Source organism: Sphaeramia orbicularis, chromosome 24, assembly GCF_902148855.1.
Source record: "Sphaeramia orbicularis chromosome 24, fSphaOr1.1, whole genome shotgun sequence".
Classification (NCBI taxonomy): domain Eukaryota; kingdom Metazoa; phylum Chordata; class Actinopteri; order Kurtiformes; family Apogonidae; genus Sphaeramia; species Sphaeramia orbicularis.
In genome coordinates, this window is record NC_043979.1 from 48,589,429 (window position 1) to 48,828,256 (window position 238,828).

At 35.5% G+C, this 238,828-nt stretch overlaps 2 protein-coding genes across 3 annotated transcripts; one reads left to right on the forward strand and one right to left on the reverse strand.

The window, feature by feature from the left end:
- Positions 1 to 33,348: 33,348 nt before the first annotated feature.
- On the reverse strand, positions 33,349 to 216,963 carry LOC115415447 (protein broad-minded-like). 2 transcript variants are annotated; one of them, XM_030129015.1, is made up of 34 exons: positions 216,869 to 216,963; positions 214,064 to 214,232; positions 213,796 to 213,960; positions 211,437 to 211,614; positions 209,889 to 209,960; positions 208,820 to 208,945; positions 205,055 to 205,133; positions 204,289 to 204,392; positions 202,427 to 202,488; positions 200,837 to 200,987; positions 200,691 to 200,750; positions 194,063 to 194,159; positions 192,159 to 192,296; positions 186,465 to 186,554; positions 180,971 to 181,113; positions 178,468 to 178,595; positions 177,285 to 177,486; positions 173,909 to 173,988; positions 162,539 to 162,677; positions 156,156 to 156,243; positions 154,810 to 154,928; positions 148,076 to 148,195; positions 145,562 to 145,650; positions 112,727 to 112,849; positions 109,410 to 109,518; positions 99,929 to 100,022; positions 99,313 to 99,438; positions 88,078 to 88,161; positions 70,869 to 70,938; positions 66,481 to 66,596; positions 52,353 to 52,507; positions 48,500 to 48,640; positions 39,751 to 39,939; positions 33,349 to 33,470 (listed from the first exon to the last, which is right to left on the reverse strand). In XM_030129015.1, the coding sequence occupies exons 2-34, from the start codon at positions 214,216 to 214,218 to the stop codon at positions 33,351 to 33,353; spliced, it is 3,912 nt and encodes a 1,303-aa protein (XP_029984875.1). In that variant the 5' UTR covers positions 214,219 to 214,232; positions 216,869 to 216,963; the 3' UTR covers positions 33,349 to 33,350. The 2 variants fall into 2 exon arrangements, with proteins under 2 accessions (XP_029984875.1, XP_029984876.1); XM_030129016.1 differs by having other exon boundaries at positions 214,064 to 214,244.
- A 1,164-nt stretch (positions 216,964 to 218,127) lies between these two features.
- On the forward strand, positions 218,128 to 229,334 carry hsdl1 (hydroxysteroid dehydrogenase like 1). The gene is made up of 5 exons (XM_030129092.1): positions 218,128 to 218,574; positions 219,812 to 220,257; positions 221,963 to 222,046; positions 225,724 to 225,879; positions 228,793 to 229,334. Exons 1-5 carry the CDS (start codon positions 218,355 to 218,357, stop codon positions 228,862 to 228,864), a joined length of 978 nt encoding a protein of 325 aa, XP_029984952.1. The 5' UTR covers positions 218,128 to 218,354; the 3' UTR covers positions 228,865 to 229,334.
- Positions 229,335 to 238,828: the final 9,494 nt, after the last annotated feature.

Sequence of the window (238,828 nt, forward strand, 5' to 3'; positions counted from 1 at the left end):
AAAACTAAATAAAACTAAACTTTAATGAAAAATCCAAAACTATTAGAACCTTGGTGTGTAGATGCTGTGGAATGTTTCTTATATTCAGTTTATGAAGTGACTTAATCCAGTAGTTTCCAACCTTTTTTGGCTCGTGACCCCATTTTAACATCACACATTTCTTCTGCCGACCCAGACATTCAAACGGAGACTTTTTTTTTTTTTGCTAAAAATTTGTTTTTGATCATTTAATAGTTTGCTATACTATGTTGCAAATAGAGGTTAATTTTAGAGGACATTTAGTCTACATAATGTATATTATTATGGATAGAGGCATCTGAAGATCCATCAGTGTAAACATAGAATGATGGGGCCTAAGACGGCGCCCTGAGGAATCCCATCTCAGTTTAGGTGAAACACCGATAAATGATCACTGATAATCTGATAACACCACAAATAGGACAATGATCAGAGTATTAGTGTAGATGTAAACGGGGTCAGTGTCATCAGTGTACATGAGTAAACATATATCTGAAAATTCATTAATGTAAACATAAGTGATGGGGCCTAAGACGGTGCCCTGAGGGATCCCATTCTCAGTTTAGTGAAACACTGATTTATGATGAAAAATATTCTGATAATGCCACAAATCAGATAATGATTGAAGTATTAGTGTGGATGTCAACGGGGTCAGTTTTATCAGTGTACGTCTGTAAACATATATCTGAAAATTCATTAGTGTAAACATATGAATGATGGGGCCTAAGGCGGTGCCCTGAGGGATACCGTTCTCAGTTTAATGACACACTGATTTATGGACAATTATAATCTGATAATGCCACATATCAGATTATGATCAGTGTGTTATTGTGGATGTAAACACTCACTGACAAGTAGAACATTTTAATTTTATTGATGACGGGGGGTATGTTAAAGAAACCTTATGATTTTTATTAAAAGAATAATGAAAATCTAATAGAGCATGAGGATATTTGAAAATATTTTAGTCTGTGAAGAGGATTAAATAATAATTCATTCTTAATAAAATGCATCATTGTGTAGTCCACACACACACACACACACACACACACACACACGACCTGACTTTAGGTTATTTTTAATAATCAATTACTGACATTCACATCTGACCTTATAAAAGGAGTTGGACATGTTTCATTGTGCCCCCCCCACTGCCACCGCCTCAGGCCAACACCGATCCCTTTGTGTGTCCCAATGGTGTGTGTCTCTGTGTGTGTGTGTGTGTCTGTGTGTGTGTACATGTGTGTGTGTGTGTCTGTGTGTGTGTACATGTGTGTGTCTGTGTGTGTGTACGTGTGTGTGTGTGTCTGTGTGTGTGTGTGTGTCTGTGTGTGTGTACATGTGTGTGTCTGTGTGTGTGTACGTGTGTGTGTGTGTCTGTGTGTGTGTACGTGTGTGTGTGTGTGTCTGTGTGTGTGTGTACGTGTGTGTGTGTGTCTGTGTACGTGTGTGTGTGTGTGTGTGTCTGTGTGTGTGTACGTGTGTGTGTGTGTCTGTGTGTGTGTACGTGTGTGTGTGTGTCTGTGTGTGTGTACGTGTGTGTGTGTGTGTGTGTGTACGTGTGTGTGTGTGTCTGTGTGTGTGTGTACGTGTGTGTGTGTGTCTGTGTACGTGTGTGTGTGTGTGTCTGTGTGTGTGTACGTGTGTGTGTGTGTCTGTGTGTGTGTACGTGTGTGTGTGTGTCTGTGTGTGTGTACGTGTGTGTGTGTGTGTGTGTACGTGTGTGTGTGTGTGTCTGTGTGTGTGTACGTGTGTGTGTGTGTACGTGTGTGTGTGTGTCTGTGTGTGTGTACGTGTGTGTGTGTGTGTGTGTCTGTGTGTGTGTACGTGTGTGTGTGTGTCTGTGTGTGTGTACATGTGTGTGTGTGTCTGTGTGTGTGTACATGTGTGTGTTCCGCTGCTCTCCTGAGTGGTGACATTCAGAGACATTGGGAGGCGATCCGAGCCGTGCCGTGCCAGGCTAACACCCTGACATTGTTCTGACATTTCCCTCCTGCCGGTTCCCTGTACGGCCTCGTTGTGAGTCTGTGTGTTGTTGTCGTTGTGTGTCTGCAGTGGTCTGGATGTAAAGTGTGTGTGTGTGTGTGTGTGTGTATGTTTGTATTGGGGATGTAACCATATGAAAATTTCATATCACGGTTATTGTGACCAAAATTATCACAGTTATCATTATTATCGCAGTATTGTTGAAGTTGTGCTCAAAATGTTCAAAAAGTACTAATACACACAGAAATAATTTAACCAAGTTGTATTTAAAATATATAAATAAATAAAATAATAGGCACAAATTCTGTGTCAGAAACATTCAAATATTAACCCTTAGTGCTCTGAGCCTATTTTGTCCGTTTTTCAGGCCTTTTGATTTTGCCTTTATATACTATATAAACAAATGTTTACTATACCCATGTTTGGGATCTGTTTTTTCAGCACAACTTCATCTATATCATCTGTCTATTATTTTTTTCACTTTAACCTACTATAAAAACATAAAAGGACAGAAAACACAAAAAAAAATGAAATCTGATTTGAAAAATGTATATAATTTATTGCATAAATAACACACAGATGCTTAACGAACCTTTTCAAAGACTTTAAAAGTGAATATTGGTTCCAAATATTAGGTATAGAAAATTAAAATTGTAATAAATAAAACTATACTCAAATATTTGACATAAAAGCAGATCTTTACGTAGGTGTTTTTTCCCCTAAAAGTGTGGTAATCAAATACGGTTATCATGAGAATTAGAATTTAAACGGTAATACTAACATCTGCAGTTTTACCGCGGTTTATTGTTATACCGGTAATCGTTACATCTCTAGTGTGTGTGTACATATATATACATCTATAGACAATAACTGTGTGTCTGATGGAGGCAGGAGCAACAAATCTGAGACTTTAACCCTCAAAACCATCTACTGATCTAAACTGTTTAATACCTTTTGATCCATTAATCCTATTAATCCATGTCAATAATTGGTGTAAAATACAGTTCTTCATCTTTTCATGGTCATCAGATATGACCATATTTGGACGTTCAGAGGCTCCGTAGTTACCATGGAAACACCGTGATCTTCTACAACATTGATTCACCAGTAAAACCCATGGAGTTGGGTCAGTGACAGCGGATGGACACACTGGGTTTATATTAAACAATAACTAAAATGAAAATAAATGAATAGAAAATGTACAAAATAATAAATAGCATGGAAAAAATTAGACTAAAATAAAAAAGAATAGAATAAACCACAAAATGAACAATAACAGCCAAAGTGATCAATACAATTAACAGAATATGTAATAATTAATCAATATAATAAACATGAACAAAATAATCCACAAACTGAACAAAACTAAGGAAAAAAGAATAAAATACGCAACAAAATGTCATTTTAAAAATATGATATAACTGAAATAATAATAATAATAATAAAGTAAAAACCATAAAAATGCAAATCAAATTACAAATCATCAAATACAAATCAAATGTTATACAGCCTTACGTTTGTTCATGAATTACAGTCCTTCGCAGATGCTTTTAAATAAGGATAAAGAAGATGTGGATTGAAGTTCAGGTCGTAATATAATAATAATAATAATATCTGTAAATCAACAAGATGTTTACGTTTGTTGCCATGTTTATGGAATGACTTCTCATGTCTTCTCACGATAATAAATAAACAAATCATCGCATTTGTGATTTATTGGAAAAACCGACATTACGCACTTGTGTTTTTTCCACACTTAGTAAATACCAGTAAAATTTTGTGCAGATGTCCAGTGGAACAGCCACTATGATTATTTGTATGTTATTCTGTTATTATTTTCCAGGTCAAACTGAGGTCAAACTGGTCTGAATGTGGAACCTGATCTGAACTAAGTACAGATATTTACCTGAATATGTTGCTAATATCCAGACTTTCTGCTGCAGATCTTCTTCGCCTTTCCAGATGATGTGAGCGTTAATCATGCACACTCGTGTGATCTCATCAAACGGTCTTGTCAGAATCAGTATAGGTTAATGTATTCAAAGAAACAATCAGTGCAGAGTCATTAAGCTTCAAATAAATACATGTAATCAACCAAACCTCATCCTGTGCATACATGATTTGATCCTTTTAGACCAGAAATCTGCCGCAGTAATTAGACATTTCAACCATCACATCGTCCTGTACATGATGTAACGACCTTCACACCTTCCACACATGTTCCACCTAATCTGGTATTACTGTTAATAACGTGTGTGTGTTCTCAAAAAGTTTAATCAACTCAGAAATAGTTTAATATCTTCACTTCAAGTGCAGAAAAGTTGCAAATGTACCGTAGTTCAATGAAAAAGTAGTGCTTGAGATTAGATCAGATTATTATGATTAATAGATTTAAGACTTTATTGAGAAATTCACTGGTCAACAGAATAAAGCACAAGAAAAAAAGTACATGCATGAAGATAGTGCAAAAAACAAACAATCAAAATCAACAAATAAATGATGATGATGATGAGAATAATAATCATTTTTAATTCATTTTATTGAACCAAAACATTTGGGAATGCCTATGATTACTGATAGAAGTCATATATGGACTTTGATGATGATGAAATTCTTTACTCAGTCATCACATACGACCAGTGTCAACACTGCAAACATTACCAACAGGTTAGTGACTGAAAAGGCAGAAGCACAATGCTTCTATTAATGCCTGTCCTACAGAACAAATTAAACTACCCAGCATTCAGTATAGGAAAAAGAAAAAAACAACAATGCATACAACCAAACACACAAGCAAAAACATAAAAAGTGAAACTAAACCAGAAAAATAGAAAACATAACCAAGCAAATTAATGGTAATTTAATGTAGAGTTGAAAATACATTATTTACTTATTACTTATTAGATCTTAACAATTATATCCTTCAAAAATTGCCCTACATACCATTTTTTAAATATCCAAAATGAGCTCCACATTCTTAAATCCATGCAGGACTCATTCTGTAGTTGAACTCCAACACAGTTACATCTGCTTTTAGTCTCTTTTGTAGCTTTTTGTACAAAAACTTTGAATTAGTTGCAGTTTCCTGTGGAATTGATCTCTTGGTGTGGTGTTGTGTAATTGGGGGTGGGGGGGTGCATGGTTCAGCCTGGGGAGGGGGGGGGGGGGGGTGTCATCAGCCGGTTTCTGTCCTACTTATAATACTTCTAATAAGGGGGTGGGGGGGTCTGTGGAAGGACCACAGAAGTGAAACTGAAACTTAACAGCGTTGCTAATTCCTCTCCGTCTCCTGCTGTTGTGAAGCTCACCTTTTCCCGTCCTCCTGAATCTTTGCATACTTTCATTTGTGGGGGCAGGACGTTTGTCATGGACTATTATATATTAGACATATGTATAATGAGTCTAATGCGATAGTGATGATTTTTTAATTTTTATTCATTTATTTATTTATTTTTGGTGTGGCGGCAAAGACTTTGTCATTACACTGTGCCATGGCAAAACCTTTCATTTGGGTCCATGACCTTTGACCTTGGGTAACCTTTAACCTCCTAGAACCCACTGTCTACATTTGTGGACAAGAGTTTCACAACTTTATACAAAAAAAAGAAAAGAAAACTGTCCAGCACAAAGGACATTCCATAAAACTTAAAAAAAAAAAAAACCCTGTTGCATCATGATGTTTCCAATATAGGCACGCATTTAATAAAAAACAAAAACAGCTGGTACTTTGCTGACATTTCCTGGGTCTGAGGAGTATAAGGGTCAAACTCAAGGTCACCAATGTCAAGATTTCAACAACTTCTTCTAAACCAGTGGTTCTCAGTCTTTTTCTGTCGGGCCCCCCTTTGGAGCACGAAAAATCTCCAAGCCCCCCTCAACCCCAACAGCATTGTACCTGTGGTGCAATTATTACTTTTATTGAAAGAAACATCAGTATCGTAAGAATACTTTTTGCTTTTCCTTGAATAATTTGTTGTGCAAATTAAAAACAACTTAGATTTTTGATTGAACAATACAAATGAACTGAACATGACTGCTCCCTGAGACATTATTTTTCAAAATAAAAATAGGAAATGTATAATTATCTTACAACTATGACAATAAGGGAAATGTTTTTGGTTTTTTTTTAGAACAACAAACACATTTTGGTAACAAAGATGAACATTTTAACAACATCAGTGGCTGCAATGAGCCTGTTTCCTTTGCACATCTCAGAACATCAAAGTGTAAACTGTGCAAACTGTACAAAAGCAGAAAACATTGCACATTTTTTTTTCCAGTCCAGTCCTTGTCCACTCTCCAAACCTAAACTCTTTGTCTAGTCTAGTGACAGATCACCATGGCAGTAGATTTGTTTGTTGTACGTCCCTAAAATGAGTCCAGGGTGCTGCAACACTAAAACATTAGTTCCACCTGCTACATGTTCGAACCTGAAGAAAAAATAAACACCTAGGAATGATCCCATGACCCCCTGGTAGGCCTTCATGCCCCCCTGGGAGGGCCCAACCGACTTTTTGAGAAACACTGTTCTAAACCACTGTTTTGTTTTGTTTTTTTTTGTTTGTTTGTTTTTTTTTTATGTGTCTTCCTTGGAACAATATCTATAAAGTTTGTTCAGTTTTGAGTACTTCGAAGTTTTGACGAATTTTTGAAATATCACAAATTAGTTTTGACAGATCTCAGTCTAGTTCCTATTGATCACTGATTGAAGTCATATATGGACTGTGATTGGATGAGCTGAGTTCTCCTCCAGTGAAAGTCCCGCCCACTTCTATAGTTTGATTGATGTGCATGCAGACCACACCGCTGGAACATAGAACAGAACCTGACAACCTCACACATTCAACTGGGACTGATCCACATAGAACAGACTCTGACGTACAGGGACACTGGAACTATTTTTAGTAAAGAAGGAGATAAAGACAAATGTAGTGGAGGAAAAAGTCCAGTATTTGTATGTGAGGAGGATAAATCTGCATGAAAGTAGTCATTTCAGATTTGTACATGAGTAAAAGTGCTTCCAACAGTTAAACCCAAACATGACAGAGCAGGAATATTAACCGGAACATGAAGAAACGATGTGAATAAAAGCCTTCAAGTAAAGCCTCGTAGAGTTCAGGGTGGTCCGGTATCTGAGGAAACACTTAGTTTCCTTCACACTCCATCGGTTTCCACCCAGGAAGTAAAGCCATGCTGTGCTTCAGCTGTGTGGGTGGGGATTGACCAGAGGGGCTGAGGGGGTGAGTGGTCATGGCCGTGGATACTGAACACTGGTCTGAGTGGACGACGCTCAGGTCTGTGGACCGTGGGGAGATGGAGTACAGATGGAAGAAGAGGCTTAGGTTGACTCAGAGTCTGTCAGAACGCTGGGTTTCACACTCATCTGCACGTTTACTCTGGGAGTCTGGGCTTTGAGATGAGGCACCGAAGCAGGACTGGACTTCAGGAGGTGAATAGAAACTAAAGAGCAGAGAAAAGCAGGTATCATTTGTTCTTTTCAGATTCAACTGAGAATCCACGATCGGAAAACAAACAAACAAAAAGACTCATTATTTCATTATTCATATACAAATCAAAAATCAGAAAGGAAGTAGTAAGACATTTTCATAAATAAGTTTTCAATTTTCAATATTTGTTTATGATACACTTATGTTTCATTCAGTTTACAAACAAAAAAACTGATTTAAAAATACAACTATCAGTGAACTATACAAACCAGAAAAACAGTGAAGAAAAAAATGAAAAAAAACAGCGAAACTCGACAAAAACACAGCAAAACAAATTAGTAGAACACCCCAAAACAACACTATTACTATTACATACAATTATTTACAAGAATTCACTACTAACACCGCTCTAAAACGCTGATAAAAATAATAAAAATCTTGCATCTCTCTCTCACCGACTGCATTGTGCTGCTCTAAGCTCCAGTGTCACCAGTGGCCATCTTTAAAGGGTTCAAATATTCGACAGAAGTTCAAACAGATAAAAGAACGTCTGCTTCTAAAGTCATCATTCGTTCTTTTCATATTCAATTGAGAATCCATAAACAGAAAATGAAAAAAAAATGACTATTTCATTATTTGTGTACAAATCAACAAGGAAGTAGTGAGACATTTTCCATGTATATCTTTTCAATTTTCAATATTTGTTTATGATAGATTTATGTTTCATTCAGTTTACAAACATAAAAAAAACATTTGTGTAATAGTTACAGCTAACATACAACTATCAAAAAACTATACAAACCAGAAAAACAGTGAAGAAAAGGTGAAAAAAAACTGCAAAACTCGACAAAAACACAGCAAAACAAACTAGTAGAACACTCCAAAAGAGCACTAAGTACAATTATTTACAAGAATTCACTACTAAACTTTGCTAAAACACTGCTAAAAGTCATAAAAATCTTCCATCTCTCTCTCACCGACTGCACTGTGCTGCTCTAAGCTCCGCCCACTTCCACGCCTCCCCCTCAGCCAATGCAGACCTCTACTCTAATGTATTACAGACCAATAGAAAGAAACCGATCTGAGCCAAAAGATGATGAATTTTGACAAAAGTGAGAATGGTTCAGGAGTTCCGATAATCTGAAGGACGTAAAACGCTAAATGCGTCACCGGTGACACACTCGTCTTCAAAGGGTTCAAACATTCGACAGAAGCTCAAACAGATAAAGGAACGTCTGCTGCTAAAGTCAAAAGAGAAAACAAAAATCAGTCCATTTTTTAAATTTGGTTCATCTGTTTTGACACTGAAAAAGAAAAACGCCTTGAAATTCAATTTTCATTCTTCAGTTTTAAAATGAAAATCAGTTAACCACTCGTTTTTCTTTTGTTTCTGAAAGTCAAATCCAAATTACCAACAGATACACTGACTGTGAAGCCTGACGTTTGGTCCATTTGCTTATTTCCTATTTTTAATTTGTGTGTACAATCGAAAGAATGAAAAAACAACTTGAGTTTTCATTTGTACATGAATAATGAAATAACGAGTCGTTTTTCATTTTCCGATTGTGGATTCTCAGTTGAATATGAAAAGAACGAATGACACACAGATTGAAAGTCCGCACCCGTTCATGGATCCATCCAAAGTTCATCTGACGTTATGTGTTGATGACACTGATGACGGTTCGACTCCGGCTCTACCGGTCGACTCTGTGGTTCCATCAGCTGACGGTGCCTTCGCTCCAACATTCTAAATGTATTTATGCATAATTTACTGCGTACACTGCACACACATAAATAATTCTACACATCATCTCCTGCAGAGTTCAGTCATTTGTTGTGGAGACTGAACAGGCTGACCGTCCACTGACAGAAAATAAACTATGGTTCATTGGTTTGGGCAAAAGATCGCAGGTTTTTTTTTTTTGGCTAAAATGTGCTTAGAGGTCTTATTTGTGTCTTTGTGCATAAGAAATCAATCTCGGTGAATCCCCAAAGGAACTCTGTTTTGGAAAATGCAAGTTCTGCAAATGGACAGGATTTCAGTTCTGTTCAACATGTTGATGCTCATATGAACTATGTGTTCTGCTCCAAAATGAACAATTTCAGCACAATTAATGCTAGATTTTCATGTCACAAATGGCCAAGTTCTATTTGAACTGAATTTACCTGAAAAACAAATCTTCTATTCTTTTAGATTCCCTAGTTTTTCTTCCCAGATTCTCTCCTACATATCACATGTTTTATTTGTACAGGTTCATTGGGTTCATTTTCAATCATTGTGGTTGATTTTCTGATGCAACAGGATGTTCTAAGCACTCCTGTGTCATTTGTTTGGAAATTTTCATCCAAACCCCCACCACCACCACCACCCCGAAAATTACTTTTTAAACTCTGAAAATCTCACCTTTCCCAGCTCCTCCACTCTGTTGTCCAGTTCAGTGTGTAAATGTGTTCATGATGGGACAGTGCATGATCCTGTCAGTGCCATAGTGTGTGGTCAGAGTACTGTGGACTAGGAACAGTCTAAAGTCAAGGTCATGTCAGAGGTTAAAGGTCACCGAAATGCCTAGTTTTTTCAAAAATTCAGACCATTCTGACATTTGATCAAATCTGTCCTCAATTCTGTTCCTCTGGTTTCCTGGTGGGACCCCCCCCCCCAGGCCTTTGACCCTTTACAGACACAGTACAGACTAAAGATTCAAACATGGACAGAACATTTGAATCTGCTGTCATTAGTGTGGAGGGAACACTAGCACTTCATTCATTCATTCATTCATTCATTTTCTGAACCCACTTCATCCTCACTAGGGTCATGGGGGCGGAGCCTATCCCAGTTACTTACGGGCGAAGGCGGGGCTCACCCTGGACATGTGACCAGTTCATCACAGACTGAACATATACAGACAAACACACTGTCACATTCACACCTATGGGCGATTTAGATGAACCCATGAACCTATCAGAGCATGTGTTTGGATGGTGGGAGGAGCCAGAGTACCAGAGAGAACCCACACAGACACAGGAGAACATGTGAACTGCACACAGAAAGGCCCCACCCCCATGGACTAAAGGTCCCACCCCCATGGCCTGGAATGGAACCAGTGGCACCAGGTCCATCCCCTGCACCACCCACAAAGGGACACATTCATGTAAATGTCAGTCATGTGAAACTACCGTCTGTTCTTTTTTCATGTCTATATTGTGTTGAATGTGTCTGATTGATTGTCAGTTGTTTGTGGTCAGTAGATGTGTTCTGAGGAGAGAACCTGAGCCCAACATTTGGAAGAACCCACATGAACAGCTGAGTTCCATCTAATATGCATTTGGACCATTTGGGTGACCTTTGACCTAGAATTGGACCTTGACTCTACACCTTTCATAGTGCACAGCACTGAAGACATGACATGTCTGACAATAAAACATTTAGGGCCCAGTATGAGCAGACTGACACATTGTACTTTATCAAAAGTGCAGAAGGTTTGAAAGTTGACAAAAAACCCACGTTTCCAGAGTTGAAAAAGTAATTTTCAGGGTGGGGGGTTTGGAGGAAAATGTCAAAAAAAATTACACAGGAGTGCTCAGAACATCTTGTTGCATCAGAAAATCAGGGCTAAAGTTGAATCTGAAAATTTTCCTCAAATCAGCCCCCCCCCCCCCAGTATGGTGCTGATCCATCCTGCTTATGTTCCACCAATACATACTGAAGAATGGCACACAGCACTGTTTACATCAACAGTTTTACAATAATCAGCATTTTTATACAGAAAGAACAATTCTATATTGTTCTTTCCTCTTTAGTCTGATGCTAAACTATCCAATAAATAATAGTGCTCCTAGTTTTTGCACAGGGATCATTAGTGTAAACGCTGACATGGCTGCAGAGCATCAGTATGATGGGATCCACAACAACCATGTCACATCCGTCCACTGACACATTTAGTGTTTTTGTGTCAGCTGGGATTGTTTTAGATCCACAATACCAACATTTATGAAGAAGAGCACAATTAGCAATAGGAAGTCTAGAAGTTTATTCCTAATAAAGTACTGGGACTGACCAGAGCATCATGGGTAATGTCACGTCCGTCCACCAGCAAAAGTTTTCACATACACGTGCTATTCCAAATCCAATATTTATGAAAATAGAGCTTCCACTGTCAAAGAATATCAGTAGTCTGTGCACAAATGTGTTAGCATTATTTACACACACTTCTATGACTTTAGGACAACTGTTTTTTGTTTTTTTTTTGACAAAAATGGCCACTCATTTGACCCCCTAAGTACATTTTAGCTGTTGTGCATTCTGGGGCTGCGAAGGTCATAAAACCAAATATCCTAATTAAAAGCATCTCAAAGCAGAACCCGATTCAATTAGAAAAAAAAACATCTGCATCCAGATTTATGCTTTTCCCACAGATTTAAAAGGACTTTGTATTTAAATAAACCAGTTCCTTCAGTTTCATCTCCTTCTGTAGGTTCGTCCAGACATGAGTCACTTTTCCTCTGTATTTCCTCTAGTATCCTTTTATTTCTGAACACCATCATCATCATCATCATTATGATAATAATAATAATAATAATAATAATAATAATAATAATAATAATAATAATAGTTGTAACAGTCTGATGACACTTGTTCCATTTATTAAATCCTTTATTTCTTCTATAAATAGACTTTTTCTTCATATAAACACAGTTCCAGGATGTTTCTGTTAGTGTTTGTGGTGAATCTATATGAGGCTGTGCTTTATCTGCAGCTCATACATCATGTTGGTTTGTGTTTGGAGCTAAAGGAGCGATATTTTATATATATTTATTTAAACTGTGTAACTGTTCGCAGTGTGAATGGGTTTTGCAGAACAAAGCATTTATAACTTCCGTTCATTTGTAACGTATGTCCCCAGATAGGCTTTTAAAACCTCTAAAACTGAACAACGCACACATAAGAACAATGTAAAATACAGATTCAACAGTAAATGTATGGATTTAAACAGAGGACGGTCATAATTCAACAGGACAGAACAATAAAAGACACAAACCAACACAAGAACAGCTTTAGACAGAATGGAATCCATTTTACACTTAAAGGAAATCAATGCAGACGAGGTTGAATAAAAGTGACACCAGGGTCAGTTTGTCTGCATCTTCATCCTCCCATCATCATCCTCCACCTCTGTTCAGGTACAGACTCTACGTCGACATTTACAAACTATCCTTGAATAATAAAATGTCAATAATCTGAAAAAATGGAAATTTTTTAAGAGAATTAAGTGTAATTTTAATAATATTCTGCCTGTTATTAAATGTTTGTGTAACATTAACAAACAGAACAATGTGATCTACAGTAAAATAACAAAATAATAACCTATAAATAACAACCCCATTTTTTATTTGTTTTAGTGCAAAAAAAACATTAAATGATGAAAATACTTACATTTACAAATTAAACTGTGAATAACCTGAACAAATATAAACAATGTGAAATGTCTACAGAAAAATAAGTGTAATTTTAATAATATTCTGCCTGTTATTAAATGTTTGTGTAACATAGAGAACAATATGAACTAAAGTAAAATAATATAATAAACCTATGAATAATGACAACTAATTTTCTTTTAAAATTATATTACATTACGTCTATAAATAATGACGACTCCAGATTTTTTGTTTTAGTGCAAAAAACCCCCCATTAAATTATTAAAATATTTACATTAACAAACTATCCTTTAACAATAAAATGTGAATAACCAGAAAAAAAGGAAATTTCTTAAGAAAATTAAGTGTAATTTTAATAATATTCTGCTTGTTAATAAATGTTTGTGTAACATTAAGCAGAACAATATGAACTAAAGTGAAATAATAAAATAATAACCCATAAATAATGACAACTAATTTTCTTTTAAAATTATATCATGTCTATAAATAATGACGACTCCAGATGTTTGTTTTAGTGCAAACACCCCATTAAATTATTAAAATATTTACATTTACAAATTATCCTTTAACAATAAAATGTGAAAAACCTGAAAAAATGGAAGTGTCTAAAGAAAAATCAATTTTAACAATATTCTGCCTGTTATTAAATAATTTAATGTTATTTCTTGCACTAAAACCAAGACAAAAATTTGGAGTTGTCATTAATGAAAATATTTACATTTACAAAATATCCAAACAAAAAAAAAGTGAATAACCTGAAAAAAACTGAAATTTCTGAAGAAAGATAAGTGCAATTTTAACTTATCATTTATACATGTTTATTATACACACTGTTACACAAACATTTAATAACAGGCAGAATATTATTAAAATTACACTTCTTTTTCTTTAGACGTTTCACATTGTTCATGTTTGTTCAGGTTATTCACAGGTAGTTCGTAAATGTAAATATTTTCATCAATTAATGTTTTTTTTTTTGTTGCACTAAAACAAATTTAAAAAAATGGAGTTGCCATTATTATTATTTAATAGATTTTTCTACTGAAACAAAGGGAAACATTTGTATTGGTCATTATTTATCAGTTCTTCAGTTTTTATTTTCCTGGTTGTGATCCACTTCCGATCATCAGTCTGAATGGAGAACCTGAACTGACTCCTCCTCCTCCTCCGTTCATCTGTCTTTTTCCTCCGTTTTTATTCTTTATCAGTGAAGTCGATGTTCGGGTAATGCCTCCGCCTCCGTCCGACCTTTCCCTCTTTGCAGGTGACCACCTTTGTCATTTCATCTTGTGCTGTTTTTTTTTCTTTTGCGGTTCTCGGTGGATCGCTAACGCAGACGGTAGCTCCGCCCCCTTTATCAGCTCTCCACACACTTCCATGACGTCCTCATCCTTAGAGGTGACAGATGCTCCTGACAGCGGTGGACCGGCTGTGGAGGGCTTGATAAAAGTCCAGGACACACTGGTATGGATTAGAGAGGCCACGGAGATGGATGACAGAGGTCAAAGGTCACGGCTTCATCCCGGTATCTGCTGACAACAGATCGTTAATGACATCAGTGCGGATGCAGGAAACCACTTATTTATGTGTGTCTGCGAACACTGTGGTCTGTGTTCAGCTCAGGTCAGGAGCTGTAGGGAAGGCAATGTGTGTGGTGTAGACTTCATTAGCATCTTTGTTAGCATCTTTATTAGCATATTGGTTAGTGTCTTTGTTAGCATCTTCATTAGTGTTTTTGTTAGCGTATTCATTAGTGTGTTTAATAGCGTCTTTGTTATGGTCTTTTTTACCATCTTTGTTAGTGTTTTCATTAGCATCTTTAATAGCGTCTTTGTTACCATCTTTGTTAGTGTCTTCATTAGCATCTTTGTTAATGTTTGTTAGCATCTTTGTTAACATCTTTGTTAGCATCTTTGTACTTGTTAGCATATTTGTTAGCATCTTTGTTAGCACCTTCGTGAGCATCTTTGTTAGTGTGTTCATTAGCGTCTTTAATAGTGTCTTTAACATCTTTGTTATGGTCTTTGTAACCATCTTTGTTAGTGTCTTAATTAGCATCTTTGTTAATGTTTATGTTAGCATCTTTGTTAGTGTATTTGTTGGTGTATTTGTTAGCATCTTCATTAGCATCTTTGTTGTGTCTTTGTTGCCATCTTTGTTAGGGTCGTCATTCGTATCTTTAATAGCGTATTTGTTAACGTCTTTGTTATGGTCTTTGTTACCGTCTTTGTTAGTGTCTTCATTAGCGTCTTTAATAGCGTCTTTAACATCTTTGTTATGATCTTTGTTACCATCTTTGTTAGCATCTTCATTAGCATCTTTAATAGCATCTTTGTTACCATCTTTTAACATCTTCATTAACATGTTTAATAGCATCTTTGTTATGGTCTTTGTTACCATCTTTGTTAGCCTCTTCATTAGCATCTTTAATAGCATCTTTAACATCTTTGTTATGGTCTTTGTTACCATCTTTGTTAGTGTCTTCATTAGCATCTTTGTTAACGTTTATGTTAGCATCTTTGTTGGTGTCTTTGTTAGCATAGTTGTTAGCCACTTCATTAGCATCTTTAATAGTGTCTTTAACATCTTTGTTAGCCTCTTCATTAGCGTCTTTAACATCTTTATTATGGTCTTTGTCACCATCTTTGTTAGCGTCTTCATTAGCATCTTTAAAAGCGTCTTTGTTAACATCTTTGTTGTGATCTTTGTTATCATCTTTGTTAGTGTCTTCATTAGCATCTTTGTTAACATTTATGTTAGCATCTTTGTTAATGTCTTTGTTGGTGTCTTAGTTTGCATATTTGTTAGCGTCCTTGTTAGCACCTTTGTTAGCATCTTTGTTAATGTCTTGTTAGCATCTCTGTTGGTGTCTTTGTCAGCATCTTTGTTAGTGTCTTTGTTAGCATATTTGTTAGCATCTTTATTAGCATCTTTGTTAGCATGTTCATTAGCATCATTAAATGTTTGGTGTATTTGTAGATCCACTGTGATCTGTAAGTTGAGATTCATGTGTATAAATGATAAACTAAGGCCTAATACTGTTAACATTGCACTTATTTTACTAAAGAATTTTCAGGTTGTTCATATTTGTTCATGTTACGTTCAAGTACAATTCGTAGATGTAAACATTTTAATTATGGAATTTTAAGTGTATTTTTGCGCGTATTGTAGGATTTTTGAGCATATTTAAGTGTATTTTTGCGCATATTGTAGGATTTTTGAGCATATTTAAGTTTATTTTTGCGTGTATTGTAGGATTTTTAAGCATATTTAAGTGTATTTTTGCGTGTATTGTAGGATTTTTAAGCATATTTAAGTGTATTTTTGCGTGTATTGTAGGATTTTTGAGCATAATTAAGTGTATTTTTGCATGTATTGTAGGATTTTTAAGCATATTTAAGTGTATTTTTGTGTGTATTGTAGGATTTTTTAGCATAATTAAGTGTATTTTTGTGTATTGTAGGATATTTAAGCATATTTAAGTGTATTTTTGCATATATTGTAGGATTTTTAAGCATATTTAAGTGTATTTTTGCGTGTATTGTAGGATATTTAAGCATATTTAAGTGTATTTTTGCGTGTATTGTAGGATATTTAAGCATATTTAAGTGTATTTTTGCATATATTGTAGGATTTTTAAGCATATTTAAGTGTATTTTTGCGTGTATTGTAGGATATTTAAGCATATTTAAGTGTATTTTTCTGTGTATTGTAGGATTTTTAAGCATATTTAAGTGTATTTTTGCGTGTATTGTAGGATATTTAAGCATATTTAAGTGTATTTTTGCATATATTGTAGGATATTTAAGCATATTTAAGTGTATTTTTGCGTGTATTGTAGGATATTTAAGCATATTTAAGTGTATTTTTCTGTGTATTGTAGGATTTTTAAGCATATTTAAGTGTATTTTTGCATGTATTGTAGGATTTTTAAGCATATTTAAGTGTATTTTTGCTCGTATTGTAGGATTTTTGAGCATATTTAAGTTTATTTTTACGTGTATTGTAGGATTTTTAAGCATATTTAAGTGTATTTTTGCGTGTATTGTAGGATTTTTAAGCATATTTAAGTGTATTTTTGCGTGTATTGTAGGATTTTTGAGCATATTTAAGTGTATTTTTGCGCATATTGTAGGATTTTTGAGCATATTTAAGTTTATTTTTGCGTGTATTGTAGGATTTTTAAGCATATTTAAGTGTATTTTTGCGTGTATTGTAGGATTTTTAAGCATATTTAAGTGTATTTTTGCGTGTATTGTAGGATTTTTGAGCATAATTAAGTGTATTTTTGCATGTATTGTAGGATTTTTAAGCATATTTAAGTGTATTTTTGTGTGTATTGTAGGATTTTTTAGCATAATTAAGTGTATTTTTGTGTATTGTAGGATATTTAAGCATATTTAAGTGTATTTTTGCATATATTGTAGGATTTTTAAGCATATTTAAGTGTATTTTTGCGTGTATTGTAGGATATTTAAGCATATTTAAGTGTATTTTTGCGTGTATTGTAGGATATTTAAGCATATTTAAGTGTATTTTTGCATATATTGTAGGATTTTTAAGCATATTTAAGTGTATTTTTGCGTGTATTGTAGGATATTTAAGCATATTTAAGTGTATTTTTCTGTGTATTGTAGGATTTTTAAGCATATTTAAGTGTATTTTTGCGTGTATTGTAGGATTTTTAAGCATATTTAAGTGTATTTTTGCATATATTGTAGGATTTTTAAGCATATTTAAGTGTATTTTTGCGTGTATTGTAGGATATTTAAGCATATTTAAGTGTATTTTTCTGTGTATTGTAGGATTTTTAAGCATATTTAAGTGTATTTTTGCGTGTATTGTAGGATATTTAAGCATATTTAAGTGTATTTTTCTGTGTATTGTAGGATTTTTAAGCATATTTAAGTGTATTTTTGCATGTATTGTAGGATATTTAAGCATATTTAAGTGTAATTTTTCTTTTCCAGACTTTACTTTTTTCACTCCAGAGTTCTTCTCCTGTTCGTATGACTTTACTGCTCCGGCCCACTTCAGATCATATGAGGCTGGATGTGGAACTGAACTCAAATGAGTCTGACAGCCGTGACTTAAACTGAAAGTCAAATTAAAACAATCATATGTATTATACTAAAAATACACCACACTTCCTGCAGATTAAACAATCCTAGAATACATAAATAGATTTTTTTTAGTCCATTCCACTTCACCAGTTTTTCCTCAGTGTAAAAAAACACAAAAACAAAAAAAAAACCCAGACTGATAAAATCTTCAGTCTGAGCCGTCAACACAAACAGAGCAGATGTTTATTGGAAACTGATTTGATTAGTGTGTTTGGGTTTTTTTTCACAGACGAACCTCCAGACAAATTAGCGAAAAAAAAACCCTGTTAAATCAGTCGACCTTTTCTTTTTTTATTTGGGTTTAATATACGGACAGTCTGTTTTTTTAATTAGAACACTTTAATTTAAAAAAGGCCCAAACACTGCTTTAATACCACCTTAAACACACCACCTTAATGACCTCAGAGCTTTTCCAGACTCACATTCTACATGTAATGCAGGGTCGTCCTCTTCGTTTTAATTAATAAATGTGTAATTAAATGCATGGTGATCGTTTTTGGGTTCAGTGTCTGTGACCAGCGTCAGTGAACAGATGTGAAAAATACAAACGGACGCACGGAGTTCGGTTTCACTTCCACAGACTGTAACGCCTGTGCGGTCGGTTGGTTTGTGGTCGTACGTCTGCAGCGTCTCATTTCCGTCCTCCACTGGACTGAGACGTGAACCCCACGGCCTTCTGGGAAATGTCACCAACAGAAGTGAATGAAGCGCTGATCCTGGAACAGTCTGCAGGGTTAGCTCACATACTGACTGTTAGCCACACAACACAAACAGCATCTGTTAGCGGAGTTTGGCTCTTTCTGTTGGTCTGGAACACATTAGGGTAGACGTCTGGATTGGCTGAAGGGTGGAAGTGGGCGGAGCTTAGAGCAGCAGAGTGCAGTCAGTGAGAGACATATGGAAGATTTTTATGACTTTCAGCAGCATTTTAGCAGTGAATGATCATATTAGTTGTATATAATAGTGTTCTACTAGTGTGATTTGTCGTGTTTTTTTTTTTTTTTGAGTTTTGTTGTTTTTTGCCTTGTATTTCACTGTTTTTGATGCATTTATGACCATTTTATGGTTTTACTAAAGATATTTTGACTTATTTTAACCCTTTTTAGATCGTGTGTGTCTCCGGTGACACATTTCTGCGTCCACCGTCTTTCAAATTATCGTAAATCCTGAAACGTTTTTTAAAATATTAGGGTAGAGGTCTGGATTGGCTGAAGGGTGGAAGTGGGCGGAGCTTAAAGCAGCAGAGTGCAGTCAGTGAGAGACATATGGAAGATTTTTATGACTTTCAGCAGCATTTTAGCGGTGAATGATCATATTAGTTGTATATAATAGTGTGATTTGTCGTGGTTTTTTTTAAGTTGTTTTTTGCCTTGTATTTCACTGTTTTTGATGCATTTATGACCATTTTATGGTTTTACTAAAGATATTTTGACTTATTTTGACCCTTTTTAGATCGTGTGTGTCTCCGGTGACACATTTCTGCGTCCACCGTCATTCAAATTATCGTAAATCCTGAACCGTTTTTTTTAAAACATTAGGGTAGAGGTCTGGATTGGCTGAGGGGGAGAGGTGGAAGTGGGCGGGGCTTAGAGCAGCAGAGTGCAGTCGGTGAGAGAGACATGGAAGATTTTTATTAATTTTAGCAGCGTTTTAGTGGTGAATTATTATAAATAATTGGATATAATAGTGTTTTGTTATCTTTATGTCGAGTTTCACTGTTTTTTTGCCTTTTTTTTTCACTGTTTTTGATGGATTTATGACACTTTTATGCTTTTAAAAAAGAGGTTTTTACTTATTTTAACCCTTTTTAAGATCATGTGCATTTCCAGTGGCACATTCTGCATCCACCATCATTCAGATTACTGTAAATCCTGAACCATTTGCATTATTGACACATTAGGGTAGAGGTCTGGATTGGCTGAGGGAGAGGTGGAAATGGGCGGAGCTTAGAGCAGCAGAGTGCAGTCAGTGAGAGACATATGGAAGATTTTTATTACTTTTAGCAGCATTTTAGCGGTGAATGATCATATTAGTTGTATATAATTGTGTTCTACTAGTGTGATTTGTCGTGGGTTTTTTTTGAGTTTTGTTGTTTTTTGCCTTGTATTTCACTGTTTTTGATGCATTTATGACCATTTTATGGTTTTACTAAAGATATTTTGACTTATTTTAACCCTTTTTAGATCATGTGTGTCTCCGGTGACACATTTCTGCGTCCACCGTCTTTCAAATTATCGTAAATCCTGAAACGTTTTTTAAAATATTAGGGTAGAGGTCTGGATTGGCTGAGGGGGAGAGGTGGAAGTGGGTGGAGCTTAGAGTAGCAGAGTGCAGTCAGTGAGAGAGACATGGAAGATTTTTATTAATTGTAGCAGTGATTTAGTAGTGAATTCATGTAAATAATTGTATATAACAGTGTGTTTTGTTGTGTTTTTGTCAAGTTTCGCTGTTTTTTGCCTTTTTTTTCCGCTGTTTTTGATGTGTTTATGACCATTTTGTGGTTTTAATTAAGATGTTTTTACTTATTTTAACCCTTTTTAGATCGTGTGTCTCCGGTGACACATTTCTGTGTCCACCGTCATTCAAATTACTGTAAATCCTGAACCGTTTGCATTATTGACACATTAGGGTAGAGGTCTGGATTGGCTGAGGGGGAGAGGTGGAAGTGGGCGGAGCTTAGAGCAGCAGAGTGCAGTCGGTGCAAGAGAGAAGGAAGAGTTTTATTACTTTTACCAGCGTTTAACGATGAATTATCAATAATTGAATATAATAGTGCTAGTGGTGTCTTAGAGTGTTCTACTAGTTTTTGAGTGAATTGTATTTTAGTCGAGTTTCACTAGGTTTTTTTCACCATTTTTTACTGTTTTTATCTATATTTTTCCAGTTTGTATAGTTCATTGGTATTTGTATTTTAGCTGTAAATATTATAGACATGAATGTGTGTGTGTTTATTTGTGTATTTACTTGAATTAATTATTCCTACTCTTATTTTTCCCTCTTTTTTGATCCATATTTTAATGATGGAATGTGACTAAATATGTTTACAGTCATTCATCTTAGAAAAAAGAATCAATAAATCAGAAAATGATTCAGTATTAAAATAAAGAAAAACATAACGTATAGAAAATAGAAAATAAAAAACCCAGATTAGTCCACAATGACATAATCTTTTATTTTATTTTACAATTAGTCACATAGAGAATATTTTGTTTTAGGTATTTTTAATAGTTACTGAAACTGAACTACAGTCTGATCTTATGTATTGGTTTCTATTATTATTCTACTTTATTTATTTCTGAATATAAAAAAAAAAAAATGTGAGTGTAATCCACCTGAATACCAAACCACTGTGTCCTGGAAGTCGTGCCCATTATGAGATTAATATCGCACTTAAAGGAGAAAACAAATCTTGTTAAGCCTGTAATCAAGTGGAGAAAACAGGGAAGTCCCTGGAGTTTGGACTGAACGTCTGCGGTGGACGAGGACTAAGCCTTAAAGAGGATTAAGTGTGATCAGCCATAAAACCTGTGACGGCAGGTGAGAGACCAGGGAGAGCCAAAGGTTTGTACTGTCGACGAGCAAGAAGAACACAGACCACTGAAACTGAGGGAAATCTGAAACACAGACCACTGAAACTGAGGGAAATCTGAAACACAGACCACTGAAACTGAGGGAAATCTGAAACACAGACCACTGAAACTGAGGGAAATCTGAAACACAGACCACTGAAACTGAGGGAAATCTGAAACACAGACCACCGAAACTAAAGGAAATCTGAAACACAGACCACTGAAACTAAGGGAAATCTGAAACACAGACCACTGAAACTGAGGGAAATCTGAAACACAGACCACTGAAACGGAGGGAAATCTGAAACACAGACCACTGAAACTAAAGGAAATCTGAAACACAGACCACTGAAACTAAGGGAAATCTGAAACACAGACCACTGAAACTGAGGGAAATCTGAAACACAGACCACCGAAACTGAGGGAAATCTGAAACACAGACCACTGAAACTAAGGGAAATCTGAAACACAGACCACTGAAACTGAGGGAAATCTGAAACACAGACCACTGAAACGGAGGGAAATCTGAAACACAGACCACTGAAACTAAAGGAAATCTGAAACACAGACCACTGAAACTAAGGGAAATCTGAAACACAGACCACTGAAACTGAGGGAAATCTGAAACACAGACCACCGAAACTAAAGGAAATCTGAAACACAGACCACTGAAACTAAGGGAAATCTGAAACACAGACCACTGAAACTGAGGGAAATCTGAAACACAGACCACTGAAACTGAGGGAAATCTGAAACACAGACCACCGAAACTAAAGGAAATCTGAAACACAGACCACTGAAACTAAGGGAAATCTGAAACACAGACCACTGAAACTGAGGGAAATCTGAAACACAGACCACTGAAACGGAGGGAAATCTGAAACACAGACCACTGAAACTAAAGGAAATCTGAAACACAGACCACTGAAACTAAGGGAAATCTGAAACACAGACCACTGAAACTGAGGGAAATCTGAAACACAGACCACCGAAACTGAGGGAAATCTGAAACACAGACCACTGAAACTAAGGGAAATCTGAAACACAGACCACTGAAACTGAGGGAAATCTGAAACACAGACCACTGAAACGGAGGGAAATCTGAAACACAGACCACCGAAACTAAAGGAAATCTGAAACACAGACCACTGAAACTAAGGGAAATCTGAAACACAGACCACTGAAACTGAGGGAAATCTGAAACACAGACCACCGAAACTAAAGGAAATCTGAAACACAGACCACTGAAACTAAGGGAAATCTGAAACACAGACCACTGAAACTGAGGGAAATCTGAAACACAGACCACTGAAACTGAGGGAAATCTGAAACACAGACCACCGAAACTAAAGGAAATCTGAAACACAGACCACTGAAACTAAGGGAAATCTGAAACACAGACCACTGAAACTGAGGGAAATCTGAAACACAGACCACTGAAACGGAGGGAAATCTGAAACACAGACCACTGAAACTAAAGGAAATCTGAAACACAGACCACTGAAACTAAGGGAAATCTGAAACACAGACCACTGAAACTGAGGGAAATCTGAAACACAGACCACCGAAACTAAAGGAAATCTGAAACACAGACCACTGAAACTAAGGGAAATCTGAAACACAGACCACTGAAACTGAGGGAAATCTGAAACACAGACCACTGAAACTGAGGGAAATCTGAAACACAGACCACTGAAACTAAAGGAAATCTGAAACACAGACCACTGAAACTGAGGGAAATCTGAAACACAGACCACTGAAACTAAAGGAAATCTGAAACACAGACCACTGAAACTGAGGGAAATCTGAAACACAGACCACTGAAACTGAGGGAAATCTGAAACACAGACCACTGAAACTGAGGGAAATCTGAAACACAGACCACCGAAACTAAAGGAAATCTGAAACACAGACCACTGAAACTAAGGGAAATCTGAAACACAGACCACTGAAACTGAGGGAAATCTGAAACACAGACCACTGAAACGGAGGGAAATCTGAAACACAGACCACTGAAACTAAAGGAAATCTGAAACACAGACCACTGAAACTAAGGGAAATCTGAAACACAGACCACTGAAACTGAGGGAAATCTGAAACACAGACCACCGAAACTGAGGGAAATCTGAAACACAGACCACTGAAACTAAGGGAAATCTGAAACACAGACCACTGAAACTGAGGGAAATCTGAAACACAGACCACTGAAACGGAGGGAAATCTGAAACACAGACCACCGAAACTAAAGGAAATCTGAAACACAGACCACTGAAACTAAGGGAAATCTGAAACACAGACCACTGAAACTGAGGGAAATCTGAAACACAGACCACCGAAACTAAAGGAAATCTGAAACACAGACCACTGAAACTAAGGGAAATCTGAAACACAGACCACTGAAACTGAGGGAAATCTGAAACACAGACCACTGAAACTGAGGGAAATCTGAAACACAGACCACCGAAACTAAAGGAAATCTGAAACACAGACCACTGAAACTAAGGGAAATCTGAAACACAGACCACTGAAACTGAGGGAAATCTGAAACACAGACCACTGAAACGGAGGGAAATCTGAAACACAGACCACTGAAACTAAAGGAAATCTGAAACACAGACCACTGAAACTAAGGGAAATCTGAAACACAGACCACTGAAACTGAGGGAAATCTGAAACACAGACCACCGAAACTAAAGGAAATCTGAAACACAGACCACTGAAACTAAGGGAAATCTGAAACACAGACCACTGAAACTGAGGGAAATCTGAAACACAGACCACTGAAACTGAGGGAAATCTGAAACACAGACCACTGAAACTAAAGGAAATCTGAAACACAGACCACTGAAACTGAGGGAAATCTGAAACACAGACCACTGAAACTGAGGGAAATCTGAAACACAGACCACTGAAACTGAGGGAAATCTGAAACACAGACCACCGAAACTAAAGGAAATCTGAAACACAGACCACTGAAACTGAGGGAAATCTGAAACACAGACTTAAACTAAAGGAAATCTGAAACACAGACTTAAACTAAAGGAAATCTGAAACACAGACCTGAACTAAAGGAAATCTGAAACACAGACCACCGAAACTAAAGGAAATCTGAAACACAGACCACTGAAACTGAGGGAAATCTGAAACACAGACTTAAACTAAAGGAAATCTGAAACACAGACCTGAACTAAAGGAAGTCTACAATAGTGGACAAAAGTATGTGGACATGTTGAATTCAGGTGTTTCTTTTCTAACAAACCACTAATAACTAATGTCAGAATATAGTTTTATATTGGGATAAATGTCATTGCATTGGTTAGTTTGGGTTAAACTGTTATCTTTGTTTCCAAAATGCCTCAGATGCCAGTTTTTATTGAATTTCTCTCAACATTGAATTTTGTTGTTTTTTTTTTTATCCATGACTATGATTTTAAATGTTCTACCTCTAAACTTCTAAAATATTTTCATGCTCTGACTTTAACCCATAAACACCCAAATAGTCACTAGTGACCAAAACCATCTACTGATCTGAACTGTTTAACACCTGTTGATCCACTAATCCTATCAATACATGTCAATAATTGGTGTCAAATACAGTTCTACACCAAATATTCATAGGGTAAAATGTACAAATCTTGTAAAATGAAAATAAAATGAGCAAAATACTTGAAAAAATAAGGAATTAATTACCTAAAAAAACCTTAAAATGTGGCATAAAAGTAAAGAAATCCTTCTAAATTAAGGAAAAATCTTGCAAAATGCTTGAAAAATTAGGAAAATTCATCATTTCATAAAATCCAGAACACTGTATTTATTCTGTTAACCCTCAAAAACCCAAACCATCTACTGATCTGAACTGTTTAATTCCTGTTGATCCACTAATCCTATCAATACATGTGAATAATTGGTGTCAAATACAGTTCTTCATCTTTTCATGGTCATCAGATATGACCATATTTGGATGTTCAGAGGCTCTGTAGTTACCATGGAAACACCGTCATCTTCTACAACATTGATTCACTGGTAAAACCCATGGAGTTGGATCAGTGACAGTGGACGAACACACTAATTTTTACATTCAGTTATTGACATGTTTTGCTGAAAAAGTCCCTTTTTCTTCAGTTTTCTGTTGTTGATATAATAAACCCCAATTTTAATGTGATCTTTTATGGACGTCTACATGATCCATAAATGAAGCATAGAAAAAATATTTGATTGTCACTGAAAAAATACAGAGGATAATATTACAGTAAATTGTGTTAAATCACTTTTAAAAAAGTAAATAAAATAGAGAGAACTTCATTTGGGAACTGCTGCAGAAGTAAAACTGGGCCTTCATGGGTTAAAGAATAATTTTCTACCACAACTAACTTTTTAATGTTTCATGAAGAACAAATCAAACAAAACCAACACTTTCTTTAATGATGGAATCTATAATGTCCTCTGAACTGAGAAGAATTCAACCTGAAAATCCACTGTGATAATAATAATAATAATAATAATAATAATAATAATAATAATAATAATAATAATGATAATAATAATAATAATAATAATAATAATAATAAAAGTCGGCTTTCTTTGTCCATCGCAGCAGCAGATAAATATGTTTTTTCTTCTTTTGTTTTTCAGTGAATTCCACTTTTCTCGGTTTCATTTGTTTTAAGTTTGTTTTGTTGAACCTTTTGACCGTCGGGTCGTTCAACTGTCTGGAAATGTGTTCATTCAATGAAAACATTCCATCAAAGTCAGACCAGTTTTTGGTGTTTTCTACTTTTGTGTTTGTCATTGAAACTGCTCTGATCGGACTCCAAACATGAACAGAAACAGCAGATTTATTCAGATTCATGTCGTTACTATTGTTTATTTCTGACAGTTTCCACTGTGTGTCTTTGTTGAGGTTTTATCTGAGGTACTTCCTTCAAACTGGGCCGATTTTGTGATTATAAATGGAATATTATTACAGCCTCATTCTAAATCTAAACTGTTATGACAGAATATTAGTACAATATTAATACAGTGTTTATATATGTTCTGTTCTGTTAACAAATATTTAACGTCACCTCTTTAGTCTTATATATGCATGTTTATGTGGCTACTATTTATACTTGTTTATTTTCATATTTTTTTATCTTGTTATATCTATTTCAGGTCATTATATTTATCATCCATTTTTGCAATTATTTTCATTTACTTTACCTTATTTCATATTTTCTAATATATGTTTATATTTTACTACGTTAACTGTCACTGGTAGAGACCATGAAAATAAAGTCTATCTATCTATCTATCTATCTATCTATCTATCTATCTATCTATCTATCTATCTATCTATCTATCTATCTATCTATCTATCTATCTATCTATCTATCTATCTATCTATAAATTTACATGTTAAAACATTTTATTGAAACACTGTTAAAATAAGTAAAGTGTCCAATACGAACTAAACAAATATTATCCATATAAGTAAAACAAATGTACATTAAATCTGGTTAGAATATTCTATGTAATTCTAGTTATAGATAATATCCTGTCATCACTACTGCAGCTCAGTTTTAGATGAGTTTTTCTCACCTAATGTGATGTTTATCAGTTCTGTTATTGACAGTAAAAGTATTAAAACAGTACAAATACAACAGAAAGGATCAATAATGTTCGACAGTTCAGCTGGTTTCAGATCTGTTTGTTTGGAATTATTTCATCCACTGTTTGTAGACGACACACTAATGTTCATGATATAGTGAAGAGAGTTTGTAATCAGTGACAGGAGGATTCTATTGATTATTTGATTCGATTGATTGTATGATTCTATTGGTGATATTGATTATATGATTCTATGATTTGATTGATAATGGGATTCTATTTATTTTATTATTTGGTTCTAAGATTCTATTGATTATTTGCTTCTATTGATTCTTTTCAGTAATAGATTTTATTAATTAATTTATTATATTGATTCTATGATTCTATTGATTCTGTTTCAGTTCTAGTTGTGTGTTTCTTCATCTGTCTGCTTTTGCGTTTGCGTTCCTTGTTGTCGTCGTTGTATTTCTTTAGATTCTCCATCAGTCGCCGTCTTCAGTTTGATGCGTTCTGTTGATGTGAATCCCTTTCCTCTTCTTCCCTCAGTGGGGTCAGGTTTGGCAGCAGTGGTTTGTGTTTTATTACAGACGTGGCGTTAATTGAAGCCACAGATCTGTGGGTTTTCATCTTTATTAGGACGTGGTCTGCTTTAATGAGGCCTGTCCCCCGGTCCTGTGGATGGAAACGACATAAACGGAGCCGCTTTTGGAGGAAATATTAGATTTACTGATCGCCTTCGAGGCTTTGGTGAAGACAGTTTTCGGAGCCAATTTTTTTTTCATCTAATGTGGAGGTTTGAGCCAAAGTCATTTTTCAGCCGGTCCCTGGTTTGGTGCCAGGAGACGATCAGGATCAGACTGGTCTGATGGGGATTAGGGAGTCCACCGTGGAGTCCACTTCAGTACTACTGTGGGTGTGAAGAACTGGAACTGGAGTTCAACTAGTGCAGCGTCTGAGAACAGAACCTGCACCTGCATCCAAAAGCAGACCCAGCCTTCATTTAGATCCAATAATAAACACAGCGGAGAGCTGGACTAGGATTATCTGTAGTCTACAGGGTGGGGAAGCAAAATGTACACTGAACATTTAGTTGTTTTTTCTCAGCAGACACTACGTCAGTTGTTTTGAACCCAAACATATACTGATGTCATAATCATACCTAACACTATTATCCATACCTTTTCACAAACTTTTGCCCATATGAGTAATCAGGAAAGCAAACGTCAAAGAGTGTGTGATTTGCTGAATGCACTCGTCACACCAAAGGAGATTTCAAAAATAGTTGGAGTGTCCATAAAGACTGTTTATAATGGAAAGAAGAGAATGACTATGAGCAAAACTATTACCAGAAAGTCTGGAAGATACTATTAAAGAAGAATGGGAGAAGTTGTCACCCCAATATTTGAGGAACACTTGGGCAAGTTTCAGGAAGTGTGTGAAGGCAGTTATTGAGAAAGAAGGAGGACACATAGAATAAAAACATTTTCTATTATGGACATTTTCTTGTGGCAAATAAATTCTCATGACTTTCAATAAACTAATTGGTCATACACTGTCTTTCAATCCCTGCCTCAAAATATTGTACATTTTGCTTCCCCACCCTGTATGTATATATATATATATATATATATATATATATATATGTGTGTGTGTGTGTGTGTGTGTGTAGTTTCTACTAGTACTTTCCAATGTGTAATTGCATTTTTTCACTACTGTTTTTTTTTTTTTTTTTAGTAGTTTTTAGCGTACCAGCTGACGGGCTATTGTCGTCTGTCGTCCGTTACAAAACTTCCAATCGTCTTTTTCTCCTAAACTCCAGTTCTGAGTGACTTCAAACTTGGTATACAGCTTCTGTATGATGATGTCAACAAAAGTTAGTGAAATTATTTGGATCCGGATCTGATTCTGGATTTGGTGCAACTTTGAAAAATTTCCCCATTAGAACAGATAGGAAGTGGATTGATCCAATAAATCAGTTTCAATGATATCAAGTTGGAATTTGAATTTTTTCCAGATCTGATTGGAATATGAGCAAAACATGGACTATTTCTGTAATAGAATAAATACACAGAACTGGGGGAGAATAAATGGATCTGGATACATTTCCCAAAGCTTTGAATTTGGCCGCAAAGCTCCAGGACCATTGGTCTGATTTTTTCTAGTTATTTTCTTGCTTTTTTTCTTGTGTATATTCAGTGTTTGTGCTGCTATTGAAACCTCAATTTCCCCAAAGGTTCTGCCCAAAGGATTAATCAAGTTCAATCTAATCTAATCTGATCTAAACTTAAAAGGTTTAAACTGGTATAGTGACCTTTAACCCTTAAAGACCCAAACGTCCACCTTTAACCCAAACCATCTACTGATCTAAACTGTTTAACACCTGTTGATCCACTAATCCTATCAAAACATGGAAATAATTTATGTAAAATACATTTATTCATCTGTTCATGGTCATCAGATATGACCATATTTGGACGTTCAGAGGCTCTGTAGTTACCGTGAAAACACCGTCATCTTCTACAGCATTGATTCCCCAGTCAAACCCATGGAGTTGGATCAGTGACAGTGGATGGACACACTGGGTTTATGATCAGATGAGGAGAGAGTTACCTGAAAAAGACACTTTTTCTTCATGTTTTCTCTGTTTCTGATAAAATAACCGTCAACTTTAATCTGAGCTTTTCTGAACGTCTACATGATCAGGAAAATAAAGACAGGAAAACACTTGCTTTTCACTGAAAATTCACTAAATATCATTTATTACAATAAATGATGATAAATCACTGAAGTGAAGGTTAAATAGAAAGAACTGACTCAGAAGTCCCACTGGGTCTGTATGGATTAAATCTGTCAAACAGAATATATGACATTTTTAATCATTTTAAATGTAATATTTCAAAGATAACCTTCAGTACAATGTTAAAGAGGCCGATAAGTTTTCTGCAGACGTATCAATAATCCTTGTACAACAGCGTCTTGTGTTCAGTCCTAATCCCTGAAGTCGTCCCATTCACATTCAGACGCTGAACAACGCGCCTCCATTGTGCAAAATATTGACCATAGCAAATGGAAATGCAAATACAAAAGTCCCTGAAGCACAAAGCTGCTGGTGTACGGCGGCCAGCGAATACACAACCATCCAAATATGACATGTGTACCCGCTAAAGTGGGACCAATCTGCAAACAAAAGCACCAAGTCCTGCAGAGGACGGAGCAAAAGAATGTGTGTGTGTTTAATACTAAAGTGGAGAGGACGTAAAGAATGTGATAAGAAGGAAAAGTCCAAAACTCCTGGAGCGGAAAGATTCACATCAGACTAAAAAAAGCAGAAAAATACTGTTGTATGATCGAGAAAGCAGAGACAATAACAAATGAGACTGAGGACGTGAGAGATAAAAACAGGAACAAAAAACACCTGAAAAGAAAAAAAAATATGACGCCTGGGAAAAAAAGAAACTAAAAACTAAGAAATCCCTAAAAAAAAAAAAAACCTAAACATTATGCCTGAAAAAGAAAAAAAAACTATGGCAAAAGAAGAAAAGGCCTGAAAAGGACAAAAAACGATGTCTGGAAAAGAAAAAAAAAAACAGAAGAAAAGAAAAAAAAACCTGTCTGAAAAAAAGAAAAAAATGACGCATGGGAAAAAAATAATAATAAAAAATCCCTGAAAAAAACCCCAAAAAACCAAAAAAACACAATGCCTGAAAAAAAAAAAAAGCCAAAAGAAGAAAATGCCTGAAAAGGACAAAAAATAACGCCTGGAAAGAAAAAAAAAAGCCTTTTATTTTGTCCGGGTGCTGTTTTTTTTCTTCCAGGCCTCTTTTTTTCATGAGTCTTTTTTTTTAAGTCCAAAACTGGAGCGGAAAGATTCCACTCAGACTAAAAAAAGCATAAACATACAGTTGTATGATGAAGAAAGCACAGACAATTACAAACAGACTGAGCGCGTGCAGATAAAAGCCAATAAAGATAAAAGCTGACGCTGATAAAAGGAGGTTTAACGAGGTGCGTCCCCACGTCGTCTCATCAACCTAATTAACACCAATTATCCGCCGCAGATTGTTTGCCGTCACTTTGAAACGTCCGTAAATGGATCCGCAGACGATTAGACGCTAAAGGTTGAACAACGTCAGAGTTTGACGTGGACGAGGTCGAGTCGCAGCCGCTAACGAGGTTTGGGCCGCTAATTGAAATAAATGTTTCATTATGTGACGATGAAAGAGTTTGGGTTTGAACGACGAGCGGAGGCCGAACGAACGGCAGCGGCTGGTCACATGACCACAGCGGCTGGTCACATGACCACAGCGGCTGGTCACATGACCACAGGGGCTGGTCACATGACCGCAGCGGCTGGTCACATGACCGCAGCGGCTGGTCACATGACCACAGCGCTGACTGTAAACAAAGGAAACGTGAGGGATTGAAATATGAAAGAGAATCAGAGAAAAAAAACGAGTGTTTTATATGGATTTAAAGTTTGTTCTGGAAAACGACAGAAAAGAAGAGGGAAGGTTTTATCTGAGCTCAGGAGATTTAAAAAAAAATTAAAATTAAATGAAAATAAATTAAAAAAAAAAAAAATTAAAACTAAAATACATTAAAATTAAAAATAAATTTAAAAAACAGAAACAAACAACACCTCAATATTAGGGGTGTTAGAAAATGTCGGTTCTGCAATATATCGCGGTATTTCATTTCACAATACTGTATCAATATTTTTAGGTATTTATTCAAATGCAGATATTGTTTAGGTTCATTGTTGTTTTTTTGTTTTTCTTTTTTGTTTCTATCTTACTTATTATTATTTAACACTGTTTTATTAAATAATAGTTATTTCATTCGTCTTAAAAGCACTTTTTCCTGAGAGGCAGATGTTCGTTCCTTTGGAAAGTAGAATTAGAAAAATGTTGTGATAGAACATTAGATCGTGTTCGGATTAAATATAATGTGTTTAGTATTTGTACATATTTCTGGTGGAATTCAATTCTTCCAGGAAATAATCTTTGAAAAAAAAAAAAAATTGTTTTAACAGTATCATGGTATATTATATCGTGATCCTAGAATTGTGATTTGTATCATATCATCAGATTGTTGCTAAAACACAACTCTACTAAAAAGAAAAAAAAGGATGCTTTGAAAAAAAATTATGCTGGGAAGAAAAAAATGACGCCTGGAAAAAAAAAAAGATGCTTGGCATCTTTTTTTTTTTTTTTTTTCCAGGTGCTGTATGAGTCTTTTGTTTGTTTTTTTCAGGCATCTTTTTTTTTCTCCTTTTATTCAGGTGTTATTTTTTTCTTTTCAGGCGCCAGTTTTTGTTTTGTTTTCGTTTCCAGGTGAGGTTTTTAGTTTGTAATCACCGTTTTTCCTCAGGACACGTGTTCAGAGCCTTGTTTTCTTTTTGAATTCTCTGTTTTCCATGTTTGTGTTTATTTTTTACAGGACAGTGAATGTAGTTGGAGTTTTTAACTCTGCCAAGGAGGTTCTGTTAGTGTCAGCGCTGGTCTGTCTGTCCATGTGCAGGATAACTGAAAAGTTCTGGATGGATTTGGATGAAAAGTTCAGGAAATGTTGATACTGGCACAAAGAACAAATAATTAAATTTTGATGGGGGGGGGGGGGGCACTGATCTGCCTTGGCGGAGGTGCTTCTACTTTGTGTTAAAATAAAAAACAACAGATGATCAGTTGAGTCAATCAGAGACAGTTTAATTAGAACCAGAAAGATTTTACAAAAGGACATTTATGAAATAATTAAAGAATATTTGACTTAACGGAGCCAAAAAGGAGAATAAGTTACAACAAAAAACAAACAAACAGTCACTTCATATTTTCATATATTTACATCATGTACAGTAAAGTTCTGTTCAACGTCTTCAACAGCTTCATGACACCAGCGAAATGTTTTTATGGAATATGAAACTATTTTTCATCACAAAGATACTGTAATTAAACCAACTCATTTATGGATCTAAGGGTTAAACCTGGTTTAAAGCAGGTTAAACCTGGTTTAAAGCTGGTTTAAAGCTGGTTAAACCTGGTTTAAAGCAGGTTAAACCTGGTTTAAACCTGGTTTAAAGCTGGTTAAACCTGGTTTAAAGCTGGTTAAACCTGGTTTAAAGCTGGTTAAACCCAGGTGTTGTTTCTTAAAGTACCTGTGATGCTGATGTTTTTTTTTTGTTTTTTTTTCCTTTATTCTTCAGGGTCACAGATGGACCTCATGTCGGTCAGAACCAGGTCCCTGTAGCTCCGTTCCAGGTCCTTCATGAAGTCCATGTAATGGCTGACCTTAAAGCCCTGGATCGGCGCCTCCTGCAGGAGAAACAGGTAAACAACACTGAACACAATGAAAGCAGAACCAGAGCGGCTGAACAGCAGCGTCAGGCTGAGTCCAGTTCAACAGGAACACGTTCACTGTAGGTTTTAATGTTGGACGCACGAGTATAAAGTACAGATATGAGTTCAAATATGGACAATGAAAATAAAAACAAACATTATCAGACAAAAAATGACTGAACTGCTTGATTGACCTTAAATTGACCTTAACATTAAGTCAGTTCAGTGTGTCTTCACCCTTAAACTGGTTCTGTTCTGGCACTGCCGCAAGACGGGTTCTCTAGGTTTAAACTGACGTGGACGTTAGTGGATGAACAGGTATGCAACAGGAGACGCTTTAGGTCAGGGGTCGGCAACCTTTCACACTCAAAGAGCCATTTCAACCCGGTTTCCACGGAAAAGACAACAGTGGGAGCCGCAAACACTTTTTGACATCTGAAATGAAGATGTTAGCCTATATACACCGTAAATTCTGGACTATAAACCGCTACTTTTTTCCCACACTTTAAACACTGCGGCTTATACAACGATTTTACCGGTACCACGGCTTGGTGCCGCGGCGCACCTCGGTGGTGCCGCTAGGTGACGTTGCACCGCCGTAACCATGGATAGGTGCCAGGTAAGGCGGCACCGCAGTGGTGCCTCGGCCCGGGGTGCCGGTGGTGCCACGGCACCGATGGCACCCAGTTGTGGCACCGCAGTGCCACGGCACCTGACACCGAGCAGTGGCACTGCGGTTCAACGGCACCCGGCACCGAGCCCTGGTACCGCGGTGCCATGGCACCTGGCACTGAGCCATAGTACTGCAGTGCCACGGCACCTAGCGTTGGCCCCGAGGTGCCGCGGCACCTTGGTCGTGCCATGGCACCTGGCATCAGTAAATGTTCTATTTTCCTCAGATATTTTTCTTTTCTTAGATTTCTCCATACTCGGCCTACCTGGGGTTGAAAGTCTCGATAAATGTACGCGTTTTGGCGGGCTGTCGGAGAGTGTGACGCATATTTTGAGCGACGAAAAATAATACTATATATATATATATATATATATATATATATATATATATATAATTTTATTTTAATATTTTAAGATCACAATAATCTTATAATTTACAACTACAATTAAACAAACGAACAAACACAAATAAAATACTTTGTTCAGATATTGTGCAGTTTTGGTGTCGCAGGGCATTCCGCGCATGCCGGCTGCCGGCTGACACGTCAAGTGCTGTCAAACGTCTCTGAAGAAGGCGAATGCTGATCACCGAAATTGCACAAGGTCTGAAGAAAGAAGTTCAAAATTTTGACTTAAGAAGACATAATACACGTTTTTGAGACAAGTAACATACACTTCAATCGGACACTTATAATTTATTTTCCCAAGCCACGCAGAGCCGCAACATGAGGATGAAAGAGCAGCAGGTTGCTGACCCCTGGTTTAGGTTAAAGGTGGACGTTTGGGTGTTTAAGGGTTAAAGGTGGACGTTTGGGTGTTTAAGGGTTAAAGGTGGACGTTTGGGTGTTTAAGGGTTAAAGGTGGACGTTTGGGTGTTTAAAGGTTAAAGGTGGACGTTCGGGTGTTTAAGGGTTAAAGGTGGACGTTTGGGTGTTTAAGGGTTAAAGGTGGACGTTTGGGTGTTTAAGGGTTAAAGGTGGACGTTTGGGTGTTTAAGGGTTAAAGGTGGACGTTTGGGTGTTTAAGGGTTAAAGGTGGACGTTCGGGTGTTTAAGGGTTAAAGGTGGACGTTTGGGTGTTTAAGGGTTAAATATGTCGCTGTTAAAGGTTCTGTACTCTGGGAGTCAGTGGATAAACACAAACACAGATGAACAGTTTCCTGTTTCTACACGGTGGTTGAACCTCCATGGATCTAATGACTCCTAACAGTTCAGCTCAGTAGATGGTTTTGGTTTTTAGGGTCAGACTAAATACAGGAAATGAAATGGATAAATTTTTTCATTTTTCAAATATTTTGCAGTGTTTTTTTTCTCAATTTAGAAGGATTTCTTCACTTTTATGCCACAATTCATGTTTTTTTGGTTCATTTTTCCCTTATTTTTAAAGTATTTTCCTTATTTTATTCTAATTTTACAACATTTGTACATTTTACCCTATGAATAATTGAGGTAAAACTATATTTTACACCAATTATTGACATGTATTAAACAGTTTAGATCAGTAGATGTGTTTTTTGGTTTTTGAGGGTGAACAGAATAAATACAGGGTAATGAATGTTATGAAATGATGAATTTTCCTAATTCTTCCTCAATGTTAGATGGATTTCTTCACTTTTATGCCACATTTTGAACACGGTGGCGAAAGCAGCGTCAATTAAGAGAAAAAAAAACAAAAAAACAACAGGATTCAGAGTCGTTATCCAGACCAGAGCCGGTCCAAAGTCAAACGTCTGTTTAGAAAATATCAGTAAGAAACTTTGATTTGACTAAATGTATTTGTCACTTGGATAAAACAAACATATTGGTGTATTGTATCCTTTAATATGATGAATTCTAATATTTGGTGAATTTTCTGTTTGTGTTTGATTCTAGTGTCACCAGAGCCGATCATAAACAAAGACTGAGAATCACCGACCACAGGGATCCACAAACACTGTGAGTCCTTTTATTTATACAGCACTTTTCACAGACCGAGGAACAAAAAAAAAAAACAGTTTAAAATACAATAAATCGATGGGTTTGTATCAGACCTGTTTAAACAAGTGACAGGAGCTCAGTCACTTTATAATTAACAGTAACTGACTTTAAAATTAAATGTATAGTGTTTGAGAAATAATGAAGAACCAATGAAACCAAAGTTTATTCTGATTTAAACTGAGTCAAAAAGGAATGAGTTTAGTTTGAAGGAGTCCATGGATTAAAAGGATAATTAGTAGTGATGGGACTGTTGGCTCTTTGAAGGGAGTCGTTCACTGAAAAGAGTCGTTCAACAGACTGGCTCTTTATGTTTTTTGCATTTATTTGAAACACCACTGTTTTAATGACTAAACAGGCTACATGTGATGACTGACATTCCATTTTAAAGGTGTTTAATTGGTGCGGCAGTAAATATTATCTTACCGTAAAAAAGAATCGTTAGTTCAGTGTGGGTTAAATATGTGACATATTTGACCAAAAACATGACGGTACGTTATGTGGACTAGTCTGTAGGCGAAAAATGAAGAAGAAAATACAACATTTTCTAATGAAATACCATTTTATTCTCCTCAAAACAAGAACAATAAATGTGTGGAAACATACGGAGAAAACTGCACAAAACACAACAGAGACTAATGAGTGCAGTTCCTGACCCAGCTGAACTGTAGTGACGACCTCAGAACCAGAACAGACTGTGTGGAAACTGAAGGAACGGCTCTGCACAAAGACTCACTTCCCATCGTTCGTTCAAAAGATTCGATTCAGTCATAGATGTCACATCACTACTAATTAGGTAGGTCAGTAACTAAGTCAATAGGTAGGTCAGTCAGTCACTAATTAGGTAGGTAAGTAACAAAGTCAATAAGTAGGTCAGTCACGAAGTAACTAAGTAATTAGGTAAGTAAGTAACAAAGTCAATAGGTAGGTCAGTCAGTCAGTCACTAAGTAGGTAAGTAAGTAACAAAGTAATTAGGTAGTAGGTAAGTCAATAGGTAGGTCAGTTACTAAGTAGGTAAGTAACAAAGTATATAGGTAGGTCAGTCAGTTACTAATTAGATAAGTAATTAGGTAGGTAAGTAACAAAGTCAATAGGTAGGTCAGTCAGTTACTAATTAGATAAGTAAGTAATTAGGTAGGTCAGTCAGTCAGTCACTAAGTAGGTAAGTAACAAAGTCAATAGGTAGGTCAGTCACTAAGTAATTAGGTAAGTAAGTCAATAGGTAGGTCAGTCAGTTACTAAGTAGGTAAGTAACTAAGTAGGTCAGCAGTATGTTTCTGCCAAACTGAGCCCAGTCCTTGTGTACTTTATTACTTCTGTGTCTCCTACAGTCGGTGGGTGTCAGTATATTTAACTTGTATATTACTTGTGTGTCTGTAATCCCAGGTCTGTCTCAGTCGAGCCCCTGGTCCACATGTTGTTCTTCCTGCAGGTCCACAGTCAGACCCACCATGGCTCATTAGAACCCACTCCTCACATAAACCTTCTTTTCTTCAGCTGAAGTGAAGGACGCTGGTGTGAGCGCCGTCACACTGAAACTGTTCCTGTAGATCTGAGACCAGGACTGGAAGACCTGGACCGGCTGGGGGGGGGGGACTTGTACAAGTTTAATGTATTCATTATGTGAGAGTGGTTCAGGTCAGTCCAGGTCTGACCCAAAAGACATGAACCCTGTGTCTGAAAATAAACTGGACACGTTGAACTCAGGTCGTTCTTTTCTAACGGGTCTGGGATACAAAACAACAAGACCTCTAAGCAAATTTTAGCTTATGTGTATGTCACAGTAGAGACTGAAATCCAGTAGGATTCCTAATCCTACTAGGACAGATTGAAATTTTAGTTTGTCCTAGGACAAACTAAAATCCTACAGGACATTAGGATCTGAAGATTGGAATTCCAATCTGTCCTAGGAGAATTTACAATCCTACTAGGACAGATTGTAATTCTATTTGGAAGTGGGATCTGAAGATTGGAAAAATACGGCAAAAAATGTAAGAATTCTGTCAGGACAATCTCAAATTCTATTAGGAGAATGTCAGATTATATCAAAATGTATGGAAAATAGACTGAATCATTCCACAGCCAAAATTCCAGTCAATTTCAGCATAGGTAAGCATACAATTTCACCATCACTATTCTAGCTGAATTATTTTCATATCTTTCATATCTATATCAGTGTAAGGAAAAACCTTTGTAGTATTACTTGTTTGAAATTTTGAAGTTAGCTGTAGACTAACGTTAGTGTCACTATTGAGTCGTATGTAGCACATTTAAGTATTAGAAAAATAACTGACAAAACCTCTGAAGTTAGTACTATAGACTAAGGTTATTGACACTTAACTAGTGAGTAGTATGCAGCATATTTAAGTCTTAGAAAAAGTCTTTGAAGCTTAGCTATAGAATATTAGATTCAAAGTCTGTGTAAATTCTGAATAAAATCATGGTTTGTAAGAATATTGTTTTCTTTTACTTTTAACTCTACCATCTAGACCAGGGGGCAGCAAAATGCCAATGCCAACTTTAACATCGTACATTTTCTGAATGGCTTGGCAACAATTAGATAATACTAAAATTGTATGTTGCCATGGCAACGGGTTGTTTACAGGTACATTTTTGAAATTCTACCGATTTCTGAATACAAATGTGTCTCATTTACATACCAATGACAGTTACAAACGGCCACTGAATAAGGTTGGACCAGATAGGACGGCTGGCATCCTGGTTACAATGTGTACTGACCTAAGGGCCATATACTGGATCTAAGATATGAAAAGAATTCAGCTGGAATGGTGATGGCGAAATCGTAGGACAGACTGAAATTCCAAAATTCCAATCTTCAGATCCCACTTCCAAATAGAATTACAATCTGTCCTAGTAGGATTGTAAATTCTCCTAGGACAGATAGGAATTCCAATCTTCAGATCCTAATGTCTTACTAAAATTACTATCTGTCCTAGTAGGATTAGGAATCCTACTGGATTTCAATCTCTACTGTGACATATATATATATATATATATATATATACATTATCGATATATATATATATATATATACTATACATACATATATATATATATTATATATATATATAATATATACATATATATACATATACACACACATATATATATATATATACACACATATATATACATATATATACATATACATATATATATACATACATATATACATATATATATATATACATATATATACATATATATACATATATATACATATACATATATATATATATATATATATATATATATAGTTTGCTTCATTCTGTAGCAAGAACAAATGACTCACTCACTAAATGGATGTTGACATTGTTCTACTGCTGTTCTACTACTTATACTTTACTTTTCAAAACTTCAAAATAGTTAAAAATGTTAACGAAAAAACGGACCAAAATATAACACATCTGATTCTTTTAAACATGACAAACTGATAAAAGTGTCATAAAAACACACTGATGTTAACAGGGTGACTGTAACCTGTTTCAGCTGCAGTGGAGGGTCCTCAGTCATCTAAGGGTTAAATAAAGCTCAGTGTTTCATCTAAAGTCCAGGTGACGTCTTTAAGTCAGCGCAGACGTGGACTGACCTTGAGGTGGACCTGCAGCTCCTGGGACTGGGTCTTCTGGAGGATTTGCGGCTGCAGGTGTTTGAAGACGGCCACACACATGTAGACCTGGTAGTCTGGGCCCATTAACGCACAGGTGGACACGTAGAGGCAGATCTGGGACCAGTCCAGGTAGTTCCAGAAGCACTGGGTCAACCAGTGGAGGCACATCTGACAACAGCCACCACAAACACATGAACAGAAAAACACTATGTAGCACCAAATCAGATCTGAAGTAAAATAATAACATAATAAACCATAAAAAATGACAACTCTGAAATGTTCCCTATATTTTAGAGTGGAAAAAAACATAAAAATATTTACATCTACAAACTATTCTTTAAAACATGTGAATAACATGAACAGTATGTGTCATTTTCAAACATTCTGCCTCCGTTTATCATCTACATGTTCATACCAGATCACAGTGGATCTACAAATACACAGAACATTTACAGTACTGGTAAAGATACAGTTATTGTTCATGTTTTTCACTTTTTTTTTTAAAGAAAACCATGAACAACATGAAATCTCTCAAGAAAAATAAGAGTGATTACAACCGAATTATGCAATTTAAACGTCATTTATCATTTCAACATGTGCAAAAAGAGAGACGTGGATCTGCAAACACACTAAACATTTAATAACAGACAGAATATTATTCAAATGACACTTATTTCTCTGACGTCAGGTTGTTCATGGGTTGATGGGTGGAGTCAAGGGAAGGTTAACATCTGGTCCAAAAAAACTAAAGTACAATCATCTACACCAAACCTGTATTTCCAGGAAAAAAAATGTGAGTAGTTTTCTGAGTGTGAATGTTTGTAAAATGAGTTTAGTGCTGTCATTCTGGGTTCATTTTATAAACTCTTAGAAATAAACTACATTTATTCCAAATATATTGATATTTGACTATTATATTATTTAGGTCATATTCTAAACACTGTTTAAAATTAATAAATGCATATATCTATACAAAATACACTTGAATATAATGTTAATATTATTTGTATGTTGTAAATATTGTAAATAAATGTATATGATATTGATAATTGAAATAAAAATGTTTAATTTGATATTTGCTTTTGTTGTCCATCTGTGACGCTGACATTTGTCTAAACTCTATTTAGTTTTGATCAGTTTTTTTTTTGTTTTTTTTCCCTCTCTAACCAGTTACCGGGTTGTAAAACAGAGGGTTTAAGGTTTACACTGAATACATTTGAGGATGAAAATGTCAGAGGAACTTCACTGTGGAATTCTGGGAAAAAATACATGTACATTTTTGTTTTGTTTAATTGATGTCATAAGATAAAACTTGATTAATCCCACAATAGGATAAAGTGCAAAATATGCAGAATAAAGGTTAAAAAATCCAACAATACACAAAGTAATAAATAAAAGTCTATCTTTATATAAAAGTCTATAATCTGGATGAGTTGATGCGTCTACAGTGAACTTTAATGCAGGTCTTTTCCTTCTGTCAGTATGAGACCTGTTCCTCTTCTTAATATTTTATCTCTTCATTATAGTTTTAGTTGAAAGAATGAAGTCAAAACTGTAAATATTAAAGGGTTTTTGTGTCAAACTAACTCAGGTTTGTTCTAATTTTCTACTTTTACTTATAAAAACTATGAAAAATCCCAACAAAACAGTGTCTAAGTGGTAAAAACTGAGGCATTAAAAGACTTTAAGTCTGACAGATTGGTCCTTGTGTCCACAGATGAACTGACTTTAGACTTCAGCTTACATGTGGGGTTTTTCCGCTCATGCGTGTACATGAAGGTTTCAGTTCATTAGTGCTGATGAGTCCGTGGTTTGTTTCTGAAGCCTGTTCACTGGGTCCGCCTCTGATTGGACCTCCTCGTCCTTTTGTAAATGAATGTTTGTGAAATCAGATCCTCAGTGTTCACAGGTTCAGATATTGCGGTGGGATCAGGGGACGCAGACAGCAGCAGGTGCATGTTAATGTTTCTATGAGAGCTGGGATGTTCACCCACAGAAGGACTGAAGGAGTCACAGCAGCCAGGGCCTAAGGTTTTAGGTTTCAGTTTGTTCCAGCAGGATTTAACGAAAACCAAAAACGTACATTTACTTCAGATGCAGAGGGTTGGATCATGGTTCTAATAGTTTGGATTTTTCATTCTAGTTTAGTTACCTCCGCCAAGGAGGTTATGTTTTTGCCAGGGTTTGTTTGTCTGTTTGTTTGTTTGTTTGTTTGTCTGTTTGTTTGTCTGTTTGTTTGTTTGTCTGTCCGTTAGTGTGCAACATAACTCAAAAAGTTCTGGACAGATTTGGATGAAATTTTCAGGGTTTGTTGGAAATGGGATAAGGAAGAAATGATTAAATTTTGGTGGGGATTGGGGGTGGGGGGGCCCATGGGGGGGGCCACTGATCAGCCTTGGCGGAGGTCTGCGCTCTCTGAGTGCTTCTAGTTTTATTTAGTTTAGACTTTTTTTCTTTTTTCTCTAATTCAGTTTTAATTCGTTTTTAGAGCAGGTTTGCTAATTTTTATTAGTTTTTGTTATTTTCTAAATGCTTAGTTTTAGTTCAGTGGTCTCTTTTCTCTTCTTCTCTGTCGTCGTATTCAAATAAATCCCAGACAGGACTCTGCTGCTTTCTCCCAACTTTAGTCTCCATGTTTCCAGGTAGAGTGGGGACCAGAAGACGACAACTTTTTTTTTTTTTTTTTTTTAATTAGTGATAGTTAACTAGACAATGTGCACAGAAAAACAACAAGCCCGGAGCCCGAGTAAACTGACCGACCGTCAAGTGTCGTATGGTGCCACCAGCTAAAATTGCTTGAGGGAAATAAATCGATTTCGTATCAATCCGACATTGACAAAAACAAAGGGAATTTTATCCATAATTTTTATCCGTTTTAGTTAGTTTTGTAAACACACAATACAGTTTCAGTTAGTTATCGTTTTGTTTTGTTTTTTTAATTTTAATTATAGTTTTTATTTATTTCAGTTAACAAAAACGTTTTTTCAATTCTAGTTTTCGTCATTTCGTTCGTTTTCATTAACGATAACCTTGGTTTGGATCATGTCTGTCTTCCGGAGAGACAGAGAAGTCGCTTTTCCATTGGACAAATGCACAAAATTTTACCGATATTTACTAAACGTCAAAAACCGAAGTGCATGAAGTTGTTTTTGTTTTTTTCCATTAAATCACAAATGCAACGATTTATTTATTATCTTGAGATGACAAGAGAAGTCATTCCAGAAACATGGTGTTGAATGTACAGTAAATATCTGCTGTTTTGAATCTAGAATGCTCGTTAACCTTCTATCTCATACGAAATTTAAAAATGATTGGGTTTCCTGGTGTGTCCACATGTACCACGACATGTTTCTGTTAAATTCTTCTTCTCTTGTTGTAACATCCATCAGCATCCGTTTTTTTTTTTTTTTTTTTTGTGACTAGTTGTGCAAAAAGGTCTTTCCATTGCAGTTTTGCGTAATATACCATTTGCGCTACATTGCCAGCACAAAAACTTTCATCGAAAAACTTGAGTTTTCGCGAAATTGTCATTTTTCCATTTGGTAAATTTTTATGCGTAAGTTATATTCGCGCAATTGGAGGGTCAATGGAAAATCAACTACTGTTTATATCCTCTAATCCACTTTATTTCCTAATTCCAGCTTTAGTTACGACCATTCGGTGAATCCAACGTGTCCACATACTTTTGTCCACATACTGTATGTTTAGTAGAAACACTAGAATACTCAGTTTTCATTAGTGGCTTTTCCATTGGACATCTGCGCAAAACTTTATCAATATTTACTAAATGTCCTAAAAAACAGAAGTGCGTAATGTCGGTTTTTCCATTAAATCACAAATGTGATGATTTGTTTATTTATTATCACATGATGACACAAGAAGTCAATCCATAAACATGAACGTAAATATGATGTTGATCTGTTTTTTTGTTGTTTTTTTTTAATTCAAATGACTAGCTGCAGAAAAAGGTCTTTCCTTTGCAGTTTTGTGTGATATACCAATTACGGTACGCCTGAAAAACCACCTCTCACCATCACAAAAACTTTTAATCGAAAAATTCGGGGTTTAGCAAAATTGTCGTTTTTCCATTAGGTACATTTTTAGTTGAGTTATATTCATGCAGTTTGAGGGTCAGTGGAAAAGCGACTAGTGTTTACAGCTTTATTTATTTATTATTATTATTATTATTATTATTATTATTATTATTATTATTATTATTATTATTATTATTGTTATTTCCTAATTCCAGCTTTAGTTACGACCATTCGGTGAATCCAACGTGTCCACATACTTTTGTCCACATCCTGTATGTTTGGTAGAAACAGTAGAACCTCAGTTTTTCCTTTGTCGAACAGATCCTCCGTCTTCTGTACAAATGTCAGTGGTGTTAAAGCTTCGTCTGTTGCAGTTTCGTCAGGGTTTCCCGGCTCAAACTACAGACGTCCGAGTTTCTGACAGAAAACCGGCCCATTATCCACTTAAAGACGAGCTGAATGTTACCGTGGAAACCAGTTCAGATGTTCGACGCGAAGGGGGCGAGCCTTATGAGAACCCCCGCTGTCGGAACGTTCACGGCGGCGTCTCCGAAAAGCGGATCAAACGGCCGAAGGTTTGGAGGTGAGACTCCTGTTCTGCCTCTGCCTTTGAACCAGAGCAGCGTCAGAACGTTAGCATTAGAACGCAGAACACAGGGAACACACTTCTGAGTCCGATCAGCGACAAAGAACTATTTTTAGAGACGAGTCAAGTTGAAACGAAAGAGAAAAAAAAACAAAAACAAAACAAAGTCACTCTGAAGGGAACAGACGCAGCTCTTCATCCTCTTTAAAGTTTCTCATCGACGTCATTAATGAGATTTTTTTATCCAACGGCTGCGAAAACAAACGTCTGTTATTCAAACACACACTCAGGCATTAACCGTCCCCTTTTAGACTTTAATTAAACACACACACACAAAAGCGCTGCATTAAATTCGACAAACTATCGTCTTGAATTTCTGCGACTGCTTTGATTTCAGATTCTAAACGAGGCCCAAATGAAGCTGTTTGGTCTTCAAGGTGTTGTTAGTTCAACTTCCATCATATTATATATATTATATTATATTATATTACCGTATATTTATATTATATTATATTTATATTATATTATACATGTCTGACTGTGTGAAATATGGGGCAATGTGTATAAAACTAATATAGACCTGATAATTAAACTCCAAAAAAAAGCTATTAGTCATGAATACAGCTGGTTATCTTCAATAAGTCATCCACTTTTTGTAGAATCTGGTTTATTACATGTTTTTGATATTGTATATTTAACCAGTGTTCAGAGAACGTAAACCTCCTCCTTCACCCTGAACAGTGTGCATGTGTGGATCCACTCTTTCGGTTTAAATTCCACAGTTTCCAGGTTGTTCCATTCAGCAGAAACAGTCGCAGCTTGGTCCCAGTCATGTGTCTGTCCAATTAGATTTAATTCATATCAATATTAGTTGAGTTCTAATTTTAAATGTGTGTAAATGGGATTTTCAGTGTTCAGTGTAAATGTCCACAGAGTCCACATTCCACAGTGGATGTGGACAATTTAGTTCCAGATACAAGAGATTGTTCTAAGCTACAGGTGGATCCAACTGGAGGAGAATCGGAGTCGTTTTGAATTTTTCATGAATTTTGGAAAATGTCTCGATGATGACAGATGGAAAACTGTAGATGTTGTGACCTTGAACTTTGTCCTACTGGGACCAAAATGTACTGGGTTGGTCCCAGGGCCTAGGCCTATCTGTGGGGACGATCTGGGAAAGATGGGTGGAAGAGTTTTACACTAAAGTTGCTAACAATCAAACTAACAAACAAACAAATACACAAACAAACAAACAAGCAAGCACACACACAAAGCAAAGTGATCCCAATCCTTCCTGGTGGAGGTAAATATGTCTGTGTTTCTGTTACTGGTGTCAAATTCTGGAACCAGTTGAAGGATGAAGTGAAATTGTGGAGCTCGCTGTTGAGTTTTAAAAATGACTATACATGTCTGACTGTGAAATATGGGGCAATGTGAATAAAACTAATACAGACCTGATAATTAAACTCCAAAAACAGCTTAGTCAGGAATAAAGCTGGTTATCTTCAATCAAGTCATCCACTTTTTTGTAGAATCTGGTTTATTAAAATTTTTTGATATTGTATATTTAAAAACAATGGAAATTATGTTTTGAGCTAAAAGTAAAAATCTTCCTGTTTGTGTTCAGAAAACATTTTAAGTTAAGAGAAAGGAATTATAATTTAAGAGGAATGTTTGTGTTTGAAACATGTAAAGGAAGAATAAACGTTAACAAGAAAAGCACTCAGAGAGCGCAGACCTCCACCAAGACAGATCCCCCCATCACCAATAAAATGTAATCATTTCTTCCTTGTGTCAGTATCAACAATTCCTGAAAATTTCATGAAAATCTGTCCATAACTTTTTGAGTTATCCTGCTAACAAACAAACAAACAAACAAACAAACACACACACACACAAACAAACACACACACACACACACAAACAAACACACACACACACACACAAACACACACAGCTAAGCGGTCACAGTCCGTCCTGCGGGGGTAAGTATGTCTGTGTTTCTGTTGTCGGTGTCAAATTCTGGAACCAGTTGAAGGATGAAGTCGAACTGTGTTGCTCGCTGTCCAGTTTTAAAAAAGCTCTAAGTTATCCGATTCTCCAGGGCTGTGAACGTACGATGACGTGTAAGTGACTGAAGAAACTGAACGTAGACGAATTTGTGTGAATGTTTTATCTGCGGAAACTTCAGGTGTGGAGTAGAAGCAGCAGAAATACGACTGTAGAGTCAGCTTCTGCCTTTTTTAATTACCAATAGTGTTATTTTTATCTTTGTTTTTTGTATGTATGTGTTTTTGTGCATAACTGAAAGAAAATATTCACTCCTTCGTATTAAATTAAAGGTTGTAATCTAAACTAATGCGGTGCGTCCTCTGAGTGAACTCTGGCTCAGACCATAAAAGGACCGTTACTGAGGGAAACACACCGAACGGCCCTAACTACAGCTGAAGTGGGAAATAAAGTGGATTAGAGGCCGTAAACGACGACTCAGTTCATAAACGACAACTTAAACACTGCAGGTTGACGACGGGTGGAGTCCACGTTTTACACTTAAAGTAAACAAAACCTTTTAATCCCCCTCAGACGAATACAGTGTAAGATTCTGTTCAAGTTCCTGTTCTATAATCAGGCGCTAGTGCAGGACTGTCCAACTCACTTTAGTTCAGTTCCACATTCTGCTAAATATGATCTGAAACGGACCGAACCAGTAAAATAATATACAAATGATGCCAACTCCAAAGTTTTCTCTGTTTTAGAGCGAAAAAAGTAAATTTACACGATGAACAGGTTTGCATCTGCGAACTACCCTTTCAAAAGATGTGAATAACATGAACAAACTGAAAAAAATAACATGAACAAACTGAAAAAATAACATGAACTGAAAAAATAACATGAACAAACTGAAAAAATAACATGAACTGAAAAAATAACATGAACAAACAGAAAAAATAACATGAACAAACAGAAAAAATAACATGAACAAACTGAAAAAAATAACATGAACAAACTGAAAAAAATAACATGAACAAACTGAAAAAATAACATGAACAAACTGAAAAAATAACGACCAAACAGAAAAAATAACATGAACAAACTGAAAAAATAACATGAACAAACTGAAAAAATAACATGAACAAACTGAAAAAAATAACATGAACAAACTGAAAAAATAACGACCAAACAGAAAAAATAACATGAACAAACAGAAAAAATAAAATGAACAAAGAAAAAATAACATGAACAAACAGAAAAAATAATGAACAAACTGAAACTTTTGCTTATTGACCATTTGCTTATTTTCATTGTTTTTTTTGGTTTTTTTAATCACTTCAGCAGTTTCCGTAAAACCCTGTCAGGTGACTGTTGTGATCCTGAGCTCTATAAATAAAATTCCGTTCTTATCTTCTAACACCGTACTCCACCTACAGACAGTACGAGTCTTAGTGTTCACACCAGTCGGTCCTTTGGATCCAACAGCTGATCTGTGATGGAACGGAACATTTTCTGCATCAGAACTTATTCAGACTTTTTCCGCTGTTGTGATTCTTCAAAACACATGAACTCCTTTAAAGGGAACGCTGCTGCTGCTGCTGACATTTATAGAAGTTTCCTTTTCAGTGTCAAATATGAGCGTACGTTTGTTTTTCTTGATTCAATTACCATTTTTCTTCGTTAATAACTTATTAGTTTCATTCCGAATTTCGTTTCATAGTTTTGTTGATTCTTATTTATTTCTACGTGCGTTGCTTACGATGTATTTATTTATTCATTTATTTTATTTATTTGTTCATTGTTTTGTTATACGTGTTTATGACTTATTTCCTTCATTTAGTTAATTTTGTTTATTTATGATTGTGTATCATTATTAGACACTGCAAATACTTTTTTTATTTCAAGTCTTTGGGGAGGCCCTCGATGAACCACTTTGGTTTTTGGCTTCCTCGGCATGTCTTTGTTATTATTATTGTGTTTTATTGTCATGTGCACATGCGAGTAAACAATTCAACAATTCAGTTCAACAATACGTGGACCTCCACCTCCTCCTCCACCTCCACCTCCTCCTCCTGCTCCTCCTCCTCCATGTTTGAGTGTTTTTATGGGTCGGTACCTGTGACGGGGTGAATCCAGACATCCTGAAGGCAGAGTGGACCAGAGGAACCTCAGCTTTGAGCAGCATCTCCACATAATGAGCAGTACACCAGTAGACTGGACCGATCCCAGACTGAGATACAGCAGCAGGAACGTGGACCTGAAAGAACCAGGGAACCAGGAACATCAGACCTGGAAGAACCAGGAACATCAGACCTGGAAGAACCAGGAACATCAGACCTGGAAGAACCAGGAACATCAGACAGACACCATGAACTTCAGATAAACCAGGAACAAAAAGTGTCCGCATCAGCATCCTTTAATGTCTAAACCAGGAGATGAAGATACATGATGTGGACGAAAGTATGTGGACACGTTGGATTCAGGTGTTTCTTTTCTAACAAAACCACAATGACTAATGTCAGAATAGAGTTTTATGTTGGGATAAATATTATTGCCGTGTAAATTGTTTAAATCTTTGTTTCTAAAATGACTCACAGATGGTTTGGACTGAATTTTTCTCAACATTGATTATGATTTTAAATGTTCTTCCTCTAAATTTCTAAACCATTTTTCCTGCTCTGACTGTAAATAATAGTTTTCTAACATAACTAACCATCTACTGTCTTTTTTGTGTGTTTTGCTCATTATGATGCTCTTTTCTTCCTAATTTTTTTTTTTTTTTTTTTTTTTTTTTTTTTTTTTATGCTTATTTTGTTCATTTTTGGTGCTTTTTTGTTCTTTTTGATATCTGTGTTGTTCATTTTTATTAATTTTGTTGCTTATTCTGTTCATATTAGTGAGTTTGTTTTTTTTTGCTAACCATCTACTTTCGTCACATCTGACTGAGGAAGAAAAATCTCCCATTAAACTTTAAGGAAATATTGATGTTTTTATCTCAAATCCTCATGAACAGGACATCTGACAGCTGTAGACATGATGTGTCCCAATATTTATGTCCATATAGTTTAGAAACAGCCATATTTCCTTAATGCTTAATGGTAGATTTTTCTTCCTCAGATGTGAAGAAAGTAGATGGTTTAGATGTGGAAGAAAATTATTATTTACAGTCAGAGCAGGAAAAATATTTAGGAAATTTAGAGGAAGAACATTTAAAATCAGAGTCAATGTTGAGAAAAATTCAGTCCAAACCATCTGTGAGTCATTTTGGAAACAAAGATCTAAAAAATTTAAACCCAACTAACCAATGCAGTAACATTTATTCCAATATAAAACTATATTCTGACATTAGTCATTATTGTTTTATTAGAAAAGAAACACCTGAATCCAATGTGTCCACATACTTTTGTCCACATCGTGTGTTACTGCAATTAAACAACTCATAAAATCACACATTCAAACTAGCATTTAAAGGGTTGAAAATGATTGAACATTTGATCATTTTGAGCTGAGCTGAAGTGGTTTAAGACATTTATGCAGAAAAAAGCTGAAAAAAAAAATTGATATATGATGATTTTATAGCAGTTGTTTTTCTTTTTACATCTACATTTTGGTGTATAATAGACCTGTAAGAGTGAGATTTGATCAAAAAAATATCAATAACTGATTTAAGAAACAAAGATAGCAATTTAAACCCAACTGACCAATGCAATAATATTTATCCCAACATAAAACTATGTTATAACATTAATCATGATTGTTTTGTTAGGAAAGAAACACTTGAATCCAAGGCGTCCACATACTTTTGTCCACATGGTGTGCTTAAACAGCGTTGAATATCGGTCTAACATCACCTCGTCCTTCCTTCCTCTTTTCGCTGCTGCCTCTTAATCATTCGTGCCCTTTTCCGTTTGTGCGATATCAACAGAATCGACCGTGTTGTTCAAACATAAACCAGCGTGTGCATCAAACACACTGTGGTCATGTGACACACACTCCGACGCAGACGTAAGTGGCTTTGATGAAAGAGTCGGACATGACGGAGGTTACTATGACGACAGCCAAACTCAGCCCTGTAATTTAGATCGATTCCCAGTCCACTTCATATTCCACTACTTCCTTTTCCTCTTGTTTATCTGTTTTCTCTGCTCTTTATCTGTGTCCGTCTGCTTCACCTGGTTTTTCACACACACACACACACACACACACACATATCTGAGGGAATAAATGAGGCTCCCTTCGTCTGCAGATGAACTGGTTTATGAGTCAAACAGATGAAATTAAAACAGTTTTAATGAATGAATAAATACCAGAGTCAGAGCAGGAGCTTCAAAGACTCATGAACAACAAAAGCCTCCAGACTGTCCAGAGTGAGTGTGCAGTCCAGGTTTAACGGCAGCACACAGGAACACACACCGATGATCAAATATGGACACAGTTCAGCTGAAACTCACTTTTATCACAGTTTAGTCTGAGCCGTGGGTTCAAGAGTCTGAACACTCCACGATCAGAGTCCATTTAGTCAAACAAACACAGGCCAAATATGGGATTTTTCTGCATTGATTCGGTCCATTGGATTTTTTTTTTTTTTTTTAGTTATGGTTGTAAAGCAGAAAAACCTTGGAGTTAATGCATTTATCATTATTATAATAATAATTATTATTATTATTAAGATTATTGTTGTGATTATTAATATATACTTATTACTATATTGTTATGACTACTGTCATCACTTTATTTTATATGTATATATATATATATATATATATATATATATATATATATATATATATAATTCCACTATTATTCCACTGTGCAATTACCTTTTTTCCACACTACTGTTTATAGTTCTTGTATTACTATTTTCTTTTAATATTTTCTATGTGTTGACATTGTTTGTGCTGCTGTTCCAACTGCAATTTCCTGATGGTTCTGCCCAAGGAATTCCAAGTAATCTAATCCAGTCTATTCATTCATTTTCTGAACCCACTTTATCCTCACTAGGGTCTCGGGGGTCTCTTGGAGCCTATCCCAGCTACTTACAGGTGAAGGTGGGGTACACCCTGGACATGTCTCCAGTTCATCACAGGCTGAACATATAGAGACAAACAGTCACTGTCACATTCACACCTATGGGTGATTTAGATTAACCAGTTAACCTATCAGTGCATGTGTTTGGATGGTGGGAGGAGCCAGAGTACCAGAGAGAACCCACGCAGACACGAGGAGAACATACAAACTCCACACAGAAAGGTCCCACCCCCTGTCGACTGGTGTTGGAATCGAACCCAGGACCTTCTGTCTGTGAGGCACGAGTGCTAACCACTGCACCACTGTGTCGCCCTAATCCAATCCAATCCAATCTAATCTAATCTAATCTAATCTAATCCTTTAAACCTGTTTTAATACACTCGTACTACTATAAATAATGACACACAGTAATATTATATTCTACTTTCATTAACCTATTGAATGCTAATATATACAGATTTACACACACACACACACACACACAATTACTACTTTTTATTATTTATTTTGTTTCTACTAATACTTTCTAATATGCAGTTGCCTTTTTTCACTACTATTTTTATAACTATTGTTATTGTTTTTTGTCTTGTAATATTTTTTATATGTGTACATTAGTTGTGCTGCTTCTGGATCCTTCATTTTCTGTGGGATCAATAAAGTTTAATGTAATCTAATCATGTGAATACACTCCTATAACTGAACTACATCAGGAACAAGTCCACATCAGTTATTCCCTCCATTCAACTGCAGCAACTGTACGCTACTTTTACTTGTTTGTGTAGTAGTATTTGTGTATTAGTGTATTTGTGTATTAGTGTATTTGTGTATTAGTGTATTTGTATTATTGTATTACTGTTTGTCTACTTGTGTATTAGTATTAGTGTATTACTGTTTGTGTATTAGAGTATTAGTATTTGTGTACTACTGTGTGTAGTACTCACAGAGGCGTGTATCCTGGCCGGCCAGATGAAGGCGGAGACGAGCAGAGACGACAGACTGAGTAACAGACGCAGACATCTGTCTGTGGCCCCGCCCATGAGGAGGAACACTGTGGAAACCAGCCAATCGTGGCCTGGGTAACCGTCCTGCACAGTGACTGAGGGGCGGAGTTAAGGCTGTACTTAAGGATGAACATGTGTAAATGATAAACTGAGGCAGAATACTGGCAAAATTACACTTATTACCTCCGCCAAGGAGGTTCTGTTTTTGCCAGGGTCTGTTTGTCTGTCCGTTAGTGTGCAACATAACTCAAAAGGTTATGGACAGATTTGGATGAAATTTTCAGGGTTTGTTGGAAATGGGATAAGGAAGAAATGATTAAATTTTGGTGGTGATCGGGGGTGGGGGGGCCCACGGGGGGGCCCATTTCCAACAAACCCTGAAAATTTCATCAAAATCTGTCCATAACTTTTTGAGTTATGTTGCACACTAACGGACAGACAAACAGACAGACAGACAGACAAACAAACAAACAAACAAACCCTGGCAAAAACATAACCTCCTTGGCGTGGGGGGGGCCCACGGGGGGGGGCACTGATCAGCCTTGGCGGAGGTCTGCGCTCTCCGAGTGCTTCTAGTTTTATATTTTATTCACTTTTTTTTTTTAAGGAGTTTGTAGATATAAACATTTTTCATCATGTAATTTTACTTTTTTCACTCTAAAGCATAGATAAATACTGGTAAATGTCATTAATTATGTTATTATTTTACTGGTGCGACTCAGTTCAGATCATTATTTCTGTTATTATGTTATTATTTTACTGGTGCGACTCAGTTCAGATCATTATTTCTGTTATTATGTTATTATTTTACTGGTGCTGCCCAGTTTAGATCATTATTTCTGTTCTTATGTTATTATTTTACTGGTGCTGCCCAGTTTAGATCATTATTTCTGTTCTTATGTTATTATTTTACTAGTGCGACTCAGTTCAGATCATTATTTCTGTTATTATGTTATTATTTTACTGGTGCGACTCAGTTCAGATCATTATTTCTGTTATTATGTTATTATTTTACTGGTGCTGCCCAGTTTAGATCATTATTTCTGTTCTTATGTTATTATTTTACTAGTGCGACTCAGTTCAGATCATTATTTCTGTTATTATGTTATTATTTTACTGGTGCGACTCAGTTCAGATCATTATTTCTGTTATTATGTTATTATTTTACTGGTGCTGCCCAGTTTAGATCATTATTTCTGTTCTTATGTTATTATTTTACTGGTGCTGCCCAGTTTAGATCATTATTTCTGTTATTATGTTATTATTTTACTGGTGCTGCCCAGTTTAGATCATTATTTCTGTTATGTTATTATTTTACTGGTGCGACTCAGTTTAGATCATTATTTCTGTTATGTTATTATTTTACTGGTGCGACCCAGTTCAGATCATTATTTCTGTTCTTATGTTATTATTTTACTGGTGCGACCCAGTTCAGATCATTATTTCTGTTCTTATGTTATTATTTTACTGGTGCGACTCAGTTCAGATCATTATTTCTGTTATTATGTTATTATTTTACTGGTGCGACTCAGTTCAGATCATTATTTCTGTTATTATGTTATTATTTTACTGGTGCTGCCCAGTTTAGATCATTATTTCTGTTATTATGTTATTATTTTACTGGTGCGACCCAGTTTAGATCATTATTTCTGTTGTTATGTTATTATTTTACTGGTGCTGCCCAGTTTAGATCATTATTTCTGTTATTATGTTATTATTTTACTGGTGCGACCCAGTTCAGATCATTATTTCTGTTCTTATGTTATTATTTTACTGGTGCGACTCAGTTCAGATCATTATTTCTGTTATTATGTTATTATTTTACTGGTGCGACTCAGTTCAGATCATTATTTCTGTTATTATGTTATTATTTTACTGGTGCGACCCAGTTTAGATCATTATTTCTGTTATTATGTTATTATTTTACTGGTGCTGCCCAGTTTAGATCATTATTTCTGTTCTTATGTTATTATTTTACTGGTGCTGCCCAGTTTAGATCATTATTTCTGTTATTATGTTATTATTTTACTGGTGCGACTCAGTTTAGATCATTATTTCTGTTATGTTATTATTTTACTGGTGCGACCCAGTTCAGATCATTATTTCTGTTCTTATGTTATTATTTTACTGGTGCGACCCAGTTCAGATCATTATTTCTGTTCTTATGTTATTATTTTACTGGTGCGACCCAGTTTAGATCATTATTTCTGTTCCTATGTTATTATTTTACTGGTGCGACCCAGTTTAGATCATTATTTCTGTTATGTTATTATTTTACTGGTGCTGCCCAGTTTAGATCATTATTTCTGTTCTTATGTTATTATTTTACTGGTGCTGCCCAGTTTAGATCATTATTTCTGTTCTTATGTTATTATTTTACTGGTGCTGCCTAGTTTAGATCATTATTTCTGTTATGTTATTATTTTACTGGTGCGACTCAGTTTAGATCATTATTTCTGTTATGTTATTATTTTACTGGTGCTGCCCAGTTTAGATCATTATTTCTGTTCTTATGTTATTATTTTACTGGTGCTGCCCAGTTTAGATCATTATTTCTGTTCTTATGTTATTATTTTACTGGTGCTGCCTAGTTTAGATCATTATTTCTGTTATGTTATTATTTTACTGGTGCGACTCAGTTCAGATCATTATTTCTGTTATTATGTTATTATTTTACTGGTGCGACTCAGTTCAGATCATTATTTCTGTTATTATGTTATTATTTTACTGGTGCGACCCAGTTTAGATCATTATTTCTGTTCTTATGTTATTATTTTACTGGTGCTGCCCAGTTTAGATCATTATTTCTGTTATTATGTTATTATTTTACTGGTGCTGCCCAGTTTAGATCATTATTTCTGTTATGTTATTATTTTACTGGTGCGACCCAGTTTAGATCATTATTTCTGTTCCTATGTTATTATTTTACTGGTGCGACCCAGTTTAGATCATTATTTCTGTTCTTATGTTATTATTTTACTGGTGCTGCCCAGTTCAGATCATTATTTCTGTTCTTATGTTATTATTTTACTGGTGCGACCCAGTTTAGATCATTATTTCTGTTGTTATGTTATTATTTTACTGGTGCGACCCAGTTTAGATCATTATTTCTGTTGTTATGTTATTATTTTACTGGTGCTGCCCAGTTCAGATCATTATTTCTGTTATGTTATTATTTTACTGGTGCGACTCAGTTTAGATCATTATTTCTGTTCTTATGTTATTATTTTACTGGTGCGACTCAGTTTAGATCATTATTTCTGTTCTTATGTTATTATTTTACTGGTGCGACTCAGTTTAGATCATTATTTCTGTTCTTATGTTATTATTTTACTGGTGCGACTCAGTTTAGATCATTGTTTCTGTTGTTATGTTATTATTTTACTGGTGCGACCCAGTTTAGATCATTATTTCTGTTCCTATGTTATTATTTTACTGGTGCTGCCCAGTTCAGATCATTATTTCTGTTATGTTATTATTTTACTGGTGCGACCCAGTTTAGATCATTATTTCTGTTATGTTATTATTTTACTGGTGCTGCCCAGTTTAGATCATTATTTCTGTTCTTATGTTATTATTTTACTGGTGCTGCCCAGTTTAGATCATTATTTCTGTTGTTATGTTATTATTTTACTGGTGCGACCCAGTTTAGATCATTATTTCTGTTCTTATGTTATTATTTTACTGGTGCTGCCCAGTTTAGATCATTATTTCTGTTATTATGTTATTATTTTACTGGTGCGACCCAGTTTAGATCATTATTTCTGTTATTATGTTATTATTTTACTGGTGCTGCCCAGTTCAGATCATTATTTCTGTTATGTTATTATTTTACTGGTGCGACCCAGTTTAGATCATTATTTCTGTTCTTATGTTATTATTTTACTGGTGCTGCCCAGTTTAGATCATTATTTCTGTTCTTATGTTATTATTTTACTGGTGCTGCCCAGTTTAGATCATTATTTCTGTTATGTTATTATTTTACTGGTGCGACCCAGTTTAGATAATTATTTCTGTTGTTATGTTATTATTTTACTGGTGCGACCCAGTTCAGATCATTATTTCTGTTCTTATGTTATTATTTTACTGGTGCGACCCAGTTTAGATCATTATTTCTGTTCTTATGTTATTATTTTACTGGTGCGACTCAGTTTAGATCATTATTTCTGTTCTTATGTTATTATTTTACTGGTGCGACCCAGTTTAGATCATTATTTCTGTTCCTATGTTATTATTTTACTGGTGCTGCCCAGTTTAGATCATTATTTCTGTTATTATGTTATTATTTTACTGGTGCGACCCAGTTCAGATCATTATTTCTGTTCTTATGTTATTATTTTACTGGTGCGACCCAGTTTAGATCATTATTTCTGTTCTTATGTTATTATTTTACTGGTGCGACCCAGTTTAGATCATTATTTCTGTTATTATGTTATTATTTTACTGGTGCGACCCAGTTCAGATCATTATTTCTGTTCTTATGTTATTATTTTACTGGTGCGACCCAGTTTAGATCATTATTTCTGTTGTTATGTTATTATTTTACTGGTGCGACCCAGTTTAGATCATTATTTCTGTTGTTATGTTATTATTTTACTGGTGCTGCCCAGTTTAGATCATTATTTCTGTTATGTTATTATTTTACTGGTGCGACCCAGTTTAGATCATTATTTCTGTTCTTATGTTATTATTTTACTGGTGCGACCCAGTTTAGATCATTATTTCTGTTGTTATGTTATTATTTTACTGGTGCGACCCAGTTTAGATCATTATTTCTGTTATCATGTTATTATTTTACTGGTGCGACCCAGTTCAGATCATTATTTCTGTTCTTATGTTATTATTTTACTGGTGCGACCCAGTTTAGATCATTATTTCTGTTCTTATGTTATTATTTTACTGGTGCGACTCAGTTTAGATCATTATTTCTGTTGTTATGTTATTATTTTACTGGTGCGACCCAGTTCAGATCATTATTTCTGTTCTTATGTTATTATTTTACTGGTGCTGCCCAGTTTAGATCATTATTTCTGTTCTTATGTTATTATTTTACTGGTGCTGCCCAGTTTAGATCATTATTTCTGTTATGTTATTATTTTACTGGTGCGACCCAGTTTAGATCATTATTTCTGTTGTTATGTTATTATTTTACTGGTGCTGCCCAGTTCAGATCATTATTTCTGTTATTATGTTATTATTTTACTGGTGCGACCCAGTTCAGATCATTATTTATGTTTACGCATTTACGCATTTGGCAGACGCTTTTTTCCAAAGCGACTTACAGGGGAAAACCAATTAAATCACTCAATCAATCAAATTTTATTTATATAGCGCCAGATCACAAGAAAGTTATCTCTTGACATTTTATATATAGAGTTGGTCAAAAACCAGACTCTAAGCCAATTTACAGAAACCCAACAGAATCTCTGTTGGGTTGGTCTCTATTATTTTACTGGTGCTGCCCAGTTTAGATCATTATTTCTGTTGTTATGTTATTATTTTACTGGTGCGACCCAGTTTAGATCATTATTTCTGTTCTTATGTTATTATTTTACTGGTGCTGCCCAGTTTAGATCATTATTTCTGTTCTTATGTTATTATTTTACTGGTGCGACCCAGTTTAGATCATTATTTCTGTTATTATGTTATTATTTTACTGGTGCTGCCCAGTTTAGATCATTATTTCTGTTGTTATGTTATTATTTTACTGGTGCGACCCAGTTTAGATCATTATTTCTGTTCTTATGTTATTATTTTACTGGTGCGACCCAGTTTAGATCATTATTTCTGTTCTTATGTTATTATTTTACTGGTGCTGCCCAGTTTAGATCATTATTTCTGTTGTTATGTTATTATTTTACTGGTGCGACCCAGTTTAGATCATTATTTCTGTTCCTATGTTATTATTTTACTGGTGCTGCCCAGTTCAGATCATTATTTCTGTTGTTATGTTATTATTTTACTGGTGCGACCCAGTTTAGATCATTATTTCTGTTATGTTATTATTTTACTGGTGCGACCCAGTTTAGATCATTATTTCTGTTCCTATGTTATTATTTTACTGGTGCTGCCCAGTTTAGATCATTATTTCTGTTCCTATGTTATTATTTTACTGGTGCTGCCCAGTTTAGATCATTATTTCTGTTATTATGTTATTATTTTACTGGTGCGACCCAGTTCAGATCATTATTTCTGTTCTTATGTTATTATTTTACTGGTGCGACCCAGTTTAGATCATTATTTCTGTTCTTATGTTATTATTTTACTGGTGCGACCCAGTTTAGATCATTATTTCTGTTATTATGTTATTATTTTACTGGTGCGACCCAGTTTAGATCATTATTTCTGTTGTTATGTTATTATTTTACTGGTGCTGCCCAGTTCAGATCATTATTTCTGTTCTTATGTTATTATTTTACTGGTGCGACCCAGTTTAGATCATTATTTCTGTTGTTATGTTATTATTTTACTGGTGCTGCCCAGTTTAGATCATTATTTCTGTTATTATGTTATTATTTTACTGGTGCGACCCAGTTTAGATCATTATTTCTGTTGTTATGTTATTATTTTACTGGTGCTGCCCAGTTCAGATCATTATTTCTGTTCTTATGTTATTATTTTACTGGTGCGACCCAGTTTAGATCATTATTTCTGTTGTTATGTTATTATTTTACTGGTGCGACCCAGTTTAGATCATTATTTCTGTTGTTATGTTATTATTTTACTGGTGCGACCCAGTTCAGATCATTATTTCTGTTCTTATGTTATTATTTTACTGGTGCGACCCAGTTTAGATCATTATTTCTGTTCTTATGTTATTATTTTACTGGTGCTGCCCAGTTCAGATCATTATTTCTGTTCTTATGTTATTATTTTACTGGTGCGACCCAGTTTAGATCATTATTTCTGTTGTTATGTTATTATTTTACTGGTGCGACCCAGTTTAGATCATTATTTCTGTTGTTATGTTATTATTTTACTGGTGCTGCCCAGTTTAGATCATTATTTCTGTTATGTTATTATTTTACTGGTGCGACCCAGTTTAGATCATTATTTCTGTTCTTATGTTATTATTTTACTGGTGCGACCCAGTTTAGATCATTATTTCTGTTGTTATGTTATTATTTTACTGGTGCGACCCAGTTTAGATCATTATTTCTGTTCTTATGTTATTATTTTACTGGTGCGACCCAGTTTAGATCATTATTTCTGTTATTATGTTATTATTTTACTGGTGCGACCCAGTTTAGATCATTATTTCTGTTCTTATGTTATTATTTTACTGGTGCGACTCAGTTTAGATCATTATTTCTGTTGTTATGTTATTATTTTACTGGTGCGACCCAGTTTAGATCATTATTTCTGTTCTTATGTTATTATTTTACTGGTGCGACCCAGTTTAGATCATTATTTCTGTTATGTTATTATTTTACTGGTGCTGCCCAGTTTAGATCATTATTTCTGTTGTTATGTTATTATTTTACTGGTGCGACTCAGTTTAGATCATTATTTCTGTTGTTATGTTATTATTTTACTGGTGCTGCCCAGTTCAGATCATTATTTCTGTTCTTATGTTATTATTTTACTGGTGCTGCCCAGTTTAGATCATTATTTCTGTTATGTTATTATTTTACTGGTGCGACCCAGTTTAGATCATTATTTCTGTTATGTTATTATTTTACTGGTGCTGCCCAGTTTAGATCATTATTTCTGTTATGTTATTATTTTACTGGTGCGACCCAGTTTAGATCATTATTTCTGTTCTTATGTTATTATTTTACTGGTGCGACCCAGTTTAGATCATTATTTCTGTTATTATGTTATTATTTTACTGGTGCGACCCAGTTTAGATCATTATTTCTGTTCTTATGTTATTATTTTACTGGTGCGACTCAGTTTAGATCATTATTTCTGTTGTTATGTTATTATTTTACTGGTGCGACCCAGTTTAGATCATTATTTCTGTTCTTATGTTATTATTTTACTGGTGCTGCCCAGTTTAGATCATTATTTCTGTTCTTATGTTATTATTTTACTGGTGCGACCCAGTTTAGATCATTATTTCTGTTGTTATGTTATTATTTTACTGGTGCGACTCAGTTTAGATCATTATTTCTGTTCTTATGTTATTATTTTACTGGTGCGACTCAGTTTAGATCATTATTTCTGTTGTTATGTTATTATTTTACTGGTGCGACCCAGTTTAGATCATTATTTCTGTTCTTATGTTATTATTTTACTGGTGCGACCCAGTTTAGATCATTATTTCTGTTGTTATGTTATTATTTTACTGGTGCGACCCAGTTTAGATCATTATTTCTGTTATGTTATTATTTTACTGGTGCTGCCCAGTTTAGATCATTATTTCTGTTCTTATGTTATTATTTTACTGGTGCTGCCCAGTTTAGATCATTATTTCTGTTATGTTATTATTTTACTGGTGCTGCCCAGTTTAGATCATTATTTCTGTTCTTATGTTATTATTTTACTGGTGCGACCCAGTTTAGATCATTATTTCTGTTGTTATGTTATTATTTTACTGGTGCGACCCAGTTTAGATCATTATTTCTGTTGTTATGTTATTATTTTACTGGTGCTGCCCAGTTTAGATCATTATTTCTGTTATGTTATTATTTTACTGGTGCGACCCAGTTTAGATCATTATTTCTGTTGTTATGTTATTATTTTACTGGTGCGACCCAGTTTAGATCATTATTTCTGTTGTTATGTTATTATTTTACTGGTGCTGCCCAGTTTAGATCATTATTTCTGTTATGTTATTATTTTACTGGTGCGACCCAGTTTAGATCATTATTTCTGTTCTTATATTATTATTTTACTGGTGCGACCCAGTTTAGATCATTATTTCTGTTGTTATGTTATTATTTTACTGGTGCGACCCAGTTTAGATCATTATTTCTGTTCTTATGTTATTATTTTACTGGTGCGACCCAGTTTAGATCATTATTTCTGTTATTATGTTATTATTTTACTGGTGCGACCCAGTTTAGATCATTATTTCTGTTCTTATGTTATTATTTTACTGGTGCGACTCAGTTTAGATCATTATTTCTGTTGTTATGTTATTATTTTACTGGTGCGACCCAGTTTAGATCATTATTTCTGTTCTTATGTTATTATTTTACTGGTGCGACCCAGTTTAGATCATTATTTCTGTTGTTATGTTATTATTTTACTGGTGCTGCCCAGTTTAGATCATTATTTCTGTTGTTATGTTATTATTTTACTGGTGCGACCCAGTTTAGATCATTATTTCTGTTCTTATGTTATTATTTTACTGGTGCTGCCCAGTTTAGATCATTATTTCTGTTGTTATGTTATTATTTTACTGGTGCTGCCCAGTTCAGATCATTATTTCTGTTCTTATGTTATTATTTTACTGGTGCTGCCCAGTTCAGATCATTATTTCTGTTCTTATGTTATTATTTTACTGGTGCTGCCCAGTTTAGATCATTATTTCTGTTATGTTATTATTTTACTGGTGCGACCCAGTTTAGATCATTATTTCTGTTATGTTATTATTTTACTGGTGCGACCCAGTTCAGATCATTATTTCTGTTATGTTATTATTTTACTGGTGCGACCCAGTTTAGATCATTATTTCTGTTCTTATGTTATTATTTTACTGGTGCTGCCCAGTTTAGATCATTATTTCTGTTCTTATGTTATTATTTTACTGGTGCGACCCAGTTTAGATCATTATTTCTGTTGTTATGTTATTATTTTACTGGTGCGACTCAGTTTAGATCATTATTTCTGTTCTTATGTTATTATTTTACTGGTGCGACTCAGTTTAGATCATTATTTCTGTTGTTATGTTATTATTTTACTGGTGCGACCCAGTTTAGATCATTATTTCTGTTCTTATGTTATTATTTTACTGGTGCGACCCAGTTTAGATCATTATTTCTGTTGTTATGTTATTATTTTACTGGTGCGACCCAGTTTAGATCATTATTTCTGTTATGTTATTATTTTACTGGTGCTGCCCAGTTTAGATCATTATTTCTGTTCTTATGTTATTATTTTACTGGTGCTGCCCAGTTTAGATCATTATTTCTGTTATGTTATTATTTTACTGGTGCGACCCAGTTTAGATCATTATTTCTGTTCTTATGTTATTATTTTACTGGTGCGACCCAGTTTAGATCATTATTTCTGTTCTTATGTTATTATTTTACTGGTGCTGCCCAGTTTAGATCATTATTTCTGTTATGTTATTATTTTACTGGTGCTGCCCAGTTTAGATCATTATTTCTGTTCTTATGTTATTATTTTACTGGTGCGACACAGTTTAGATCATTATTTCTGTTCTTTTGTTATTATTTTACTGGTGCTGCCCAGTTTAGATCATTATTTCTGTTCTTTTGTTATTATTTTACTGGTGCTGCCCAGTTTAGATCATTATTTCTGTTCTTATGTTATTATTTTACTGGTGCTGCCCAGTTCAGATCATTATTTCTGTTCCTATGTTATTATTTTACTGGTGCGACCCAGTTCAGATCATTATTTCTGTTCTTATGTTATTATTTTACTGGTGCGACCCAGTTCAGATCATATTGGACTGAACGTGGACCCTGAACATTACTAACTTGGTTCATCTCGTACATTTTTCCAGCGTTGTCTTCAAACTCTGCAGCTCGTTTGGCTTCAGTTTCATTTCTCTAACTCCGTGCAAACCCGTCTGACAGCGCAGAACAACACTGATGTGCCGCTGTCAGCCCTGATCCCACACAACCATGAAGCAATTAGCACAGAACAGAACCTAGCGTGGCACGGCGCGGCTCGGCTCCAGAAAACAGCTGCAGGGCCGTCGACACTTCCTGCTTTTTAGGTCTTTGTGAGACGTTTCCTTTGAAATGGTGTTTTTTTTTGTTTTTTTTTTAACCTTTGTTTAGATAAATGCACACGCACACATTTAATTTACAGCGTGGCCTTGAAACGTCAGCTGAATAAAACGAACAGGGAGGAAAATATGAAGCACAAACGAAGGAATACGTTTAATGAACTGGATTTAAACTGAAACGTCTGAGGGTTTGGTTCAATGATGATGATGATTTGTTCTCATTATAAGTAGAAACATAATGGAAAACTGAACCGATCAATACGTCTCTGCATCCTAAAATGAATTTACTGCTAAAATTATATAACATCAATATTTAATTTAACTTAGTGACAGTAGTTGCACTAAATAATTACAACTGAGACGCACAACTTTAACACTTAAATGCCCAGAACTGAGGACGCATTTTCACATCACATTTAACATTTACTGTATATGTTATATTAACTGTTTTTATTACGATATTTACCATTTTTATTAGTATATTTACTGTTTTTATTAGTATACTTACTGTTTTTATTAGTATATTAACTGTTTTTATTACTATATTTACTGTTTTTACTAGTATATTTACCGTATCTGTTATTATGTTATTTTACTGGTGCGACCCAGTTTAGATCATTATTTATATGTTATTATATATATATATATATATACATATATATATATATATATATATATATATATATATATATATATATATATATATATATATATACAGTACAGGCCAAAAGTTTGGACACACCTTCTCATTCTTCGTATTTTCTTTATTTTCATGACTATTTTCATTGTAGATTCTCACTGAAGGCATCAAAACTATGAATGAACACATGTGGAATTATGTACTTAACAAAAAAGTGTGAAATAACTGAAAACATCTCTTATATTCTAGTTTCTTCAAAGTAGCCACCCTTAGCTCTGATGACTGCTTTGCACACTCTTGCCATTCTCTTGATGAGCTTCCAGAGGTAGTCACCTGAAATGGTTTCCTAACAGTCTTGAAGAAGTTCCCACAGATGCTTAGCACTTGTTGGCCCTTTTGCCTTCACTCTGCGGTCCAGCTCACCCCAAACCATCTCGATTGGGTTCAGGTCCGGTTACTGTGGAGGCCAGGTCATCTGGCGCAGCACTCCATCACTCTCCTTCTTGGTCAAATATCCCTCACACAGCCTGGAGGTGTGTTTGGGGTCATTGTCCTGTTGAAACATAAATGATGGTCCAACTAAACGCAAACCGGATGGAATGGCATGTCACTGCAGGATGCTGTGGTAGCCATGCTGATTCAGGTTGCCTTCAATCTTGAATAAATCCCCAACAGCGTCACCAGCAAAGCACCCCCACACCATCACACCTCCCCCTCCATGCTTCACGGTGGGAACCAGGCATGTAGCATCCATCCGTTCACCTTTTCTGCGTCGCACAAAGACACGGCGGTCGGATCCAAAGATCTGAAATTTGGACTCATCAGACCAAAGCACAGATTTCCACTGGTCTAATGTCCATTCCTTGGGTTTCTTGGCCCAAATAAATCTCTTGTGTTTGTTGCCTCTCCTGAGCAGTGGTTTCCTAGCAGCTGTTTGACCATGAAGGCCTGATTCACGCAGTCTCCTCTTAACAGTTGTTGTAGAGATGTGTCTGCTGCTAGAGCTCTGTGTGGTATTCATCTGGTCTCTAATCTGAGCTGCTGTTAATTTGCGATTTCTGAGGCTGGTGACTCAGATGAACTTATCTTCAGCATCAGAGGTGACTCTTGGTCTTCCTTTCCTGGGGCGGTCCTCATGTGAGCCAGTTTCGTTGGAGCGCTTGATGGTTTTTGCGACTGCACTTGGGGACACATTCAAAGTTTTTGAAATTTTCTAGACTGACTGACCTTCATTTCTTAAAGTAATGATGGCCACTCGTTTGTCTTTACTTAGCTGATTGGTTCTCGCCATAATATGCATTCTAACAGTTGTCCAATAGGGCTGTCAGCTGTGCATCAACCTGACTTCTGCACAACACAACTGATGGTCCCAACCCCATCAATAAGGCAAGAAATTCCACTAAGTAACCCTGACAAGGCACAGCTATGAAGTGGAAACCATTTCAGGTGACTACCTCTGGAAGCTCATCCAGAGAATGCCAAGAGTGTGCAAGGCAGTCATCAGAGCTAAGGGTGGCTACTTTGAAGAAACTAGAATATAAGAGATGTTTTCAGTTATTTCACACTTTTTTGTTAAGTACATAATTCCACATGTGTTCATTCATAGTTTTGATGCCTTCAGTGAGAATCTACAATGAAAATAGTCATGAAAATAAAGAAAATGCGAAGAATGAGAAGGTGTGTCCAAACTTTTGGCCTGTACTGTATATGTATATATATATATATATATATATATATATATATATATGTATGTATATATATATATATATATATAATTTATATCCTATAGGCTTTTTTTTATTCTATCTACTCTTTCTGTTTTAGATGTTTTTTTTATTCTGTTCTATTATTTTGAATTGGTTTTTATCAGTTTAAGTATAGTTTTATTCTTATTTTTACCATTTTACCATATTATACATCTTATTTATATTCTTAAGACTTTATTTTATCTACTGGTTTTGCTCGTATTTGTTTTTTTATTTTAAATCAGTTTTTGTGTATTTTTGCTATTTTACCATAATATATTAAGTTATTTAAATCCTAAAGATTTTTATTTCTTTTATCAACTGTTTTTATTTAGATGTTTTTATTCTATTCTATTATTTCGTATTTGATTTTATCAGTTTTAGTGTATTTTTCATTCTTATTTTTACCATTTTACCATATTATGTTATTTATATCCTTGCAAGTTAGTTTATCTGCTGTTTTTATTTAGATGTGTTTATCCTGTTGTTTGTGTCAGTTTTAGTGTATTTTTATTCCTATTTTTAACCTTTTACCATATTATTTAAACTATTTATATATTTACGTAGCACCGTGAGCCGCTTACATTGTTTTAAATGTGACACATGAATATAAATTACATAAATACAGTACCACCCAATGATTCCCTCTAGGATTATAAAGTATTCTGAGTTTAATATGTGGTTGAAACATAAATTAAAGCGTTGGGTTAAACCACATCATTCAATCTGATGACCTCCGCCAAGGCCGATCTGGTCACATGATGCGGCTGAAGGTTGGCTTTTTTTCCACGTCTACCTGCTGATGTGGAAGGATACCGAGCTGCGAGGCGGTTTTCAGCCTCTGCGCGGACAGGAAGTGCTTCATGTGTTTCATCAGCAGCGTCAGGTCGTCCACGGCGTCGTCTTTAACCACATCCAGGAAGACGCCGTACCTGTCAATAAAAAAGAAAACACAACATTTCATGCGTCTGTAAAGCAAGGATGTAGAAGTCATGTTAGCTCAAGTTCTACGTTCAGACCAGTATGATCTAAAGTGGATCAGAACCAGGAAAATAATAACACAAGAAACTATAAATAATGACAAATACAAACTTTTGTCTTTGTTTTAGACTGAAAAAAGTTAAATTACATGAAGAAAATGTTTACAGTTACAAACTCTCCTCTAAAAAAATGTGAATAACATGAAAAATAAGTGTAATTTTATCAATATTCTGCTTCAGTGTATCATTTACACATGTTCATTACAACTTACAGTTCACAGTGGATCTACAAACACACTAAACATTTAGAATATGAAAAAAAATTGCAGTTGTTACCTCCGCCAAGGAGGTTATATGCTGGTGGGGGGGGGGGGGCTGATCTGCCTTGGCGGAGGTCTGCGCTCTCCGAGTGCTTTTCTAGTTGTTTATGTTATTCACATTTTTAGAGACAAACAGAAAAAAAATCTGTACAAAAATGAGCAACAATTTTAGAAACATGAACAAAATTAAAGTAAAAAAAAAACAAAGAAAAAGCCAACAAATATGATCAAATTAAGCAAAAACCAGAACAAAACATGCAAAAAAATGAACAAAAAACCAATAAATGTCAACTACCATGAATTTCTTAAGAAAAATAAGTGCAATTTTACCAATATTCTGCCTCAGTTGATCATTTATACATGTACATTATAACTTACAGATCACAGCGGATCTACAAATACACAAAATATTTAATAACAGGCAGAATATTGGTACAACTACACTTCTTATTCATGTTGTTCACATTTTTTAGAGAACAACAAGAACAAAACTTCAAAAATGAGCAAAAATTTGAGAAACATGAACCAAAAAAAAAACCCAAAACCCAACAAATATGAAGAAATTAAGCAAAAACAAGAACAAAACCTGCACAAAAATGAACAAAAGCTTGAGAAATATGAACAGTAAAAGAAAAAAGCCAACAAATAGGAACAAAACAAGCAAAAAGAACAAAACCTGCACAAAAATGAACAAAAACTTGAGAAACATGAACAAAACTTGCAAAAAAAAAAACCCAAAACCCGACGAATATGATCAAATTAAGCAAAAACAAGAACAAAACATGCAAAAAAACGAACAAAAATCAATAAACGTCAACAGCCTTGAATTTCTTAAGTGCAATTTTACCAATATTCTGCCTCAGTTGATCATTTACATGTTCATTATAGCGTACAGATCACAGTGGATCTACAAACACGAAACATTTAATAACAGTCACCTGTAACTGACAAATACAACACTTAACTTTATTATTAATATGTGTTCAGACTCAGTGACATTGTCGACTGTTCATGTGATTTTCATTCTTTCACATCCACCTGTGGGCCGGATCGGACCCTTCGGTGGACCGTTTTTGGGCCGTGGGCCGTGGGCCGTATGTTTGCCCCCCCCCCCCCCCCTCCAGCTGTAAATACTTCATGCATTTGTTCAGATTTTATACTAAGCACAAACATCTGTGGGGTTTTTTTCTTCTCATTTTCTGAAAAATCCTGAACTGTGTGTGTGTAATCACTTGTGCAGCTCATATGTTCCTCTCAGCTCTAATAATAATCCTTTTATTCTCTGAAAACCACAGCCCGTCACTCAACTGGAGACACTCGACCAAACTCGGAGACAGTAGAGTGGGTTTTTTTTTTTTTTTCTTTTTTTCTTTCCTTACCAGAATTAGGTGTAATTTAACACTTATAAGTCATGGATTAACTGTAAATTCACGCTCAACAACCTTTAATCCTCAGGGAACGCTTCCACGCTGTCCGCCGACGCCACAAAAACGCAGACGTGACCGTCTTTTTGAGCGTGCTCTGCAACTTTCCGGCTAAAACGCTCCCTTCAGGGCAGGTTTTCCAGGGAACAGCCGTATATTTGCGGTGTAATGTAGCAGCGGGGCGTCGTTAACGATAGAAACGAGCGGAGTACGAGGAGTAACGGAAGACAAAGGAGCTGCTTATGAGCGAAAAAACTCCAGAACCGAAGGAGAACGGAGCAGAACATGAGACGCCTCAGACAGGTGTGAGGGTTCAGGTGTCTGAGCAGAATATTAATACGACTACCACCCGTTTGGAGGGGGGGCTTATTCGTCTAAAATCAGTGATGCTGTCGTCGTCTGTTCTGGGCGAAGGACACGCTTTCATGGGGTTTGTCCTCAGGAATACCAGAGGATTCAGGCAGTGTTTGTCTGCAGAAAATCAGCCACAAAGACCCAAACGTCCACTACCAACCAGAACCATCTACTGATACAGACCGATTAATACATGCTGATCCACTAATTCTGTTAATACATGGAAATAACTGGTGTCAAATACAGGTTTACCTCAGTTATTCGTCAGGTAAAATGTACAAATCTGGTAAAATGACAATAAAATGAGCAAAATAAGTGAATAATGACCCAAAAATCCTTAAATTATGGCATAAAAGTGAAGAAATCCTTCTAAATTGAGGGGAAAAAAGCTAAATACTTGAAAAATGAAAAAAAAAAAAATAATAATTTCCTTTCTGGAATTTAGTCTGTTAACCCTCAAAAACCAAAACCATCTAGTTATCTAAACTGTTAATACCTGTTGATCCACTAATCCTATCAATACATGGAAATAACTGGTGTCAAATACAGGTTTACCTCAGTTATTCGTCAGGTAAAATGTAATAATCTTGTAAAATGAGAATAAAATGAGCAAAATAAGTGAATAATGACCTAAAACAACTTAAATTATGGCATAAAAATGAAGAAATTCATCTGAATTGAGGGGAAAAAAAGCAAAATACTTGAAAAATGAAAAAAAATAAAAATAATAATAATCATTTCCTTTCCGGAATTTAGTCTGTTCACCTTCAAAAACCCAAATTATCTACTGATCTAAACTGTTCAACACCTGTTGATCCACTAATCCTATCAATACATGTCAATACTTGGTGTAAAATACAGTTTTACCTCAATCATTCATTGAGTAAAATGTACAAATCTTGTAAAATGAGAATAAAATGAGGAAAATAAGTGAAAAATGACCCAAAAAACCTTGAATTATGGCATAAAAGTGAAGAAATCCTTCTAAATTGAGGAAAAAAATATTTGAAAATGTCATTTCCTGTATTTAGTCTGTTAACCCTCATAAACCAAAACCTAACCCTGTCTAAGCCAGTCTAACCCTGTCTAAGCCAGTCTAAGCCTGTCTAAGCCAGTCTAAGCCTGTCTAACCCAGTCTAAGACTGTCTAACCCAGTCTAACCCTGTCTAAGCCTGTCTAACCCAGTCTAACCCAGTCTAAGCCTGTCTAACCCTGTCTAAGCCTGTCTAACCCAGTCTAACCCAGTCTAAGCCTGTCTAACCCTGTCTAAGCCTGTCTAACCCAGTCTAACCCTGTCTAAACCTGTCTAACCCAGTCTAAGCCTGTCTAACCCAGTCTAACCCTGTCTAAGCCTGTCTAACCCAGTCTAACCCAGTCTAACCCAGTCTAAGCCTGTCTAACCCAGTCTAGCCCAGTCTAACCCAGTCTAACCCTGTCTAACCCAGTCTAACCCAGTCTAGCCCTGTCTAGCCCAGTCTAGACCAGTCTAACCCAGTCTAGCCCAGTCTAACCCTGTCTAACCCAGTCTAGCCCAGTCTAACCCAGTCTAAGCCTGTCTAGCCCAGTCTAACCCAGTCTAACCCAGTCTAGCCCTGTCTAGCCCAGTCTAGCCCAGTCTAGCCCAGTCTAGCCCAGTCTAACCCAGTCTAACCCAGTCTAGCCCAGTCTAACCCTGTCTAACCCAGTCTAACCCAGTCTAACCCAGTCTAGCCCAGTCTAACCCAGTCTAACCCAGTCTAACCCTGTCTAGCCCAGTCTAACCCAGTCTAAGCCTGTCTAACCCAGTCTAGCCCAGTCTAACCCAGTCTAACCCAGTCTAAGCCTGTCTAACCCAGTCTAGCCCAGTCTAACCCAGTCTAGCCCAGTCTAACCCAGTCTAGCCCAGTCTAACCCAGTCTAAGCCTGTCTAACCCAGTCTAGCCCAGTCTAACCCAGTCTAACCCAGTCTAGCCCAGTCTAACCCAGTCTAACCCAGTCTAACCCAGCCTAAGCCTTCAGCTGTGGATCCTGGTTCTAATGTTCTGTTTGTGTGGAACAGACTGGAGCTGTGACTCATTTGTGTGTGTGGTGTAGGTTCCACTGCTGCTGTTAGAACTGCAGTCTGCTTTAGAACCACACTGACGTACCTCACACAGATGTGGATCCCCAGATGTTCCACCGATGATAACACCACGTTCTGCACACTCTGCTCCTCCGCTGGAAAACAACAAGAGCTGGTGAGTACACAGAAGGTGAACAGGATACGACTGGGAGAACCAGTAGAACCCAGTAGACTGTACAGACGGAGAACCAGCAGAACCCAGTAGAACCCAGTAGACTGTACAGACGGAGAACCAGTAGAACCCAGTAGACTTTACAGACGGAGAACCAGTAGAACCCAGTAGACTGTACAGACGGAGAACCAGTAGAACCCAGTAGACTGTACAGACGGAGAACCAGTAGAACCCAGTAGACTGTACAGACGGAGAACCAGCAGAACCCAGTAGACTTTACAGACGGAGAACCAGTAGAACCCAGTAGACTTTACAGACGGAGAACCAGTAGAACCCAGTAGACTTTACAGACGGAGAACCAGCAGAACCCAGTAGACTTTACAGACGGAGAACCAGCAGAACCCAGTAAACTTTACAGCAGGAGAACCAGCAGAACCCAGTAGACTTTACAGACGGAGAACCAGCAGAACCCAGTAGACTTTACAGACAGAGAACCAGTAGAACCCAGTAGAACCCAGTAGACTTTACAGACAGAGAACCAGTAGAACCCAGTAGACTTTACAGACGGAGAACCAGCAGAACCCAGTAGACTTTACAGACGGAGAACCAGTAGAACCCAGTAGAACCCAGTAGACTTTACAGACAGAGAACCAGTAGAACCCAGTAGACTTTACAGATGGTGTTCCTACAGAGGTTAATATTGTGTCTATTTTTATTTTATTCTACTTTAGTTCTACTTTTATTTTACTTTTTGCAAAAATTTTATATCCTATTTTCTTAATTGAATTTCTTGTTTTTGTAATTACACATTCCTGGGATTCAGGGTCAAGGGGGGAGTCGACAAAACCCAGGACCAATCCACGACCCGAACACTTAAGGAAAATAACACATGGAAAAAACAACCTCTACAGACCACGCCCCTTCAGGTATATGAGTCCACTCCCCCTATACGTCTACAAGACCACTCCCCCTACACGTCTATAAGACCACTCCCCCTACACGTCTATAAGACCACTCCCACAACAGGTGTATAAGACCACTCCCCCTACAGGTGTATAAGACCACTCCCCCTACAGGTGTATAAGACCACTCCCCCTACAGGTCTATAAGACCACTCCCCCGACACGTCTATAAGACCACTCCCCCGACACGTTTATAAGACCACTCCCCCTACACGTCTATAGGACCACTCCCACTACACGTCTATAAGACCACTCCCCCTAAACGTCTATAAGACCACTCCCACTACAGGTGTATAAGACCACTCCCCCTACACGTCTATAAGACCACTCCCACTACAGGTGTATAAGACCACTCCCCCTACACGTCTATAAGACCACTCCCACTACAGGTGTATAAGACCACTCCCCCTACACGTCTATAAGACCACTCCCCCTACACGTCTACAAGACCACTCCCCCTACACGTCTATAAGACCACTCCCACTACAGGTGTATAAGACCACTCCCCCTACACGTCTATAAGACCACTCCCCCTACAGGTGTATAAGACCACTCCCCCTACACGTCTATAAGACCACTCCCACTACAGGTGTATAAGACCACTCCCCCGACACGTCTATAAGACCACTCCCACTACAGGTGTATAAGACCACTCCCCCTACACGTCTATAAGACCACTCCCCCTACAGGTGTATAAGACCACTCCCCCTACACGTCTATAAGACCACTCCCCCTACACGTCTATAAGACCACTCCCACTACAGGTGTATAAGACCACTCCCCCTACAGGTGTATAAGACCACTCCCCCTACACGTCTATAAGACCACTCCCCCTACAGGTGTATGAGACCACTCCCCCGACACGTCTATAAGACCACTCCCACTACAGGTGTATAAGACCATTCCCCCTACAGGTGTATAAGACCACTCCCCCTAGAGCTGTATAAGACCACTCCCCCTACATGCCTATAAGACCACTCCCCCTAGAGCTGTATAAGACCACTCCCACTATAGATGTCTAAGACCACTCCCCCTATAGATGTCTAAGACCACTCCCCCTACAGGTGTATAAGACCACTCCCCCTACAGGTGTATGAGTACCCCCCCCCCACTAACAATTACAAATGAAGAACTCTTCTGAATGTGATGAAACGTTTTCAGAAGAGCAGAACTCGTCCAGTCGAACCTTGAAAAACGACCCAAAAGTATGACTGTGAAAGTGAACGGGCTAAATGTGAACAACCACGTAAAACCAACACAGATTTGAGCATTCAGACCGACAGTGTTGGACACAGGCCAGTGGTTTTGTACAGACTCAGACTCTTACTTAGTATCAGTTTCTGTGGAGAATCGTAAAAATATATGAGTTTTTGAAGTTACGGTTGTAATTGTGTTGAATGAAGCAATAAGAGCAGAAGAGCTCAGATTGGGTTTCCTTCTGTTTCCCGTCTTCGGGGAAACTTATTATTACATCTGCGCTAATGGATCCCCAGATTCAGTCAGTTTGCGGTGAGACGATGAGAAGATTTCAACAATTAATATGAGAGGTATTATCTCGACAGCATCAGTGGCGGGGCAAACTTCAAATCCAATTTACAGACTAATGGTGCAGAAATATGCGAGGGGAAATGATAATGTGGGCTCTAATCTACACATCCAAATGATAATTCAACATTGTTACCATCGACAAATCAGAGCGCAGCGATGTGGATTAATCACAGGCCATTAAATCTTGTATTAATTACGAAAAAATAGCTTTTGATGAGGCCATGAAGCCGTGCCAGGACAACTAGAGCTGCATTTTCTCTCACCTCTTGCTCCTCACATATTAACATCTCTAAAAACCTCTCGCTGATCATAATTACCCTCTAATGGAGATGAATGCCCTCTCTGGTTCTATTTATTCTGTCTCTTCCCGTCCCTCCAGTGTTCTGCCTCTGGCTCCATTCGACTCTTTATGAAAACTACCAACGCTATCGCTTAACTTTGACTGTGAAGGGAGTTGTAAACAGTTTAGAAAAACAACCAGGAAAGTTAGATAAAGCAGGCTGATCAAGAAAATACATTGTACAGTCGAGGAAAAAATTATTAGACCATCCAAAGTCATCAGAAACACTGGTTGTGTAATCCAGTCTTAACTCCTGTGGGGGTCATGTGACTAAAACAGACAGAAAAGAAAACATGGAATGTCTAAAAGCACTGTTTTTGTCAGTACAATGACATAGATACTGATGGAAGAACTGAAGTGATTTTGGTTTTTATTAAGAAAACATGTTAAATGGACAGATATCAGCTCTGAAATTAAACTACTATGAGCTGTTATTGTTGGAATCATTATATTTGTCCAAACAAATGGACCTTTAGTTGGACCAGGCATTAAAATGAACAAGAAACTGAAGAAAACTAGGGTGGGCGAAGAAGTTTTTCCACGACTGTATGTCAAACTAGTTCTTACGGCATTTGTCGTGCTATACCTACGCATTTCCATTCTTTCGCGTGTTATTCAAGGCCATTTGATTGCGTGTCAATTTACGCCAAGATCTCCGGTTTACATAACTCTAACCCTAAGCCTCAGTGCGTGGTATTTGATGCTAATAGCGGCGTGAGCATACATGCAGAAAGCTTATAGTGCGTACAAATAACACTCCGTTTAAAAGTGGCGTGTATATTTACGTGAGTCATGATGTCACGTTGGAAGAAGAAAGTTTTAAGGCAAAGACACACCAACCCGACTGCCGATCGTTGCCAGAAAAGGTAGCCTGACTGATCGGTCAACTCTTGTCTCCCCAACGCTGTCAAAAAAGTGCGAACATACCAAATCGACTATCGACTTGAGCATACGGTCTGCACTTGCGGGAGACGTAAAACTGGAAAATGACGGAACATCTCTCTAGACCAAAACCCAGAGATCACTGTCGTCAGTCGTTGTCAACAGAGAGTGTTCAGTAGTCCAGAAGGGTGGTGGTTGTACTTGTTGAACGGATGGTTAGTAATAAGAAGATACTGGTGTTGTCTGCTCTAGGGCTTCTACTGGTGGAAGAAGAAAGCAAGGTTATTATCGTTAACGAAAACTAACGAAATGACAAAAACTAGAATTGTAAAAACATTTTCATTAACTGAAATAAATAAAAACTATAATTAAAAGAAAAAATGACAACTAACTGAAGCTGTATTGTGTGTTTACAAAACTAACTAAAACGGATAAAAATTATGGATAAAATTCCCTATGTCTTTGTCTTTGTCGGATTGATATAAAATCGATTTATTTCCCTCAAACAATTTTCTCTGCTGGCACCATATAATATTTAAGGGTCCGTCACTTGTGTTCACTTGTGGTTTCCAGTCGTCTTCTGGTCCCCACTCTAACTGGAAACATGGAGACTAAAGCAGCAGAGTCCTGTCTGGGATTTATTTGAATACGACCACAGAGAAGAAGAGAAAAGAGACCACTGAACTACAACTAAACTAAAACTGAACTAAAACTAAGCATTTAGAAAATAATTAAACCTAATAAAAACTAGCAAACCTGCCCTAAAAACTAATTAAAACTAACTGAATTAGAGAAAAAAAGTCAAAACTAAATGAAACTAAACTACAGTCTACTCTCGTTATACCGCCAACTTCCGTTCACGGCCAAATTGGCGGTATAGCGAAAATGGCGTTACAACAGGTTGCGTCCATAATGTGCATGTCTTTACTATATGATGTCTATGCTGCCTCCGTTAACCCGTTCTAATTGCGTTTCTAAATAAATCTTGATTCTGTTATGTTGTAAGGGATCATTTAAAGTGGGGAAACATTTTAAGCATTATTATACCGTGTCGGGAAATGACACCCCATCATGTTGAGGCTTTGGCTTAATCCCACGTCCTCTTCCCGACATCCTGACCTACTGAGTGTTCTGCGATAAATGAACGGTGGCCGTTCCGTAGACCTACTCGTAGCTTGTCGCGATCAGCGTCTGGCGCGTTTGTTTCAGTGCATTGTTAAAATTTATGTGTACTCGATGGCAATCACGCTGGCGGTATAACGGTCGGGAAATCAATGGTATAAGTGTTGTTTGTGCATGGAACTGGGCTGGCGGATGGCGATAGGCAGAAATGGCGGTAGCTAATGGAATAATGCATTGGGGATTTTTGTGCAATGGTTTTGGTCGGCGGTGAGCGAAAATGGCGGTATAACGGCAGGCAGTTTAACGAGAGTAGACTGTATAATGAAAAATTCAAAACTATTATAACCTTGGAAGAAAGATGTCGCAGGTGAAAACTAAGGAGAAATCCCATTATGCTAACAATGCTAACAGTGTTCACTTCATGGAATGAATGAAGTTCATAGAAAACACTGACTGTCACTCATTCAGATCCGATCTGAGCAGTGAATGGACTGTTACAGAAGACCATGATAGTGTGCAGTACGCTGGCAGAGCTGGATTCACATGGAAACTTCTCCTTCACTCCCTCACTAGTCCAGGCCTATCCCTCCACCAATCAGATCGGTCCGACTGAACGACGGGTAGTGGACGATTACACACGTTGAATCGGCCGAAAAGACTGGAGACGTTAATGACGGCCGCTCACACGACACACACCAAACAGACTCGTGTCACTGACGTCACCAGACTGCCCGACGACGTCCGATCACTGAAAATCGCGTTGGTGTGTCTTCACCTTTAAAGGTCTGAGCTTTTCTTAGAGTTGATCCACCACATCATTTTTTGTTTAAAGCCTTGAAATGAAGCCGATTTTATGACTTTATTTGGGTTTGATTATTATAATTATTGTTATAACTTTTATTTAACCAGGAAAAAAAGCTCAGTGAGATTAAAAATCCCTTTTCAATAGTAGAGGCCAAAACGGTAGCAGCGGAAGTTACACAAAAATCTAAATCGCAGCCATACATTCACACTAAAAATATACGTAAAACCATACATACCGGTAGGACACTAAAATAAGAACATATATGTAAGTAAAAAAACATTATTTAAAAGGTACTAAAAGTATAACAACAATGTTCCTTAAAACATCTTAAAGCAGAACCAATTCAATTACAAAAACATCTACATCCACATTTATCCTTTTCCCATTAATTTAAAATGAATTTGAATGAATTTAAAGAGACCAGTTTAATTTAGGTTAATCTCCCTCTGTAAGTAATAATATTATATAATAATATTGTATTTATTTTAGGTTATATTGGTAGTGCATTATGATGTAGAATTATATATGTATATATGCTAATTATTATATTGATTGACATAGACATACATACAAACTGTATAAAATAAATTAATATAGTTTGTGTGTTATATTGTAATGAGTTAGAGTTTTTACAACATTTTCGACACTTTACAGAAATTATATAAATGTATTTATTTTATTGTTCTACAAGATGGAACAAAACATTTAGCATTCATTCAGATTAAACACAAGTTTATTTATGTCATTAGATAATATTTTTGATTCAGAATGTCATGTTTGTGTAAAATATATATTAATTTATTGTAATTTTGTATAAAAATCAACATTTATTTTTGGGCTGTGGGTCCTGTTGTTTGGTTGTTTCCAATCACAAGAACATGATGGGATTGAATTCTCAATATCTTTCAGTATTACTTTTCCAAAATTTCCTGAAAACTGATAGGAATAAACCTTGTATTTATTCTACATATTCTTATTAAGTCATCAGAACAAATTTAACACGTATTTGACATTTTTTAAGCTTAAATCCAGTTACATTTACAATTTTATCTCAAAACGGTGCGTTCACTGTGACGTATTTTGTATTTTTTTATGAAGACTGGACCAGGTTTTTGCAGGTTCACAGGGTTTTAATTCCTTCGCGGTTCAAAAAGCAGAGAAACCTATTTGAAAAATGATTCATTTGAGAGCGTTCATCTGAGTTATTAAGACGTAACAGTCACATAAAAGCTGTTCTCTCCATTTGCAGCCACCCAATCTGAAAAAAGCAGGAGAAATAAATGAGTGTGTTGGACGGAGTCGCAGCCGTGAAGGGTGAGGAGATACTGGTGTGAAGAGCCGACGGACAGAGGTTAATACTGGGCAAATGAGTCCACTGTCTGCACAAAGGGAGCAGAGGAGTCCACCAGAGGGGCTGAGACTGGAGAGCACGTCAATCAAACACACTCAAGTAACCCCCCACCCCCACCCCTACACTCGTACATCTGACAGATTGAAGAATCCAAGCAGAGCCCTGACAGATGCCCCCGAGGACGTTTACAGAGTCAGTCTGAAACAGAAAAACAGACCAAACCCTCATCCTAAAGCAGGGCTGGCAAACACAAGGTCTGTGGGCCAAAACCGGACCGCCAAAGGGTCCGGACCACTGAAGGGTCCAGTCCAGACCGCCAAAGGGTCTAGTCCAGCCCATCAAAGGGTCCAGTCCAGACCGCCAAAGGGTCCAGTCTGGACCCAGACTGCCAAAGGGTCCAGTCTGGACCGCGGGATGAATGTTAGAAGTAAAATATTAACATTTGAAGATTTTTAGGAGCCACATAAAACTAAATATGATCTAAAATAAAAACATAACCTATAAAATAAAAACATAACCTATAAATGATGACGACTCCAAATGTTCTTGGTTTAAAGAATAGAATAGAATAGAATAGAACGTAGAGTAGAACAGAATAGAGTACAAAAGAAAAGAGTAGAATAAAATAGAATAGAATAGAATAGAATAGAATAGAATAGGCAAATATAAAATAAGATAAACATAAGAAAACAGAATATAAAATTTTACTAAAATCCAGTGGACTTCTACAACCCACTTTAATTCTTTCTTAACTTATGTTTTATATCTGGTTCCGTCTCCACATTTGTTCGTATCAGGTCCAGACTTCAGTCCAACATTTCTCCAGTATTTCTCTGTAATTGTTTGTCGTCATCAGCTGTTGTAGTCCAGACTGAAAATCTGTCCAAACTTGGAGCCCATTAACTAAAATGTTCAGTTGTCGGTTGAACGGGACAGAGCAGCACAGCCAATAACCTGGAGGGGGCGGGGCCTGAAGTGGCTCATGTGCATTTAAAGGGCCAGCGCTCCAAACCACCTTTCTGGTGTCATTACTGAGAAATAGGGCTGAAGTTGGACCTGTGGAGTTGAATGAATGAAGAATTCAGAGCCAAGCAGAGCATTTACAGTTTATGGAGACCACCCACTGTAAGCCCGGAATTTGTATTTACTAAAATGCTTTAATTACAATGCACTTAAATGATTTAAGTTTTATGATGTTACTATAAAATGTTTAGTATATTCTACTAATTTGTAGACATAGTTGAAAGTACGAAAGTTTAAGTTGAATGGAATTAAATCACTCAGTTTTAGTCATGACCACACCTTTTTATCTTTGCATTGCATTGTGGGTATTGGGCATGTTGTTGTAAATGTGTTCTTTTTCTGTGCAGGAGTTCAGCGGGGTTGTGCTGTTAGTGTCATTTGGATTGAATGTGTGTATGTCAGTGTTTATTGGCCTTTTTGTGTTTGTTTTGTATTTTTGTACAGCTGCACCATGAGTCAGAACCACTGGAAGAACTATGGGTTTACTGTTCATCTGAGACTGTTATTGCACAATGGAAATCTAAATGTTTTGTCAAATTAAAAGCACTTCCTGTACTGACGAATGATTTTGAGCTAACTGCCATTCATGCTTCAATATATTAAGTTGAATAATTTCATAACTATTTTGATCAGGAATAGGATTTAGAGTTTGATTATGTTAAAAAAAAAAAAAAAAGTTGTTTAATCAATGAAAAATTCATCTGGCTGCAATTGAGTAAATTAGTCAGTGTAAGCTAAAATGCTGAGTTGAATGGTTGGATAGTGGGGTTGATTTTACAACAGATTTAAAGTACAAATAACTTGTCTTTTAGTGTTTTCTACTTAATAGTTTAAGTTCAATACTTTTAGCATTAAAGTTGAACCTACTTAAACCAATTGATTAGTCGATCATTACTCAAATCATTTAAGTGCAACCACTTGCCTCAAATGTTTTGAGTAAACTCTGCTTATCCGGGCTTACAGTGCAGGGAAATGATGGAAAATGAAGAATTCTATTTAAAACAAGCTAAATGTCACCGCTTTAACAGAAGATGCCCAACAGACTGAAGGGGAACATGTTCCAGTGGATAAAAACATACAGAATAAACCCATCAGTATCAGATTGGACACAAACTCTACTGACAGATGCTATTCCTCTGATATACTGACATCTCATTCATCGGTGCTAGTTTGTAAAGCTGCACATTTACCTGACAGATCCAATACAGTTCACAGCTAAACACTCTGGACACACGTACATTCACAAAGCCGGTGTTTTATCAGATCATATCCATCGACTCCAACCAGTGACAGACTCAAATGGATGAAATGTCACGGTCCTGGTCGAACGTTTCATTATAACGTTGAATATTTTAAGCCACGTTCATAAAGTATCGGTTCCAAACACTGAAGATCAACATCAGAACAACAGGAACCGGAGAAAGAAAAGCAGCGGTGAACCCAGCAGGACGAATGGGAAGAGTTCAGAGACATGTCCCAGGAAAAGACACGGGTTCATTAGTGAGGAAAAAAACTGAATTAAACATCAGGATGTTCTAATGCAGGGTGCACTTTTACAGATTCATTATAAACGTCTGCGGATTTAAACCCTTAAAAATATAATTAGGTTAAAGATACCAGTCATGTTCTTTACATACAGTACATGAGCAATATGCATTTGAAATATTAATGCTCCTAAATCAGAAAGTTCTCCTTTTTGTTTTTTTTTAGAAAAATAGTCATTTCACTTATAATATGACCAAATAAATACCAACGTATGAAAGATCTGACGCGGAGATAAAATTTGAAAACATTGCACTGAAGTATAGATCAACTTTGTTGCTTTTTAACAGTTTTCATAACATTATAATTTGGTAAATCTTTTAAGTTAATGACATCTTGAGAAGGAGAACAAGAAGAAAAACAAGAAAAAGAAGAAAATGGAGAACAAGAAAAACAAGAAGAAAAACAAGAACAACAAAAAACAAAACCTTTTTTAAAGTAAATTTTGTGCAGAATATAAACTGAAAAGTTCCCTCTTTCATTGATGAGAAAAATAAATAAATTGGTCATTAATTAATAAATGAACCTTTCATCATCAACAAAAAAAAAATTCCTTATCTACTCAAATAAACTCATTTTGAATCATATAAAATACAAATGTTCTTCAAATGTTCCCAAAGCTTCAACAACATGATTGACAGTAAAACTATTATATGAATGTATTTATTGTGTTATTTTATATTTCAGCTTTAATTCTCATTATTTATTTTAGAGTTCTTATTACTTATTGACTTATTTAATGGACTTTTCCAGAATCATTTCCAGTACCCCTGAGGTTCCTGCAGTACCCCTGGGGTTCTTCCTGGTACCCCTGGGGTTCTTCCTGGTACCCCTGGGGTTCTTCCTGGTACCCCTGGGGGTAAACGTACCCCACTGTGGGACCCCCTGTTCTATCTGGTCCCTCTGTCATCAGCTGCCGTTTCCTGTCGGTGGTTTTACTCTAAAGTCTGTTCATAAACATGTTTAAAGTGAACTAGACTGCCTTTTTTTTTTTTTTTTGAACTCGACTTATTCGTCTCCAGTTGCGTTTATCGCCCCTGTGGATAAAAGTACATAATTATCATAATTCTACTAATCACAGCCAAATGAACGCACAGAAAAATGTAAACACTATTTCAGCAGGGGGTGTGGAGGAACGCTGGTTTGTGTGAAGAGGAGTTTAATGTTTAAGGTTTAAGGTTTCGTTCAGTTTACATGAGCAGATAAAGACGAGTGACGGCTGTGAATAAATGAACTGCACAGGTATCGTCTAAAACCTACAAGTATTAGAACACATGTAATACTGAGGTTCAGGAGGGTTCACAGGTAAAGTATGTACGCCTTCTGTATGATTATCTGTGCTTACATTAGATTATATTATTTATTCATTTATTTTTTATTGGTTAATGCTGGAGTTATTTTATGGGTAATAATATGATAATTTCATGACCACATAAATACTCTACTATCATAATGACAGTACTGGGTTATAAAGTACAGTTCTACCAAAGTATTCTGAAATTACAGATCAAAATAAAACAGGCAGAGATTTAGATCCAACTGAGGAAAAATAAATAAATAAATAAATAAATAAATAAACACATTTATTCTATATAAAAACAAGTAGATTAGATTATTTAAATTTTATTTTATCTTAGTTTAGATTACATTATTTTATTTTGATTCCATCACGTGATCTTAAATTACATTATCTTATCTTAGATTACATTATCATAATTTATCTTAGTTTAGATTACATTATCTTATTTTAATTGAGATAACTATCTTATTTTATCTTAGTTTGAATTATCTTAGTTTAGATTGGATGATTTTATTTTATCTAAATTTAGATTACTTTATCTTATCTTTTCTTGGTTTAGATTACATTATTTTGTCTTATCTTAATTTAGATTATATTATTTTTTTATCTTAGTTTAAATAATCTATTTTAGCGTAGATTAGATTATGTTATCCTAGTTTAGATGATTTTATTTAATCTTAATTTAGATTACATTATCTTATTTTATTTAACCTTAGTTTAAATTATTTTATTTTAGATTAGATTATCTAATCTTATTTTAGTTTAGTTTATCTTAGTTTAGATTAAATTATGTTATCCTAGTTTAGATTATTACTTTGGCCAAGGAGGTTATGTTTTTGCCAGGGTTTGTTTGTTTGTTTGTTTGTTTGTTTGTTTGTTTGTTTGTTTGTTTGTTTGTTAGCAACTTAACTGAAAAAGTTATGGACGGATTTTGATGAAATTTTCAGGAAATGTTGATAGTGGTACAATGAACAAATGATTAAACTTTGGTGGTGATCTGGGGGGACTGTGGGTGGGGGTTGATCTGCTTTGGCGGAGGTCTGCACTTTTCTAGTTTTATCTGATCTTACTTTACGTTACATTATGTTATCTGAAACTTTATTGATCCCATAACGGGGAAATTCATTGGTCAAGGCAGCGACAGGATAAAGTGCAAGAAAATGTGCAGCATACGGTGGTACAAAAAAAAACACAACCAACCAAACAAACAACCAACCAAACAAAAACAATACAGATATAATAATCATAGTAAGTCATTAACCTCAAAAGGTTTTCTATATATTTACATAAGCAGTAGAACTGTACGATGATGTCACCATGTGTTATGACATGTTGTTCCTGTGACCCGTATTAAAAATGAAGATAAAATCAGAAACTATCCACCCATTAGCTTTAGGAAACATTCTAATCTATAAGTTCATTAATTAGCAGATTTTGGCTCCGATCAGGTTGTTTATCCCTGAAACAACAGACCTGCTGAAATCCCCCCCAAACACATTTAACTCTGAAAAATGAGGAGGACCCCCCCCCCCCCCCCACACACACACACACACACACCCTTCTGCTCTGGAAGTGAAGTCCACTCAGGTCTTCCACATCTAACGCCAAAACCGTTTGACCCGGATCCGTATCGACCGGGGTCAACGGCTCCGCCCCCTGGTAGCGAAGCCTCCAGTCGCCGTCAACAGGTCAATTCCACGGCTCAAGGTCCTTTTTTTTTTTCCCTTTCCTAAAACGTCTGATTCGCCAGAAGCTGCTGCAGCTGCTGCCGACTTTCCGAGTCCCATCGGGGATGTGGAGAAACTTCTGCCGGAGTTTAAAGAGATCAGCGAGTCATGCATTTTATTTATACAGCCTCCAGTCGAGAATCCGAAATGTATTTAAAGAGCTTTAGTGCCGTACAGAAGACGGCTGCCTGGGCCCGGACCCACGCCAAAGGGGAGGGAGCGCTTCGGTTTGAGCCCACAAAACAATGACCTCGGCCACATTATCCTCACACCTACTCAGCCCCATTTGACCCAGTAGCAGCACTGGGATTGGACCCAGTAGCAGCACTGCACTGTAAAAAAAATCTGTAATTCAACAGAATTTTTACCGTTTATTTTACAGATTCTTTTCTGTATTTTTAAGACACAGGAAAATGTCAATGAAATGACAAAAATAGACTGATTTTACATGTCAAATGTAAAATAACATGAAAAAACTAACTGTGAATAACCATAAAATTTCCATTTTTTTTTAAAGATTTTGTTCCTTTTTCACAGAAAATACTATTAAAATACATTTGCAAATGTATCGTAATTTCACAAATATTTATTTTCTATTTATGAAATTAAACTGTTAATTTAAAGTTTATGGTAGCGCACCAGTTGCAGCGGCCCGATGTCCCTAATCATCGATCAAAATCTGGTTTTATGTACTCTGTGCTGTGTGTACACTGTGCTGTCAAATGAAAATAAAGAAATCTGTAATCTGTAATCTTAATACTGTAAAAAAAAAAATAAAACGATATAAAATTACTGACAATTAACCATAAAAGAAGTATTTGTTCTGTAAGTTTAACAAGACTTGTTTGTTAATTGACAAATATGTTGTGTAATTACAGGAGGTTTCACAACAAAAATGTTGAATAAGTGTGTTTTTGTGAATGTATCACATGTAAGCCCTATTATTTGTTTTATAACAATGTTCATCCATATTCATAGGTAATTTGATTGTTTTAATACATGTAAATATTCTTTATTAAACATTAAAAAGTTTTTTTTAAAAAAGCAAAATCTCATGTAAAGTTAGGGCAAAAAACTGTATTTTAATTATGGAAAATTACCGTATTTTCATGAGATGATTATTTTTCTGTTATTTAACAGTATGTTTTTGGCACCCCAGCTGCCGGAATAATACTGTTTTTTTTGTTTTGTTTTGTTTTGTTTTTTTTACAGTGTGGGATTTGACCCAGTACATTTACTCAGATTCTGGACCAATCTCAGGTACCATTTATGTACAGTACCTCCACTACATTTGTCTGAAGGGTACCGTTGGTTTTCAGATTACAGATTACAGTTTTTTACTGTCGCTCCCTCCAGGAGTCCAATCCACCCCATGGGATGAATTAGCAAAGTCCAAAAAGTACACAGAACACACTGACAGTCCAGCTGGTTTTCAGTTCCAGATGCCGGTTTTGTGTATTTGTAGATCCAGATTGCTGATGTTTGTCAAATTTTTTGTTCATTTTTATGCATGTTTTGCTCTCGTTTTTGCTTAATGTGTTCATATTTTTTGGTGTTTTGTTACTTTTTTGTTCATTTTGGTCATGTTTCTCAAATTTTTGTTTATTTTTGTGCAGGGTTTGCTCTCATTTTTGCTTAATTTGATGATATTTGTTGGAAATTTGTTTTTTTTTTTGTTTCTTTTTATGAATTTAGTTCATGTTTTTCAATTTTTTGTTCATTTTTGTACAAGTTTCGTTTTTGTTATTCTGTCATAACTTGAATAACATGAACAAGAAGTGCAATTTGACCAATATTCAGCCTGTTACTAAATGTTTTGTGTATTTCTAGATCCAGATTACTTATGTTTCTCAAGTTTGTGTTCATTTTCGTGCATGTTTTGTTCTCGTTTTTGCTTAATTTGATCCTATTTCTTGGTGTTTTGTTATTTTTTTGTTTATTTCGGTTCATTTTGTTCATGTCTCTCAAGTTTTTGTTCATTTTTGTTCAAGTTTTGTTCTGGTTATTCTCTAAAAAACATGAATAATGTGAACAAGAAGTAAAATTGTACCAATATTCTGCCTGTTACTAAATGTTTTGTGTATTTGTAGATCCACTGTGATCTGTAAGTTGTAATGAATGTGTGTAAATGATAAACTGAGGCAGAATATTGTAAAAATCACATGTATTTTTCTTAATAAATTTCAGGTTGTTCATGAATTTTTAGGTTATTCACATTTTTTGTCGAAGCAACATTTTCACACTGTAATTTTACTTTTTGCACTAAAACACAGAAAAAAAAAACCAGTAGTTACAATTATTTCTACGTTATTATGCTATAATTGTACTGCTCTGGCCTGTTGGAGGTCAAACTGGGCTGAATGTGGAACCTGAACTACATGAATTCAACACCTGTGAGGATGAGGAGTTTCGTTTTTGTGCTGATTCTCCTAAAATTCTTTCTTAAGCGAAGAAAACTCGGTAAAATCCTCTTGGATTTGCTTGAAAAGGCGTCGACCCAAAAGCTGAAGCTCTCATAGATTTACACCAAACACATTTTCACCTCTCTGTGGTGATTCACACTTCCGTTTTCCCTCCATTGATCAGATCGCGGTGCAAATACAAACGCCGATGTCTACACTGTCGGCCTTTGATTGACAGATTTGTACAACGGCTCACATTTCTCGGGGTTGGACTTTTCAGCTTCAGTTCATTTAATAAAACGCATTTATTCCCTGACAGACAGCTGCACTGTAGCTGTGCTTAATGCACTGCATGTTCAATTAACATTATTATGCAGCGCTTGATACAGTTTAACCCTTTTACTGCGCCTGTATGCTAGCATTTAGCATTAGCGCACACCCAGGCTCCAGTAGTCCTGCCCCTTTTGTCCAAATATGATCACTTTGGGGTCCAAAAAGCCAGTACGGTGACGACCAAAGCATAAACTGGGTTCAAAACAGCAGTTCAAAAACAATCACTCTGCTAATTATATCACATTTATGGATCTGCCTAAATCTGCCTAAATGTGGGCTTTGAATCACAGCCGTTTATAACAGTGTACAGGATGATACTGCCATAGCAACTGGGATTCAAGTAACTCTGATGAAAAGTAGTAGTAGTAGTAGTAAAAGTAGTCGTAGTAGTAGTAATAGGAACAATAATAGTAGTAATAGTAACAATAATAGTAATAGTAGTAATAGTAACAGCAATAGTAGCTGTAGAAATAGTAGTAGTAATAATAGTAGTAGTTGTAGTAATAATAATACTTGTTGTAATAGTAACAGTAATAGTAGTCAAATAAATAGTAATAGTAGTAGTAGTAGTAGTCGTAGCAGTAACACTAGTAGTAGTAGTAATAGTAACAGTAATAGTAGTTGAATAAATAGTAATAGTAGTAGTAGTAATAATATTAACAGTGATAGTAATAGTAGTCATAGAAATAGTAATAGTAGTAGTAGTGGTAGTAATAATAATAGTTGTAGCAATATTAAAAGTAATAATAGTCGAATAAATAGTAATAGTAATAGTAGTACTAGTAGCAGTAGTAATAATAATAATAGTAGTAACAGTAACAGCAATTGTAGTTGAATAAATAGTAATAGTAGTAATAGTAGTAGTAGTAGTAGTAGTAGTAGTAGTCGTAGCAGTAATACAAGTAGTAGTAGTAGTAGTAGTAACAGTAATAGTAGTTGAATAAATAGTAATAGTAGTAGTAGTAATAATAGTAACAGTAATAATAGTCGAAAAAATAGTAATAGTAGTAGTAGTCGTAGTAGTAATACTAGTAGTAGTAGTAACAGTAGTAGTAGTTGAATAAATAGTAATAGTAGTAATAATAGTAACAGTGATAGGAATAGTAATCGTAGAAATAGTAATAGTAGTAGTAGTAGTAGTAGTAGTAGTAGGGGTAGTAATAATAATTGTAGTAATAGTAACAGTAACAGTAGTTGAATAAATAGTAATAGTAGTAATAGTAGTAGTAGTTGTAGTAGTAATAATAATAGTAGTAGTAATAGTAACAGTAATAGCAGCCATAGAAATAGTAATAGTAGTAGTAGTTGTGGTAATAATAATAATAATAATAATAATAATAATAATAATAATAATAATAATAATAAATTACATTTCTAAAGCACTTTTCATTTAAAATCATCTCAGATTGCTCCAGAGTAAAATAAAAGGCCCAGACTCCTCAGTGTGAACCATGTGGTGAAGGCCGGCTGTGAAAAGCCTGTTTAATGGACGTTCCTGTTCCTTTCTGAAAATAAAACGTTCTGACAGACGGCTGTGTGCACACCAGTATGTCAGTATATCAGTTAAATCTGCTCTTTGTGTCGGTCTTAAACTGCTCTGACTGTGCTGCTGGAGCTGCTCAGTTCCTTTGGATTTCCACGTCACCGTCAGAACTCAGAGGGTAACGGTCGGCGCCGGAGGAGAGGACAAATGTCAGACTAATGCACTGATGGGCGCCATGTCCTTCACATGTTCTGTCGACATTTTTAAGGAGTGAAGTGAATGCGCTGCTTTTCTCCACTGACCTTTGGACGGAGCCTGGGAGAAGAAGCGCTCGGTGGCAGAGCTGGATAAATGGGTCACAACCTTCTGCAGAAGTTCACACAGCACTGAGGAGGAAAAAAAAAAACACAGACACATAAATACATGTTTATGCTGCAGTGTAAACCACAGACTTCAACCCTATAAAAACTACTAACAGGTGGACTAGATTTATTTATGCTGGTTTTGCAATAAAAGTATCAGAAAATGTGCTTTTTTTTTTGACTTAACTTTCAATATCTGTCCATTAATTATCACTAGCGGCATTGTACCCGTGGTCCCATTGTACAACAGCATGAGAGGCTAAAATGGCCCAGAATACCTCACAACATTTGAATACAGACATAAAATTGCGCCTAGTAGACAGTCAGGTAATGTTTCTACTCATTTGGTGAGTTTGGTGGCGATCGGGCGTGTGAAGGCTGAGGAGAACCTGTACAAACGCCCAACTGTGATGCAACATCGAGCGGACACCGGTCGGACACAGAACGTGCATTATAGTAGGATTATTATTATACGTAATAAATACATAATGTGTTATCGTAAAAAAGAAGAAACAGACACATAAATACATGTTTATGCTGCAGTGTAGACCACAGACTTCAACCCTATAAAAACTACCATCCTAACAGGTGGAATAGATTTATTTATGCTGGTTTTGAAATAAAAGTATCAGAAAATGTATTTTTTTGGACTTAACTTTCAACAACCTGGAGGCAGGGAGGGTGAAGTGTCTTGCCCAAGGACACAACGGGTTGACTAGGACAGAGCAGGATTCGAACCACCAACCCTTCGGTTATTGGACGACCCGCTCTACCACCTGAGCCACAGCTGCCCCCTAGCCCCCACCACTAGCGGCATTGTACCCGTGGTGCCATTGTATGATGGCATGAGAGGTTAAAATCACCCAGCATACCTCACAACATTGAATACAGACATAAAATTGTGCCTAGTAGACAGTCAGGTAATGTTTCTTTTCATTTGGTGAGTTTGGTGGCGATCGGGCGTGTGAAGGCTGAGGAGAACCCGTACAAACGCCCAACTGTGATGGAACATCAACCGGACACAGAACGTGCATATTAGTAGGATTATTATTATACGTAATAAATGCTTAAACAATGTGTTATCGTAAAAAATAAGAAACAGACTTGAATTTTTTTTAGCATTATTATTCGGAAAAACAACTGTAAATGTTCAGAACAAAACTTGAAATTATAGAAATAAACTTTCAGCTATTTTACTTTGTCTAGATCAGGGTTCTCAAACTCATGTTCTTTCAGGTTCCACATTCAGCCTGATTTGATCTCACCTGGGCTGGACCGGGAAAATAATAACAGAATAACCTATAAATAATCACAACTCCAACTTTTTGTCTTTGTTTTAGTGCCCAAAACCCTATGAAATTATGAAAATACTTACTTTTATAAACTATCCAAACAAAAAAGATGTAAATAACCTGAAAAAACTGAAATTTATTAAGAAAAATAAGTGCAATTTTAACAATATTTTGCCTCAATGTATCATTTATACATGTGTTTTATCATCGAATCTACAAAGACACAACACTTTTCTTTAGACATTTCCGGTTGTTCATATTTGTTCAGGTTATTCACATTTTATTGTTACAGGATAGTTTGTATGTGTAAATATTTTCATAATTTAATGTTATTTTTTTGCAGTAAAACAAAGACAAAAAATTGAAGATGATTGATTGTGATTGTTGACATTTGTATTATTTGTTTTGCTGTTCGCATATATGTTAAATTTCACTGCATGTTCAGAAAAAAAATCACTAAATCAAATCAAAAAATCAATAATTTTTAGTTTTTTCTAGTCATTACGATCCTGGGTGATAGTCTCTGTTCAAAAACCTGTGAAAAAAACAGGGAAAAAAGGTGAAAAAAACCCCCAAACTTGACGAAAACATTGCAAAACACACTAGTAGAACACTCCAAAACAGCACTATCACTATTATATACAATTATTTACAAGAATTCACTGCTAAAACTTGCTAAATTGCTGCTAAAAGTAATAAAAATCTTCATGTTCTAGCTTCTTATTTTTAGTTTTTTCTAGTCATTTTCAGCCTGTGTGATTTTGCTTTCTAGTCAATGATCAATGACCTATACAAACTGGAAAAATACAGATCAAAACAGTGGAAAAAAAGCAAAAAAATTATAATAAAAAAAAAAAAAAGCTCTACAAAAACACTAGCAGCTCCAGAACAGCACTATCACTATTATATACAATTTACAAAAATTTGCAGCTAGAACGCAACTAAAAGTAATAAAAATCTTCATGTTCTAGCTTCTTATTTTTAGTTTCATTTTCAGCCTGTGTGATTAAAATTTTTTGTCTAACAATCAATGGCCAATACAAATTGGAAAAATACAGATAACAACAGTGAAAAAAGTAAAAAAAAAAAAAAAAAAAAAAAAGCTCTACAAAAACACTAGTAGCTCCTAAACGGCACAATCACTATTATATACAAATATTTACAAAAATTCACCACTAAAACGCTGCCAAAAGTAATAAAAATCTTCCATCTCTCTCTCTCACTGACTGTACTCTGCTGCTCTAAGCTCCGCCCACTTCCACCCCACCCCCCTCAGCCAATACAGACCTCTACCCTCATGTGTTATATATCAAATAAAAGCTCAGAACCTCAGCTAAAAGGTGATGTTTGGATTTTATTAATAACGTAAACGCTTCAGGAGTTACGTTAATTTAAATGATGGTGAATGCAGAATGTGGCACCGGTGACACAATCGTCTTAAAAGGGTTAAGCCAATCCACGTCAGATTTGTGTTTTTTTTCTGCTATTTTTAGAATGCATGTTACATCCTGTTATGTACGTTATGAAGCTGCAGCGAGGACGGATCGTGTTCTGTGAGGTAAAAAAAAAAAAACACTCAACCTTCACATCTTCAGAAATCTTCAGCATGCAGACGGAGTTCCACATCACACAGATAAGGCTCTGACACAGATAATCACAGTTTACTGCAAAAACACAAGCAGGGTAATACCTCGCCTCGCCGTCGTGAATGCGTATCTGCTCGTTTCAATTTACGGCTTCGCTGCCCCTGACTGTTTCTGAGTGAACCCTCACGCCGTCGCTTTTACTTTCATAACGTCTGGTCGCGCGGTCAATTGACGTGCACCGTCAGCGCAGATCAAACTGTGTAAAGAGGTAGAAAAGGGGGGGGTGACGGGGCTTCTGGGAAAGGTCGTACACATAATACGGTAACACTGCGAAAACACCACGACACTGGAGTGTAATTAAGACAAGCCCGAACTCATGAAGGGTGAGGATCTGACTCTAATTATGCACGACTTTAATTAATCTGAAATTATTCCTGACGTAGCTGCTCGTGGCAGATCCTACTGAGTCGATTTATCCACTTCGGCCTTAAACTGCTTTTAGGTTCTGCTTTTTTTTTTTTTTTTTTTTTCTTAAGTCATGTGTGAATGTACATTTTTTGTTTTTATACTTTATTTTTGACAGATTTTAAATTTTTTAACAGACAATAAAACAAAACTGCAAAGACGTAAGAAGAGCGTCAAGAAGCACAGACAGTTTCAAAACTTAAAGTACAATTAAATGTGGGCAATATATAGGGATGGGAATCGTTGAGAATTTAACGATTCCGATTCCATTATCGATTTTGCTTATCGATCTGATTCCTCATCAGTTCTCTTACTGATTGTCATTGGGTGAACAAATAAGAGTACAAACAGGTGTGTTTGCATTAACTGTCTGTTATATTTCCATCTGCACAGAAAATAGAACATATACAGTATGAACAAATAATAAGAACAGATGACACTGGGCCGGTTTGGGGGGGGGGGGGGGGGGGGGGGGGGCATGCAGTGAAAGTGAAACCAAAGATGCTTTACTAATTCCTCTATTGCCGCATTTCTACTACGTGGAACCGGTTTGACTCAGCTTGTCTCCTGTTGTTGTGCACCTCATTTCATTTCCCCTACCTTCAGACACTTGTATTTGAAGGGGTGTGACGTTTGTTGCCCACACCAGAACCAGAACTGGGCCCAGCGTTCACTCTGTCACTACATTCACAAGCACCGCTAAGTAGAGAATCAAATATGTGACATTCCTGTAAATGATTCACATGCTGTGGACAAATGTTTGAACAGACTGGAGGGATTCCACCCTTTTGCAGACATGGAAGCTTTGACAGTGTTCAGTGGACCTGGTGTGGTCTGTTTGGACCTGGTGTGGTCTGTTTAGACCTGGTGTGGTCTGTTTAGACCTGGTGTGGTCTGTTTGGACCTGGTGTGGTCTGTTTGGACCTGGTGTGGTCTGTTTAGACCTGGTGTGGTCTGTTTGGACCTGGTGTGGTCTGTTTAGACCTGGTGTGGTCTGTTTGGACCTGGTGTGGTCTGTTTAGACCTGGTGTGGTCTGTTTAGACCTGGTGTGGTGTGGTCAGTTTAGACCTGGTGTGGTCTGTTTGGACCTGGTGTGGTCTGTTTAGACCTGGTGTGGTCTGTTTAGACCTGGTGTGGTCTGTTTGGACCTGGTGTGGTCTGTTTAGACCTGGTGTGGTCTGTTTAGACCTGGTGTGGTGTGGTCAGTTTAGACCTGGTGTGGTCTGTTTAGACCTGGTGTGGTCTGTTTAGACCTGGTGTGGTCTGTTTAGACCTGGTGTGGTCTGTTTGGACCTGGTGTGGTCTGTTTGGACCTGGTGTGGTCTGTTTAGACCTGGTGTGGTCTGTTTAGACCATTTCTGCCTCAACACCATGTTGTCTATGTTCTGACCAAAACAATGCAGCGTATGTGTGACGTCATCGCGGATGCGCAACAAAGGTGGGAATCGATAAGCAGAATTGAAATCATAAGCAGGCAAAGGATTCCAAGTAACTGAGCTACTGGGAACCGGTTCTCAAAAAGAACCGGTTCTCGATTCCCATCTCTAGCAATATATATCACCTACGATAATATCGCGAATGTTGATTTGACAATGTGCAGTTTTACACTGAGTATTCGTAATGTCTCAAAAAGAAAACGAATGGACGGTGCATAGACAGTAAAGGAGAGGCGCTTGAAAGTCCTCATTGGCTGAATACGTGCCTCAGAAGCCAATCAGCAGACAGGATTCACTCTCATGTCGACTCAGCGGCACAAAAAAAACATAACATGGTCTCACATGGAGGAAATATGCAGGAGTCTCCCGTAGGGCTGGGCGATACAGAAGAAAAATCATATGTCAACAATTTTTTTTCATATCAGACAATGTTGACATGTATTAGATATAAATCAAATCACTATTTTTGTCAAGCTTAAATTTTCCTTTTCCAAAATACTGAAGAATGAATTGTACTGAAATTGTATCAAGCATGTCTCACATTTCTATAGAGGAAAACTTATATCGCAATATATATTGTTGTCGTTTTATCGCACAGCCCTAGTCTGTTTCAGCGGATGATTTCCGAGCAGACGTGGGTCCACATCACTAGCCTGGAAATGGTTCAGTTTAGACCGAACTGATGTCGGTCAAAATAACGTTCTATGCAGCTGGGGCGCCGTAAAACGGGGGTGGGGGGGGGGGGGGGGGGGGTGTTCAAGTGACAAATTCATGTGGGGGGGGGGGTCCAGTGGATACAGGTTACAAGTTGTGAAAATTTCATGTAACATCTGCTGTATAATAGAGGAACAGAAGCCTGGAGTCGGACGTTGGAAGCATGTTAAGTTTCACTTTTGTAGTTATGTTAGTTATGGACCGCACCCCCACACATATAACTACTGCCACTACCCCACGTACCGGACCCCCCCACATATTTTGCAGAAGATATATGAAGCACTTCCAAAACAAACAAGAGCTGTTGTTCTGAAACGCTGTGTCTATCCAAAGATGTCCTGTTAAAGCAAGTCGAGTTTTACTGCATTTTTTAGAAAAAAAAGAAAGAAAGATAGAAATTCACATTTAAAGGATATTGTCAGATTATCGTTATCGGGAAATCTAAAAAATAATCAAGATTTTTTTTTTGCCTATATCACCCACCCCTAAGTACAATGGTAACAAAGTGGGTAACGCATTACTGTAACACGTTACCGACAACACTGGCCGTAACACAAATTTCCTTTTTCCATAATCGTTATTTATTCCCCAGTCTTTGAAAGGTAACAATAGTAACACTAATAATAATTGTTCTATAGAAATAAAGAAAAACAAATGAAGTAGAAAAAACAAAAACACGAGATGTGTCACTGCCAAAACCTTTGACCATGATTGTACTATTCTGACAAACTTGGGGCGTAGTAGTGCACAGACTTCAGTCAAATTTTAATGAAAAGACCCTAAATCTCGTATCCTTAAACCAGAAACTCAGAGAAAATCAGGAATAATACAGGTTGTATTTGGCTACTGTTACACATGAGGCAAATGAAGAAAAGTTTCCATAATGCAAATCACAAGTGAGTAAAAACACAAAATATACATGAAAATTCAACTTCCCTCAAAATGTAGCGCTATCATTTTACGTTGATGATGTTAAATTATACAGTGAAGCCCATTTGTACAGGCTGCTTTACCTTTATTGACTTAAACACTACAAATAATACTAGAAATGGATCCAAGTTGGTATATGAGCACAAATTACGTCTGTTAGTCATATGACTGTCATATCCGACTGAAAGCTGATCATTATCATCCTCATATTCGTAGTATTTACAGAGGGGTTTTATTAGGTTTAACGTGGGGGAAGGTAATACACTCTCAAATAGCGTAATCCCTCAGGCTTTTCCTTTGCGTGTAATGAAGTTAAAGTTAATATGTAAAGTAAATTAGCACTCCCAGCCCACTCAAAGCTCCACAATAATCTATTTAAACGGCATTTTGATTGAGTTTTTCATCCATGCGAGTGCTCGTCAGCGGTCATTAAAAGCCACTTCTTATTCAGCCTTTGTCCTCGGCTCAGTTCCAGTCGTCTCTTAACGTGTAATCATGTCGTACACATAATAATACATGTCGTAAGGTCCTACATGTGGACCTGACTCACCGCAGACAGGTCATTTTTACCGTTATTGTGATACTCAAGTGTTATAAAATGGAAATTAACTCAACTGGATATTAACCCTTTAAGTCCTGACGCGTCTGTGGTAAGAATTCTGAATATAGGATTTATTTTAAATATTTGTAAAAATTCAACTGTTTACTCATTAGGAAAAATTTGAAAATGTGCTCATAGAATAGACATTGTTCTTGCCATAGCTGTCTGAGCATGCTCAGTGCACCCCGACTGCCTGTAGAATGGGGGGGCGGGGCCACAGAGCAGTGAGTGAGACTGACTCACTATAAAGATAGACGGTTTGGGCTTTTTTTTTTTACTCCGTTTTTCTTGTCGTTTTTTGTTTTTACTGCTGTTTGCAGCGTTGTGACATTTCTTTCTTTCATTCCTTTTTTTTTTCTTGCTTTACTGTTTTTTGACAGTGTAACTGGTTTTTGGAGTTCAACCAGGTGTCTGATTTATTAAAAAAAAAAAAAAAAAGAGCCCAAAACAAAAACTACTGGGCTAAAATTCAGATACATGTTGATTATCTTATTCTTTTTAACTTCATTTGAGTCAATCTTTTGCATATTTTTCTGTTATTTATTCTGTTATTCATTATTTTGTAACTATGTTTTCAGTTTTTGTTCATTTAGTTGCTTGTCTTGTTTTTTTTTTTTACATTTAGTCTTATTTTATTAATTTTTCTTCAGTTTTGTTCAGTTTGTGGCTTATTTTGTTCATGTAACGTATTCTTTGTTGGTTTATTATGCATTTTTGTTCACTGTATTGATCACTATGGCTGTTTTTGTTCATTTTCTTGCTTGTTTCATTCTTCTTTTTTTTTTTGACTGTGTAACTGTTTTTTGGAGTTCAACCAGGTGTCTTGTAAAACAAAAAGTTTAACCCATAAAGACCCAGCGCTACTTTCGTGGTAGTTCCCAAATTATTTTTTTCTCTATATTTAACATTTCCTACGTGATTTAACACCATTTAATGTAAAAATACTTCTCAGTATTTTGCATTTTTCCTGTGAAAATCAGGTATTTTCCAATATTTAGTGTACTGATCATACAGATGTTCATAAAACCTCAGATAAAAGTTGAGGGTTATTGTATAAAAAACAGAGAAAACTGAAGAAAAAGTGACTTTTTCAGTCCAATCTCTCATTAACTGATCATAAACCCAGGGTGTCCATCCACTGTCATTGATCCAGCTCCATGAATTTTACTGGTGAATCAGTGTTGTAGAAGATGATGGTGTTTCCACAATAACTACAGAGCCTCTGATCGTCCAAATGGGTCATATCTGATGACCATGAAAAGATGAAGAACTGTATTTCACACCAATTATTTCCATGTATTGATAGGATTAGTGGATCAGCAGGTATTAAACAGTTCAGATCAGTAGATGGTTTTGGTCAGTGGTGGATGTTTGGGTCTTTATGGGTAAATAACGAAATTTATTTTAAAAAAATTTAAAAATTGTTTACCTGGATTAATGTGTCAGGGGTTAAAGGGTTCATATTCAGTGTCTTTAGGTGCTTTTCATACAACTTTCCCCTCCCTTGTTTTTAAAAATGTGGAATAAAAACTCAAGTGAAACTGGATGTTCGTGCAATGCAGTGGTGAAAAGGCGACGCTCTAAACGCACGGCGGTGATGTACGGCGTGCATCTGGAAAAGCAGCGGAATGAAAGCTCATCATAACCGCACAAAAGGAGCCACAGTGAAGGTCTGAGCGAACCCTAATCGCATCGTATTGACATGCTGCCGAGGCGTTCCAATTAACCGATCGATAAGCTGACGAGATAGTGAGGTATTGAACGTCCCGGCAGTTCTAATCACGAGTGTTTTGGGTGCAGATATAGCGCTACTCCGTCATTTTCATTTTACAGCTGAATAGAACCTTTGCCAGAGATACAAGTGATAATCAAAGCGTCTGGAGGCTGCACAATAAATCGCGGAGGAAGTGAGTTATTAAGCGGGCGGCGCAGAAACGCGACAATTTCCTCGGCTGGATGTTTTTTAAAAAAGGACGCGATGCCGGGTTTTGTGTAGCGAAATAATGCGATAAATAAAATGTCATTGTACGACAGCAGGAAGCCGAACGGATAATAAATCTTGATGGTGGTGTTTGAGTGAAAGGCTTTAAATGAGCTGCGTTCAGAATACAGCGAGCCGATGAAAGGAAGTAATCAGAGTACAGTAGGTGCATTAATGACACCATTGTGGGGACGCTTTAATTTGGATGTGTTTTTGTTCTCTGTGAATCACTGTTTTCAGTCACGGCGGTGAATGGCAGTGATGAGCTTTGGAGGAGGTTGGCCAATGTCAGAGGTAGGTAAACTGCGACGAGGGATACGTGACACACCTGCAGCACCAGCACACCATCCAGCTGAATATAAACCCTGGATTCAAGTGGGTTTGGTTCAACTGCTGCACACCTGCCTCATGCATCTGAAGAGTTTCTGATTCCTGATGCGGTCACTTTTTTTTTTATTTCATATGATTCTCCCAATAAACAACAAATAAATGAACAAAAGCGAATAAAATACTTAGAAAATGATAAATAACATGAAAGAATATGCAAAAAATTAACTAATATGAAGTAAAAAAAATAAATAAATATATAAAACAAGTTTCAAGTTTCATCAAGTTTTTATATGCGAGTTAAAAAAAAAAACATTTCTGAGTAATCCATGAATTTTGTTCTCATGTTTCTTTAAATCTGTTTTATTTCTAACCACTAAAGTACAATTATTGTGTTTATTTTGTTTCTGGCACCTGGTTCAACTCCAAAAAGCAGTTACACGGTCAAAAAAAAGAATAAAATAAGCAACAAAATGAACAAAAACAGCCAAACTGATCAATAAAATGAACGATAAACCAAGAAAATAATAAACCCTGGACTCATGTGGGTTTGGTTCAACTGCTGCACACCTGCCTCATGCATCTGAAGAGTTTCTGATTCCTGATGCAGTCACTTTTTTTTATTTCATATGATTCTCCCAATAAACAACAAATAAATGAACAAAAGCGAATAAAATACTTAGAAAATGATAAATAACATGAAAGACTATGCAAAAAAGGAACTAATATGAAGTTAAAAAAAAAAAAAATATATATATATATATATATATATATATATATAAAAACAAGTTTCAAGTTTCATCAAGTTTTTATATGCGAGTTAAAAAAAACATATTTCTGAGAAATCCATGAATTTTGTTCTCATGTTTCTTTAAATCTGTTTTATTTCTAACCACTAAAGTACAATTATTGTGTTTATTTTGGTTTTTGGCACCTGGTTGACCTCCAAAAAGCAGTTACACGGTCAAAAAAAAAGAATAAAATAAGCAACAAAATGAACAAAAACAGCCAAACTGATCAATAAAATGAACAAAAATGAATAATAAACCAAGAAAATAATAAACCCTGGACTCATGTGGGTTTGGTTCAACTGCTGCACACCTGCCTCACGTATCTGAAGAGTTTCTGATTCCTGATGCGGTCACTTTTACTTGATTTGATTGAAGTTAGGGGAAACAGTTACCACTGCACCGTTAGTCCATTAGTCATCTTACAGAAAGCAGCAGTACGGATCATACATAAGGTTGGAGTTTTACAACACACTCAGAATCTCTTTATTCAGTCAAAACTATTAAAAATCCATGATCTTGTAAAATATTATACAGAAATAATCTTATTTAAAGCATTCAACAAATTACTGCCAAGTGATTTACAAAAAAACTTCACAATTTGGGAGAGTACTCATAATCTGAGAGGCTTTGGAGATTTGGCATTAACCGAGTTTTGAACCACTGGTAAATGTTTTTGTCTGTATGTGGAGTGAAACTGTGGAACAGTCTGGACATCCAACACAAGCAACGCCAAAATATTCACCGATTTAAACTGTTCTATAAACATATGGTCTGGTCCCAGTATAAAGATAGAGGGTCTGAATACTAATGTTCCATCAATACTTTGTCTGTCTTAAATGTTCATGTGTGCTTGGTGTTCCAGGGACAGGGAGAGACAGGGCTACATATGTACTGTATGTATGTATGTATATATATATATATATATGTATGTATAGTTTAATAATCACAGGATAAAAGTTATAATAAGGTAATAACAGTAATAGTAGTCATAATAGATGTGTCCTGACAGTGCCTTTAATTATCATGATAGTCGTTAAATCAAAGTACTGACCCGTTCCTGTTAACATGTCTGGGTCGGTGCTCAGGACTCTGCAGTAGTGTCTACGACACACCTCCATCCATCTGTCATCAGTGGTTGTGTCCGTAGACGACGCCAGGAAAGAACTGAGTTCAGAGTCTGTACACGAAGAAGAGAAACAGAGCATAAAAAACATGAAGAGAAGAAAAGAGGAGAAGACAATAGAATAGAACAGAATAGAATGAATAAAAATAACAATATTTCAGAAACAAGAATAGAGTGAATTTAAAATTACAAAAAAAATTAAAGCACAATGTAAAATTTTGCAAAGTAAAATAATAGAGCTAAAGTAGAACAAAAAGTATATAAAATAACCATAAAATATGAATAGACACGACATCAACAGTATGTAACAGTATTACCTCTGAAAACAGTGTGTGTGTGTGTGTGTGTGTGTGTGTGTGTGTGTGTATATATATATATATATGAACTGAAGTCTATATAAAAACAGTGCATTTAAATATTGAATAAATATTGCATTGTTTTTGCAGAGCGGAGGATGACTGTGTGACTTACTGCACAGGCTCTTGTACACTAGCAGAAGTGCTAACCCACTGGTGAACAGCGCTCACTTAAACATGGTTCTCACCGTGTGGATGAAGGTCAAACTTCTTTGGTTCCAACGTGTAACAGGAAGGAAGAGGAGGACATGAAAACATGGGCCATGGATACGGATCATCACCCTGAAACCAGTGTTTGAATGTTAGACCACTTTTATAAACCTTCAAGCAAACCACAACCTTAAAAAGCATGACACATGCACTATGTGGACAAAAGTATGTGGACACGTTGGACTCAGGTGTTTCTTTTCTAACAGGGGTCTGGGATACAAAACAATAATGACTAATGTCAGAAAATAGTTTTATATTATTGGATAAATATCATTGCATTGATGGAGGAAGTCTTAAATATAGTTTCAGTGTTACAATATGCAACATTTACTCCAATTCCTACTAATGTGATGCTAACTGCTAATGTTTGCCATGTATAAATGGATAGAAATGGGTGCTTCTGTGAAACTGGGTTTATTTTAGTTTCTGTCACTTTTCCATCTTTTTAGACCCAATAATAAAAGGTAACTGTAGACATATATCCCCAGGACGGACCTAATGATGACCTCAGAGAAATGCAAAAAAAAATTACATTCTTGCTCTGAGCCATCCCATAATGCATGAATTTATAATCAAATATTGGGTCCAAAAATAGGACCCAAATACGGACACTGAATCTCCCTAGGTGTCAGTGCATTAGATGTGTAAACATGTGTGTAAATGGTCTTCTATAGACTATAAATAAAGACACTGAATGACAAAATAATCAATAAAATGGACTAAATAAGTATCAAAATCAGCAAAATGATCAATACATTTAAATAAATAAGCATCCAAATGAACTTAAATGGACAAAATAATCAATAAAATGAACTAAATAACTATCAAAATGAATGAAAATGGACAAAGTAATCAAGAAAATGAACTAAATATGCATCAAAATCAGCAAAATAATCTATACATTTAACTAAATAAGCATCAAAATGATCATAAATGGAAAATTAATCAATAAAATTAACTAAAGCATCAAAGTTAACAAAATAATCAATAAAATGAACTAAATAAGTATCAAAATCAGCCAAATAATTAATACATTTAACTAAGTAAGCATCCAAATGAATTTAAATGGACATATCCTCTTGCTCTGAGCCATCCCATAATTAATGAATTTTTACTCAAATATTGGGTCAAAAAACAGGACCCAAATATGAACATTAAATCTCCATAGGTGTTAGTGCATTTTATTTTAAAAACATGTGTAAATGCTCTTCTATAAACTCTAAATAAAGACACTGTGTTAAATGTGTGGATCCTAGTGGTTTTTCTAATCCACACATGTGGGTTTTTCATCAGTCTCAGTCTCATTCCAGGTTTGGTGTGGAACCCATCGTGTCCACTGGTGTTACATACAGAACCTGAACATTTAAACGCATATAAAACGCGAGTGATTTTGCAACAGCGGTCATTTTTGTGAAACACTGTGCCTTGAATAATTAGTTCAATTCCCAAAATGTAGCTGTGAGAGAATAAAGAGATATTAAAAAAAAAAAAAAGTAGCATACAATTTTTGCGTCCTTTTTATCGTGTTACATTCGGATTTTTGTATTAAAAAAATAACATAAAAATGACATAAAATGAGTTTTATCTGAAAAACAGTTTCTCTTTTATCTCAGTAAGTATTGATTTTTAAAATAGACCCAAAGTGCTTCCAAACTTCCTTCATAAAATTATATCTGGTTTGAATTTTTTAGCCCCACGTCCTGTTTTTAGGACCAGTTTCAGAGAAGAACCCAAATATAACTGAATCTGCTAAACAGGAAGTACCAGGCCTTTATTGGATCAGGTTTGTAGAAGCTGCAGATCTGACACAACACTAAAAAGCACATCATGTTAAAATAAATGCAGATGATCTAATTAAAGCTCTATTAGTACAATAGTGCAGGAGGCTCACACTGCAATTACAGCTGATTAATTACAGATTTAAAGGATTCCTATTCAGGCTTGTACTATTAACAACACCTACATGACTTAAAACGACTCCAATTTGCTAATTAATAAATAACGACCTTGCATAAAACATGCTAATACCAGAAAACTAATTAAAGCTAATGGTCTCGTGCATATTGTTAGCTTCATAGCATAATTGCCTAACTCGTACAGAAACGGACAAAAGTATGTGGACACATTGAATTCGGGTGTTTCTGGGATACAAAACAATAATGACTAATGTCAGAATATAGTTTTATACTGAGATAAATATTATATTGATGATTAATATTAATTTTTTTATGTCAAATCATCATGAACAGGACATCTTATTTTTTTTTATTTTGTTGCATATTCTGTTCATTTTTGTGAGGGTTTTTTGCTAACCATCTACTTTCTTCACATCTCACTGAGGAAGAAAAATCTACCATTAAACTTTAAGGAAATATTGATGTTTTTATCTCAAATCCTCATGAACAGGACATGTTACAGCTTGAGACATGATGTGTCCCAATATTTATGTCCATATAATTTAGAAACATCAATATTTCCTTAAAGTTTAAGTGAGATGTGAAGAAAGTAGATGGTTAGATGTGATAGAAAAGTATTATTTACAGTCAGAGCAGGAAAAATATTTTAGAAATTTACAGGAAGAACATTTAAAATCATAGTCATGGATTAAAAAAACAAAAAAAATCAATGTTGAGAGAAATTAAGTCAAAACCATCTCAGGCATTTTGGAAGCAAAGATAACAATTTAAACCAAACTAACCAATGCAATGATATTTATCCCATAATATAAAACTATATTCTGACATTAGTCATTATTGTTTTGTTAGAAAACAAATACCTGAATTCAGCGTGTCCACATACTTTTGTCCACATCGTGTGTTACTGCAATTAAACAACTACTCATAAAATCACACATTCGAACTAGCATTTAAAGGGTTAAAATTCCGAAAATTATTGAACATTTGGTAGTTTTGAGCTGAAGTGGTTTAAGAGATTTATGCAAAAAAAATATTGATAGATGATGATTTTATTGTAGTGTTTTTTTGTTTTGTTTTGTTTTGTTTTTTACATCTACATTTTTGTGTATAATAGACCTGTAAAAGTAAGTGACATTTGATCAAAAAAATATCAATATCACTGATTTCACTGCATTAGTAGTTTTTGTTCAATGTGAAAAATACTCCATTGACTTGAATTGAAACTACATTTTCACAAGTCAATGTTATTGTTAAATTTTGTAATCGTTAAAGTTTAAGATTTACAAATGTCGGCCTGACCCGTTTCAGAGCTAATTATCAGGACAAATTCACTCTTAAAACACCTCAGACCACAGGATAATCTTCTAAAACACAAAATAATCTGCCGTTTGAAAAGCAGGAAAAAAACAGCCTGATTATCTTTAAGTCTGTACCTGCTTTAGAAAAGAAACACCTGAATTCAACGTGTCCACATACTTTTGTCCACATAGTTTACATTCTTTATAATCTGTTCTGATGTAATCACAGTTGTAAAGGCCTGTTCGCTCCTTCTCTGATTCATGGATTTCGCCTTTTTATTCTTTGATTTACTCCAGTTTTGGCTTACAACCACTACACCGGCCGTTTCTGCGTCTGCTGAGTAATGGATGTGTCATGGCGTTACATCAGTAGCGTTTGTTTATGTTTTAATTAACTAAAACACCGACGGAAATATCCGACGGTATTGTGTCAACTAATAAACACTGCAGCGTAGTTTTAATTAATTAAAGAGTAATTGTTAGATGCCGGGTTGTTGGCAGTTTATCAAGAAAATGAACTAAATAAGCATCAAAATTAATTTAAATGGGCAAAATAATCAATAAAATGAACTAAATAAGCATCAAAATGAAGGAAAATGGACAAATGTGACTTCATGTGTCGGCCATAAACAATAGTCAATTAAAGGGCTCCACCTGTCAATCATCACACTATATTTCTGATCAAAATTATTAAATGTTTATATAATCAAAATAAATCATGAATAACAATGTTTTTTTTCCCATCCAGTGTATCTGATTTTTTAATGCCTCTGGACATTGAATTTAATGCTTTTGAATGCCATTTAAGGCCTTAATTTTGACTAAATCTATTGAAGGACTTTAATGCTTTTTATTGACCTGCAGAAACCCTGTTTATAATCTGCTCCGATGTAATCACAGTTGTAAAGGCCTGTTCGCTCCTTCTCTGATTCATGAATTTCGTCTTTTTATTCTTTGATTTACTCCAGTTTTGGCTTACAACCACTACACCGGCCGTTTCTGCGTCTGCTGAGTAATGGATGTGTCGTGGCGTTACATTAGTAGCGTTTGTTTATGTTTTAATTAACTAAAACACCGACGGAAATATCTGACGGTATTGTGTCAACTAATAAACACTGCAGCGTAGTTTTAATTAATTAAGAGTAATTGTTTGATGCCTGGTTGTTGGCAGTTTATCAGCGTGTCTGTGCGGTTCATTCGTCATTCCACTCCACTTTGTCCTTTCCCTTTTCCATCTTCTGTAATCTGCTGCCATTTCTCCTCGGTCACGGCTCGGCGTGGCAACTTCCCCACATAATGTGCTGTAAATGTTAATGTGCTTTAGAGGCAGGACTCGGATCCATTGTCTCCTGTTCTGCACTCAGAATGAGCCCTGACTGCTGCCATTTGGATCTGCCAATCAAAAAGGGGCTGTGCGTCTTCAACTACATCCACGGAACGAAGATCATATACGGTGAAAAAGATCATATAGATCCGAAAATTAACTAAAAAACCATCAAAATGAATGAAAATGGACAAAATGATCAATAAAATGAACTAAATAAGCATCAAAATGAATGAAAATGGAGAAAATAATCAATAAAATGAACTAAATAAGCATCAAAATGAATGAAAATGGACAAAATAATCAATAACATGAACTAAATAAGCACAAAAATGAATGAAAATGAACAAAATAATCAATAAAATGAACTAAATAAGCATCAAAATGAATGAAAATGGACAAAATAATCAATAAAATGAAGTAAATAAGCATAAAAATGAATAATAATGGACAAAATAATCAATAAACGTAACTAAAAAAGCATCTAAATTATCAAAAATGGAAAATGAATCAATAAAATTAAATTAATAAGCATCAAAGATAACAAAATAATCAATAAATGAACTAAATAACCATCAAAATGAATGAAAATGGACAAAATCAATAAAATGAAGTAAATATGCATCAAAATCAGCAAAATAATCAATAGATTTAATTAAATAAGCATCCAAATTGAATTTAAATGGACAAAATAATCAAAATTGACTAAATAAGCATCAAAGTCAACAAAGTAATCAATAAATAAACTAAATAAGCATCCAAATGAATTTAAATGGACAAAATACTTGCATTTTTTGAGACAGGACAGTCTGTAAATATAAACATTTTCATATTAGAATTCTACTTTTGCAGTTTTTCACTCTACAACAAAGACAAACATTTGGAGTTGTCATTATTTATAGGTCGTTAAACTATTATTTTACTGTTCTGACCCACTGGAGATCAAACTGAGCTGAAAGTTGAACCTCATGAAGTGTCACTTTTGGACTTGGTAAATTCATCTGACGGGCCAAACTGGACCCTTCGGTGGTCCTGTGTTGGTCCACGGGCCTCATGTTTAACACTGGCTGCAGCTGAAGATCATCTAAATGAGCCCCGCGTATAAAACATGATCCATCTTCTCATTTTTCAGCTCAGAGTGGCTTCGTTTTCCATTTGGGTTTGTGCTTATTTAACATCTTTCTGTATTCTCACAATCACTCCCTGAACTAATTTACACTCTCGCTCTTGGAAATCTCGCTCATATCCTTTCCTTGACCTCAGCTGAAATTACTTTCTGGTTGGAGTTGAGTGTAAACAACACCTAAATAATTGATATCTACCCCAAAACATGCTGAGTAAATAAGGCTGCGGGCCTCCGAAAGACACCGAAGAGCTGCGGGGAAATCACTGGGAACCTTTTCATCTTCAATAAAAGCCATGAAAAAAAAACAAAGTCCGAACAAAAATGTGTGCGTAGCTCTGTGTAACTTCTGGATCAGGAGTAAAAGCACTAATTAAGTGGATGTTAAAGATGTGTTCTGTAATTAGTATAGAAACCATCATTAATAACAGGTGCATGGAGGTTAATTCTCCTGTCGCTGCCCCTGAACACAGCACTGATTCACATCTGAGGCTAATGCTAATGCTAATGCTAGGCACCGTTTATATGAATTAGTGTTCTAATTTTTTTATTTATTTTGTTGCTCATTTTCTCCATATCATTTATTATTTTGTAAATTTTCTTCTTCACCTTTCTTCATTTTCTTAATTTCTGGCCATTATTTTTACTTTTTTTTTTTTTAATTTGTTGCCCCTTTTTTTTTTTTTTTTACTTTTTTTTTTCCCTCAGATTTCTTATTTTGTGGATGTTATTTATCATTCTGTTGATTTATTATTAATTTCTGCTCATTTTATTCATCACTTTGGCTTTTTTTGTTCCTTTTGTTGCTTATTTTGACTTTTTTTTTTTTTTTTTAACTTATTTTAGCACATTTTTCCATATTATTTATTATTTTCCACGTTTTCTACATTCAAAGATGACTCTGTCTTCTGTAATTAGTATACAAAACCATCATTAATAACAGGTGCATGGAGGTTAATTCTCCTGTCGCTGCCCCTGAACACAGCACTGATTCACATCTGAGGCTAATGCTAATGCTAATGCTAGGCACCGTTTATATGAATTAGTGTTCTAATTTTTTTATTTATTTTGTTGCTCATTTTCTCCATATCATTTATTATTTTGTAAATTTTCTTCTTCACCTTTCTTCATTTCTTAATTTCTGGCCATTATTTTTACTTTTTTTTTTTTAATTTGTTGCCCCTTTTTTTTTTTTTTTTACTTTTTTTTTTCCCTCAGATTTCTTATTTTGTGGATGTTATTTATCATTCTGTTGATTTATTATTAATTTCTGCTCATTTTATTCATCACTTTGGCTTTTTTTGTTCCTTTTGTTGCTTATTTTGACTTTTTTTTTTTTTTTTTAACTTATTTTAGCACATTTTTCCATATTATTTATTATTTTCCACGTTTTCTACATTCAAAGATGACTCTGTCTTCTGTAATTAGTATACAAAACCATCATTAATAACAGGTGCATGGAGGTTAATTCTCCTGTCGCTGCCCCTGAACACAGCACTGATTCACATCTGAGGCTAATGCTAATGCTAATGCTAGGCACCGTTTATATGAATTAGTGTTCTAATTTTTTTATTTATTTTGTTGCTCATTTTCTCCATATCATTTATTATTTTGTAAATTTTCTTCTTCACCTTTCTTCATTTTCTTAATTTCTGGCCATTATTTTTACTTTTTTTTTTTTTAATTTGTTGCCCCTTTTTTTTTTTTTTTTTAACTTTTTTTTCCCCTCAGATTTCTTATTTTGTGGATGTTATTTATCATTCTGTTGATTTATTATTAATTTCTGCTCATTTTATTCATCACTTTGGCTTTTTTTGTTCCTTTTGTTGCTTATTTTGTCTTTTTTTTTTTTAACTTATTTTAGCACATTTTTCCATATTATTTATTATTTTCTAGGTTTTTTTTACATTCATATTTGTTCATTTTATCCACTGTCATTTATTAAACTTACAAGGGTTTTACTGGTGAATCAATGTTTACTTTTTTTATTCATTTTGTTGCTTATTTTCCCCATAATATTTATTATTTTGTAAATTTTCTTATTCACCTTTCTTAATTTTCTTAATTTCCTGCATTATTTTTACTTTTTATTCATTTGTTGCCTTTTTTTTTTTGTTTTTTTTTTTGTTTTTTTTTGTTTAGTTCATGTTACTTATTATTTTGTCAATTTATTATTAAGTTCTGCTCATTTTATTCATCACTGGCTTTTTTCATTCCTTTTGTTGCTTATTTGGACTTTTTTTTTTTACTTATTTTAGCACATTTTTCCATATTATTTATTCTTTTCTAGGTTTTATACGTTAAAAGATGACTGTGTTCTGTAATTAATATAGAAAACCATCATTAATAACAGGTGCATGGAGGTTAATTCTCCTGTCGCTGCCCCTGAACACAGCACTGATTCACATCTGAGGCTAATGCTAATGCTAGGCACTGTTTGTATGAATCAGTGTTTTAATTTTTTATTTATTTTGTTGCTTATTTTCTCCATATTATTATTTTGTAAATATTCTTATTCACCTTTCTTCATTTTCTTAATTTCCTGCATTATTTTTACTTGTTTTTTCATTTGTTGCCCTTTTTTACATTTTTTCCCCTCAAATTTCTTATTCATTTTAACCTACTATATCAATGCAAAAGGCCAAAAAACACACAAAAATTATAAAATCTGATTGGAAAAATGCATATAATTTATTGTGTAAATAAGACAAAGATGCCTCACGAACCTTTTCAAAGACTTTAAAAGTGAATATTTGTTTTGTTATCCCCAGTGGTCTACACGACCGACTTCCGATGCTATGACGTGTTGAAAATGTCATGTGATTCAGTCACGGGGCCGTGACCGTGGACCCCTAAGGGTTAAAGCAATTTTTGTCATTTGCAAATGACTTTTTCTCTACATCCAACCTTCCCTAAGTTATTTATCACCATTAACTTACGATATTATCGTCTGTTTTGCATTTTTATGTGAAAATCACATATTTTCCCATATTTAATTCACTGATCATGTAAACGTTCATAAAAGCTCAGAGTAAATTCAAAGGTTACATCAAAAACAGAGAAAACTGAAGAAAAAGTGAATTTTGGGTAAAATCTCTCCAACTCCATGGGTTTTACTGGTGAATCAGTGTTGTAGAAGATGACAGTGTTTCCATGGTAACTATGGAGCCTCTGAACATTCAAATGGTTCATATCTGACGACCACGAAAAGATGAAGAACTGTATTTTACACCAAGTATTCACATGTATTGATAGGATTAGTGGATCAACAGGTATTGAACAGTTTAGATCAGTGGATGGTTTTGGGTTTTGAGGGTGAACAGACTAAATACAGGATTCTGGATGTTATGAAATGATAAATTTTCCTAATTTTCCAAGTATTTTGCAAATTTTTTCCTCAATTTAGGATTCCTTCACTTTTATGCCACATTTCAAGGATTTTTTAGGTAATTTTTTCCTTATTTCTCAAGTATTTTGCTCATTTTATTCTCATTTGACAAGATTTGTACATTTTACCCAATGGATAATTGAGATAAAACTGTATTTTACACCAATTATTTCCATGTATTGATAGAATTAGTGGATCAACAGGTATTAAACCGTTTAGATCAGTGGATGTTTAGGACTTTTAAGGATTAAAAGGCATCGAGTACTTTCCAGAAAATCCTTTTTGACTTTACTCAGAATGCTAATAATTCTTGCCTTCGCTCTTCCTTTCGGCCCTTGACAGGACAAGATCAATCTAAAGACAGACTGTGTTAAAAACCAGCTTCCAGTGGTAAATCAATGGGCGCTGACCTCTTGCAGGGCTCGAGGGGGGAGTCTCCTCTCCGACGGACCTCCGACCAAACTCACACCAACCAGCACATGGTTCCTCTCCACCGACAGACCGTCTATGATGTACTCTCTGTGGAGATTTCATAGAAAGAAGAGGAGTTTAGATGGGAAAAAAAAAAGGGTACGAAACAATAAAACAGATGCAAATGCCTCGTCTTCTTTTCCCTTTCGGTAAACAACGTCAAGACAATTAATGTGTCATTCAGTCATGTGTCAGAGCTCGGAAGGGATTCTGTGAAACGTCAAATGAAAGCTTCGGCACGGAGTTTGAAGATTCTGAACGACGCCGCTTCTTTAGCGTTGAAAGGCAGAGTCAGAAAAGAAAGGCAGAGACGTTTAAGTGTGAGAATTTCAGATAGGATCAGAGAATATTCCAATTATACAGACACTTTAAGGCCGAAGGGTGGTCGATTGTTCTTAAAGCTGAAGCAATTTGTGCCCAGAATTGGTAATAAAGGGGGACTATTTTCACATATAATGCTATTTTCCGAGGGGCCCACTGGCCTCGCAACTGTGTAATTTGCATAAATTTGACAAGGGAAAAAAAAACAAAAACGTTGTAACTCAAAGCTCGGCTGGAGTGGAACAAACGCAAACTAATTTTCGGTGAATTCGGGTGTCACCGCTGGTAGAAAAAAAGAAAAAGGTCAGAAAGAACCTTGGGGAGGGACAAAGAAAGTAGAGTAAACCAAAGTTAGATGCTGAGGAGTAAAGTTTAGATGACTTTGAGTGAGAGGAGGATGACAAGGAGGAGAAAAGGCTAAAAGGAAATAAAAGATGATGATGTCTGCGGCCGTTATGGAAGGAGAGAGGGCAGGAAAAGGCAATGGCAGAATAAATCATCATCATCAAGTCATCATTCTCCAAAACTGAGCCAATACTCAGACATGTGACGCCAACTGGCATTTCAGGGTTATTTTCATTCCAACTTGGGGGGGGTGGGGTGGTACTTGGACACCCACTTCTCAGAAACGGCCTTTGTTTCTGCTTTATTTCATTTTATTTGTGACGCGCCGAACAAATAAACAAACGATTTCTCAACCCAAGTCGTGATTAAATCTGGACGTGTGCTGTCATATAAGGATGATGCACGGACGAGCCCACAGCTTTTACTGAATGGATATGAGAAAGGCAAATGTGCTCCGCCCGGAAACCACTGGGATTTCTAAATGACTCAGAGCACTTCCAGAAATTTAACCCTTTAAGGACGACCGTGTCATCGGCGCCGTGATTTTCATCCATCGTCACTCAAGTTAATGGAACTCCTGAACCATCTGTGCCATTAAAAAAATCCAAATGTTCTTTCTATTGGTTTATAACACATTAGGGTAGAGGTCTGCAGGGGCGGAGGGGGAGGGGTGAAAGTGGGCGGAGCTTAGAGCAGCAGAGTGCAGTCGGTGAGAGAGACATGGAAGATTTTTATTACTTTTACCAGCCTTTAAGTGATGTTTTAGCAGTGAATTCTTGTAAACAAATGTATATAGTAGTGATTGTGCTGTTTTGGGGCGTTCTGCTGGTGTGGTTTGCCATGTTTTTGTTGAGCTTCACCATTTTTTTTTACCTCCGCCAAGGAACGGTGGAGGTTAGGTTTTCATCGGGGCACATTTTCTGTGTGTTTGTCTGTTAGCAAGACAACTCACAAAGTTATGGAAGGATTTTGATGAAATTTTCAGGAAACGTTGATACCGGCACAAGGAACAAATGATTACATTTTCGTGGTGGTCCTTCAAGGTCACACAAGGTCGAAGGTCATGGACCCAAATGAAAATCCATATTTGATGTCCTATCGGTGATCAATTGGAACTATATTGATATCTGTAACTATTTACATGTTATAAACCATCAACATATGAGCCATTATAAATGAAGGCAAACTTTTAATAATTAAAAAATTGCCCATAGGTGTGAATGTGAGAGTGTTTGTTTGTCTCTATATGTTCAGCCCTGCGCTGAACTGGGATAATGTCCAGGGTGTACCCCGCCTTCACCTGTAAGTAGCTGGGATAGGCTCCAAGTGACCCCCGTGACCCTAGTGAGGATAAAGCGGGTTCAGAAAATGAATGAACGAATGAATGAATAAAAAATTGGTCAAAAATCTGAATTTCATAAAACTGTGAACAAACTTTGTAGACATTGTCCCAGGGAAGCTACATATAAAATCTGAAATGAATCCAATCAGTAGTTTCATCAGAGAAGAAGATTGTTGAAATCTAGATACTGGTGACCTTGACTTTAACCCTTTAACGTCACTAAAGGTCAAAGGTCACGGACCCAAATGAAAGTCCATATTTGACTTCCTATCAGTGATCAATAGGAACTATATTGATATATGTAACCATTTACATGTTATAAACCATCAAAATATGAGCAATTATAAACAAAGGCAAATTTAATATTCAAAAAATTGGTCAAAAATAGAAATTTCTCAAAACTGTGAACCAAGTTTGTAGACATATTCCCAAGGAAGCTACGTATAAAATTTGAAATGAATCCAATCAGTAGTTTCGTCAGAGAAGAAGATTGTTGAAATCTAAATATTGGTGACCTTGAGTTTGACTCTTTAAGGTCCCTAAGGTCAAAGGTCACGGACCCAAATGAAAGTCCATATATGACTTCCTATCAGTGATCAATAGGAACTATATTGACATCTGTAACCATTTACATGTTATAAACCATCCACATATGAGCCGTTGTAAATAAAGGCAATTTTTAATATTCCAAAAATTGGTCAAAAATTGAAATTTCTCAAAACTGTGAACAAACATTGTAGACATATTCCCAAGGAAGCTACAAATAAAATTTGAAATGAATAGACATCAGTGACCTTCACTTTAACCCTTTAAGGTCCCTTAAGGTCAAAGGTCACAGACCCAAATGAAAGTCCAGATATGACTTCTATCAGTGATCAACAGGAACTATATTAATATCTGTAACCATTTCCATGATATAAACCATCAAAATATGAACCATTAGAAGGACAGGCACACTTCTAATGTTTAAGAAATTCATGAAAAATTCCAAAATCTAGATTTCTCAAAAAACAAATTGTCAACATTGTCCCAAGGAAGATCCGTATAAACCCTGGAATTAATCCGACCACTAATTTCTATTTCCGTGTTGTGTAAGTTGTAAAGGAAGGTTAAAAGTGCTATGACACTAAAACCATTCCACTAATGTGATGACGGCAGCTGAAGCATTGAAGTGGTCGACATAATAAAAGCCGGAGCGGAACGTCCTCGGGCGTAAACGTCGGAGTATGTGTTGATTGTGGTTCCTACCCTTTGCCGCTGCCAGGCTCGGTGACATTCTCCCTCTGACTCTGCAGCAGCATGGAGCAGATGTTGTATTGGCTCTCCAGCAGCAGGAAAGTGTCCAGATTACAGCAGAGCACACTGAGCAGTCTGCAGCAAAACACACACACACAAACACACACAGATTTACATATGTGCAGAGGACTGGCAGAGGCAGATACTGTAGCGGAGCAGCGGTCCAGGACACAACAGAGTAAATACTGTAGAGCAGCTGAAAACAAAGCGCACACAGCCCTGTTTTGGCCTGGTGCGTCTGGAGCGGTCCGTGCTAATTTTACTCCAAATGCGAGCCGTGGCCAATTGGAGGCTTTGTTAAGTACGAGCCCTCGGGAAAAAGCTTCACGCTTCGTTTTCGGTCGCTGGTAATGACATCGAACTTAGGCGGAGTGTTGAGCTCCCACAGCGTTTGGACGAAAACGCAGGCGTAAAAGCTCCGTGTTTGAGAAGATCCTCAATCTGCGGATCCGGCAGGTGTTTTTTACATCATCGTTGCACAACAGGTGATTCGCAGTTTTTATCCGACCGCACGCCACACTCAGCACTGACAAACATATGTAATGTGCGATATGTTTTTAAAGGGATCAGTGCAACAACGGAATGTCCGAGTGTGTGAGTGAGTGATGGGTTTGTGTTCGGTTTACGCCTGCTTTTTTTTTAGTTGCTTTTATTTGTAGGTTTTGTTTTGGATTTTCTATATGATGTACAGACTGGATGGCACTTTTAAATGATGGTGTACTTGTTACAATGACAATAAAGATATTCTATTCTATTCCGATCCAATCCAACCCATTCTATTCTAATTTAATGTGATCTATTCTATTCTAATCTACACTATTCTATTGTATTTTATTCTAATCTCCTCTATTCTGTTCTATTCTAATCATATTGTATTGTATTTAAATCTAATCTATTCTAATCGATTCTATTTTATTGTATTCTGCTCTAATCTCTTCTCTTCAACTCTATTCTATTCTATTCTATTCTATTCTATTCTAATCTATTCTATTCTAATCGTATTGTATTGTATTTAAATCTAATCTATTCTAATCGATTCTATTCTATTGTATTCTGGTCTAATCTCTTCTAATGTATTCTATTCTAATCTATTCTATTCTATTCTATTCAACTGTATTCTATTCTGATCTAATCTATTCTGTTCTATTCTAATCGTATTGTATACTATTCTACTCTACTCATGTGATATTTTTCTAACATACACAGCAGTAAAATGAATCAAAAACATTTAAAATAATAGTAAAACACTGACATTTTACTGCAAAATAACTACTTGTACTTACATTTTAAGTACATGTTACTATTAATACTTAGACTTTTACATAACTGAGGTTTAAATACAACTTTTATTTGTGGAGTTTTCTGTGTCTGGGTTCAGTTTCCTGTACCGGTAATGTGTGTGCACTATTATGGGATGGGCGTCAGGACTGTGCACCAGGTCTGATTAAAGCAGTGAAAGGTGGTGGGCGTCTGCATCGTAAGAAAGGATAAACTAAGCCTGGACTTTGGTGGAACAACACACATGAAATTCTATTGAAAAAGAATGAGGGTCATTTTGACCCACCGAAGGAAGCTTAAGGGAGTAAAACAAAAACTACAATTACATTAAATCTATAAAATATAAGTTAAAATTTTAATGTCATGATGTTAATAATGTGTTTTTTTAAAGAATACCTGGAATATGAAAATAATAACTATTAATTACAAAGATATTACTGTAAAACCACCTCACCGGGTCATTTGGACCCACTTATACATCTGAGTTAAAGGTGGTTCAGTGTCAAACCTTCCTCCTCATCACCATCATAATAACTTCCACCTCCTTCCATCAATTTGAAGCTGATTTTAACTCTGACAGCTTTGAACTCCAGCTGTAAAAGTGTTTTTGTGTGTGTTTCACAGAAGTATTTTAATCTCAATGATCTACTTGCTGTCGGCCGTCCACTCTACCAGCAATTAATGTGGTCGTAATTGGTTTTTAAAGTGTCATATCAGTACTAAACTGCCCTTTTCATCAGGTTAAATTAAATATTTGTGTGCAGGCTAAACCTGAACGGTCAAGTGGATTGGATTGATTTTTTGCTTTTCATTTTCTGGATTCTTTCTATTTTTTTTACTTTCACTTGTACTACAGATTAAAAAAACACACACGATACTGAATAAACCTGTATGTGGTTAAAAACAATTTAGATTTGTACCAACAGAATTCTGTGTGTGTTCTGTGAACAGTATAAACCTACATATATGTATAAATGATAAGCTGAGGCCAGTGTTGCTTTTGTCAACAAAAATTATGACAAAATATCTTCGTCAACGAACCTTTACCGCGTGACGAAAACGAGATGAGACGTAACGAAAACAGTGGTCATGTGACGATAACTATAATTAAATGTATAATGCAATGTTGCTGACTGATAAAAACAAGGCTAAATGTAGTTTACAAACAAAAACTGGGATAAAATGTCGCTTCATTTTTGTTAATGAGACGAGACGAATTGATGTTATTACCACACAAGCATTTTTGCCATTTGTAAATAAAACTATCTGGTCATCAAAAAAATTAATTAAATTAATTAATTAATTGGTCCTACCCCATTGAGCTCAAATTAGCCTGAATGTGGCCCCTGAAAAAAGTGAGTTTGACACCTTTGTTTTTAAGGGTTAAACTATGAAGAAAAAAAAAAAAAAAAAAAAAACTATAAAAAAAATTCAAATTACAAAATACAACTATTCAAAAAAAAGCAACTACAGGGTGGGAAGGCAAAATGTACAATATTTTGAGGCAGGGATTGAAAGACAGTGTATGACCAATTAGTTTATTGAAAGTCATGAGAATTTATTTGCCACAAGAAAATGTCCATAATAGAAAATGTTTTTATTCTATGTGTCCTCCTCCTTTCTCAATAACTGCCTTCACACGCTTCCTGAAACTTGCGCAAGTGTTCCTCAAATATTGGGGTGACAACTTCTCCCATTCTTCTTTAATAGTATCTTCCAGACTTTCTGGTAATAGTTTTGCTCATAGTCATTCTCTTCTTTCCATTCTAAACAGTCTTTATGGACACTCCAACTATTTTTGAAATCTCCTTTGGTGTGACGAGTGCATTCAGCAAATCACACACTCTGACGTTTGCTTTCCTGATTACTCATATGGGCAAAAGTTTCTGAAAAGGTATGGATAATAGTGTTAGGTATGATTATGACATCAGTATATGTTTGGTTCCAAAACAATGGACGTAGTGCCTGCTGAGAAAAAACAACTAAATGTTCATTGTACATTTTGCTTCCCCACCCTGTATAAAAAATTCAAATTACTAAACACAACTATCCCCAAAAAAAAAAGATAAAATCAACTATAAAAAAATTCAAATTACAAAACAAACTATTAAAAAAAAAAAAAATAACTATAAGAAAATTCAAATTACAAAATAAAACTATTCAAAAAACAAATTCAACTATAAAATAAAATTACAAAATACAACTATTCAAAGATAAAAAATAAACTGTAAAAAAAATTCAAATTACAAAATACAACTATCCAAAAAAATGAAATCAAATCAACTATAAAAAAAATCAAATTACAATAAACTATTTAAAAAAAATCAACTATAAAAAAATTGTAATTACAAAATAAAACTATTCAAAAAACAAATTCAACTATAAAGAAATAAAATTACAAATACAACTATTTAAACAAAAAAAAAAATTAAACTGTAAAAAAATTCAAATTACAAAATACAACTATTTTTAAAAAATCAACTATAAAAAAATTCTAATTACGAAATATAACTATTTTAAACAAATTCTTGCAAAATACAACAGTTCCTATCTGACGGCACACATTTCCTTCCATATGAAACTGACAAACTCGTACTGAAATGTACAAAGTAGGAACAAATAAAAACCAGAGGACAAACGGCTTCTGCAGTGTTGTATTTATGAAAGCTGTAGAAATTGAATAAAGACGTTGTTTTTCCAGTGGATAAAAACATGCCTTTCTTTTTTTCTTTTGGCTTCTATTAATTTAGCTCAGTTTTTTTGCGGAACGTGGCAAAACAATCACCACATGAAACGGCGGAATGAAGGGAAATGTCAGGGCTATTTTAAACACTTAAAAGCTTTGAAATGGCAGCTCTGCTTTCCACAAAATGTCATTTCCATTTCCGGCGCCGTGTGTGTGTCGGTACGTCGTCAGGGTTCTAATCTGTCCTGGACGTACAGTATGTGTGGGGTTCCGGCTCCGTCCTGTTCTGTTCGCTCCTCCTTCCAAACTGATGCTGGATCTGCTCGTGTCCTGGGCGGTTTTGTTGGACAGTTTGATTGACAGCTCCACTCACTCGGGCTGACAGCAGCACGGCCAGATGTCGGCGTCTGTCGGGCCTTGTGACCCCCCCCCCTCGGGCTTCAAACAGAAATAGAGGACTAGGACTGCCACCGGTTTGTCAGTTGGATGGGACTGTTTTACTAAGTGGGCTGAAAAGGGCCTGTCCAAACACAGTCCACCAGTGCATTCATCTGGTACAGGACATACCACACATGTGCACACCAGGGGGATTACAGGCTTTAATATTTTACTTCTTTAAGTTTGGTTTTCATTCATGTATTATTAGCGCCTCAGCGGGAGAAACGGACTGATTTTAGCTGATTTTCAAAAATTCAGATTCAGATTTCGTTCTTGTCATTTAAATGTTACATTACACTGGTCAACAACAAATTTATTGTTTCAGTTTTTTGAGCTGATTTAGGATCATTTTGGTGTGCTGAATCCAAAAATCACATTCATTTTGCTCAACCAGGTCAACTTTCTGAACTATGCTACATATTGGCTTTTTTTTTTTAACATTTTTGCTTACATTTATGGGCATTTTCACATCATATGATACAAAATTCTTTCATATTTCTTGCAATAAACGAGTTCTGAAGATTTTACTTTTGCCAATTTATGATTGTTTTTTTTTTAACCCTTTCATGCACAAATTATGAGAACCTTAGTCAAGATTTTTTTCTTCAGTGTTTAGCCATGAAAAAAACAATGCGATCGAGTTTTTTTTTCTATGGAGTTACAAAAATACCCATGCATTTAATTTTTGAAGTAAAGAAACGTGTTTAAAACCCAATATCAGAAAGTGAGATGAAAACAATGAAATAAAAACATTTTTAATGCTGCTAATCTGATGTCTTCTCACATTTTAACATATTCTAATGCTAGTAATTACTCACTTCATGGAGATAATATGCAAAAAAAACCTTCTTGTCTAACAAATAAAAATTGATTTACACTCAAACATGTTAGTGCAGATCAGGTTTATCTAGAACAGTAAAGTTACAGTAATGGTCTGAATTACAGTGTATGGGATGGTGCATAAGCGTCCACTGTGTTGGCTGATACGGAACTAAAACAACAAAACCCATGAATATACAAGAGAACAGATGGAGAAGAACTGTCCACTGGAGTGGGCAGTGCATGAAAGGGTTAATATTACAGGTGAATGAAATGGCTTCGACTAGAAGATCTTGCAAAAATAAGCCTGACATATTCTGCTACATCTGCGCTGAATACACCATTGTACCTAACAGGAATCCTGTTAGAAAATGATTTTTTTTCTCTTAAAACCTATTTTGGGTGAGAACTATATAAAAAATTAACTGATAAAGTCACAAAAATGTAATCAATTTTGTGAGAAGATCAAATTTTTCAAATCAAATTAGCAAAAAAACCTGACCTGATTGAAAAAAACAGATGTCATTTTTGGATTTAGCGGTGCAAAATGGTGCTAATTCAGTTGAAAAAATCTAGACAACTTGCAAAAAACATTTTTTTGTAACCCAGTGTAATAGATGAACCACAAAACATACTACAGATGTGAGGAAACTAGTGCTGGGCAGCGATTACAATTGTATTCGCAATTAATCGCGTGGATTTCTGCGATTAATCATATACTTATATTGGGGGGGGGGGGTTGCCTGCATCAACAGTGTGTATTTCCTTTCAGTGATATTTCAGACTGAAGTTCTCCGCTGATTAAAATAATTGCACATTTCAGTGCTTCCAAACACCTGTGTGTCCCCCCCCCACCATCTGAAGACATTTCAAATGAAAATGTCCATGGAACAGACCGCTACTGTTACACATGTTTATGTCCACACAGTTTATTTACACTTGTGAGTGATTGACAGGAGTCTTAGTCCCACTAATCAGTACTAATACTAATAAGAACAATAATATGTGATGTTCAGTTGTTCAAAGTAAACAAAGGGGGCCCTCTAGTGGTCAGAATAAGTGTCACTAACGTATGTTTTGTCCTTGCGGTGTTCCCGTAGTCAGTTCAGACATAAGAAGGAACTAACAGACACGTTTCTTTCACTCCGTTTGTATGGCCCCAAAAATGTTTACCTGTGAGTATTTTCTGTTCAGTTGTTGTCAGAATGAATAGTATCAAATATCTCTGATGTGAACCTTTGTTGTTGGATAAAAAGACGTAAATCTTAAATTAATCTGTAAATGTTAATCGTTAGCATGTCTATGGATTTTCCCATTCAAGTTAGCATCGAGCTAGTGGTATTTTTCCCATTCATTTAAATGTATAATGCCATGTAAATGTACTAAGTGAACAGAACTCAGACATATTTTGTTTGTATGTGTCAGTTTTACAGCGAGTCTACAGGAACAGATTTGGACACAAGTTTTGGGCTTTTCTTGTTAAACCTGCTGTCTATCTGCCGAGCTAATCGCTACACGCACACAAGCAGAAGAATAGGAGTTACAAGTGTACTGTCCTCGCTAAGACGTCTGTAGCTTAAACATGTTAATAACACATTGTAATAAACACATCCAAAATAACGTCATAAACATGTTTCTAACGGCACGTTTGCATGTGAAATTATTTAGCAAACAACAGAATGATTGACACATACAGGCGTTGAACTGCAGGAGTTAAAGTTTGATTCAGCATTACTTGGAAAAGCTCGCTCACTTTTCTCCTCTCAGCTCGTACACAGTTCACACAGAGCACCGGCGTGTAGAGCGCCAAAATAAAAGCATGACTTTCAAAATAAGAGTCCATATGTATAAATGAACTAAGACTTGCTTGAAAGGCAGAACAGCATTAACGGGAGATTAAAAAAAAATTGTTGGCGTTATTTAATGAATGCGTTCATGCGGTAATAACGCGTTAACTTGCCCAGCCCTAGTGGAAACAGTTTCAGTTTATTTTATCCACCTTTTAGTTTAGTTTGGCCAACTTTTAGTCTGTTTAAACTGTCTCTTAGTTTGGTTTTACGTCACTTTAGTTTAGCCGTATAAACCGTATAGAACAGGGCTGTCAAACTCAGTTCAGTTCAGTTCCACAAACAGCTAAATTTCATCTGAAATGGGCCGAACCAGTAAAATAATAACATAATAATATATAAATAATGTCAACTCCAAACTTTTCTCTGTTTTAGAGCAAAAAAAAGTACATTTACATTATGAGAAGGTCTATATTTACAAAACTGTCCTTTCAAACAATGTGATTAAACTGAAAAAAATAAGTGTAATTTTAACAATATTATGTCTCAGTTTCTCATTTCCACATGTACACTATAACTTACAGATCACAGTGGATCTACAAACACACGAAACATTTAATATCAGACAGAATCTTGTTAAAATTGTACTTCTCTTAAAACATGTCAGGTTGTTCATATTTGTTCAGGTTATTCATATTTTTTGCAAAATTAAATACATGAAAATATTTACATTTACAATGAGAAAAATTTGGAGTTGTCATTATTTTTACGTTATTTTGATCGTATTTTACTGCTCCTGCCCACTTGAGGTTGAATTGTTCTGAATGTGGAACCTGAATAAAAGGACTGTTCATATCTTGAGTGTAATTTTTGCATTTTTGCACAAATTCATCCCTAGGGCCAGACTGGACCCTTTGGCGGGCCGGATTTGGCCCCCGAGCCGCATGTTTGACACCTGTGGTCTAGAAAATGGAGGGAATTTGTGGTTTTATTGTGGCTGTTTTCACTCTAAAACAGAGCTAAGCTAACAGAGCTAAGCTAACAAAGCTATAAGGTAAACTGTTATCTGTTTAAACTGTCTCAGTCTAGTTTTATCATCTTTCAGTCTGGTTTAAACATGAAATAGTTTGGTTTGATAGTCTTTTAGATTTGTTTTAACAAATTTTAGTCTGTTTTAACCATGTTTCATTTCATTTTACTGTCTTTTATACTAGTTTCACCAACTTCTAGTTTGTTTAAACCATCTTTTAGTTTGGTTTTACTATACTTTAGTTTAATTCTCCTTTAGTTGCATTTAGCATCTTTTAGTTTGGTTTTATCATCTTATTTTGTTCACGTTTTACACATTTTAGATTAATTTTAATGTCTTTTATATTAGTTTCAGCGACTTTTAGTCTGTTTAAACCATCTCTTAGCTTGGTTTTACAACACTTTAGTTTAAGTGTCTAAATCACAGAAAACAGAGGTGATTAGTGGCTTTACTGTGGCTGTTTTCAGTCTAAAAACAGAACTAAGCTAACAGAGCTATAATGTAAACTCTTATGTGTTTAAACTGTCTCTTAGTTTGGTTTTATTATACTTTAGTCTACTTTTACCATTTTTAAGTCTGGTTTAACCATGAAATAGTTTGGTTTGATTGTCTTAGATTCGTTTTAAACAAATGTTAATCTATTTTAACTATGTTTAGTTTCATTTTACTGTTTTTTATACTAGTTTTATAAACATTTAGTCTTTTTAAACCATCTTTGAGTTTGGTTTTACTATACTTTAGTCTAGTTTAATTGTCCTTTAGTTGCATTCATCATGTTTTAGCTTGGTTTTATTATCTTTTTTGTTCACATTTTACACCTTTTAGTTTAATTCTAATGTCTTTTATATTAGTTTCACCAACTTTTCGTTTGTTTAAACCATCTTTCAGTTTGGTTTTACTATACTTTAGTCTAGTATAATCATCTTTAAGTCTGGTTTAACCATCAAATAGTTTGGTTTTACAATCTTTTAGACCTGTTTTACCAAATTTTAGTCTGTTTTACCAAATTTTAGTTTAGTTTTCCTGTCTTTTATACTAGTTTTACAAACTTTTAGTCTGTTTAAACCATCTTTTAGTTTGGTTTTACTATACTTTAGTTTAACTGTCTAAACCATAGAGAAAATGGAGGTGATTAGTGGTTTTACTGTGGCTGTTTTCAGTCTAAAAACAGAGCTAAGCTAACAGAGCTATAATGTAAACTATCAGCCGATGCAGCATGTGAACATTATGAGATACATTGTTATTTTGAGCGACTGTTAAAATAACCATCTATGAGTTTTAGTTTTTGAAAAAAATCTTATGTGACACAGATGTGTAGAAACTAGGGGTGTAAGAAAATATCGGTTCTGCGATATATTGTAATATTTCATTTCACAATACTGTATCGCTATAAAAAAGTAGTGTATCGATATTTTTTGGTATTTATTCAAATGCAGATGTTGTGGAGGTTCATTTGTGTTTTTCTTTGTTGTTTATATTTTACTTATTATTCTTTAACACTCTTTTATTAAATAATGTTAGTTCCTTTGTTGGGATTGAACTAAAATAATGTTATAATGTTAGTTAGTTGTAATGTCTGTAAAACATAATTTCAGTTTGAACACAGGAACATTTTGTGATACAGCATTGGATCCTGTTCTGATCAAATAAAAATGTAGTTTGTATTTGTGCAGATTTCTGGTGTAATTCAATTCTTCAAGGAAATAATCATTTAAAAAAAAGGAAGAAACAAAAAATTGCCTTTTTAACAGTATTGTGATCCGATTGTATGGTCAGATTCTTGCCAAAACACAGCCTTAGTAAAACCATGATCTTTATCCTTTCTTCAGTGTCTGGTTCAGTCTGTGGACACACAGGGATGATTCATTGGTGGTTTTGGTAGAACTAAGTGTGTTTGGAATATTCACACTGGATCGAACCACTTTAGTCTTAGAAGTGATGATGCATTAGATCAATTATTCTTGAATTGAGATTTATTATTCATCTAAAGAGTCTGCTTCAAGTCTCAGTCCAACATTATTCTCTATGAGTTTTAACTAATGTTTTAATGAGATTATGCATCAATAAGTCATCAATTACAGGCTTCATTTGTTCTGAAACCCTGCATTCATCGGATTCTCTCACACTTATGTTTTTAATCTACTAAGACTGAGCCGAAGAAAACTAAACAAAACAGAAAAAAAAAAACAAAAAAAAAAACAAAGCAGTAGTTCCTCCTGTCATCCAACTCAAGCTGCTTTCACAGCTTTTTGTTTGATGTTACTGAACAAGACTAATATAACTAAAATATTTATTCATTTCACTGTGGTTTAGTTTGTCTGAGCAGACGCGAGGATTAGATCTGAACTGAGGAGGCGCAGAGGCGTCACACATTTATATAATGAGCTGCATTTATAGAGTTTTTCAGTTGGATTTCACAGAAGCAGCAAAATAAAAACCAGTCGTGGAATCACAAGGTTTTAAATGAGAACAAGTGCAAGAAGTGGAGAGAAAATAAATGTTTCACAGGAACTAAAAAAGACAGCTGAAGGAAATTAAAACTCATTAAAATCATGAGAGGTTATAGGAGTTTTACGCACTAGTGGCTGCGTGTAATACGAAACCCCTTTGTTTCTCATCTGCAGCTGGTATTCGTGTGATACTACGACGAAAACAGTTTGTTTGTTTTTGTGGAAACGCTGATGCAGATTTACAGAAGTAGCCCTTCATGAACCAAGACACAGAGACCAAAGAAGATTTGTCAAATTACAGCGTGATGAAAAGTTTGAAGAAACAAAGTAAACTATACTTCACATCAGTTTGGTCTCATTTTGTCTACGCACTGTGGTAAACTATGTGGACAAAAGTATGTGGACATGTTGAATTCAGGTGTTTCTTTTCTAACAAAACAATAATGACTAATGTCAGAATATAGTTTTATATTATGGGATGAATATCATTTCATTGGTTAGTTTGGTTTAAATTGTTATCTTTGCTTCCAAAATGACACAGAGATGGTTTTGGTTTCATTTCTCTCAACATTGATATTGATTTTAGTTTATCAGTGACTATGATTTTAAATGTTCTTCCTCTAAATTTATAAAATATTTTTCCTGCTCTGACTGTAAATAATCATTTTCTACCACATCTCAACCATCTACTTTCTTCATGTCTCACTGAGGAAGAAAAATCTACCATTAAACTTTAAGGAAATATTGATGTTTCTAAACTATATGGACATAAATATTGGGACACATCATGTCTACAGCTGTCAGATGTCCTGTTCATGAGGATTTGAGATAAAAACATCAATATTTCCTTAAAGTTTAATGGGAGATTTTTCTTCCTCAGTCAGATGTGAAGAAAGTAGATGGTTAGCAAAAAACCCTCACAAAAAGGAACAGAATAAGCAACAAAATTAATAAAAATGAACAACCCAAGTATCAAAAAGAACAAAAAAGCACAAAAAATGAACAAAATAAGCATCAAAATAAAATAAGTAAGAAGTGTTGTTTATGATGATTTGAGATAAAAACATCAACATATACAAATATATATTCATCTGAGAATGATTAATTCCAATAATAAACTGACTTTCTATAGGTTAGAGTTGGAAAATATGGATAAAAATGACGATATGGTCCAAATACTCACATGTCTAATAATTGTGTAACAGTGGAGTTCCCAGTTTTTAGATGTTATTGTTAAAATTGACCAAAAATACCACAGATTCAAGTCCTGAAATGATAGTTGTCAGTCGTATAGAAAAATCTTCCACCACAACTAACCATCTATTTTCATCACATCTCACTGAGGAAGAAAAATCTACCATTAAACTTCAAGGTAATATTGCTGTTTCTAAACTATATGGACATAAATATTGGGACACATCATGTCTACAGCTGTAAGATGTCCTGTTCATGAGGATTTAAGATGAAAACATCAATATTTTCTTAAAGTTTAATGGGAGATTTGCCTCAGAGCTGGTTTTTACTTAATTTCTCTCAACACTGATTTATTTTTCTAAACCCATGGCTATGATTTTAAATGTTCTTCCTCTAAATTTCCAAAAATATTTTTCCTGCTTTGACTGTAAAGAATTTTCTACCACAACTAACCATCTACTTTCATCATTTCTGACTGAGGAAGTAAAATCTACTATTAAACTTTAAGAAAATGTTGATGTTTTTATCTGAAACCCTCATGAACAGGACATCTTACAGCTGTAGACATGATGTGTCCCAATATTAATGTCCATACAGTTTAGAAACATCCATATATGTTTGTTTATTTATTTTAATTGCCTTGGGCTGTTGTATATGTCCTGTGTGTGTGTGTGTGTGTGTGTGTGTGTGTGTGTGTGTGTGTGTGTGTGTGTGTGTGTGTGTGGGTGTGTGTGTGTGTGTGTGTGTGTGAACAGTGTAAGATTAATGTAAAATAATTAAAATTGTAATGTAATGTAGAGAAGACCCCAGGAAGAATAGCAACTGAATCATCAGTTGCTAATGGGGATCTTAATAAATGAAATGAAATATATTATTAATAAATTCGAAGTGGCTATTGACACAGTACTGTGGCATGAAATATGGGTTTGTCTGTTACCACGGAGCCAATCAGTACCCACATTATATCATGTGTAGACTGGTAACGTACATCCCGAAAAGTACCAAGACATTCAGACAGTGTCGACCTGAGACAGAGTGGACATGTAGCTCACTTGGTAATGTATCAGGCTGCAATGTGGAAGACTTGGGTTCAACTCCTAGTCAGAGTAGCATTTCCTTTGTTTTTTTTTCCTAATTTTTCAAACAAGGGAGGGGGGTGGGGTGTGTGTGTGTGTGTGTGTGTGTGGGGGGGGGGGGGGGGGGGGGTAGAGCGCCAGTAGGTAAATCTGACATTGATATAAATCAGCCACTGGGACAACGTTCCGAGTGCAGAGTTCCACAGGACCACAGCACTGAACTGACACAGAACTGAAGTCACATGACACACTACTACATCTAACACGTAGCTCCGCCCACCTTCTCCAGCCTCCAGAGCAAAGAACACCATAAAACAACATATAGAGTATTTACAACAGGGCTCTCAAACTTATTTTCTTTCAGGTTCCACATTCAGCCCCATTTTATCTCCAGTGGGCCGAACCAGTAAAATAACAGCATAATAACCTATAAATAATGACAACTCCAAATCGTTGTCTTTGTTTTAGTGCAAAAAACCCTGTTAAATTATAAAAATACTTACTTTTATAAACTATCCAAACAAAAAAGATGTGAATAAACTGAAAAAGCTGAAATTTCTTGAGAAAAATAAATGCAATTTTAACAATATTCTGCCTCAACTTATCATTAGTCCATGTGCATTCTGGATCAGATCTACAGACACTAAACACTGAGGAACAGGAAGAAAAGAGTTCAAATTGGACTGAATTTTCTTTACACATTTCAGGTTGTTCATATTTGTTCAGGTTATTCACATTTAATTGTTACAGGATAGTTTGTAAATGTAAATATTTTCATAATTAAATGCTGTTTTTTGCACTAAAACAGATAAAAAATTTAAGTTTATCAGCATAATGTAATATTTTTTTCTCATCAAACTGAGAAGAAAATATGGAGTCATTATTTTTAGAAGGTTGTTATGTTATTATTTTACTCACCATGATATTGGTCTGTATGTGGAACCTGAACTAAAATGAGTTTGACAGCCCTGACTGTGGAATTCAAATTCATCCCACGGACCGCATTGGAACGTTTGGCGGGCCACATTTGGTCCCCGGGCCGCATGTTTGAGACCCCTGATTTACAACAATTATTCCTATTCTGTACTGTATACTATCATTAATTTGTCATTTCTTCCATCAGTTGCCACAGTACTGTGGCAACGAAATGCACAAAAGAATTAACTGAAGTATACTCCATATATGACCACAGTACTGTACAGTATACTCCATATATGACCACAGTACTGTACAGTATACTCCATATATCACCACAGTACTGTACAGTATACTCCATATATCACCACAGTACTGTACAGTATACTCCATATATCACCACAGTACTGTACAGTATACTCCATATATCACCACAGTACTGTACAGTATACTCCATATATGAACACAGTACTGTACAGTATACTCCATATATGACCACAGTACTGTACAGTATACTCCATATATAACCACAGTACTGTACAGTATACTCCATATATAACCACAGTACTGTACAGTATACTCCATATATAACCACAGTACTGTACAGTATACTCCATATATGACCACAGTACTGTACAGTATACTCCATATATGATCACAGTACTATGGAAACAAGAGGAGAATGAGTTCATGGAACAGTATCTGTGATTGGCTCTAGTACAAATGCTAACATTTGATTGGTCTGTGGTAATAGATAAACCCATATTTTGTGCCACAGTACTGTGGCAGTAGACATTGCCAAATTACCATACTCTGACATTAGTCCTTATTGTTTTGTATCCCAGACCCCTTTTAGAAAAACACCTGAATTCAACGTGTCCACATACTTTTGTCCACGTGTGAAGATTCCACTTATCTTTGACAAACAGACTCTTCAGGGTCGACCTGATCTGCTCAGACAGATAGCTGCGGGGCCTCGACTGGAAATGCTTTGTTGCCTTTAAAAGACCTGAGCACAAACTGGTCTGGACTCAGAGGTCAGATGGACTGTACATGACGGACAGAGGCAGGAAAAGGCCCGAGGAATCATCAGTCCATCTATTGTAAGTCATACTCACTGATGTGATCTGGAGTCAATGAGTAGATTTTAACTCCGATGACTACAAAGGGATTTGAAATAATCCTTGTGTAACGAGATAAAGACGTGTAAAATTCTGTGTGTGTGTCTAAAAGTTTAAACAGATTGAATTCCCTTCCTTGTGTTTATTAAAAGGATCATATTCGTAACAGACACTCATGTAAAATCAAATCAAACACATTAAAATGTATGAACGCATTTAACGAGTACGGAGCGATCAATTTCAGAGCAGACGGGGAAAGAAAAAAAAAAACATTTCAGACGGAGGAAAAAAATAAAAAAAATGAGGGGAAAAGAGTGCTGGTCGCCATGGCAACAAAGAGGCTTTTAGCAACAAGAAAAGAGGGCTGGAGGATTTTAGCTCTCATTAGCCTCTGAAGATCAAGAGTGGGTGGAAGCTGTGCCGGGGTGTTGGGTTTTTTTTTCCAGAAGGACTGCACTTGAGGAATGCTCGGTGTTACTGGTGTTTACACCTGCAGCCGACGGAGAACATTCAGAGAGCGGCGGAAAGAGAAAGCCCTGACCTTCTGATGGAGCACAGAGGAAACGCACAAACCAAAAGTCGTGATCATTTCAGAGGTGGCGTTTTCCGTCCCTTTACTGAAGAGCTGTGTGTTTAACTTGAAATGTTTGTTACGTTTTCCACCAAATATACCTTTGAGTCGTCCATGTAGAGTCAGAGTATGTGGTTTTTTTCAGCCTCCGTCAGCTGGAAACCCTGATGTTTAAACCTGCTCATAAACCGATTTCCATTATGCACTTTAACCCTTTATGGGGCAAGTGACTATTTTTGGTCATTTCTGTACACATTCACATTAGAAAACAGTGACAGCAACAGTTGCATGTGTTTTTCTTGGATTTTTTATATTCTTGGATTTTCTTTTTTTTTTTTTTTTTTTTTTTTTTTTTTTTTGCCTCTTACAGGTGAGGAACCAAATACGGTAACTTCAATTTTTTTGGTCATTTCCACACACATTCACATTACAAATCAGTGACAGTAACAGTTACATGTGTTCTTGGATTTTTTTATATTTACTTCTTGGATTTTTTTTTTTTTTTTTTTGCCTCTTATGGGTAAGGAACCAAATATGGTAACTTCCCTATTTTTGGTCATTTACACACAAATTCACATTAAAAAACAGTGACAGTAACAGTTACATGTAATTTTCTTGGATTTTTTTTATATTTACTTCTTGGATTCTTTATTTTCTTTTTTTTTTTTTTTGCCTCTTACAGGGAAGGAACCAAATATGGTAACTTCACTATTTTTGGTCATTTCCGCACACATTCACATTACAAAACAGTGACATCAGCAGTTACAATGAGCACTTATGTTAGTCTAATGTTCTAAAATACATGTTCCTTTCATTTTACATGTGTTTTTCTTGATTTTTTTTTTTTTTTTGTGCCACTTACAGGTAAGGAACCAAATATGGTAACTTCACTTACCTTGATTTCCTACATAACAATAAAAATGTTAGAAAATGTTCAGGAAAGCAATGAAATCTTGTTAAGTCCTCCAATAACATAGTAATGTTGACATGTTGAATTTCGCAGCATTTCAATGAGTGAATTATAAAGGGTTAATATTACTTTTGCATCTGTTTCCACTGAAATATTCCACTTTTTTATTTTACCAGTTCTGTTTCTATACTTTTAATTTAGTACATAGTATCTATCTATCTATCCCTCCATTCCATTGTGCTACTTACTTGTGTTCATTTTTGTCCTTTTTTTTGCCTATTTTGTTCGTTTTTTGTCTCATTTTGCCCATTTTTCACTAATTTTGCTGTTTTTTTCTTTTATCTTATCTTATCAACAGGTATTAAATAGTTTAGATCAGTAGATGGTTTTAGTCGACGGTAGGGCTGGGCGACATGGAAAAAATCATATTGCGATAATTTTTTTTATCAGACGATATCGATATGTATCACGATATAAATCAAATCACTATTTTTTTTGTCCAGATTACATTTTCCATTACTCATAAGTTAGTTGTGAAGACATCAGAGAGAGAGAGAGAGAGAAATATATAAGTCATGGTACTTATGGAGAAGCCCCTCCCTCCTCTCTTACCCCCCCTTCCGCTGTTACATATTATTACCCCCATTTTATTCACCAACCCCCCCCCACGGCCTTAAACATGGTAAAAATAAACAAAAAAAAAACTTACTATGTAAAAGTAAAATGGGAAAGAGAATTTGACATAGAAATTGATGATATAGATTGGCTAAACATGTGGAAATTCCATCATACAACTACTAGCTCTCGGACGTGGAGGGAATTCGCCTGGAAAAATCTTGTAAGATTTTTTATTCCACCCAAGTTTAAAAGTAAACAGTTCCAGAGGCATCGGGAATGTTGGAGAGAATGCGGGGAGATGGATGTTGACCATTCTCATGTTTTTTGGAAATGTTCAAAACTTTGGGAATATTGGGAAATGATCCGCAATGTCCTATGTCAAGTATTAGGATACACAATTCCAAAGAAACCTGAAATTCTTTATTTGTGCGACTTTGGTGATGGCACTATATGTGAATATGATAAATATTTGGTAAAGGTGATGTTGATAGCTGCAAAAAAAATGTAGAACAAGGAAATGGGGGAAGATGAATGAACCATCAAAGGATCAATGGATAAATATGATGGAGGACATATTTGTAATGGAAAAACTAACACACAGATTGAGACGACAAGAACCACAAATGAACAAAAAGTGGAAAAAAATGGACATTATATAAGTGAAATAATTGATAAGACTGTGCTACCCAGACTTATTTATGTTGTTGTGTTTTCTTTTTGTTGTTGTTCTTTTAAAACTAATAAAATATAAGTTCAAAAAAAAAAAAAAAAATGAACAAAAAAACCCAGTACATTACATATACAGGGTGGGGAAGCAAAATGTACAATATTTTGAGGCAGGGATTGAAAGACAGTGTATGACCAATTAGTTTATTGAAAGTCATGAGAATTTATTTGCCACAAGAAAATGTCCATAATAGAAAATGTTTTTATTCTATGTGTCCTCCTTCTTTCTCAATAACTGCCTTCACACGCTTCCTGAAACTTGCACAAGTGTTCCTCAGATATTGGGGTGACAACTTCTCCCATTCTTCTTTAATAGTATCTTCCAGACTTTCTCCTAATAGTTTTGCTCATAGTCATTCTCTTCTTTCCATTCTAAACAGTCTTTATGGACACTCCAACTATTTTTGAAATCTCCTTTGGTGTGACGAGTGCATTCAGCAAATCACACACTCTTTGACGTTTGCTTTCCTGATTACTCATATGGGCGAAAGTTTGTGAAAAGGTATGGATAATAGTGTTAGGTATGATTATGACATCAGCATATGTTTGGGTTCAAAACAACTGACGTAGTGCCTGCTGAGAAAAAACAACTAAATGTTCAGTGTAAATTTGGCTTCCCCACCCTGTAGACAACATATCATCGGTTGCATCCACACAAATTTCATTCTTCTCACACGTCTACATAATTACAACATGAATTTTAGACGTTTACATACTTTTGTTGACAGAACAGACGTGAAAACACTGCCTCTGAGATGATCAGGACTTTTAGAATCCGCCCTTTTGTTTTTGCAGGTTTGGCCGGTGATCACATGGGGGGGGGGGTGTTTGAAGATTGCTTAGTTTGTATTTTTTGGTCCATTTATTGTCAAACGCAGCCTCACAGAATAAGAAACAAAAACCAACCGCAGGAGGAAAACAGATTGACACAGATGACCCACCTGCAGCTGCCATGTATTATTCATTATGAGGCAGACGTGACACATCCACACCTGAGCATATTACCCACACCCACACCCCCCCAGCCCACTGCGCTGGGGGGATCACACAGGGTTTCAGCCGCGACACGCTTGTTTGCAAAGAAAAACAGCTTCTATTTCTGCACTGAAGCCTTAAACCGGGGGGGTCAAACACGTAGGCCGTGGCCCAAAACTGACCCCCCAGAGGGTCCAGTCCGGCCCCTGGGATGAATGTGGGAAATGTGGAGATTACACTGAACATATTAACAGTCATTTTAGTTCAGGTTCCACATTCAGAGCACTGTGTTCAAGGAAAAGAACTGCATCATAGCCGAGAAATAATGACAACTACAAATGTTCTTCTTGGTTTAACGCAGGGATGTCCAAGTCACTTTAGAGCAGGGGTGTCAAACTTATTTCAGTTCAGTTCCACATATAGCCTGATATGATATAAAGTGGGCCGGACCAGTAAAATAATATAAATAATAAGATAATAATAACTTTTGAGTGGAAAAATTTAAATTCCGTAATGAAAACGTTTACATCTATGAATTGTACTTGAACATAACATGAAAGAATATGAACCTGAAAATTATTTAGTAAAATAAGTGCAATGTTAACAATGTTACGCCTTAGTTTATCACTTATTCATGTGAATCACAACTTACAGATCACAGTGGATCTACAAATACACAAAACGTTAAATAACAAGGAGAATATTACTAAAATTCCACATACTTCTCTTAAGACATGTTAGATATTCTCATTTTTTGTAAAAGGCTAGTCTGTAAATGTAAATATTCTTGTGTAATGTAACTTTTTTTTTTTTTTACATTAAAACAAAGAGAAAAATATACAGTTTTCATTATTTATAGGTTATTATGATAGGATTTTACTGGTCTGATTATTTTTTGATTGAATTGACCTGCAATGATTTTAACATCCTGTATTGTTCATATCTTAGTGTAATTTTTGCATTTCACAAATTCATCCCAAGGGCCGGATTGGACCATCTGGCGGGCCGGATTTGGCCCCCGGGCCGCATGTTTGACACCTGTGCTTTAGAGCAATATGATCTAAGGTGGGCCGGACCAGTCAAATAATGGAAAGATAGCATATAAATATTGAGAATTCCACATTTTTCTATTTGTTTTAGTGCAAAAAAAAGTAAAATTGAATTTTGAAAGTGTTAAACATTTCTACATTTACAAAAATTCCTTTTGCAAAAAACTATAAATACTTGCTCATGGAATATGCTGCTAAGAGACTGGAAAGTGACTGAACTGATCTGTCTGAATGCTTTTAAATCCAAACTCAGTGTTAGAGAATATCTCAAGGACTTGCACGTGTTTTACATACAGGGTGGGGAAGCAAAATTTACAATCCTGAAAGACAGGCAGGGATTGAAAGACAGTGTATGACCAATTAGTTTATTGAAAGTCATGAGAATTTAAATCTTCAAATCATATTTTACTGCATTTCTAACGGTCTTGTTGTCTACCTCAAGTTCAACTGCCATTTTTCTCATGGATCCTTCAGAACAGGGCTGTCAAACTCATTTTAGTTCAGTCCCACATTCAGCCAAATGTGATCTGCAGTGGGCCGAACCAGTGAAATAATAACAGAATAATATATAAATAATGTCAACTGCAAACTTTTCTCTGTGTTTTAGAGCGAAAAAAGTAAATTTACATAATGAAAAGGTTTACATCTACAAACGATCCTTTCAAAAGATGTGAATAACTTGAACAAACTGAAAAAATAAGTGTAATTTTAACAATGTTCTGCCTCAGTTTATCATTTACACATGTACATTATAACTTACAGATCACAGTGGATCTACAAATACACAAAACATTTAGTAACAGGCAGAACCTTACTTCTCTTAAGACATTTCAGGTTGTTCATATTTGTTCAGGTTATCCACATTTTTTGTGAAATTATACTTTGTTTTAGTGTAAATGCATGAAAATATTTACATTTACAAAGAAAAATTTGGATTTGTCATTATTTATATGTTATTATGATAGTTGACTGAATCCTGCCCATTTGAGATTGAATTGGTCTGAATGTGGAACCTGAACTAAAAGGATTGTTAATATCTTAGCTTTTGCTTTTCACAAATTTATCCTATGGGCCAGACTGGACCCTTTGGAGTGCTGGATTTGGCCCCCGGGCCGCATGTTTGACACCTGTGCTTTAGGATTTTGGATTTGAGAGCTTTAATAAAAGCTTTGGTACATTTTTTGTTGCTTCCTCCACTTCCAGACTTTCTGGTAATAGTTCTGCTCATAGTCATTCTCTTCTTTCCATTATAAACAGTCTTTATGGACACTCCAACTATTTTTGAAATCTCCTTTGGTGTGACGAGTGCATTCAGCAAATCACACACTCTTTGACGTTTGCTTTCCTGATTACTCATATGGGCAAAAGTTTGTGAAAAGGTATGGATAATAGTGTTAGGTATGATTATGACATCAGTATATGTTTGGGTTCAAAACAATTGACGTAGTGCCTGCTGAGAAAAAACTAAATGTTCATTGTAAATGTTGCTTCCCCACCCTGTAGGTGGACTGGTCCTTTAAATGACTGTATGTTGTAACTGTATAATGTAACTGTATGTTGTAACTGTATAATGTAACTGTATGTTGTAACTGTATAATGTAACTGTATGTTGTAACTGTATAATGTAACTGTATGTTGTAACTGTATGTTGTAACTATGTGCTGTGCTGCCTCTTGGCCGGGACTCCCTTGGAAAAGAGGTTCTTAATCTCAATGGGATTTTCTTCCTGGTTAAATAAAGGTTAAATAAATAAATAACCTGAAAAAACCTGAAATCACTTAAGAAAATTAAGTGCAATTTTAACAACATTCTGCCTCAGCTTATCATTTATACACGTGCTTTATAGATCAGACCCAAAAAGGCACAAAACAAAAAGCCAACAAATATGACCAAATTAAGAAAAAAACGAGAACAAAACATGCACAAAAATGAACAAAAACAAGAGAACCGTGAAGAAAATTAACAGAAATAAATGTAAAAAAAAAAAACTAAAAAAAAATTTAATTATGAAAATATTTACATTTACAAACTGTCCAAACAGATGGGAATGAACTGAAAATAAATTGAAATTTCTTCAGAAAATTAAGTGCAATTTTCTTGATATTCTGCCTCAGCTGATCATTTATACACGTGCTTTACAGATCAGACCCAAAAAGGCCCAAAACATTTAGTAACAAACAGAACAGGTTTAAAATTCTGCAGTTCTTAAGTTGCAGTTGTCATTATTTACTGGTTATTCTGTTATTATTTTACTGGTCTGACCCACTTTGATCAAACTGGGCTAAATTTATTTATTTATTTATTTGTTTGTTTGTTTGGGACAGTGCATATGAATGACCATCTACAACAGTTCCCGCTGTAAATACGCCAACACCATTTGTTCAACACCACTGACCGTTAATTCTTCCTCCAGGTCAGATTACAGTCTGTGGCGGACCACATTTGGGCCACGGGTCACATGTTTGATTCACTTGCTTCAAATAATAGAGAAATTATTTTGTAAATTTTATTGATTATTTTGTCCATTTTCATTCATTTTGATGCTTTTTAGTTCTTTTATCGATTGCTTAAAATAATAGAGAAAAATTTGGAGTTGACATTTTTCATTCGATGCCTATTTAGTTACATTTATTGATTATTTTGCTGATTTTGATGCTTATTTAGTTCATTCTATTGATTATTTTGTCCATTTTCATTCTTCTTGATGCTTATTTAGTTAATTTATTTATTTTGCTGATTTTGATGCTTATTTAGTTCATTTTATTGATTATTTTGTCCCATTTCATTCATTTTGATGCTTATTTAATTAATTTATTGATTATTTTGCTGATTTTGATGCTTATTTAGTAAATTTTAATTGCTTATTTTGTCAATTTTCATTCATTTTGATGCTTTTTAGTTATTTTATTTATTACTTTGGCCATTTTGATGCTTATTTGGTTAATTTATTGATTATTTTGTCAATTTTCATTAATCTTGATGCTTATTTAGTTCATTTTATCGATTATTTTGTCCCATTTCATTCATTTTGATGCTTATTTATTTAATTTATTGATTATTTTGCTGGATTTGATGCTGGTTTAGTTCATTTTATTGATTATTTTGTCCGTTTTCATTCATTTTGATCCTTATTTAGTTAATTTTATTAATTAATTTTCCCATTTTTGTTAATTTTTATGCTAATTTAGTGAAATTTATTGATAATTTTTGTCTATTTTTTACTTCAACTGATGAAACTATCAACATTTACAAGCTATCCTTTAACAGTAAATGTATAACCTGAACAATATGAGCAACATGGAATATCTAAAGAAAAATAGTCACAATTTTAACAATATTCTGCCTGTTACTAAATGTTTTGTGCATTTGTAGATCCACTGTGATCTGTATGTTGTGTTAATTCTAAACAGAGGTGAAATATTGTAGAAACTGTTCTTATTTTAGTCCCAAACTCGAAAATTTCAACAACATTTTGCCTGTTACTAAATGTTTGTGTAACATTGTGTTTAATGCTTGTTGTGGCATAATATTGTTAAAATTGCACTTATTTTTCTCAGGAAATGTCAGTTTTTCCAGGTTTTTCAAATCTTTTTTGTGAAAGGACAGTTAGTAAACGTACGTATTTTCATAATTTAATGGTTTTTTTGCACTGAAACAAACAGGAAAAAATTGGAGTTGTCATTATTTATAGATTATTCTGTTATTATTTCATTGGTCTGTCCCACTTGTGCTCAAACATCGCTGACAAGGCACCACTGACTTTTAACGTTTTCAGTTTCAATTTTGCATTTATTTTTTGTCAATTTCTTCCCACAAGCCAGTTTGGAATCTGTGGTGGGCCGGATTTGGGCCACAGACCGTATGTTTGACACCCTTGCTTAAAAACACAGAGAAAAGTTTGGAGTTGACAACGTTTATTTTGATACATACATATTTAGTTAATTTATTGATTATTTTCTCAATTTTCATTCATTTTTATGCTAATTTAGGTCAAATTATTGACTATTTTGTTAAGTTTGTTGCTTATTTAGTTAAATCTATTGATAATTCTTGTCCATTTTTGTTCATTTTGACTGGTTTAATGTGAAAAGAATAACATTACATTATAAAAAATTTACATTTGCAAACAAGATATGATAGAAATTGTTCTTATTTTAATTCCAAACTCCAAAATTTAAACGATATTCTGCTCGTTACTAAATGCTTGTGTAACATTGCATTTAATGCACATGTATAAATGATAAGTTGAGGCATAATAATGTTAAAATTGCTCTTATTTTCTCGTGAAATTTCAGTTATTTCAGTTTTACTCACATCTTTTTGTGAAGGGATAGTTAGTAAATGTAAATATTTTCACACTCTAATTTTACTTTTTGCACTAAAACACAATTTAATGTTTTGCTGTTCTGGCACAAATACAAAAATTAAATATTAAGTTTAATTTATTGATTATTTTGTTGACTTTGATGCTTATTTCATTAATTTTATTGATTAATTTGTAAATTTTTGTTAATTTTGATGCTTATTTTGTTAAATTTATTGATCATTTTTGCCCATTTTTACTTGTCTAATGTGGAAAAAAACCCATTACACTTTGAAAATATTTACATTAACAAACTATCCTTTAACAATTAAATGTGGATAACCCGAATATGAACAACCTGAAATGTCTAAAGAAAAATATGTGTAATTTTAACAATATTCTGCCTGTTACTAAATGTTTGTGTAACATTGTGTTTTAATGCTTGTTGTGGCATAATATTGTTAAAATTGCACTTGTTTTTCTCAGGAAATGTCAGTTTTTCCAGGTTTTTCAAATCTTTTTTGTGAAAGGACAGTTGGTAAATTTAAATACAAGGTGACACAAAAAAAACGGGAACTTTTTAACAATCTAATAAAATCAAGAGTGATGGAAGAAAAATATTTTATTCATAGTAATAGAAACCTTAAAACATGCCATTTAAGAACCAATGATGGAATTTTAATTTTTTTTAAATTCCTTCCTGTAGATGGCGTCCTCCTGTACGAATGCATCCCTGAAATCTGCTGTTGAGATTCCTCATTGACCGCTGCAACATCTCAGCTGGGATACTGGGAATTTCATCCTGAATTCTCTGTTTGAACTCATCCACAGTTCTTGGTGGAGTCGTGTACACTTTACTCTTGAGATAGCCCCACAAGAAAAAATCACAAACAGACAAATCTGCCGATCTAGGGGGCCAGGGAACGTTACCGAATCTGGAGATCACACGGTTACCGAACAATTCTGGCACAGCCTCCAATGGTTACTAAAATGGGGGTGTGTTTACTTACTCAAGGTCACTGTCTCGCAGTGCTGCCACTTGCGCATGTCTGCCAATACACACTTCAAAAATTCCCGTTTTTTTGGGTCACCCTGTAATTTAAAAAAAATGAAAATTCCATCATTGTTTCTTAGATGGCATGTTTTAAGGTTTCAATTACTATGAATAAAATATTTTTCTTCCATCACTCTTGGTTTTATTGGATTGTTAAAAAGTTCCCGTTTTTTTGTGTCACCCTGTATTTTCATAATTTGGTTTTTTTTGCACTGACAGATGCAGAAAAATTTGGAATTGTCATCATTTATAGGTTATTCTGTTATTATTTCACTGGTCTGGTCCACTTTAGATCATACTGGGCTGAGTGTGGAACCTGAATAAAATGAGTTTGACATCCCTGCCTCATATTGAGCTGAGTTAGACAAGTGAACAGTGACACACATATGAGATAGTCGGTGTCAGAGAACATACGTCAGGTTACAGAGCTTGTGTGTTTATACAGTTTATGCTGTTTATGTATGAGTGTGCTTTTGGTTCCAGGATAACAGTCAGGTTATGCAAAGTTGAATGTGTTTGACTGCCAATACATTTTTAATGCCACCTGTACTGTTTTTTTGTTTAATGTGAACGATCCGGCGTCAAACCCAAAGAGAACATCAAAACGAGTGCGAAATAATGAAGACGGAGGGTGTTGGCGCTTTGATCCGATGACGCTGAATCACAAAGCGGGTCGTGAACAGGTTGGGCTGACGCCGTCGACGAGAAGTAATTACATTCCACGGAAAACACCGCAGGCGCTCTGATGTTTTAAAGCTAAACTAAGCAGAAATGAGAGGGAAAGAAGGGCAGGATCTGATCTGGAACCTCCTCCTGCAGCCACTACCCCCCCCAACACCCCCCCACCCTGAACACAGACTGAATATAAACATACGCCACGTGGACAAAAGTATGTGGACACGTTGAATTCAGGTGTTTCTTTTCTGACAAAACAATAATAACTAAAGTCAGAATATAGTTTTATATTATGGGATAAATATCATTGCATTGGCTAGTTTGTTTTTATTTTGTTGATTTTGATGCTTATTTAGTTAATTTGATTGATTATTTTGTCCATTTAAATTCATTTGGATGTTTACTTAGTTAAATTTATTGATTATTTTTGCTGATTTTGATGCGTATTTAGTTAATTTTATTGATTACTTTGTCCATTTTCATTCATTTTGATGGTTATTTGGTTATATTTATTGATTATGATTATTTTGTTGATTTTGATGCTTATTTAGTTAATTTTATTGATTATTTTTTCCATTTAAATTCATTTGGATGCTTGTTTAGTTAAATGTATTGATTATTTTGTCAATTTTCATTCATCTTGATGCTTATTTAGTTAATTTTACTGATTATTTTGTCCATTTAAATTCATTTGGATGCTCATTTAGTTAAATTCATTGATTATTTTGTCCATTTTCATTCATTTTGATGGTTATTTGGTTATATTTGTTGATTATTTAGTTGATTTTGATACTTATTTAGTTAATTTTATTATTTTGTTCATTTAAATTATTTTCAATGCTCATTTAGTTAAATTCATTGATTATTTTGTCCGTTTTTATTCATCTTGATGCTTATTTTGTTACATTTATCGATTATTTTGTTGACTTCGATGCTTATTTAGTGAATGTTATTAATTCATTTGCCAATTTTTGTTAATTTTGATGCTTATTTAGTTAAATATATTGATAATTCTTGCCCATTTTTGCCCATTTTGTTCATTTTGACTTGCTTGATGTGAAAAAAAAATAACATTACACTTTGAAAATATTTACATTAACAAACTGTTCTTTAACAATTAAATGTGAATAACCTGAACAAATGTGAACCTGAACACAGACTGAATATAAACATACGCTATGTGGACAAAAGTATGTGGACACGTTGAATGCAGGTGCTTCTTTTCTAACAAAACAATAATAACTACTGTTATAATATAGTTTTATATTGGGATAAATATCATTGCACTGGCTGGTTTGGGTTAAATTGTTATCTTTGCTTCTAAAATGAATCAGATGGTTTTCACTTAATTTCTCTCAACATTGATTGTTTTTTTTTTTTTTTATTTGTTTGTTTTTTGTATCCATGACAATGATTTTAAATGTTCTATGTTATTTATTTATGTATTTATTTTATTAATTGATTGATTTAAGAGGGACATTGTGCATTAATTCTCATTGCTGTAAATACAAAGTCAGTCTAATGCCTATTTTTCCAGCTGCAGTCCCAGGACAGACATTGAATTGTCACCCTAAAAGGTAGCACAAGGTTATAAACATGCCATTTTTAAAACACAGACAAGGTTTGCAACACAAAATTTACATTAACACATCAGACAAAGTACGTAAAAAAAAATATTATGCACGTGGAACCTGAATAAAATGAGTTTGACATCCTTGATCGTTAATATCTTCAGTGTTATTTCTGCGTATAACCTTAAATGAGATCTGAATAAAAACACTGTGAGTGACATTTGTGAGTTACTGTATGTGTATTTGCTGCCAGACCACATAAGCTCTAACATCAGATAGCAGCGACGACAACAACACGTACTGGGCTGAATATACAGGACAGTAATGGATGAAAGGCTCCATCTGCACATATAGGAACCAACAGAGACACAATGAAGCAGCGTATGTGAGTCTGTCACTGGGTCTGGAGGGTAAATCCTGCTCCTTTCACTAGTGGATGCTAATAGGGGAGGGCCAGTGAGTCAGCATGGATCCACATCAGTCAGACCTATTGTGTTTCACAGCCTTTGAAAAAGGAACGGCAGCCACTGCAGCATAAAGAACAGACCATGATAACCACACCAGTATTATGTCTGTGTGTATTATTAAGACAAGTTACAGATCACAGAGGGTCTATAAATACACAAAACATACAGGAACAGGCAGAATATCGGTACGATTACACTGAAGATACGACAGGGTGGTCGTATTTGTTCATATTATTACAAAACATCTGAACTATTAATCATAAATACATTTAACCCTTAAAGACCTAGAACTGCATTTGTACACACAGATGTAAACAATTAATCGACGATCAATTAATTGTCGGTTACAATTTGCTTGATTAAATTACTGATTGTCAGTTAATTGCCCTTTTCCACGGCGGAATCTGTGGTGTCAACGGTAGGGGGCGCCACTGCCCAAACTAGGCTTCATCGCTGAAGTCGAGTTGTTATTTGATTGAATTTCTTTGCAGAATTTCTTTAGTTCTACTCCATAAATGTCATTGTCTGTTCTGTATCCAATGCTTCAGCTTCTTCCTTTTTCAGTTACAAAATGTGTTCATTTTATGTTTGTTTGTTTTTTTAATATGCAGGTGTTTTGTTTTGTTGTTTTTTTAATATGTATGTGTTTTGTATTTAACTGAAATAAACATTCATTCATTCATTCAAATCAATTATTAAGGAATATGACATGCTTTTTTCATGAAGTATATAAATAATATTTAGCTTTTATTCTTATAGACCCTATAGAAAGGGAAATTCAGGTTCACAGGAAAATGGAAGCTTATCAATCGACTGATAAGGTCAACCAACTATTGATTAATGGATTAATCGATAATTGCATCCCTAATTTGCGCCGATTTTAACCATTTATTAGAATATTATCCACTGTACTTTTTTTTTTTTTTCAGTGAAACTCAGGCATTTTCCTTGGTTGGACCATTAAAAAAAAATAAATAAATAATGACGACTCCAAACTTTTCTGTTTTAGAGTGAAAAAAGTAAAACTACACAATTAAAATGTTTACATCTACGAACTATCCTTTAAAAAAAATATGAATAACATGAACAACCGTGTACAACTTGAAATTTTGAAAGAAAAGTAATTGCAATTTTTACAATATTCTGCCTCAGTTTATTATTTACACAACTTATAGATCACAGTGGGTCTATAAATACACAAAACATACAGGAACAGGCAGAACATTGGTACGATTACACTGAAGATACGACAGGTTGGTTGTATTTGTTCATATTATGTTTATGTTTACGCATTTGGCAGACGCTTTCCAAAGTTATTACAAAACATCTGAACTATTAATCATATCAATACATTTAACCCTTAAAGACTTAGAACTACTGTATATTTGTGCCAATTTTAACTTATAGCTGTTGTTTGTTTCATTGAAAATCCGGTGTTTTCCTGGACCAGACCATTAAAATGATAAGATAAGATAAGATGTTCCAGGCACAACAAACCCCGCCTCTCGTACGTATTGTAGCTTATTTTGGTATCGATTCAGCTGATGGCAGGGTATCAACTGTCTCTATATATGTGCCAAGTTTGAAATAAATTGAAAACAAAAAATAACTGATGTTTTTATAGACATTTGAATTTCCGCCCATTATAAGTAAATGGAAGAAGAGAAAAGATTTTAACAATTCATAGGAAATTAGAATTTTGACCGACTTTTCCAAAAATGTAACCAAGTTTATTCTGGGTCGGTGGTAACCTATAAACCAAATTTGGTATGAGTTCAACCAATAGTTTTACTGCTGCAAACATGTGAAATTTTGCCCATTATAAGTAAATGGGAAAAAAAAGATTTTAAAAATTCATAAAAATTTGAACTTTAACCTACTTTTCCCAAAATGTAATGAGATCTATTCTGGGCCAGTGGCAATCTATAAACCAAATTTGGTAGAAATTCAACCAATAGTTTTGCAGCTAAAGTGTTGACAAACAAACAAACCGAACCAAAAACAGTGGTGGTGGTGTGTGTGTGGGGGGGTAATAAGATAAGACTGAAGTTGACAACAGCAACATGCAACACACAAGTGCAAAGACAAAGACAGGTAGAAAACATAACCTGCTGTGCACTTTTAACCTCCTGGGCCAAATCTAATGGAAGACTGTGTTGAAAGTTCCTGCCCTATAATTTAGACTCGACTGTCTTTGTGTAAAAGTTATTACATACATACTTATATTTGAAAGTACTCTGATTACAACTGCACAAGGATGTTTCAAGCGAACATATCACCCCAATAAAGGGTCATATCTCCATTTGACTTGAAAAAGTAGGTCAAGGTCACCTATTTTCAATATTTGTCTGCTCCATGACAACATGCATCCACAGGATAAATGTGGTGCAGACATGTCGACGCATTCTACAGATAATGTGATTGTGTCATTGAATTAACAGACAGACAGACAGACAGACAGACAAACAGAAGGATTCCAATACCCCTCTGGTCAGAGTTGACCGAGGGGTAAAAGTGAGAAATGAAATATTAAAGAAAATGAGAAATTTGGTATTTATATAAATAGAGAATTAGAGTAAAACATTATATTTAAAATGTAAATAGTATTTACATATTTACATTGTGGTTGCACGTGTACATGGTGTGATATGGGGGGGGGGGGGTGTGTGTTACTGTGAACTGTTCTATAGTCTGATGTCTGTGGGAGGAATGAACTGTGGAATCACTGCTTCACAGTGGATGTTAGAGTCTGGTTCTGAAGGAGCTGCTCAGGGCCTCGACGGGGGGGGTAGTGCCTGTCTCTGTCCAAGCCCCCCCCCCCCCAGCACACAATGGTAAAGTGGACTGCAGAGGCCACCACAGTGTCAAAGCAAGTCCAGAGCAGAGCCCCGCCCACTGCGAAGGACCTCAGTCTCCTCAGCAGGTGGAGGCCACTGTGGCCCTTCTTGAACAGGCGTCTGTGTTGTCTGTTTAGTATTATAAGTAGGACACTGATCATGCAGAGGGTTTCACAAGTCATGTATCAAATATGACACATGTGGCATTATAGGGTTAAAAGTATATTTGTATCTGTGAACCAGTCTATATAATAAAGTAGTGCATTTGTGTTTACTAAATATTGCCTCGTCATTGTGAGAACAGGGATTATTTCACGCCTTATTGGATATAATTCAGATTGTACAGGGTTTCTTTTGGTGTCCAGCAGCTGTTTGGGTCTTTCAGGGTTAACCCTTAGGGCTCCACGGTCACAGCCCCGTGACTGAATCACATGACATTTTCAACAGGTCGTAGCGTCGGAAGTCGGTCACGTAGACCACTGGGGACAACTGCAATGGAAAGTGTGGACGTGAAACACTCTGACACTTTTTATTTGATGTTAATAGAGCAAATACAACCGGAGATATGACGGTTTGAACTCGGAGCAAACAAATGCGAGTAAAAGTATGAAAATGAGGTGGGGGGGCGCGTTATATTTCTGACCAGATCTACGTCATTTTTTTGTCCTTTTTCGAAACGTTAAAAACTGTCTGAATCTATGAATTCTAATCCACAGACTGCATTAGCATTACAGGTAAAGGTGAGGATGACCCCCACCTGAACTGGATGAGGAACCCAGGAGGACCAGGGGTGGGGGGAGGGGCGAGAAAACGCCTATGTAAAGATATGCTTCTTTGTAAAATATTTGTGTATCATTTTAATTTATTATAATTTTAAATTTTATATATCCAACATTTGGAACCAATATTCACTTTTAAAGTCTTTGAAAAGGTTCGTTAAGCATCTGTGTGTTATTTATGCAATATATGTTAGAAAAATTAGGCTATTAGACTATATCCTGTAAATACCAGGTGTCCAGAGCACGAGTCATGGATGGGTTATGATGACATTTTGCAAGAATGCCCGGACAGATCCACTCAGGATATGTCTGCCAGTTCTTTGCCATCTGTTTGTTTTGTTCCAGTTTGGGACCAAAGCGTACTTGTTGTCCATCCAGTTTGGGACCAGAGCGGCTGCTGCCCTTGAGGAGATCAGGCCATGGGGCAGGTGGAGGAAGAGTACAGACGCGGTCACTGAACCCATGCATCACTGTGTTTTGAATACTTAAGCCAATGCTGAACCTGATCAACGTCATAATATTTGTACATTTGGTCCAATGACTGTAATACTCATGTTTTTTCATAAGATCATACACTTCCTGTTGATAGTCAGTCAACTGCTGCATCTCACTGTATGTACTTGACTCCTTGCAAGTAAAATCTTCTGATTCCAGAATCCAGTGACTCCGTCTTTTGTCTCAGAGTATATCACAGAATTTTTCTATCAAATAAATTATGTATTTTTCAAATCTGATTTAATATGTTTTGTGTGTTTTTTGTCCTTTTGTGTTAATATAGTAGGTTAAAGTAAAAAACATAATAGACAGATGATTTAGATGAAGTTGTGCTGAAAAAACAGATCCCAAACATGGGTATAGGAAACATTTGTTTATATAGTATATAAAGGCAAAATCAAAAATACTGAAAAACGGCCAAAATAGGCTCAGACCACTAAGGGTTAAACACATGTACGTTCTGCTCGTCCTCACCTGGACAACCCTGCCGACGCCGTGTTCATCAGCAGAACACACGCATTACCGCTAAAACTCATACTGATGACTAAAATCAATGCGGTCCCCATTCAACCTCCACCTTTAGCACATCTGTGACCTGGAGTTCACCTCGATAATACCTTCAATCCAAAGTGAAACCGGTGGAGAACCAGAGGAACGTCATCGCACATACACTCTGGTTCTGAGCGTCTGTTCTCGTCAAAGTAAGAACGTTCTAACGTATGCACGCACGGCCCAGCTTATTTCAGTCTTATCCACAGAAATCCTTTCAGTGCAGGGTAATCAAAGTCTAAAGAACTGTGTCAGCCTGGTATCGCCACAGGCTTAAGAGTGTGTGTGTGTGTGTGTGTGTGTGTGTGTGTGTGTGTATGTGTTCTCCAGGTGCTAATCTGATACTGTGTGCTTCCCCGCTGATGTTAAATAATATGGGAAGGGGGGGAAGGAAAAAAAATATATCAATCTCACCTCAGGCCGAACGTGTGAGACTGCTCATAGTGGAACAGAGAATGAATCTTCGCATCTGAATTCACAGCAATCAGCCTGTCAATCAAATCCTGCGGAGTAGAAAAAGGAGAGGCCGTGAAAAAAAAGAGCGCGGCGGTTACAGAACAAAACCCACAAACAGAGCAGGTATTTAAGACGAGCACGGTGGAAAATGTACATCAGCTTCAGTGTGTTGGGGTTTAGGAGGAGGAGGCCGTGGAGATAGAAAACAAACGAGTGGGTGGTAAAGGGAGGGAGAGAGATAGGAAGAGCAAACATGCCCTCTGCAGGCCGGAAGAGGTACTGCATCAAATATGAACCATAGAAGAAGAAGAGTGTGTAGAGTGTGTGTGTTTGTGTTGTAGAAAAGACATACTACAAAATAATGTAAACTGAAAAAATTTAAAAATGTAAATATATCAATAAAAAATTAAATAAGAATATATGAGAAAAATAGGAAAAAAGGTAAAAAGTTAAATAAATAAATAAATAAGACATAATATTGAACCCAAATGGTACAGAAGAGGATTAGGGCCACTGGAAAAAAAAAATAAAAATAAAAAATTAGGTCCAATATATTTCATTGTTATTCTGAGGAAAAAAAAGTAAGAATTCTAAGAAAAAAGTCAAAATTCTGAGGTTTCAGTCAGAATTCTAAGATTAAAGTCTGAATTCTGAGAAAAAAAAAAAGTCAGAATTCAGATTTTTTTCTCAGAACAATAATTTAAAAAAAATACAGAAAAAAAAGTCTGAATTCTGAGAAAAAAGTCAGAATTCAGACTTTTTTCTCACAATAATAAAAAACATATTTTAAAAAAAGGCAGAATTCTGAGATTTAAGTCAGAATTCTACAACTAATGTCTGCATTCTGAGAAAAAAAAGTCAGTCTTCAGACATTTTCTCAGAATTCAGACTTTTTCTCAGAATAATAATAATAATTAAAAAAAACTTATAAAAAGTCAGAATTCTGGGGGGGAAAATCTGAATTCTGACTTTTTTCTCAGAATTCTGACTTTTTCACAACAATAATACGATACAACAATAATACGAAAAATATTTTTAAAAAGTCAGAATTCTGAGAAACAAGTCAGAATTCAGACTTTTTTCTCAGAACAATAACAATAAAAAATATTTTTAAAAAAAGTCTGAATTCTGACTTTTTTCTCAGAATTCTGACTTTTTCTCTTTTTCTCTCAGAACAATAATAATAAAAAAATCTTTTAAAAAACTCTGAATTCTGACTTTTTTCTCATAATGATAACTAAAAACATATATTGGACCTTAATTTTTTTATTTATTTTTTTTTTCCAGTGGTTCTAATCCTCTTCCGTACAAACGGTGACTGTTCACTTTAACCACATTATTTATTCATGCAGACCTTATTCATCTTCACTTTAATGAAATTTGTCCCTGAAATGGATGAAATTCAAGTATCTCACAAACAAAGTGTATAATGAAACTAATCAACTTCATTAATATTCATGCATCTTTTCTATATTTAACCCTCAGGACTTCCTTTAATATCATAAAACACATTTATCCCCAATGACAAAAAACCCAAATCTGCTGTAAAAATATTATATATTAATATTTTCTTTCCCTTTAAAGAAGTGAATGTTTTAAAACTACTTCTGCCTGGAATATACATATAAAATATTAATTCTACTGTTTGAGTTTTTAACCCTTTAAAGGCCACTATGTTTATGTAGCTCCACTGCTTTTATTTAAAAAACTGAAATTATTTACGTTCACTACATTTCAAGTCGTATTTTATTATTATTATTATTATCATCATTATCATTTTGCACTGAAATGGGTCAATGATCGGCAGTAACATTGATTTTTGTACCATCATTTATTTATTGCAGCGTCACATTAAAGAAAAAATCACATTCAAGGTGAAAACACGAAAAAAATATAAGCTTCTCCAAAAACTGCTATAAAAATACTAATATTTTCTTGCTCTTTAAACCAGTCAGTCTTTTAAAACTACTTCTGCCTGGAATATACATATCAAATATTAATAATATTGTTTGAGTTTTTAACCCTTTAAAAGCCGGTATGTTTACATAGCTCCACTGCTTTTATAAAAAAAAATACATTAAATACATTTCAAGTATTATTATTATTATTATTATTATTATTATTATTATTATTATTATTATTATGCACTGAAATGGGTCAGTGATTGAAAGTAACCTTGATTTTTGTCGTGTCATTTATTTTTTTGCAGTGTCAGATTAAAGAAAAAAATTCAAGGTGAAAAAAATAAAAAATATAAACTTCCCCAAAAACTGCTGTAACAAATATTATATATTAATACTTTCCTGCTCTTTAAACCTGTCAATGTTTTAAAACTACATATACATATCAATTATTGATAATAATTTGGGGGATTTGACCATATTCTGTAGTTTCTTTGCCAGTTTTGTGTGTGTGTGCTCACAGTTCTGGACATTCTCTGACTCATCCTCCTCATTCGTGCTTCAGACTTACAGGAATGGAGGTGGGCATCTCTCTCAGGGTGTATTCGCTCTTGTTGGGTAGAGTTTGACGGCCCACCAGCTCCCAAACCGACTGGGAGGATGAAAGCAGGTTGACCAAGGACAGGAAGGACTACAGAGGAAAAGAAAAGACATAAATGTTTACAGAAAACAGTAACGACGCAAGGTAGAAAACCAGACGCACAACATCCAAAACATTTAGAACTGAGCGTTAAAAGGCGGTTTTCGATATAAACCCAGCGGTCGGTGGCACTGATACAGAGGATGTGTTATATCAGGGTGTCAAACATGCGGCCCACGGACCAAAACCAGCCCGCCACAGGGTCCAAACCGGACCCTAGGATGAAAATGTGAAACGCAAAAATGACACTGAAGATATTAACAATTAATTCTTTTAGTTCAGGTTCTACATACAGATCAGACCAGTAAAATAATAACATAATAACCTATAAATAATGACAACTGCAGATTTATCTCTTTGTTTTAGTGGAAAAAAAGTGAAATTACATGAAAATATTTACATTTATAAACTGTCCTTTCACAGAAAAATATGACTAATCTGAACAAATGAATGCAACTGTCACAGTATTCTGCCTGTTACTACATGTTTTGTGCATTTATAGATCCATTATATAATAAACAAGAAAAGCACTCAGAGAGCGCAGACCTCCGCCAAGACAGATCCCCCCCCCGATCACCACCAAAATTTAATCATTTCTTCCTTGTACCAGTATCAACATTTCATGAAATTTTCACGAAATGTCCATAACTTTTTGAGTTATCCTGCTAACAAACAAACAAACAAACACGCACACACAAAGCAAAGTGATCACAATACCTCCTGGCAGAGGGAATAATCCACATTTTTCTCTTAGTTTTAGTGGAAAAGTGTAAAATTACATAAAATGTCTTTACAAACTTACAAACTATCCTTTAATAAATAAATAAATAAATATATATATATATATATATATATATATATATATATATATATATATATATATACACACTTTTTTTTTTTTTTAATATGTGGATAAGCTGAACAAATATGAACCTGAAATGTCTTCAGAGAAGTAGCTGCAATTTTAACACCATTTTGTTAATGTTTCTCAAGTTTTTGTTCATTTTTGTGCATGCTGTGATCTCATTATTGCTTAATTTGATCATATTTGTTGGCTTTTTAGCTTTTATTCTGTTAATTGTGTTCATTCTGCCAGTTACTAAATACATAAAAATTTCTATTTACAAACTATTGTTTGATAAATAATGTGAATAACCTGAACAAATATGCACAAAAAAAGAGGATAATATTACAATAAATGGTGATAAATCACTAAGGAAAGGATAATGTTTGGATAATTCTAGGTCTTTAATAGTTAATGTACATGTACTTGGATCAATGACAGTGGATGTAGATGCATGTTTTTATGTTCAATTAATGATATATTTTACTAAAAAAGTCATTTTTTCTTCAGTTTTCTCTGTTTTTGATAAAATAACCCTCAACTTTAATGAACATCAACATGAACAGTACAATAAATACAGGAAAATACCTAATTTTCACTTAAAAATACAAAATACAGAGGATAATATTACAATAAATGGTAATAATCATTTAAAAAGGTTAAATGTTTGGATAATTCTAGGTCTTTAATAGTTAATGTACATGTAGTTTGATAAATGACGGAGAATGTAGATGCCTGTTTTTATGTTCAGTTAATGATATACTTTGTAGAAAAGTCACTATTTCGTCACTTTTCTCTGTTTTGCTGTAATAACCTTTGGAACTTTAATGAACATCTACATGATCAGTGAATTAAATATAGGAAAACACATAATTTTCACTTAAAAATGCAAAATACTGAGCATAATATTAGACTGAACAATGATAAAATCACTTAAATGTAGAGAAAAAATAATTTGACAACTGCCACAAAAGCTGGGTTAAATTTTTTTGTCTTTTGTACATTCACCTGGGCCGGTTTTGGCCCGTGGACCACATGTTGGACACCTTTCCTCTATATAAAGATAAAAAACAAACAGAAGCTGTCTCCTTGTGCGGCCGGCGTCTTTTCAACCACATGATATAAATGTTTGTGAGTGTTTTCTTTTTTTTTCCCTCTGTGATGAAAACATACATTGATGTGAAGCCAAAGCGCAGATGAAAAAGGATGAAACAGCTGAGTTTTAAAAGAAAAAGACGCTGATTGCATGTGAACGCTCGCACGCGACGATCATAGCGCGGAGCACAACTGTCCCATCGCCTACGGAACAGTAAAGTACAGATGTAGGCAGCGGAACGTACGGACGAGGGCATGAAAGGAAGAAAAAACATGTTTGCACTGTGGTTGTTTTATTAAAGAGTGTGAACGGAACTACAAAGCATTTCACATTTGCCGTATAAAATTATTGATGATCGCTTTAGATGTGCGTTCTTTCATCCGTCTGTGTTTATTTGGGCTTTTTGACAAGTTGCGTTACATGCTTTCATGCATTCAGACTCCGAGGAAATAGAAAATAAAACAAAGTAAACATGGACAAAAGTAATGGGACACGTTGGATTCAGGTGTTTCTTTTCCAATAAAACAATAATGACTAATGTCAGAATACAGTTTAATATTATGGGATAAATATCATTTCATTGGTTAGTTTGGGTTAAATGTTCTTCCTCTAAATGTCTAAAATATTTTTCATGCTTTGTAAATAATAATTTTCTACCACAACTAACCATCTACTTTCTTTTTTTGCGTGTATTTTGCTCGTTATTAAAGATGCTCTTTTCTTCATTTTTGTTCATTTCGAGGACTTTTTTTGGTTCGTTTTTTATGCTCGTGTTGCTCATTTTTGCTCAGTGTGAAGCTTACTTTGTTGGTGGTTGAGATGGTTTTTACTTCATTTCACTCAACATTCATTCTAACAAAATATTGATCTTTATAAAGTACATGGACCAGCTCTGATTGATTTTAGAAGCAAAGATAATTTCACCCAAACTAACCAATTAAATGATATTTCTCCCATAATATAAAACTATATTCTGACATTAGTCATTATTGTTTTGTTAGAAAAGAAACTGCTGAATTCAACATGTCCACATACTTTTGTCCATATAGTGTATAAAAACACTATATAAAGATACAAATACCAATACATTTAAAAATGCATTGCACATGTATGTCATGTATGTTATATTTTACAGTATTAACGCATTAAACTCCGGCATAAGGTAAATAAAATCAGTTCATTAGGGCAGATTCTTCTAATATTTAAATTGTTTGTTCGCAGAAAGTTGTTTTTAAAGCATTATATCACATAAAAAAACTGGTTTTATTCTGTGACATAATATAGACGCAGTCAGTTTTATTTTGTGAATGTCTCATGTTGTAAAAACAACAAACAAATAAAATCAGTGTTGATAGAAATTAGTCCAAACCATGTCTGATTCATTTTAGAAGCAAAGATAATTTAACCCAAACAAACCAATGTAATGATATTTATCCCATAATATAAAACTATCTTCTGACATTAGTCCTTATTGTTTTGTTAGAAAACAAACGCCTGAATTCAACCGTTTTTAATCCTTTAACTGTGGAACATGGGTTTGATCACTGACTGTATTTGCTGTGACTGTGTCCGTCAGCTTAGATTATCGCGGCCGTTTTGTCGTCTCGTCACACATGAAGACGCCGTCTGCGACGCGGCGGCCGCCGTGTGGTCGGAGCAGACCGCGAGTCCTGAGCGTCTGCGTGTAACCTGGCAGCTGACCCACTGATAAGACAGGCTTTAAAGGCACCAGTGGCAGGGCACCGTTCACACTCCACTGGACCTGTGTGTTCACTTGGATAGTTTCACTGAGAAATGACTTGGCTCCTGTCAGACGGCGGCATCACACACTGAATCCCACACACACACACACACACACATACACACACACACACACACACACACACACACACACTTTCATACACACAGTACAGCTTCAAATGAAACTTTGAGCATGTTCCAAGATAAAACAAAACAAAACTAGAAAAGCACTCAGAGCGCAGACCTCCACCAAGGCAGATCAGCCCCCCCCCCCCCCATCACCAAAATTTAATCATTTGTTCCTTGTGCCAGTATCAACATTTCCTGAAATTTTCATCCAAATCCGTCCATAACTTTTTGAGTTATCTTGCACACAGACAGACAAACCAACACTGGCAGAAAAAGAACCTCCTTGGCGGAGGTCAAAAACACTTCAAACCCTCAGATTCTGCTCATACTTGTATTTTCCAAAGTACACGTCCTCACTATGGTAAACTGTAGCCTCATGCACATATCCGTCTCAGACCTGCCTGTACTTTCTGCCTTTAACCCTCTGGTATCTCACCCATAGACGCCCTATAATCACCAAAGTGCATAATCTGTGCAGCGCTGTAGTACTGTTCAAATGTTCGCCATTGTGCTGCAACAATGAATCGATTAAATAGATCCAAATCGATTCTTAAAGAGTTGGCAACGAATTCGTCAGTCGAGCTAAAAAGTTGAAATTATGAGATAAGAAAGTCATAACTATGACACAAAAAGTCCCAAATATGAAATAAAAACTCATAACTACAACAAAAAAGTCACAACTATGATATAAAAAGTCATAACCGACCCAAAAGTCACAAATATGACAAAAAGTCATAACTATGACATAAAAAGTCATATTTTTTACCTTCATCAACATAAAAATGTGTATATTATTTACTCTTTGTTTCATAGATCTTCCACGTGTGTTTAGCTCCGCCTAGTGGTTAAATCCAGTAGCCCTAGCTAATGTACATCCTACTATAATGGACGTTCCTGTGTCCGGTGCGTCTTCGTCTGACGCGTATCCCGATGTTGCAGCACGGGAGGGCGTATGGGTGCAATGCCGCTGTTGCACCACGGAAGGGCGCTATCGTACAATGGCACCACAGGTACAATGCCGGTAGTCGTTTTAAATAAAGTTTCCTTGAACAGGAAGTAACAGCGGAACAGAAAATGATGTCAGCACGCAGCCTGTGCTACCCGCGAGACCACGGTATCTTGTATTTTGAGTTTGCATCGCCAGTACATATGATTTCTATATGTTGTACAACTTAACCTTTATTTTACGCATGAACTTTAGTTCTAAACAAGACATTCGACCGTAACTGTAGCAATGTAATAATTAACTGCATATGGAATAATCAAAATGGCGTAGACAGCGTGGGACATAATGTTCTGATGTTTCCATGTGTTAGCATAAGCAGTGCAGTGTGTACATTATGCATCAAAAAGAATTTTGTATTTGGGATATTTGTACGCCCTTTCCAGGTTCACCCTTTTGAGTGTCAATAAACCTGATGAGACACACTTCAGAGTCTTTGATACGAGAAAGGTGTTATTAGCCATAATAAGCAAAACAGCACAATAGTTTTGCAGCAGCTGGAGGGTTGAAATTCAAACTGTATTAACTATTAAGGTCCAAATACACAAATAAATGAACCACAGACTAAGAAAAGTGGGTTTAGATCAGTGTTTTTCCACTGTGGGGTCGCCTGAAATTTCTAGCAATTGATAAAAATAAAGACTTACTAATAAAAAAAAATACATGGTGAGTTAAGAGAGACAATCCATAAAAGATATGACAAACTGAAGCTGAAACACTGTGGTTCTGTTTCTGTGTCAAATGTTCATTGTGGTCAGTTTCAGATGCTGCAGCTCTTTCATAATCCATAGTTTCAGTTCTTGTTTGTTCAGTATTAATTGTCCTCCTTGTAAATCACAGCTGGACTGACTGGACATATCCTGACCAAGGAAAATAAAACTCTCCCTTTGTGCAGTAATCTACACCTGGATTTACTCCCTCCATCCACAATAATATACATTATATAGACTAAATGTCCTCGAAAATTAACCTGGATTTGCAACATAGTATAGCAAACTATTACATGATCCAAAAAAAATTAATTTTAGGAAAAAAAAATGCCTCCGTTTTGAATGTCTGGGGTCGCCAGAAATGTGTGATGTTAAAATGGGGTCAGGAGACAAAAAAGTTTGGGAACGACTGGTTTAGATAAATATGAGTCCTTTAAAGTTATTCAGCGCTGTTTGTCTCAAGGTTATTATCGTTAACGAAAACTAACGAAATGACGAAAACTAGAATTGTAAAAACATTTTTGTTAACTGAAATAAACAAAAACTATAATTAAAAGAAAAAACGATAACTAACTGAAACAGTATTGTGTGTTTACAAAACTAACAAAACGGATAAAAATTATGGCTAAAATTCCCTTCGTTTTCATCTTTGTCTATGTCGGATTGATATGAAATCGATTTATTTCCCTCAAGTAATTTTCTCTGCTGTCACCGTATGATATTTAAGGGTCCGTCACTTGTGTTCACTTGTGGTTTCCAGTCGTCTTCTGGTCCCCACTCTACCTGGAAACATGGAGACTAAAGTTGGGAGAAAGCAGCAGAGTCCTGTCTGGGATTTATTTGAATACGACGACAGAGAAGAAGAGAAAAGAGACGACTGAACTAAACTAAACTAAACTAAAACTAAGCATTTAGAAAATAATGAAAACTAATAAAAACTAGCAAACCTGCTCTAAAAACTAATTAAAACGAACTGAATTAGAGAAAAAAAAGTCCAAACTAAATAAAACTCAACTAGAATGTAAAATCCAAAACTATTAGAACCTTAGTTTGTCTGGTGTCATGCTCATTACAGTTCGGTACCTTCAGGCAGCTCCTGTCTATGGGGTCCATGGGAGTCGGTTTAGGACGAACCACTCGGACGTCTTCGCTGCCACATTCCAGGACTGACCACAGCTCCAAAACCAGCGCTCGAACAAACCCTGCAACGAAACACCACAGCTGAAGGAAATACAGGGAGAGATACAGGAACAGTGAATACCTGATCCCATAAGGCAGGGGTGTCAAACATACGGCCCACGGGCCAAAACCGGCCCCCAAAGGGTCCAACCCAGCCCACGGGATGAATTTGTAACATACCAAAATTACACTGAAGGTATTAACAATCAGTGAGGTTAAAATAATTTAGTTCAGGTTCCACATACAGAACAATATGATCTAAAGTAAAATACTGTCATAATAACCCATAAATAATGACAAATACAAACTTCTCTATTTGTTTTAGTGTAAAAAAGTTAAATTATATGAAAATACTCACATTAACTAAGTATTTGTTCACAAAAATTTTGAATAAACTGAACAAACATAAATGCAATTTTAACAATATTCTGCCTGTTACTACATGTTCTGTGCATTTATAGATCCAATATATAATGATAACTCTGAATCTGTCTCTTTATTTAGTGCAAAAGTGTGAAGTTATATGAAAATATTTACATTTACAAACTATCCTTTAATTAAAAAAAAAGTAAAGCTGAACAAATATGAACCTGAAATGTCTTCAGAGAAGTAACTGCAATTTTAACACCATTTTGTTAATGTTTCTCAAGTTTTTGTTCTTGTTCTTGTTACTGCTTAATTTGATCATATGTGTTGGGTTTTTGTTATTTTTTCTGTAAATTGTGTTCATTCTGCCTGTTACTACATGTTTTGTGCATTTTTAGATCACATGCACATGTGTGACTGATAAACTGAGGCAGAATATTGTTCAAATTTAATTTATTTTTCTTAAGTAATTTCAGGTTGTTTGTTATTCACATTTTTTAAAGGATGCTTTGTAAATATAAACATCATCAGAATGTCATTTTAATTTTTTCACTTATTTTATTTTCTGACCCACTTGAGATCATATTGGGCTGAATGTGGAACCTGGACTAAAATGACTTTGACACCCCTGCGATAAACAGATCTAATGTGTAGTTTCTATATTTTGCTGTATTTAGATGGTGTACTACAGCAGTGGGACAGAATAAGCCCTCACAGTATTTTCCTGCTGACGTCTGATCTGTCTTTTATTTCATTCACCATCCTGACAGACGCTGACAGAGTTGACTATGACAAATTGCCGGTTTATGCCGAACGGGCACAAATGTCTACAAAAACACGCTGTAAGCAGCGACGCCTGCGAACGTTTGTTTGTGCGTCGGTACCTGAGCTGTGCAAAGCCGCCACCCCTGGAGCCGTGGCCGCCACCTGGGTCACCATCACCCCGTATCCAAACTTCTCACAGCGGCTCACCTGCACGAAACACAAACACACACTCCATATTTACAACCTTCGGAACTTTGGACGTTTTCTGACTGATTGATTACACTGGAAAAAAAATCTAACTCTTACCAAGTGGATTTTCCTCATTTCTAGACCAAATATGTCATCCCACTTAAAATCAGACAGAATCACCTACAGAGGAACTTTAGCAGAACTGATTTACAGACAACAGATCTGGAAAATCTGATTTCAACAAATCTGAACAACATCATTTTCACTTGTTCCACTGGCAGATTTGTTTTTGCTTAATTCAAGAATTTTTTTTTGCTTGATTCAAGATTTTTTTGCGTAATTCAAGATTTTGTACTTAATTCACGATTTTTTTGCTTAATTGAAGATTTTTTGCTTAATTGAAGATTTTTTTTTACTTTATTCAAGTTTTTTGTTTTAGTCAAATTTTTTTGCTTAGTTCAAGATTTTTTGGTTAATTCAGGATTTTTTTTGCTTAATTTAGGATTTTTTTTTTGCTTTTTTCAAGTTTTTTTTGCTTAATTCAAGATTTTTTTGCTTAATTCAAGTAAAAAAAAAAATCATGACATATTTGGACTAGAAATGAGAAAAATACACTCGGTCAGATTCAGATTTTTTTTCCAGTGTGTTTGACACTTCGAGAGCAAAAGTGAACGTTCATTTTGTCTCCTCGGTGATCCGATGTGCAAACCCGTGACGCTGCTGGAATCCTCAACTACATAATGTAGTTCAGAACAAAGGAGAGAAATCAAATTGCAAATTAATTTTGACGCCCTTCATTAATTACAGCACAATGTCAACCACTAAAAATAGACGAAATATAATTACATTCTATAATTAAAGTGAAATGCCCAACGAGAGAAGCAATTATGTGAGTACGTAAACAATGGCAGTAAATTAAGCCCTTGGGGAATTAGTGAAGGTCTGCCCGTGTACGTGTGGACCATATAAATCATGTATATACTGTGTATGTGCTGCCTATGCACTGTCCAGTAATGCATGTATTTAACCCAGCAGAGAAGAGCAGCTTGTGTGAGTTTAGCGGCTACTGTTGAATACTAAACAGCCCCGAGGAAATGAGAGTGGCCCCGAGTAGGAGCAACAAATTACCACATCTCCTGGAGAATAAATTAAGGCTAGAGATGACACAGAGCAACGAAATGAGACATGTTCCACAGAAGTGCACAATGTGGAAAATAAAAGCCTACAACGGCACATTTATACGAAACCGAAACAAAGTTCAATTCAGGGAAGGAGTAAACTTTAAAAGCGCTGCGTAATATCATCAGGTAGGAACGTCAGATAGAGACTACCGACTTTCTCAGCTCCTTTTAACGTCTACTCTTTTACTGACTCCTCCACAGCCGCTGGCCTTTGCCGCTTTAACCGCATTATTCAGCGACAGGAAATGGAAATGTCATCTTCAGCCACACAGATACGATCGGAGAACAAATATGACCGACTTACTGTCCTGGGGTCTGAACACTTTGGGTTTTAACTCAACTTTAGAGAATTCAGTCACAGTTTCAGGTTCCTCTTCACATTCCAAAGTATTTTCGTGTATTTTAGATAAAATATCAGTTGGCGACAGGTCTGTAGCACATTTTAAGTCTGAATCCTCACTTTGGGAAAGGTGGAAATACATGCTGTATGAACTGCTTGGATATGAAGCAATTTTGTTTTTAATCCTATATTTACTGCATTACTTCTTTATTTTATTATGTATTTTGAGGGAATGGAAATATGAATTTGTCCTAAAGGGATGAGTTAAGTGTGTATTTAAGTACAATGTTTATCACAAAACATTAATTCTGCAGTTTACACCATGGAACACATACATATATTTCAACAGAGATTAAAAAACAAAACAAAAAAACAAAACCTAATATCCAGTGATAATGGAAATGTAATAGAAGAATGTGTTATTAGATAGATAGATAGATAGATAGATAGATAGATAGATAGATAGATAGATAGATAGATAGATAGATAGATAGATAGATAGATAGATAGATAGATAGATAGATAGATAGATAGATAGATAGATAGATAGATAGATTCAAGGAAAAAAGAAACACACCACTTTCATTTTCTCGATTTTTTCAGAAATATGACAGTTGTTGCAAAATTACAAACTACAGTGAGTTCAGTTCTATTCTGAGTCCAAATGAAATGACTGTTTTCCTGGTTCTGGTTGACTGATTTGATTATCAGTCAGAACTGTATTTGTGTGTTCACACCCATGTCTGCTCAGGAGTCAAACTCACAGATGAATTGGACCTCTGCTCAGTTCTGCACAACCATTCCCTATAAAAGACACCAAAATGGAGCACAAACACATTTGTCCACAGTGACGCCACTACTGCAGCCGGACAGAGATGGGTCCACTGGCATGTTTCAGCTGGACGGAGCAGACGGGCTGTAGCCAGGCTGTTTGGACTCCACCACTCTACCGTTGGACTCCTCGCTGAGCGTTACCACACCAGCGGCTCCTCCAACCACCGTCCCAGATCTGGTCGACCGCCTGTTCCAACCGCTGCACAGGACCGGGACAGTCGGCTGTCACATCTGTGTGACAGGTTTCAGCCCAGTCTCTGTCCGGCTGCAGTAGTGGCGTCACTGTGGACAAATGTGTTTGTGCTCCATTTTGGTGTCTTTTATAGGGAATGGTTGTGCAGAACTGAGTAGAGGTCCAATTCATCTGTGAGTTTGACTCCTGAGCAGACATGGGTGTGAACACACAAATACAGTTCTGATTGATAATCCAAATCAATCAACCAGAACCAGGAAAACAATCATTTCATTTGGACTCAGAATAGAACTGAACTCACTGTGGTTTCCAATTTTGCAACAACTGTCATATTTCTGAAAAAAATCAAGAAAATGAAAATGGTGCGTTTCTTTTTTCCTTGAGTGTGTGTGTGTGTGTGTGTGTGTATATATATATATATATATATATATATATATATATATATATATATATATATATACACACACACATACATATACACACAAACATACATGTTTTGGCATTTTTACATCAAATAATTGTTTTGATTAGAAACAGCGTGATGCTGCAGTTTTTTCAGATTTATTTATTTATTTATTTATTTTAAAGAACTAGCAGCATTGTACCCATGGTGCCATTGTACGATAGCGCCCTCCTGTGGTGCAACAGCGGCAGTGTACCCGTACGCCCTCCTGTGCTGCAACAATGACCACACATCAAGCGGACTTTGAGCGGACACAGAATGCGCATTATTATTATATATAGATAGATGTAGATATAGATGTCCTTTGTAGTTGACAGTGGGTTTTTTTTTTTGTTTTTTTTTTTAGCCAAGCTGTGAAACTCTTGTCAGAATCGGAATAGCCTGGATTATCATTGTGTGTTCAGTGAAATTAGGAGTGCTACTCCAGGCAGTGCAACAATATGAATAATAATAATAAAAACAATAATAATAAAAACATAGAATATTGGAGATGTGGAAAAAAGCTTCAGAAGACGTTAAGAGACTGTTGTCATGACTTTTGAGACTTTCATCTATGGTAACTGTATACGTCCTGTGTGTACGCCTGATTCATACTCTTTTTATTCACTTATTGGGTTTTTATTTTATTTGTCAGAAGCTCAATTCCAAAACTGTGTGTCTCATAACGACGGGAATAAGAGTGTGTGTGTGTGTGTGTGTGGGGGGGGGGGTGGTTTTGCTTTGTTTTGTTTGTAGTGCAGGTGTAGTGTACACTTGCTGTTGTGTCATGTTTATAATTGTAATGTTGAATTTATTTGTTTACTTTCATAAACCTGAAAGTTAAAATCAATAAAAACAACTGATATACAAAAAAAAGTAAGAACAGAGCAAATATAAAATTACAAAAACTAAAATTATGAAAAGTAAAATAAGATAATAGAATATAAAAATTTACAGAAAGTAAGATAAGACTGGAATTAAAGTAGAATAAAAGAAAAAAATAGGCATAAAATATAAATAGACACAATATTAACAGTATGTATATCTATGAACACGTCTATGAAAACAGTGTAGAAGTACTTGTCCCCTACCGTGGACAAAAATACATCACTGGGTCTCCTGAGGATATTTATAAGACACGCAGCAGTGTAATGTACGGTCATGTCACATACGTCTGTGTTTCCTTTTCCTGGTGTTGCTTCACCATAACTCAAGTCAAAGACCCAGTTGAATAAAATATGACTTTGGCACATGGACGCCGTCAAAGATGATTAAAAGCGAGCGGCTGCCAAACGCACTTGTTCCAGGACATCCATAAAGGTGATGAGGCCAAACCATCAGACTGTTTCAGCGTCCACTTTATCAGCGCATGTGCAATAAAAGTGTGTTCGACTGTAATCGGAGCTTACATTTTAACCTGGAAATACTACAGGTGCAGGGGGGTGTTGTATATGTGGACTTTCACTGCACGACGATTACGCATCAGCTGTTATAAAAGAAGGGGTGGGGTGGGGGGTGATTGAAACCGGGTGGGGAGGAGAGTGACCGGTGCTGCTGCTTGGAACAGATGACTTCACCTGGTTCTCTGAGGTGGACCTGGACGGGCTCCAGGTGGGACTGGGTCAAAGGCACAGGTGTGTTCGACGACAAAACCCTCCACGGTGACAGACGAGTAAAACAGATACGGACGTAGAAAAGCACAAATACGAGTACAGTAGAAACATTTAATCGACTCGAACTGATTAAAAAAAAAAAAAAACACTATTGGGTTAGAATTTTCCTGAATCGAAGCTTCGTTTCCTTAATTTCGCTGCCACTAAACATTGGTTCCACTGCTGTTGTTTCACACGGACGCTTATTGTGACGCACGTGACGCCAGGATCAACGCAAACTACATAAGAGACGAGGACAAAAAGGCAGAAAATGTCCAGATGTTGACTTTTCTACACTGGAACCTGCACTTACTCCTTTAAACTTTCACACAAACACTTAAAATATTTGTCTTTATTTTAGTTTAAGTTGTTAATAAGTTGGATCCAAATGTATTCATGACTGTGGTGCACATTCAGTTTGTAGATGTATTTCACATATATGTAGATATCTTTATATATACACTTTTATGCTGTTATAGTTATTTCTATATAGATTTTTTAAAATATATATCCTTTTACTTTTATGCCTTTATGTCATTTGACTTGTTTTTATATATAGATATCTTTATATGTACACTTTTATACTGTTATTGTTATTTCTATATAGATTTTTTTATATATCATTTTACTTTTTTGCTTTTATATCATTTGACTTTGTAGACAGATAGACAGACAGACAGACAGACAGATAGATAGATGTTTATACTGTTATTTATATGTAGATATTTTATATCCTTTTATTTTTATGCTTTCATATCACTTGATTTGTTTTTATACTGTATATAGATATCTTCATATACACACACTTTCATACTGTTATTTCTATATAGATTTTTTTAATATATATCTTTTTATGTCATTTGACTTGATTGTTGTTTATATATGAATACTTTTTATATATACACAATTTTATACTATTATTGTTATTTCTACATAGATATTGCTTATATATCCTTTTACTTCCATAATTTTATGTCATTTGACTGGTTTCTTTATATATAGAGATATTTTTATATACATTTTTTTATTGTTTTTATTTCTGTATAGATATTTTAATACATCCTTTTACTTATATACTTTTGTCATTTCACTTTTTCGTTTTTTTATTTATATATAGATATTTTTATATATACATTTTTATATTATTGTTATTTCTATTTATCCTTTTCCTTTTATACTTTTGTCATTTACCTTGTGTGTTGTTTATATATAGATATTTTTATACACACATTTATATTGTTATTTTTATTTCTATGCAGATTTATTATATACTTTTGTCATTTCACCTTTTCGTTTTTTATATACAGTATAGAGAAATTTTTATATTTACATTTTTATATTGTTATTTACCCTTTTATACTTATGCCATTTACCTTGTTTGTTGTTTATAAACAGATATTTTTATACACACGTTTATATTGCTGTTATTTTTATTCCTGTATAGATATATTTTTATACATCCTTTTACTTTTATACTTTTTGTGTTTGTTATTTCAGCTCATTCTGGAATAAAGGGCACGGTGTTTGTCTTTTTCAAATTTTTCGTTTTTTTTTTTTCCACTTATTCCAATAATTGTTAAATCAAATCGGAGCAAATAATCAATAGGTAAAACATAAACAGTCGATATCTGCAGCTGCACGTATGGGCTGTGTGACGCGTCCGTTGTTTACCTGCAGCTTTTTCGTGAAGCGTGAGAACATGTAGGAGACGCATTCGTTGATGGCGCCGGTCTGCTGCAGCAGCAGAACGCCTTTCGGAGTTGCAGCGAAGTTCAGCAGACTGTCCAACAGCGTCTCCTCCCAGACGAGTCTGTTTCAGAGACAGAGGGAAAAGCAGGATATTTACACCGTAATTAACACCATCGATCAATACGCCACGAAGGCATTTAATCACCTGCTCAAGAGAACGGGCAGGGAAATGCAGCTTAAGTCTAATTAGTGAACGTACCTCTGAGCTAACGAAGGTAAACTCAGGGTTTTTTGTGATTAATGACACTGGTTCATATGGTTTTTTACCATCTATTAATTCCACAACAGTACGGTCTGACTGAGGCAAAAAGGAAAAGGTCTTTATTGTGTTTTTCCTGGGAAAATTAACTGTTACACTCTAACAAAGTGAGTTTCCAATCAATTTGAATGCAAGTCAAAGCCAATTTCTAGCATCACTGAAGTTGTTTTCTTGTAAAATTTTTGAAATTAAAAGTTATTATTTCATATTCCAGGTATTCAAAAAAAAAAACAAAACAGATAAAACTTTATTGATCCATAAGGGAAATTACTTACATGTTATTGTTACTTGAACTTATGTTGTATGTATGTTATGTTGTCATGCAGTTTTTGTTTTACTATCCCAGTCTTCCATATTTGGGTCAAAATGACCCACATTCATTTACAGTAGAATTACCTCTGAACCTCTGATTCACTCAACAGTAAAACCAAAGGACTCACTCACTAAATGGATGTGGACATTATTCTATTGCGGTTATATACTATATACTATATATATTTTTCTTTTCAAATGTTCTGAATATTTAAAAAAAAAATAAATAAAATTGTTCAAAACATTCCAAAAAATAGAAAAATAAAAAAGTTTTCAAACATGAAATCATTCTTTTGCAAAACCAAAATATAACACAAATAGGGCCGTGTATTGGCAAGAATCTGGAGATACGATACAAATCACAAAACTAGGATCACGATACATCACGATATATCATGATACTGTTAAAAAGGCCATTTTTTTGTTTGTTTCTTTTTTAATAATGATTATTTCCTGGAAGAATTGAATTACACTAGAAATCTGCACAAATACTAAACACATTTTTATTTGATCACAACAGGATCTAATGTTCTATCACAAAATGTTCCTGTGTTCAAACTGAAATTCTGTTTTACAGACATTACAGTTTCAGATCCTGTTCAAATGTTCAGATTCTATTAGTTCAGAACTAACATCAGAACAGGATTTTAGTGCGATCCCAATAAAGGAACCAGCATCTGCCTCTCAGACAGTAAAAAGTGCTTTTAGGATGATTCAAATAACCATTAATTAACAAAACAGTGTTAAATAATAAAGAAAATGTATACAATAAAGAAAAACAAAAAACAAAAATGAACCTCTGTCATATCTGCATTTGAGTAAATACCTAAAAATATCGATACAGTACTTTTTAATATTGATACAGTATTGTGAAGTGAAATATCACGATATATTGCAGAACCAGTATTTTCTAACACCCCTGAACACAAATGATTATTTTTAACACGACAAAATTACAAAAGTGTCATAAAAACACACTGATTTTAACTCGGGTCATTTTGACCCATTTATAGAAGAGTGGAGGGTCAAGACACTAATGCATCTAAGGCAGTGCTTTCCAACTACGAGGTCGCCTGGAATTCAAATGGAGTCGCCTGAAATTTCGAGTAATTGATTAAAAAAAAACCAAAAACTTACCAATAAAAAATAGTAATAATCTACACCTGGATTTACTGCCTCTGTCCACAATAAAATACATTATATAGACTAAATGTCCTCTAAAATTAATGTTTATTTGAAACATAGTATAGTAAACTATTACATGATTAAAAACAAATTAATTTTAGCAATGAAAAAAAAAAAAAAAAAAGTCTCAGTTTTGAATGTCTGGGGTCACCAGAACTTTGTGATGTTGAAATGGGGTCAGGAGACAAAAAACAGCTGGAAACCATTGGTCTAAGACACAGGTGTCAAACATGCGGCCCGGGGGCCAAAACCGGCCCGCCAAAAGTTCCAGTCCGGCCCTGGGGATGAATTTGTAAAGTGAAAGTTAGGGCGTTGAACTCAAAAATAATATCATAATAACCTATAAATAATGAAAACACCAACTTTTTTTCTCTTTGATTTAGTGCAAAAAACATTAAATTATGAAAATGTTTACATGAACAAACTATCCTTTAACAATAAAATATGAATAACCTGAACAAATATGAACAACCTGTAATGTCTAAAGAAAATTAAGTGCAATTTTAACTATATTCTGCCTGTTATTAAATGTTTTGTGTCTTTGTAGATCTGATCTGTAATGCATATGTATGAATGATAAGTCGAGGCAAAATATTGATAAGATTGTACTCATATTTCTTAACAAATTTCTTTTTTTTCAGGTTATTCACATTCTTTTTGTCTGGATAGTTTGTAAACATAAATACTGGCAGAATTGAATGTCAGTCTTTGTCATTATTTACTGGCCATCATGCTGTTATTGTACTGGTCTGCCTGGTCTAAGGGTTCAGGAGACGTGCGTAAATATTCCCCATTTAGGTTGAATTTAATGTCTCTGTGAGTGAGTTACGTCACAGCCTTTCAAACATTATCCACATCTTTTGCATTCCGTCGTCTATAAATCCAAAACCACTTAAAACCCTTTCACGTGCTTCTGTCAGACGCAGATTCATGACCGCTGCAGCAGAGTACAAACTGCTTTTATGGCGTCCTGTCAGTTATGGACCAGGCCGTTTCTGAACCCGCCGTCGTCTCTTTGTAACAGACACTCAAACCTGTTGACGCCGGACGGTTTTGTGTTGACGACTTGTTTGCAATACAGACGATTAATGGTATCGGCTGATTAAGTGGCGCCGATCGGACGGAACGTCATTGTCAGCACATGTGGGCTCTGATAGCGACGAATAAACGCGATCAGGGTCGTCTGTGGAAAAGCTGACTTAGAGGGAAAATAACGGCTGAAAAAAATGAAAAATCACACCTAGAATCGTTTATTATTTTTACGGCTGCTTGAAGTTCAGGTCCAGATTTAAGGATTTATCCCAACACTTATTATTGTGAAGTAAGTGTTCAGTAGGTTTTCCAAATTCTAATTAACTCAAAAACAGCTGTAATCAGTAAAAAGTACTATTTAAATCCAACATAGAAATAATCTGTGTTGAATTTTAATTATGTGTTTATATGTTGGATTTAAACACACACACACACACACACACACATATATGTACATATATATATATATATATATATATATATACACACACATATACACACACACACATAGGAAATAGAACAATCGATCGAACGGAAGAAACAATCAATAGATAGATATATTTAGGGCTTGATATTGTTTGTAGTATTGATATATTCTTTCCTTCTACTTTTAATTATATTTGCACGGAGAAGCTGTAACGAGGGGTGTAAGAAAATACTGGTTCGGCAATATATCGCGATATTTAATTTCACGATATGTATTGATATTAAAAAGTACTGTATCGATATTTTTAGGTATTTATTCAAATGCAGATATTGTGGAGGTTCATTTTTCTTTTTTGTTTATATTTTATTCATTATTATTTAACACTCTTTTATTCAATAATGTTCGTTCCTTTGTTGGGATTGAACTCAAATCCTGTTCTAATGTTAGTTGTGAACTAATAGAATCTGAACATTTGAACAGGATCTGAAACTGGAATGTCTGTAAAACATGATTTCAGTTTGAACACGAGAACATTTTGTGATAGAACATTAGATCCTGTTCTGATCAAATAAAAATGTGTTTCGTATTTGTGCAGATTTCTGCTGTAATTCCATTCTTCCAGGAAATAATCATTTAAAAAGAAGAAACAAACAAAAAAATTGCCTTTTTAATAGTATCATGATATTATCGCGATATATCGTATCGGGACCCTAGTATTGTGATCTGTATCATACCGTCAGATTCTTGCCAGGACACAGCCCTAGCTGTAACACCCAATAATTTCCCCTGGGATTAATACAGTATTCAGATTAACTCTGATAATAAACTGTATCATCTGATTAATAAACCTATTTTAACTATTGTGACTGTATCGGCCTTGACAAATCAGCTGACCTCTAGTTACAGATGTTATAAATTGAAAAATGTTGGCCTAATAATCATGTTATATAATACATTTTACTGTCCGACAGGGTTTTAATGTGTTCCATCCAATTAGAACACTGCATAGTTTTATATAAGGAGTTCTAAGAGCGTGGTGAACTTTCATCTGTCCTTTATCAGCACTGATTATAGCCTCCAGTAGTGATTTATGTGGTATTTTTATTTCACTGTTTTAAATTGTACAGCTGGTTTTTATGTCTTTTTAATCTATTCTTGTATTTTATTCTATCATTTTACTTTTTTATTCTTCTGTATGACACTATTTTTTTTTTATAATTGTACAGCTGTTTTATGTTTCTAATCTATTCTTGTATTTTATTCTTTTATTTTGGTTTGTATTTATTCTTCTGTACAGAACTTTGGTCCACTGTGGCTGATTTAAAGTGTTTTATAAAAGAAGCAGAGAGAGACAGTTAAATTGTTAATCTTCCCTGTCAGTTGCTTTGGAAAAAAGCCTCTGCCAAATGCATAAATGTAAATTCCACTGGTCTACGAGTAAAACGCTTCCACAATAAAAGCACATTTGAGCCACTAATAAAGAAAAATTAAGTCAAAAGTGCTGGTTGGTTGTAGTTTCTAAGATACATTAATCGCTTATTTATTATATTTCATTGTGTTTTTATCTTAGTATTTTATCTTTTAATTATGTTTTATTGCATTTATTTTACTGTACAGCACTTTGGAAACCTTTGGGTTTGTTTAAATGTGTGCTTTATAAATAAAAATCGATTGGATTGAAAAATGATTCAGTTTCCTGGTGTGTCAACACATACTGCACCATGATTCTTTTAAAACTCTTCTTCTCTTGTTGTAACATACGTCAACATCTGTTTTTTTTTATTCGCATGACTAGTTGTGGAAAAAGGTCTTTCCATTGCAGTTCTGCATGATATACTATTTGCGCTATGCCCGAAAAACCACCTCTTGCCAGCGCAAAGAATTTTAATTGAAAAATGAGAGTTTTGGCAAAATTGTCGTTTTTCCATTAGGGAAATTTTTACGCTTAAAGCTATACCGTATGATGTGGCATTTTTACACTTTTCTTTTGTCATCTTAAAATGCTCCTAATAAGTGTGTGTCAAACTAAAATGTAAAAGAAATCCGCCAGGTATTGAAACTCAAAAATGTTTAATTCTCATATATTTCTAATAAAAGTCTGACCAATCATTTTAGTCGGTCCGAATGAAATAATTGGCCGAACCTGACTGAGCCTCCTGTCAATCATCCATTACGGCCGTCCAGCATCCGATCTGTTATCGCTGCCTCACATCCGATATGTGTCCCTCTGAATCTGACGCTTCACTGCTGCTGCTTCTCCTGTCACTGACCACAGTCTACTGACCACTGACCACAGTCTACTGACCACTGACCACAGTCTACTGTCTAGGATGTGTTTGGATAGAACTGACATGCACATGTGGAAGGGAAAAAACGGATTTATGAACAGAAACAACAACTGAGGGGAAGAAACAGGAGTCTGATGAATGAAGGATGGAGATAAAAGTCCGGAAGTCAGCTGTACTGGACTGAACAGGTCTGCATAAAGCTCAGCTTTTCTGACGGTGGGACTCATACAGGTACATGTACCTGGTGTCACACATGTAAGATGATGTAGGATGATAACTGTATGGACTATGAAACCTCAAATGTCCACGGAAAATTCGCGGAGGCCGCGCGTTCACAGTGCGCGCGCCCATCCCCTGGGCACTGCAGTGAAGACCCTGACCCAGTACTGCACAGACCAGGTCTACTGATGGAACAGGAGCCGCGGGCCTGCGGCAGGTGGATGATGCATCTGATTACTGAGGGAGGGGTCCGCGGACACGCCAAAACGGACCGAACCTCCACCTCTGCTTCCTCCTCCGTTTCCATCGCGCATGAGGAGAGAGGAGGAGGAGCCTCAGAGCTCAGGCAGCGGGAAGGGGGTGGGGCTTTGGAGGGAGGCGGGTTGTTCATGTTCAAACTTTTACTAAGTGCTGTGAGAAATGCCACATCGGTAGGTAGAGCTTTAAGTTATATTCACATAATTTGAGGGTCAATGGAAAAGCGACTAGTCTTGGGCCAAAATGTGACATTCTGAGAATTAACAAGAGAATGGGTTTAACTCCAAAGGAATGTTTGTCTCAGAGCTACAGATCTACCTCAAAACACTTGTCACTTTATCACTGACCCTCAAATTGTGCGAATGTAACTTGCGCATAAAAATTTACTAAATGGAAAAAATGGCAATTCTGCCAAAACTCTCATTTTTCAATTAAAATTCTTTGCCCTGGCAAGAGGTGGTTTTTTTGGGCGTAGTGCAAAGAGTATATCACACAAAACTGCAATGGAAAGACCTTTTTCCACAACTAGAGTCAGGCGAATTAAAAAAAATGGATGTTGACGGACGTTACAACAAGAGAAGAAGAATTTAAAAAGAAACATGGACACACCAGGAAACCCAATCATTTTTTAATTTAGTATGAGATAGAGGGGTAACATATAATAATAACACCGGTCAACAGCAAATTTATTAAGTTTTTTGAGCTGATTTAGGATCATTTTGGTGTGCTGAATCCAAAAATCACATTCATTTTGCTCAATCAGGTCAACTTTCTGAACTATGCTACATATTGGCTTTTGAACATTTTTGCTTACATTTATGGGCATTTTCACATCATATGATACAAAATTCTTTCATATTTTTTGCAATAAACAAGTTCTGAAGATTTTACTTTTGCCAATTTATGATGAATGGTTTTTTTAATATTACAGGTGAATGAAATGGCTTCGACTAGAAGATCTGACGCATTCTGCTACATCTGCGCTGAATACACCACTGTACCTAACAGGAATCAAGTCAAAAAAACCTGACCTGATTGAGAAAAACAGATGTCATTTTTGGACTTAGCGGTGCAAAATGGTCTGAATTCAGTTGAATAAACCTAGACAACTTGCAAAAAACATTTCTTTGTAACCCAGTGTAATGAATATGTCTGTAAATCAACACCATATTTACATTGGTCACCATGTTTATGGAATGACTTCTCGTGTAATCTCGCGATAATAAACAAATTATCGCATTTGTGATTTAATGGAAAAACCGACATTACGCACTTCTGTTTTTTCAACATTTCGTAAATATCGGTAAAGTTTTGCGCAGATGTCCCATGGAAAATCAACTATTGTCTGCGCATGACTAGGGCTGCAGCTATCGAATATTTTAGTATTCGAGTATTCTACTGAAAATTCATGCAATTAATCAAGGAATTGGACAAAACTTATTTTCGCTTGGTTACAGAGCAATTATAAATACACAAGAGGAAATGAGTTATTTCACTTAATAATGGAGGACCAATTGGGTTCCTTCTTTTTTTTTTTGATAATTAACAGTTTTATTTGTTACATTCATGTTGTGCATACTCAACAAAATGTATTTTCTTGACTAGAAACACTTCCCCTACACATGACAATACATTGACTTTTCAGGTTCTGTCTAGTGGAACATTTCTAAATCTATTATATAAATGCACATAAACCAACATATATGTGGAATAACACCATCGTATATATTGAAAACATGAGCGAACCAGCACTTTGGTCATTTGTTTTCAGATTCATCTTATTGAAGTATGTACGATGTAACACATTTAATGTCTGAAGCAGATATTTTCTAAGACATTGTAGAGCTGTGTGACTTGTTTTCTACGTGATCGTAGTAAAAAGGCTATAAAATATGAAACATAACACACATTATGAAAGCGTTCCTTCAAAGTTATCATCTGTGTTTTGACTTGTGCCATAAAAAATACAGCTAATACAGCTAAATTATTGAGTTCCTACTTGGAGAATAAGGGACTCACTTGTCTGTGGCTGCATCGCCGTGCTGACAGATCTTATTATTGTGCGGGTTCAGTGGGCCCATAAGAGCACAATTATAAAACGTTACAGCTCACAAAGTGGGAAATGACATAATTAACACCCTCCCATTTAGTGCAGAACATAACACTGCAGCTGAATCCAAAACACTGCCTCTGCCAAGATCACTAATATACTGGGAGTCCACAAACGGGCAGGATTAAAACGGCTTCGAAGAGCTTTGGTCCAATACAGATAAAAGAAAAAACAACAACCAGACAAACATGAACACATGAAGTTAAACTCTGATGTGGTCGATGCTGCATTATTTTTGTTTTTCGACTCAGACGATGCATTAAGAAAGAGCTTGTTTTGGGCTTAGTGCCACACGGGTCAACAACGATTGTGCTACAGGTACAAAACTACCTGATTTTATATTTAACTAAACTTACCGAAAATCAGACCCAAATCTGAACGTCTCCATTACATCATATTTGCCCCGCCCCCAAAGGGGAGACTAGGGGTATTGTTTTAGGGTCGGTTTGTTTATTTGTTTGTTAACACTTTAGCAGCAAAACTATTGGTTGAATTCAGACCAAATTGGATTTATAGATTGCCAGTGACCCAGAATACATGCCATTAGATTTTATGGAAAATTAGGTAAAAGTTTACATTTTTTATGATTCGTTTCATTCTTTTTTTTCCCCATTTACTTATAATGGGTGAAATTTCACATATCAGAAGCAGCAAAACTATTGGTTGAATTCATACCAAATTGGGTTTATAGATTGCCAGTGACCCAGAAAAGATCTCATTTCATTTTGGGAAAAGTAGGTCAAAGTTAAAATTTTTTATGAATTTTTTTACATCTTTTTTTCCCATTTACTTATAATGGGTGAAAATTCAAATGTCTGTCGCAGCACGACTATTGGTTGAATTCAGACCAAATTTGCTTTATAAATTGCCAGTGACCCAGAACACATGTCATTAGATTTTGGGAAAATTAGGTCAAAGTTACAATTTTTTCAGATTTTTTTTTTTTTTCCCCATTTCCTTATAATGGGTGAAATTTCACATGTCTGTCGCAGCAAAACTATTGTTTGAATCCGTACCAAATTGACTTTATAAATTACCAGTGACCCAGAATAGATCTCATTACATTTTGTGAACAGTAGATCAAAGTTCACATTTTTTATGAATTTTTTAACATCATCTTCTTTAATAAAACCGTCTGTGTACATGTATGCAGTACCTTAATAAAACCATCTGTGTACATGTATGCAGTACCTTAATAAAACCGTCTGTGTACATGTATGAAGTACCTTAATAAAACCGTCTGTGTACATGTATGAAGTACCTTAATAAAACCATCTGTGTACATGTATGAAGTACCTTAATAAAACCGTCTGTGTACATGTATGAAGTACCTTAATAAAACCGTCTGTGTACATGTATGAAGTACCTTAATAAAACCATCTGTGTACATGTATGAAGTACCTTAATAAAACCATCTGTGTACATGTATGAAGTACCTTAATAAAACCATCTGTGTACATGTATGCAGTACCTTAATAAAACCATCTGTGTACATGTATGAAGTACCTTAATAAAACCATCTGTGTACATGTATGAAGTACCTTAATAAAACCATCTGTGTACATGTATGAAGTACCTTAATAAAACCGTCTGTGTACATGTATGCAGTACCTTAATAAAACCATCTGTGTACATGTATGCAGTACCTTAATAAAACCATCTGTGTACGTGTATGAAGTACCTTAATAAAACCGTCTGTGTACATGTATGCAGTAGCTTAATAAAACCATCTGTGTACATGTATGAAGTACCTTAATAAAACCATCTGTGTACATGTATGAAGTACCTTAATAAAACCATCTGTGTACATGTATGAAGTACCTTAATAAAACCATCTGTGTACATGTATGCAGTACCTTAATAAAACCATCTGTGTACATGTATGAAGTACCTTAATAAAACCATCTGTGTACATGTATGCAGTAGCTTAATAAAACCATCTGTGTACATGTATGAAGTACCTTAATAAAACCATCTGTGTACATGTATGAAGTACCTTAATAAAACCATCTGTGTACATGTATGAAGTACCTTAATAAAACCATCTGTGTACATGTATGAAGTACCTTAATAAAACCATCTGTGTACATGTATGCAGTACCTTAATAAAACCATCTGTGTACATGTATGAAGTACCTTAATAAAACCATCTGTGTACATGTATGAAGTACCTTAACAAAACCATCTGTGTACATGTATGAAGTACCTTAATAAAACCATCTGTGTACATGTATGAAGTACCTTAACAAAACCATCTGTGTACATGTATGAAGTAGCTTAATAAAACCATCTGTGTACATGTATGAAGTAGCTTAATAAAACCATCTGTGTACATGTATGAAGTACCTTAATAAAACCGTCTGTGTACATGTATGCAGTACCTTAATAAAACCATCTGTGTACATGTATGAAGTACCTTAATAAAACCATCTGTGTACATGTATGAAGTACCTTAATAAAACCATCTGTGTACATGTATGAAGTACCTTAATAAAACCATCTGTGTACATGTATGAAGTACCTTAATAAAACCATCTGTGTACATGTATGCAGTACCTTAATAAAACCATCTGTGTACATGTATGCAGTAGCTTAATAAAACCATCTGTGTACATGTATGCAGTACCTTAATAAAACCATCTGTGTACATGTATGAAGTACCTTAATAAAACCATCTGTGTACATGTATGAAGTAGCTTAATAAAACCATCTGTGTACATGTATGCAGTACCTTAATAAAACCATCTGTGTACATGTATGAAGTACCTTAATAAAACCATCTGTGTACATGTATGAAGTACCTTAATAAAACCATCTGTGTACATGTATGAAGTACCTTAATAAAACCATCTGTGTACATGTATGAAGTACCTTAATAAAACCATCTGTGTACATGTATGCAGTAGCTTAATAAAACCATCTGTGTACATGTATGAAGTACCTTAATAAAACCATCTGTGTACATGTATGCAGTAGCTTAATAAAACCATCTGTGTACATGTATGCAGTAGCTTAATAAAACCATCTGTGTACATGTATGAAGTACCTTAATAAAACCATCTGTGTACATGTATGAAGTACCTTAATAAAACCATCTGTGTACATGTATGAAGTACCTTAATAAAACCATCTGTGTACATGTATGAAGTACCTTAATAAAACCATCTGTGTACATGTATGAAGTGTGCCTTTAAAGCCTCACATGTTCTGCAGCTCATGGGTGGAAGTTCCAGCGGTGGCTCCAGGTACCGGTGTTGGAACCCTCTCTGAAACCGAACTGGTCTAAAAGTAGAAACAAAACAACATATGAGCGGGATCTTCCCCCTTATTATTAGTCCACCACCAAAGACAAACGAATGTAATTGTTCATTTTTGTGCATATTTTGTTCTTATTCTTTATTTATTTTTATTTTTTGTTGTCATTTCCTGTTAATTGCATTCATGTTTCTCCCATTTGTGTTCCTTTTTGTGCATATTTTGTTCTTGTTATTCTTTTTTTGTTAGCATTTCCTGTTAATTGCGTTCATGTTTTCAAATTTTTGTTCATTTTTGTGTGTTATTTGGTATTTGGTCTGTTTTGGGGGTTTTTTTGGTCTGTCTGATTTTTGTACTTGTGTATAATTTTTTTTTTTTTTTCCTTTTTGGTGTTCTGTTTGCCCGTTTGATACGTGTGTGTTAATGTGGATGTATTTGTGGGGATGCCACCTGGATGGGGCGGGGTGGGGGCAGGGCGAATTCACAAATTTTGTCAGAAATGCCTTAATAATGTCAATGCTTTTGTGGAAAAATCATAAATAAAGATGTTAAAGTAAAAAACTTGTTCGGTTCGAAAGTTATGAATGAAGAAGTAGTGGGCTGTCCATCTGTGACACCCTTGACCACACCCACAAAAAACCAAAAAAAAATCCTCATTTTATGGGTGAAACCTGCTCAACTCTACTTCCTGAATGAATCTTTACACCAATTTATGATGTAGAATCGTGTTTTTCTTATTGTTTTACTATAACTGACAAGAAGGCAGTAATTTTATGAGGTAAAAACTGCTGGATCTGTAATCGTGCTGTGACACATTTGATACGCACGTGTTTATATTTGTGGGGATGCCACATGGGTGGAGTGGGGGGGGGGGGGGGTCATAAATTTTGTAAGAAATGCCTTAACCCTTTCATGCACGAATTATGACAACCATGGTCAAGATTTTTTTTCTTTCTTCTTGTTTTTATCCCCCCTTAGGCATGAAAAAAAAAAGCACTTGAGTTTTTTTTCATGAAGTTACAAAAATGTCCACGCGTTTAATTTTTGAAGCAAAGAAACGTGTTTAAAACCCAATATCAGAAAGTGAGATAAAAACAAATGAAAAGATTTTAGTCCTACTAATCTGATGTTTTCTCACATTTTAACATATTCTACTGCTAGTTAATACTCACTTCATGGAGGTAATATGCAAAAAAAAAAACCAAAAAAAAAAAAAACTTTTTGTGTAACAAATAATTGATTTACACTAAAACATGTCACTGCAGATCAGGTTTATCAAGAACAACAAAGTTACAGTAATGGGATGAATTGCAGTTTATGGGATGATGTATAAGCGTCCACTGTGTTGGCTGAGCTGAACTAAAACATCAAAACCCATGAATATACAAGAGAACAGCTGGAGAGTAGCTGTCCACTGTAGTGACCACTGTGCATGAAAGGGTTAATGGTGTCAATGCTGTAACGGAAAAATGATAAAGTTGTTAAAAAAAGACATAAAAGACTGTATAAATGCCACATCATATATCAGCTTCCACTACCTGACAGTTCATTGACTGTTCCAGTGAACTTTAAAAGCATGACCCTCCCTGACAGTCCTCCTAAAACCATCCAGGTGTGGTGCTGTTGTCTGCACAGGCCGGACCCAGTACACTCTGTGACAGATGTGGACGTGAGATATGACAGTTTCAGTCCACGCTGCCAGCTCATATTTAATAATTAACACAGACTGGAGTAAAGTTAAGAGGAAGTGACAGGGGGAAAATGTAAGACGGATGCCTCCGTGTCTCAACTTTGTCAGTAAATGACAAACGTCTCACACAGAAATACATGAGGTGATGTTTTATATCGACTATAAAGAGATCACGAGTGGAAGTGAAACGGGTTTATATTAGAAACTACAGGTTATTGTCACAGAAGTGGATGGATGTTGAGTTTCCGTTGCACATTCAAGATTCAGTTTTGTTTTTCAGTTTTGTTTGTGGAGTTAAAACAGAGCCGATGCAACACGACGAAGCCAAAGTATCAGACGAACTCAATGAGGTTTGATTATGATGTGTGTGAGCAGCAGCTGGGACTGTTTTTGGTCCAGTGAATGAAGACAGAACAGCGCTGTCATTAAATGAAGCTAAAGGAGGACGCAGTTTAAGTTCTAGATGTTGTAGAAGAAAACGGCTCAATATTCTTATCTTTGACAGTGTTTTATGGGAAAATGACTCCAGTCCTGCTGCAAATGCACTGAGATATTACATTAAAACAGAGCAGGTTGACCAGTTTCCTGCCAATAGAGGTCCTTCTAATCACCAAAAGTCTGCCACAGTGAGGCAGTTGGCCAACGCAAAAGAAAATGGGCATGGTGCAATATAATATATGTGTATATGAATGTATAGGCGTGTGTGTGTGTGTGTATATATATATATATATATATATATATATATATATGAGCTTGTTTAGACTGACTACCTCCTTGCAGTGTATTTATTTTATTCATTTTATTGTCTCCTGAGTCGTTTTTTATGTACTTTTATTGTTTTTTATGCATATACATATATATATATATATATATATATATACACATACATATACATATATATATATACATATATATATATATATATATATATATATATATATATATATATATATATATATATATATATATATATACACATACATATACATATATATATATATATATATATATATATATACATATACATACATATATATATATATATATATATATATATATATATATATAGTTTTTTGTTTTTTTTAAAGATGTACGTGGACTTTTTATGTTTTTTCTAGCATCTTTTATGTGACTCCCTGAACGACCGCATAAGAAGTCCTATGTGTACATGCACAAATGGAAAATCTACTTTTAAATCTTGAATAATCTGTGCTGTACTGCTGTAATGTCTAAACGTTTTTCATACAGTTTGTTTTTAACTTTATTTAATTTTTGGATTTAATCAACTTGAGCTATAAACATAAAACAAATGCTCAAGAACTGTTATTTTTTTACCCTTTAAATGCCACGTTTGTAATGTAAACAAACCATTTTTTTTGACGAAAAAAACACAGAAACCTTTTTTTTGTTTTTTTAAATATACCATATAAAAATTTAATTACTTATTTTTTATTTTTGCTGTATGGCATATGTCAATGATTAACAGCAACACTGGTTAATATGCATTAATATTTTTTGTGCTGGGTCAAATGTTACATGCTAAAATGTGCATATTTTACTCACGTCAGAGGACGGTGCTAGTGTAGCAGAGCTAAAGGTGTACCACAGATCCAGATAAAGTGAGTGCAGGTACCTGTTTCCACGCCGCAGCTACAGCCTTGTGCAGGCCGTAGGGTCGGAGAACCTGCAGACCTTCGCAGGTGTTGTATATCTGTCGACAGACGAATATAAAGGCTCCACATAACGGATAAGAAATATCTGATTCAGTGAGCGCCGGGATGTCCTTATCCAGCAGCTTCAGGGTGAACTGTACAATGACATGAGCAGCGAACGTTCTGTAGAGGAGAAAGAAAACGGACAAAGGCAGAGATGCTGAAAACAGATAGAAGACAGACTGTCATATGTGAAGTTTACCAAGAAAACTCCAGGAATCTGCTCGTACTTCTTACAGTGTATTTAAATACTTCTCATACACACACTCTCCCGCCCTGACATACACTTACACATACTCTTTTTCTTTTATTCTGTTTATATTTTTGTTGTACTTTGTATATTATTATTTTATTCCTACTGTCTTTCTTTAAGCTAATGCTGTAATGAGGTGAAATTAATTTTAGTGTCATAATGAGCAAAACACACTCAAAAAAAAAAGTAGATGGTTAGTCATGATAGAAATTTTATTTTTACAGTCATAGCACGAAAAATATTTTAGAAATTCAGAGGAAGAACATTTAAAATCATAGTCATGGATTAAAAAAAAACAAAATAATAAAATCAGTGTTGAGAGAAATTAAGTAAAAACCATCTCTGAGGCATTTTAGAAGCAAAGATAACAATTTAAACCAAACTAAACAATGCAATGATATTTATCCCAATATAAAACTATCTTCTGACATTAGTCATGATTGTTTTATTTTTTATTTTGTTTCCCTGTGTAGCTGGGATAGGCTCCAAGTGACCCCTGTGACCCTAGTGAGGATATAGCAGGTTCAGAAAATGAATGAATGAATGTTTTGTCAGAAAAGAAACACCTGAATTCAACGTGTCCACATACTTTTGTCCATATAGTGGATGAGTTAGGCAGTTATGCTACGAGGCTAACGATATGGATTATTATATACAGATAAATAAACATTACAATCTACAGTTTTAAAGTCCAATGAATATGTTAATAGACGTAATACTGGATATATTTGAGTGGTACAGACATAATATACAGATTACGGACATATTCTACAGGTGGATGACTTGTGTGTGCCATGAAAAATATGAAAGAAGTCGCTCATATTTGGTTTTTCTTCATAATTCAGTCTCACCTCTCACTGTTGGATACGATTACATTTTTTTCATGTAGGAACATAGATAATCCTCTGTCAGTGTTTGCGATGCGAGCAAGAACGTCAGCGATGAGAGTCAGCGTCCATGCAGGAGACTTGAATTTCACCTGTGAACCAGAGGAGAAGAAACGGCTCAAATTAGCTTCAACTGCAAGTGAAATTCACAGAAAAACAGACAGAGCATTAAACTGAGTAACTTCAGAAACCAAGGAACCAACAGAGTTACACGCACTTCCACGACTATTGTTTTTTTATTATTATTGTGAATAAAAGAGGGGAACAAATGATGGAACTGTCCTGCTGGAATAAAATAAATAACATGTTTCTTCTTAGGACGGCGTACAGATATTTTTGGGTTCAAGTATGATCTTAGAGTCAACGTTAAACCTGTTTAATTTTTAGTGTGGATGTGTGGCTGAAATGTCCATTTTCTGGAACTTCTGCTGCTGCTGTTTTGGCGAGGACAGATTTTTTTAATCTCAAAGAGTCATTTTTTCCTGGTTAGATAAAGGTTAATGATAATCTAAGTGTTGTTCCTGTAATTCCAAAACAAACAGCTTCTCATAAGATATTAAACTGGGTTAGTGAAGGAAAGGGCAAAGTCATTTTTCACCTGAAACAGATGAAAGAAATCTAACTGGAGCCATGAAAAAAAAAAAAAAAAAAAAGAGTTTGTTATTTAACGTTGCATTTACTTTACAATAATGCAATGTTTACAATGTTTACTACTACATAAAAAATATATGAAGATGTTGCTGTTGTTGTTGTTGTTGTTGTTGTTGCGCACTATTCCCAAAAAAATAAATAAATACATTGTGTACTGAAGAAAAAGGCTAATTTTAAATAATAATAATAATAATAATAATAATAATAATAATAATAAAAAAATTGGACTCTAAGTTTATATGCTATTCTGAAACTGATAAACTATGAACATATAAAAAATAAGTATGTCTTGTTGAATTTGGCAAACAATAGAACATGACAGACTTTAGCTGATCTAATGAAATGTCATTACATCAGCTCAAGTCCATGCATATTTCTGCAGAAGGACAATGTTAGAATAGATTTATTCCTACAGCAATGTTAAAAACAATATTGATTTATTCATTTCATTAAAAATATTTCTTATGTTTTTTGGTATAGGGGGGCTACAGAGCCCCATTTGGCCATGGGGCCATGGGCTGCAGACCCTGGTTTAGGCAAATCTTACAATTAAAAAAATTTAAGTATTCAGCGTTAATTATTCAACATCTTGCACAGAATTTTCATCTCCTTAGGTTGTAAACATCCCTGAAGTCATTTTATACAGCTCTGTCATAATAAAGTTCTTACATAAATAACTGCTGAAGTGTTTACCACCAACAGAAACTCAGTTTATATGTAGAAACTGATACATCTGCGTAAGACTTTACCGATATTTACTAAACGTAAAAAAAAACAGAAGTGCGTAATGTCGGTTTTTCCATTAAATCACAAATGCGATGATTTGTTTCTTTATTGACACCAGAAGTCATTCCATAAACGTGTTGATTTACAGATATATTCATTGTTATTCTTATATATTCCCCCTCTATCTCGTACTAAATTAAAAAATGACTCAGTTTCCTGGTGTGTCCACACATACCACCACGTTTATTTTAAAACTCTTCTTCTTCTCGTTTTAACGTCCGTCAACGTCTGTTTTTCTTTGTATTCACGTGACTCTAGTTGCAGAAAAAGGTCTTTCCACTGCAGTTTTGTGTGATACACCATTTGCTCTACACCCGAAAAAAAAAAAAAAAAAAAAAAAAAACACCTCTTGCCAGCGCAAAAACTTTTAGTCAAAAAACAAGAGTTTTGGTGAAATTGTCGTTCCATTAAGTACATTTTGATGTGTAAGTTATATTCACGCAATTTGAGGGTCGATGGAAAAGCCACTACACTCTTGTTTTTCTTCTCTCCTTAAACAAATCCCATTTATTTTGTTCTATCCTCCTGTTTGCTACAAATGCACTTCACCCAGTTTTTTCTTGCACTTACTAATGTTTTGTTTATTACAGTTGTGGAAAAAATTCTTTGCCCACCCTTGTTTTCTTCAGTTTCTTGCTCATTTTAATGCCTGCTCCAACTAAAGGTCCATTTGTTTGGACAAATATAATGATACCTACAAAAACAGCTCATAGCTTAATTTCAGAGCTGATATCTATCCATTTAACATGTTTTCTGGATAAAAACCAAAATTACTTCAGTTCTTCCATCAATATCTATGGCATTGTCCTGACAAAAACAGTGCTTTTATTCATTCCATGTTTTCTTTTCTGTCTGTTTTAGTCACATGATCCACACAGGAGTTAATACTTGATTGCAGAACCATTGTTTTTGCTCACTTTTGATGGTCTAGTCATTTTTTCTGTGACTGTATTGAACCGTATGAAACTCCTACATTTGTTGTATTTCCTGCCATGTTAGCACTGGTCGTGTACGTGAGAGTGTGTTTGACCTGTTGTCCATCGAGCAGAGCCAGAACCGGACCCAGCAGCGTCTCCAGAACCGGCGTCCCGTACAGACATTCAGCGGCGCATTCGGTCCTTTCACACAGCGTCCACAGAACCTCCATCACCAAAGCGCTGGGCGACAGGGAGTCTGGCCCCAAACACATCAAACCAAGTCATTACGCTTTAGAGTCAGACTTAATTACATTTGTTTGTTGGTAATTAAAATGAATTCCCTTTATTAATCGCTTCAATTTAACTGATCGCTGCTCATTTTCTCATGTTTAACAACTTCACAACTGAGCCCGTCTTTGCGTCCTGATGTCGATTTGTTTCCATTAGTGCATTCACTGCTCATTAGTACTACTGTATTACTGTATGTGTGTGTGAATACATCCAGTTTAGTTACTTTTACTGTGTCTCTGACTGCAGGTCAAGGTATTCTTTCATCCATTCCACTTATTACGTCCGCCAAGAAGGTTATGTTTCATCAGGGTTTGTTTGTCTGTTAGCAAGATAACGAAAAAAGTTCTGGAAGGATTTGGATGAAATTTTCAGGAAATGTTGATACTGGCACAAGGAACAAATGATTAAATGGTGGTGGTGATGGGGGGGGGGGGGGCTGATCTGCCTTAGCGGAGGTCTGCGCTCTCTGAATGCTTTTCTAGTTCATGAAGTGATATTTTGCACCAGCTGACAATAAAATACCAAACCTTATTACCTCCGCCGAGGAGGTTCTGTTTTTGCCAGGGTTGGTTTGTCTGTTTGTTTGTTAGCAAGATAACTCAAAAAGTTATGGAAGGATTCTCAGGAAATTTTCAGGAAATGTTGATACTGGGACAAGGAACAAATGATTACATTTTGGTGGTGATCTGGGGTGGGGGGGGCACAGGGGCCCACTGATCTGCCTTAGCGGAGGTCTGCGCTCTCTGAGTGCTTTTCTAGTTCCAGTGGTTCCCAACCTTTTTTGGTTCGTGACTCCATTTTAACCCTTTCATGCATGAATTATGAGAACCTTAATCAAATTTTTTTCCTGAGTGTTTTTATTACTCTTTAGGCATGAAAAAAACAATGTGATTGAAAATGTTCTTCTGAAAAATATATTTTAAAAAAATAAATAAATAAAAATAATTTTAAAAATACATTAAAAAAATAGTAATGAAAAAAAAATTCTTGTGAACCTATTTTTCATGAAGTTGCAAAAATGTCCACTCAGCTGGACACCACACGTTTCATTTTTGATGCACAGAAACATGTATTTACTGATAAACTGTGTGAAAACTATGGGGAGAGCTTGTGATTCTGGGGGTTTATGCTCAGGAGAGATCTACATAATGTTACCAATTCATGTCAGAAAAGATATGTAGTGTCTTAAAACTTTAACAAAGATATGTGTTAAAAGAAAAAAAAAAAACAGGAAAAGAACAACAAAACCCATGAATATACAAGAGAACAGCTGTAGAGTACCTGTCCACTGTAGTGACCACTGTGCATGAAAGGGTTAACATCACACATTTCTGGTGAGTCCAGACCCCAGACATAAACAGACCACAATGAACATTTGACAGATAAACAGCAGAAACGGTGCTTCAGTTTCAGACTCACAGTTTGTCTTTTATGGATTGGGATTGTCTCTGTCAACTCACTATATATTTTTTATTACTTCCACCAAGGAGGTTCTGTTTTTGCCGGCGTTGGTTTGTTTGTCTGTCTGTCCGTGGTCAAACTAACTTGAAAAGTTGTGGACGGATTTGGATGAAATTGTCAGGAAATGTTGATACTGGTACAAGGAACAAATGATTAAATTTTGGTGGTGATCGGGGGGGTGGGGGGGGGGGATGATCCCTCTTGGCAGAGGTCTGCGCTCTCCGAGTGCTTTTCTAGTTAGTAAGTTTTTTTGTTTTTTTTAATCAATCACTAGAAATTCCAGGCGACCCCACATGGGGTCACCTGGAATTCAAATGGGGTTGCCTGAAATTTCGAGTAATTGATAAGATTAAAAATAAAAAACTTACTAACAAAAACTATATGGTGAGTTGACAGAGACAATCCCAATCCAGAAAAGACAAACTGTGAGTCTGAAACTGAAGCACTGTGGGTTAACTGTTGTCTCCTCAAACTCCTGCTGTTTATAGTTATATTCTATGTTTATAGTTCTACTTTGTTCATGGGTGTATTTTATTTTGTATTCATTTTATATTTTTTCCTGTTCATTTTGCACCATGGGGCGTTTTTTGGCAGTTTTTCAGTCTTCTATATGATGTACATATGGTAAAACTGACAGTAAAGCTGACTTTAACTTTAACTTTTATGTGCAGTAATCATGAAAAGTTACTCATTTTAATGCCTGTATTGTCTGTTTTCGGTTTACACTCCTCCCACTGGTACGGATGGTATTTCCCAGACCGCAGGGAAAATATGCTCAGGTGTGAGAGAAAACATGTCAACTAAAACTAAGCCTTTATTAAATATTGATATGCAGAGTAAACGGTCTTGAATAGTGAAAGGTAAGCAGGGGTTTAACCTTACGAGGGAGTTTGTAATGCATGTGTCAGCTGCGATTCACCGTTGTACAAACTCCCACTTTAACGCATCATCTTCACTCCTATGAAACTGTGTCATGCCGTCTTTCACGTATGATTAAAATGTAGTCTTAAATGTGGAGTAAGCAAGTCTATTCCAACACAATTCAGCAAATATCCACTGTGGAGCAAGTATTCAGAAGCTGTACTTCAGTAAAAGAACTGTGAGAAACCCCGCTCTGCATCAAACCCTTCAAATATGACAAATCAAAGTAGTGACTGCGCAGAAGACTGGCCTCTGTCTGTGTTGTATTATTACATATGATGGTTTTGTGAAAATAATCATCACCAGTATCTGTATTCCTGTAGATGTGTTATGACCCTGAAAAGTGCTTGAAAAATGTGCACGAACCCCGACTTCTACTCTTTTTTTCCATAATCAATAATATTAACCCTGATCAATAATGCACCTGAAACCTTGTTTTTTTTTTTTTTTTTTTTTGTCTTTAACAGGTACCAGCAGATGATGCAGACGTTGAAAAACACAATGATTGTTGGATTGGATTGGACTGATTAGTTGTGGAGTCTCTGATCAGTAAAAAGAAGAATTCCATTTTAACCCTTTCATGCATAGTGGTCACTCCAGTGGACAGTTACTCTACAGCTTTACTCTTGTATATTCATGGGTTTTGTTGTTTTAGTTCCATATCAGCCGACACAGTGGACACTTATGCATCATCTCATAAACTGCAATTCATACCATTACTGTAACTTTGCTGTTCTTGATTGGTTCTTGAGTGGAAATCAATTGTTAATATTTATTTTTTGCATATTATCTCCATGAAGTGAGTAATAATTAGTATTAGAATATGTTAAAATGTGAGAAAACATCAGATAAGCTGCATTAAACATGGTTTCATTTCACTGTTTTCAGATCACTTTATGATATTGGGTTTTAAATACCTGTTTCTTTGCTTCAAGGATAAAAATCATGGTGTAGCTGAGTGGACAGTTTTGTAACTCCATGAAAAACAGGTTGAGTTAAAAAAAAAAAAAAAACACCAACATTTCCTGAAATTTTCATCCAAATCCATAACTTTTTGAGTCATCTTGCACAAGGACAGACAGACAAACAGACAGACCAACAAATCAATGCCGACAAAAACATAACCTCCTTGGCGGAGGTAAAAATCAGACCAATGGCCCTGTAGCTTAGCGGCCAAATGAAAAGCTTTGGGAAATGTATCCAGATGTCATTTATTCTCACCCACTTCTGTGTATTTATTCTATTACAGAAATAGCCCCAGCTGAAAGCATGGACAGTTGGGATTTATTCTTTGACAGACCTGGCTTTGTTGAAACAAGTGTTTCACACATATTATTCTAGAAACAATGTACATACAATAATGGCTTGATTGACTGACCATGGGTCAACTCTGGCCATAAATTGTAGTGAAATGTGTTGGCAATATATATCTGAAAGTATGTAACCATCAAATAACAATGGAAGGACTTTAAGGATCTATATGCAGCAAAGGGTGCCTGAATGCCTTTAGAATGAAAATATGGTATTTGAAGACAGGTCATCTACCATGGTATTTGGGGGGGCTGTGTGGTCCAGAGGGTTAGGTGATGGACAGACGTACCAGAGGATATTATTGCGTCCATCCACTTCCTATCTCTTATAATGGGGAAATTTTTCAAAGTCACTCCAAATCCAGAATCAGATCTGGATCCAAATAATTCCACTAACTTTTGTTGACGTCATCATAAAGAAGCTGTATACCAAATTTGAAGTCAATCAGAATTGTAGTTTCGGAGAAGAAGACGATTGAAAGTTATGTAACAGACGCCAGACACCACATGACGACAACAGCTTACGGCCTGTCAGCTGGTGAGCTAAAAAAGCTAAATATCACTCCTTTAATCTTTGCCCAAAGAACACAAAGTGGCTTCCTTTTTTTTTTTTGATAAAACTTTATGCTCTCCTTTAATTACCTCCACCAAAGGAGGTTATGTTTTTGTCTGTCTGTGTGCAAGATAACTCAAAAAGTTATGGACGGATTTTGGATGAAAATTTCAGGAAATGTTGATACTGGCACAAGGAACAAATGATTAAATTTTGGTGGTGATCTGGGGTGGTGGGAGGGGCCACGTGGGCTCACTGATCTGCCTTGGCGGAGGTCTGCGCTCTCCGAGTGCTTCTAGTTTCTAAAGTTTTGCTTTTATGAAACACAGTTTTAGATGTTTATAGCATAATACAATGCACATGACTGTGATAAAAAGTGAACATAATAATCATCAGTATATGTATTCATGTAGATATGTGTTATGACCCTGAAAAGTGCTTGAAAAATGTGAACAAACCCTGACTTTTACTCTTATTTTCCATAAACTATAATATTAACCCTGATCAATAATGCACCTAAATGCTTTTTTTTTCTCTTTAACAGGTATTAGCAGATGATGCAGATGTTGAAAAGCACAATGATTATAAATTAGTTGTGGAGTCTTTGATCAGTAAAATGAAGAATTCCATTTTTAAAAAAAAGCTAAATATGACTCCTTTAAGATCCACTCTGAGTTGTGGACGCTCCGTACTGTTTACTTGGAGCCGACATCATTTCCATGACACTGGACACGTATTGATATAAATCTACGACTTGTTCAGAATGAGCGTCTGTAGCAGCTAAAGCAGAGGATCCAGAGACAAGGTCAGGAGAGGAGACACTATTGATCACTGGCAGGAAAGTTGCTGCAGTGTAATTCCAGAGAATGAAAAGGGCAATAAAGCAAGGTCTAGTAGGAGCCGGAGCCAGAGCAGCAGCTGACTCAGTACAAGGTTAAGAGATAAAAGATAGGGTGGAAGGAGTGCTGAATAGGGAGGGTCACCACGCTCTTTCAGTTCCTGATCCCAGACTCTGGACGAACGCCACAGAGGAAGCAGAGACTGGGTGACGTGGTTTATGTGGCGCCCCACCTGGGTGTGAGGCGTCGCCGTGGGGAGGCGTAGGGTGTTGGTACATGATGTTAATCAGGATGACGACCAGATCAGTCAGGCTGACGGGATCTGAAATGGCACAGAGGAGGAGGAGGAGGATGGGTCAGTACGTGCATGACAGGAGCATTAAAGACTGTCTAGACGAGGGTCAGGCTGGTGTCAAATCTGCAGCAGGGGTGTCATTTCAGTCCAGAGGCCACATCCAGTCCAGTATGACCTGAGATGGGCCGGACCAGCAAAATAAAAACAGTGAAGAAATGGAAATTATACTGTGAAAATGTTTACATCGACAAAGTATCCTGTAAAAAATGTGAACAACATGAACAACCTGAGATTTCTTAAGAAAAATAAGAGCGATTTTAACAACATTCTGCCTCCATTTATCATTTACACATGTACATTACAGCGTACAGGTCATAGTTTTGATTGACTGATTTCGAGCTTGTGCAGACCAAGGTTACAATAGTTTTGGATTTTTCATTCTAGTTTAGTTTTATTTAGTTTGGACTTTTTTTTTTTCTCTAATTCCGTTAGTTTTCATTCGTTTTTAGAGCAGGTTTGCTGGTTTTTATTAGTTTTCATTTTTTTTCGAAATGCTTAGTTTTAGTTTTGTTGTCTCTTTTCTCTTCTTCTCTGTCGTCGTATTCATATAAATCCCAGACAGGACTCTGCTGCTTTCTCCCAACTTTAGTCTCCATGTTTCCAGGTAGAGTGGGGAAACCACAAGTGACGGACCGTGAAGTTTCGTGTGGTGCCAGCAGTTAAAATTGCTGGAGCGAAATAAATCGATTTCATATCAATCTGACATTGACAAAGACAAAAACAAAGGGAATTTTATCCATAATTTTTATGTTTCAGTTAGTTTTATAAGCACACAATACAGTTTCAGTTTGTTATCGTTTTTTCTTTTAATTATAGTTTTTATTTATTTCAGTTAACGAAAATGATTTTTCAATTCTAGTTTTCGTCATTTCGTTAGTTTTCGTTAACGATAATAACCTTGGTGCACTCTATGTACAATGCTGTTTCAATTTCACAATAAGACAGAAATAATATACATCCACATATTACATATGCATCATTATGTGTAAATAAATAAACATATACAATAATTCACTATTAATATACACCCCTAGTTAGGGGTGGAAGAAAATATCGGTTCCACAATATGTCATTTCACTATACTGTATCGATATTAAAAAGTCCTGTATCGATATTTTTAGGTATTTACTCAAATGCAGATACGGTGAAGGTTCATTTTTGTTTTTCTTTTTGGTTTATATTTTATTATTTAACACTTTCTGTTAAATAATGTTTATTTCAAGCATCCTAAAGCCCTTTTACTGTCTGAAGGAGGCAGATGTTAGTTCCTTTTTTGCACAAAAATAATGTTCTGATGTTGGATGAGTCAGGGACTGTCTTCTACGCAGTCTTTTCACAACCAATAGAATATGAACATTTGAGCAGGATGTGAAACTGTAATGTCTGTCAAACATATTTTAAGATTTTACAGAGGAACGTTTTGTGATGAAGCAACAGATCCTGTTCTGAGCAAATAAAATTTGTTTAGTATTCATGCATATTTGTGGTGTAATTCAATTTTTACAGGAAATAATCTTTCAAAAAAAGAAACAAACAAAAAAATATAGCCTTGTATACAGTATCATGATACCCAAAGTATCAAAAGTCGTCAAAAACAATGGTTATGCAATCCAGTCCTAACTCCTGTGTGTGTCATGTGACTAAAACAGACAGAAAAGAAAACATGGAATGTCTAAAAGCACTGTTTTTGTCAGTACAAGGACATGGATATTGATGTAAGAACTGAAGTGATTTTAATTATTATCAAGAAAACATGTTTAAATGGATAGATATCAGCTCTAAAATTAAACTACTAGAAGAAAAGAAGAAAAACAAGAGTGTAGTCACTTTTCCATTGACCCTCAAATTGTGTGAATATAACTTGCCCATAAAATTTACCTAATGGAAAAATGACAATTTCACCAAAACTCTTGTTTTTCAATTAAAAGTTTCTGCGCTGGCAAGAGGTGTTTTTTGGGGAGTAGCGCAAATGGTACAGTATATCATGCAAAATGGCAATGGAAAGACCTTTTTCTGCAACTAGAGTCATGTGAAAAAAAAAAAACTGTTGTTGACACACATTAAAACAAGAGAAGAAGAAGAGTTTTAAAGAAACATGGTGCGGTATGTGTGGACACGCCAGGAAACTGAATCATTTTTTTAAATTTAGTACAGGATAGAGGGGTAATATATAATAATAATAATAATAATAATGAATATATCTGTAAATCAACACCATATTTACGTTCGTCGCCATGTTTATGGAATGACTTCTCATGTCATCTTGCGATCATAAATAAACAAATCATCGCATTTGTGATTTAATGGAAAAACCGACATCACGCACTTCTGTTTTTTCGACATTCAGCAAATATCGGTAAAGTTTTGCACAGATGTCCAATGGAAAATTGACTTGTGATAGTTGGTCTTTCCCGCAACTCCTCCTCCTGGGATGAAGAATTGTGACGTTTGTCGCATTCCAATGACGTAAAGGTCGGATAAATGCGACCTGACGGTTCAGACTGAAGTCGCATCGCAAAATATCAGATACGTATCGGATTTAGGATCACATATGAAAGAGGCCTGGGTCGGATTTGTGCTGTTCAAACTGTCTTTAACAGATGGGATACAGGTCACATATGAGCAAAACAATCAGATCTGGGCCACATTCGGCTGCAGTCTGAACGTAGTGTAACACTTCCAATACGTCTACACTGTAGTGTTTTACAGGCAGTAGTAGTGTTTTATCCTTTTTTCTACATCCTGTTCAACTTTAAGGTGTGTACAGTCTGATCAACAGGGTTCATTATGATCGTCTCCAGACTCATGGTGATTCACGGGTAAATAAATCTGTGTTAAAAGCAGGGGCATTGTGTAATCAGTCAGTTTTAATGGCCTACATTTGCATATTTCACCCCGTTACATAACTTAATTAATGATTACGATGTGCTGGGGTGGACAGGATTCAGTGCAGTGGGAGTGGTGGATGATCAGACACATTCCTTCGTGAGATTATCAGCAGTAAAGATTGGGAGGATAGTTCTGTTGTAAAAAATCACTAAAGCGTCATCACTTTGTCATCAGATCGACAGACAACTCTTTGGAAATACCAGAGAACTCCTTCAATAAAGTCATGAACCTGCAAGTAACAAAAAAAAAAAAACCTATTTGACACTGAGTCTGTTTACATGACCATAAAAATCTGATAATCACATTATTGTAATAATCGGATCTAGGGATGTAACGATATGAAAATTTCGTAACACAGTTATTGTGACCAAAATGATCACAGTTATCATCGTTATCACGGTATTGTTGAAATGTGATCAAAATGTTCAGAAAGTACTTATATACACACTGAAATAATATAACCAACTTGTATTTTGAAAAAAAACAAACAAAAGAAAAAAAAATATATATATATATATATATATATATATATATATATTCTGTTTGGGTTTCTATAAATTGGCTTAGAGTCTGGTTTTGACCAACTCTAAATATAAAATGTCATGAGATAACTTTTTGTTGTGATTTGGCGCTATATAAATAAAATTTGATTGATTGAGGGATTTGATTGGTTTTCCCCTGTAAGTGGCTTTGGAAAAAAGCATCTGCCAAATGCATAAATGTAAATGCAAAAAAAATAATAGGCACAATGTACTTTCTGTTGCAGAGACATTCAAATATTCACGTCGACATCAAACACACAAATGTGCATTAAAGATGGAACCTTATAGCTGTTGTTTGACCATTTTCCAGATCAAGTTTGTGCTGAAAGTGCAGTAATCAAACACGGTTATCATGATAATTAGAATTTAAACGGTAATACAGGAATTTTACCGCGGTTTATCGTTATACCGGTAATCGCTACATCCCTAATTGGATTTGATGTGATTACATGAACTTAAAGGGCTCATATTTATGTCTAAACCCACTTGTCTTAGTCTGTGGTTCATTTCCTTGTGTATTTGGACCCTAATAGTTCAGACAGTTTGAATTTGAACCCTCCAGCTGCTGCAAAACTACCTGTATATTCATTTGGACAAAAATCCGTGAATTTCTACAACCTGTTTGAATTCCTTCTTAATTTGTTACATTTTATAACTAGTTCTGTCTCCATATTTGCACATATAAGGTCCAGGCTTCTGACGAACATTTTTATGAGTACGACATAATTGTTTGTCAGCAACAGTGGTTGTAGTAAAAACTGAAAATAAGTCCAAATTTGGAGCAGATTACCTAAAACGATGAAATTTTCAGGAAATGTCGATACTGGCAGAAGGAACAAATGATTACATTTTAGTGGTGATGGCGGTGGAGCATCTTCCAAGTACTTTTCTAGTTGTTTTTGTATCTGTTAAAAAAAAAACTTTCAGAAATAAAGAGTTTAAAAAAAAAAAAAAAAAAGCAAAATATCACTCCTTTAAGAAATGCGATTATGGACTGGATTGTCTAAACCAGGGTTTATTGGAGTCCATACATTCGTAGTGATGGTAGACTTAAACTTCTTATTATTGACTTCCACTCACGTGTGACTACGTAACTTCCATGTTCTATGATTTTAATTGTTTTTACACATGCGCACACGTAAAAAGAACTAAATAAATCCGATTGACCTGTATACATGAATGAAGACATGGAAGTACTGGGGGAAAATCCAGTTGTGTTAATCTGATTTATTATAATCAGATTACTGCTGTTATCTGATAAAACCGACCAGGTTATACTGTTTACGTGATCGCTTAAATAATCTGATAACTCCAGGAATCAAATAATGATCAGTGTATTGGTGTGAATGTCTAAAACAGGTGTCAAACTCATTTTAGTTCAGGGCCACATACAGCCTAAAATGATCTATAGTGGGCCGGACCAGGAAAATAAAAGGATAGAAACTTATAAATAATATCAACTCCAAAGTTTTCTCTATGTTTTTGAGTGAAATAAGTAACATTTTGTAATGAAAATATTTACATCTACACGAACATAACATAAAAATATATGAACAACCTGAAAATTCTAGTAAAAGAAATAAATAATAATACTGAACTGAGTTCAGTACACAAATAGCATTAGCATAAAAACTGTTCCTGAGTCTGTCTGTTTTTGTTTTTAGCGCTCTGTACCGCCTGCCTGATGGCAGCAGTTCCAACAGGTATTTGAAATACAACATTTAGTCAGAGGCAGAATGTTGGTACAGTTCCACAGACTTCTCTTCAGACATTTCAGGCTGTTCTTATTTATTCAGGTTATTCACATTTTTTGTAAAAGGCTGGTCTGTAAACATAAACAGTTTTGTGTAATTTTACTTTGTTTACACTGAAACAAAGAGGAAAAAATAGCTTTCTTCATTATTTATAGATTATCATGATAGTATTTTACTGGTCTTACCCACTTCAGATTGAATTGGCCTAAAATGGTTTTAACATCCTCGACTGTTCATACCTTCAGCGTAATTATTACATTTCACAAATTCATCCCGTGGGCCGGATTGGATGCCTTGACGGGCCGGATTTGGCCCTCGGGCCGCATGTTTGACACCTGTGGTCTAAACCATGTGTAAAACAGACTGTGCAGAGGACAGAGGTGCACCTTTTCGTTTCTTCACTTTGACTGGAAACAGTTTTCTCCCATTAGTGTAGATGAGCAGTTTCCCCAGGATGGACAGAGAGTGGACGAAGCAGGCGTATTCCAGCTCCTGTCCGGTGTAAACGCTCCTCTGGACTGAACCTGGAACATTAAGAGCAACATCTACACAAAACAGGACGCATTATAAGGGAGATACTTCTGCTTTTTCTTGTTGTTTCACATTTATTTCCACATTTACAGTGTCAGTGTCTGCCAGTCTGTACTCATCCAAGACAAGGTCACAATGTCCAGCCTTGAGGATCCATCTGGTTTACAGCAGATAACACACACACACACACACACACACACACACACACACACACACACAGATACTCATGTACACACACCTACACATACAACTGGAAGTGTAGCGTTTACCACCAATTTGCACTGAATCTAAAGTTCAACAAGCAAACTGTTAAAAGAAACAAATATGAATAAAGCATTTGATCAAATAATTAATAGTTTTACTGTTTGTCTTATGTGATAAATACACTTCTCTCTTAAATCTTTTAACCCTTTAGACAAAAAATAAATAAAATATTACATTTTGGTATCAAGAACTGATATCAAAATTTGAGAATTTTCAGAATTTGATATCAAGAAAAAAGCTGCATCTTGGGAGTGTTTAGAGATAAAGTCATACTGTAAAAAACAAAAATATTGGGTTGGACAAGTTTATGATGGAAGTAAATGTACTCATCTAATTTGCATATTCTGACATCACAGGGCGGCGGCCATATTGGATTGCATAACTTTTAGTTAATATGCTGGTCTGGCTTTTTTTTTTTTTTTAATTATTATTATCATTACAATATGGGAAGAGTGAGCATTCAGCTTTTATTTGCGTTAATTAAAAACCTTGAAATACCTGACAAACTGCAGATAAATTAACCCTTTAAATACTGAAGATTTTTCAAAAAATATTTAATTATGTTTCTGTTTATGCATTTGGCAGACGCTTTTTTCCAAAGCGACTTACAGGGGAAAACCAATTAAATCACTCAATCAATCAAATTTTATTTCTATAATGCCAGATCACAAAAAAAGTTATCAATTATGATATCAAGATTTTAAAAAAGCTGTATCTTGAAAGTATTTAGAGATAAAATCATACTGTAAACGAGAAAAATATTGGGTACGGCCCAAAGTTTATGATGGGAGTAAAATTTTTTTTTGTTTGTTTAGGGGTTTTTTTAGCCAAACTTTCTTCAACGAGGCAAAGTTTTTTAGTTTAGTTTTGTTTTTTTAATTGAAGAATGCATTTATAATTCAACAACAGAACATAAAAAAAATAACAATATACAAAACATCAGACATTCCAAGACGCAATAATCATAAACTAATAACAAGACATAGAGAGTACAAGAATAAATAAACAAATAAATAAATAAGTTATTTATTTATTAATTAATTGATCGGAAATGACTTTTGATAAAAGGACAAAGGGCTTTTTTTTCCTCACCAAGTCTAACTTAGTTTTGTAATATTAATATTATCCTCTTTGCAAAACTTTCAGTTGTTTTAACTCTGTTTCATTTCTTTTTTGTGCCGTTTTTCTCAGTGTTCCCTTGTTTCACGACAGAAAGCACAGCATGTACACATTAAGGAAACTGAATAAATGATGACAAAGTGAAGGTACAAATGCATTTAACACCCACAGGCTTTCAATGAAGCATTCCTCTCTCATTAAACTTTCCCAGTGCATGGGTTCAACTGTGTTATTTTGCTTTGTTTCATCAGAGCCACTACATCAGCATTAGTTGCAAAGGCGCTGATGTTCATCGCACATCAGTGAGCTTTGGTGTGAGGATACGCCCAAGTGTACGGGAACCCACTGACGAATGTGTGCAGAAGGTTTTACTTACCTGTGTTCTGCTCCGGAGACTGAGGATCAGTCTTCTCATTTGTGAAGTTTTCACAGGATTCTCCATAATGTATACACTGTTGAAGAGCAGCTACAATCTGAAAAATGAAACATAAGTATAAATGTAGTATAAATATTCACAATCCTGCATGTCATTTAGGAAAAACAATGTGTAATGAATACTCCAAAATGAAAGACTAGAATTAACATAAGCGCCATGAAAATCCTTAACATAGAATAGAATAGAACAGAACAGACTTTCTTGTCAACACTTTGACCCTCAAATTGCATGAATATAACTTGCGCATAAAAATGTACCTAATGGAAAAACAACAATTTCGCCAAAACTCTCATTTTTCGGTTAAAAGTTTTTGTGCTGGCATGAGGTAGTTTTTCGGACGCAGCAAAATTGGTATATCACGCAAAACTGCAATGGAAAGACCTTTTTTCGCAACTAAAGTCAAGTGAATTTTTAAAAAAAATGGATGTTGATAAATGTTACAACAAGAGAAGAAGAGTTTTAAAAGAAACATGTGTCTGTATGTGTGGACACAACAGGAAACCCAATCATCTTTTAATTTAGTACGAGATAGAGGGGTAATATATAATAATAATGAATATGTCTGTAAATAAACATGATATTTAGGTTCGTAGTCATGTTCATGGAATGACTTCTCATGTCATCTTGCGATAATAAATAAACAAATCATCGCATTTGTGATTTAATGGAAAAACCGACATTACGTTCTTCTGTTTTTTGACATTCAGTAAATGTCGGTAAAGTTTTGCACAGATGTCCAATGGAAAAGAGACTACTGTGTGTGCAGTGAAATTAGGTGTGATACTCCAGTCAGTGCATCAATATTAATAAAAATAAATAAATAAATTAAAAAAATCAGACCAATGGCCCTGTAGTTTACCGGCCAATTAAAAACTTTGGGAAATGTATCCAGATGCCATTTATTCTCCCCCAGTTCTGTGTATTTATTCTATTACAGAAATAGCCCATGTTTTGCTCATATTCCAATCAGATCTGTAAAAAATTTAAATTCCAACTTGATATCATTGATACTGATTTATTGGATCAATCCACTTCTTATCTCTTATAATGGGGAAATTTTTCAAAGTCGCACCAAATCCAGAATCAGATCCAGATCCAAATAATTTCAATCCCTTGTGCTGACATCATCATACAGAAGCTGTATACCAAGTTTGAAGTCAATCAGAACTGGAGTTTAGGAGAAGAAGACGATTGAAATTTTTGTGATGGACGACAATAGCTTACGGCCTGTTGGCCAGTAAGCTAAAAATAGACATGAAATGACACAATATCTACCATATTAACAGTATGTATATCTATGAAAGTCTATAAAAAGGGATTTTATTATAGGAAAATATGTGAAACTAATAATTACTTTAAATGACAATAGGATTTTTGTTAGACTTCATATCTGAGTTGCAGTATGTACATCTATGAACTCAAGTCTATTAAAAATACTGCATTTATGAACTTCAGATAAATATTACATAAATATTACATTGTTATTGCATGGACGATTATTGCAACGACTTATTGCAAGTCATAAAACAGGGCGTTTTCATGTGAATCTGAACTCCTGAGGGACTTTTACTGCAGTCGCAGCTCAGCCAGTTTGGGTTTATAGCTCCATGGAAAAGTTATCGACTCACTTAAAAGAAAGTTTTAGGGGTGATTCCTCAATAATCCTCTCTTAAATCGGAGTAAGAGTTGAGAGGGAGGTCTGGGATTAAACAATCAATTTCTAAATAGTGGAGTGACACTGAACTCCTGTGGCCCTTTCTCACAGTCTCCTGTATTGACCTGCACTGTGAACGCTCCAATTCATCAACAGGCAGACAGGTTTTGGAAAATCCATTTCTGTCTCAGTGACGGTTTCAGATAGAAACTGGGAGGTGGAATTCAACACTGAAACTGCACTTAGAAGATCAGCAGAGTGGGAACAACACCACTGTACGACTTTTTTTTTCCCAGTTTTATTTATAAACGACTTGATTAAGCTTTTTTTTTTTAACCTTATTTTTATTGTTTGATTTCTGTGCAATACAGTACAAACATAAGGGGCATTTGGGATACACTGACCATAAAAAACCTTCATGACTAACAGCTGGTTTTAGAAAGCCTCAGATCAGCTGAAACACTCAGTTTACTTAAATCCAAGTTAAAGACCCACCTGTTCTCAGCTGCATTTGAAAGGTTTGTATTCATCACTTCAGATCTGCACTGTTTCTTTTAAGCTTAAAGTTTTTATCTGTTTTATCTATTTATCTGTTGTTGGTTTTTTCTTGTCTTTTTTTTCTCATGCCTATACTTTTTATTGCTTCCCTGTTGTAATGCTTTTAAAAGGCTTTTTACTTTTGAAATTTTACATTATCTTTCAAAACTCTGCACTGCAACTCTTGAATATGTGTGTGCTTTTATACTTTTGGATTTTATGTGTTGTTTTCTTACTTGCTGTTTTTAATCACCTTTTACATGTTTCTTTTAGAATGTTTTAAATGTGTTTCTTTTTCCCTTGTCGTTGTATTTCAATGTCCTGTGTGAAGCACCTTGAATTGCCTTGTTGCTGAAATGTGTTATATAACTAAACTTGCCTTGCCTTTTAATGTTTTATGTAAAGCACTTTGAACTGTCTTGTACATGAAATGTGCTACAGAAATCAGTGGCGGCTGCTCGTCTTTCAGACAGGGGGAGCTCATTGTCCGCTTACATCAAAAAAAATTGTCAAGATATTTAAACATAAATTCGGCCCTCCGTTCCTTTTTAAGAAAATGCTCAGTGACCTTATCGTACCAGTAGGCGTCTTTTCCAGGGACTGGACCAGTGTCCTCTGAATGTCCAGCAGAGCTGGTCTGCTCAGACGGCCTTGGCCCAGTGTGTTGTGGGTGTCAGACTTCAGCCTTTTTAAACTACAGATGCTCCTTTCACTGTGACATAGCCGACAGTTTGATTGATTTAACTATCTACACAACGATATTAAACTCGAACAAGAAATGATTAAATTATGGAACTGAAACAAGAAAACGCTGAAATTATGTTAAATTGAAACAAGGAAGTCCAATGAGTGTGTTTTATTTACAGTGCAAGAAATGAACGAGTAATTTCATAGTGGTTTCTCTCTCTCTTTCCCAGCAGAATGTGCGACGGTATTAAACTGAATTGTGTCAGTGAAGGAGCAGATCTGAAAACAGCTGTCAATCAAATGGGATTCAGCCTTTCGACTGATCCTCCAATCAGCACGTGGGATTCTGGCGTCCAGCCCGGCCGAGCTCCGCCCACAGCTCCATTCACCCCCAAAGACGCCCGGCGTCCGGGGGCGGGACAACATCGAGGCATTTATCCAATTAGTGTCCAGTTTAGAGGCAATGAAAAAACCTGTTCCACTCAGTCCCATTGAAGCCCAGAGACGGACACAGTCTGCGGACAAATGCACTGAGCAGAGATGGAGGAGAAAACACAGACACGGGAATGGAGGAGAAGTGAACAACATCATGTCCGTTGGTTTGTGATAAAGCTGATTCTGAACGAACTCATCTGTGAGATGAACGTGTTCTAACACATTTGTAGTCAATAAAATGTCAACACAACCGAACAGATTTAACCATTTAATTTATGTAATTTTAGGGGAAGCCGGGCTTCCACTGCAGTCTGTGAGAAATCACCACTGATAGAAATAAACCTGCCTTGGCTAATGTGATGCTGAAATGAAAACTGTCCATTTTGTCCATCTCTCCTGACACTGCTCTTTCTCAGTCCTCAGTCTATGGGTCAGACTCTCCATCTCAAATATTCCATTCATAATTTGTATCCAGTCATCAGTTGCAGTTGGGTCTAATCTGCACCCTTTCTTGGTAATAGCCTTTTTACAGGCTGCTAATAGTATTTTAAACAAATATCTATCATTTTTTCTGTCATTACCAATAATACATCCAAAATACATCACCAAACATGTTTTAGGGATTGCATAAACTATATCTTAACAATTGTTGACTATTGTTCCAGTCCTGTGGTCTGGATGCAGATCAATCTCCCAATAGAAGTGGGCGGTACTTTCACTGGAGGAGAACTCAACTAATTCAATCATCCAATCAGGACCATTATAACTAAATGCAATCACAATTCCTCAAAACTGACCAAACTTTGTAGACATTGTTCAAAGGACACTACATAAAAAATTTGAACGGAATCTCACCAGTAGTTTTGGAGAAGATTCTTGAAATCCAGACACTGGTGAAGTTGAGTTTGACCCTTCAAAGGTCACTCGAGGTCAAAGGTCATGGGCCCAAATCAAAGTCCATATATGACCTCCTATCAGTGCTCAATAGTAACTGTATTGATATCTGGAACCATTTACATGTTATAAAGCATCAAAATATGAACCATTAGAAGGAAAGAGAAATTAGTCCAAAACAGAAAATCTAAATTTCTCAGAACTGTGAACAAACTTTGTAGACATTGTCCCAAGGAAGATACATATAAAATTTAACATGACTCTGACCAGTGGTTTCAGAGAAGAGATTGTTGAAATTTAGACATTGGTGACCTTGAGTTTGACCCTTCAAGGTCACTCTAGGTCAAAGGTCATGAACCCATATGAGAGTCCATATATGACTTCTATCAGCGATCAATAGGAACTACAGCCATGGAAAAAATTATCAGACCACTCCTTGTTTTCTTCAGTTTCTTGTTCATTTTAATGCCTGGTCCAACTAAAGGTCCATTTGTTTGGACAAATATAACGATACCAACAAAAACAGCTCATAGTAGTTTAATTTCAGAGCCGATGTCTAGCCTTTGAACATGTTTTCATGATAAAAAACAAAATCCCTTCAGTTCTTCCATTGATATCTATGGCACTGTACCGACAAAAACAGTGCTTTTACACATTCCATGTTTTCTTTTCTGTCTGTTTTAGTCACATGACACACACAGGAGTTCGGACTGGATGGTATAACCATTGTTTCTGATGACTTTTGATGGTCTAATCATTTTTTCCGTGACTGTATATTGATATCTGTAACAATTTATGTGTTATAAACATCAAAATGATAAATAAAGGCAAATTTTTAATATTTCAAAAATTGAAAAATCTAAATTTGTCAAATCTTTGAACAAACTTTGTAGACATTGTCCAATGTAAGATAATTACACAATTTGAAATGAATCAGAGGATATGTTTGAAGAACTGTGTATACTGTGTATGTGAACTAATGCTATGTAATGTATGTGTGAACCAAGGTTATTATCGTTCACGAAAACTAATGAAATGACGAAAACTAGAGTTGTAAAAACATTTTCGTTAACTGAAATAAATAAAACCTATAATTAAAAGAAAAAAACAATAACTAACTGAAACTGTATTGTGAGTTTACCAAACTAACAAAGACGTGTAAAAATAATGGATAAAATTCCCTTCGTTTTTGTCTTTGTCAATGTCGGATTGATATAAAATTGATTTATTTCCCTCAAGCAATTTTAGCTGCTGGCACCATATGATATTTAAGGGTCCGTCACTTGTGTTCACTTGTGGTTTCCAGTCGTCTTCTGGTCCCCACTCTACCCGGAAACATGGAGACTAAAGTTGGGAGAAAGCAGCAGAGTCCTGTCTGGGATTTATTTGAATACGACGACAGAGAAGAAGAGAAAAGGTATAAAGAAACTAAAACTAAACTGAAACTAAGCATTTAGAAAACAACAAAAACTAATAAAAACTAGCAAACCTGCTCTAAAAACGAATGAAAACAAACTGAATTAGAGAAAAAAAAAAGTCAAAACTAAATAAAACTAAACTATAATGAAAAATCCAAAACTATTAGAACCTTGGTGTGAACTAATGCTATGTAATGTGTGGGTGTAGCCATAATTTTTAAAATATTTCTAATTTTATGAATGCTGGTGTTTTACATGTTACACAGGGACAACAATTGAAAAATAGCTTTTTTGCTAAAACTGGCCCATTTATAGAAATGTTCATTAAATTTTTAAATTTTATGTTCTTATCCTGGTTTTTATCCCGGATTGTTTTTTTCTCTTCTGGTTTTTATTGTGTTCTATTGCATCTTGTTTTTATTTTTTTGATCTTATTTATTTATTTTATTCTTTTCCTTATCCATGCTGCTGTACTGATGAATGGTGGAACACTGAGCACTTTTTGTCCTGTCTGTAAGCGTGATCAAGTACCCGTCCTACATGTTCAACGTATGGATTGTTGTGATACCAAAGCAATCACCTAGACTGCAAAACAAATCTACCAACGGGTACAAATAAAATAACCTTGACCTTGATTAATGTGTGCTGTCCCTGCTAAATAAACAAATCAATAAAAAACAAGAAATTGCGAAACGAAACAAAAACGACGCCTTCATAACAGCTGGTGTCCTATCTTCAGGTTGGACAAAAAGGGTTGGGACCAGCTTCATATCATTTCCCAAAGCCAGAACAGTCGGCGTTTTTTTCTAAGCGCTCTATAGATTGTGGAGTCCATGTGTTCTAAAGAGACGCTCAATGCTCTGTGGCTCGACTGAACGGGCTGAACTTTGCAGAAGAACAAAGGCGTCGGCAGGAGGCATTGATTATTGAGCGAATCACTCACCAGAGGTTTGTATTTTCTCTCCAGGAGTCTGAGAACCACGGTCCTGCTGTAGTATCCATGCTGAGGAGGTCAAGGACACGGATCAGACTGAGGAAGCTCAAAACAGGATACTTGGACTAGAACACCGGTCGGGTTCCGGTACATACCATCCACTTCTTAAACCAGGTAGCTTTAATATCCAACAAGGCCAGAAGGTGAACGGGCTCCAGGAACTTCTCTGTCCTTGGCGAAGTCGAGCCATTTTCAGGATGAAACGACAACAGGGAGAAGGTGCTTTCAATCACCTCCTCCATGTATCTGAAAGGAAAGTACGATAACACAGGAATGAACAGATCAAGAATATGGAGAAAATAAGAAAAGACTAATGAAACAAAAGCATTTTAGTTCAAACAAGGATGTTGAAAAAGCAAATGTGTGAAATTATACAGACCCAATGGTACTTTGGTGGTAGTCACCAAATGAATTTTTCTCTCTATTTAACCTTTCCTAAGTGATTTACCACCATATGTTATAATATTATCTTCTGAATGTAGTGTTTTGTAGGTCAAAATCATATATTTTCCTATATTTAATTTACTGATCATATACAGGGTGGGGAAGCAAAATTTACAATGAACATTTAGTTGTTTTTTCTCAGCAGACACTACGTCAATTGTTTTGAAACCAAACATATACTGATGTCATAATCATACCTAACACTATTATCCATACCTTTTCAGAAACTTTTGCCCATATGAGTAATCAGGAAAGCAAACGTCAAAGAGTGTGTGATTTGCTGAATGCACTCGTCACACCAAAGGAGATTTCAAAAATAGTTGGAGTGTCCATAAAGACTGTTTAGAATGGAAAGAAGAGAATGACTATGAGCAAAACTATTACCAGAAAGTCTGGAAGTGGAAGAAGCAACAAAAAACGTACCAAAGCTTTTATTAAAGCTCTCAAATCTAAAATCCTAAAGGATCCAACCGAATCCATGAGAAAAATGGCAATTGAACTTGAGGTAGACAACAAGAGCGTTAGAAATGCAGTAAAATATGATTTGAAGATTTAAATTCTCATGACTTTCAATAAACTAATTGGTCATACACTGTCTTTCAATCCCTGCCTCAAAATATTGTAAATTTTGCTTCCCCACCCTGTATATTTTCATTAAAGCTCAGAGTAAGTGAAGTAAATGTGAATAACCTGAACAACCACATACAATTTAAATTTCTTGAGAAAAATAAGTGCGATTTCAACAATATTATGTCTCAGCACAACTTAAAGACCATAGGGGGATTATCATATTGTTAAATTTGCTTAATTTTCATTCCACATTTCAGGTTGTTCACATTTGTTCTGCTTATTCACATCTTATTGTGAAAGGACAGTTTGTAAATGTAAATATTTTCATGACGTAATTTTACTTTTTTGCGTCAAACCAAGGCGAAGATTTGGAGTTGTCATTTTTTTTTGTTGGTTATTATGCTATTATCATTTTACTGTTTTGATCAAATCTGACCAAAAATAAGTCTGACACCCTGGACCGTTAATATATTCAGTGTAACTTTTGCATTTTACAGATTCATCCCACGGGCCGTATGGTTGACACCCCTGAGACAGAGCGCAAATTTCCTATTTACTAATGCAGTAGGATGTAAGTTTAGCATCAAATCAAATCTTCAACAACATGTGGAACAGAGACAGATCAACCCATACAGTGAATAAACAGTAAATAAATGACAGGTGGGACTCACTTCTCTGGATGCCGGATCCAAAACGTCGTCACCTCTTTTTGAAAGTCATTCATCAGCCGGACCTGAACCAAGAAAACCAGGCAGTAATTTAGTAATGACACAAAATCAAAACAAGAGCATGACGAAATGTTTACAGTGCAATGTAGTTTAGGTCACGACGACGCAAAGTGTCGAAAGTGTTGTACAAAGATATAGATAAAAATACAAGATATGATAAAACTAGTAATATATATTTATTTATTTATTTATTTATTTATTTTTGAGAGAGAGAGAGAGAGAGATAAAAATAATAAATAAGCAACAAAATTAGTGAAAAATTAACAAAATGAGACAAAAACTGAACAAAATAGAAAATGGAAAAAAATGAACACAAATAAAGAGCACAGTTAACAAACTGATAATATTAACATTTTGTTGCTATAGGTAGATAACGGGAAAAAATGTTAGATTGATTAAAAAAGTGAACAAAATAAGAAAAAAGTGACTAAAAATGGACAAACATCACCATCAAAATGAGTAAAGACAAAAAATATGGAACAAAATTAGTGAAAAATGAACAAAATGAGACAATTTATTAAAAAATTAACAAAATAGGCAAGAAAAAAAACCCACAAAAAAATAAGTAGCACATTTAACGAAGATAGATAGATGACAGACAGATAGAAAAAGTGACCAAAAATGGACAAACATTGGACAAACATAAGCATTAAAATGAGTAAAGAAAAAAAAAGAGCAAAATTAGTGAAAAATTAACAAAATGAGTCAAAAACTGAACAAAAAAGGTAAGAAAATTGACAAAAATTAACACAAATAAGTAGCACAATGAATAAATGAATATTAACATTTTGTTGCTAAAGATAGATGGATAAATGGGAAAACATGTTAGATTGATTTAAATAAATGAACAAAATAAGAAAAAAGTGACAAAAATGGATAAATATAAGCATCAAAATGAATAAAGACAAAAAATATGCAACAAAATTAGTGAAAAATGAACAAAATGAGACAAAATGTATTTAAACATGAACAAAATAGGCAAGAAAACAAACACAAATAAGTAGCACAATTAACAAAGAGATAGATGATAGAGAGATAGAGAGATAGAGAGATAGAGAGATAGATAGATAGATAGATAAAAACTGATCAAATATATAACATCAGTCTAATTATGTGATTTTCTTATATATAAATATTTGTTAAATTGCTACAGATCTTTTCCTTTATGTTAGTGTGTGTTTTGTTTATGTTGAAAAATCATATTTATATATATTTAATTTTAACATAAATGTAATAAATAACTTACACCATATTAATCCATCTGTGAGTAGGATGCGTGAGTATTATCATGTAGACGTGCGTGTGTGCAGTGTTTTATCTCCTGGGAAAGGAAGAGGAGGATGATGGGAGTCAGCGGTACCAGAGGACACACAGATAATGAGGTGTTTTTCCAGACGCAGTGACAACAATTAACTCCTTTTAATGTGTTTGACACAGACTGGAGGTTTAAAAGAACACGTGGAGAAAAAAAAAAAGACTAAATGTGCATTCTGAGTCCGTCCGACTGCAGCTCTGATGGATTTGGACCGTTTGAACGTCCCAGGTTCTGTTTTGGCGGCTCTGTATCGTTTACTAAATTGGCTTTTTATTGTTTTTATCACTTTGTTTGTATGATTCCTCCACTGCGATACTGTAAAGGAGAACTCTACCTCAGTATAGTCACGAAACAGTAGAAATCAGCTGACTTAAATGTTGCATGCTAACAGACTGAGGTCTCGTTGGACTCCATCAGACCTGATAGTGGACGCTCTAGACGGGAGGCAAACGGCGGAAATGTACGACACACGCTAGAGGAGACGCCGCACCTGTTTGAGCAGACGGCTGATCTCAGGTCTGTTGATGTCGATGCCGGCGGAGCGGGTCGGAAATCGCAGATTCTGACTCTGAAAACTCGACTCCACGCTTTTAGCTGCGAATCATCGGGAAATGGATTCAAGGTGCGATCAAGAACAAAACACATTCATTCAGCAAACAAAGGAATTAACCCTTAAAGAACTACCTTTTTAAAATAATTATTACCATTTATTATAATATCCTCTGCATTTTTTTTAGTATAAATCATGCATTTTCCTATATTTAACTCACTGATCATGTGGATTTTCATTAAAGCTCCAACAGTTATTACATCAAAACAGATATTGATAGACTTTGCGGTAAAAGTCCCCTTTTCTTCAGTTTTCTGTTTTTGATCAAATAATCCTCAACTTTAATCTGAGCTTTTTCTGAATATCTACGTGATCAGTGAATTAAATACAGAAAAATACATGATTTTGACTGAAACAATGCAAAATACAGATGATAATATTAAAATAAATGATGATAAATTACATAAGAAAGGTTAAATAGAGAGAAAAAACTGACACAAAAGTAGCACTGGGTCCTTATGGGTCAACACACCATTATTACACACACATATTATTATTATTGTTATTATTATTATTATTATTATTATTATTATTATTATTATTATTATTATTATCATTATTATTATTATCATTATTATTATTATTATTATCATCATTATTATCTTTATTATTATTATATTATTAGTGCAGGTAAATGCTGACCTACCCAAACTGGTGTAGATCTCTCTTGTCACATTCAGAGGAGACGAGGAGAAGCTTTTAGCGAAGAACTGCAGCACATTATCCTGAGGGAGATGAAAGGAGGTGAAAGGAGGAGGAGGCGTTATTTCAAACAATAACTGATGTGTATTTATCAAAGTGAAGCTCCTAACTATACGAATTAATGAGAGGAAATTCAATATCAGCAAAAGAAATGGATCTTCTAATGTAACTGAACAACAAACAAATATGCTGGTCCGACAATCTTTTCTTGTTTTTTTTTTAATTAAAATTACAGTGTGGGAAGACGCCGGAGCCTTCAGCTTTTATTAACGTTAATTAAAAGCCTTGAAATTGCCGACAAACTGCAGATAAATTAACCCTTCAGATGCCCAAGCGTTTTTCAAAAAATATTACATTTTGATATCTAGATTTCAAAAAGCTGCATCTGGGAGGTGGTTTGAGATAAAGTCAAACTGCAAATGAGAAAAATGTTGGCTGTGATGGGAGTAAATGTACTCATCTAATTTGCATATTGTGACATCACATGGCGGCGGCCATATTGGATTGTGTAACTTTTAGTAAAATTTAACTTGGAACATATTTACATGGAAGTTTTCTTTGTGTTTTTGGTTTTTTGTCATTTTATCCGTAAAATAAATGAACTTAAACATTAGTAGAGAGTGAATGCAGTCAGTTTTAGTATCTTTTCATCCAAATCTGTCCTTATTTATCCAAACTAAAACTAAATCAACTTTACTTCCTTACTAAACCAGTTCAGGACCACGCCTTTAAACTGGATTTACTTCTTCACTTTGAATAGAAACATGCCCTGAAATGGTGTTAGGACTGAAGGGGCACATGTCCGCCACCTATTGGTGGGAGGTGGGAACAAGATTTGGTAACTATCTGGAGCTATTATGGTCTGTTTCAGTCAGTTATGTCACTTGCCACAACTTTGGCGCTTAAAGGGTTAATGTATTTATTAGGCAAGGCAGCTTTATTTCTAAAGCACATTTCATGTACAAGACAATTCAAAGTGCTTTACATAAAACATTAAAAGCATTACAGCAGAAGGCATGAGAAAGACAAAAACAAAAATCAGATAAATAGGTAAAACAGATAAACAGATAAAAGAGACCAGCAGATAAAACAGATAAAAACTTTTGGCTTTAAAGGAACAGTGCAGATCTGAACTGATGAATACAAACTCTACTCAAATGCAGCTGAGAACAGGTGGGTCTGGAACCTGGGTTTAAATAAACTGAGTGTTTCAGCTGATCTGAGGTTTTCTGGGAGTTTGTTCCAGACATGTGGAACATAGAAGCTGAACGCAGCTTCTCCAGGTCTGGTTCTGACTCTGGGAACTGACAACAGACCAGATCCAGATGACCTGAGGGGTCTGGTGGGCTCATACTGGGTCAGGAGGTCACTAATGTAGTTTGGTCCTAAACCATTCAGAGCTTTACAGACCAGCAACAGAACTGGAAAGTCTATCCTCAGACGGACAGGCAGCCAGTGGAAGGAGCTCAGAGCTGGACTAATGTGGTCCACTTTTCTGGTCTTAGTGAGGACTCTAGCAGCAGAGTTCTGAATGAGCTGCAGTTGTCTAATGGATTTTTTTAGGTCGACCTGTGAAGACACTGTTACAATAATCGAGCCGACTGCAGATGAATGCATGGACTAGTTTTATTATAAAAAATGTATGAATTTCTGATGACGGTCTTTACCAATACTGTAAAACATGTGCATTTACTAGAACAGATGACCGACACGATGTGACTGCAGAAAGAACTGGGTGAAGAACTTTGGGAAAAATGGCACGTTTACAAAACCTGTGAGACAAACTTGTAAAACCATTAAAGGCGTCCATACACTGTGCGGTTTTACAGACGATTTCTCACTGGTGCGACTCTTTCTGGGATGGGTCCGATGTACCTCTAATGGTGTGAGAGGTTTGGTGCAGCGGACATGGGCTAAGGAGAAGACGTGAACACCTCACCACCAGCAATCGTGTGTTCGCAAAGAAAACGGAGCTGTTTGAAATCCTGCTCGCTCCTCGTGAGGGTATCGCCACGAGCCCATGGGCCTCAAATTCTCACACTGTGCATGCACCAACACAGAAGCGTACAGTAGCGTACAAGCTAACAGTAGCTGGCTATTGTCCTAGTGCAGTTTAGCTTCTGCAGCTTCCCTCTAGTTCCCTTTGCTGTAGGATGACAGCCCATACTGTCCACGTCTGGACAGACAACTCCTGCACCAAACACGTGGTCGTCTTTTCTTCTTTTTTGATTCCTCACAGATGATGGCACATATTACCAAAGCAGCTCATTGGTTTTTGTTTAGCACTTCCATTTCGTGACTCACACCAATACATGATTGTCTATGCACTTTTATGGATTCCTTGGTATTTTAACGTTGTATTTCCAGATCCAACACTGGAACATGTGGTGCGTCCTCTGGTGTATGGTCCTACAGTGTGGTGCGTCCTCTGGTGTATGGTCCTACAGTGTGGTGCATCCTCTGGTGTATGGTCCTACAGTGTGGTGCATCCTCTGGTGTATGGTCCTACAGTGTGGTGCGTCCTCTGGTGTATGGTCCTACAGTGTGGTGCGTCCTCTGGTGTATGGTCCTACAGTGTGGTGCGCCCTCTGGTGTATGGCCCTACAGTGTGGTGCGTCCTCTGGTGTATGGTCCTTCAGTGTGGTGCGTCCTCTGGTGTATGGTCCTACAGTGTGGTGCATCCTCTGGTGTATGGTCCTACAGTGTGGTGCGTCCTCTGGTGTATGATCCTACAGTGTGGTGCGTCCTCTGGTGTATGGTCCTACAGTGTGGTGCATCCTCTGGTGTATGGTCCTACAGTGTGGTGCGTCCTCTGGTGTATGGCCCTACAGTGTGGTGCGTCCTCTGGTGTATGGCCCTACAGTGTGGTGCGTCCTCTGGTGTATGGTCTTACAGTGTGGTGCGTCCTCTGGTGTATGGTCCTACGGTGTGGTGCATCCTCTGGTGTATGGTCCTACGGTGTGAGCAGTCAGGTCCCATACCAGCATCGGTCCATACAGTGTCAGAACATGAATGGTGAGCCTGACGTTACCATTGATTCGCACAGTTTGAGATGGAGCTGCGCGCAACGATCGAAATAATCGCACAGTGTATGGACGCCTTAAGTGTAAAAACTGTGTTGTTTGTCTGAGCAATGTGATCTTTGTAACCCCTTGACTTCATGACCTGTTTGTTTTGTTTTTTGTTTTTGAATCTGTAAAAAAAAAAAAAAAAAAAAAACTCCTTTCTTCTCTTATTTCTGTATACTATACTACCTTTTTTTTTTTTTAACGATTTGAGTTCCTTTATCATTATTTATGGTTTCTGTTTTTGATTTTCTTTTATGTTTTTCCTTATTTATTTATTTATTTATTTTTGGCCTGTGGGTTGGGTGGGTGGGAAGGGATGGGTGTTGACAGTCAGATATGTCATTCTTGATTGCGCATTGACTGTTACGAATTGATATAATGTCTGTTGTGTTCATTGAAAATGTTCAATAAATATAGTTGGAAAAAAAAAAAAACTACCATTAAGTGTAAAAACTGTGTTGTTTGTGCAATATGATCTTCATAACCCCTTGACCTCATGACCTGTTTGTTTTTTGTTTTTGAATCTGTAAAAAAAAAAAAAATCATTAATAAAGAGTTAAAATATATATGAATTTCTGGGACATGGACTATAATTTCTGTGTCGCCGCTGTGTTGAGTAAATGAAGGCGATGTGGACTCACGCTGAGGTCGGGGTCGGACTCGGCCAGAGCTGCACAGAGGTTCCTCCGAAGGCTGCTCCAACTCTCACAACTCAGCACGTCGGACGGAGGAGCACAGCAGAGCACCTGCAGAGCCTCCCATCGCACCTACAACAAACACAAACACAGTGATGGGACTGGACTGAAGGCTCATTTATTCATTTATTGATTTATTTTGCACATACATAACTATGATCAAAGTCATAATAAAACAGTAAAGGTGCAGGTCGAGGCAAAAAGTCTGAAATGACATGTTTTAAAGCCTCCATCTTATAAACACTTAAACATTATAAAAGTTATGAGACTTCCACAGTCCATACACATTCACAATTCATTAAAAAAAAGAAAAACAATATAAATACATACATCTGTATTAACCCTTTCATGCACACTGGTCACTACAGTGGACAGCTATTCTACAGCTGTTCCCTTGTATATTCATGGATTTTGTTGTTCTTTTTTTCTTTTTTTACACATATCTTTATTAAAGTTTTAAGACACTACATATCTTTTCTGACATGAATTGGTAACATTATGTAGATCTCTCCTGAGCATAAACCCCCAGAATCACAAGCTCTCCCCATAGTTTTCACACAATTTATCAATAAATACATGTTTCTGTGCGTCAAAAATTAAACGTGTGGTGTCCAGCTGAGTGGACATTTTTGCAACTTCATGAAAAACAGGTTCATGATATTTTTTTTTTTCATTATTATTTTTTTTATGTATTTTTAATTTTTTTTCATTATTTTTTTAATTTTTTTATTTTTTTATTTTTCAGAATAAAATTTTCAATTGCATTGTTTTTTTCATGCCTAAACAGGAATAAAAACACTCAGGAGAAAATGTTGATTAAGGTTCTCATAATTTGTGCATGAAAGGGTGAAAGTGATATCATAATTGATTTCCTTAAATATTTCCTAAATGATATCTCTGATGCGCTGTTTCCAAGAACATGTGAAAATTGGCTCCACATTACCAGTGTTGTGCAAGTTACTTCCAAACTGTAATACATTACAGATTACCATCTGTGCAGACATCACGTTCCCACCTCTTTGGGTCGGCTGGAGTCCAGTTTTTCAGTCAAAGCCTGCAGCTGCTCATGTCTGATGAATCCATAACTCTAGAGAGAATAAAAAAAAAAAAGGAGGTGAGACTAAATCATGAAAGGCTATAAAACAAAAGTCATAAAGAGATTCTACTGTTAGACATTAAGTTTTACAATCAAGACATGTTTTATGCGCCATTCTCTGGGTTTAATGCTGCCTTCAGGTGCTATCGGGAAGATGATTCTATCCACTTGAGAATTCGAAATTATGTTTGCGCTGTGTTCAAGTGCTTTTTTTTGCCGTAGTGAAATGAAAAATGGCTGACGCTACTTGTGTAAAACAGTTTTGGATGTGTTAAATCATTTGCTACAGCATTTTTTTTTTTTTTTTCAAATTATGTATAATACAAATATGTAAAGTCATCAGGTAACAGCAGCACAACATTAATAAAAGCAGCGTTTATCATTCATTCATTTTCTGAACCCGCTTTATCCTCACTAGGGTCACGGGGGTCGCTTGGAGCCTATCCCAGCTACATAGGGGCAAAGGCGGGGTACACCCTGGACAAGTCTCCAGTTCATCACAGGGCTGAACATATAGAGACAAACAATCACTCTCACATTCGCACCTATGGGCAATTTAGATTAACCAATTAACCTATCAGTGCATGTGTTTGGAGGGTGGGAGGAGCCAGAGTACCAGAGAGAACCCACGCAGACACGAGGAGAACATACAAACTCCACACAGAAAGGTCCCACCCCCTGTCGACTGGTGATTGAATCGAACCCAGGACCTTCTGTCTGTGAGGCACGAGTGCTAACCACTGCACCACTGTGTCGCCCATATATATAATATAATTTACATAAACGCATAATACAATAAGACATACACTACAAACAAAAGTTAAGGATATTTCTTTTTTTTTATCATTTTTGCCATTTGTAAATAAAACTATGTCTGGTCGTTAAAAAAATGTGTTTCAATTCACACACAAAAAAGTAAAAAGCACTGTGCGACAATCCCAAACGAAAAAAATAGCCCAAAAATGAAAAACACCCTTAACTTTTTGTTTGCAGTGTACATATACGTACACTTGAGATCAAATTGGGCTGAATGTGGAACCTGAATTAAAACGACATCCCTGAGTTAAAACATCGAGAAAGAAAGAACGGACCATGTATTAAAAAAAAAAAAAAAAACATGCTACTTGAGCCATTTCAGTTTTTCCGTATTTTGAAAGAATATGTTACGCGGTGGATTTGTTCATGAATAATCAGCATATGAATGGTTTCACGCAAACAGAAACACAAATCATATGTTTATTTTTATCAACCTGGTAAAGAACTTAGGTGGAAATAGTGTCATGTTCAGAATAAGAGCTGAAAATCCAATATTTACTGTATTTTTATAGCGCTCACTGGTTTGCCAAACATAAATGAGTAAGAAATGGAACACCAGTCAGTCCAAATGCCGTCCACAGAACTTCATAAACGTAGGAGTCATCAATAACACGTGCGGAGGTGCCGAACACGTCAAAAAGCCGGTCTGACCTGGTTGAAGGAGGAGTCGCTGTCGGAGCAGTTGTCGTTGTACTGGCTGTTGGACTGACTGGACTGCTTGTCTCGGTGCATCTCCTCCTTCCTCATCTGGTCCTCCTCGAATTTACCGATCAGCGACTCCACGACTAGAGTCATTGTGTTTTTCAACGTCTGCATCATCTGCTGGTACCTGTCAAAGAAAAAAAAAAAGCATTTAGGTGCGTTATTGATCAGGGTTAATGTTATAGTTCTTTTTTTTTTTTTAATTCTCTTTTTATTAGAAAGGCAAATGTCCATTACATACATTAATTACAGAATCATTCAAAAAAAAAAACAAAAAAAAAAAAACATTAGCATAGATACAGAAAGTTTCGATCATTATATCCATATTGCCCTTCTAGAATTTCTTTTTATGGACCATTAATTTCGGTTGAAACATTAATACAACAAAACAGAACAGGGGAGCGCGCCACCTCATACAATCACAACCTCACATAAAAGCAGACAGATTTACACAAAACACAAATACAATCGAATGAAATCCGATCTGATTGGTTTTCGTACTCAGTCCATTTGGACCAGATATTATATTTTTTTTCTTTTTCAGCTTTGAGGGAAAAGGATATCTTCTCCGTAACGTAAATCTCATAGACAGTTCCAATCCATTCATCAATAGTGGGCGGTTCTACTTTTAACCGTTTCCTCGTAGCTGATTTCTTCCTGGCTGCCAACAGTTTAGCCAGTAATTTTTTGTCTTTAATGTTCCATGACTCAAACGGTAGACTGCCCAAATACATGGTTTCAAAATGTTATAGTTCATGAAAAACACTGGTCTACAATTTTTTAGAAATGATTTGCTTCACAGATTAAATGTGCTAAATGTTGATAAGATTAATTGGAAAATAAATGACAAAAGTGCCGGTTTGCTGATGTTTTCAAGGTATATGATGAAGTGTTATGACACATATATATTGGTTTATGTACATTTATATAATAGTTTTATAAATCTTCCACTAAATAGAACCTGTAAAGTGAATGTATTCTAATGTGCAGACAGTGTTTGGAAGTGGATCTTGTAGCTCTGAGACAAATATTCCTTTTGAGTCAAACCCATTCTTTCATTAATTCTTGAATTTCACATTTTGACCCAAGGCTGGATCTTGGAAACTTCAGCCAACCAGCATTTTTGACTGGATTTTTCTTTATCAGTGACTCTCATGTGGTAAAATTTCATTACTTTTATTCTGGAAGCGTTTTCCTTGTAGACCAGTGAAATAAGAGTAAAAGCCAGGGTTTGTACACATTTTTCGAGCACTTTCCAGGGTCATTTTCACCTCATCGCTGGGGTCAAACATATCTACAGGAATACATATACTGATGTGTCACCTCTCTGTATATAGCTTTGGCTTGGCAACTAACCCTGCAGAGTTAATATTAACCTTGCGTTAGTCCCCTGGGGGGGTTTTGTCACCCCAGTTTTGCTTAAGTGCTCGTAATTTCTAGTTGTCAACTTATTTCTTTTTCTCCCTCCCAGTACTCTTCTAACTCAACAAGAGTGGATCACATGTAGCGTGGCGCAGTTGTCCTTGGAGGCAGACGTCGCTTTGTCCTTCTGGGGTGTTCAGTCACCCCACCAGACTAACATGGGGATTTTTTTATGATTTATATATAATTACATACAATTCATATGTAGATATAATTACATATTACGTATAGGGCTGTGTATTGGCAGACTGAAGGGCCTCAGCCCCAAATGTCACATTATGTTGTGGAATAAATGTTTTGGGAGCTCACAGGTCGTTAATTTTGGGATCCTGCACACCTCTTATTTTTTGGATGTTCATCTTTTTACAAAAATGTCCACTCAGCTGGACACTGTGCATTTAATTTTTGAAGCAAAGAAACATGTATTTAAAACCCATCATCAGAAAGTGATGTACTGTGTGAAAACTATGAAATAAAAACATTTTTAATGCCACTAATCTGATGTTTTCTCACATTTTAACACACTCTAATACTAGTTATTACTCACTTCAAGGAGATAATATGCAAAAAAAAAAAAAAAAAAATTAAGAAAACTGTTAATTACAGTCTAGTAACAATTAGAAATTGATTTACAATAAAACATGTTAGTGCAGATCAGGTTTATCAAGAACAGCAAAGTTACAGTAATGGTCTGAATGTCAGTGTTTGGGATGGTGCATAAGCGTCCACTGTGTTGGCTGATACGGAACTAAAACAACAAAATCCATGAATATACAAGAGAACAGCTGGAGAAGAACTGACCACTGGAGTGACCACTGTGCATGAAAGGGTTAGGTATACTACAGGGAGGCAGAGGTGGGTTTGAGGGGAACACATGTAGACTCACTCATCCGACGCCCTGGTCTTTCGAGTGACGGCGTGGATCAGGGTGTCGTGACCTGATCCAATGGCGTGTTGACCGTCCCCTCGGCTCAGGTTCTTGGTCTCCTCCTCCACCACCGTTCCCAGTGAATTCTCCACATACTGACGGAGGTATTTTACAAAGTCATAACTGAAAGGGAAAATAAAATAAAGTCACTGTCTGTGGTTTAAACCGACATGTGACACCCCGTCTGAGCGCCAAACTTTCTGAGTTCAGTTCAGCTCAGACTTACTTGTGGAAGTTCTTGTCCGTCTCCTCCAGGTGCAGGAGGATCTCTTCAGCACATTCAGTGGACGGAGCGGCAGAAATCCTGTCGCTGATGCTGCGCAGAAGCTGCTGGAGGAGCGACTGCAGCTCCACCTCATCTTCAGCCAACAGCTGAGACATCTGTGGTGTTGAACCTGAAGACGGGACACAAACGGGAATGTTCTTTTTATTGGAAGGGGAGTATAATTACAGTAATTATAATCTATGTATTTTATAGTCGCAGCTGCTTCATTTAATCTTACATCGTTGAGATACATTAGCAAAGACTGTTAATTACTGGTTGTTTTTCCATTGTTTTTAAATTGTACATCTTTTCATGTCTTTTTAACCCTTTACAACCTGACGTGTCATCACTGACACACCCTGTGCATTTACAGTTTGGATGGCTGTAACTCTTTCACTGTTTGTCCAATTGGAAAATTTCTAACGGTTTCTGAAATGTGAGAAGTTGCACTTTATCGGCTTTATTGGGTCATTACGGTAATGGCCATGTAGAGATGCAACGATATGAAATTTTCATATCACGGTTACTGTGACCAAAATGATCACGGTTATTATTATTATCATGGTATTGTTGAAATTGTGCTCAAAATGTTCAAAAAGTACTAATACACACACTGAAAATTAATTTAACCAAGTTGTATTTTGAAAAAAACAAACAAACAAATAAAATAATTGGCACAATGTACCTTCTGTTGCAGAAACATTCAAATATTAATCTATTCTTGTATTTTATTATTTTATTTTAGTTTTTATTTATTCTTCTGCACAGCACTTTGGTCCACTGAGGTTGTTTTAAAGTGCTTTAAATAAGGTTGGATTGGATTATTTTATCATCACCAATAGCTGTTTTAAAGTAGTTTTTCATAGTTTAAACAGGTGTAAGTGTATATGAAAAGACTAATCAAAACAAAGATTGAAAACTTAAATTTGTAAGTGAAGAGATTTTTTGTAATTGATAGTAATAAAGTTTCAGTGCATTTTTAGTTTTCATGACCTTGACAGATTTTACACCAAAACTACACTAATAGATTTATGTTTCACATTCATTTACTGATGTTACAAGTGACTAGAATAAGAGCAGAAAGTCTTCTTTGCTGGTGTCAATGACAAGTCTATAAACAAATTCAAGTCAAGAAACCTTTATATGAAGTAGTTCAAATCAACTCAACCTTAAAACACTTGGAACACTAAAATGCCAGTAGAGGAAAAAGTTTTCAGACACCTTTAAATTTTCACACAATCTCAAATGTTATCATGAAATATTTGCAGAAAAATCTTATTTTGGTGTTTCAGTAGGTGTGGCTGCAGCAGACACAAACAAATGCAAATGATTTTTTTGTTTCTTGTTAACAAAAAAAAGGAAACTACATATTGCTTGTATTAAAAAAAAAAGGTGTCTAAAATATCTCTGTATTGAGTAAAGCAAAATATGTTAGATTATAAAGCAATGAGAATTTTATATTGTTCACTTATTCTGTCATATTTGAGTTCTTGTATTGAAGTATGGGCCAACACATAGGAACACAAAGCCATTGTTTTTATGACAGAAAAGAGCAATAAGAATAATGTACAATGTTAATTTCAGGTAACATACAAATGAACTGTGTATTAAATTTACAGAGTTAGCTTAATTAAGGACATTGTTGATTGTGTTTCGAGCGAGAAAAGGACTGATTTGTTTTAGTATGACAGGATAAAAAACATAGAAGGACGTTTAATTTTAAACAACAAAGGGTAAGGACCAATGTAAAGCAAATGTGGGATTCTTTGGCAATGGAAGAGAAGAGCTGTACACATATCTTTCAATTTAAAAGGTTGTATAAGGAGAGAATAGAGAAGCTTTAAAAAAACAAAAAACAAACATGTACTGAAATCATTTTACTTATGGATTTTTGGATTTGTTAATTTTTATTGACAATCATATAAACTGTTTTGTATTAGCAGTAACGGCAACTTATCTGATGTGAGATTTTTTAAAGAAAGGAGCAGGTATTAGGCCTGTAAGTTTTCTTCATCCTGCTATTTTCTAATCATTTCAACTGGAATGAATAAATAAATGAAATGAAAACTAAATTCTTCAGTTTCAACATGTTATGCCCCTCGAGAATTAAAAACTACTTAACAGAGTTCAATAACTTGTGTGACTTCTAATAGCTGCATCACAAATGCATGCAGTGTCCAAAACCTTTTCTCCACCACTGTACAACACACACATAAATGCAGCTGTAACATTAATTAAAAACACCAGGGACCATTTCACTGCACAATAACTACTATTCTTTCTCATACATTGAGTACAATTTGTAAATAATACTTACATATTGAAGTAGGGTGTTAAATGAAGCACATTTACTTGATATAAATCTAATAGTAATGAGTTAATCCTGTGTGTTAAAGGCTTGTAATTATAAACAGGTGTGTTAATGGGGCTTAATGCCTCTATCTAGTATGTTAACCAAAGTGCCTAACTAAAAATCTAAACCCACTTTCATGCATTATTTTCTCTGGAAATAGTATCAACATTCCCTGTGAACCATGCAGATAATGTCATTTTTATTCATGCTTATGTATTTATTTTCCATTTCAGACTCAGAAATATTTAAATCATCAGTGTTTAGCCTGACGCTTCTTTATGCTAATGCTAATGCTAGCTGCCAAACTAAGCACATTTAGCAACAACCGCGTCTTGTTTTGATAAAAAATTAACTTCGCGGCAGCACAAGCCGATAAACGCGGCCTCGTAGACGGTGTATTTTAAACCGGTCACCTTGTTATCTCCTCGGCTGAAACCTTTCTTTATTTATCCAGGTAGGTTTAGCATCTTGGCAGCGGTGAGTAGCGACAGCTGCGTCTCTATGGAAACCTTCCCCGCTCTGCTGCGCGTTTACAGCGGTGCATTGTGGGAATGCTAAAACTTCAGGCTCCATCGGAAACAAGCAATTCACTTCTAAAACAGAGTGGGAGGATATCTAAACAACGCGCTACATTTATAATATTTATAATATAATAATAAAAATGTAATAATTACTGATGATGATGATGATGATAATGATAACGTAATAAAAATGATACGTTTATTTAAGTGATTTCCATTAAAGTGTTGTACAACAAATAAAATATAAGAGTAAAAAATTATATAAGAACAGGTTATGGTTGCCGCAAAATTTAAAAAAAAAAAAAAAAAAAATCTACATCTGTGCATAATTATGAACTAAGCAGTTTTTAGTGGGCTATATGTAAATATATTAACCCTTTCATGCACGAATTATGAGAACCTTAGTCAAGATTTTTTTCTTCAGTGTTTAGCCATGAAAAAAACAATGCGATCGAGTTTTTTTTTCTATGGAGTTACAAAAATATCCATGCATTTAATTTTTGAAGTAAAGAAACGTGTGTTTAAAACCCAATATCAGAAAGTGATATGAAAACAATGAAATAAAAACATTTTTAATGCTGCTAATCTGATGTCTTCTTACATTTTAACATATTCTAATGCTAGTAATTACTCACTTCATGGAGATAATATGCAAAAAAAAAAACTTCTTGTCTAACAAATAACAATTGATTTACACTCAGACACGTTAGTGCAGATCAGGTTTATCTAGAACAGTAAAGTTACAGTAATGATCTGAATTACAGTGTATGGGATGGTGCATAAGTGTCCACTGTGTTGGCTGATATGGAACTAAAACAACAAAACCCATGAATATACAAGAGAACAGCTGGAGAAGAACTGTCCACTGGAGTGGACAGTGCATGAAAGGGTTAAACACTGTACCAAACCTACAGCACTGAGATACATGTAAGATAAATCTATTGTTTTCAATTTTAATAACCAACGTGTTTCCAAAAAAATACATATCTTAAAACGTACAATGGACCTATTATAAATGCAAGTCTTTCTCAAGTAAATACGCCTCGGTAGTCATTTAATTCAATGTGAAACGTGTGAATAACTTTTTACAGTTTTTTTCTGTTTTTCTCGTGTGTCATAAACGCAGCATCCAACGGTACGATCACGTGACTCCCAATGTTTTGCTTGCTCTTCCGCGTTCTCTCCTGAGCTAGAGGCACCTGATCCGGCTCTAAAGTCTGTCAAATCTGACAGCTTTACCATTAAATGACTATGTTTGAACAGCTACGTGTTTAATCGACCCGTCGGAACACTTAGCTAAGCCTCCGTTTGTAAAGCGCGCTGTTGAAGCTAACTAAGCTAACAGAGCAGCATCAGGTGAACAGCATCAGTGTGGGCTATGGCGGCGGTGGACAGCTTTCAGTTTTTGTACAGAGAAATTGCTCGATCATGCAGTTTCTACTTTGAAACCCTGGCCCTGGTCGGTGCTCTGTACACAGCCAGCAAAGCAGTGATCCTGCTGAGAGACTGCTGCACGCTGGTCAGGGTGCATTTCCTGCCCAGGATGATCCCCAGCAGGAGGCTGACCCACAGGTTTGGAGACTGGGCGGTCATTTATGGTAAGGATGACACTCACCTGAGAGGCACTGTTCTGGAAGAAAAAAAGAACACAATTAAAGTATTTTATTCAAGTGCTGATATTTGAGGTGTTCATTTATATGTCCTCATGTTTACTTCACTTCCACTGTATTCAATATTCCATGACACTGTATAATAAACTCACCTGTTTAAATCCAGTCATAAACCTATTTCCATGATAAACTTTATTTATGCACATATTCTATTATACTTTCCACATTACAGTTTATTGTTGCACCTTATTGTTGATTGTCCAGATTTATTTTTTTACCAGTTGTTTTTCTACGTCTAATTTATTATGTTCTTTGTAAATATTGTAAGGGGTGAGAGTTAATAAGCTATGCTTCTTCTCTCTTCTTTTCGAATATGACTCTTTTTCTCCTTTTCTTTTTTGTGTGTATTATTTTTTGCTTCCTTGAATTGTCATTTCTACAATATGTAGAGCAAAGAAGTCAGTTAGTAGCAATCAGGAAGCTTGTACCATTTCCATATTTGAAATAAATCAATTTTTAAAAAATCTATCTATCTATCTATCTATCTATCTATCTATCTATCTATCTATCTATGTTCTTTGTAAATATTGTTTATTCATATTTTATGTCTATTTTTGTTGTATTCTACTTGTAGTTCTATTCTTATTTGACTTTTATTACATTTCATTTTCTATTTTCTTAGTTTACTTTTTAGTTGTTTTGAAGTTTTATATTTGCTCTATTCTTATTTTCTGACAGATTTATTTTTTTTTAATTCATATTGTTGCACTGACTAGAGTAGCACTCCTCATTTCATTGGAAAAAAAAGACAATCAAGGCTATTTTATTTTATTCTATTCTATTCTATTCTGTTCTGTTTTATTCTATTCTATTTTAGATCTAGGTGTGTTGGTATTGAATGACCCTTTGGTAAATAACATTATTTTTTTTTTTTTTTTTTTTTTTTTTGAATATAAAAAAAAAAACAAGGGAAAAACATGCAAAGAAAAAAAGGAAAAAAAAAAAAACATTTGAAAAGAATTGGGATAAAGTCCCACTTACATACTCCCGCCCCCTTACCCCATCTTTTTCCACTGATCAGAATATTTTGGAGCCTGCTCTGCTTTATTTGATTATGAGGCTGAGTGTTACTGTCTCCTGTGGTCCGTTGGTTTACAGGAGGTGACTGTAATAACAGATTTGTATCTTCACACCTACCGTCCTGCTTTGTTCTTGTGTCCGTCAGACGCAGCAGAACCTTTAGCTAAAGCCTACGCAGAGGAGCTGGCCCGGCAGGGGGTCAGCCTCATCTTTGTGACCCAGGACCACACGGCGGTCCGAGACTCCGCCTCCTCGCTCTCCCAGACCTACGGCGTGGAGGCCGTGGTGGTCCTGGCCGACTTCTGTCTGGACCAGTCGGCCAGTAAACCCATCAAAGACGCCATGAGGGGGAAGGACGTGGGCTTCCTGGTCAACTGTTTGGACCAGGCGCTGGCGTCGCCCCGCAGCCTGACCGACATGCCCGAGCAGGCCCTGATGGACCTGCTCAACAAAAACGTAGCCGTGGCCACTCTGATGGCCCGCCTGGTTCTGCCAGGGATGGTGGAGCGCCGAAGGGGGGCCGTCATCAACATATCGTCAGGAGCCTGTAGTCGACCGCTGCCTGGAAGAGTAACGCTGACCGCATCGACTGTAAGGACCAACAGAACCAAACAGAACCAAACACTGACCGCATCGACTGTAAGGAACAGAACCAAACACTGACCGCATCTACTGTAAGGACCAACAGAACCAAACAGAACCAAACAGAACCAAACACTGACCGCATCGACTGTAAGGAACAGAACCAAACACTGACCGCATCTACTGTAAGGACCAACAGAACCAAACAGAACCAAACAGAACCAAACACTGACCGCATCGACTGTAAGGAACAGAACCAAACACTGACCGCATCTACTGTAAGGACCAACAGAACCAAACAGAACCAAACAGAACCAAACACTGACCGCATCGACTGTAAGGACCAACAGAACCAAACAGAACCAAACACTGACCGCATCTACTGTAAGGACCAACAGAACCAAACAGAACCAAACACTGACCGCATCGACTGTAAGGACCAACAGAACTAAACACTGACCGCATCGACTGTAAGGAACAGAACCAAACACTGACCGCATCTACTGTAAGGACCAACAGAACCAAACAGAACCAAACAGAACCAAACACTGACCGCATCGACTGTAAGGACCAACAGAACTAAACACTGACCGCATCGACTGTAAGGAACAGAACCAAACACTGACCGCATCGACTGTAAGGAACAGAACCAAACACTGACCGCATCTACTGTAAGGACCAACAGAACCAAACAGAACCAAACAGAACCAAACACTGACCGCATCGACTGTAAGGATCAACAGAACCAAACACTGACCGCATCGACTGTAAGGACCAACAGAACCAAACAGAACCAAACATTGACCGCATCTACTGTAAGGACCAACAGAACCAAACAGAACCAAACACTGACCGCATCTACTGTAAGGACCAACAGAACTAAACACTGACCGCATCGACTGTAAGGAACAGAACCAAACACTGACCGCATCTACTGTAAGGACCAACAGAACCAAACAGAACCAAACAGAACCAAACACTGACCGCATCGACTGTAAGGATCAACAGAACCAAACAGAACCAAACACTGACCGCATCGACTGTAAGGACCAACAGAACCAAACAGAACCAAACACTGACCGCATCGACTGTAAGGACCAACAGAACCAAACAGAACCAAACAGAACCAAACACTGACCACATCTACTGTAAGGATAAACAGAACCAAACAAACACAGACAGAACCAAACACTAATAGAACCAAACATTAACAGAACCAAACACAGACAGAACCAGCAGAACTGCAGTTACATGTATGTACTGAGTTAATGAACTAAGATGAGATGAAATACTTTGTGCTGTTTTTAATTTCTTTTGCGTTTTTTCTCGTCTTCTTTTATGGTCTGTATTAAAACCTGACAGAATCGTATGTATGAAAACTAGTGGAGAGGAAAATTATTGGATCAGGTTATTATTTGTATTTATTGAACAACATGTACTCATGATCATCAAATGTAAAACAGTGACCATCATATGAACTAATGCTCAGTTTCCACATATGTGTTTCAGTTTCTTTAATCCCTTCATGAACTGGAGGATCCTTGTGTGTTCGTACAGAATGACCCTTTAGTAAATAAATAAATATAGTCTGCTAATGATCTACTGAAAACAGACTACTTATGTCCCTGACCCTGTTTGACTTTACTGCTGCTTCTTCAGCTCGTGAAATGTAAACACACTGACACATTCAACTCTTTTTTTTTTTTTTTTTTAGGGTTACCTGGATCATTTCTCCAGAGCTCTTCACCTGGAGTACAGCCGAAGTGGGATCTTTGTCCAAAGTTTGATTCCTTTCCAAGTAAGAAACCAGACAACAACATTAAAAAGCGTTCAGTTTCAACACTTACAGACATTATATGGAACTGTATGTAAAGTATATGGACAAAAGTATTGGGACACATCATGTCTACAGCTGTAAGAGTGAGATATAAACATCAATATTTCCTTAAAGTCTAATGGTAGATTTTTCTTTCTCAGTGAGATGTGAAGAAAGTAGATGGTTAGATGTGGTAGAAAATTATTATTTACAGTCAGCAGGAAAAATAAATCATAGCCATGAATGAATAAATAAACAAACGGTGAGAGAAATTAAGTCAAAACTCTCTCTGAGCTATTTTGGAAGCAAACATAACCCATAATTTAACCTAAAAAGACTCAGAGCTACGTTTGTGGCAGTTCCAAAATGTCTATTTTTTCTCTGTATTTAACTTTTCTGAAGTGATTTATCACCATTTATTATGACATGTTCCTCTGTATTTTGTGTTTATTCAGTGAACATCAGGTATTTTACTATGTTTAATTCAGTGGTCATGTACAGGGTGGGGAAGCAAAATTTACAATGAACATTTAGTTGTTTTTTCTCAGCAGGCACTACGTCAATTGTTTTGAAACCAAACATATATTGATGTCATAATCATACCTAACACTATTATCCATACCTTTTCAGAAACTTTTGCCCATACAGGGGTTGGACAAAATAATGGAAACACCTTCACCTCAAGATGATAATGCCCCAATCCATACAGCTAGAATTGTTAAAGAATGGCATGAGGAACATTCTAATGAAGTTGAGCATCTCGTATGGCCGGCACAGTCCCCAGACCTCAACATTATTGAGCATTTATGGTCAGTTTTAGAGATTCAAGTAAGACGTCGATTTCCACCGCCATCGTCTCTAAAAGAGTTGGAGGGTATTCTAACTGAAGAATGGCTTAAAATTCCTTTGGAAACAATTCACAAGTTGTATGAATCAATACCTCGGAGAATTGAGGCTGTAATTGCCGCAAAAGGCGGACCTACACCATATTAAATTATATTTTGTTGATTTTTTAAGGTGTTTCCATTATTTTGTCCAACCCCTGTATGAGTAATCAGGAAAGCAAACGTCAAAGAGTGTGTGATTTGCTGAATGCACTCGTCACACCAAAGGAGATTTCAAAAATAGTTGGAGTGTCCATAAAGACTGTTTATAATGGAAAGAAGAGAATGACTATGAGCAAAACTATTACCAGAAAGTCTGGAAGTGGAGGAAGCAACAAAAAAACGTACCAAAGCTTTTATTAAAGCTCTCAAATCCAAAATCCTAAAGGATCCGACCAAATCCATCCAGATACCAGGTGTTGCCGTGGCTTAAAGCAAACTACCCAGATGGAAATGACGGATGGACACAGGATGGTGCTCCAGCCCACACAGCCAGAAAAATACAAGACTTCTGCAAATCCAACTTTAGCAATTTTTGGGAATCATGTTTATGTCCGCCTTCTAGCCCAGATCTAAACCCTCTGGATTCTGCTGTTTGGGACGTTTTAGAACATGCACCAATAGAACATCACACAGCAATGTTCACTTTCTTAAAGATACTATTAAAGAAGAATGGGAGAAGTTGTCACCCCAATATTTGAGGAACACTTGTGCAAGTTTCAGGAAGCGTGTGAAGGCAGTTATTGAGAAAGAAGGAGGACACATAGAATAAAAACATTTTCTATTATGGACATTTTCTTGTGGCAAATAATTTCTCATGACTTTCAATAAACTAATTGGTCATACACTGTCTTTTAATCCCTGCCTCAAAATATTGTACATTTTGCTTCCCCACCCTGTATATGTTCTTAAAGGGCTCCTATTTATCTAAACCCACTTTTCTTAGTCTGTGGTTCATTTATTTGTGTATTTGGACGATAATAGTTCATACAGTTTGAATTTGAACCCTCCAGCTGCTGCAAAACTATCTTTAGATTCATTTGGGCAAAAATCCAGTGAATTCCTGCTTAATTTGTTGTGTTTTATAACCAGTTCTGACATTTGCACACATCAGGTCCAGACTTCAGTCCAACATTTCTCCAGTATTTCTCTGTAATTGTTTGTCGTCATCAGCTGTTGTAGTCCAGACTGAAAATCTGTCCAAACTTGGAGCCCATTCCCTCAAATGTTCAGTTGTTGGTTGAACGGGACAGAGCAGCACAGCCAATAACCTGGAGGGGGCGGGGCCTGAAGTGGCTCATGTGTATTTAAAGGGCCAGCGCTCCAAACCACCTTTCTGGTGTCATTACTGAGAAATAGGGCTGAAGATGGACCTGTGGAGTTGAATGGATGAAGAATTCAGAGCCAAGCAGAGCATTTACAGTTTATGGAGACCACAGGGAGATGATGGAACATGAAGAAGTCCATTTAAGATATCACTCCTTTACAGCTAAGATTAAAGTTGAGGGTTATTATATTAAAAAACACAGAAAACTGAAGAAAAAGTGATTTTACCAGCAAAATCTCTCCTTATCTGATCATAAACCCAGTGTGTCCATCCACTGTCACTGATCCAACTCCATGGGTTTGACTGGGGAATGAATGTTGGAGAAGATGACAGTGTACTGCGAATAATATTAAACACAATTAACTGCTCATATTAAAGATATTTAATATTTTTCATTTTTCTGACTTTTTAGGCACAGAAAGCAAACCTCTACAACCTTATTTTGTTAATTTTTTACTCGTTTTGTTAATATTTTATTCATTTTGTTCATTTTTATTAATCATTTTCAATTATCATTTTGTTTGTTTTGGCTAATTTTGCTGGCTATTTCATGACTTTTTTTTCAGCGTTAGTTCAGTTTGTGGCTTATTTTGTTCACGTTACTTATTATTTTGTTGATTTATTATTAATTTTTGTTTGTTTTAATGATCACTTTGGCTGGTTTTGTTCATTTTGTTGCTAATTTTATCTATTTAAAAGTGTCTTTTTCAGGTAAATTTCTCATTATCTGTTCATAAACCCAGTGTGTCCATCCACTGTCAGGAGCCTCTGAACGTCCAAATATGGTCATATCTGATGACCATGAAAAGATGAAGAACTGTATTTTACACCAATTACTGACATGTATTAATAGAATTAGCGGATCAATAAGTATTAAACAGTTTAGATCAGTAGATGGTTTTGGTTTTTGAGGCTTAACAGACTAAATTCAGGAAATGAAATGATTTTTTTTTTTCCCTTTTTCAAGTATTTTGTAAATTTTTGCCTCAATTTAGAAGGATGTCTTCACTTTTATGCCATAATTCAAGGTTTTTTGGGTCATTTTCCCCTTATTTCCAAGTATTTTGCTCATTTTATTTTCATTTTATAACATTTGTACATTATACCCTTTGAATAATTGAGGTAAAACTGTATTTTACACCAATTATTGACATGTATTGATAGGATTAGTGGACCAACAGGTATTAAACCGTTTAGATCAGTAGATGGTTTTGGTCGCTGGTGGATGTTTGGGTCTTTGGGTTAAACCAAACTAACCAATGCAACGATATTTATCCGATAATGTAAAACTATATCCTAACATTAGTCATTACTGTTTTGTATCCCAGACCCCTGTTAGAAAAGAAACACTTGAATTCAATGTGTCCACATACTTTGGTCCGCATAGTTTATATCACATGTTAATACTGTGTGTGTGTGTGTGTGTGTGTGTGTGTGTGTGTGCTCAGATTGCCTCAGATGAGCGACAGCCGTCATCCTCATCCTCATCTTCATCGTGCAGAGAAGGCTGGTTTGTACCAAAGCCGGAGGTTTATGCTCGACACGCCATCTCCACCCTGGGCGTGTCCAACAGAACCACCGGGTACTGGCCTCATACTCTGCAGGTCAGTAAAAAAAAACAAAAAAAAATCATACTCGAGTCCAAGCTGTCGTTGGTTTCCTCCCGGTCTTATTCTTATTTTTGTGCATCAAAGATTTTAAGATCTAGCACCCACAAACTGGCTTTTGGATCTGAGGTCGGATCTTCTGGTTGTGAACTTATTTCAGAAATACAATGGAACCTCACTGTTTTAGTACTTTTAGTGTGGTTGTAAAGGTTTTTTTTGTTTTTTTTTTGGGAGGGGGGGGCACATGAAAAAAAAAAAAGAAAAAATGGATATCTGCAGTAGATAGTGATTCCAATTAATCACAAATGAAACATGAATGACAAAAAACACACATGTATATGAGCACTTCTGAATGCTTATTGCATTAAGGCAAGGCGAGTTTATTTGTAAGCAACAAGGCAATCCAAGGTGCTTCACACAGGACATTGAAATACGACGGGAAAAAAGAAACACATTTAAAACATAATAAAAGAAACATGTAAAAGGTGATTAAAAACAGTAAGTAAGAAAACAAGACATAAAAAAAATAAAATAAAATAGAATGAAATGAAATAAAATAAAAACACACACATTAAAGTAAGAGTTGCAGTGCAGAGTTTCGAAAGAGAATATAAAATTTAAAAAGTCCAAAGCCTTTTAGTCAAAGGCAGCAGTGAACAGGTGAGTCTTTAACCTGGACTTAAAAGAACTCAGACTCTCAGCAGACCTGATATTTTCTGGTAGTTTGTTACAGATATTCGGAGCATAGAAACTGAACGCTGATTCTCCATGTTTAGTTCAAACTTTGGGAACACAGAGCAGAGCATTAAAAGCTTCATCATGTGACTCCATCTCTTCATAAATATCTCTCCCTGAATTCTAAGCACATTAGTAATTTGCTCCATCTGATAGATTTCCCTTACTTTCTCAATCCAAATGTTAAGTGTGGGAGGTTCAGGCTTCAACCACTTGACAGTGATGCATTTAATGGCTGCCGTTAGTAAAATTCACATGAGGTATTTTTCGGTTATTTCCCTCTAAACTTTCTGGGATTACACCTAAAATGAAAAAAAAAAACTGAAATTTTGTAAAAATAAATAAATAAATAAGTCCAATGTTATAATAATAATAATAATAATAATAATAATAATAATAATAATAATAATAACAGGCCTAAACTTATTATTCATACATGTGCATTACACACAATGTTACACAAACATTTGATAATAGGCATGATATGGTTAACATTTTGATATTTGACAATTTTGAACTTTTGAATTTTTTTTTCTTTTAAAATTCGGTGGGTGCGGCTTATATCACTGGTCTACAGTTTTTTAGAAATGTTTTGCTTCAGACATTAAATGTGCTAAATGTTACGTATTTTAATAAGATTAATTGGAAAATAAATGACAAAAGTGCCGGTTTGCTGATGTTTTCAAGGTATGTGATTAAGTGTTATTACACATATATACTGGTTTATGTACATTTCTATAATAGTTTTATAAATCTTCCACTAAATAGAACCTGTAAAGTGAATGTATTCTAATGTGCAGACAGTGTTTGGAAGTAGATCTTGTAGCTCTGAGACAAATATTCCTTTTGAGTCAAACCCATTCTTTCGTTAATTCTTGAATTTCACATTTTGACCCAAGGCTGGATCTTGGAAAGTTCAGCCAACCAGCATTTAGGACTGGATTTTTCTTTATCAGTGACTCTCATGTGGTAAAATTTCATTACTTTTATTACCTCCGCCAAGGAGGTTATGTTTTTGCCAGGGTTTGTCTTTCTGTTTGTTTGTCTGTCCGTTAGTGTGCAACGTAACTCAAAAAGTTATGGACAGATTTTGATGAAATTTTCAGGGTTTGTTGGAAATGGGATAAGGAAGAAATGATTAATTTTTGGGGGTGATCCGGAAGAAATCCTGGATTCTGGATCACTTTGAAATTTTCGTTAACATTGTGGTAAATGGGGCCAAAATTTTCGCTTCCCAATATCTCGCTTAATTATTGACCAAAACTCATGAAATTTAACTCAGGAATTGACAATGGGGTCCTCTATCACATTTCAAAGGCTGATCCCGATCTGATCCAGAAGGCGGATTTTATCTCAATTTATATAAAAAATGGGGGTGCCCTTACTTTTTGGCCTACTGTGCCTTTAATATTAAAGGTAGAAATTTCTGACAAGCGCCATCGTGTAGCTCAGTCAGTTCCGCATCGGGAGTATGCCACCGGATTTCATGTAGCTTTAATACTTAAGGAGCTAGATCCAGAAGAAAACCGCCATTACGAGAAATGTGATTTTCGTGAATAACTACTGAACTAATAAGGATATAATTATGAATCAAGTTGCTAATGGTATGTTTTCATGGTCAAGGAATCTTAAAATATAGGTCAAATAAATATGGGACTAATATTTATGGTGGAAATCACAATATGGGGGAATTGTGCAAATCTCATGCAATTTGACTCAGGGATTTACAATGGGGTGTTCTATCAAATGGCAAAGACTGATCCGGATCTTTCAAAAAGTTATGGACAGATTTGGATGAAAATTTCAGGAAATATTGATACTGGGACAAGGAACAAATGATTAAATTTTGGTGGTGATCGGGGGGGGGGGGCACTGATCTGCCTTGGCGGAGGTCTGCGCTCTCAGAGTGCTTTTCTAGTTCTGGAAGCATTTTCCTTGCAGACCAGTGTATTCAGGTGCGGCTTATATTCAGGTGCGCTGTATAGTCCGGAAAATACGGTATATTCGATTCAGTGGAGAGAGAATTCAGTCCAACCACTACCACTTCACAGTCAATCTTGTCAGTAAAAGTTGCAATACAGCGGTTCCATCATCAACTCAATCACTCAGTCATCAGGTATGTTTTGAGTCTGTCTTTCATATATTTTTCTTATTTTTTTTTCTTCTCTGTTACAGTACGGACTGATGAGGTGCATCCCCGAGTGGATCTGGGTTCTGGGATCTCGGGTTCTGATCAGTTCAAGCTAAGAACCGGCTTCTCCTCCCATCACCACCTGGATCCTCCTGTTACTTGAGCCACCGTTACACGTTTAGTTTCTAACAATAAGTCAGACGTGAGGTTAGAAACTCAACCCTTTAGCTTTGAGTTTGGGTTGTACACTTTGATTTGATCTTGAAGTTCTCCAGTTAATGATTCCTGCAGAATAATATTGACATTGGTATTTAACTTGACGGGCGGAACGTTAATAAATCAGCAGGACTGGTCTATTAAGGACGAATCTGAATGTAAAGTATTAGTTTTTTTACTGTGTGTGTTTAAGAAAGTCGCACCTTATATCCTGCAGAACTGAAAACAGAAGTGCCAGTGAGTTTTACCTCCAGTATCACAGAGGAAGAAGACAACGTTATAGTAACTTACAACCATAAAAAAAAAAGAAATTTAGATGACAACAATTAGGACGCAGACCGCCATGGAAGTCAATCTGTCTCAGCAGGTTTTGAATTATAAAAGCAAGTGAATTTCTAACACTGAATTTTTTTGCATTGAAATTAAGTATCTGAATTTTTTTGTCTCTCAATTTAACTATGTTCATAAATTTAGAATAAAAAAAGTTCAGATGCCAAAAATTCAGAAGCCAAAAATTCCGGACACATATAATTCAGAAGCAACAAATTCAGATGCAAAAAATTCAAAAGCAAAAAATTCAGACGCAAAAAATTCAGACACAAAAAATTCAGACGCAAAAAATTCAGAAGGAAAAACTTCAGATGCAAAAAAACTCAGAAGCAACAAATTCAGAAGTAAAAAATTCAGACGCAAAAAATTCAGAGGCAAAAAATTCAAAAGCAGCAAATTCAAAAGCAACAAATTCAGATGCAAAAAATTCAGATGGAAAAAACTCAGACGCAAAAAATTCAGAAGCAAAAAATTCAGATGCAAAAAATTCAAAAGCAACAAATTCAGATGCAAAAATTTCAGAAGCAACAAATTCAGATGCAAAAAATTCGGACGCAAAAAATTCAGAAGCAAAAAATTCAAAAGCAGCAAATTCAAAAGCAACAAATTCAGATGCAAAAAATTCAAAAGCAACAAATTCAGACGCAAAAACTTCAGACGCAAAAAAGTCAGAAGCAACAAATTCAGACACAAAAAATTTGGACGCAAAAAATTCAGATCACACAGCCGGGACACCAAGGATAAGCAATCAGTTCTATTTCAAGTCAAACTGAGAACCAGCCAATCAAGTTATGTTAGGTTGGTCAAGTGACGCCGATGCAGGAAAACAGTCAGCACAGGTGTGTAATCTAAATTTTTTGCTTCTGAATTTTTTGCATCTGAATTTTTTGCATCTGAACTTTTTTTATTCTAAATTTATGAACATAGGTGAATTCAGAGACAAAAAATTCAGATACTTAATTTCAGTGCAAAAAAAAAAAATTCAGTACTAGAAATTCAGTGGGTTTTATAATCCAAAATCTGACGAGACAGATTTCCTTCCACAGACCACTGACCACTAAAGGTTTGCACTAAAATCCAATCCACTTACTTTATTTAGCACATTTAAACAATAAGAACGTTTCCAAAGTGCTGCACATCATAAAAACAATAAAACAATTAAAAGAAATACACTAAAAACAATAAATAAATACATAAAACTACAACAATGCTCTAAATAAAACAATCAAATCAAATAGTTAAAAATAATAAAATAAATAACAGACACAGAGGACCACACAACTCACGTGGAGTTAAAAGCCAGAGAATAAAAATGAGACTTAAAACAAGACTTAAAACACTCCACTGTGGGGGCTGTTCGGACATGGGGTGGGGGGGTGGGGGTCCAGAGTCTGGTGCTGACCACAGGGAAAGCCCCGCCCCCTGGTTTTAAGTCTCATCTGTATAAGGTCTGTGGTGTACTGTGGGTCCTGTCCATTCAAAGCTTTAAAAACAAATAATCAAACCTGAAAATCTGTTCTAAATGAACAGGGAGCCGGTGCACAGACGCACAAACCGGGGTCATGTGTTCACGTTTTTGGCCCCCGTTAAAAGTCAGCGTTCTGGACAAACTGCAGGTGAGAGAGCCAAAGTCGAATATACAGGTACATCTAAGAAAATTAGAATATCATGAAAAAGTTCAATATTTTTTGTCGCTCATTTCAGAAAGTGAAACCCATCTATTATATACGAGACCCCATTTTAACATCACACATTTGTAGCTACCCCAGACATTCAAAATGGAGACTGGTTTTTTTTGTTTTGTTTTTTTTGCTAAAATTGATTTGTTTTTGATCGTGTAATAGTTTGCTATGCTATGTTACAAATACAGGTTAATTTTAGAGGACATTTAGTCTATATAATGTACATTATTATGGACAGAGGCAGTAAATCCAAGTGTAGATTGCACTGGTCTGCAAGGAAAATGCTTCCAGAATAAAAGTAATGAAATGTTACCACATGAGAGTCACTGATAAAGAAAAATCCAGTCCTAAATGCTGGTTGGCTGAACTTTCCAAGATACAGCCTTGGGTCAAAATGTGAAATTCAAGAATTAAGGAGAGAATGGGTTTGACTCAAAAGGAATATTTATCTCAGAGCTACAAGATCTACTTCCAAACACTGTCTGCACATTAGAATACATTCACTTTACAGGTTCTATTTAGTGGAAGATTTATAAAACTATTATAGAAATGTACATAAACCAATATATATGTGGAATAACACTTAATCATATACCTTGAAAACATCAGCAAACCGCCACTTTTGTCATTTATTTTCCAATTAATCTTTTTAAAATACATAACATTTAGCACATTTAATGTCTGAAGCAAATCATTTCTAAAAAAATTGTAGAGCAGTGTTACTGCACAAAGGGAGACTTTTATTTTCCTTTGTCAGGATCTGTTCAGTCAGACCGGCTGTGATTTACAAAGAGGACAATTAATACTGAACACACAAGAACTGAAACTATGAATTATGAAAGAGCTGCAGCATCTGAAACTGACCACAGTGAACATTTAACAGATGAACAGAACCACAGTGCTGCAGTTTCACAACCACAGTTTTTATTAATAAGTTTTTATTTTTTATCTATTACTATAAATTTCAGGCGACCCCATTTGAATTCTGGGTGACCCCACGTGGGGTCCCGACCCCAAAGTTGAAAAACACTGACAAAGAGTGAAATATTTCAAGCCTTATTTCTTGAAATTTTGATGTCTATGGCTTACAGAGAATGAAAACCCAAAATTCAGTGTCTCAGAAAATTAGAATATTGCATAAAATCAATTAAAAATACATATTATATAAATATAATATAAAAATATTGTTTTTTAAATTGATTTTATACAATATTCAAATTTTCTGAGACACTGAATTTGGGGTTTTCATTCTCTGTAAGCCAGGGCTTTCAAACTCATTTTCTTTCAGGTTCCACATTCAGTCTGATTTGATCTGCAGTGGGGCAGACCAGTAAAATAATAACAGAATAACCCATAAATAACTAGAAGCACTCGGAGAGCGCAGACCTCCGCCAAGGCTGATCAGTGCCCCCCCGATCACCACCAAAATTTAATCATTTCTTCCTTATCCCATTTCCAACAAACTCTGAAAATTTCATCCAAATCTGTCCATAACCTTTTGAGTTATGTTGCACACTAACGGACAGACAAACAAACAAACAAACAAACAAACCCTGGCAAAAACATAACCTCCTCGGCAGAGGTAATGACAACTGCAAATGTTTGTCTTTGTTTCAGTGCAAAAAAAAACATTAAATTATGAAAATACTTACTTTTATAAACTATCCAAACAAAAAAGATGTGAATAACCTGAAAAAAACTGACATTTATTAAGAAAAGTAAATGCAATTTTAACCCTTTCATGCACACTGGTCACTACAGTGGACAGCTATTCTACAGCTGTTCTCTTGTATATTCATGGATTTTGTTGTTCTTTTTGGGGGTTTTTTGGGGTTTTTTTTTAACACATATCTTTATTAAAGTTTTAAGACACTACATATCTTTTCTGACATGAATTGGTAACATTATGTAGATCTCTCCTGAGCATAAACCCCCAGAATCACCAGCCCTCCCCATAGTTTTCACACAGTTTAACAGTAAATACATGTTTCTGTGCGTCAAAAATCAAACACATGGTGTCCAGTTGAGTGGACATTTTTGCAACTTCATGAAAAATAGGTTCATAAGATTTTTTTTTTTTTTTTTTCATTATTGTTTTTCATGTATTTTTTTTTTTTTTTTTTTTTTTTTTTGATTATTTTTATTTTATTTATTTATTTATTTTTCAGAAGAAATTTTTCAATCGCATTGTTTATTTCATACCTAAAGAGGAATAAAAACACTCAAGAAAAAATTTGGATTAAGGTTCTCATAATTCGTGCATGAAAGGGTTAATGATATTCTGCCTCAACTTCTCATTTCTACGTGTGTTATGGATCAGATCTACAGACACTAAACACTGAGGAACAGGCAGAAAAGAGTTACAATTGGGCTGAGTTTTCTTTAGACATTTCAGGTTGTTCATATTTATTCAGGTTATTCACATTTTATTGTTACAGGATAGTTTGGAAATGTTAATATTTTCATAATTTAATGTTATTTTTTTGCACTAAAACAAAGACAAAAATTTGAAGTTGTCATTATTTACAGACATAATGTAATTTTATTTTTTTCACACCAAACCGAAAAGAAAATATGTTGTCGTTATTTCTTGTGGGTTCTTCTGCTGTTATTATTTGACTGTAGATCAGATTGGTCTGTATGTGGAACCTGAATTAAAATCAGTTCCACAGCTTTGACTGTGGAATTTTTGCACTTTGTAAATTCATCCCAGGGGCCGGATTGGAACCGCATGTTTGACACCCCTGCTGTAAGCCATAAACATCCAAATTTCAAGAAATAAGGCTTGAAATATTTGACTCTATATCTAACGAGTCTGTATAATATATGAGTTTCACTTTTTGAAATGAGTGACAAAACATGCTGAACTTTCTCCTGGTATTCTAATTTTTGCAGACCTTGTATATTTGACCTGTGCTGCTGTTCTTTCAGGTGGTGCTGCTCTTCACCTGCATCAGTCACACCCGTACTGCTTCCTCAGATTCCCTTTTTGCACCGTCGACGCTCCTCAGATAACAAACGAGTGTGTTTATGACTTAATTTTACTCAGTATAAACCAGTGAAAGTTCAGTCTGAACTCGTCAATAAAGTCGTGCAGTATCGGTGCGGCTGCGGTTGTTTTTATCTTTCAGGATGTTTGCTTTGGTTTTCCGAAAACTGATGTAGCCGCAGTTTGGGTTTGAACTAATTTATGCGAGATTTAAGTGCATGGTTGTGAAAGTGTGGAGGTCTTTAATGCAAGAAAAATCTGACATTTTTCAGCAATAAAATATATGATGAAGCACAATTTTGGAGCGTATGCATAATTAAAAAAATGTGTGCAGGAACTTTTGAAAAGCATCCAAAAAGCTGAAAAGCAAAACTTGGAGAGTAACTTTAGTCATTAAACCTGGGAAAAGTCATTTAGTTGATGGATTTTTCAAAGATGTGCTATTGAAAATGGTGTGGGTGCTGCACTCAGACCTTATAATGTTTGGGAAAAGCCTGGGAGTGATCGGAAAATAAAGTTAAATCAGACAAAAATCAGCTTTCAAACCTTCTAACAAATGTGTCTGCTGTAAATTATGACATGTTGGTGAATGAGAAGTGTGGATTTAAAGTGGATGAAAGAGTGAGATTGGGATATTTTGATGGAAAACTGCAGTGAAGTTGCATTTATTGTATCGTTGCCCTCATGGCATAAGTCATACACTATGTGGACAAAAGTATGTGGACACGTTGAATTCAGGTGTTTCTTTTCTAACAAAATAATAATGACTAATGTTACATATTAAGATTAACAGTAACACTGACTTCATTACATTGGTATATTTTTTTTTTATGTAAAGTCAATAGTGCATTTTTCACATCGAACAAAACCTAATGCAGTGAAATCAGTGTTATTGATATTTTTCTACACAAAAAAATTAGATGTAAAAGAAAACAAACAATAAAATCATCATATATCAATATTTTTTCAACTTTTTTTCTGCATAAATCTCTTAAACCACTTCAGCTCGGCCCAAAATGACCAAATATTCAATCATTTTCAGGATTTTAACCCATTAAATGCTAGTTTGAATGTGTGATTATATGAGAGTTGTGTAATTGCAATAACACACGATGTGGACAAAAGTATGTGGACACGTTGAATTCAGGTGTTTCTTTTCTAACAGAACAGTAATGATTAATGTTATAGATTAGGATTAACAATAATATAGACTTCATTACATTGGTATATTTTTTTTTATATGAAGTCAATGGAGCATTTTTCACATCAAACAAAAACTAATGCAGTGAAATCAGTGTTATTGATATTTTTCTACACAAAAAATTAGATGTAAAAGAAAACAAACAATAAAATCATCATATATCAGTATTTTTTCAGCTTTTTTCTGCATAAATCTCTTAAACCACTTCAGCTTGGCTCAAAATGACCAAAAGGTCAATAATTTTCAGGATTTTAACCCATTAAATGACAGTTTGAATGTGTGATTATATGAGAGTTGTGTAATTGCAGTAACACACGATGTGGACAAAAGTATGTGGACTCGTTGAATTCAGGTGCTTCTTTTCTAACAGAACAATAATGATTAATGTTATAGATTAGGATCAATAGTAACACTGACTTCATTACATTGGTATATTTTTTTTTTTCAATGTGAAGTCAACAGTGCATTTTTCACATTGAATAAAAACTACTCATGCAGTGAAATCAGTGTTGATATTTTTCAGACACAAAAAATGTAGATGTAAAAAAAACAAACAAACAATAAAATCGTCACATATCAATATTTTTTCCAGATTTTTTCTGCATAAATCTCTTAAACCACTTCAGCTCGGCCCAAAACGACCAAATATTCAATAATTTTCAAGATTTTAACCCATTAAATGCTAGCTTGAATGTGTGATTATATGAGAGTACAATGTGGACAAAAGTATGTGGACACGCTGAATTCAGATGTGTCTTTTCTAATAAAACAATAATGATTAATGTTATAGATCAGGATCAGTAATAACACTGACTTCATTACATTGGTATATTTTTTTAATGTGAAGTCAATGGGGCATTTTTCACATTGAGTAAAAACTAATGTAGTGAAATCGGTGTTATTGATATTTTTTGATCAAATGTCACTCTTACAGGTCTATTATACACAAAAATGTAGATGAAAAAAAATAAAATCATCATGATTCAATATTTTTTCAGCTTTTTTCCGCATAAACGACCAAATGTTCAATCATTTTCAGGATTTTCACCCTTTAAATGCTAGTTTGAATGTGTGATTATATGAGAGTTGTGTATTTGCAGTAACACATGATGTGGACAAAAGTATGTGGACACGTTGAATTCAAGTGTTTCTTTTCTAACAAAACAATAATGACTAATGTTATAATATAGTTTTATACTGTGGGATAAATATCATTACATTGGTTAGTTTGGTTTAAATTGTTATCTTTGCTTCTAAAATGTTTCAGAGATGGTTTGGACTGAATTTCTCTCAACATTTTGTTTTTTTAATCTATGACTATGATTTTAAATGTTCTTCCTCTAAATTTCTAACATATTTCAAATGCTCTGACTGTAATTTTTTTTTTTTTTTTTTTTTACATCAACTCACCATCTATCTTTTTTCCACATCTCACTGAGGAAGAAAAATCTCCCATTAAACTTTAAGGAAATATTGATGTTTCTAAACTACTGTATATGGACATAAATATTGGGACGCATCATCTCTACAGCTGTCAAATGTCCTGTTCATGATGATTTCAGATATTAATGATATTTATCCCAATATAAACGTCCAAATGGGTCATATCTGATGACCATGAAAAGATGAATAACTTTATTTTACACCAATTATTGACATGTATTGACAGGATTAGTGGATCAACAGGTATTGAACAGTTCAGATCAGTAGATGGTTTTGGTCGACGGCGGCTCTTTTTGGGTCTTTAAGGGTTAAACCAAACTAACCAATGCAATGATATTTATCCCATAATATAAAACTATATTCTGACATTTGTTATTATTGTCTTGTTAGAAAAGAAACCCCCTGAATCCAACGTGTCCACATACTTTTGTCCACATAGTGTGTGACTTGGGTAATGATGCTATGAGGCTAACGATACGTATATACTGACATAAAAGAGTGAAATGTGATTAAATGTACACGACCTGGACGGATTCTAATGTTTCTGGTGGATTTCTGGCCTACTTTCCTTCACGGTGGTTTTAAATCCTCCAGTGTTCGTTTGTTGTACGTGTGTTTGATAAGTGTTGCTTTTATCATAAGACATCTGTTTGTAAAATAACTTCTTTATCTTGTTGGCATTTGGTTCGTAGCCAATAAAAATGAAAGGTTGAGTCGACTGTGTGTGCCGAAGGCCACGCACGCTCTGTTTTTCTCTTTAAACTTCAGCTCGGTGTCAATCATTTACGTGGGTGAGCAGACCTCAGACCGGCTGTGACCCCGTTGGATCAGGTCGAGTTTAAACCCCAGCCTGGACACGTGAGGGAACTGTGGCGCAAACACATGATGCACAGTTTGTAGACACACAGGTATGGAAGTCAATCTGTCTCATCAGACTCTGAATTATAAAAGCAGTTGAATTTCTAGCACTGATGTGTTTTTTGCACTGAAATTAAGTATCTGAATTTTTTGTCTCTCAATTTAACTATGTCCATAAATTTAGAATAAAAAAAGTTCAGATGCAAAAAATTCAGATGCAAAAAATTCAGAAGCAACAAATTCAGACGCAAAAAATTCAGACACAAAAAATTCAGAGGCAACAAAATCATACACAAAAAATTCAGACGCATAAAATTCAGAAGCAACAAATTCAGACGCAAAAATTTCAGAGGCAACAAAATCAGACATAAAAATTTCAGAAGCAACAAATTCAGATGCAAAAAATTCAGAGGCAACAAATTCAGACGCAAAAAATTCAGAAGCAAAAAATTCAGATGCAAAAAATTCAAAAGCAACAAATTCAGAAGCAAAAAATTCAGAAGCAAAAAATTCAGAAGCAACAAATTCAGATGCAAAAAATTCAGACAAAAATTTCAGAAGCAACAAATTCAGACGCAAAAAATTCAGACACAGATGCAAAATATTCAGAAGCAACAAATTCAGAAGCAAAAAATTCAGATGCAAAAAATTCAAAAGCAACAAATTCAGATGCAAAAAATTCAGAAGCATCAAATTCAGATGCAAAAAATTCAGACAAAAAATTCAGAAGCAACAAATTCAGACAAAAAATTCAGACACAAAAAATTCAGAAGCAAAAAATTCAGACACAAAAAATTCAGAAGCAACTAATTCAGACGCAAAAAATTCAGATGCAATAAATTCAGACAAAAAATTCAGACGCAAAAAATTCAGACACAACAAATTCAGACACAGAAAATTCAGATCACACAGCCGGAACACCAAGGATAAGCAATCAATTCTGTCTCAAGTCGAACTGAGAACCAGCCAATCGAGTTACGTTAGGTTGGTCAAGTGACGCCGATGCAGGAAGACTGTCAGCACAGATGTGTAATCTGAATTTTTTGCATCTGAGCTTTTTTTTAATTCTACATTTATGAACCTAGGTGAATTCAGAGACAAAAAATTCAGATACTTAATTTCAGTGCAAAAAAAAAAAAAATTCAGTGCTAGAAATTCACTGGGTTTTATAATCCAAAATCTGATGAGACAGATTGACTTCCATACACAGGAGCTCAGCCAAGGACAGACTCACAATTAAAAGTGTCTTTTTCAGATAACTTTCTCCTTATCTGATCATAAACCCAGTGTGTCCATCCACTGTCACTGATCCGACTCCATGGGTTTGACTGAGGAATCAATGTTGTAGAAGATGACGGTGT

Bases quoted from the DNA above. Each gene is read 5' to 3' on its own strand.
- LOC115415447 (XM_030129015.1), bottom strand. From the start codon at position 214,218: ATGTCTCAGCTGTTGGCTGAAGATGAGGTGGAGCTGCAGTCGCTCCTC. The intron at 177,487-178,467 runs GTGAGACTGAAT...TCTCCTCTACAG, and splicing joins ATCGTATCCAACAGTGAGAG to AACGTTCGCTGCTCATGTCA. The intron at 109,519-112,726 runs GTAGGAACCACA...AAATCTCCACAG, and splicing joins GAGCCTGGCAGCGGCAAAGG to AGAGTACATCATAGACGGTC.
- hsdl1 (XM_030129092.1), top strand. From the start codon at position 218,355: ATGGCGGCGGTGGACAGCTTTCAGTTTTTGTACAGAGAAATTGCTCGA. The intron at 220,258-221,962 runs GTAAGGACCAAC...TTTTTTTTTTAG, and splicing joins TAACGCTGACCGCATCGACT to GGTTACCTGGATCATTTCTC. The intron at 222,047-225,723 runs GTAAGAAACCAG...GTGTGTGCTCAG, and splicing joins AAAGTTTGATTCCTTTCCAA to ATTGCCTCAGATGAGCGACA.